At 44.2% G+C, this 255,757-nt stretch overlaps 2 protein-coding genes across 6 annotated transcripts; both read right to left on the bottom strand.

The window, feature by feature from the left end:
* Positions 1-16,906: 16,906 nt before the first annotated feature.
* On the bottom strand, positions 16,907-152,413 carry MYBPC3 (myosin binding protein C, cardiac). Of its 5 annotated transcripts, XM_030559829.1 has the most exons (35): positions 152,295-152,413; positions 128,942-129,208; positions 128,289-128,381; positions 127,471-127,551; positions 127,188-127,336; positions 125,892-126,009; positions 123,637-123,685; positions 118,192-118,236; positions 115,154-115,210; positions 114,484-114,486; positions 103,354-103,377; positions 102,484-102,647; positions 101,521-101,653; positions 101,230-101,232; positions 100,315-100,439; positions 99,215-99,320; positions 88,950-89,116; positions 87,289-87,454; positions 86,397-86,503; positions 84,198-84,227; positions 83,880-84,019; positions 79,970-80,047; positions 78,423-78,582; positions 69,162-69,266; positions 60,765-60,953; positions 58,122-58,256; positions 54,396-54,563; positions 51,363-51,451; positions 40,986-41,181; positions 25,548-25,687; positions 24,812-24,971; positions 24,110-24,246; positions 20,404-20,590; positions 18,768-18,810; positions 16,907-18,226 (listed from the first exon to the last, which is right to left on the bottom strand). In XM_030559829.1, the coding sequence occupies exons 1-34, from the start codon at positions 152,317-152,319 to the stop codon at positions 18,800-18,802; spliced, it is 3,807 nt and encodes a 1,268-aa protein (XP_030415689.1). In that variant the 5' UTR covers positions 152,320-152,413; the 3' UTR covers positions 16,907-18,226; positions 18,768-18,799. The 5 variants fall into 5 exon arrangements, with proteins under 5 accessions (XP_030415689.1, XP_030415691.1, XP_030415690.1 ...); XM_030559831.1 differs by lacking the exon at positions 103,354-103,377; XM_030559830.1 differs by lacking the exon at positions 114,484-114,486.
* Positions 152,414-172,729: 20,316 nt separating this feature from the next.
* Positions 172,730-203,822, bottom strand: SPI1 (Spi-1 proto-oncogene). The gene is made up of 5 exons (XM_030559828.1): positions 203,472-203,822; positions 195,055-195,148; positions 182,069-182,256; positions 175,651-175,807; positions 172,730-174,599 (listed from the first exon to the last, which is right to left on the bottom strand). Exons 1-5 carry the CDS (start codon positions 203,514-203,516, stop codon positions 174,283-174,285), a joined length of 801 nt encoding a protein of 266 aa, XP_030415688.1. The 5' UTR covers positions 203,517-203,822; the 3' UTR covers positions 172,730-174,282.
* Positions 203,823-255,757: the final 51,935 nt, after the last annotated feature.

Below are 255,757 nucleotides of genomic sequence, written 5' to 3'. Positions count from 1 at the left end.
GTGGTCTTTAGATCATACCAGATTTGTGAGTGCAGTTTTACAGTCATTTTCACCTCTTTTGAAGGTCTCTACTGCTGGTTAATCTCACAAGACAAGAGATAAATATAGACAGTTCTTAGTGGGAAAAAGGTTACTATAGATTACACATCACTCACCTTTTCCGCTTTGTTTAATTTTTGATTAAGGATTACTCAGTGATGAAGAGCTCAAAGCTTGTAGGGCCCCTTCCTCTTATGCTCTTGGAAATCAGCTCAAGCCTTACTGCAAGTTATTTAAAATCAGAAACAGTGTAATACCACTAAGTCTGGCTGAGATATCTATTTTCATATATGAATATTCATGCAAGCTTTTTACCACTAGGAGGAGCCTGTGCCACATAATGTCCAAGTATTTCAAGGTAGCTGAGATAATATCTTTTGTTGGAGCAACTTCAGTTGGTGAAATAGACAAGTTTATGAGCTACACAGAGTTGCTCTTCAAGTATTTCAATCTAATTAATATTCATATTGAACTGTCCAAAGAATTGTCTGTTGTTTGCTTTTCCTAGATTTGCCTGTTTTGCTTTACTGCTTTTTTTGCCTCTCTGTTGTTCCTTGTCTTGTTATTGTGGAAGGCTTTTGCAAAATGACTATCAAAGCATGCTCTGAAAACACTTAGGTTTGGGATTAGTTTTTTATCTCATCCATCTGGTTTTTCAGAAGTGGTGGTTCTTGGCCAAGATCCCTTGATCTCTGGTCCTCACAAGGTTTGTCCTGGACCTCGTTGATTGCCCGTGGGTTGTGAATAAGGGATTGCTCCTTAAAGACCATATCTTAAAAGATCTGAAGGCCTTAAACACTAAGACCTGGGAGCCTGTGCCAGGTGTGGGACAGCGGTATGCTGTGTTCTTTGCAGTTTTCCCTGGAAAGAGTGTGGGCGCTCATATTTTGTACAGGCTGACACTTTTTAAAAAATTTCCTAGAGATTTTCATTGTGTATGTGTTATGAAGTTACCCTTTAACTCAAGTTTGTTTGTAAAGCAAGTTTAAGGGTTATCTCTTAACCCCACTGCAGTTATGGGATTTTCACTCCATTTAATAGTCAATGACTATATGAGGGATGTGACGGGTTTGGTCACAGAGACCCCCTTGGGAGTGTCACCTGACATGATGAAATTACCTCTGAGCCTGACCCTCTTCCCTGCCAGCTTGGGACTCCAAAACCCTGCCTTGTTGAGCCAGACATGCTAGCCTGCTACAATACAGACCCAGGTCTGGTCCACACCTCCAAAGCTGCAGACTTTAACTAAAAACTGCTCAGCGGGTTTCCCATTTCCAGCACCCAAACACCCAGCTCCCAATGGGATCCAAACCCCAAATAAATCTGTTTTACTCTGCATAAAGCTTATACAGGGTAAACTCATAAATTGTCTGATATATAACACTGATAGAGAGATAAGCACCGCTGTTTGCTTCCCCAAGTATTAATCACTTAATCTGGGTTAATTAATAAACAAAAGTGATTTTATTAAGTATAAAAAGTAGGGTTCAAGTGGTTTCAAGTAATAACAGACTGAACAAAGTAAGTCACCAAGCAAAATAAAGCAAAAACACGCAAGTTTAAGCCTAATATATTAAGAAACTGATTACAGATAATATCTCACCATTAGGGATGCTCCAATAAGCTTCTTTCACAGACTAGACTCCTTCCTACTCTGGGCCCAGTCCTTTCCCCGGTACAGTCCTTGTTAGTTCCAACAGTCATTTTAGGTGGAAAACGGGGGCTTTCTCATGACTGCACCTCCCTTGTTCTGTTCCACCCCCTTTTATAGCTTTGGCACAAGGTGGGAATATTCTGTCTCTGTGGGTCCCCACCCCTCCTCTTAAATGGAAAAGTACCAGTTTTAAGTGGATTCCAGTATCAGGTGACGTGATCACGTGTCGTGTGAGACCCCAGCCTCCATTCTTCCTGGGCTGGCCCATATGTACATAGGAAGGTTTGTAAACAGAGACATTTACAACCAATTGTCCTAGTCAATGAGAGCCATCAAGATTCTAAACCACCATTAATGGCCTGCACTTTGTATAATTACAATAGGACCCCAGAGTTATACTTCATATTTCTAGCTTCAGATACAAGAATGATACATATATACAAATAGGAAGAACATATTCAGTAGGTTATAACCTTTGTTATGATACCTTAGAAAAGAGCTTGTCCCTGATGCTTATTCCAGTTACATCATATTCACACTCATAAGCGTATTTCCATAAAACACATGGAGTGCAATGTCACAAGGGGTTCATGTGCATTTTCTACCAAGCACATACAAATAACCAGATAAAAACTTCTGAAGAAGACAAGGAAGTAACAGTGAAAGAAAAAGGGACTGCTTTTTATTGAGCCACTTCAAAAAAAAACAACCCCAAAAAACCCACGAAACCTCCCTCCACCTGACATTTAGCTTCAACGTTAAAACTTACACACACACACTGAAACAAAGACAACTCCCACTGAAAATTCAGTGTTTACTGATTAAAAATTATGCATTTAGGGATCTAGACATTGTTGAAGAATCACTGAAGGCCCTAAATCGTAGAACAACTTTATTCCCACCAGAAAGATACCACATCTAATGCTTTGAAGGATTCCTGTGACAGTTAATTGGATTTGAGTAGTTTTAGGTGCAGTTAAGGATTTAAGACTCTCCCTCCAGCCTTTAGCCATCTTAAGGTGACATCTGAACTTAGAACTGGCAGAACCAGCTCTGCAACATACTAAGTGTGTTAATGGTCTGTAAGTTTATTTTCTGCTTATATTCATGACAATGCTTGAAGCCTCAGGGATGCTTCACCCTAGTATCAGATATTTTAAAACAAAACTATCAGCCCAACAGAAAAAGCAAGAAACAGAACTGTATATACAACAGCAAAGGCAATCAAAGTTTCTTACACAATCGCTTCCCTCAAGTAAATGAAACCAAGCATCTGCAGTTAAAGAAACATTCCTTCTTTGAATGCTTGCTTCATCAGTCTTGGGGAGGCATCGCAGGGTGCTGCTGTATCAGCACCATAGGCACCTGATGGTGCAGAGCCGGGGGAGAGGAGCAGCCCGACTGCCCTCTGTCATTCGGCACTGGGGGCCAGCTATTCTCAAGATGTTTGCAGTGCTGCAAAGATTAACAATGCCCGTCTGCTCTAAAAGATGATGGTGCACTCTGCACTGAGGCTGAAGTACTTGGTGCTGACTCTGAGTGCAGCTCCAAAGCTAGTCTTAGGGCTTTCTCCATAAGTAGGACTTAAGTCAGGCAGCTTAGTGCTTCTGGGTTTGAAGTCCTTACAAATTTGGCAACGGTCCTTCCTGTGAGCTTCCCAGTGGCACTTGAGAGAGCTTGAGTGCAGGTTGCTCAATGGCATGGACCTGTTGCATGTGGAGCAATACTTGAATTCTGGCCACCGGGGCATGCCTCAGTACCAGGGCCAAGGACAGCCCCACCTATAGAGCGGGCTTGTCCCATTGTCTAAGCTATTTCACTTAATTATAAACTATTTGCAACAACTTTAGATAGAAAATCACTGAGACATGATTGAGTAAGCAATCAAAGATTCCAGCAATTGTCACGGGAGGTAAGAAGGAACTAAGGGAGGGGAGGGTCGGCTGACCTTTATACCGGTGCTATGAGTGCACAATGCCAGAGGGCACTGCAGCCAACCCAGCAGATACCACCTTAAGGGAAAAATTTCCAGGAACTGTGTTTGGGGTGCACAGACACCTACATAGGAATGGACATTTGCAACACATCTGGAAGAACAACTGTTACAGAAAGGTTGGTAACCGTTTTTTCACTCTAGGGAGGGAAGGGAAAAGGAACTGAATGAAGGCTTATCTGGACAGTCAGTGAGTTCCTGGCAGCTTGGGGTGTAAATCTACCTTGCACTAGCATGCCCTTCGCTATCTGTCCATGAACCCTGCTACCCTGCACTGAAAGTTCTCTAGTGGACTTTTGTCTGCTCCTGTTTCAAAGCAGTGTAGATCAAAGTGCACTAGAGCTCTTTCAATGCAGGGCACCATGGTCCACACAGGCACTTAGGGCATGGCAAGATAGTGTGAAGAAGCCTGGGGTGTAACTCTATCTGCCCATCCAGACAAGCCCTGAGGATGGTGCAAATTAGAGAGGCAAGTGTGAATCTACTGTAAACAGAATGCACATTTGTGGTTTATGTAAATAATGCATATTTGGAGACACCCTATTCAGAGCTATCTCTGCCACCAGGAAACACTGTGTACAATGTCATGGTGAGCTCCTTGAAAATGTAGATACAGTAATTCATATTACTGCTCTGCTGTCACTCTGATAATGTAGCAAAATGTGCCTCCTTTGTGTTTTTGTGGCTTTCCATGCCTCATTGAGGACTGTGTGAAAAATAAATTCCATTGGCAACAGTGAGAAGAGAAAGAATGGTCTTCAGGTTAAAGTAAAGAATTCAGAATTGTAGATTCCATTCCTTTCTACTCTGTGATAGGATTTGCCCTTAGCTGGGACATGATTTTCAGCATTCAGCCCCCCTTGTACGTTACGTATTATGATTAAAGACAACCACATGATCACATACTATTTTTTTCCCCCCAGAGGACCTTCACCTTATTCAATGCACAGGATAGACCTGCTCTGAGGATAAATGAGGATTGTGTGCTAAAGGAGGTTGTTGTTGCGTCTAGCACCCTGGTTTCATTTTGTATGGATTGTATGTATCAAATGAGACGAGGTTACAGGATGAGAAACGAAGGATTAACGATTAAGGTAACTGAATCTTGCCTTGGAGTACTGAACTCTATTCCTGCCTTTGCCACAGAGCTGCTATGTGATACAGGGCAAATCACTTAAACCAAAGAAGTGGTTGCTAACTGTGTTCATTTTCTGAGTGCCCAACTTGAAACACTTTGGCCTGATTTGCTGAAGTACTAAGAATTCACAGCTGCAAGTGAAGTCAATCAGAGTTGTGCTTGAATATATTAAGTGCTATTAATGCTAAGTACGCTTAAAAATCACGTCCTAGGCCTCTCAAATTGGGCACCAAAATTAGTGGATCCCCTTTGACCTTAAACTTTCTCTCTCAGCTCCTCATCTGTAAAATAGGTTAGTACCACTACCCCCATCTCACAGGGTTTTATAAAGATTCATTAATGTAATTAATGCTTGTGCAGAAGCACTCAGATCCTATAGAAAAGCCCATGAAGAAATTAATAATTCTGTCTTCAGAGCAGGATTTGAAGAGCATGCAATAAATAACACATTGAACAATGCCAATAAAACAAAACATTTAAAAGCCACTCATTAATTGAACATCTATCTTGTGGACTGAATGAGGCATGTGATCATGTAATTAAAGACTATACCATAAATTCTCAGGGGGGGCTCTTCCAACCTTAATGATTTATAAATAGTTTTGTGTATTTAATTTCCTAAGTGTTTAAAAAAAGCAAACTGAAAAAACAAATGTCGTCATGTGGTATTATACTAAACCACATGGTTAATCAGCAGGATTGGAACCTTTAGATCCATCACACAGACCTTTGTCATGTGATTTAATGAAGTAACTGATATAGATCTTCACTAGAGATAGATGTCTTGATATTCTTAATATTTCTAAGGTAAAAAGTAAACTAAAACCACAAAAGGTTTAAATCCTTCTTTATCCATTATAAACAAGGGTAACACTTTCCCACTCCCTTTCTTGAAGTCCCTGTAAACTTTCTTACCCACTGATGCATCATAGTTACTGGATTAGCCTCCCTGCTCTGGGGTTATCCATCTGCCATGGAACTCAGTCTTCTGATTTACAAATGTAATTGAGCTCATGGCTTGCTGGCTGGTTATCTGTGATTTTAGGACACTGTTTATTGTCAGCATCTCCGCCTGTCACCAAAAGCAGGCGCTAGATGTTGTCTTCTCTAAATCAGGAGCTAATGGATGAGTTTGGTCTTTACTTTCTCTCAACCTTTCACCAGTTCATGCTGTTTCAGTATACTCTGCTGATGTAGAACTCTGCAAGCCCTGCCTAGACACAAGTGAGGACATCTCAATGACAGCTTTCATTTCCCTAAAATAGGGATCTGTGACTGGAAAAGCACTTCAAAGATATCAGTGAGGTTATTTCTAATCCAAACTGGACCCTCCCTCTCGAGCTCACTAGGGATTGTGTCATTTGCAGAAAAGATGGACATGTTTTATTTCAGGGCCCAGAACTCCTACTTTAAGATAGTATGTAACTGACATTTTCTCCCTCTCTTGAATACATTTGGGCTTTTATTTCTTGTTTGGAAGAAACACTGTAGTATTAAATAGCTTAAAAGACACTGTAAATTAATTTGCTATTTTCCAGGTTTTTTTTAATTTGAATGGATGTAATGAATGTTATACAATAAATTTAAAAAACAAACAAGCAAACAACCTATTCTCACGCTATACTTAGTGTTTTCTGAGGTGATCTGACTCATTCCACTGGCATGTCCACCACAGGGTCTGGAATTTATTCTCCTAGGTATCCTGAGGAAATAACCTAAACTACAATACCACCTTTCCATAGGAAATGGGGCCTGCAGGCAATGCATGATGGGATTAACTTGCCCACCTACAATGGCAGTACTATGTGCTAATTAATTATGCATTTCCATAAAGTATAATTTAGAAGGTAAGTGATCCAAATAATTACTAGTCAATAAAGACATTTTGCAAATGTTTTCTGGGCTCCAGAGGATCTGATCATGCCAAACTGGGCACTCTGTCTCATTGTTAAACTCCTTTCAGATACTTTGGTCCAAATCTGTGCTTATTTTCATTTGAGTGTCACCAATGACAATCAATGAGCTTTCACTGGTGTAATTTAGGGCAGAAAAATGGGGGGAGGGGCAGACCTTCAGCTAGTATAAACCATCATGGCTCCATCAAAGTCAAAGGAGCTACTCTGATACCGAGGATCTCACCCTGAACGAAGCACATAAAAAGGTGTCACCTGAGGAGATTAGAAAAGACTATGAGGAAAAAGTAAAAAAAAAAGTAAACTATTTTGAACAGGCATGTCATTTTATTTCTGTTACTTTGTTTCCTGCATTCAGCAATATCACCTGGCACTGGGAAGATCTTGCAAACTCATATGTGTCAGGCTGGTGAGTACTTGGACTTTGAAAATTTAGGACTTAGCTATACTGGGTATATTTGTATCAGCATAGCTGTGCTAGGGCAAACTCCCTGTGTAGATGTACTACTCCAATGTGATATAGGACTTGCAGTGGTGCAGTTTATCCCAGATTTAAAATGGGTTAAACTACAAAAGTGTATCAACTCTAGGGGCTTGCACCAGTGCAGCTACAGTGATAAAAATATTCCCAGTGCAAACCGGCCCTTAGATGAGTCAAGGAACAATTACATTCGTAACAGTAAGGGATATTGGTGTTTGAATAGGTAACCTCCTTCCCTTTGAGGCAGCCCTGCTCCATTGCCCCAACATGGTTCTATGGGGCACTGTGCTGTTTGAAGGTGCTATCTTTTGAATGAAATGTAAATTTGAAGCCTTGATTATTTGTTGCCATTCAAAATTCTATGGCACTTTTTTCAAGACTTGGTGTTATCTGTGGTGTCCCTAATTGCATCACTAATGCTTACATTCCACCTCCTTAAATTGCACTGTAGTTGACAGCTGTGCTTCTTTGTCCTTCTTGTTATATGGTGTTGTGCACAGTTAAACACCTACTGTGTTCCACAAATGGCAGGTGAAAGCATTTCTTTATTAGTTTACGTTAGTAAAATAATTTTTGATCCTGTGGGAAATTTTGTTCTTCTTTAGCTCAGGATGACCTAGCTCTGATACAGTATTCTCCCCTTCAGTTTATGGGAAGGATTAGTTAGCAGTGGCCTTTGAATTAGAAAGCAGCCTTGTCCAGTGTAGGTCATGACATTTCTCTGTGATTTATAGCTACTGCACTGTTAGTACATAACTGATGTTTCCAGCAGGGACTGTCAGTTAGTTCACACATAACCTGGGACTATTTCTCCTACATAAGCAAAGTGAGCTAAAACTAGAACAGGAATTGAATCAAATCCAGGATGCTTACCTTATCCCTCAATGCTATCACTACAAGATACCATTTCAGACTTTGAGGACCAGAAAAAGCCGAACCCTTCCACAAATGCCCTCCTGGAATTGGTTCTAATGAAAAAGTAAAACAATTTTCTCTATTACTATTATGTACCTGTTCTACTTTTATGCTGAAAAGATCACCTTGCATCATCTTTCGGATGCCCTGTACAAGAACATGTATTTATTTTATTGTTGTATTGGGTGCAGTACATTACACTAGCAGATGTGTTCATCCACAGATGAGGTAATATCTAATTTCCAAGGACAAGGAATTTTTCTTAATGACTGCACACTCACTAGTTTACTATAATTTTTTTATAAAAAATTAAATGCAAAAACCTGCATTAGTGCAACAAAATGAGGATTTGATATAAAAGTCTAGGTTCTGACAACCTTACCTTGGCCATTGTGCACTGACTGCATGTATTAAGGTATATATTTAACAGCATAAAGAATTATCAAAAAAGTGTATGTAATATGGGTTAATTCCTGTTGAAGTGGGAACCTGACCTTTTTAAATTCTCGAGTACTCTGTCTACTTTTAAACGACAAGATCAATATTAAGACTTCCTTGTTAGGAAATTTTATTCCTGATACCTATATATTTCCTTTGCTCAATAATAGAGGACATGGTGCAAGACAAATTTCTTCATTAGTTTTTTTTTTTTTTTTTTTTAACTTAGACTGAGGGTACTTATCGGTAGGTGGGGATGAGGTGAATATTACCATTTGTTTAGTATATGCACACAGATGTATCATGAGGTGATCTGATAGAAACTTAGGCCTTGTCTACACTGGCACTTTACAGTGCTGCAACTTTCTCGCTCAAGGGTGTGAAAAAAACACCCTCCCTGAGCGCTGCAAGTTTCAGCACTGTAAAGTGCCAGTGTAGGTCGTGCACCAGCACTGGGAGCCGTGCTCCCAGCACCATAGCTATTCCCCTCATCAGGGTGGTTTTTTTAGAGCACTGGGAGGCCAGCATTTTAACACTGCTAGTGAAGATATGCTCTTATTCTTATTACTCCTAGTTATACTACTGTGGATAATCCTAAACAACTCCCTTCCCTTCTTAGTGTTTAATAATGCTTTGCCCTTCTCTAGCCTCATTCATCCAAGAATCTCAAAGCATTTACAAACATTAATTTAGCCTCACAAAACCCCTGTGAGTTGAGTATTATTCTCATTTTACTGGTAAGGAAACGGAGGCACTTAAGGTCTGATCCTGCACTCATTGAAGTAAATGGCATTCCTATTGACTTCAATGGGATTGAGCCCTGAGCATGTCTGTGGCAGAGACTAGAGCACAATTTTTTTTACCCTTATCTTTTGTCTTAACCACAAGAGCATCTTTACATCCTTCAAATACCAGTACACACTTACATCTCTTAATTTCATTATTTTCATATTTTCTCTTCTCAGGGAAATTGTGTTCTGTGACTGGAGGAAGTGTAGAGGATGGTTTCCACCCTCCTCCTCCTCCTGCTTCAGACTTACCTTGGACATAGTGCTTTAGTTGCTAATACTGTAAATTAATCATTTATATTTAAGGTACCCACCAATGCTTGTACATAGAGGATCAAATATCCATTATTGTTATAAAAAGGACCAATTTTTCTTTAGCTGGTGGTTATTCCACTCAGGACTGTTTGGGACTAATGTACTATCAATTTCAAGCAGTAACTCATATGACTTATAACTGGTCTTGAAGAATCAGTTAGGGGCATCACTGCAGGGAAGCAATTATTCTCTTGGCAACATTGGTTTGCCCCTTCAGTAAAAAGTTTGGATATTCCAAAGTAAATGTCTTTCATGCTGTTTAGCAAACATTTGCTACTGCCTGCAACATGTTGATTCTCCTAAAGGACCTTAGTTTATCCATCTTTTGTCTTCCCAGAGGCAGTGCTAGTGTGTCCTACTGGATGCAGTGCTGAAAGCCTCCTTATGTATATCATAGCTAATACTAAGAAAAGGGTATTTATGTCACCACTGCCTAAAACCTTTGGAAGCTCTTTTTACCTGGACAGTTTTCTCCTTTAGGTTCTCTTTATTGAGTAATATTACTGTAGGGATTCTGAATACAGATGACAAACTCATCTTAATAAGTGACAAAGAGTTCAGTGGCAGCTTATAGACTAACAGAAGTATTGGAGCATAAGCTTTCATGGGTGAATACCCACTTCGTCAGATGCATGTGGTGGAAATTTCCAGAGGCAGAGGCAATTTCCACCACATGCGTCTGACGAAGTGGGTATTCACCCACCAACGCTTATGCTCTAATACTTCTGTTAGTCTACAAGGTGCCACAGGACTCTTTGTCGCTTTTTACAGATCCAGACTAACACGGCTACCCCTGTGATACTCATCGTAATAAGGGACTGTATTATCCTATGCAGTTGCACAGCATATAACAGAAAGGGGCTCTGGTGGGAGTGTGCACAGCCTAAGACATTTTTTACTTGCAATGTAATTCTGGTCATACCATCAGAAACTAACAAAAAATTATGAGTAAGTAACAAAAAGGGGCTAAGGTATCATAGCCTGACAGTAATAGTCAGGGAGCCTTAATTTCTTTGTCAACTGTACACTAGCCTGAAGTATGTCAAGGGTTCAACACACAGAGAAGCTGTTCAGAGAATCCATAAAGAACCCATCTTTTCTCTCTAGTACAACACTGAAGGTTTAAGTAGGATGAAACCCTAAAACAGCAGCACCTCATCTCAGCTTTCCAGGATGGCTGCAGGTGTCAGCATTTCAGTGTGATTTTCAGGACACTGGAAGAGAACTCCCTCCAGCTATCATTTTCTTAGTTCTCTAGTACAACAGAGATTGGATAGAAACTCATTATGATATCAAATTTGGATTGACACCCTCTTATGTAGAGCTATCAGCTCCGACTTGGCAGTATGGGCCATTTAGGAGGGTCACCTTGAGATGAAGAACAAGTTGTTTCTGCTTGTTTGCAGGGAAGAACTTGCACACAGAAGACTGCATCTGAGGGGTGAGGTAGGAGGTACATGGGAACCCCACTATTCAGTCAGGGAATGAGTCAAGTTTTAATTTCAGAAACTTTACAATGTCACAAATTTTTAAAAAGTCCTATTTTTATATTTTGAAGGGAAATTTAGAATTGCTTAAAGGGAAAGAGGATGAAAAAATCTAGATCTAATCCTCCCCCAACTAATCCCAGTTGCCATTTCCCTTTCAGGTACCATCATATATTTAATATGTCAGTAAAAATGCAGCATGAACAGTAAATAAAATCAGATCTGCTAAAAAGGTTCAGTTAATTGTTTGAACCCATCTCTGCGAATACAGAATGCTATTAGTTTTTACTGAACTTGTCACAGAGGAGACTCTTGGCATGTTGCAGGATTGGCTTTTTGTGAACACATGAATTCCATTTTAAATGTCTAAGTGAGTTTGTTTGTACATGTCTGTGTCACTGTCTGGCTCATATTTGCAGGCAAATATGGAATCCCTGCACTTGATGGTTGTCTCCACAGTAGAAATGTTTGCCCATTATCAGTGCTGTCCTCTTGAATGGATATGGTTTGAAATTGCAGAGCAGTTTTCCTTCCTGAGGGCAGCGGTGTATTATCGCCTAGGCCAATAAGGCCTAGGCCTAGGGGAGCAAATTTGCTCAAGCTCCCTCCCCAACTCGGCCCCTTCCCCAAATCCCCAGCCAGCCTCCTCCCCCAGGCGTGCTGTGCTTCCCTTCTCCCCCCTCCCTCCCAGGCTTGCCAGGCAAAAGCGCTGGGAGGGAGAGAGAAGGAAGTAGCGGCACTCAGAGGAGGCGGAGCAGAGGTGAACTGGGGCCTGCGGGCACGGGGAGTAACCCAGCGGGGGCGAGAACTGCTCCCCATCCCAGCTCACCTCCGCTCCACCGCTGCCATTTCCCGAGTGCGCCACAACTCCCCTTCTCCCCCCTCCCTCCCAGGCTTGCCGCGCAAAAGCGCTGGGAGGGAGGGAGAAACAAGTATCAGCACTTGGGGGATAGCGGAGGTGACCTGGGGCTGGTGGGCACAGGGAGTAACTCTTCGGGGGGGGGGCAGGGAACCACTCCCTGCCCCCTACCCCAGCTCACCATCACTCCCACCTCCGCCATTTCCCCAAGCATGCCATAACTCCCCTTCTCCCCACTCCCTCCCACGCTTGCTGTGGGGGAGCAGAGGTAAGCTGGCGCAGGGGGGGGGAGGCAGAGGCGGCATTTTCTTGAGTGCCTAGGGGTGGCAAATTTATTAATCTGCCACTGTCTGAGGGGCTAAGGAAACTAACAGCATACTGAAAACTAATGACACACCAGAACACTGGAGTACCAAGGTGAAATGCTTAAGATAAATTCTGAGAAATAAGTGTCAAGATGGGGCCCTGGAGCCCAGAAAGGCAACTAGTGTGGGGAACAGTCCAACAATGACGTCTGTATTAATATTAACCTACACATGACTAGAAAGTAAACAATGCCTGATAATGTTTCCATGGCAGCCTGGAAGATGACTTGGAGCAGCAATGGGGGAAGCCTCAGCTCTTGCAGAGATTCCTACAGATGAGCAAGGGGCTCCAGAGCACAAGTTTGCACTTGCACTGAATCTGGAGTCAACTAGTATTGCCTTTGCAGGTTGTCCCATGTGGTGCATTGAACACTGTGTTCAAAAGTAAGGCTAAGATTTTGTCATGGTTATTTTCAGCAAAAGTCACGGACAGGCAGGGCCAGCTCCAGGCACCAGCTTAGCAAGCAGGTGCTTGGGGAAGCCAAGAGCAAAGGGCGACATATCGGGCTCGTTGGCAGTGGGTCCCTCTTGGAGGGAAGGACCTGCTGCCAAAGTGCCGCCAAAGAAGAAAGCGGCGTAGTGGAGCTGCCGCCAATCACGATTGTGGTTTTTATTTTTTTCCCGCCACTTGGGGTGGCAAAAGCCCTGGAACCAGCCCTGTGGGCAGATCACAGGCCAAAAAAAAAAAAATCACAGAAATTGTCATCTGTCCATGACTTTTGCTGCTGCGGGTCCATGGTTTCCCCTGGGCTGGGAGCTGTGGGGTACCCCTCTGTCTGCGGTAGCTGGAAGCTGCAGGGGTGCTCCCCTCCACCCATGGCAGCTGGGAGTTGCAGGGTGACCATATTTCCCAAAGAGAAAACAGGCCATCCCCAGTCGCTTGCCTAAGGCACCCCCTTCCCCCCTACTGCATGAGACTGTCACCCATCTCTGGCACCCTGAGGCGGGTCCCCTCAGGAGGCTGTCGCCTGTCACTAGAGTCTTGCAGAGGGCCCCATGAGGAGGCTGTCCCCTTTTGCTGGAATCCTTCCTGGGCCCTGATGGCTGCCAGCTCCAATCCCTCAGCCTCTGGGGCTGAAACAATGTCACAGAGGTCTCATGACATAAACATAGCCTTACTCATAGTACAAGCTGTCACATTAAATTATAAGGGACTTCCTGGTTCTGCTTGTGGACTAGGGGGCGCTATAGGGAAGTGTGCATTGCATCTGAAGAAGTGGGTGGATTTTTTACCCATGAAAGTTTATACCCAAATAAATATGTTAGTCTTTAAGGTGCCACCAGACTCCTCACTGGAAATTACGTAGATCTGGATCCCGACAGGTCTGTTACTAGCCCATGAGTAATGTTAATCAGCTTCAAACTGTTACTAAGACGAACCTTCCCTGTATCTGTTTCCATCTCCTTCATTCTACTTTCCTTCCCATTTTTCTGTACCAGACTGTTAAGAAAGACTTTTGTTTCTTTCACTACCTAAGCGAGATCAGGAGCCTCATCTTTTTATATTTGTCCGTATGGGACCCTGGCCAAGGTTGGGGTCTCTGAATACTAACCCAATATACACTATTAAAAACTTCCTCAAGCCCTTCAAGGCTTCTGGTCATAGCAGGCTGTGGATGACCTGTCCAGCAGCAATCGTGGGCACCTGGAAACCGTGACTACAGGAACAATCAAGGCAAGAATGGTTTAAAGTGGAGGCTGTTTTCTGCATCTCCTGATGGGTAGAAGCGTCCTGACCCGTTCTCCACAAGGGGGAGCCAGTCCCGGGTTCACAGAATTTAGATACTGGTGGGTTTAGGGTCCAGGCTTGGTGGGGTGTTTGGGGAGGCCCCAGGTTTCTTGTCTGCAGCATTAGCACGGGCCTGTGACTATTTTTGATCTCAAGGGTGAGGGTGGGGCGAGGAAGCCCTAGATGACCTGGGGGTGGGAGGAGCTGCAGTGTGAGGCTGTCCCACGCGGCTCTTTGAACGGCCCCTTTGCGCACTCCCTCTAGCAGCCCCGCCCTGGGGTGATGTCCTCGAGGCGCACGCACACACCGGCTCTCCAACGTGCGCCGCGGCCACCCGGTTGCTGCAGTGTCGTCCACGCGCATGCGCAGCCCCCGTTCCTGCGTCTCTCTGGCTTGCGGCTTGGGGTACTGATTGACTGCGGTCTTTCGCCTATAGGGGGCGCGCGCTATCTCCAAGTGCCACCAGGCTCCTCTCCGGGCAGCGTGGGCGGGGGAGTCCCAGGGCGGCCCGTTTCTTTCCCCGGGAACACCCAGGGGCCGCCGGCTCCGCCTGTCACAAGGAGGCTGAGCGAGGTGAGGAACCGTCTTGATTCCCGCTTCCTGGCCAGCTTCCCGCGCTTCCTGCGGTACTCACGCGGGGCCCCGCCCTGCCCCTGCCGCTGGGGGACGTGCCTGGCCCGCCAGGTTTTAATGGGGCCATTGACGACAATGGAGGTTGAACTCATTAGCGTGGTGCTACTTGCTTTAGAAATGCAAATAAACCACATGATATATAAATAGATACTTAATTTTTAGGATGAATTTAAAATTGTCTATATTGTGTTTCATGAGGAGAGTCCAAAGTTAAAGGCCATCGATAAGAACAAAGAAATGCCTCGCTCTGTCCTTGACAATGTTTGATAGAAAGTAGAATCCACAGGAACTTTACCTCTGTATTGTAAAAGCTATTGCTTTATCTAATAGTTTTAAATAGAAGAAAGGAGTGAATGGAAGGGGAATTGTTGTCTGGGGGGTAGGGTGACCAGACAGCAAGTGTGAAAAATCAGGACACAGGATGGGGAGTAATAGGAGCCTATATAAGAAAAAGCCCCCAAAATCGGGACTGTCCCTATAAAATTGGGACATCTGGTCACCCTACTAGGGGGTGGGGTGGAGGAGCAATTTCCCAGACATTCAGAGGGACCACAGGATGTCAGTCTTGATTTGCAGTCTGACTTGGCAGCATGGAGATGATTGCACACAGAAGACCATTTGTCAGAAAAATTTTCTGTGTGGTTCCGTTGCTGGAAGTAGGCTGTGGTGAATGGTGGTAGTGGAATGTGTTTATGATATTTTCTTAGCTAGCTAGGTTTGTGATGTGTGGGTAGACATGCCACATGGCATGTCAATCAGTGCTTAAACGAGCATCAAGCTGGCAGCATTTTTTCAGTCTGAGGAGTGGCTAGCATTTTGGTATTAAAATCAGTATTTTGCTTTTGGAAACTTAACTATATTATGATGTCTACTTATTTTAACCCATTTGGATCACTGTTAAATTTGCCCCCTATTATTGTTTGAGAATTTCACAAGCAAATGCTATTTCATGTCTGTCCTGTCATAGAACTGCATTATCTTAAGAAGAGCCACTAAAATTGTGTGAGTAACCCATCCCAATTGGTTTTGTACTCCAGGAACTGAAAATCCAAAGGCAGCAGCTCAACCAACTTAGTTAAAGGAGACTATGCACTAGCTATTGTTAGTGTCTAGACTTCACATGTACTAGATGGTGAGGCCGTCAGGCGCAGGGCAGGTTTGGCTATCTTTTTGTCTTACGCCGTTTGACAGTACTATCACTGTTATCTGAGTTATCTGAATTTTCTAGTCTGACATTTATATAGTGGAATTTCATGAAGATGTGTAGGTAACAAACATATCTCTGATGAAAGTGTCAAGGGAAATGCATTTCTTGCCACTGCTGATGGAGCTGTCATAGTGAGTGAACATCCCCTTGTCTTTCATAAAATCAGTGTGAGTATAATTCAATGGGAAAGTGTCATCTTCTTCAGGACCATGAGTTAGTTTTGTGAGTTTTGAATCTTGCGTTAAAATACAGGATGAGTTTACTACTTCTCCAGAACAATAATTCAGAGCACCTTTCAAATATTAATTAACACAGTTTGTAAAGCACTTTGACCTCTTTCAGGCTAAAACGTTAAGCTGCTGTTTATAATTTAGTCCTTTCTTTTCTACAGATACTGTCAATATGGTTGCCAGAGGTGATGGTTTGAGTCCACTTTACATTCAATTTGTAAGTTCTTTATGACATGGAATGTCTCAACTTGAATGTGTCGTCAGGAGCGGTGCCAGGGTTTTTGGCGCCCTAGGCGGGGGTCCTTCCACACTCCCGGTCTTCAGGGCACTTCGGCGGCGGGTCCTGGAGCGAGTGAAGAACCCGCCGCAGAATTGATGCTGAAGACCCGGAGCGCGGAAGGACAACCCCCCCCCGCCGCCGAATTGCCGCCAAGGGCGGAAAAATGCTGCCCCCCCGTATCCTGGTGCCCTAGGTGACCGTGTAGGTCGCCTAAATGGAAGCGCTGGCCCTGTGTGTGGTATCTAGTAGATTCAGATAAATGAGAGAGCTGGTCAGAAAATGTAAATATTTTTGCACAATATTTTTAACTGAAGTTTTCTAACTCTAACATAGTTATAAAGTTCACAGAAGATATCACAAAAGCACTTCTTGTTTTAGGAGAATTGTTGCTTATACATCTCTCCATGTTCTGATATGTGAATAAAATACAACTTAATCCAGCTGTCACTGCACAGGTATCTTTATTATGAAGATGTACTTCACAGTGTAGTACAATCAATCTGCTGAGTCAGAAATACCCATCCATCAATAGAGGAACATCTTAGAGGGGAGAACAGGAGCACTGAGTATTAATATGAAGAAACTGATGTAGTTCTTTGATAAAGCCTCTCTTCCTGGATGGGTTTCCTCTTCCTGCCTTCTCGTTTCATGCCAGTGTAAAAGGAGAGCAATACCAAGTCAGGGGCTTCTAATTACCACTATAAGCTGAAAAAGATTACATAGTGAAAACTAGCACATTAGAAGCAGGAGACTCTGTTGGCGCAAGAGGGTTTGTTTTTTTTTAAAACAAATTCAGAAACCTAACTAAAGAACATAACTGTCTGGAAAAACATGTAAAAATAGTTTATAAACTTTGAAAAACCACAAATGATACAAAATTAAAATAAGCTTTTGCTGAATTCATCCTAAGCTTTGGGGTTTGAAATAGTCTTGTATGCCTTACTTCGTGATTGCATTTTTCAACGTCTCTCCTGAGACAGAAAACTAGTTTTGAATTTGAGTTCTTTCATAATGTGTTGTAGTAACATCTGAAAAACAAGAGTTCATGCTAGTGTAATTTACCAAACCAGAAGATGATTAGTGAATAGTTAGCAGGGACTATCATATGTACAGCAAGCAGTGCAATAGCCTAGACCAGATATTCTCAAATAGTGTTCTGTGGACAAGTTGGGATCTGTAGATGCCTTCCTGAATCCACAGACGTAAACATTTTGAGAATCAGATATTGGAGGTTGGAAGAGGAAAGAGAGCCCTGTGAGGTCTCTCTTTTATCTAGGATCCTGTGAGGGTGATAAAGTTGAAGCACTAGAACAAATGACCTGCTAGGATTTTCCTATCTGTAATATTTCTGAGCAATACAAGATTCCCATCAGGAATTTTAGAATTCTGAAAGTGACAAAAGAGTAAAAAGATAGGATTTATTTTAGCATTGGAGAGTTGATGTTAGCGTTTGTGCTCACTTCATACCTGAGGGGTGGTGGATCAGTTTTGCATTTAGCTTTAATGTTTCTGTCCTAAAGGAGAATCTCTAGTGTTAATGGGGAAAATATTTCTATTTCCCCTGCATGGTTATTAGGGACAATAACACTTCAAAAATTCTGAGAAGGGAAATATATGAAACTGTGTAACTAAACAGAACATCTTCCTCCCTCATTAAATGACACTTAAAGATGAGCAGAGCTTTAGCTGTACATGGGTCTACCCGTTATTCAATTTTCTCTTTTTTCCTTTCCTTCTCTTCAAATTCCAACCCCAAAACCACCTGAGACAGAAAGAGAAGGAGAGAGGTTGGTCACAAACAAGTGTGATGTTTATGATAACCATTCTATTTTTAAAAGTTTAAAGTGCATTGTACACTTTCAGATATATGTATGAACAACAATTTTTAAACTTAACACGATTCTTAAACTACTACATCCAGACATTGTATTACAAATTAGCCTTGTACTAATTAGTGATGCACATCAAACCACTGCTATGGTTCTCCTACACAAACAACTTTCAGTGAATTAAAAAGGAAATGCCCCAGTAGGATCATTCCATTATCCTTACAAATTGTTTAAGCCTGTGTGGAGCAGGAGAGCCTTCAATGCCCTCTAACTTGAATGGGAGTCTAAAAAAGGCACTTTGCAGGAATACAATAAATGCAGTGATTTAAAAAAAAAAGTCTGATTGATTTGACCCATAAACTGGATTTTAATAAATGGCTCTGCATGGACCAGTTTTCTATCTACCCAGCTATTATTCATCATTATTTTACCCAGTGCTACTAAATATTTTCCTTAAGTCATTTTGATTCATACCTTGAATTGCTGATGAACTAAGGTTTAGAGTTTTACTGAGGTGCTGGAGGAGGTAAAAGAATTAAGAGACAGTGAGACACACCATAGAAGCTGAACTGAAAAATTAAGACATGACACTAATTAAAGCTTAAAAAAGAGGATGGGGGAAGAGAGAGAGAGAATTTTACAGTGATCATTTTCTCCCTTACAATCATGAGGAGACTTAATATGCCCAAGACAGACTCCAATAAAAAGAGGACTTAAAATTTCAATTACTACATTTTAACTATTTTTCCATATTTAACAGGGAGTTCTCATCTTATAGGCCTCCAAACATTTAATGCGGTCATGTGTATTTACTTGCAACTGTTCTGTCACTAAAATGCTTTCTTCTGCAACTACATGTGAAAAGAGTGACCTTATCTCTAGTGGCCGTCTACCACCTTTTACTTCTCGGGCCATATTATTATTAGTTTTAAAAAAGAACACTGTATTTATTTTCTCCATTGAGATGAACTACAGTCACTCTTGTTGTTTTTGTTTTCAGATTACCAAGTTTTTGTCCTTATATTGGAACATAGTTGCACCATATTTTTTCTAGGTTTTTTGTTTGTACACAACAGTTTTGAATGATATAATACCATTTGGATCAGAAGAAGTCAATCTCCCTGTACAGAAGGCACATCTCAACCAATAGCTATTCTACACGCATCCTTGTTGGCAGTTTGTTCTGTTTCTGAAATTCAATTGTATGCAAAGCATTCTAACAATATTTAGCCTAACATGTTCCCTTTTGCAGTGTTTGCCTGACTTCAGCTAGTAGTGAAAATAAGTGATCAATATCCCTTTTTATAATTGTTTATAAAGTAACAGGCCTTATATTTACATATTTTTGACAGCTATCATATCTCATCACTTTTGAGTCTCTTAGGAATTTCAGTTTTGAAATGTAGAATAATGTCTATAGCAGCGGTTCTCAAACTATGGGTTGTGACTCCAAAGTGGGTCATGAGCCTGTTTTAATGGGGTTGCTAGGGCTGATGTTAGACTTGCTGGGGTCCAGGGCTGAAGCCTGAGCCCCACTGCCTAGGTCCAAAGCCCAAGGGCGTCAGCACTGGGCGGCGGAGCTCAGGCTTCGGCTTCAGCCCTGGGCTTCAGCTTTGGTCCCCTGCCCAGGGTGGTGGGGTTAAGGCTTCAGCTTTGGCACCCCCGTGCCCTGGGGCAGCAGGGCTCAGGCTTTGGTCCCACTTCCTGGGGTTATCTAGTTATTTTTGTTGTCAGAAGCGGGTTACGGTGCAATGAAGTTTGAGAACCCCTGGTCTATAGAACAGTGCTGTTGTCCACAGCATACAGTTTATCAGTTCAGCTTGTGACATTCATTCCAATGTCTTATGCCTTTTCTGGAATATTAAACATGCGAGCTTAATAGCTTCCCATCTTCTTGTCCTGTAGTACCTAACATATAACAAAGTTCGACCACAGAATTCTGCCATATGTTCACCTGTTCCTATGGAGACATTCACTTATTCAATAAACTTTAGCTTCTGCCCCCCACCCCAGATATCAACAATTTTTGCTTAAAGGGAAGCTATGATTTTTGGAGAAATTAATTATCCATTCATTTAAAGGAGAATATTGTTTACAGAAATCTGGTTACCTCTGACATCCAATCTGCACTCTATTTCAGCTTCACCACATTCATTCACAGCTTTACAGGTGTAAAAGCCTCCATCAAAGGGACTGGGCTTTCGGATCTCCAGGGTCAGTACCCCTTGCTTACTGAACATACGATACTTGGCATCTCCAGAGAGATCTACTTTGTTCTTGTACCAGAATATCTTTGGCTGAAGAACATAAAAACAAAAGTTAGGAAGTTGTAGATTTATGGCTGCCTGTGTAACCTTAATACAGCCCCGTTGGGTGCATTATGATACTATTTTTAATTACATGATTACATACTATTGTTTTCATGGAACCCCCACTCATTCACTACATAAGATGGACAATGCTCAGGAAATAGATAACGTAGCTATTCAATATTTCTTTTTATCTTCATTATGTGGCTCTGTACCTTGTTTACTGCACACTATCCAAACCCTGCACTGACTACAGAATTATTAATTTCCTCATGGGTTTTTTTTTTTGGGTGCTCAGCCCCATAACATCTGAATGCTTTACAAAAATGAATGGATTTATCCACACAGCATACCTATGAGATGATACGATCATATTAGTTCCATTTACAGATGGGGAACTGAGGCACAGAGATATTTTAGACCAAAATTGTAAGGTCTTCTAATTTTGCCTAACTTGAGATATCTAGGGGCTGGTTTTTTTTTTCAGCAGAATTAGCACTTCATATCATGTTCAAAGCACAGCTTCAATTGACTTCAGTTGAAAGTGATCAGCACTTATGCAAATCAGGCCTCTGGTGTCTCAAGTTGGGCATCCAGAAAAGGAGGAACACACAAACTATGAAACTTGTGGGTAACTATGGCAGATGAAGGGGTAGAATTCAGTTCTCCATCATGGTATTCAGGTATCTTAACTACAAGATCATCCTCCTGAAGTTGCTGCCTCATTCACTGTACACCTTCCAATTTCCTGCAGAAAACAGACTTGTTTACTGCAAAACCCTGAGCACCATCAATCTTGTTCACTGAATGAGGCAAAGGTCTTGTAGGGAAAGAGCATGTGATTATGTAATTAAAGGCTATATAAATGTATAAACATAAGAGGGCTGAATTAAGGTTGCATGGTCAGTCTGAGTTCTGGCATTTCCTAGCTTTTGGGTTGAACCTTTACAATCTTTAAACATAGTTTATCTTGCATGTAATTTCCTAGGTTTTTAAAAAAGCAAATGGAAAAAAAAAGCTCCATGTGGAACCATATTAATCTATGTGTGGTTTACCACTAGGATTCCACTTTTAAATCCTCACCACAGATCTCTACCATTTGAGGTATCTCAGTTCCTGGTAGACTGTGGGCACTAGATAGGCATGAGATACAGATGTTATCAGTGAGTTTGCTAGCTGTTTGCTGAGAACAGAGGAATGTTGGGACTTTGGAATCCTGAGTTCAATTTTGGGTTTTGTAGGGGAGTGTTCTGTGGCTGTTAAAGATTCTTTTGTCCCTGTTCCCTTCTACTTGTATCCCCTACCATCTCCCCTGCTTCTGTCCCCCTGTGCTTAAATCCCCCAAGTCTGTCCCTGTCCACTTCTGCTCCTATCCCCCAGCCTGTTTCTCCTTCTTCCACCCTGCATGTCACCCTTCTGCTTCCTCCTTTTCTTTCATGCTGCCTGGGTTCCAGGAGGGGAAGCGTTGTGAGTACAGGAGGGAAAGTCTCCCTAATGTCAGTTGTAGTGCATAGTATTGATAGCTGCATATATGCAGCTAATCAAGCATGTTTGTGTCTGATATGTTTTCCCCTTCTGATTGCAGTGTGGACTAAAGAAGGTCTTCTATTTTTGCAACCAAGATGGTGGAATAAAAATTTAAATGAAAATAATGTTTCTTGTACTGTGACCCATGTTTATCCTCTGTCTCTAAACTTAGTGGAATCTTTAATGCAGCACTAGGATTAAACAGTAAGAACTAAACCTTTGTGACATCTGTTTTGTTTTTAAAATTAGCAGCCTTGGGCCTCAGTGTCTTCATCTGTAAAATTAGAATAATGATACTGATCTCCATTGTAAAGTGCTTTGAGATCTACATTTTGTTATTGTATGTCTTTGGCGTTGTCTGTTTGACAAGTCTTTTGCATCCATACTAGTCATGCTGAATCATATTAATGACACCTGCAGTTTTACTGTTCTTGAACAACTTTGTCCACCCGTATATTTTTGTCAATAGCCCTCTTGCTCTTTCTGGAATTCCACCTCATGTCACAGTGCTATCTGGGCATGAATATTGGCTTCTGCCCAGTGGCAGCATGTTCATGGAATGCACTTTATACCTGAGATATCTTTGATAGTATAGAGTTATCCAAAATGTCAAAGCTCTATCACCGGGAAGCGTTGCCTGTGAAAAAGATGCAGAACAGCTATACAGTGTGTACAGAGCCATTTTTATGTGTCGTCTGGCAAGCATACAATTGGCATTGCAGGTGCAGAAAGGTGTCTTAGAAAAGCCACTTTGGAGTGACTACACTGCGGGATGGAAGGATGAGCAGGGGTTTGCATCAATTGTGCTAACTTGGGAGGGAGAATCATCCAACCTGGGATTCAAATGACTGACTCATTTAACAACCACAGAAAGCCTAATATGGGGTGTTAGTGAAAATCACTGGTAACTGGAACAGTTGTGTATTGGATATAAGATGAGTTTTAGTTGATTGAGGAGGAAAAATTGTTATTTAGCATAGTACATTTCTTGTGTGTGTATAAGGCCCTTTTCCCCCCTGTTCAGTCTGCTTTCAGAGATTGAATCTAATCTTAGGCTACGTCTTCACTACCTGCCATATCGGCGGCTGGCAATCGATTGCTCGGTGATCGATATATCGCATCTCATCTAGACGCGATATATCGATCCCTGAACGCTCTTATATCGATTCTGGAACTCCACCAACCCCAACGGAGTTGCAGAGTTGACATGGGGAGCCGCAGACATCGATCCTGCGCCATGAGGACGGTGAGTAATTCGATCTTAGATACTTTGACTTCAGCTACATTATTCACGTAGCTGAAGTTGCGTTATCTGAGATCGATTTTCCCCCATAATGTAGACCAGCCCTCAGTCAGTGGCAGATATTCTTTCTGATGTTTTTTCCTAATATCGGTACAAAGTACAGTTCACCCTGAATAGAGCTCAGCAAATAATTGAGAGTGAAGATAGTGTCCCCTGCCTGAGATTTTTTTTTTTTTTTAATGCTGTCCCCTTGCGCATACAAATTATAGCAGGGTATTTTACTACTTGATCACACAATATGCATTCAGAAACACAAAGTTACACAGGTGCACTGTAGGTAATAGAAAAAGTTGTATTTCCTTTGCATTCTATGAAGTGAATAGTATGTTGCGTTGTCCTTTGCTGTGCTGAAAGACCTAATTATAATATATACATGGAAGGGGCTGGAGTAAACATTGCTATGCCAACTGTAATTTTCAGCTTCCTGACTTGGGCATTTAAAAACTTAGGTTTCATGCTGTATCACTGTATTGCTTTTGTTGGTGTTCGGGTTTTTCACAGGAACACTATTTACTTCTAGGGTGTGGAGGGATAGTATGGATTGGAATTGGTGTTCTATAATGTAGATCAGTAATTAGAACAGTGTAATTACATGAAGCTGGCATGGATTTTAGGATAGTTATAGTAGGCTTTTGACTTGTCATAATTATATAGATGAAAACTAGTGTAACCTGTACCTTGGGGCTTCCTCTTACAGCACAGCTGAGCGTAGCATTGTATCCAGAGATCACAGAACGGCTTACTAAGGGGTGAGTGAATTTGGGGGCTTCAGAGAAGTCATGCTCTTTGTAACTGGGTGGTTTATAAATGGTGCCTGCAATTCAAACAAACAGAGTAATCTAGTAAGAATTTTGTCTTAAATCTTGCCTAGTCAACACAGTCTACTTGTAATTTTATTTTATCTATGCTGTTTTAGGAAAGCAGTAGTGTTAAAACATCAGCGTTGCAAACATTTGTGATGTAATGAGATATTATTTCCTAAAAGCCCTAGCTCCTGGAGTCCTAGGATAATGTGAGAATCTGTTTTCATTTAAAAAATAAGTTTCTAGCCTTCAGGGTTGCATGGAAAAGCTTGAAAGCATGAACTCTAAAGACTCAAAACCCAGAAGATAAGAACCCCAAAATTTGTTTTTAATGTAATGACTTCTGGGAGCCTGATTCATGATTCTTGTGGCTGGAAATAAAGAAAAATGTCGCAGTCTAATAAGGAGTCTAAAAGATTAGAAGCTGTAAGTGCCCAGTATTAAGTAATGAAAAGGTCTCTGCTCCTATGCCAGAAATTCTGTACTCTCCTGTCTATAATGCATTACTCAACTTGCTAACTGTGGCTTATCCATGAGTCAGTTTTTGTGACCTTTGTTTTGAAGAATGTGTGTTACCTGTCTTTTTTATGTAGGCAGGAGTTTTAGTTGTTGCAGCAGTTTCGCTCAGTCCACACAAATTTTCACTGAAGACACGGAAATAATATTCATTCCCCATAATCAGGTCTGACACGACACAGTTGGTTCGTCGATAGTGGTCAAAAACAGTGTACCATTCCTATAATGAGACTGTACATTAGTCTACTTTTTCTAACATCTTGAAAAAGGTTTAAAGGGTCAGAGATGGTGCTAGTTGTGGTATGCAGACCTTCCTTGTCAGTATTAGTGAAGAAGACAGCCTACCAAGTAACAATGATTTTGGGAATGGATAACAATTCCTGATAGAGTAAGTGAGAGCACACAGATTCCTTTAAGGGAAATTAAAACCTTACCTATTTTCTTACTTGGATGTTCATTTTGGCAGAAAATTGTATATGTACTTGCATAAAACACAAAAGTTTCTATCCCTTATGGTTACTGCATATAAAACTTTGTAAACTAGTGTAAGTCTGTCTACCTAAGTCTTCAGAGACCGCTTTAGTGCCCATAATCACAGATGAAATCAACATGACTCTACTCAATTTCAACATGTCTGTTCATAACAAGATCAAAAATCATGTCAATTGACACAAGCCCTGAAAGTGAATATGTAGTTTCTGGTTCAGCATCTTACTTCCATGCTCTACCTGGCCCTATTCATCCTGCCCAATTTCAGTGACTTTAGGAATTATTGGCAAGCCTCAGTGTCTCTCACCATTGTCTTTTTGTCAGCCTTCTGGATTGTGTACCCCGAGATCTGAGCATTGCCATCATCTTGGGGTGGTTTCCACTCCAGAGCGACGTTGAATCCCCACACATCTATAATTTTCACATTCTGAGGTGGACCAGGTTTGTCTACAGAGGAAACAAGTCAGACAAACTCAGTTCTTGTTTCAGGATCTTTGATCTTCAGCATTTCCTTCCAAGCAGGAAAAAAACTAAGTTGTTTAATTATCCCAAAGTAAAACACTTGTTTTATGGAAAGTTGAAAATTAAAACATGAAAATAAAAAAAAAAGACGGTTACTCACCTTTGTAACTGTTGTTCTTCGAGATGTGTTGCTCATATCCATTCCAGTTAGGTGTGCGCGTGCTGCGTGCACGTTCGTTGGAAGATTTTTACCCTAGCAACACTCGGTGGGTCGACTGGGCGCCCCCTGGAGTGGAGCCACCATGGCGCCAGATATATACCCCTGCCGACCCAACCGCCCCTCAGTTCCTTCTTGCCGGGTACTCCAACAGTGGGGAAGGAGGGCGGGTTTGGAATGGATATGAGCAACGCATCTCAAAGAACAACAGTTACAAAGGTGAGTAACCGTCTTTTCTTCTTTGAGTGCTTGCTCATATCCATTCCAGTTAGGTGATTCCCAAGCCTTACCTCGGCGGTGGGGTCAGAGTGAGATGTGGCAGAATGCAAAACTGCTGAGCCAAAGGCTGCATCATCTCTTGAAGCAAAGGTGTGGACCGAGGACCAGGTAGCTGCGCGACATATCTCCTGGATAGGTACACGAGCCAGGAAGGTGGCAGATGAAGCCTGAGCCCTGGTAGAATGCGCAGTGATGGGGCTTGGGGAAATATGAGCCAAATCATAACAAGTGCGGATGCACGCCGTCACCCAAGATGAGATCCTCTGAGAGGAAACAGGTAGGCCTTTCATTCGGTCTGCTACCGCGACAAAGAGTTGGGGTGTTTTACAAAACTGTTTAGTCCACTCAGTATAAAATGCGAGCGCTCTACAGACGTCCAGGGAGTGCAGTTGTTGCTCCCGTCGCGTTGAGTGTGGCTTCGGGAAGAAGACCAGGAGAAAGATGTCCTGGTTAACATGAAAGGCCAAAACCACCTTAGGGAGGAAAGCCGGGTGTGGTCGCAACTGCACCTTGTCTTTGTGGAACACAAGGTACGGCGGATACACCGTAAGAGCCCTAAGCTCGGAGACTCGTCTGGCCGATGTATGGCTATGAGGAAAGCTGTCTTCCAAGACAGGTATAGCAGCGAGCAGGTTGCTAACGGCTCAAATGGGGGAGACATAAGTCTGGTTAAAACCAGGTTGAGGTCCCAGGTCGGAGCTGGGCAGCGTTCTTGAGGATATAAGCACTCCAAGCCCTTGAGGAACCTCAAAACCACAGGGTGTGAGAATACAGAACAATCACCTTTGCCTGGGTGGAAGGTAGAGATGGCTGCCAAGTGTACCCTCAGTGATGATACTGCTAGGCCCTGCTGTTTGAGAGACCAGAGGTAGTCCAAAATAGAGGGGATCGAGACCTCAGTGGGAGTAAGATTAAGTGTTTCGCACCAGCAGGAGAAACGCTTCCACTTGGCCAGGTACGTTGACTGGGTGGAAGGCTTTCTGCTACCCAGGAGAACTTGTCGTACTGATTCAGAGCAACGTAACTCTGACTGGTTTAGCCATGCAGCAGTCACGCCGTGAGGTGAAGAGCCTGCAGGTCCGAGTGGCGAAGCCTGCCGTGGTCCTGAGTTATGAGGTCTGGGTGGAGTGGCAGGGTAATTGGGTTGGCTATCGACAGGTCGAGCAACGTGGTGTACCAGTGCTGCCTGGGCCATGCTGGAGCGATCATGATGATTCGTGCCCTGTCCCTGTGGAGTTTCAGCAGGACCTTGTGAACCAGTGGGAATGGTGGGAAGGCATAAAGGAGCTGGCTCTTCCACGGCATCAGGAAAGCGTCTGAGATCGATCCCAGGGAGAGACCTTGGAAGGAGCAGAACATCTGGCATTTCCTGTTCTCACGGGAAGCGAACAGGTCTATGTGGGGAAATCCCCACTTCTGGAAAACAGAATGCATAACGTCTGGGCAGATCGACCACTCGTGAGACAGGAAAGACCTGCTGAGTCGATCCGCCAGGGTGTTCCGAACGCCTGGGAGAAAGGATGTTACCAGATCTATCAAGTGGGCTATGCAAAAGTCCCAGAGTTGGATGGCCTCCTGACAAAGGGGGGAGGACCGTGTCTCTCCCTGTTTGTTTATGTAGTACATGGCTGTTGTGTTTTCTGTAAACACTGAGAAACAACAGCCTCGCAACAGTTGCTGGAACGCCTGGCACGCCAGGCGGACTGCTCTCAGTTCTCGGACATTTATGTGTAATGCAAGCTCCTGAGAAGACCAAAGGCCTTGAGTATGAAGGTGACCGAGGTGAGCACCCAAGCCGAGAGATGACGCGTCCGTCGTCAGGGACATTGAGGGTTGGGGCGGATGGAACGGCATCCCTGCACACAGCAGGGAGGGAATTAGCCACCATTCCAGGGAGCCTAGGGTGCTCGAGGGAATGGTGACTATCATGTCTATCAGGTCCCTGCCTGGGTGGTATACCGAGTTGAGCCAAACTTGGAGAGGACGAAGGCAGAGCCTGGCGTGTTTACAAACGTGCAGGCAGCCATGTGACCCAGGAGACTGAGACAAGTGCGAGCCGAGGTCGTCTGGAAATTCTGTAGACCTCGGATGATTGTTGCCATCGCCTGAAACCGCGGCTGTGGTAAGCTAGATTGGAGTCCAGGATAGCTCCTATGAAGTCTAACCTCTGCGTAGGAACTAGAGTGGATTTTTCTATATTGATCATCAGGCCTAGACGTGTGAATAGGTCCTTGACAATGCCCACATGCTGAGTGACTTGTGTCTTGGAGGCTCCTCGGATGAGCCAATCGTCCAGATACGGAAAAACGTGTATCTGACATCGGCGGAGGTAGGTGGCGACTATGGCCATACACTTTGTAAATACCCTTGGGGCTGTAGAAAGGCCAAATGGCAGGACCGTAAACTGGAAGTGCTGACGGTTGGCAACAAAGCGGAGGTATCTCCTGTGCGGAGGAAAGATGGCGATGTGAAAATACGTGTCCTTCATATTGAGGGCGGCATACCAGTCTCCAGGATCCAAGGACGGGATAATGGTCCCCAGGGATACCATGGGGAACTTCAACTTTATCATAAACTGGTTGAGTCCTCGCAGGTCTAGCATAGGTCTGAGACCTCCCTTCGACTTGGGGATTGCTAACATGGAGAAGAACAGGGATACTATTCAGGAAGATCTGGACCACCTTGTAAACTGGAGTAATAGTAATAGGATGAAATACAATAGTGAAAAGTGCAAGGTCATGCACTTAGGGATTAATAATAAGAATTTTAGATATACGTTGGGGACGCATCAGTTGGAAGTGACAGAGGAGGAGAAGGACCTTGGGGTATTGGTTGATAGCAGGATGACTATGAGCTGCCAATGCGATACGGCTGTTAAAAAAGCAAATGCGATTTTAGGATGCATCAGGCGAGGTATTTCCAGCAAGGATAAGGAGGTGTTAGTACCGTTATATAAGCCGCTGGTGAGACTCCATCTGGAATATTGTGTGCAGTTCTGGTGTCCCATGTTCAAGAAGGATGAATTCAAACTGGAACAGGTCCAGAGATGGGCTACTAGGATGATCCGAGGAATGGAAAACCTGCCTTATGAAAGCAGACTCAAAGAGCTTGGCTTGTTTAGCCTGGCGGGGGGATATGCTTGCTCTATATAAATATATCAGGGGGGTTAACGTTAGGGAGGGAGAGGAATTATTTAAGTTTAGTACTAATGTAGGCACAAGGACGAATGGGTACAAACTGGATATAAGGAAGTTTAGACTTGAAATTAGACGAAGGTTTCTAACCATTAGGGGAGTGGTGGCAAAAGACTTTTCTGGCTTTAAGACTAAGCTTGATAAGTATATGGAGGGGATGTTATGATAGGATAGTTTAATTTGGGCAATTGATCTTGGATTATCACCAGATAAGTCTGCTCAGTGGTCTGCGGGGAGATGTTGGATGGGATGGGAACTGAGTTACTGCAGAGAATTCCTTCTTGGGTGCTGGCTGGTGAGTCTTGCCCACATGCTCAGGGTTTAGCTGATCGCCATATTTGGGATCAGGAAGGAATTTTCCTCCAGGGCGGATTGGCAGGGGCCCTGGAGGTTTTTCACCTTCCCCTGCAGTGTGGGGCATGGGTCGCTTGCTGGTGGATTCTCTGCAGCTTGAGGTCTTCAAACCAATTTTGAGGATTTCAATAACTCAGTCCTGGGTTAGGGGTTGTTATAAAAGTGGATGGGTAGGGTTCTGTGGCCTGCCTTGTGCAGGAGGTCAGACTAGATGATCATATTGGTCCCTTCTGACCTATGAGTCTATGAGTCTATTAGGAAATAATGGGAATAAAACACCTTGCCCCTTTCGTCTGTCGGTACCTCCTCTATAGCTCCTATGGCGAGGAGCGTCTGCACCTCTTGTAAGAGGAATTGCTCGTGAGAGGGGTCCCTGAAGAGGGACAGGGTTGGAGGGTGGGAGGGTGGGGTTGAAATAAATTGGAGGTGGTACCCATACTCCACAGTGCGTAGGACCCAGCGATCTGGTTAACTGGGACCATGCCAGGAGGAAGTAGGAGAGACGGTTGGAGAAGGGAGGAGAGGGATCCTGGCCTGTAACTGGTATGCCGCCCTCGGGCGCACCTTCAAAAGTTCGTCTTTGGTCCTGGTGGTGGTTTTGAGGGACCTTGATTTTGGCCCTCTTGGGGTCCTGACGGTCGTCTGCGACCACCTCGGCCTGTCTTTGTCTAGGCACAGAGTATGGGCAGTGAGGCTGGGGACGGAAAGGCCTGCGTTGGGTCACCGGTGTATGCATGCCGAGAGAGTGCATTATGACCCTGTTGTCCTTCAGGCTTTGCAGCCTGGGGTCAGTCTTTTCAAGAAGAGGCCTTTACTATCAAATGGTAAGTCCTTAATGGTATACTGCAGCTCCGGTGGGAGGTTTGAAACCTGAAGCCATGAGATGCGCCTCATGGCAACACCCGAGGCCAGAGTCCTGGCTGCTGAGTCTGCTGCATCCAACGAGGCCTGGAGGGAAGTTCTGGCCACCTTTTTCCCTTCCTCCAAGAGGGCAGTGAACTCTTAGCGGGAGTCTTGAGGGAGAAGCTCCGTAAACTTACCCACTGCCACCCAGGTGTTATAATTATAGCGGCTAAGCAAGGCTTGTTGATTTGCCACCTGGAGCTGTAGGGCCCCTGCCGAGTACACCTTGCGGCTGAGTAGGTCCATTCGCCTACTGTTTGATTTCGGGGCTGGCGCCTGCTGGCCGTGGCATTCCCTCTCATTAACGGACTGGACAACTAGTGAGCAGGGAGGAGGATGGACATACAAGTACTTGTACCCTTTAGAGGGCACCATATATTTACGCTTGACTCCCCTGGCTGCAGGAGGGATAGAGGCTGGGGACTGCCATATAATATTGGCATTCGCCTGGATGGTCTGAATAAACGGTAGGACCACTCTAGTGGGGGCATCCACCGATAGAATGTCCACTATCGGGTCCTCTACCTCCGGGACCTCCTCCACCTGGAGGTTCATATTGAGTGCCACCCTCCTTAGGAGGTCCTGATGGGCTCTCAGGTCGATTGGAGGAGGGCCCGAGGAGGATGTTCCTGCCACCGCCTCATCTGGAGAAGAGGAAGAGGAGATGCCGACGACGAGCGGGTCATGGGTGGCCTGTTGCTCTTGGGTGATCTTCTGCTCCAGAGGAACCTGGAAGTCCGGTGGGTGAACTGGGGCTTCCTCCGCAGCAGTCGGAGAGGGACGGCTAACTGTCGCCTCTGGCACTTGGTGCTCTGGTGAGTCAGAGCGGGACGGAACTACTGGTACACCTTGGGCCTGGTGGTACACCCAAGGTGTCCAGAAAGACCACTGATGGGGTCCTTGGTCCTGGGCCTGGGTCTCTTGGAAGACTTTGGTGGGCTCATCAGAATTGCGGTCCTGAGCATAAGAGCTGTCTGCGTAGGATGGTACTGATGCGTGTCTGGATGGCCATGGAGGTGCTGAAAAGCCTTGGGCAGAGTCTCTGTCTCTAGCAGACCTTGCCCTACTCGGCACTGGGGACCGCGAGGAGGAGAGCGGTACCGGGACTGCGAGTGGCGTCGGGAGCGGGAGCGCCGACGGGACCTGGAGCGTCTGCGGGACCGTGATCGTGAATGGTGCCGCTCTGCTGTGCCGACAGAGGATGGTCTTATCAAGGTAGGTTGCCGATAGACTTTATTACCTGCACCGGTGGTGTCGGGGGTTGAGGCAGCGTCAACTCTGTCATGGCAATCAGATCCCTCACCGTTGAGAGTGTCTCCGGTGTGGAGGGAATAGTAAGCTCAACCACGGCGTGTGCTGGGGAGCTGTCAGGCACCGGACTCAATGGCCCTCGTGGGACCGGAATCGACGGTGCCAATGTCGTCAGTGCCGTGGCAGGTGTCAGTGCCGGGCGATCCAACTTAGATGAGCTCTCTGGCTGCAGTGCAGGTGGCACAGAAGCAGCAGGAGTTTTAGGCTTTCTCAACCTCGGGGAAAGGGAGTAGTGCCGAGTCGACTTCGATGCCGGTGACAGCCAGTGCTGAGAGGCCTTGACAGTACTGGCACGGTCCGGTGCTGAGGAGGGGCTTCTGCCCGCTGATTGACCAGCGGTCGGTGCCGAAGGCGAAAGGGGTAAGAGCTGCCTCCATGAGGAGCTGCTTTAGCCGAAAGTCCCGCTCCTTTTTTTGTTCTCGGCTTAAAAGCCTTGCAAATGTGACACTTATCTGTCAGGTGAGATTCCCCGAGGCACTTAAGGCAGGAGTCGTGTGGATCTCCTGTTGGCATCGGCTTATGACAGGCTGAGCACTGTTTGAAACCCGGTGAACCAGGCATGGTCCCCGGCACCGGATGCGGGGAAGGGGCTAATCCCCGAACCCCTCTTAACTATACACTAACTATGAACAATAAAAATTAACTAGAACTATATAACTTTGAACTATATACACAACAAAATAACTAGAGAACTACGAGTAGCTAGGGAGGTGGAGGTCAGTGAAACCGCACTCCACTGTTCCAATAACTGACACGGGCGGTAGGAAGGAACTGAGGGGCAGTTGGGTCGGCAGGGGTATATATCCGGTGCCATGGTGGTGCCACTCCAGGGGGCGCCCAGCTGACCCACCGAGTGTTGCTAGGGTAAAAATCTTCCGACGAATGTGCACGCGGTGCGCGCTCACCTAACTGGAATGGATATGAGCAAGCACTCGAAGAAGAATGTCAGTTAAGGTACCTGCACTATTCTTAATGCTATCCTTCTGCATATTGTTCAGAGACAGGCAATCCATTTAACAAAAACAGGAACCACCCAAACCTTAACTTTGAATCAAACAAGAACTTTTTGCGATGTTGGATGGGAGTTAACTCTTTTTGCCAGTCTTTTATTATACACAGTTTTCTCTGACTGAATTAATCAGTTTCTCATTGAGAGGTCTTACATGCACTGAGAACTGTGTATTGAACCACCTAGGCACTGGATCAATGTTTAGCTGGACTGATGAAGGTCAGACGCTTAGAAATGCTTGAGCACTTTATTGGAGAGATTGTTAATATCTCTCCTATGGGAGGGTAAGTGCATCATTTAAACAAGCTGTAGTCCTGCCCTTGTTGAAGAAACCAGCGTTCCACTTGAATATTGCCAAGTCTCTAACGTCCTGTCTCGGAACATCAATGAAAAGGCAATGACAGGCCAACTCTAGCATCCAGAATCCTTAAACTCCTTGGATCTGTAGAATGGGTCCACATATTTCTTTCAGAGGCTTAAGGTGGGTGACTTCTTTTTCTCCCAGTGACTCAGCTGACTCCTACAAGACTGAGTTTTGTCACTGCTCTTTTACACAGTCTCTATAAAGCTGGTGAAAAGTGATATATAGTGGCTACAGTGTTATCAGTTTGCAGACAGTACTTAGATCTATTTCTTGTCTTAAAAAGTATTCAGTCATGTCCATGCTGTCCAAATATCAGCCAGAGAGTGTGATTTGGATGGCTTTAATTCACTCCAAATAATACTGAGTTGATGTAGATTGGTAGAGAGAAACATTCTGAGGACCTTTGACCTGTCTCTTGATAGAGGGTATCTGCCCACCTACTGTTAAACTGGTTCATTCTCTTGGGTCTTATTAGATTCATCACTGCACCAGACTCCCAGCTTTTATCAGTGACAGCAAATACTTTTTCATCCATGGCTGATCAAGAGGATATGTACTTTAATATGCTTTCTCCACCATGTTTATCTGTGCCTCATTTATACCTCTAGGCTAGATGAGTGCAATGCACTCTTTAGAGCTAGTCAAGAAGTTTTGACTAGTAAAAAATGAGGTTCTCCACCTTCTGGCTAGAGATGGGCTACCATGAGCATGCTATACCTGTGCGTTTCTCTCTTCCATAACGGACAGTCACTTCTGGGTGAAATTCAAGATGCTGATTTTCTACAAAGCCCTTATATGCCCCAGGTTCTTGTTATCTTAGAGAGCCCCATTTCCTCTTTGCCATCTGTATCATTTCAGCTATCTTTTACAGGGATGAAGCTTGCAGGAGCTGTAAGCCAGTAGGGGAGGGCTTTGTCTCTGGAATTTGCTCCTGTTGGAAATACTTCAAAGTCCAAACCTGGCCACTTTTAAAATGTACAGAATGGCATCAGGCTTTTCCACTATCATGTCCACTCTCAGACCCCCATGATATAATCAGGTGACTCATGAAGGACTAAAACACACAGTCACACCTTAGACTGGATCATCTATCTAGATGTAGACAAGGAAATTGAAGGATTGACCTTTATCTTGGGCAGTCCACTATATCCTTCAAACTGATATAAAAACTTAGGTATAATGCAGGAAGAAGGTTTTATAAGTAGTCTGCCCCTGTTCTACGAACTCATAGTCCCAGATAATTTCTGAAGTATCCTCAGTGAAATCTACACCCAACTGAAGAACCAAGAACTGGAAGATCTGGTGAGACTTTCACCTTGTACACTGGCTTCTGTTGTTGACCACGCTGGTACCTAAAAGACCCTTGCATTCATCCCAGCAGATCACTGTTGATTTCTGATAAGATGGAGCAGTAGGAAAGGAAACAAATGACACTGATAGAAAACTGGCAGTTAAACTCCAGCACAAGATTTTTCTCTACTGTAGCTAATATATCATCAACTTTACATGTAATACCCTGTAAAATTTTCCAGATAGTGAACCACCTTGTTAACGCAAACTGCTTCCTCATATCTCACCAACAAGCTCCTTTCAAAGATCTGTCAACATTATAAGATCAGGACAACAGCAGCTATTCATGAGACTTAAAACACCTTTCCGCTTCCAATGAATTTAGCTCATTCACATAGCAAGAAAATATAGGACTGCTGGAAGAAATCTGATTCATTACTGATGATTATCTATGCCAGTCATGGGCTAGTTAAAGACATCTGTGGATTCTTACAGAGATTGTCAACTCCACACCACCTTTGATGAGAGAAAGCTATCATCCATCTTAAAGCATTCCACAATCTGGCCTACTTATATTTAATTTAGATTTCTGAAACTACTGCTTGTTGATTGACCTCTAATTTTTGAGCAAATTAACTTAGAAACTAGCTACAGGCTGCCTCCAAACACATCTATCACCAATATCCTGCATCCTTCCAGCCTGGGTTTAAGCCAAGTCAGAACAAAGGTAGCACTGAAGGATGATCACCTCTTGCCTGTAAACTGCAGAAAGTTCTTGCTCTTATTTCTGGATCTGTCCGGGGCATTTCTACATAGATCATACTATTGTCCAGGGGTGCTGGAACAATTTTTATAGTGGGGGTGCCGAGGGCCATTGGATCAAACTCTAAACCCTGTATATAATGGAAACCATTTCAAGCCAGGGGATTGCACCCCTAGTTCCAGCATCTATGCTACTGTCCTACCTAAGTGATAGCAGGAATCCATTGTAAAGTGCTGAAATGGCTCCATTTTTTCCTTTCAAGACAACAACAGAGTGTGAGGATGGAAAACTGCTCTTTTATCTCTGGAGCACTCAGGAAGTCCCATAAAGATTGACTTTCTCCTCCATCCTTCTTAACATGTACATAGAGTTGTTAAGGGAAATTATGAGACATTGTTTTAAATGTCAGCAATATGCAGACAACCCCCAATTTTAAGTTTTCATTTTCCTTTTGATACATACGGAATGATTTTCTAGCCCCCTCACTGCTCGGCTGAACAAGAGATGAGAATTCTGTACTACCATGAATAGAAAAGAATCACAAAGGACTGAGTCGAGGGTTATTTATATTTGGAGGTTTCAAATGGCTCCAGCTGTTGTTTATTGGTAACACTTCTACATCCTCAAGAGCAGTGTGAAGTGATGATTTGGAATGCACATTCCAGACACAGAGTAGAAAATACATCTAAATGCATTTAACTAAAAAGGCTCCTGGAATTTTGGGGAAATGATTGGTAAAAGTACAGAATTGTATTTCCACTTTAGTTTCCACACGCTGTAAAATATAGATACTTCTGCTATCTCACAGGGATCGTGAATGATTTATTCAGTGTTTGTGATGTGTTCAGCTACTACAGTCGTTTTTACTTTCATTTTTGTAGCCATCTCAAAAATCGGTTTGAGGGGAGAGTTGCAACTAGTCATGCAATGGATAAAAATTTCAATTCTGTGTAATGAATACAAATACCTAGGGATACAAAGATTAGGGCAAAAAATTGTCAGAGCCAGAACTGAGATGAATTGGCTAAGTGAAACAGGACAATACTGTGGAACACTGTTTTGTATAATTGAAGTCTGTAAGGGATGATATTCTACAGAATAGTGAAAAATCAAACCCTTAAACCAACCTAAGTGGATTGCTAGGTATGCTGTGGCTTCCTGTGCCAAAATATAGTATACCAACTCACTTCACAGGCATATGTGAGCCACCAGGGCTATGCTGAAATAAGGCAAAAACAATTAAAGGCAGCTATTTCCAGCTGCGAATCTTTGGAGCTGAGTTGCAGATTGGATGAAGGCTTCGCTCTTTCCCTCTTGCTGGTTCTCCACCCTCTCTCTCACACCAGCAGTTCAGAATAAAAGCCTTCCACCTCCACATCTCTTTCTGAAGTACAGAACATAGAAACAGTGAGAGCAGCAGCACTGCCCATCAAAATGTGGAAATGTGTCATATTGGATTGGAAGTTTTAAAAACTGCAATCTGCTATACCAATAAAAATGTCAGCCTGTCATTTCTATATTGAATAACACCTCCAAACTTATTTGAATATAACAATTCTGCACCATATGCCTATGTATCTGCTGGTATGTAAAACCTCTACAGCAACCCTACTACTTGTGAATCTACCAGTACCTGACAATATTGGACCGGAAGACTGTTATATTGTTAAGAACACAAATGAATAATTTCTAATCTGTATATACACAAATAAATTCTAAACAATTTCTCCTTTGTTTCTATCTTGACACCAAGGGCTGGTGTTAATAGCAGGAAGTGTGTGTGATGCTGGCAGATCAGGTGCCAGCTCATGCCAAGGACTTCAGGCCCCAACTGAACACGATGAATGCATAGCTGGAAACCAGTCTGGTTCATCTGTTTGTTACTATTTTTAAAATAGTATTAGATTTATAAAAATGTGTCTAGACTTTATGAAATGATTGTAGGATGCCCCATGTATTTATCTCACTTAAGGTTATATTAAGGTATGCATTGTAAATCTCTAACTATGGCCTGGTCTACACTACAGAGCTAGGTCAATGCAGAGCAGCTTTTGTTGACCTAACTTTGTAAGTGTCTACATTAAATTTCACTCCCGCCGATGTAGCTGCCCCACTACGCTGACTTAATAAGTCCAGTTCCGCAAGAGGCATAGAGTCAATGTCAATGTAATTAGGTTGACGCATTGTCAGTGTCGACACTGCATTGCTTACATCAACTTTTATTGGCTTTCAGAAACTGTCCCACAGTGCCCCATACTGACAGCACAGTCAGTGTAAGTGCACCTAGTGAGGATGCTCTCTGCCAACCCAAGGAGCAAAGTGTAAACACGCACCAGGATGTAATTACTGCGGCAGCTGTATGCTGATGTAAGTGAGGTCAGCTTAATTTTGTAGCATAGACATGTGCTGTAACTCACCAAATAGAAAAGAAGCATTAATTAATGTAAAGTCCAGATTCTTACCAAAGATGCTAGGTCCTGCACACAAGAATGTCCATTGAAACCAAATGAGCCATTGTGAAACATTAAAGGACAGAGACTCTGTGGATTGCTCCCCCCATGTCCATGAAGAGGAGATGTGTATGAGGACCTGTCCCATGAGCTTAAACTATTGGGGAAGGGAAAATTCCTGACAAGAAGAAACTGGGTCTCTATGCTGCTTGAACTTTGAGAGGACAAGATTTCTAAGCATAAGCTCGGGATCCTCAGTGCTTGGCCTGGTTAGCCATAAAGGACTTAAAGAATTTGCTTATGATAGAAGCTTCTACCATCCTTTGAACTTAAAACTGTAACTCATTTGTGTATGTATGTTTACCTGCTTTAACATTGTTAATAAATCCTTAGTTAATGTATTATAGAATTGGCTACAAGTGTTTTCTTGGGTATAAGATCTAAGGTGCAATTGACCTGGGATAAGTGACTGGTCCTTTGGGACTGGGAGTAACTTGAATATTATTGTGATTTTTGATGTAAGGGACCATCTATCACAAAGGCAGGCTTACCTGGCAATATAGACCAAAGTACCCAAGTGGACTCTCTCTGACTCTGTGTTAAGGCTGTTACAGTGCTTGAGGAGTTCACACTTGATACTTGGTTGCTGAAATCTAAATCTCCCAATCAGTTTGGGGTTTGTGCTCTGCTTCTTAACAGTCTGCCCTGAAGTTGCTACTCAGGGTATGGCTACACTTGAAACTTCAAAGCACTGCTGCGGCAGTGCTTTGAAGTGCGAGTGTGGTCACAGCGCCAGCGCTGGGAGAGAGCTCTCCCAGCACTGCACGTACTCCACATCCTCTACGGGTGTAGCTTGCAGTGCTGGGAGCCACACTCCCAGCGCTGCAGCACTGTTTACACTGAGGCTTTACAGCGCTGTATCTTGCAGCGCTCAGGAGGGTGTTTTTTTCACACCCCTGAGCTCGAAAGTTGCAGCGCTGTAAAGCGCCAGTGTAGCCATGGCCTCACACTCCCGAGCCACTTCAAACAGCTTGAGAGTGTATAGTTCTTTTTCTTCTCTTTGGGGATGAAAGGGACTTACTTCAGGACAGTCCAGTTTTTGGTTGCCTGCTTCCTTACCCCAATCCTCAAAAGATAAGAGCACATGAGGCTATAGACATTAATCCCTCAGCATGCAGACATCTGTCAAGGAAGCTTAGCTGATTAACTGATTTAGCAAAGGATCAGTGATTGATATATTGGTTCTTTGACAGCCAGGTTAGGCTCTCACCCTTCCAGCTGACCTATGCCTGCTGTTACATAGCAACTGTAGCACTGCCGTCAATAAAAACAGCCTGCCTGTTTCTCCACGTTTCTCTCCTGCCAAGAACATACAAATCTGGAGAGCAGAAGGTGCTGTTGACAGAAGTGAAATAGGGCAGCTCTGATGAATGAGGGGCTGAGTCAGTAATTTAAATGCATGCTTTGGCTGTAGAAGGCTCTGCAAGTATCCAAGCCCTTTCAGTTATCAGTAGGAGATTAACTGAAATTTATTTAGTGTTGTGGGAAAGCTATCTACCTAAGAATTTAGAAAACTTACACCAGTCCTGTAGGCCTGCTAGGGGGAGGGATAGCTCAGTGGTTTGAGCATTGGCCTGCTAAACCTAGGGTTGTGAGTTCAATCCTTGAGGGGGCCATTTAGGGAACTAGGGTAAAAATCTGTCTGGGCATTGGTCCTGCTTTGAGCAGGGTGTTGGACTAGATAACCTCCTGAGGTCCCTTCCAGCCTTGATATTCTGTGATTAATAAGTATAATAACATTACTCACACCTTATCAGCCATTAAGTTTCTGTGGGAAATGGTTCTCTGACAACTTACATATTTTTACATGTAAAGTCAATTTTACGGTAAGAGATGTACCAAATATTGAAAGGAAAATACTGAGTATTGTCATACAGGAGCAGAGCATGCCTTAGGTCCTTTGTGTCTAGAACCATTAGGTGCTCACATTTGCCATCTTTATCCTATGTATGTCTTAAAATTTTTAAAATTTTCAGCAATGTGCAATAAGCTCCATATTCTCAGTTCTAAACGGTCTGAAATTATATTAAATAATAACAAATAAAATTACATATTCCCAGAAAGATATTAACAAATTGGAGGAAATTTAAGGAGAACAAAAATGATCAAGTCTGAACGAAGTGATTTAACCTTTCCTCCTAGAAAAGCAAAATGTGTATATAATGTGGCTAAGCAACATTTTACTCTTAAAATATTTGCAGATGTTTAATAGCAAAGATAAATTATTATTTTATATTATTAGTATTTAGTATTATCATTATTTAGTATGTTACATAGAGCTATAACAGAATTCTTGCTGACTATGATATATATATTAGTCTGTGAATAGTCTTCCAAGAGAATTTATGGAAGTGTCATTAAAATGAGAGTAGAAATGTGCAGTACAGAACAATTCTGCACTGAGCTACAAGAGATGAACTGTCTTAAGGCTTGCCTTATGGGATGTTAATCCGCACCAGAGGGTTGTAAATCCTAGTGTACCATTAGTGTGTTGTGTACTGACTGGACTTGTGGACACCGCGGGCACCCACTAAACATTCCATAGTGTGTATTAAGGTAGTCCTGTGAAAAACTACACTAACGTGCACTAGGGAGCTTTTCGTATGTGCCAGCAGGGTCCACACATGCCAGTAAGTCCATGACATGCTCCAAAATTTACACCCACTGGTGTGGACTAATGCACCATGAAGACAAGCCCTTAGCTGATCTAATAGGTCTGTCCATATCTGTCTGCTCTAATTGTATTAGACAAGTATTCTCTGAATTCTTTTACAAAGTTAGGGTAAATTCACAACCTGAATGAAGTGGAATCCTCCTACTAATGTATTAGCGCCCCTCTCTAACTCTGGGAATAGTACAATAATACACATACTGGTCCCATTATTTTTTGCATTTACAACCCCTGGGTGTAGAAGGATCATGACACCAGCATACTAATTCCTGGATTCATATTTCCTACCTGGCTATAGTAAAATCATGCACAAGCCCACCAGGGCTGGGATCCATACTTTCTACTTCTGTGTGCAGAAGGATACACATACTAATTCCACTGTTTTAAATGTTGAGCTTTAAAGTCACGAGTTTCTTACCCATTATCTGCATGGTAATAGCAACCTTATCATTCATGTTTTCTATCTGAACTTCCACTTCATATGTCCCTGAGTGGTGATGCTCAGCCTTTCGAATGAACAGGATAGTGTCTGTCGTGCTGTTCCGAATTCCCACCTCTTTGGCGTCTAGTGTTTGACCATCTTTTGTCCAAGTGACTTTGGGTCTAGGTTTACCCTGCAGGAAGAAAAGAGAATGTTTATTCTCTGAACAACAACAGATTTGCTTTTTTCAGGGTCTTTTTTTTTTTTTTTTGGTCTATAAAAATAGAAGAATTAATTTCAGATGCTGTACTGATAGATGAACGAATGATTCTTTGTCTGCTTCCCCTTTTCCTGGGCCCCTTCAGATATTTCTCTTCCATCCTCATGGATCAATAGCACTATGTTCTGACTGGGAAATGGAGATATAACTCCCCCATTTTAACAAAAGTCATTCTGGGAACAAACACTGACAAAAGACTGAAGTTACCTTCTTCCTTTAGATTCATTAGGAGAGCTAGCTATCTCAATGCCCCTTTTCTTTGGGGGCTGAGGAAATTGAGAGTACGTGGAAGATGAACAACAGAAACCTTCATGTGTTTTCTGTTGAGACTGTTACCCCAGCTACTGTTCCTCCCACCAGTCCCTGACTCCCTTGTCTAGTTGCTTTCAAGGCCTTTCAGAAGCTCTTGCCCAGAACTGCAGCATCCTTGGATCTAGAATTTTGGTAGTGCAGGACAAATCACATAAACTGTTTGATATACTACACTCCAAACAGTCAGTACATTGGCTGTGCCCATAAATGAAGACATTCTGGAGCCAATAAAAGATCTATAACTTACACATCTATTAATATCAGCCACTTCCAAGTCAGCTGATATTTAGCCCCTCAAAAGTGCTTTGGGTGCTTTTTTAAAATCCTACATTGGGTTTCTTATTGTTTCTGCAGCTTAAGAAACATCCAAACAATTTGGCCCTCCAAAGTATATCCCTAGAAATAAAGATTCCAGGTGCCTAGAACTTCTGGGTAGGAACCCATATTTATTAGGCACATTACAATCCACAGTACTACCAGTTTGCTGATTAACTGATTTATTCACCTGGGACAACCTGGTCTCCTCTTCTTGATCAGCTGCTTGAGGACACCAGAAATCAGTTCAAAAAAGACAGTCTCACAAGGACAGTTGGTGGCAAAACACTCTGCCAAGCTGTCTGAAGTGGCTCACGAACATGTGTGCCAACCTCATAGCAGTCTGTCAAGAACCAGGGCACAAACCCCCAACTGGTTGTGTTTTGTAATTAGATTTCACCAATGAAGAATGAAGTATGAACTCCTCAAGTACTATACCAGACTTAACATGGAGTCAGACAGTTGTCTTAGGCACTGCGCTCTATCTTGCCACGCAGGCAAGCCTACTTTGTGATCGATGTTCCCTTACACCAAAAATCACATCAATAGTCAGGTTACTTCCAGTCCCAAAAGATCAGTCACTTACCCCAGGTCACTTGTACCTCAGATCTCAAACCAAAGACAATGCTTGTAGCCAATCCTATAATAAACTAACTACAAATTTATTAACTAGGAAAAAGAAAAGAGTTATTTACAAGGTTAAAGCAAGTAAACGTACACATACTAATGAATTACAGTCTTGGGTTTTAAAAGGTATAGAAGCTGCTGTAATATGCAACCTCTAGACATCTTTTAGGGCTAACCCAAGCTAAACAGCTTGGGGATCACTTGCTTAAGTTTAGAAATACTGCCCTCTCCAAATTCCAAGCAGTATAGTGATGCAGTTCCTTCTGGTCAGGGATATTTATTCCCTTCCCCCAGAGTTCAATGTGTGATGGAATGAGGGTTTGTGCATGTCCCCTCCTCATGGGTGTGGAGGGAACAAAGTCTTTTGTTCCTTGATGTTCCACAGTCGTTTCTCTGATGTCCGCACGCCTTCTTTTGCTGGGCAGGAGATGATAACTCTAATGATAAACTAGTATTTCACATGTGGTAAGGCTTCTCTCCTGACTGGGGGGGTTTCCAGCTTCATAGCAAACACTTTTATAGTTACAAAGCAAACACTTGTATATTTAGGGTGACCAGATGTCCTGATTTTATAGGGACAGTTCCGATTTTTGGGTCTTTTTCTTTTCCTGTTACCCCCCGCTCCCGATTTTTCACATTTGCTGTCTGGTCACCCTATGTATATTACCTTATAATGTGGGATACAGATATTATAAGTGATATTAGTGCATGCAGCAACTCACAAGCATTTTGTAAAGTCTAAACACATTCTTAGAAACTTAACATCTGTTCTAAAAATGCTAACACTGTTTTCCAGCTATGCATCTGTAAGTGTTCAGTGAGGCTTAAGGGTGTTGGCCTGAGCTGGTACCTGGTCTGCCAACATCACATGCTCCTTTCAGGCAGCAATGAATGTCTCTGACAAGCTGCCCTCTCATTTACCATTGCAGTAACTATGGAAAGATTCTCTGAGCTACAGTCCTCCAGACTTCTCAAGATGCTGCAGAAGCACCATTGAGGAGTAGTGCTTTGAAGGTCCTGAGGTCTTTAAATGAAGATGATTCTCTGCTTACTCTGAGAGACTCAAGAGCATCCTTTAGGTTTTCTTTCCACTACAAGGAAGTTCTCTTTTAGAAACAAGTACCTTCAGGCAAAGGTCTGGCCAGAAACTATACATCTGTTGAGCCAGCTGGGAAGTAACCATGCTATTCTAGGAATAGGATCTTTACTCTGTCCTCTGGATCATTAGCTGTTGCAGTAGATTGCCAGCAGTAAGTTTGATGGTCAGGTTGAGAGCCTTAGACTAGACCATTTTACAGATCTCTTCATTTTCTTCCCCATTTTGCAATGCCTTACTTCTCCCTGCCATGGAATAGAATCACCTCAGACCAGTGGATTCTCAAAGTACCAGACAAGGTTTATTCATCCTGTTCCAGTCCATAATTGCCTTCCTCCCTCTCCATCCCATTTCAGGGTCCATTCTGGGGATAAACTTGAAAGAAAAAGTCACCTCGTCCCTTCAACTGGGGGTGATGGAAGAAATTTAAAAGAATTTATAGGAAAAGGGTTCTATTCCTTTTAGTTTCTCATTCTCAAAAGGAAGGGAGGATTAAGTCTTATCATGGATTTTAGGCATTTGGTATACTTTTTTTACTCATCTTAAGTTCTTATTGTCCATCCTCCCCTACCTAGATCTGCAGGACTGGTTCACTGCTCTCAGTTTAAAGGACACATATTTCCACACTACCATCTGTCTGTTTCATAGGAAGTACCTCCGTTTCATAGAATCAACAGTATCAATATTAGATCTTTCCATTTGGTCATATCACAGCTCCAAAGATCCAAATGCTTAACCGTAATAGTCCATTTCTGAACAGTAGAAGTCCACATATATCCCTGGTGATTCAAGGCAAATCTTTTCAGGATGCTTCATCAGTTCAGGAAATTGTTCCAGTTTCTGGGTTTTTGAGATTACCAAAATCAACACTCATGCTTACTGAAATATTTGAGTTCAGAGGCACAGCCTTCAATTCCAGCCTAGCCAGTGGATTAGACCAAACATATCTCCAATACTCAAATATGCCCATAATAAGACAGGTAGGGCATGGTAAGGCTCCTGGGTCATATGGCTTCATGCATCTATGTGACCTCTCTGCTCCCCACCCCCAAAGGGTGACTAAAGGGGGACTGTGTTCCACCTTCACAAAGATAACCTGGACATTCAAGTAATTGGTTCATTAAAGTACTTTCATCTTTGTTCCAATGGACAAACCAGAGATGGTATGCAAAGAGTCCCATTTCACTCACTAGTGCCGCAGAGGAAGGGGTGCCAGTTGCCTTCACTCAGATGTAAGGTGTTTATCCATGATATTTAAGGCACAGAGAATCCTTTCTACACTTAAGAGTTCTGGCGCTCAGAGCAGTCCAGTTTAACTTGCAAATCTTTCTTTCCTCAGTTGTATTTTATCGCTCTCAAGATCTTTACATATAATTCCACTGCCATGTATTATGTCACCTGGCAAGGTGGAGAATTATTTAAAGAAACTTATAACTTTAAGGGAAAAAATTACCTTTTGGACTGAAACATTTCCTATTTATTATTTACCAAAACATTTAGGGCTAGGTCATTGGCTGGTTTTCCAACCTGTTTGCAAAATGGAATAGCTCAAAGGGCTAGAGGAGGCAGAAGATCTGTCCCTAAATTTTTTCGGTAAATAACAGCCATGAGAATTTTAGCAGCTTTTTCTGAAAGTTATACCTAGCTCAAAATAGAAACTTACTATGGAAGTGTCCTCTTAGTCATAAATCTAACCTAGCAGTTGCTGTCGTTATAGTATGGTTTAGTAGGCACTTTTATTATAACCCCTTATTTAAGATGCTATAGTGGCTAATGAAATAGGGCAAATGTTTGCACTGTTGGTTTTCATATCCTGATACTCTATAGACTGTGAAAAGAATGAACCCATAGAAGGCATGTTCCTAATTCATATCCCAGAGGATTGGATTTCTGTAATGAGCAATATCTAATCTTGGAGGGAACAGTGAGAGGCAGAGTAGGTGAATGGCACACCAGAAGAGCCTCAGAGGCTTTACTGGAGGGAAATGAAGTGATTTTTTTCTAACAATGTTTTTTAGATACTAGCATTCACAGATACATGATGGGCGGGAAGGCAGCTAAGGAATACCTTGAGTCCCCACTAATAGCACATAATACTCCTCCTAGAATCTGTCTAGTTAATTTTGGAATAGAAGTGTGCTACCCACCTCCTCTTGGCAGGATATCCCACAAGATTACAGTCCTCTATAAGAAAAGGCATGGTCTACTAATTACTTGGCTTTTGCCCTTCTCTCGCATTTTTCATCTAAGGATTTCAAATTTCTTTACAAACATTAATTCAGCCTCATAATACCCTTACAAGGTAGCTGAATAGTAGAATTCATGTTACAGATGGGTAAGGCTGCAATTTTGTCACGGAAGTCGCGGATTCCATGACTTTCTGAAACCTCTGTGACTTCCGCAGCTGTGGCAACTGGTGCGGCTGACCCCAGGGCCACCCAAGCAGCTGGCCCCGGGGACCGTCCAAGCAGTAGAAGTCCTGGAGGCAGCTGGAGCAGCGGCCCAGGGAGCGCCAGAGCAGGAGCGGTCCCAGAGGTGATCGGAGCAGCAGACCCGGGGGCGATCCTGGAGGCTTTTGGGAGAGCAGTCTCCACGGGCCTCAGAGCAGCAGGCCACCAGGGGCAGACAGCCCCCATTGCTGAAGCAGGCCCCCTCCCAGAGCAACAGAGCCTAAGAGCAGAGTTTTAGTCATGGGTATTTATAATAAAAGTCATGGACAGGTCACTGGCTGTTTTTGTTTATTGCCCGTGACCTGTCCATGACTTTTACTAAAAATATCCATGACTAAATCTTAGCCTTACAGATGGGTAAACAGAGGCCCATAGAGAATAAGTGATTTTGACAAGGTCAGAGACTCAGTCATAGGAATAGAACACGGGATTCTGACTTACAGTGCCATCAGACAGTGCTCCTCAATTCCTGATTGTGTCTTCTATTCACAGAGGTTTAGCATTAATTCAGAGGCTTGTCTATGTACTCCAAATCTTTTTTTGCATTTTGAAGACTACCATCTTATCTGCTGAAGTGCTTCTTCTTTAGCAAGTACAGTCCTAATTTTTTTAGCCTGCCTGAAGAAGCTAAACCTCTCAATCTTTATTTGTATTTTCCTTTTGTTGTTTTTTGTTTGTTTAGAAAAGGTGATAAAAATTGGGTATTGTAGTCTAAATATGATTTAATAAGTTCTTTCAGAGCTATTTACCTTAGTGAGAACTATAGTTAAGGTTGCAAATCAGCATATGTTAAACTTGTTTTCACTTACAGCTTTATCAAGAATTCTTTTGAGTTGAAATTTTCCATTCTTGGTTTCAGACCAAAAAAAATGTTTTGTGGAAAACTTCAGCTGTTGAGAGTTATCACAGCAGCAAAATTATATGTTTTTTCAATTTAAAAAGGTTTTAAAGACTTAACAACAGTAACTCAACTTTATCAGTAAACAGTAACTCAAAATTGTCTGCCCTATAAATGTTGCATTCTGTATGTGGCTAGACATCAGTGAAAAAAATACTTTAGGAAGTTTAGGGGTGAGGGACTTGAGAAAGAAGAATGGTAAGTATTTAATTTCATGGTAGTGGTGTTAAGCATGAGGCTCAGACATAAGGCATAAACTCCATATGTCTCAACTTTGCACATGACATATCACAGTTGCTCCAAATTTTTGACTTTCCACCGCTCATTGAATAGATACACCCCTATGCATATACTCCCCTTTGATAACCTGGAAACCACAAGGTACAACACATGCATACTGTACTTCACAGAGATTTCACTCATTTGTATATACAGTACTCCGACTTCCCATCTGTCCCCAACATATGCATTTTATAAGTACATTATACACATTCTCTAACTTACTGAAATGATATTTTGCATATCTCTAACTCCATCCATCTGACGATTTCAAAACGCTTTACAGACCTTAATGAATGAATCTCCACAAACACCCACCCCTGACACTAAAGGAGTTTCATTTTCTTCATTTTCTAGATGAGGAAAATGAGAGACATCAAATTATTTGCCCAAGGTCACACAGAATGTCAGTGTCAAATCCAGAAATAGAATCTTCAAGTCCTAACTTCCAGTCCTGTGCCTCAGTCAGAAGACCATCCTTCTTTGTATACACTCACCCTTATATAAATCCACATACAAAAATATATGTTCGTTGGCATATGTGATTACTGTGATTGCTCATACAATTGCAGAAAATGCAAGCACAGATAACCAGTAAGTTTTTCAACTGTTCAGTTAATTCTACACTGTATAATTTCAAGTGCATGCACACAGTAATTGTATGTAGTTGCACACATGCAGTTTTGAAAATCTGCCATGCAATTTTTCACACTTTGAATACATGCCCAACAAAGCGCTAACATTCATATCCTCGCCATACATACAGATTACAAATGTAATGCATGCACAGATACCTTACATGTGTGTAAACTCTGAACACCTCTCTCTACAGTCTTATTTGCACAGAGATGCTTAAACACCCATACTCTGGTAATGAGTAGCCTAGCCACATTGTATAAATAGACTCCATAAAAACCATCATGTTCTTCTTTACACTATTTTCAAGGTGTGTACACGAGGAGAAATAAGCTATATCCCTTTCCAGTGTTGTAGCTCTCCCCTCCCAAGGAAGAAGGAAGCAGGAAAGAAGGAGTCCCAATTTCTTCTGAATGCTTCTGAGGTAGCACAGATACATGCAGCCTCACGTTCAGGGCTGAGTCTCAAGGCTTGGCTTTTCCCTCAATTGATTATTTTTATATCAGTGTGAATTATGACAATTATTTGTATGAAATAAACTTTTGATATTGAAATTTGTGTAGATTTTTTTCTTTCCTTAAGATGTTTTTGAGTACTTATCTTTTTTAATTAAATGTAGTGAACATGATTGATTTTTGTTGTCTTTTTCTTTAATATTTTGTCCTAAATGTGAAATGATAAAATACTATTGTATATTATTTATTACAACTGGAGCATGTAGCGAAAACTATAGGTAAGGTGGAATAAGCATTTACATTATAACCCCCTATTTTTAGTTGCTTGTCACTTTACAAAATTTTCATATTTGCATAAAGAATTTGATTTTAAATGGTTCATTTGTTTTTCAGTAGGAGGAAAGAGGGAAACAATAATCTTAACCCATTGTTAATACCTCAGCAGCACAGGGTAGAAATTTGAAGTTTGCCAAGCAAGTCCTTAAGGAAGTGCGATATTTTAATGTAATTTGGCCAGGTTATTTATTTCTATTTAAATAATAAAAATATGCCTATACAAAGCTCTGGCACATAATTAATACTATCAAAAAGAGTTATAAGGGGTTAAAAATCTTTAGACATGTGCCATTTTTTCTGATAAAGAGTGCAGTGCATGTGCATGCATATGAAATCTGGATGGAGTAAAAGCCATCAAACTGAGAACATTAAATAGGACAGCACTGTCTCATCACAACGTTTTAATTCTATTGCCTTGCATTATAGTGCATCTTTAATTGCATGAGCATAAGCTGGTATCTTGTCTTATTAATTGTGCAGATTATGCAATGTATTGTGAATGACTCAGAGCAGGAACACTCAGTTTTAAATAACTTCTCAGAACAAAAACGAACAGGAGGGACATACATAAAATTATTGTTTGTCAACAACAAAAAATCCTTTGTGTTAAAATATATTTAAACATAATTGAATTTGAACTACCCTATATATCTTAAATACATGAAACCAGATCTGGCTCATTGTTCTGGATCATTGTTATTTTGATTCATTGCTTGCTATCTGATCTGTGAACAGAGGGCCAAATTTTGCTCAGTTACACTGATATAAATTGGGAGTAAATACATTGACTCCAGTGGTTGTTCTCCAGACTTACGCTATTGTAAACAAACATAAGAACAGCCCTACTGGGTCAGACCAAGGGTCCATCTAGCCCAGTAGCTTGTCTTCCGACAGTGACCAGTGCCAGGTGCCCCAGAGGGAATGAACAGAACAGGTAATCATCAACTGATCTATCCCCTGTCGCTCATTCCCAGCTTCTGGCAAACAGAGGCTAGGGACACCATTCCTGCCCATCCTGGCTAATAGCCATTGATGGACCTATCCTCCATGAATGTATCTAGTTCTTTCTTGAATCCTGTTATGATCTTGGCCTTCACAACATCCTCCTGCAAGGAGTTGCACAGGTTAACTGTGCGTTGTGTGAAGAAATGCTTCCTTTTATTTGTTTTAAACCTGCTGCCTATTAATTTCATTTGGTGACCCCTAGTTCTTGGGTTATGAGTAGTAAACAACACTTCCTTATCTACTTTCTCTATACCAGTCATGATTTTGTAGACCTCAATCATATCTCCCCTTAGCCATCTCTTTTCCAAAGTGAAAATTCCCAGTCTTATTAATCTTGCCTGATACAGAAGCCGTTCCATACCCCTAATAATTTTTGTTGCCCTTTTCTGAACCTTTTCCAGTTCAAATATATCTTTTTTGAGATGGGACGACCACATCTGCACACACTATTTAAGATGTGGGCATACCATGGTTTTATATAAAGGCAATATGTCCTATTATCTGTCCCTTTCTTAATTATTCCCAGCATTCTGTTCGCTTTTTTGACTGCCGCTGCACATTGAGTGGATGTTTTCAGAGAACTATCCACAGTGACTCCAAGATCTCTTTCTTGAGTGGTAACAGCTAATTTAGATCCCATCATTTTATATGTATAGTTGGGATTATGCGTTCCAATGTGCACTACTTTGTATTTATCAACATTAAATTTCATCTGCCATTTTGTTGCCCAATCACCCAGTTTTGAGAGATTCTTTTGTAGCTCTTCGCAGTATGCCTAGGTCTTAATTATCTTTAGTAAGTTTATATCATCTGCAAATTTTGCCACCTCACTGTTTATCCCCTTTTCCAGATCATTTATGAATACGTTGAATAGGACAGGTCCCAGAACACCCCCCCTGGGGCGCACCATTATTTACCTCTCTCTACTCTGAAAACTGACCATTTATCTCCTACCCTTTGTTTCCTATCTTTTAACCATTTACCAATCCATGAGAGAACCTTCCCTCTTATCCTGTGGCAACTTACTTTGCATAAGAGCCTTTGGTGAGGGACCTTGTCAAAGGCTTTCTGAAAATTTAAATACACTATATCAACTGAATCCTCTTGGTCCACATGCTTGTTGACCCCCTCAAAGAATTAGTAGATTGGTGAGGCATGATTTCCCTTTACTAAAACCATGTTGACTCTTCCTCAACAAATTATGTTCATCTATATGTCTAACAATATTGTTCTTTATTATAGTTTCAACCAGTTTGCCCGGTACTGAAGTCAGGCTTACAGGCCTGTAATTGCTGGGATCACTTTTGGAGCCTTTTTTAAAAATTGGCATCACATTAGCTATCCTCCAATTATCTGGTACAGAAGCTGATTTAAATGATAGGTTACAGACTACAGTTAGTAGTTCTGCAATTTCACATTTGAGTTCCTTCAGAACTGTTGGATGAACAAACTGAATTTGACCCAGTGTGAGGACTGGCCTAACTTGCTGCATTTCTCGGCTTTATTTACTGTAAACTATCCAACCATATAAGGCTACTATCACATTTGATTCTAGATTAAAGGTCACATGAGCCCATCATTTTAGGAATCAGTGGCCAGCCAGCAGGGGAGCTTGGGTAAGGAAAAAATAATCTGTTAGATAAGCAACTAAAGAGAACCACATCAAAACTGAATCAATCACATACTTGGAAGGGAATCACAATGTTGATTGTCTCTCCTACTTTCTTCACCAGAGTCTGCCGTAGATAGCGTGGCAGCCAGAATTTGGGACGTTCTGTCGATAACCAAAATATGATATCTGTCTTTATTTGAAATGTTAGGAAAATGAAGGAAAAACACCAAAGGAGACAGAGTTTATACCCATCACTGGGAATCAATACAAAGTGCTTGTGAGCATGAGAAAATCAGAGTGAAGGCTACTCATGCAGTTGGGGAAATTGATGATTTCCTATACATATTTATCTGTAACAGCAACTCTTGCCCTTCTTTCTGTAGTTCTGCAGGATCAATTGCTAGCAGGACTGGTGCAGTTCCACTGAACGAAGGAAGATTCTGGAGGTTTCTGCATAGTATATGCACCTCTTTGTGGAGCTCAGCTCCACTGGGTACCCATCTGCATAGCAACAAGGGGTCAGGGCATGGGCAGGCTTGGCTGAGGGGCTGGGAAACTATTGCTGAACAGATCCTCCAATCCTCCACCCAACACTACATCAGCCACTAGGTTTGCATCACTGTTGTGGAGTTGCTCAACACCACCTCTGTGACCAGCAGTGGAAGGAGTTGCACTTCAGTACTCAGCATCAAGGGAGCTTATTTTTCCTTTACAAGTGGGAATCTTATTGCAAAGTAAATTCTGGCTTTTCAAATCCAGGCTCATTTAAGTTTTTCTTGCATACTCTGTCTTACCTTTTCTCCTTCCCTCATCCATATCCATTATCTATAGAATGAATTTGTAAGCCTGGATTTGGAGTACTTGTTCTTATATCTGTCTGGTTTTTGGATGCTTTGTAACTCTAGTTCATTACACTAGGTCATTTTATTGTTAGTGGGACTCTGATAGTCAGAGTGAGGAATCTGCAGTTAACAGCTCTTAATATCTTTTGGACTGCAATCAAATGAATTAGAACCTATTGCTATTGAGTGGTGGAGAGGATGGTAACTAACGAAGTAGGACATGCAAGTGCAGATAACAGCTTTTATCCAGCAAGTCCTTGGCCTCAGTTCGCAGGATTGTGAATGTTGTGGCATTAACATACCAATCTATTTCCAGAATACTCTTATAAATAAATAGTTAAATAAATAAAGTGTCCCTTAGTCAGACTTTGCAACAACCATTTCAGGACGCAGAATGTAAACATTTTAAAAACTGAAACATGAATAAAAATATACTGACTGTGATCCAGATCTTGTTACCTCTCTTGTACGTTTCCAGAATCAGCAAATTAATAGTTCAGAACCAACTTGAGAGAACAGTCTAGTATTAGAATATAGGCAGAGGTATACTCAAGCGAGAGAATGCCTGCGCTCTGTCCTCACTCTAAAGAAAGTGTTTACCCTGCCAATCCCAGAATTTCCTCTTCCTTAAGAGAGATGAGCTTTCAAGCTACACAGAGCTCTTCCTCAGGTCTGGGGAAAGTACTCAGAGTGTCACAGCTAAATACAAGGCAAACAGATAGTTTAGCATAACTAGTTAGCACATATTCCAAGAGACCTTTCAAGGTGAAGGAGCCTATTAACACCCCTGTGTCATAGGACAAAAAGGAGGTTTAGTGGATTACAGATTCTTGTAATAAATTCAGTGTCTTGATTAAGACCATGATTTTTAGGGAAGGTCTACACTACAAACTTGCATTGGTGTGGCTGCACTGTCTGGTGACGATGCTCTAAGCTGATGGGAGAGCTCTCCTGTTTGCTTAATAACTCCACCTCCACAAGCGATGGTAGCTATGTCAGCAGAAAAAGCTCTCCTGCCATCATAGGACTATCTGCATGGGGGGTTAAGGTTGGTATAACTACATTGCTCAGGAGTAAGGATTTTTCACACCACTGAACGACATAGTTATATTGAAGTAAATGTGTAGCGTAGTCCTGGCTGTAGTGTCTAGCAGCGTTAGGAATTTAAGCTCCCAGGCTCATCTTTTGAAAGTGTTGTGCAGGTTTCCTTTGAGAATGGGACTGATAGGTTAGATGTAGAGTGATCACTTTGTGAAAAGTGTTCACCTACAGTGATACGGTGTTTTTGTCTTCTATCCTCTTCCTCTGTAAGTTCATTTGAGAGCATAGCGATTGTCTCATTTCACCCAGAGAGGTTGAAGGGTTGTTTGAAGACTGAGCTCATCATCAGAAGCAGGCTCCCCATAGACCAGGACACACCAACTCAAAGTAGCACCAGATCCTGCCACAACAACAAAAGCAAAACCTGCGGACTTATCTCCACTGCTACAATGATCAACACCCCTCACAACACACCTTTAAGATCCATTGGTCCTATACATGCCTACCACAACATGTGGTTTACCTCATCCAGTGCACTAAATGTCCTAATAACAACTATGTGGTTGAAATCAGACAATCACTATGTTCTTGAATGAACTCACACAGGAAAAGTATAAAAGACAAAAACACTGTATTAACTGTGGGTGAACACTTTCCAAAAGTGATCACTCTATATCTGACCTATCAGTCTTCATCCTCAAAGGAAACATGCATGCTTTCAAAAAACAAACCTAGGAGCTTAAATTCATAACTTTGCTAAATACTAAAAAATCATGGTCTTAATAAAGACACTGGATTTATGGCTTATTACAACAATCTGTTAACCCACTAACCCCCCTTTTTGTCCTATTACTACCAGGATGTTAACGGGCCATTTCACCCTGATGGTCCCTTAGTTTAGCATAAGTAGTTAGCACACATTCTATCTCTTCAACCTTGTATTTAGCTGTGACGCTCTAAGTACCTTTCCCAGATCTAAGAAAGAGCTCTGTGTAGCTGGAAAGCTTGTCTCTCTCACCAACAGAAGTTGGTCCAATAAAATATATTCCTTCGCCCACCTTGTCTCTCTAACCAACATTAGGACCAACATTGCTAGAACACTGAATACTTTCCATTAAAGAACATTATTAGAATTGTCCTAAAGGAAATAGATAAGTGATATTTGTTCACTCCAGAGTAGCAGCTGTGTTAGTCTGTTCTTTTTGTTCACTCCAGATACTCACGCAGGATCTCTTGGATGGTAACAGGCTCTTTGGTTAGTGCTGGTTCGCTCTCACCAGCCAGGTTTATAGCCCTAACACGGAAGTAGAGTTTGTCCCCGGTGACCAGATCTTTAATGAGTGCAGATGTTTTCTCAGTTAGACCTTGAAGAGCTGGAACCCACTCTGTAGCTGCAAGTAAAGGGTGTCTGTTTTAAAATAATACAAACTTTCTAAATTAAAGGCCCCTCTAGTTTCTTTAGCACTGTGTCTTTAGGAAGTTTAGTGATGACTGTTGAGGGCTTTCTTTGTAACTGATTTCATAAAAGTAGAAGGGAGTGGCTCTAATAGGGAGGCAGTGAGTTAGGTTAATTCTTTCCTGAAATTGATATAGCCCTTAACTATGTATATGGTACTCAGATACTACGGTGACAAAAACATGCTTCTAACAACAGTAGTGCAAATAATGGAATTTATCACCTCATTTTTTCCCTGCATTTTTACAAGTTGATGGCAGTAGGACAGAATTTCTAGTGCTTCTTCAGTAATACTAACAGCATAGAAGTCATGATACTAAGAGCACTGTTGTCATGCTGTGATGATATAACAGTGATTCTGGTAACTCTGCAGTAATTATCATTATTGAATAGATACTAGGGTGATAAGACACTTTAGAAAAACCTAATACAGATTACATGGCATCACCATAGTAACGTGGTACTGCATTGACCCTACGGGCTGGTCTACACTAGAGGAGGGAAATCGATCTAAGATACGCAGCTTCAGCTACGTGAATAGCGTAGCTGAAGTCGAAGTATCTTAGATCGAGTTACCTACCATCCTCACAGCGCGGGATCAACGTCCGCGGCTCCCCCTGTCGACTCTACTACCACTGTTCGCGTTGGTGGAGTCCCGGAGTCGACAGGAGCTCGTTCGGGGATTGATATATTGCGTCTAGATGAGACGCGATATATCGATCCCCCAGAAATCGATTGCTACCCACCGATACGGCCGGTAGTGAAGACGTAGCCTAGGAGATACAGCTGCTTTGTCAATGGTGACCGGTAACAGAGAAGATTCTATATTCCATTATTCTATGTTGATGCTGTAATGATTGTGGTGATTATGATTATGATGCTGCTGCAGTAGTTGATTTGATGACATGATGATGGTGATGTTGTGAAGATACCGTGAACATGAGGATTCTAGACTTGCTGCAGTAATACTTTGGTAACCATAGACATATGATATCAAGTAAGATTAGGGTAACTGTGGTATTTGACTAAGGGTATGTCTACTCTAGAAACACTACAGTGGCATAACAGTGGCACTGCAGTTACACCATTGAAGTAGCATTGTAATGCAAATTAGGGCTGTCACGCAATTAAAAAATAACTGCAATTAATCATGCAGTTACATAATACTGGAATGTCATTTATTTAAATATTTTGATGGTTTCTACATTTTCAAATATATTGATTTCAATTACAACGCAGAATACAAAGTGTACAGTGCTCACTTTATTTTTGTTTTTATTACAAATATTTGCACTATAGAAAATGAGAGAATATTTTTCAATTCACCTAACACAAGTACTGTAGTGCAGTCTCTTTACCATGAAAATTGAACTTACACATGTAGAATTATGTACCAAAAAAGCTGCATTCAAAAATAAAACATTGTAAAACTTTAGAGCCTACCAGTCTACTCAGTCCTACTTCTTCTTCAACCAATCACTCAAACAAACAAGTTGGTTTACATTTGCAAGAGATAATGCTGCCTGCTTCTTGTTTTACAATGTCACCTGAAAGCGAGAACAGGTATTTGCATGGCACTGTTGTCACCAATTCGCAAGATATTTACGTGCCAGATGCATCATATGTCACTTTTGTGTTTCAGTCAGCATTCCGGAGGACATGCGTCCATGCTGATGACAGGTTCTGCTCAATAACTACCCAAAGCAGTGCGGACCATTTATAGCATGTTCATTTTCATTATCTGAATCAGATACAACTAGCAGAAGGTTGATTTTTCTTTTTGGTGGTTCGGGTTATGTAGTTTCTGCATCAGAATATTGCTTTTTTAAGACTTCTGAAAGCATGCTGTACACCTTGTCCCTCTCAAGTTTTGGACAGCACTTCAGATTCTTAAACCTTGGGTTGAGTGCTGTAGCTATCTTTAGAAATTTCACATTGGTACCTTCTCTGTGTTTCGTCAAAGCTGCAGTGAAAGTGTTCTTAAAATGAGAATGAACAATGTGTGCTGGGTCATCATCTGAGACTGATAACATGAAATATATGGCAGAATGTGAGTAAAATAGAGCAATACAGTTCTCCCCAAGGGAGTTCAGTCACAAATTTAATTAACGCATTATTTTTTTAATGTATGTCATCAGCATGAAAGCATGAAGGGGCATACAAATGTTTAGCATATCTTGCACGTAAATACCTTGCAATGCCAGCTATAAAAGTGCCATACAAACACCTGTTCTCACTTTTAGGTGACATTGTAAACAAGAAGCGGGCAGCATTATCTCCCATAAATGTAAACAAACTTGTTTGTCTTAGTGATTGGCTGAACAAGAAGTAGGACTGAGTGGACTTGTCGGCTCTAAAGTTTTACACTGTGTTGTTGTTTTTTTTGAGTGCAGTTATGTAACAAAAAAAACCTACATTTATAAGTTTCACGTTCATGATAAAGAGATTGCACTACAGTACTTGTATGAGGTGAATTGAAAAATACTATTTCCTTTGTTTATCGTGTTTACAGTGCCAATATTTGTAATAAAAAATAATATAAAGTGAGCACTATACACTTTGTATTCTGTGTTGTAACTGAAATCAATATATTTGAAAATATAGAAAAACATTCAAAAATACTAAATACATGTCAATAGGTGTTCTATTGTTTAACAATGTGATTAATTATGATTAATTTTTTTTAATTATGATTATTTTTTTGAGTTAATCATGTGAGTTAACTGCCATTAATTGACAGCCCTAGTGCAAATGCTTCCTACATTGACAGAAGCAGTTTTTTTGTGGATGAAGATAACCCACCTCTTCAAGAGGCAGTAGCTAGGTCGATGGAAGAATCCTTCTTTTGGCCTAGGCATATCTACATGGGGAGGGCTGGGGGGCAGGTCGACCTAACTATGGTGCTGTGGGTGCAACATTTTTTACAGCCCTGAGCAATGGAGCTAGGTCAACCTAAATTTTAGTGTAGACCGGGCCTCGTGGTGATATGGTACTTATTTTATTTGTATTACTGTAGCACGTAGGAGCCCTAGTCAAGGACCAGGACCCGATTTTGCTGGTTGTTGTACATACATAAAACAAAAAGATATTGCTAATGTGTTGTCTGTAGAGATGATATGGGTTGTTTGACTTGCATTGGATGCTGCAGAAATGCTAAGATGGTGATTGCAGTGATGCACTGAGTCTTTGCAGTACTGTGGTTAACTGCAAGTATTGTTTGTGATGATTATTGTAAAGATGATGGCGTGATAACAATGTTATGCTTGATGTGATTATATCATGGTACTATGAGAATGCAGAAGTAAATGTGGCAATGCTTGATAATTATATTAGGATCACATCCACCATCATTAGTGGTAAGCTCTAATGTAATGATATTGGATATACTTATTTGTAGTGCTGCTGTTGTGAAGCTGTAGTAGTTATGGTGATATTTTAGTTATTCTGTTCTGACTGATAATGCGCAATTGATACTGTGGTACTAGGTACTCACATCCTTCTTTGCAGTACTCCACATGGTAGCCATCTAGTCCCCCTGCTCCAATCCGCTCAGGGGGCCTCCACTTAAGGGTAACAGTGCTGTCAGAGATGTCTTCCACTGTAAAGTGGGTTGGTTCACTTGGGGGAGCTAAAAGAAAATTAGTAGAAAGTAAAATCCTGAGATATAGGATTATAAGTGAGAGAACATGGTAGATGTACAGGGAGTGATCAGGGTATGAATTATCTTACTGGGGGGCGGGGTGGGCAAAACAATATAGAATCATATCAAAATACTGCAAAATGTAACCTCTATCGCTCCACTTGATGGAAGAGTCAGTGACTAAAACCAGGACAGGGAGGAATACAAGATACTTGTACAGTAACATAGGAAGTCTAGCTAGATAGCAGTTGCTGTGCATAAGTTCCTTTATAGATAAAAGCAGATGAAGAGACTAGAGCTCTGAGAAATGAATCAGCTTTTCAGCTGAGGAGAGCAGGGGAACGGGAAAAAAACAATATCTGTAAAATTTGTATGCTGAACTTATGACTTGACTATTATCAGGCAAAATTCACATAGACAGGGCCAAATTCAGCAATGGTATAAATTGGTGTAACACATTTTACTTCTGTGGTGGTTTGTTGGCCCATCGTATCCATATTTATTTACAAATGCAGCTAGATCTGGTCTGTGCAACAGAAACAGAAATATCAGAAAAAACATTTTGGTGTCAAGGGGTTTCATTTCTGCTACATTTTTCAGCATGCCCCCTCAGAACAGGCTTTCTTGCCTTGTGAATCCTCTGTACTTCATAGCTCAGCAAGAATAGCAGTTAAATACAGTCCTAGCATCTCATTTTATCTTTAGGTGTGCTTCTTTTCTACTAGTTTGAAAAAAAAACACAAAGAAAAGTCTTGCTTAAGAGTTCTGAGACTCGAATAGGCCTCAGGAAAACAAAACTCAGATTTAGGTACCAGTATTAAATCCATAGTTCAAAAATGTGAGCTGAAAGTGAACTTGCTTAAAGTCACGTATTGCATGACCGATATACTGTATTGAGAATTTTTCCAGCTGTTGTTATCTGACCCCTGCTTCATCCAGATAGATATTTAAGTAGGATATCCCCAGGACATATGCTCTGAGGAGTTGAAGATTGGAATTGCAGAATTGTGCATTTCTAGCATTTTATATCCTTAGTGAAAAAGATACTCTATTTGGGACACATTTCATAAAAGGACTGCAGAGAACCTAATACATGTGAGAGGATGTAAACTGTGTACCAAAGTATTAATACAGTGGCTCATTCTCATATGGTATGGCAGAACACATTTTAAATAAATTATTTTTGCCAAACCAAGTATGTTTAATAAGCTCTGGAATATTTTGAACATTTTAAATATTGTTTTAACTGTTTCAATTATACTGTAAGATCAGTACAGTTGAATACTTGTTTAATAGATGTAGATTATATTATTAGCATTGTAGTTTATGATGCTATTAAAAAGAATCAGATTTTAACCAGTTCCTTGCTGTTGCCGCATTACATCAACATCCTTCATTTTCAAAATGAGATAAAGATTGGGCACCATACACAGGAGGAAAAGGTAATTAGCAGCACACATGACCATACAATACATCCTACAAACCCAAATACTATTCTCTGAAGCACTGGGCTCAGGCTTTATCCCTAATCTAGTAAATCTCTGCCTGTTCCATGAAAAAACTTTGGACCTTTTTGTTCAGTAGCTCCTCTTGATGGTTCTTGTTGCTTCCCTTCTGTCTCCGTAGCCCAACTGTTGGGTGACTGAAGTCCAGATTTAACAGACCCCTCTTGCAGTTCATCCTTCCTTCCTGGCCCTTGGCAATGGACTTTTGCTTTCACACTGTCTCCTTCAGAAGACTGTTCTCCCTGGCTACTGTCTGCAGTTTGGGTCACTTTAGTCATTTCAGACTCCAGCTTTGGTATTTTTGTTACTGCTGTTTCTAAAGCCCTCAGATGGCTGGTTTCCTGAAGACTCATACAGTTTGCTCCCAGCTCAGGGACTGCTGGAGACACTGTACTGCTGGGTTGAGAGGAATTATTTATAGAAAATAATTCCTTGGATATTTTCTTAATCAACTAGCCTTGTAGCTCTGGAGGGGGCTAGGATTAAAGGAGGTGGGATATTATGATATTTGCACCCATAAGGGAATAAGGGAAGCTGAGAGGGACTGGGAAAATGCTATTAATTAGTTCCCTCTCCTCTCCAGATCTGGCCTTGGCTGTCACACTTCTAATTATAACAGCTAGAAATTCATCAGCAGTTTCACGAAACTAGAACCTCTGTGCTTCCCAGGGAAGGGAATGGGAGCAAGAGAAGAGAAAAATTACAAAGAAAAAAGGTTTGACCTGAAGAAGAGCTCTGTGTAAGCTTGAAAACTTGACTCTCTCTCGCCAATAGAAGTTGGCCCAATAAAAGATATTACCTCACTCACATTGTCTCTATAAAGAAAAAAGGGTGAGAAGTATGGAATGGAGAGAAAATATCAAGTGACTAGTTAGCTGTCTCAAAAAAAGGAAAAGTTTTTTCTTTTTAGAGAGGTGGAATGAGAAGGTGAGGGTTCATTTATCTGTTTCTTTGAAGTCATAGAGATAATGTACCATGTGATGAAACTCACCAATTGGCATGAAGGGCTGTGAGGCGGGGCTAGGCCGGGACATGCCAATGGAATTCACAGCATAAAGTCGCATCTCATAAACAACACCTTCAATCATTTGCTTGGCTTCATATGACAGCTCCTTCAAAAGGTCAAAGTTCAGCCGCATCCACCGGTAGCTCTTCTTCTTTTTCCTCTCTAAGATATATCCTATGAATGAAAAAAAATTCTGTGATGTACAAGAATAAGAAGTGGCTGAGACAGCATAATTTTCTGAAGCAAAAGAAAAAGGAAAACTACCCTTGTTCTAACTGTATGGAGGCGCCCAATCCAGGCCCAACACTGCTGAGTTTGCACTTCAGAGCCTCCTCTCTGGGGATGTATGTGGGGTCCAGTACTGTCTACCTCCTGTGCTCCAGAGTCTTGCTGGCCCAGTAGTAGCCACTCTACACTGTCATTAGTTCTTGTCATCAGATTTGATTTCTCTGTTCCAAGACCTGAAATTTGCCTGAGCTTTTGCGAAGGAATATGGTGATACTATCCTCCTCAACAAAAACAACAATGGAAGGAAGGAAACCCACATTACTGGAATTGACTATTTCTTTTACATATTTCCCTTTTCAGTCAAATTGTCCTAAGCCAGAGAGAATGGCAAGTAAGCAAATAAAAGGCAATAAGAAACCTCTTTAAAACAAAAGAGAGAGAGAGAGAGAGAAATATAATTGTAAATGAATTGCCAGGATGTGCATATAACTAAATTGCTGTTGCTCTCCACCTTCCATGCTCTGTTCCCTCTCAACTATTTGACATCCTTATTTGTTTGATCATATTGGAAATTTAGATTGTAGCTCTTCTGGGGCTGTGGATGCCTTTCTATGTCTGTTGTTAAACACTTAGCACATTCTTGATGCTGTACAATAATAGTATTCTATTATATATAGTAAGTAAAAATAATAAACAAAGTTGAGAAAGAGTAGAGTTCCCATCTGTCTTCTCTAGACCTATTACATGGCTTGGGAACAAGTATTCTTCATTAATCACTGAACCAATAAAGGCATGAGTGCTTCATGTGAAGGTAACGATTTGGAATACTGTAGGCCAGGCCTGCACAACTCATAAAGCGGCGAGGGCCACATTACTCCAAAGAAAACAGCTGAGGGCCAAACCCCCCAGCCCCGCGGAAACACTCCCCTCTCCCCGGCCCAGCGGAAACACTCTGCCCCAGCACTGGCCAGCCCTGCAGAAACAAACACTCCTTTCCCAGTGCCGCCCCACCAAAACAGCTGTGGGCCAAAAAGGAAGGTTGGGGGTGGGGAGGTGATACTTGATTTTAAATCAACCAGGGGCTCCCAGCTGAAGAGCTGGCTGGGAGCCCTCAGGGTCAAATTAAAGGGCCCGGGACTCCGGTGGCTGCTGGAACCCGGAGCTTTGTGGGGCTGGGGCAGGGATTTAAAGGGCCCAGAGCTCCTGCTGCTGAGGGGAGCCCGAGCCCTTTAAATCCCAGCCCCAGCGCATCTGCTGGAGCCGCCGTCGGGATTCAAAGGGCTCTGGGCTGCTTTGGGGAGCCCAGAGCCTCTGAATCCCGTCCGCAGCTGGCAGGGCCGGCTTTAGGAAGTGCGGGGCCCCGGCAGGGATGACTGAAAGAAAAAAAAGTGTAAAAAAAAAGCCTTTCATTTCTTAGCAACCGGTTCCCTATAAAAAGTTCTGCCACAGTATGTATTTTTTGTACCAATAGGGTTACCATACGTCCATATTTTCCTCCTGGATGGCGATTTAAGATCCAAAAAGCCTGACATGTCCGGGAAAGTACAGATGTATGTTAACCCTACCTAAAGTTCTTTTTTAAAAAGATGTGTCTGAACTAGAAATGAGCTCCGCCACTCCCTGAGTGTGTGCTAGGGTGCACGTGTGGTTCCCAGCTGCTCCCTGCCCACCTCATTGAAGCAGGTGTGCAGGGTTACTTCCCTGGGAACTACAGGGCACCAGTGGACATGGGGCTGGCTGGAGGTGGGGTGGGGAGGTGGCTGGAGGTAGGGTCTGGCTGCAGGCTGGGCAAGGGGTGTGGGGCAGGCTGGAGACGGCGTGTGGGATGGGCTGGCTGGCTTCAGGCAGGGCCACAGGGGGGGTGCGGCATGGGTTGGCAGGGCTGGAGACAAAGGAGTGCAGGACTGGCTGGATTCAGGCAGGGGGATGTGGCAGGGGTTGGCTGGAGACAGGGAAAGGGTTTCAGGGCTGGCTTGAGACAGGGGTTGGTGCAGGGCTGAAGGAAAGGCAGGGGGTGAGGGGCTGGCTGGAGACAGGCTGACTGTGGGCAGCGGGTGCAGGGCTGGCTGCAGACAGGAACTGGTGCAGGCAGGGCAGGAGGTGCAGCAGGGGTTGGCTGCAGGCAACTGGTGCAGGTACAGGGAGTACAGCCCACCCTGTATGGTGAGTGCCCCCTCCTCCTGCCTCCCCCACCAGGGTAGCAGTAGCAGTAGCAGCCCGTGGCTCAGGAGCTATTTAAAGGGCCTGGGGCTCCCCTGCTTCCACTGCCCCAGCCCTATAAATAGCTGCAGGAGCCCTGGGGAAGTGGTGGGGCTCCAGGGGCTATTTAAAGGACCAGAGCAGCAAAGGCATCTGTAGACCCCCCCCTGCTACCCCAGGGCTCTGGGGGCTATTTAAAGAGCCCGCGGCTCCCCTGCTTCTACCGCCCCAGCCCAGTAAATAGCCGAGGGAGCCCTGGGGAAGCAGTGTGGCTTCAGCGACTATTTAAGGACCGGGGAGGCAGAGGCAGCTGGAGCCCCGGCCCTTTAAATAGCCCCTCAGAGCCCCCCGCTACCCCAGGGCTCTGGGGGTATTTAAAGGGCCCAGGGCTCCCCTTCTTCTACCGCTCCAGCCCTTTAAATAGCCACAGGAACCCTGGGGAAGTGCTGGGGCTCTGGTGGCTATTTAAAGGGCCGGGGCGGTAGAAGGACAGGAACCCCGGGCTTTTTAAATAGCCCCCAGAGCCCCACAGCCCTACCCCAGGGCTCCAGCAGTGGTGCTCTGGTGGCAATTTAAAGGGCCTGGGAGCCACAGGCCTTTTAAATTGCCCCCTGGGGAAGCTGGGCCACCCCGCTACAGCGCACTGGCTTTTGCCGGTACGCCATACTGGGGCTTGGGCATGTGGCCCTCTTACGGGCGGGCTGATTCAGGGGAATTGGTTCAATTGGCCTAAAGCCGGCCCTGGCAGTTGAGATTTAAAGGGGTCTGGGCTCTCTGCGGCTGCGGGCAGCGCAGAGCCCTTTGGATCCCAGCTGAGATTTAAAGAGCTCTGAGCTCGCGGCTGCCTGCAGCTCAGAGCCTTTTGAATCACGGCCACGGCTGGGATTTAAAGGGCTCTGGACTCCCCGTGGCTGCGGGCAGCCCAGAGCCTTTTGAATCCCGGCCGCGGCTGAGATTTAAAGAGCTCTGAGCTCCCCGGGGCTGCGAGCAGCCCAGAGCCCTTTGAATCGCGGTCGCGGCTCGGATTTAAAGGACTCTGAGCTTCCCGCAGCTGTGGGCAGCGCAGAGCCTTTTGAATCCTGGCCGTGGCTGAGATTTAAAGGGCTCTGGGCTCCCAGCTGCTGCGGGCAGCCTAGAGCCCTATGAATCCCGGCCGCGGCTAGGATTTAAAGAGCTCTGGGCTCCCTGCCGCTGCAGGCAGCTCAGAGCCTTTTTAATCCCGGCCATGGCTGAGATTTAAAAAGCTCTGGGCTCCCCACTGCTGCGGGCAGCCTAGAGCCCTATGAATCCCGGCCACTGCTAGGATTTAAAGAGCTCTGGGCTCCCTGCCGCTGCAGGCAGCTCAGAGCCTTTTGAATCCCGGCCATGGCTGAGATTTAAAAAGCTCTGGGCTCCCCGCCACTGCGGGTAGCTCAGAGCCTTTTGAATCCCGGCCGCGGCTGAGATTTAAAGAGCTCTGAGCCCCCCGCCACTGCGGGCAGCTCAGAGCCTTTTGAATCCCGCCATGGGCCGCACAGTGAGCCTCTGCAGGCCACTTGGGGCCCACGGGCCGTATGTTGTGCAGGCCTGCTGTAGGTCCATTACTAGATAGAGATGGTAAATTTGTTAATGATGCCAGAAAGACAGAAGTGTTCAGTAAACATTTATTTTCTATATTTGAAAAGAAGCAGGGTGATGTACTCGTATCATAGGAGAATGATGAAGTACTTTCCAGCCCATTAGTACAGAGTAGGATGTTAGACAACATCTAGTAAGGATAAACATTTTAAATTCAGCAGACCTGGATAACTTTCACCAAGAGTCGTAAAAGAGTTGGCTGAGGAGACCTGTGGCTTGGTGGTGTTAATTTTAATAAATCTTGGAACACTAGGGAAATTCTAGAAGAATGGAAGCGTGTTAATATTATTCCACTATTCAAAAGGGCAAGCAGGATGACCTGGGCAAGCTACCCTGAAATCAGTCCTGGGCAAAATACTGGATAAGCTGATACAGGATTCAATTGGTAAAGAGTTAAAGGATAGGAATATAATTAACGGCAGTCAAAATTTTGTGGAAAATAGGTTTTGTCAAACAATCTGATTTTAATTTTTTGACACGATTACAAGTTCGGCTGAAAAAGGTAACTGCATAGATCTAATATATTTGGACTTGTGTAAGGTGTTTGGCTGAGTACCATACTACATCCTGATTAAAAAATTAGTACTATGCAGTGTCATAAACAGATAGCTAAGGGTTAATGTCTCTTTCACCTGAAACACCTGACCAGAGAACCAATCAGGAAACCGGATTTTTTCAACTTTGGGTGGAGGGAATTGTGTGTCTGAGGTCTTTGTTTTCTGTCTGCCTGCTTTCTCTGAGCTTTGGAGAAGTAGTTCTGTTTTCTAATCTTTTGTTTCTAAGTGTAAGGACAAAGAGATCAGATAGTAAGTTATATGGTTTCTTTTCTTTGGTATTTGCATGAATATAAGTGCTGGAGTGCTTTGATTTGTATTCTTTTTGAATAAGGCTGTTTATTCAATATTCTTTTAAGAAATTGCCCTGTATTGTATCATCTTAATACAGAGAGACCATTTGTATTTTTTCTTTCCTTTTTTTATAAAGCTTTCTTTTAAGACCTGTTGAAGTTTTTCTTTACTTCAGGGAAATTGAATCTGTATTCACCAGGGAATTGGTGGGAGGAAGAAATCAGGGGAGATCTGTGTGTGGGTTGGATTTGCTAGCCTGATTTTGCATTTCCTCTGGGTGAAGAGGAAAGTGCTTTTGTTTCCAGGATTGGAAACGGAGAGGGCAAGTCACTCTGTTTGGATTCACAGAGCTTGTGTCTGTGTATCTCTCCAGGAGCACCTGGAGGGGGGAAGGGAAAAAGGATTATTTCCCTTTGTTGTGAGACTCAAGGGATTTGGGTCTTGGGGTCCCCAGGGAAGGTTTTTCAGGGGGACCAGAGTGCCCCAAAACACTCTAATTTTTTGGGTGGTGGCAGCAAGTACCAGGTCCAAGCTGGTAACTAAGCTTGGAGGTTTTCATGCTAACCCCCATATTTTAGACGCTAAGGTCCAGATTTGGGACTAAGGTTATGTCATGCAGTATCAACAGAGCACATGTTAAATGGATTAAGAACTGGCTAGCTGACAGATCTCAAAAAGTAGTTATCAATGGGGAATCATTGAATAGGGGTGTTTCTGGTGGGGGTCTGCAGGGATCAGAATGAGGCTCAAAACTATTCAACATTTTCATCAGTGTTTGGGACGTATATATAAAATCACTGCTGATGAAATTTGTGTATGACACAAAGACTGGCTATCAGAGAGGTAAATAAGGAGGACCAGGCAGTCATACACTATGATCTGGATTGCTTGTTAAGCAAAGCCTCAAAGAAAATGCATTTTAATACAACCCAATGCAAAGTTATACAACTAGGAACAAAGAATGGAGGCCATACTTGCAGAATGGGGGACTGTATCCTGGAAAATAGTGACTCTGAAAAGAATTTGGGAGTCATAGTGGATGAACAAGTGAATTCTGTGGCAAAAAGGGCTAATGTGATCCTTGGTTACGTAAACATGGAAGTAGGGAGTATGAACAGAGAGGTGATTTTACCTCTGTATATGGATTGGTGAAACTGTTACTTGCATACTGTGTACAGTTCCGGTGTTCCCATTTTACAAAAGATTATTAGAAACTGGAAAAGGTGAAGAAAAAAGCCACAAAAATTATTCAAGGGCTGAAGAAAATGGTTTACAGTGAGAGACTTAAGGAGCTCGATTTGTTTAGCTTATCAAAAAGAAGACTGAGAGGTGACCTGATTACTGTGTATAAGTACTTTCATAGTGACAAAATATCTAGCAATAAAGGGTTATTTAATGTAATGGACAAAGGCATAACAAGAAGCAGTGGCTAAAACCTGAAGCCAGAGAAATTCAAATTAGAAGTTAGACAAAAAATTTTAACAGTGAGAGTAATTAACTATTGGAACAAATTACCAAGGAAAATGGTAGAGTCTCCATCTCTTGTTGTGTTCAAATTAAGACTGGATAACTTTCTGGAAGATGTGCTTTCACTAAACACAAGTTATGCTTTATTAAATGCATGTTACTGGTCTCAATGTAGGGGTAACAGGGTGAAAATTAATGACCTCTGACTAATGGTCCCTTCTGGCCTTAAACTGTATGAATCTTCCCACATAATTTGTGTATGAAATGCATACCTGTATCCCCATTTAAAAGTTACTGAAAGTAAATCCACCCTGAGAAACCCTCCATGTTTAGAACTGATTACATAATCTATCAGCTGGAAGGAACCTCTGTGAAGAAGTCTGTGTCATCACTCACTTCTAAAACCCTCCAAAGTCTTTTCTGGACTTCTGAAAATTGGATACAGCCAGTAGCAGCTGCAGGATGTGTGTGCCTATATTACACTATGCAGTGTAGCCGTAGCTGTTTCAATCCCAGGATATTACAGAGACAAGGTAGGTGATGTAATATGTTTTTTATTGGACCAACTTCTATTGGTGAGCAGGACAAGTTTTCGAGCCACGCAGAGCTCTTCTTCAGGTCTGACATTACACTAGCAGTTTTGTCTATATCAGGGGTTAGCAACCTTTCAGAAGTGGTGTGCCAAGTCTTCATTTATTCACTCTAATTTAAGGTTTTGCGTGCCAGTAATACATTTTAACCTTTTTAGAAGGTCTCTTTCTATAAGTCAATAATATATAACTAAACTATGGTTGTATGTAAAGTAAATAAGGTTTCAGAATGTTTAAGAAGCTTCATTTAAAATTAAATTAAAATGCAGAACCTCCTGGACTGGTGGCCAGGACCCGGGCAGTGTGAGTGCCACTGAAAATCAGCTCGCGTGCCGCCTTCGGCACCTGTGCCGTAGGTTGCCTACCCCTGTGCTAGAGAGTGTAACTTCAATGAAGTTGTATTACTTTTTGTTGTCTATTGGAGATGGACATGAAATCCTTATGGAGTGTTGAAATGCATCAAAGATAATGTTATGGGCAATATGAAGATGAAAGGGAATGCACAAGCCTTTCCCCTTAACTTCTTATTTTCATACTTTTAAGGGTTTCAGTGAAAGGAGTGAATTCTGCTGCAACCTTAACTGTTACTAAACATAGTATTTGCAGTTTTTGTTCTAGTTCTGCTGATAGCGAAATCCTTGACATGATATTGGCTAAAACTTTCATTAGGGATTGAAAATAATACTTAAGTGACCCGACCCTACCCAAAAGACCTCCACATAACTGAACCATTGGTGTGACCTTTTCAAACTGTTTTGTGAGCTTTTGAAAACAGCAGCATGGCAACCACTAGTTTATTCCTTCACATCTAATAGTTTAAGCTATTAACTCCTTGGTGGCTGGAATGGACACTTTGCAGGTCCTATTATTCCTGCACAGGGTAAAAGTGACTCCTATAGAAGTTACTCCTTTCTTTTGGGAAAAAACGAAGATCTAATACAAACTCTACTCTCCTAGAATATAGAACAAGGAGTTAAAAGGGAGGAATATAGTAGATCATCCATAGCTCCAGTGCTTCTCATAAGGCTTCATAAAGGTAGGACTGTACTGAAGCAAGGAAACTCAAGTAAGTCAAGACTCTATAGACTTCAGCAAAGTTTCAGAGTCTGGAATGGGAATGTCTGACTTTATTTTCCTTCTGCCTTAACACTAGGCATTCGCATTTGTGCCCTTGTCCAAACACATGCTTAACTCTGTCAGTTAAATGTGTCCCTGATTCAGATGGGGCAGATACAGGGCACTCTGCCCCTAAGATTAAACGGTCAGGATTCTGATAGCTTGAGAATGAGTCATGTGCATCTCTCAGTTTTAACAGTCGGCATCTCTGAGTTCTGTATGAACAGGCTGGTAAAGGTCCTCATGTCTCATTTTAAAGGGCCAGTAATTGGTGTAGATGAGTCTGCTGAGGACTCCGTCTTTTTAGCAACTCTTACCCAGTATTGGTTGTCCTCCATCATATTTAGGGGGTTGCCACTGCACTGTGCAGTAATCTTCTCCAACATTGACTATCTTGGGAGCCTCTGGAGGATCAGGAACATCTGAAGATTGTATGAGAGAGGGAGTGTCAAAATTGTTACCCTTACCATCAGCTATGTTTATAAACATTTGTGTTTAGCATTTTTCCACATTATATATCTAAACGATATCTGCACAGCCAAATCAAACCTATTGAGAGATCCCTCCTCCTTCATTTTGAAGACACTGTCTGTCTGTCTGTCTGTCTGTGGTATTTCTAATGCACAGATCTAGGTCTGTAGCATTTAAGCACCAGATACAGTATAAGTCATTACCTCAGTCCAGACTGAGCCCTGCTCTTTGATGCTTCTAGGTTAGGTTGCTTTTACTTTAAATTATGTTTGGTTATTCATATTTCTTAATCTATACATATATAGACACATCTTTGTGAAATAGAAATTTTTAGCTGTATAGCAGTCTGTATAATCTGCCCACACCCCACCAAGGTTTTGACAGCTACAGTCATAACATGTTTCCCCTAGCCTGCAGGGTAGGTGCAATCCTGAGACACATCATTGTTGTTCCGTAATTTGGCAGGCAGAGGGAGCTGTTGCAGAGAGAGGCTGTCCATTGCTACTTCTGGGGGAATTCTACACCACTGCACATGCACAGAATTTCTGTCCCCCACAATTTTTTTTCTCTGCCGGAGAGGTGCTGCAGTTACAACTTTAACCCACCAGGGGCTGCTGTGATGCCAGAACAAAGGGCAGCCGGCTCACCAGCCACGGCAGTCTGCAGCAGCTAGGGAGGAAGAGAGGCTGGGTTCCTCATAGAGCACTGCCCATGGGGACAGGTGAGAAGGCCTGGGATATGGAAGGGAACAGACAGAGCAGGGAACATGAGGCTGCTGGGGAGTCACATAGACTGGGTTGAAAAGGGCTAGTGGGGAGGACAGACTAGGGCAGGGGCTGAATGGGAGTGGGGGTGCAGGGCCATGTAGGGAGGAGGTGGGGTGGCTGAGTGGGGATGCAGGGACACATGGGGACAAGGGCAGATGTGCCTGACTGAATTGGAGAGGCTGTGGGTCAGCCAGGGTCTGCATGGAGGAGGCTCCCCAACTCCCTAACAGTCTCTCCCCTGCAAAAAAAAACTGTTCCATTCTTCTTCCACCCACACCCAAGAGCCCTCTAGGTTCACTCTCAGCCTCCTTCCCAGCAATTACTTCCCTCTCCCTCAGCTCCTCCATTACCTCTGACTCCCACAAGTCTTTGCACTGCTTTTGTGGGATTCAGAAAATGCATTTCTGTATTGTAGTTTGAATGAATTATTACTCAAAAATTCTGTATTAATATGCCCAGTAAGGAATCTGTTTGTCAAAAAACATTTCCTGAATCTTTTTTGTTGTCTCTATTATTACAGACATACTTACTGACAAACGTATTTTGAAATAAAATTAACAAAATAATTGTAACTGGTGTGATGATATTGTGTTATTTTGATAAATAAAATATGCAGAATTTTAAAATATATGTAGAATTTTTAATTTTTCAGCGCAGAATTCCCCCAGGAGTATCGTGCCTAAATTCCACCTGTTAGGAAATGAGAAAATCTGACATGGCTCCCATTTCTTGGGTTTTCTGTGTCAGACACCATGATGGGGATAATCAGGCCTAGTTGCTGGAGCCGTGACAGTTAAGCCTAGCGGTCAAAGCCAGGGGTAAGAGCTGGAATGAGGAGTCCAAAGTGGGGTTGAAGCAAGGCTGGAACAGGATGTGAGCAAGAGCAGGATTAGGAAAAGGGCTGAAGCAAGAGCAAGGCTGGAGAGGCTAAGGCTTGGGGAGTCGGTTACCATTGTCAGGCAGGAGAGAGTTCCAAGTCCTGGAATAATGTTGAGCTGACTGAATTACTGTTCCTCCTGTGGGGTTTATATACCTGCCCAATACAAGAGTGACTTACCGCCTTACATTATTGTGCCCCCCCTCCCCCCGAGGGCACCTCCCTAATCCTTTGGATCCAACTTGTCTGGGTGCAATTGATAGAATTCATGAAGAACATCGGGTGCATGTGTGTTACAGGCTGGTTCCTGTGAATGATTAGCTGGGCCATTTCCTTCCAGTCCTTAGAGGAGCGTAGAGGCTAGGTTCTGTCTCACCTCATATTCTTCCTGTTCCTGAATCGAGATTGGGAGTCGAAGTGGTTGTGTGTATCTAGGAAAGAAGTTATCCACATATTTTTAACAAGAAAACATGGAATACTGGATATCTTCATGGTACACAGTAGCTGGAGCTTGAAGGTCACCAGGTTAATCTGTTGAATGATCTGGAATGAGCCAAGATAACAGTAGTTTAATTTCCTTGAGGGTCGTGAGGTGTCGAAGTGCTGAGCTGAGATCCATATCCTGTTGATGAATGTCAGTGTATTGTTTGTAGTCCTCTTTGGCTGAGTTTGCATGATTTTAATTCCTCTTGAATGCAGTGGAGATGTTCAGCCAAATTGGAGGCCACAGGGTCATGGGAGGCTGGCCGAACAGATGAATGAAATCAGGGCTGGACGCAATAATTGAAATAGAAGGGACTTTGGCAGGTTGATTTGTGATCGGAGTTATTGTAAGCAAACTTGGCAAAAGGCAAGAACCTGATCCAATCATGTTGATGAAGCAGTGAAGACATTTTTCTAGAATTTTTCTAGAAATTATCCGTTCTGTTTGTCCATCCATCTGGGGGTGGTAGGCAGAGGAAAATGTGTAGGGTGACTTCCAGGAGTTTGAACAATTCTCTCAAAAAATGGGAGACAAATTGTGGCCCACAATTCCATGTAATGTCAATTGGTAACCCATGGAGCTTGAAGATGTGGTTGAAAAATAAGTGAGCCATTGCTTGTGCAGTGGGGATCTTCTGACAAGGCAAAAAGTGCACCATTTTGGTGTGGACGTTGATGATGATCACTATAGCTGTGCAGCCCTGAGAAGTGAGGCAGTCAGTGATTAAATCTATTTATTGATTTAACCTCAACCCCTTCCTGCTTCTCCATGTGGGCACAAATGATACTGCCAAGAATGACTTTGAGCAGGTCACTGCAGACGATGTGGCTCTGGGAAGAAGGATAAAGGAATTTGAGACGCAAGTCGTGTTCTCGTCCATCCTCCCTGTTGAAGGAAAAGGCCCAGGTAGGGACCATCAAATTGTGGAGGTAAATGCGTGATTGTGCAGGTGGTGTCAGAGAGAAGGCTTTGGATTCTTCAACCATGGGATGTTGTTCCAGGAAGGATTGCTAGGAAGAGATGGTATCCACCTAACAAAGAGAGGGAAGAGCATCTTTGCAGGCATGCTTGCTAACCTAGTGAGGAGGGCTTTAAATTAGGTTTGCCAGGGGATGGTGTCCTAAGCCCTGAGGTAAGTGGGGAAGTGGGATACCAGGAGGCAAGGCTGGCTCTTGGTTTTTTTGCCGCCCCAAGCATAAAAAAAAAAAAAACAAAAAACGTGGAGTGCCACCGCCAAAGCAAAGGTGCCGCCCCAAAGGGCTGGAATGCTGCCCCTTCAGAAGTGCTTCCCCAAGCACATGCTTGGGACGCTGGTGCCTAGAGCCGGCCCTGGCAGGAGGAAACACACGGAGGAGGGTGCACCGGGGGAAGCCTCCTGATTCATACTGAGAAAGTAGGGCAATTGGCTAGTTCTCATAGGTGCCTGTACATGAACACAAGAAGCCTGGGAAACAAACAGGAAGAATTGGAAGTCCTGGCTCAGTCAAGGAACTGTGATATGATTGCAATAACAGAGACTTGGTGGGGTAACTCACATGACTGGAGCGCTATCGTGGATGGGTATACACTTCAGGAAGGACAGGTGTGGGGGAAACGGTGGAGGAGTTGCACTGTGTGTAAGGGAGCAGTATGATTGCTCAGAGCTCCAGTATGAAACTGGAGAGAAGCCTGTTGAGAGTTTTTGGGTTAAGTTTAGAGGTGAGAGCAATGAGGGTGATGTCGTGGTGAGTGTCAGCTATAAACCACCAGATGAGAAAGATGAGGTAGACGAGGTTTTCTTTGGACAACTAACAGAAGTTTCCAGATCACAGACCCTGGTTCTCAGGGGGGACTTCAATCAGCCTGACATCTGCTGAGAGAGCAATACAGCAATGCACAGACAATCCAGGAAGTTTTTGGAGAGTGCTGCGGACAACTTCCTGGTGCAAGTGCTGGAGGAACCAACTAGGGGCTGTGCTCCTCTTGACCTGCTGCTCACAAACAGGGAAGAATTGGTAGGAGAAATAGAAGTGGGTGGCAACCTGGGCAGCAGTGACCATGAGGTGGTCGAGTTCAGGATCCTGGCACAAGGAAGAAAGGAGAGCTGCAGAATACAGACTGTGACCTTCAGAAAAGCAGACTTTGACTCCCGCAGGGAACTGATGGGCAGGATCCCCTGAGAGGCTAATATGAGAGGGAAAGGAGTCCAGGAGAGCTGGCTGTATTTTAAAGAAGCCTTTTTGAGGGCGCAGAAACAAACCATCCCGATGTGCAGAGAGAATAGGAAGTATGACAGGTGACCATCTTGGCTTAACAGAGAAATCTTCGGTGAGCTTAAACACAAAAAGAAGGCTTACAAGAAGTGGAAACTTGGACAGATGACCAGAAAGGAGTATAAAAATATTGCTTGAACTTGCAGGGGTGTAATCAGGAAGGCCAAAGCATAATTGGAGATGCAGCTAGCAAGGGATGTGAAGGGTAACAAGAAGGGTTTCTACAGGTATGTTAGCAACAAGAGGAAGGTCAGAGAAAGTATGGGACTGCTACTGAATGGGGGAGGCAACTTAGTGAAAATGATTTGGAAAAAGCTGAAGTACACAATGCTTTTTTTGCCTCAGTCTTCATAGACAAGGTCAGCTCCCAGACTGCTGGACTGAGCAACACAGTATGGGGAGGAGGTGAGCAGCCCTTAGTGGTGAAAGAACAGGTTAAGGACTATTTAGAAAAGCTGGACATGCACAAGTCCATGGGTCCAGCTCTAATGCTGAGGGAATTGGTGACTGTGATTGCAGAGCCATTGGCCATTATCTTTGAAAACTTGTGGTGATTGGGGCAGGTTCCAGATGACTGGAAAAACGCTAATGTAGTGCCCATCTTTAAAAAAGGGAAGAAGGGGAATCCGGGGAACTACAGACCAGACAGCCTCACCTCAGTCCCTGGAAAAATCATGGAGCAGGTCCTTAAGGAATCCGTTTTGAAGCACTTGGAGGAGAGGACGTTGAACAGGAACAGTCAACATGGATTCACCAAAGGCAAGTCGTGCCTGACCAATCTGAATGCCTTCTGTGATGAGATAACTGGCTTTGTGAATATGGAGAAAGCATTGAACAGAGGTGATATATTGTGACTTAAGCAAAACTTTTGATACAGTCTCCCACAGTATTCTTGTCAGCAAGTTAAAGAAGTATGGATTGGACTATATGGTGGATAGAAAGCTGTTTAGATCATCGGGCTCAACAGGTAGTGATCAACGACTCAATGTCTAGTTGGCAGCTGATATCAAGCAGAGTGCTCCAGATGTTGGTCCTGGGGCCAGTTTTGTTCAACATCTTAATTAGTGATCTGGATGATGAGATGGGTTGCACCCTCAGAAAGTTCGCGGATGATACTGAGTTTGGGGAAGAGGTAGATACGCTGGAGGGTAGGGCTAGGGTCCAGAGTAACCTAGGCAAATTGAAGGACTGGGCCAAAAGAAATCTGATGAGGTTCAATAAGGACAAGTGCAGAGTCCTGCACGTAAGAGGGAAGAATCCCATGTGCTGCTACAGGCTGGGGACTGACTGGCTAAACGACAGGTCTGCAAAAAAGGACCTGGGGATTACAGTGGACGAGAAGCTGGATATGAGTCAATAGTGTGCCCTTGTTGCCAAGAAGGCAAACAGCATATTGGGCTTCATTAGAAGAAGCATTGCCAGCAGATCGAGAGAGGTGATTATTTCCCTCTATTTGGTACAGGAGAGGCTACATCTGGAGTAATGCATCCAGTTTTTGGCCCCCCCATCATAGAAAGGATGTGGACAAATTGGAGAGAGTTCAGTGGAGGGCAATGAAAATGATTAGGGGGTTGGGGCACACGACTTATAAGGAGGTGCTGAGGGAACTGGGCTTATTTTGTCTGCATAAGAGAAAAGTGTGAGGGGAATTTGATAGTAGCCTTCAACTACATGAAGAGAGGTTCCAAAGAGGAGGAAGTTAGTATGTTCTCAGTGGTGGCAGATAACAGAACAAGGAGGAGTGGTCTCAAGCTGCAGTGGGGAAGGCCTAGGTTGAATATTAGGAAAAACGATTTCACTAGGAGGGTGGTGAAGCACTGGAATAGGTTATGTAGAGAAGTGGTGGAATCTCCATCCTTAGGGGGTTTTAAGGCCTGGCTTGACAAAGCCCTGGCTAGGATGATTTAGTTGGTGTTGGTCCTACTTTGAGCAGGGTGTTGGACTAGATGACTTCTGAGGTCTCTTCCAACCCTAATCTTCTATGATTCTATGATATCAAGGCCCCAGGTGGAGATAGGTGGAAGGGGGGTCAGGACACCCAGAGGGTTGGCAGGGGGATCTTCATCCAGTTGCATGTCTCACAGGAAGCTTTGATGGAGGAGAATAGTTTTGGCCACCAAAAATTGCGAGAAATCATCTTCTTTGTCTTCCAGTACCCAAAGTAGCCTGCCAGCAGGGAATTGTGGTGTAGCCAGAGTACAGCTGGATGGGGTGGTCCAGGCAATCCTTGAACCAGAGTAACTTGTTTTTGGCTGACATCTATTTAACTGAAAGCAGATCACTGACCAGTGAGGACTTTACAAGGCTAAAAGATCAATGTTGGAGCACATTCACAAAATGGCCGGGCTTTCAATATAGTGGCTGGTTCGAGAGCGTTATCCCCTTTATCAAGGTACCCCCCCCCCTTGCAGGATAATGGACTAAGTTCACTATTTCAGGTTCTGGGCCAGTAGATCAAGGTAAAGTTAAATCCAGTAAGGAAGAGGGACCAACATATTTGACATAGGTTGCAGGCTGTGGCATTCAGAGATGTTTTATAATCTGTGAACACGTTGACTGGAAAGAACGCACCTTCTGGATGGTGGTGCCACTTCTGAAGTGCAGCCTTGATGGCCAGTAATTCCTTATTGTGCATTTGGTAATTTTGTTCCTCAGTGTCTATTTCCTAGAATAAAAGGCACAAACGTGGAGGTCATTTGAGGACCACATCACAGAGATAATACTACCCTGATTGCATAACTGGAAGCATCTGTTTCAACAACAAAAAGGTTTAGATGCATCTTGGTGTACTAAGACGGGCAGAAGTAAATGCTTTCATCAGCCAATTAAAAGCCAGTTGGACTTCTTGTGTCCTGTTGAAAGCGAAGTTCTTCTGTAGCAGCTGGGTAATTAGGAACACCACTTTTGAGAACCCTTGGATGAATTATCTGTAGAAGCTGGTGAATCCTAGAAAGCATCAGATATCACAAATGCTCTTGGCAGTTGCCCAAGTCAAAATTGCAGAAACCTTTTCGGGATCCATACTTATTCCGCTGAGAGAGATGGTATAACCCAAGATGTCCACAGCAGTGCAATCAAATTCACATTTCTCAGGCTTCCTATATAGGCCATTTGCTCAAATACATTCAGGTACCACCTGGTCATGCTGGTGATGCACGATTTGATTTTCTGAAAAAATAAGAATGTCATCTAGATGGATTATGATAAACTGGTTCAGAACCTCCCTGAAGATATCATTAATCAAATGCTGGAACATGGCAGAGAGTTACAGAGACCAAAAGGCATCATGAAGTACTCAAAAAACCCATACTAAGTACAAAAGTCTTTTTTCCATTCATTTCCCTCTCGGATGTAGACCATGTGATAGGCGCTTTAGTGGAAATTTTTGCTGAGCTGACCCTTTCTATTTCTTTGTTGATCAATGACAAGGGATATTTATTTTTGATGGTTATATTGTTCAGTGTTCGATAGTATACGCAGAGGTGCAGGGTGCCATCAATTTTTTGACAAAACAGGATTGGGGCCACAGTGGGGGACACAGACGGATAAAATTCTTTGCCAGATTTTCATCAAGATACTCCCATAGGAACCTGAGTTCAGATTTTGATTGGATAAATTTTGCATATAGGGGATTTTGGCCCCTAGCTGCAGGTCCATGGGGCAGTTATAGGACCTATGCGGGGGCAGAGCATCAATATTATTTTTATCAAATACATCTGCAAGGTCCTTGCATTTCACAAGGATTGGTGAGTTATCCTAATTCAGAGCCTGCTGTGTGCAGAAAATGGTGGCCTTGCCCAGATTACATCTAGGGTCTTCAAAACCAGATTGGACCAGGCCCTGATGTAGACAGATTCAGACTGAACTTCTTGTGCTCTCCAAGAAATGCTCATATCGTGGAGGGAGAGCCAGGGGATGCTAGGCATGACTAGGAAGTGAGGTTAGTTAGTATGTGTAATACAATCGCTACATGTATGTTATCTTACCTTATTTAAGAACAGAAATTAATAATATAAAGAATCTATCCCTTTTGTAAATCCTATCTTAATATTTGTCCTGATGACCTCATACAGCAATGAACTACAAAGGTTTATAATACGGCATGCAAAAAACATTTCCTTTTATCACTTATAAATTTGTTCAGTTTGCCCTTGTTCTGATAATGCAGGCCAGGATATAAGGAAGGAGCTAATTGATTTTCACAACACCCATCATAATCTAGAGTACTTCAGTCAAATTCCCCTCTAGCTCTTCTCCTTTGTAGGCTAAATATTTCCAGTCCTTTTTAATATCTTATATCATATGTACATATCCCTTCATTCCATTAATTGTTTACCATACATATAATAAAGTCGTTTCTGTTAGAAAACTCACACAACAAAATGGCAAAAAGTGATTTCATTCTATAGACATATCAACCCCACTGAGAGAAGAGACTGGATCACTGACATTCAGAAATGTAGGGAAATGGAAGGGAAGGATATTCATATAACCTAATTTTTATGATTAGGAATGATTTTTTCTCCTCCCAGATGGGGAATACAAGGGAAGCTACTTAGAAAAACATTTCTGTCAAGTTTTATGAAACATATTCCTCCCATATGGTCATTTTTCACCTCTTTGAACTCACAGTCAGAGCTGTTCTTAGGTTTACAGAAATGGGAGTGGGTCCGTCCCACTGAACTCAAGAGTTTTTCAGAGACTAGTTATTCCTGTCCATCACTTACCAATAACCTTTACTGTGATATCAGCCTTATCTTCTCCTGCTGGGTTCTTTACTGTAACTCTATAAACCCCCTCATCTGGCTTCTCTGCTCCTTCAATGATGAAGATACAGTGGTCTTCATGCATCTCTACACGAACTCTACCTTCAGTTTCAGAGAGAAGCTGTGGGTATTGAAAACAGTGAGTGGTCATTTGTATCTAGGTGGAAACAGGAGAGCCTAGTGCTGTGTCTGAATGCAGGGAACAGGGATTTGCATAAACATACTGAGCCTGCAGCAACGTGTAAGTCTTTCTGACACTGACCATTACCAGTATCACTGAAAGGCTATCAGTGAAGTTTTATTCTATTTTACGGTTCTATTTTGTAGGAACAACAGGACATCAGTGGGCAGCCACTAATAGCTCAGACCATTCTCCTTTGGGGAGAAATTGTTTTTTAAAGCTCTGTAAGCACCATGGGTAGTTAAAAAGACCCTATTGCATAACTCAAACTTGTGACTTGGGGATTATCCTCTGCTCCTCTCTCTCCCTTGGCCCACACATTTTGTCTGTGTCCAAATCTTGTTGCTTCTTCCTCCTTGACATTTCTAAGATCTGAACTTTTGACCTTTTGTTTTTATCCACAACACTAAAACTCGTGTCAGGGCCCTCATCTTCCATTTTTGTTACTGCCACCTCATCCTCAGGGCTCTTGGATGCCCACATCATCTCCCCCTCCGCACACAAACACTTAATTAAAAATACTTTGAGCATTTGCCTGTTCTCCCATTTTGTTTTTTTTGGCTTAGGGAAAAGGGGGGAAATCAGCACTGATGTGTCTAAGTGTAACATCACCACTTTATTATATACTTTTCCTGTGTCACATCCTTGTATTTTTAGACTCTATGCTCCTTTGGACAGGGACTGTCCATGACCTATATGTATGTATAGCGCCTCGAACAATGGGGTCCCAATCTTGACCCAGACCTCTGAGTTCTAATGTAATACAAATAGCAAAATAATTCTTCTGACTGACTACCACACATATTCCAATGTAACAAAAATTCATGCAGGATAAAAGGGACTTAATATGTAAACAGGTAACCTCATGATCTTGTAGTGCATCCTTCACATTCCCATCACTTTACCTGTTGTCATCTCTCCTTGCATCCAACTAATCTCTTCCCCTAGATATCTTTAGTAAGACTCAAAAAGGAGTTGGGTATCCAGAGTTACGTAGAACAGAATTTAAAAAAAATATTTAGAAGTGTTGTAAACCCTTATGCTTCAGGGCAAAAGTCCATCACTAAACAGTGGTGGTTAGGAAGAAACTTGCCTTAAAGACATATTCCATAAATGTCCACTAAGGGGTTTCTTGTGCCTCCCTCTGAAGCATCTGATAATTGCCACTGTGAGGCAGGGCACTGTCCTAGATGGACGGTGGTCTGATCCATTATGTTAATGCCTATGTTCGTATATACTCTAAATTTTAAGCTCCTCTAAGCAGGACCATTTATCTGTAAATACACCAGATATATTTGTGGGTTTGTATAAATAGTAAGGAACTTACCTTGCTCTCATTACTTAAATCACTACTGGAGTCTGGGGAATCCATGGAATCAGCATTGCTTAGCACATTGCAGCTATTCTAGATGAGCAAAGAAATACATGAAAGATAATGGAGCAAATAATCAAGCAATCTATTTGCAAACACCTAGAAGATAGTAAGGGGATAAGTAACAGTCAACATGGATTTGTCAAGAACAAATAATGTCAAACCAACCTAATTTAACAGGTAACAAGCCTTGTGGATACAGGGGAAGCAGTAGATGTGGTATATCTTGACTGTAGTAACGCTTTTGATATTGTCTCGCATTACCATCTCATAAGCAAACTAGGGAAATGCAACCTAGATGGAGCTACTATAAGGTGCGTGCATAACTGGTTGGAAAACTGTTCCCAGAGAGTAGTTTATCAGTAGTTCACGGTCAAGCTGGAAAAGCATATTGAGCAGGGTCCCTCGGGGATAGGTCCTGGGTCCAGTTCTGCTCAGTATCTTCATAAGTGATTTAGATAATGGCTATAGAATACACTTATAAAGTTTGTGGACAATACCAATATTGGAAGGGATTGCAAGTGTTTTGGAGAATAGGATTAAAATTCAAAATTATCTGGACAAACTAGAGAAATGGTATGAAGTAAATAGGATGAAATTGAATAAGAACAAATGCAAAGTCCTCCACTTAGCAAGGAACATTCTATTGCACAAATACAAAATGGGAAATGACTGCCTAGGGAAGGAGTACTGTGGAAAGGGATCTGCAGCTGATTGTGGATCACAAGCTAAATATGAGTCAACAATATAACAATGTTGCAAAAAAACAAACATCATTCTGGGATGTATTAGCAGGGAGTGTTTTAAGCAAAACACGAGACGTAATTCTTCCACTCTACTCCACGCTGATTAGGCCTCAGCTGGAGAATTGTATCCAGTTCTGGGCATCACATTTCAGGAAAGATGATGACAAACTGGAGAAAATCCAAAGGAGACCAACAAAAATGATTAAAAGTTTAGAAAACATGACTATGAAGAATGATTGAAAAAATTGGGTTTAGTCTGAGGTGGGACAGGATAACAGTTTTCAAATACATTAAAAGGTTGTTACAAGGAGGAGGTTGAAAATATGTTCTTGTTAACCTCTGAGGATAGGACAAGAAGCAATGGGCTTTAATTGCAGCAAGGGCAGTGTAGGTTGGACATTAGGAAAAACTTTCAGTTAAGCACTGGAACAAATTGCCCAGGGAGGTTGTGGATGTGGAATCTCTATCACTGGAGGTTTTTAAGAACAGGGGAGGCAAACACCTGCCAGAAATGGTCTAGTTATTACGTTGTCCTGCCTTGAGTGCAGGGGACTGGACTAGATGACCTATTTAGGTCCCTTCCAGTCCTACCCTTCTATGATTGTATGAAGAGTCAGAAAGATCTCATTGAGCAGAGTTGGTCAAGCTGTATCTGAGACACAGAGGAGAAGGATCTACGCAGAGTATGTTGGCTGCTTGGCATAGGAGATGTGACAAAAATGAAGAACAGAATGAGTGAATAAAAATTAGAAAGAAATTAACTGATTAAAAAAACCCAGAATTGTCAATGCATTCCCAGAGTGAGATAGAATTAAAGGAAGCATCAGCAAGACCAGTTTCATAGCCTCATAAACAAAGATTTATGAGATCCCTGCATCAATGCCCCAGATAGATGTGATTCAGTCACTGTCCCATTAAAGTAGTAGGTTAGTGGGCTTATATATTTCTGCAAAACAGAGAATATTCTTTCTGTATCAGTGGGGTATTCGGTTTATGAACATATTTTATGGAAAGGAATAAATTCATCCCTTTAACACCAGCCAAACTAGATAATCTGAAGTTATGCTACTGCCCTTTTTAAATTCCTCCACTGGTCCCCATGCTTCTGTAGTGGGGTGGACACTGCTCCTGCCCTGAAGGGCTTAAAACAGCCAGGAAGAGGGCTGTGGCAGGGAAAAGCTCAGCTGATAGAGGAAGTAGCCACAGCTGGCCATGCCCCAGTCAGGCCCAGCTGTTCCCTACAAGAGGCTGTGAGCCAGAGGCCCAGAAGAACTCTATCTCTCTGCATTCAGAGAGAGACGGGCCTGGCTGCAGGGAGCTAGAGACAGAGTACCTGAGTGGAGCAGGGCTGGGGAAAGGCTGAGGAGCTGGGGAGCTCCAGCCTGGAAAGCCCTAGGCTGTGGCCTAGCACAAGGCCACAGGTACTGGGGGTTGCAGAGGGCAGCCCAGGGGTAGGCCAAGGCAGCAGGTCCAAACCCAACCTTGTCAGTGATGAGTAGGCTGATACTGCAGCCTGCCCCAGAGTGTGAGGGCTAGACGATGACTGTCAGTAGCCTTATCCTGAGGTGAGGTGGGGATAGTGAGTGGGGGTTCCCCAGGGAGGGGCGACCCCAAGACTGAGGGGATTACTGCTAGGGAGCAGCACCCCAGGTACAAGGGCACCGGGTCTGGGAAGGACGGGGGGGCCAGAGGACAGGCGGATCACCAGCCTGCAGAGGGTGCTCCGGAGCTGAAACAAGCTAATTCCTGGAAGTCACCAGCAGGAGGTGCTGCAGGGGTGAGTCCACACGTCTACAGCTTCCTTTGCATAAAGTTCAGTTTCTTGTCCTTCACGATCTTCCTTACTTATCTACTCATGTCTTATATCTCAGCCAAAGTTCCCTGCTGCAGCTGCTTTACTCTGTTCTTGCAAAAAGTAAGCAAACTTTTTGGGTAATCCCTCCCAGAAGATTTTCTTCCACAAACTCATTTGGCTTGAGGGGGGAGGGTGAGGCTACATGGGCTCTTCCGTTCTCAGGGAAGAAACGGGACCTCTTTTTCCATTCTGGGGGAAGGAGTAAGACTGGTTTGGATCTTAACTTCCTTTATGGGATAATATTAATTTTAATTTTAAATAATAATAACTGCATATGTTTTTAGAGGCAAACTTCTTCTAGGAACTGTTTTTTGGACCTCTTTGTGGACTGATGATCAGAAGATAATATTTCAGAAGATTGAATTCCCTCTCCATCTTGTCACTGAACGAAATTTCCTAACTCTGGGTCACAAAGTAAAACATTATGATTTGTTTAGGAGTGGGTGCTGGGAATTAGTCTCTACTGCATTCATGACTGCCACAAGAAGTCAGCCTTTTGCTATCAACAAAAAAAAGAACATTTATCTGGCAGTAAGAAGTAGCATTTCACTCTTAAAGAAGAGAGACTGAAAAGTCTAAAAAGTTCAGCAAATACCATAAAAGGAGTACCATTGACTGCAGTATTACTTTATACTCCTCTATTTTGGCCTCCTACAATTGCTGCAACAACCAGGTAAAATAGGAGTTATCCTTTAAATTCATGAAGTCTAAATTGGCAGAATGCCCAACAGACCTATCTGCTGGTGTAGATGAGCCTACTGCTTCTTAGACATTCAGTAGGATGTTGAAAGTACCATTTGTTCACAAACTGACCAAAAGAACTTGGGATGAGAAAGGAGAGACTGTAGAACATTTCCTTCCTGTGAGGCAGGGGTGGTGAGGAGGGCTGATGACCGTGGCTTACTTGTTTCCTGTGAGAAGCCCTCTCCCTAGGCATGCAGATACTATGCTGATGTGCAATAGAGAAAGAAGGGCAGAAAGGCTACCATACATATCTACTTTCTTCCTTTTGTTTTCCCCGTGCTGAAAATAAACACTTCAGAAAAAGAACACTGTTCAAGAAGGCTACAGCAAAATCAACTAAATCACCAGGTGCTGCCTAGTTGCTGTTTTAGAAATTTCTTTGTTTAGAAACTCTACATTTGGAGGGATATGGAAAAGTTTTTTAGGTACGAATTGGGAAATTCAAATCATATATGAAAAAGAGAAGAAATTCCTTGGTATGAGCTCTTTGCCTTAGCCACATTGTCAGACTACACATTACCTTGTTTACTTTCTGCCAGATGACAGTGGGTATTGGATCTCCAGATATGGGAACGTCCAGTCTAAGTTTGTTCCCAGCCACCACAACAATAGTGTCAGGGGCTGCTTGACCCATGAAATCCAGATGGATTTTGGGGGGTTCTGTAACAAAAGTGGAGAAAATCAAATATTTTTCAACATGGTTTGAATGTTTTGCAGAAAAAGGGAGGCATTTCTCAGATGTTATGTTAAAAATTGAAGAGGTTCTGCTACTGAAAAGCATGCAAGACGACTTGTTCAGATGTTACTCACATGATCCAATAATGAACATTGTTTTTACCTTGTCTTGGCACAAAATCAATCTTGATCTCTGGAAAGGGGAAAAAAATGGATCTGAAAATAGCTAAATTTTGTGTAATCAGCAGACCAAACATAACTTATTGGAAACTAGCTTGGTAAAACAAGAAGAAAATAATACAGAAAATAGAATAGGGCTGTGTCTTGCAAAGGCTTTTTCAAATGAATAACTTTGCTCCCATGTGTAATCCTCTTGGCAATGATTTAAAGCCCCAATCCTGCAAACACACACATACTTAACTTTACTTGTGCGTAGACCCGTAGAAGTCTGTGGGCTACGTGCATAAGTAAATGTAACCCCATGAATAAGTTTTTGCAGGATCAAAGCTATAGTCTGTTTTTGCAGGATCAGGCCCATATAAAATGACAAATAAACAATGTAGAAAAATAAAAATAGAAAATAAGCAACTTTTAAAAAAGTTTAGAAAATGTTTAGGATAAAAACAAACAAAATAATAGCAATAGTATATGCAAGGGTTAAAATTACGTAGCGATTGTAACTAACCAATGGTTGAAAGAGAAACTAAGAGTGGCAATGCATAGTTTGAAACTATTTTACATGTATATTAAATGTGCCAGTCCTCAACCTAATTGCTTTGTTTGTTCATTTCTATCTCTTTCCCTCTTTGTGTTTTATCCTTTAGTTCTCAACCCAGGAAACACTTTGCATGAGTAACTTTACTTGCACAAGTCATCTAATTGTGCTGTGTCATTACCTCCCAGTGCTCCCCATCAGTACTTGGCCGAAGCCAGGGAAGATAAATGATCCAATCAGTAGACCAAATTTGGTGATGAATCCTGGTCACATGCCACCTGAAGCACTTTGCACATACATTAAGAAGAAAACCTCCCAGCATAACCCACATGGAAAGGTGCTCTGGGGGTGGAAATATTTGGGGGGAGGGGAGGAAATATCTCCCCGCACCCGTGTTTAGGTGGGATTCCCTCCTCACACAGAAGAGGTTGCAGGTCTTGCTCCAAACCTGATGGATCCTAGTGGGGTCTGTTGAAGGCCAGAGCCATCTACTTGGAGGCCCTGTGTCTTCACACTGGCTTCAGTTCTGTCTCACCCCCGTCTATATTGAAGCCACACTGCTAAGGTCTTCCCTGGCTAGAGTCTTATGGGATCCCCAGGCTTATGAGATACCTCAGTTGAGCCCTACTGAAAAACATAATACAGCATTGGACTGTATTAACATTTTCGAGAAATCTCTGTAAGATCTGATGGGCTGCCCAGACTCCACTCCCTCTCCCAGTGTAGACCCTGCACAGAGAGGCCTTTCTGGAGGTCTGGTGAAAGGAAGGACAGTGCAGTGGAGGAAACTACCCCCAACTCCTGTCCATACAGCAGTGGTTCTCAACCAGGGGTACCTGTACCCTTGGGGTATGGAGAGGTCTTCCAAGGGCACATCAACTCATCTAGATATTTGCCTAGTTTTACAACAGGCTACATAAAAAGCACAAGTGAAGTCAGTACAAACTAAAATTTCATAAAGACAGTGACGGGTTTATACTGCTCTGTAGACTATACCTTGAAATATAAGTACAATATTTATAATCGAAATGATTTATTTTATAATTATATGGTAAAAATGAGAAAGTAAGCAATTTTTCAGTAATAGTGTGCTGTGACACTTATGTATTTTTATGTCTGATTTAGTAAGCAAGTAGTTTTTAAGTGAGGTGAAACTTTGAGGGTATGCAAGACAAATCAGACTCCTGAAAGGGGTACAGTAGCCTGAAAAGACTGAGAGCCACTGCTATAAAAGATCTATGTGCAAGGGTTCCTCCATGTGCAAGGATCTAAATGAGGTGATCCAGGTCACTGACATCTGTAGGATTACTCACATGAATAGTTATTTATATATGTAAATGTTTACAGGATTGGGCCTTAGACTGTCAGCTCTTTTGGGCAGAGGTCATTTCTTCCTATGTATTAAAGTGCCTAGCATACGGTGAGCTCTACAATACAAATAATAATGATGATGCACTATCACAGAGAGAATTTACATGTACCATGTTCATACATCAGGAAGGGAAATCTCCATACAGCTTCCTGGTGTAATCAATTAAATGATTTGGTCCCACAGCTCCCTGTAGTCCTTATATATGGATAATTCCTTCTTTGGAAGGCCCGTGGTATTCCTATTACATATTAGGAACCAGATTCCACAACACTCACCCAAAAATCTGAGTTTGGCAGAAAGGTTGTAAGCAAATCCTTCAGGGACAAAAGAATAGTCAGCCTCATCTTCTGAGGTTACATCATCAATAGTTAGCTTATGGATTCTGAAAAATATACACAAGCATGTGACTCTCTTAACTTTAGTCAGGAGGTACACTGCTACAGAGAGTGAGTGCATTCAGGCTGTAGCACACTGCAAGCAATTAATAACTTTCCCAGTATCAAAACAACATGCTAGGGCAAACAGAACCAGTTTTCTCTCAAGTGTATTGTAAACTCAAGCAACATTATGGCAAAGAAAGTGCAGGCTTGTTCACCATCCCCCTCCTTATAAACTCAGCAGACAGCACATTAAAACAATCCTTTGGCAGCCTTAGTAATTTAGGCAATGTAGAAAATTTTACTCATCTTAATGTGTGTGTGTATATGAGTATATACTATATATATATATATAATTATAAACTGTAGTAAATTAACACAAACAGATTTTCTTCTCAGTACTGATATCTGTCTATCCTTTTCTAATGTATCAGTCTGTTTGATTATGTTTATTCTAAAGTGACCATCAGTGTGGTCTCTCGGCAATTTAAATCCCCCCCAAAATGAAAGGCAGAGTAAAGGCTGAGAATCTGGGCTGATGCTCCATTGTACAGTTATAGACCAACATACTATACGCACACCTGCAGAATTACATACATGCCAGTACTGTACATGTGGTGCACACACCCAGGCAGCTCATAGAAGAGAGGAATTGGCTACATGTTCATTGTGCTGAGGAAGGTTCCAACTGCCTCCCATTAGCTGGGTTATATTCATTTCCTCATCACTATCCAGAGAGGACTTTAGTGTCGTACCCAATCCTGTCCAAGCTTTCTGAAGCAGGACTCACCTGCCAATATGAGAGATCTTTATCCTCTCATCTGGGATCACCTCCTTCCCATTTTTCAACCAGATTCCTTTCACATTCTCATCGGAGACTTCGCACTTGAAGACTGCCTGGTCCCGTGCCCTCACTGTCAGGTCTGCGATACTCTGGTACACTTCCAGCTTCTTCTCTAGGGTTGTGAGTTGTGGAAGGAAGCAACACAAACATCAACAGGTCAAAGATTGGTTTGTACAGTAAAATATTTATGTTGTTTTTAAAGAAGAGAAGGAGCCAGGGCTGAGGATGCTGTTTGTTGAAAGGTGAAATGTGAAGAGAAATCAACAGTATGCAGGATTTAACAGGACTGGTAGCCAGGCACCTGTTGCAGTCAGGATATCTATTACATCCAGCACACAAACCTAACAATCTTCTGTCTCCTTGAGGCCTCTGTGGTCATTTCCCCAGCTATGGTTTAATTTTACTCCAGGCATAAGGACTAACTCAACTTCTTGTCCCATTATGGAGAAGGTTACCTTCAGCCTTCTTGCACATTTCAACCTCCCTGATTATCTAGCATTGCCTGTAATTTACTGTGACATTCCCCTGGTGTTATCTGGGCCAGTGATCTGCTAGGTCACTCCAATCCTTGACTCTGGGAGCCATCCTTACCCTGCTCTGCTGTGAGAACCCCCACTCCTGGGTTGTTCACACACAGCCTCTGGCATGTAAGCTGCTCCTTGGATTGTGCAACTGAATGATACTCTGGTCCCAGACACAACCCTAGGAACCTCCATCTTGCAGTGTCCAGTTATGCCCATTGGACTCTGCAAGCTTATATAAATTCATCAGTTTAACAAAGAAATTGATATGTACCAGGCTTGTTATCTCAAGGGGAGTCTCTGACACGCTTCAAACCAAACGCACTGCTTCAGGTAGAATAAAATCTATCTTTGTAGTTAATAAATTTTTTTCCTAAAGTGTTTATAAGCAAAGCATAACAAGTCAGATTTAGTCAAATGAAATAAAAGCAAAACACATTTTAAGCTGATTTTAACACTTTCAGTGCCCCTAAAAACTTAGATGTTTCTCACCACAGGCTGGCTGGTTGCCTTTCAGCCAGGCTCTCCCCTTTGATCAGCGCTTCAGTCACTTGGTGGTGATGTCTGTGGATGGAGGTGGAAGAGAGAGGAAGAGCATAGCAAACGTCTCTCCCTTTTATCATGTTCTTTCTTCCTTCTTGGCTCTGTTCCCCCCCACCTTCAGAGTCAGGTGAGCATTACCTCATTGCAGTCCCAAACTGACAAAGTGGGGGGTGACTCACTTGAGAGTCCAACAGATCGTTGTTTGTTGCCTGTGCCAGTATCCTTTGTTCCTGTGAGGGTGGGCTGGGTTTGTCCCATCCACGACCTGATGAGGTGTGAATTGCCCCCCTGCTCTTGGGGAGTTTTTGCCTGGGCTTGCTATAAGTCGTGAGAACACATTTTCAGCCTCATACATATATACATGTAATTACAACCTATAACATTACTATAACAATTAATATGATAACATTACCGTAACAACAATGTTCAGTACATCATGAGCCTTCCGAAGACACCCGACATGACAAACTTTGCATTAGATACCACACCATCGTATTATAAGGATGAACATGGAAGGTGTAGGGTACAGAACATCACACTTACCTTGTATGATTAATTCAGCTACTGACTCCCCACCATTGGTCTTCACGGTGTAGTGCCCACTGTCCTCCTTGGTTGAGTCATTAATGATCAGGTAATGCTTTTTCCCATCCTTCTTGAACCGGTACTTGAATGTCTCTTCCCTTTTCAGCTCAATTCCATCCTTTTCCCTGCAGTACCAAACAGTATTGTCACTCTGCGTTCTGCTTCACTCTCTCCCTTCTGGGGCAGGATAAAGGTCAACTGTATGATATTGAGGATTTGGGGCATAAGATAGCAGTGCTGGATTGATGATGACCTAAGTGGCAAAAGACTGAGCTTTTCACACAGTCCCAAAAGGCACAGAGCTGACACTAGTACTTGCTGACAGTTCATTTGCACTGAAATTCTGATTCCTAGTACAAGAGAGTGAATTATTATTTTTGTTATATACTTACCCCTGACAATGTGTTGAATGTTGTACAAGAGGCAATGATAAATACAACCCTTGCCCCCGGTGAATTTACTGTCTAAAAGACTGAGATAGAGAAGACAGAACTCAGAGGAAAATACAAATATGAAATTGATTAAGGTTCATTTTAATTGTTGTTATTAATTATTATTTACTTTTTATGAACTCACAACTTGTGGGCATCACAAAAGAAGTGAGGTTTTAGGAGGGATTTACATGAAGAGGGGAGTTACTTTGGACTTTTCCCACCCTGTTTGTCCAAGGATCTCCATGTGTTTTACAAACATTACTAGGTCTCACAACACATCCTGGGAGTGTATGTAATTATTGTAATTCCCAGTTTCCATATGGGGAAACTGAAGCACAGAGCAGTGAACCTACTTGAACCAGGTCACACAACCAGTCATTGGCATAAAGCTTTTGTAAAAACTCTTCCCTATTTAGTAGGGCTGTCAAGCGATTAAAAAAGTTAATTGCGATTCATCGCACTGTTAATAATAAATACCATTTATTTAAATATTTTTGGACATTCTCTATATTTTCAAATATATTGATTTCAATTACAACATGGAACACAAAGTATACAGTGCTCACTCCATATTTATTTTTTATTACAAATATTTGTGCTCTAAAAAACAAATGAAATAGTATGTTTCAATTTACCTCATACAAATACTGGAATACAATCTCTCTATAATGAAAACTGAACATACAAACGTAGAATTAATGTACAAAAAACTACATTCAAAAATAAAACAATGTAAAACTTTAGAGCCTACAAGTCCACTCAGTCCTACTTCTTGTTCAATCAGTCACTCAAACAAACAAGTTTGTTTACATTTGTAGGAGATAATGCTGTCCGCTTCTTGTTTACAGTGCCACCTGAAAGTGAGAATAGATGTTCACATGGTTGTAGTCGGTGTCGCAAGATATTTATGTGTCAGATGTGTTAAAGATTCATATGTCCCTTCATCCTTCAACCACCGTTCTAGAGGACATGCGTCCATGATAATAAGTAGTTCTGCTCGATACCGTTCCAAAGGAGTGCAGACCGATGCATGTTCACTTTCATCATCTGAGTCAGATGCCACCAGCAGAAGGTTGATTTTCTTTTTTGGTGGTTCAGGTTCTGTAGTTTCCACATCAAAGTGTTATTCTTTTAAGACTTCTGAAAGCATGCTCCACACCTCATCCCTCTCAGATTTTGGAAGGCACTTCAGATTCTTAAACCTTGGGTTGGGTGTTGTAGCTATCATTAGAAATCTCACATTGCTGCCTTCTTTGCGTTTTGTCAAATCTGCAGTGACAGTGTTCTTAAAATGAACAACATGTGCTAGGTCATCATCTAAGACTGCTGTAACATGAAATACATGGCAGAATGCAGGTAAAACAGAACAAGAGACATACTATTTTCCTCCAGGGAGTTCAGTCACAAATTAAATTAATGCATTGTATTTTAATGAGCCTCATCATGTCCTCTGGAATGGTGGCCAAAGCAAGAAGGGGCATATGAATGTTTATCATGTCTGGCACATAAATACCTTGCAGTGCTGGCTACAAAAGTGCCATGTGAATGCCTGTTCTCATTTTCAGGTGACATTGTAAATAAGAAGCTGTCAGCATTATTGCCCGTAAATGTAAACAAACTTGTTTGTCTTAGTGATTGGTTGAAAAAGAAGTAGGACTGAGTGGACTTGTAGGCTCTAAAGTTTTATATTGTTTTGGTGTTGAGTGCAGTTACGTAACAAAAAAAAATCTACATTTGTAAGTTGCACTTTCACGATAAAAAGAGTGCATTACGCTATTGTATGAGGTAAATTGAAAAATACTATTTATTTTTATCATTTTTACAGTGCAAATATTTGTAAAAAAATAATATAAAGTGGAAAACATCCAAAATATTTAATAAATTTCAATTGGTATTCTATTGTTTAACAGTGTGATTAATGGTGATTAATTTTTTTATCACAATTAATTTTTTTGAGTTAATCACGTGAGTTAACTGCGATTAATCGACAGCCCTGCTATTTAGTTTACAAATAACATAAAGGTATTATAATAAGTAGCCTGCAATTTCTGCAAATATTTTTAATCCATTTTACATGTTTTTATTTTATTAAGATAATGCCGTTACAAATTGTATATTCACATTTCTTTCCTTTTGGGGTTTGCTCTTTCTTTCATGTTGGGGTTTGCTCAAGTAGACAGTAATTAACCCACGGTAGCTTTGACTGAGCTACCACACTAAAAATAGAGTGTAGCCACAGCGGCATAAGGGGCTAGCCACCCCAAGTATGTATCCACCTAAAATGCTAGGCATGTACTTGAAGCAACTGCCCCTTCCTGCTGCTCACACCACCGCAGCTACACACTGTTTTTAGCACTCTAGCTCAATCAGAGCTAAGAGTTATTTCTCCTTGAGCTTGAAGTGTAGACATACCCTAAATTACATGCATTGAGTAGTCTTAAAGAGGACTACTTGAGGAGTAAGGGATTAACGTGAGGAGGGATAGCAGAATCTGGCCTTATTTTTGTCTGCATAAATACTGCTATTGTCGTTTTTGTTTTTAATTTTCTTTGAGAGAGTAATGGATTTTTTGCATTATTACTTTCATTTATTTAATTAAGTGGCTAGCACACTGCTGATGCCATATAAAATTATTTTATCTGCATAGGGCTTCACAGACAAGCAGTGGAACAATGAAACTACCAACCTCAAGAGGGAACCTCCAGACTTTTTCAGTTAGTTTTGCAACAGTATGCTACCACCAAAAAAACCAAACAAAACCACATCTGAAGTACAAATGTAGTCATTGTTGACTGAAGAGGGGGAAGAGAGAGAAAAGGATGACGGTACAATTAAGACACTAGACTGGGCCTCACAAGGTCTGGGCTCCATTCTTAGCTCTGCCACAGTCTTCCTTCATAAATGGTTAATCTTGCTGTACCTCAGTTCCCCATCTGTAAAAGTGGGGATAAGGATACTTTCCAGGCATACTGTGAGAATAAATTCATCAATGTTTGTAACATGCTCAGTTACAACAGTTATGGAGGCCATATAAGAACACAGACAGAACTGTTATTACTACAGTTAGTACAGTTGTTTTCATTTGAGGCCTATAAACCAATGTGCGCACTCACCAGCCAGGGATGGAAAAATACATCCCAGCTACAAATCTTGTCACATTCCTTTTCTCAGAGATTGCTTTATTTCCAAAACACAAACTTAAAGTCAGAACAGATTAACCCATATTACTGGCTAATAACCACCTGAGGCCTTTCCAGCTGGTGAAGGAGAACACATACACTTCCTCTTTAGTAACCCTCTCCAACTACTGTGGAGAGCACCACACTAGGCCAACACTGACTGATGGCCTCTGCTGCCTCTTCCTAAGAGTCAGGAAGTCTTATACCTGTCTTCCTATAGGTCACATACTTGCTCCTATTCATGTACCTGTGATTATAGTTCCCAGTTTTAAAGGGCCCAAAGGTTGTAACAGAACACTGGGACATACACATGTGTCCCCAGGCCCAGTGCCCTGTTGCAGGGCCTAAACTACTTAAACATCTCCCTAAAGTAATATAAACTTGGAACTCATTTTCCATCTGGCATTTGATATTTTCCCCAGGTAATGACATTTATCTCTCTAGTCCAGGTAGTGACAAAAGGGGCATTTATTGAGTCTCTGAAATGGTGAAAAAATACATTAAAATGTTAGATATTGTATTCCTAACTGTTCAAACTCAGATACTGTGTATTTGAGAGATCTCTATCTCAGAGGTGGGCAAACTACGGCCCATGGGCCATATCCAGCACACGGGACCCTCCTGCCCAGCCCCTGTGCTCCTGTCCCAGGAGGCTCACCTCCGACCCCTCCCCTGCTGTTCCCCCTCTCCCGCAGCCTCAGCTCGACCCACCACTGGCGCAATGCTTTGGGCGGCAGGGCTGCTGCACGGTGGCATGGCTGGCTCCAGCTGGGCGACGTGGCTGCCTGTCCTGGTGCTCTAGGTGGTGCAGCTCAAGTGCCACCAACCACCGGTGCTCCAGGCAGTGCAGTAAGGGGGCAAGGAGCAGGGGGGTTGGATAGAGGGCAGGAGAGTTCAGGGGAGTTATCAGGGGGCAGGAGTGTGGATAGGGGTCAGGGTGGTCAGAGGGCGGGAAACAGGGCAGTTAAATGGTGGCAGGGGATCCCAGGGGGCAGTCAGGAAGGAGGTGGGGTTCGATGGGGCAGCGGAGGGTCTGGGGGCTGTCAGGAAACAGGGAACGGGGGGAGTTCGATGGGGCAGGAGTCCCAGAGGGCCATCAGGGGACACAGAGTTGGGTGTGTGGATGGGGCAGGAGGCCTGGAGGGGTGTCGGGGCGAGAAGCAGAAGGGGTTGGATGGGGGCAAAGCCAGGCCAGGCCTGGTTTCTTTGGGGTGGCACAGCCTCCCCTAACTGGCCCTCCATACAATTTTGGAAACTGGATGTGGCTCTCAGGCCAAAAAGTTTGCCCGCCCTTGCTCTATCTGACTGCTTACTCCCTATTAGGCAAAGACAGCAGCACCTTTGCCCTTCTCTGATAAAATACACATTCCACAGATATCAACTCTGTGTGGTGGGTCTGTTTTGGGGAGTGGTTCTGAAGCACAGGATCAGAGAGTAGCAATTGCATGGTATTCTGGGAGGGACAGAGATCTGTGCCCCCCATGCCTTGTCATCTGTAAGTGGACACTGGACAACAATGTGTGTGCATGCGCATGTATTTTTAACAGAGTAATGCATACACTGTAGCCAGCTGTGGGGTGAGGGTCTATTTAAATTCTCAGTTCCTTCCTTGGAGAGGGTAGATGGAAGATAGCACTCTCCAGGAATGACATGGGCATTGTGAAAAATGCTGACAGCCTTGTGCCTGCAGCTGTTAACAAGCATGAGAGGATTCCATCTGAAAAAGAAACTAAGTGAGGACAACATGTAAGAACTGGTATGTCAGAATTGCCCAGTGTCTTCCTCAAGCATAATTAGCATCCCAGTTTCCTATAAACCAAAATGCTGAACATGCTGGGCTCCCTGGATGGAATGCCCCATATCCCAATCTCACAAACCTAATTTGCATAATGACTGACTCTGCATGGTCAAGAGAATAGGTGCATTATTATTTATTATTTGTATTATTCCAACACGCAGGAGCCCCAGTCATAGACCAGGACCCCACTGTGCTAGGTGTACAAACACAGAACAAAAAGAAAGTCCCTGTCTTAAAGAGTGTACGATCTAAGTATAAGACAAGAGACAACAGAGGGATTCAGACATATGGACGGGGAGTAGAAGGAAACAATGAGACAGCGCTGGTCAGCATTATCAGCAGTTGTCTCAGCACATCAGCAGCCTAACAGTTGTCAAGTTTTTTTTGTAGGCTTCACAGCAGAGGAGAGTTTTGAGGAAAGACTTCAAGGAAGATAACAAATTAGATTTGCTGATATCATGGGGAGCTTCTCCTGAGTGTGAGAGGCAGCATGGGAGAAGCACAAAGGTGCTTGTTTGAAAATTTAACAGTGGGCAAAGAAGCCTGGCTTCATGGGCCAACCAGAGGTGGGCATCAACTTTTCAGTACTGAATGAAAGATGAGAGGTAGAGTGAGGATAGCTCTTAAAAGCCCATGGAAGTGAAGACAAGTAAAGTACGTTTGATACCAAGCGAAGAACCCAGTGGACGGATTCAAAGAGAAGGGTGATGTCATCAAAGTTACGGGCTAGGAGAATGATCTTTGCAACAGCACTTGGAATGGATATGTTCAGGGTAAGATTGCATTTGTCAAGCCCAGAGAAAAGGCTGTTGCAGACACAAAATGATGAGAACCTGGCTGAGAGTTTTAGCTGGGTGGATGGACAGGGACGGTGGTATCTTAGATATCTTAGTCAGAAAGAATAATCAAAAGACATAGACTGGTTGTGATGACCTAAAGAGGGGTCTGAGTCAAAGATGACCTAAAGAGGGGTCTGAGTCAAAGATGACCTAAAGAGGGGTCTGAGTCAGATGCTGGTGTTGTCCACCGTAGATATGTGTTCACTTCGAGCTGGCAGTGTGATTCCCAGCTTGAGAAGACATGCTTGTGCTAGCTCTGATCAAGCTAGTGCACTCAAAATAGAATCTAGCTGCGAAAGTGCATGTGGCTGCAGGAGGGGCTAGGCATGCCAAGTACATACCTAGCATCTCTTGACGGGTGCACACGTGAGGCAGCTAGCCATTTGCACTGCCGCAGCTACATTCTATTTTTAGTGTGCTATTACAATCAGCATTAGTGTGAATATGTCTTGCCAAGCTAGGTATCACACCCCCAGTTTGGAGTAATTGATAAAGGAGGTTGCGGGGAGATTTAGGGAGAAGGGTTAGACTCTCTGTTATAGCCACGTTGAGCTTGAGCTGATGGCTAGAGAGCCGTGAGGAGATATCAGAGAGACAGGTTGAGATTTTATTTTGAACAGAAGGAGACGGGTCTGGAGTAGAGTGATATATTTGAGAATCATCTGTTTACAGATGGCAGTTGAATTTGGGTTTGTAGATGAGGCTACTCAGAAATAAAATGTATAGGGAGAAAAGAAAGGGACCAAGGGCAGAGCCCTGAGGAACCCCCACAGAAAGTTGGAGGTGGGGGGAAATGAAGAGGATCTTCTGAAGGACACGCTGAAGGAGCAATTAGAGAGGTAGGAGGAGAATTACAAGAGGACAGCGTCACAGAAGCCAAGGGAGGGGACAAGATTTCAAGAACAGCATGGGTGACAGTGTCAAAGCAGCTGACAGCTCAAAATGGATGTGGATGGGGTATTAGTTCTGACTTTTGGCTATGGAAGAGGTCATTAGACACTTCTGTGAGATCATTTTCAGTTGAGTGGAAGGGATGCCAGATAGGAGAGGGTCTAGGACAGAACTGGAGGAGAGGCATTTCGGAAAGCAATTGTAAATAGCATGTTCAGTGAGCTTTAAGAGAAAAGGGAGATGGGGCAGTAATTGAAGAGGAAAGCGGGGACAAGGGTGGGTTATTTTAAGATTGGAGAGAATAAATCATGTTTGTATGGTGAGGGGGAAGAGCCAGAATAGAGTGGGAGGTTAAGGAGAAGAGTAAGGTAGGGGATGAGAGTGAGCACCTGGGAGAGAGCAAGAAATGGAATGGGGTTACTGGGCTAGAGGAATGGGTTAGAGGAGGAGAGCAGATGAGAAATTTCTGCATTTGTAAATGGAGAGAAGAAGGAGAGAGTTGTAGGGGAGGAAAGGAGGAAGGGAAGGTGAGATGAGGGAAAGAGGAAGGTCACATCATATTTTGTCCATTTTCTCTCTGTGCAGAAAGAGAAGTGGAAACAGGAAGAGGGGAGAGTTTGAGGAGTGAGTCAAAGATGGCAAAAAGGCATCTGGGATTGTAGACATGAGTCAATTAAGTTGGAGAAGTAGCGTTTAGCTTTGAAGATGTTAGAATTGAAGAAGAGAATGAATTTTTAATGGAGGAAGTCAGCCTGATCACAGGTTTTCCACCAGAGTTGCTCTGCAGTGCTAGAGCAGGATGGGAGGAAAGGAATGTTGAGGGTGAACCAGTGCTGGGTTTGGTAGGGTGGATCTCTTGTAATGGGAGAGAAAGACTAAAGACTCCAGGGTGGAGAAGAGCAATGCATGGAGAGAATCAATAACCAAATTGACGGAAGAGAGGACAGGGAGGAGAGGGCTGAGCAGATGAGAAGTCATCAGTTCTGATCAATTGGAAGTCATGGAAAGGCCGAGTCACAGGATGCGAGTTGGGGGGCTGCTGGGTGAGGATGAAAGAGACCAGGTTATGGCCAGAGTGAAGGAACTCAGCAACAGAGAGATCAGAGAGAGAGAGAGAGAGAGCAGTGCTTGATGAAGACCAAGTTAAGTGAATGGTCCTTCTAGTGAGTGGGAGAATTAAACCAGGGCTGCGGGTCAAATGAAGATATGAGGCTGATGAAATGTGGAGCTAAGGGGTTGGATGAGTCGTCAATATGGAAGATGAAGTCTCCAAGGATGAGTGGGGGAGATCATGAAGAGAGAAAGAGAGTGCCAGGAGTCAAAATCAAAGAGGAAGGCTGATTGGGAAGAGTTGTGCAGAGGGAAGATGACAACAACAAGGAGGAGGAGAGGAGAGGAAAGGCTTTTGTCCTGAGGAATGCTGGCTTCTCCCTTGAGAGTCCCTTCCCCTTTTGACAGTATCTGTTTCCTTGAAGGTACTTTCCTTTGCCTTGGAGACCACTCCTTGCTCCCCTGAGAGTTCCTGTCCATGACAGTGTGAGCTGTTACTACTTCTCTGAGGGTTCCTGACACATTCCCTAAATATAGTGTTATGCCACTTTTTCTAGTCTGCCCTAGTTTGAGTTAGACTCAGAATCAACCACCAATAATGGTTTCTAAGGGCCAGAATCTGTATCCCTGTGCTTCACATCTGTGCAGATGCCAGCATCCCAGGTCTTGTGCTCTGAATGTTCCTGACACATTCCCTAAATATGGTGTTATGCCACTTTTTCTAGTCTGCCTAGTTTGAGTTAGACTCAGAATCTACCACCATTAATGGTTTCTAAGGGCCAGAATCTGTATCCCTGTGCTTCACTTCTGTGCAAATGCCAACATCCCAGGTCTTGTGCTCTGTGAGCATTTGGGTGCCACAGACAATCCAGAGAGGACATAGATATAAAATGGGGACTTAACCTCCTTCTGCTCTAGCTGGCCACCTAGGGCTGTTGCTGGGGGTTATATGCTTACACATCCCAAAAGGAAATGTAGAAGCCACTTCTTAATGCTTGTTATAGAGCCCTCAAAGGCATTGTGCTTCCTTTTTCTCTGTGTAGGGAAAAAACCTCCAACCACTGGCAATACCATAGGCGCCAACTTTCTGGGCGCTGGTGGGTGGCCGCGCCCCCCACCCCTTTCCCTGCCTGGGCCCTGCCCTGACTCCAACCCATCTCATCCCTGCCCCTGACCCCACCCTCATTTCAACCCCATCCCCAAAGTCCCCACCCCCTCCCTGCTCCTATTGGATCCCTTCCCCAAATCCCTGCTCTGGCCCCGCCTCTTCCTCCAGCATGCCGAGTTCCCCCTCCTCCCTCCCTGCCCCACAAATCAGCTGTGTCACAGCGCAAGCGCTGGGAGGGAGAAGCAGGATGCAGCGGCCGGCACAGGGGAGGAGGCGGAGGCTGAGGTAAGCTGAAGCAGGGGGGTGGGGCGGGGCCACAGGGAGGTGCCGGTAGGTGCTGAGCACCCACAAATATTTTTTCATGGGTGCTCCAGTCCCGGAGCATCCACGGAGTCGGTACCTATGGGCAATAGTGCTTCTGAACCCATCTAACAAGAAGAGCAGAAGATGCCATTAAGTCCATTAGAATCTTGCCATGCAGATCTAATGAACCTGTGCAACACTTAGACCCTAACGTAATGGGCACTATAGAAAACTCCAAAACAAGTATATTGATAGAAAGCTAGAATTATAGAGCGAGAAATTCTGGACACATCATAAAGTATTCCTTACATCTGTTTTTTTATCACTTTATGATCTGTTCTTACCCTCTTTTTCTCCTTGCCCTGTTAGGTGGGCAGATGGGGTATTCTCAGTTCCTCTCTTTCTCGCCTTGAAGGCATACGTTTGTGGGGTTCCACCCTGTCCTTCTCACTGCTTCAGGGACAGGCCCCAGTCGCTTATCTTGAGGACCCCATTAGCTAATTTAATAGAATTTCTTTGTTTTAGAGACCTTGACAATATAACCACACTAATGGTATCAGCCCTAGAGTGCCCCACAGAGGAGTGTGCACCAGATGTTTTTTTTTCTTACGTTCCCCTTACCATTTCACAGCGGCCCCTTCCTCAGACACTTCACACTCGAACTCCACTCTCTCTCCAACCATCACCACCTGGTCCTCCAATGGGTGGCTGATCAGGATTGGAGGCTCTGGAAATGAACAAGCCTGTTTTAAACAGGGTCTGGATAATAGACCAGAAAGAGTACTAAGACCCCTATAACTTCATCTGCATCTCAGTGGGGAAAGGGACAGGATCTGAGGTAAGACATTTTTCATTCTACAGTAACTGGGGAGCAGTGAACTAATCCCATCCATTCCAAAGTATCCACCAATGCACATCATATGGGAGCATACAATTTCCTATGCCAGTTCACAACATTAATTTTATCTAGTGACTCCTCTGTTCTTACATTATGGGACTGAGTAAAAATGAGGGATAATCATTTCTCATTTATACTCTGAATAACCCTAATTCAGAGATGTTAAAAACCTGGCCCATTTGACATATTTGTGCAGTCTGTGTAACATATTTAGCTTATACATAAGCTAAGCTTTATTTGTAAAGTAAATTTCTAGTCCTCTTTGTTGCAAATACAGTCTTCTAAATGTGAACCAAGTGTAACCTGCCCCCTCCTCCCCCAATTTCATGGGGTGTTAACACTAAAGTCTAAAGATAACACTTGCAGTGTGAGCATTGACTATTTCATTGTTGATCATTTTTGCAGGTAGGCTGGGGAAGGGGTTGGGACTGTAATTTTATTTTAAAAAGCCTGAATCAATGTCAATGCAGAAACAGCTCCAGACAGAAAAGGCTCATAGTGTGCATCTGGTCCTAACCCACTATGACCAAAACTGAGCACAATGCTTTGCAAAAATAGCCTAATATCTGATATGTCATAAAGTTTGTTTTGTCTCCCTTTTATGATGTATTAGGTGTTCCATTAGCTTGTAACTTTCTGCTTGTAATTATCTGTCTTCGTTTAACTGTGAAGAAAAATGCCTTGTTGTTCAGTAAATAATAGACTGTTTCTGTTGTTAAGAATGTCCTTTTGTGTGAGATTGACTAGTCTCAGAGTAGAGAAGCAGGATATAACAATAAACAGTATTAGAGTGGATCTGCTTCTCTTTCTGGCAGTTACTTACCTTTTACAAATAGTTCTGTAAAGCTTTTCTCCTCATCAACCACACACTGATATGCTGCATCATCAGCTAGGGAGCAGTGATTGATAGTCAGGATCCTCTTATTCCCGACAGCCTCAAAAATATATCTGAAGAAACGCAAACAGAATCTAAGTGTAATTCTCACCAAGGCTGTACCTTAGAGCCAGCCACCCTGTTCTGGTGCATGCGAGAAGGAAGGTAAGACCTGGGTAAGAGGAGTGGGAAGGACTTTGGCCCAGCCACCCTGTCCTGGCAAAGGAGAGAGGAAGACTGAGTGTTATCCACTTCTAGAATGATAGTGAGAGATGGGGGAGACACAGAAATATAGTTAAGCAAGGTGTGATGGGGTATACAAACCTCACACTGAGCAGCAAGGGGTTAAGGAAACATTCTGAGCTCAGACAGCCCCACCCTACCCCATCTGTAGCAAATACACCACTTGGAGGAGTAATTAAAAGGCAGGGGAGCAGCTCGTGACAGGACTGTCTCCAGGCACCAGCGAAGGAAGCAGGTGCTCGGGGCAGCCAATACAAAGGGGCGGCACTCCGTCTGGTATTGGGACGGCACCTCTGGGTCTTCGGCAGGAACTTGGCAGTGGGTCCCTCAGTCCTCTCTTCCTCTTTGAGCTGCCACTGAAGTGCCACTGAAGAGGAAGAGAGGAAGTGAAGGACCCACTGCCGAATTGCCACCGAAGAATGAAGCGGCGTGATTGAGCTGCTGTTGATTGCTATAAGCCTGATTAGCCCCCACTTATGTCTCAATGGAACTTCAGCACAAAGTCACTTCAGCTGTAGCTGATGTCCTGTTACATCTAAATAGGTCCCATATCACAAGAAGGACAATCTCACTGGATCTTAAATACATTCAGAAACAGCAAGGTATAACCTGAGGACTTACTTGCTAAGTGGGCAGATGGCAGTGTTCAATTCCATGTGCAGAAAGTGAGCATAGGGGGAGGGAGAAAAAAGAAACAATGATGAGAACTGTAAACTGAATATCATTTCACATGTTAACTAGCACTGCACCCACAAAGACACCCATAGTCTTCCTCCATCTTTCTCTTTCCCTTCTGATATCCCCCCTTCTTTCTTTATTGTCTTCTCCTTCCTGAAGATGGCTCAGTATCTACAATTGTTCAAGGCCGTAACACTCTCCAGGCTGGATTTCCCAGTCTCTCTTCTAATTTACCTGCCGCTCACTTGGATCTCCTGTCCATTCTTCAGCCATTTCACTTCAGCATCTGGGTTGGCAAGTTCAACCATTAACTTGATCTTCTGTCCTTTGTCCACTTGGTAAGCAGGATCCAGTTTCTGAAGGAATGCTGAGATGAAGAACCATTACAAAAAGGAGATCTTAATATTTTTTCTTTGCCAGGTTTCCTTTCTTTGCAGCCTAATCTAGAGGAAAGGATGTCAGGAAAGAAAAGGAGGTTTTTATCACCTTTCCTATTGGTTTATTTTTGTAATCCTTGCTCTGTTTTTTCTATATCTGCCATCACCCTCTTCTGCCTTTCTTTCCCAAATGCCTTATGCTTCACCCTCCATCCTTTTCTATGACTCTGTGGCCTGATCTAGACTAGGATGATGTTAGCTAACATGCAAATTAGCATGTTCTAAATCTAGTATAGATAAGGCAGTGAGTAATTTAACAAATTTAGCATATGTTGAGTTAAAGCCTAAATGTCTCACTAGGGTTTCTCTTGATAATGTATTAAAGGCAGTGTGCCTTGTCTACACTAGACTTCTAAAATGTTAGTCTAAACAAGACCCAATAAATCACATAAATCATGGTGTCGGAGGTGTAGCTGAGAAGTTCTTGTTTTCTGAGGAAAATAAAATTGACCACTCCTGTTTAAAGGAACCACTGCTGTCTAAGACACAGAACAGAGTGTTATCATAATACCGGGGGAAATCTAGCAAAATGAGGAAGGTGTCTCCAAGAGTCATAGGGAAGTAGTTCAGAAGACCTGGTGAAGGTCTTCTCTTTGGGAACAGGCATCTCAAATATAAAAGACCATAGGAAAATTTGGAAGAACTAATTAAATCATGTCCCTCTCCCCTATTCACCTGTATCAAGTAATGTTAATATTGGAAACACCCATGACCAGTAAGATTAGAACAGATATTTTAGGAAGAAATACAGCTCTCCAACCTGTACTTTTCTTCTCCTCCTTTTTTATGCGTTTGAGGCGTTTCAGCATCCCCCGTAGGTCTGTGATACCATACTGGAAAGCAATTTTCTCATACTCAGAAGGAGGAGCTCTCCGCAGGATGTCCCAGACATCAACATCAGGTTGTGATTCAGTTTTTGGTTCACTTTTGCCGGGGGGAAGTAGAACATTAGAATGACACACTTCAAAAAAAGCCATAAGCTTGGCAAGCTATGCATTGCTTAAGGGAAGCCATTCCTTCATTAGATGTCAGCAGTCTAGCTTTATTATTACAAAAATGCCTAGAGACTGTAAACAAAAGCAGGGCCTAAGTATGGTAGATGTTGTACATATGCATATTAAGAAACAGTTCCTGCGCTGAAGAGCTTATAGTCTATCTAGGCAAGACAAAGTATTATCCCCATTTTAAAAATGGGGAACTGAGGCACAGAGATGAGTTTCCTAAGATCACCTATGAAATCTGTGGCAGAGCCAGGAAATGAGCCCAGATCTTCTGAGACCCAAGCTCATGTCTATAAGATAAGGACTCACCTCTTATCTCCCAGGATTCCTGCTCTTTATCAAAGTGAGGCATGGTTCATCTTTAAAAGGGAAAATCGGTTTTGTGATGGGAAGGGTTGTCTATAATCAGTTCTTAGAATTGAAAGACACTTAGATTGGCAGGTTCTGGCTAGCAAAACACTATTTACAATGGGCCACTCAACTTATGGATTGCCCAAAGTGCTGGTGATTATGAGAGAGTTAACTTGTGGTACAGTAGGACCCAAATGAGAAGCAGGCTGACCTGCTGTGTGAAAAACATTATGCTCCTGTCATAGTATATATTATTTGAAGATTGATTACAAACTTACCGATTTACTGAGCGCAAGAAGCTGCTGGACTCGAGAGCGATGCAGAGAAGCATTTGGAAAACCATGCAGCATCCCCATGGGCAGGAAAGAGGGCAACATGTGTTAATACAACAGAGCCATCATCATCTCTACCATTAGCAGAAAAAGCCTGCATTTCAGCAGCAGGGAGATGGATATATTGCACTGAAATATACTCAAGAAGAAATGCATATTTCTAGTGAAATCAGTCTCATTCCCAAATTCTGTAGAGTTCCATCTTGCAGTCTGTATTGCAGATGTAAACACCACAGTTTATTCATGCTACTGGTAGATGGCCTCATAGGGCAAAGTAAGGCTATTTATGTCATAGTCCATTTTTGGAATAAGGATATTCTGCCTGACTTCTTTCAATGGATTTCTCACAAAAGACAGGTATGATGAATTCCTCTGAAGGATGAGGGAGGTATGACAAGACATACACGCTCCAGAATCCTGGAGGGAAAATCTGGACATCTTAGAACTCCTTGTAGGTGGAGCTCATTTCTAATATCACCAGGATCAAGCAGATTTCAGTGCAGCAGAATGTATTCATGTAATAAGGCTGTGTTCAGTAATAAATCCCAGCCCCCACCCCCCAGTCACACACAAACTACATAGCAGGCAGTGAAGGGAAACTTAGAGGACTGTTTAGTTTTGTTTTCATGTATATGATATACTGTGAATGCCTACAGAGAAGGAATATCTTCCATTAATCTCTGTGAGGAATGTCACTGCATGAAAGGAGTATGGAGGGTTCGTGGGGTTAGTCTTGGCAGCAGGTGTTTGCAACAGGATTTCTACTATTATTATAGGGCTGCAATCAGGGCCGGCTCCAGGGCCCAGCGCGCCAAACACGTGCTTGGGGCAGCATGCCGCGGGGGGTGCTCTGCCAGTTGCCGGGAGGGCGGCAGGCCGCTCCAGGGGACCTCCCGCAGGCATGCCTGCGGAGAGTCCGCTGGTCCCATGGCTCCGGTGGAGCATCCGCAGCGATGCCTGCGGGAGGTCCACCAGAGCCGCAGGACCGATGAGCGGCAGAGCGCTCCCCGCAGCGTGCCGCCGTGCTTGGGGCGGCGAAATGGCTAGAGTCGGCCCTGGCCGCAATCAAGTGTCAGGGTTTCCAGTATCCTTAAATCCAGCTTGGAACTTGCACTTCAGTTATTCTGAGCTGAAACTTGGCATGTAAAGTCTTATACTTTAGAGAATTATTCTTTAAGATGGTTTAACACTATTACTGGGATTGACTGGTTGGATCTCAGGCCAGTATTCTGTTACAAATACAGGCCACAGTGGAGGTGTGTTCTCACTAGCGCATATCTACATCCTCCAGAAACTGAACCAGCTCCCTCCCCACTACATATCCCCACTGGTTTCTTTGTGTCTGGTAAATGATTTGTATTTTGCCTAGCAATGCACAATTAAAAATTGTGCCCTGCCAACCAAAAGAACAGGCCATTTACCAGATAGTTTAAGATCTTTCAACATAGCAAGCACTCTGGGCTAGCTTGCTCTTGATAATGTGAACGAGCAACATTTATAATACTGTCTAAATACATGTTTCCTAGTTATAAATGTGAGGTCTGCATTGGAGCAATTATGCTCTGTGGAGGAAACATTGACTCAAAAATAAGTAGAGAATCCTAGAATGTAAAAAATTCCTATTAGGTCAAATCTAGTTTCTCTCTCCAGCTAACATGTATGCACTGTCCTCCTGAAAGTTTGTTAGGATTGTTCATACTTTTTCTAGGTTATTTTTAAATGCAAATAAGTCTTCCACTTTGGAGATTGTTCCCCAACCAAATACATCTCACTATCAAGATAATTTCTCTAATATTCAACTTAAATTTTCCATTGCTCAGTTTCATTCCATTATTTCTAGTTATACTTGGTTGGAGCACCTGAAACAACTCCTCTCCATTCCTGGTGTTTATATCCCTCTATAATTATAGAGAATTATTTTATTCACCTTAGTCATTGTGTAGTCAAGCTATATATATTTATTTTGTAATATTGCCTCATTCATGTAAACCATATCATCACCTATGGACTGGACTTCATGCCTATGGGAAGTTGGTAGAGGTGCTTTCTTAAATTATAACTCATTTTAAAAATCTTTGGGGCAAAGGCTATTGACCAAATTTTCTGCTAGCATAACTGGTCAAAACTCCCCTTGAGGTCAATGGCGCTGCACCTGTTTACACAAGCAGAGAATTTGGCCAATTGTCTCTCTCTCTGTTTTGTACCTGGTCATGTAAAATGATGTTGCATAAATAATTACTGAAACAAAACTTCCAGAGCACTTGTAAGGACTAATGAAATCTTGCTGTGGGTCCTGCAAGACTTACCTTTAAGTATTTGGTATTGTATATACAATCAAAATATTTAACTGAATAAAAATCATGCTTCAAGAATCCCTAACTGTGTCAAGCCCACCCTAAACCCATGTTTATGTGAACAAAAATGCAGGAGACCTGAATGTTCCCCAAAGTGCAGTCTCAGCCTTGTTTGTAAATACCAAGTGTTCTCTAGCTTTCCAGAGCATGGACTGGCTTGTAAATTACCACTGCATAATAAAAAGATATTTTACAGCCAAGAATCATCATTTAAATAGTGTAGAATTGAGCACTTAGAAGCAGGAAATTCCTGTTCATAACCTGTCAGAATTAATATCCCTGTCTCCTCCAGTAAGTTCTGGGCTTCATGTTTCCCCATTTCTAATGCTCCCTGTCACCACTTTAATTTTATTAAAACATTCTCTTAGTTCCAGTAAGGATTTGTAGTATTCACAGAAATAGACTGACCGCTCCCACCCAGCTGGAGTAACACCCTCCCAGGCTAAGCATTTCAGGGAGGGGAGTGTTTTTAATGTGATGACTTTGGGCTCCTTAGGTTTCTCATGCCCTAAAGTAATTCTCCCTGATGTTGAGGGTCTTAGTTGCAGGGATCACCTCATAGGTTGACTGTGCACTTGAGGACATTAAGATGAAGCTCAGTGAACCTGTTGTAAACAGTACAGGCAGATGATGTTTTTTTTAAGCTGTGAGGATGTTAAAAATAGTTTTGTATATCCCAGAGATGGTTCCTTCCTATCCTGTTACCCTGGATTGCTTGGATCCTGTCAGCTGTCATCTCTTTCAAGGTCTCTTCACTACCCTGTTTAATAGTACTATGAAAACTGTTCCCTTCCCCTTCCCCATGCTTCTCTGTGGCCTATGGCACCTGTGTGTCAACACCAGCTAATTAAATTACAGTGGCCAGAAAATACAACTCCTGCACAATATTAAATGAAGTTTTCTCCACAACAGTGAACATGTGCATCATCTGGGCAGAGTAGCATTTGATGATGGGTAAGGTGGAACAAAAGTAGAAGATGATGGCAGAGGTGTCAGTCCTGCATTCTGCCTCCCTGCAGCACTTGGGAGTTCAACATGTTTGTTTCTCTAGTTGTATTTTCAAAGGAGCACATATTCACCCCATAGAGAGGCTTGGTGCCTTTCAGGAGTCATTAGTGCAGTGTAAAAATGCAGTGATAGTTAAAAGCATCATTTCCTGAATCATAGTTTTTAGTTTAATATTAATGATAAGTAACTAATCCAAAGGGTCAAAAATCATGAGATTATTGCTGGAGATTACTGGAGATTATTCTCAATTAACAACAAAATTGTGTCTACTTGCTGATCACTCTCAATTTAAAAATTGTTTTTGTCTACTTGCTGATCACTAATATTGACCATGAAAGCAGAAGGAAGGCTCCATTAGAGGTGTTCTTAACTCCTGCACTTCCCTCATCTCCCAGCTGGTTTCACTTTAGGGAATGATACAGAGCAATGTTTCTCAACTTTACAGACTGGCAAACCTTATTTGAAGTAAAAATGCTTATGACCCCCTTCATTTATTCTAAAATCAGAGTTAAAAATCCATACAACTGCTACCAAAACTGCTGCATTTGACCTCACAAACTCTGAAGGCTTTGGCCACTCCGAAGTTGTGAGAATTTTTATTGGAATTTTTATTGTCTTTGCTTTAGAATCGTAATAACATTTTCAGTGTCTTGCTCCCCCCATGATTACTTTATCTGACCCCTCTGGAGGTCATCATGACCCACTAGTTGAGAAACAACTGGTATAGAGGTAATGGCTCTGGATAGTTCAATTACTGTAGTTCCAGCCTCTTCCAGCAGGCTCCACCTATGTAGGAGTGCTGTCTATGATGGCATTATGAGGGCAGAGTCCCTATCTAGTTGGCACAGTTGTATGTGGTATATCTGAAAATAAATGAGGCCCATGAGGCAGAAATTTAAAGACTGCAAGTTCAATCCTGTATTACTAAGAGTTTTGCTACTTGCTTTCTACTGGATCTCAATCTACATAAACACAGTTCCATTCTGTTATAAATGGAGCCAAAACACCTGAGCAGAGACTAAGGCTAGAATCAAGAACAGAGAGTTGGCTAAATAGCTCATTGAGGAAAACTTTAAAGAATTAACTGCATATAACTTGATAAAAAAAAACAACTCAGGAACATCTGTCAATAATAATTTGAAGATTTTAAATATTGAGGGAGAGGAATAGTGCGTGGTGATCCTATCTAGTAGCAATGACATGAAGATGAGCAAAGGAAACTTTGGTTGTAAAGAAAGGGAACATTTTATAATAGTGAGATCTACCAGACTGTGAAATAATTTCCTATGGAAAGTGGTGGAAGCTCCATCACTTGGAATGTTTAGGAGTATACTGAACAAAACATTGGAATATATATTCTTCTTGGATTGCTTGTTCATGTCTATTCCAATCAGGTGTGTGTGTGCCGCATGCACATCAGCCGAAAGATTTTTTCCCTTAGCAGCATCCATAGGGTTGGCCTGGTTGCCCCCTGAAGTTGTGCCTTCATGGCGCCCAATATAGGACCCTGCCGACCCCCGACTCCCTCCCCACACACACCCAGTTCCTTCTTACTGCCGGTGACAGCTAGGTGGATCAACTGTCGCTCTTGCTTTGCAGGTGCTTTTGGTAGTGTCCTCTTCAGTCTTCATTGTTAAACAGTTTGTTGTTATAGTTGTTGTGACTCTTGGGGGTTCCCCCAACTCCCAAGAACATTTTCCCCAGTTCTGGGGTATGCCCTAGTCCCCAGGGTCCAAACTCTGCAAGGACTGTGGCAAGTTTATACTCGAATGACCTGCATAGACCTCTTGTCTATGGTGCCTCGGGGAGAGCCACCGAAAGGACAAGTGCAGGATCTGAAAGGGTTTTTGCTCTAGAACCTTTAAAGACTGGGATCAAAGACTTAAGATCCTGCTAATGGAAGCGGCACTCCAGCTGCATTCCGACCCCAGGTACACAGAACCCATGCCAAGCCCTTCCTCGACAGTCCGCAGTGCTCTGGTGCCAACGGTGTGCGAGCTAGTGCTGAGCAAGGACCCTAAGGTCTCTCACAACCACCACGGTTCCTCCCATAAAAAAAGTCTTTGTTGTGGCACTGTTCTCAGTCCCTAGTATCACAAAAGAATTAAAAATGGGATAAGGGTCGCTCTCCCCCTTAAAGACCAAGGGATCTGCGGTATCGAAGAGCATCTTGAGCCAGGCCACCTTGTCTCTCCAGCCCTCCAGGGCCTCATTAACTCCTGCCCCATCTGGAGTTCAGTTGAGTCCGAACCCTCAATGGTCCCCGAACTGCCAAGATTATCACCTCCAGCTCCTCTTGACTCTGGAGGCATTCGAGGCAGCCAAGGACCTTATACGCCTCACAGCGCCATCCTCCCCACAGAGGAGAGACAAGTTGCCGGTGATAACATGGCCTCAGTTTCAGTCAAGGAGCAAACCAGCACTGATGGCCCACTGATCCCCATCCCCAGCATACTTCTCCCTGGCATGGCCCACCCATGTAGGGGAGCTGCATCAGTCCCCGACCTCTCAGCACTGCTCTCCAGAGACCTCGAAGTCCGAGTTCTATCGCTCCGATAGGACCAGGGCAGGAGGTCCAGGTCCCACCGTGACCATCACCCCTATCCGGCACTGTGGCCTCCACAGTGGCAGCCTTATACTCAGGGTCTCCAAAAGGGCCACTGCATTGATCACCAGAGCCAGGGACAGGACCACAGCCCAAGGTCGTCAGTGTTAGTGTCTTTGCCATCCTTCATCCCCCTGCAGGCACCACCGGCAGTGGCATCGCTGACAGAAGCGCCGCCAACACCGTAGTTGTCCGCTATAGCTCTGGCACTGACCCTCCCATCAGTGGCACCACTTACGGCTACAGCATCGGTACTACCAGCATCGATGATATCGACACCACCGGAGCCAACAATTTCAGCACCACCTGCCTTGGCACAAATATTTCCAACCCCAGCAGCCTAGGCACCACAAGCTTCGGAATACCACGTGCTACGAGACCCATGGGGTGCTGAAGGGAGTGAGCAGGGCCCGCTGCTAGGCCTTTCCTCCTCATCCTCCCCAGATAAACCTGTGGCAGAGATGTCAATGGCCCCAGCTCTGGAGGATAACAGGGTACTCCAGCAGCTCTTACTTGTGCTGCCCAGAACCTGGGCATACAGGTGGAGGAAGTCATGGAGGAATCTGACCTTGTCATCAACATCCTGTCACCCTCTCGTATTGCCTTGCCCTTAATAAGGATGATTACAGAGACAACAAAAACCCGATGGCAGACCCCTGCATCTCTGGCCTCTACAGCCAAGAGGAAAGAGAGGTGGTGCCTTGTCTATTCTAAGGGATATGAACATTTATACAACTACCGAACCCCCAACTCTCTGGTTGTTGATGCCACAAATCAATGAGAGTGCCAGGGCTACCAGGGACTAAGAACAGGGAGGCAAAAAGACTTGACCTTTTTGGCAGGAAGGTTTATTCCACTGGGGGACTACAGCTCCACATTGAAAATCAACAGACCATCGTGAGCAGATACGCACGCAACACCTGCGCTGCAATGGCCAAATACAGAGTTCTTGGCACTGGTGGAGGAGGGAAAGCTGGTTTCCCGAGTTTCTCTATAAGTGGCATTGGATGCAGCAGATGTAGCCTCACATACTATGGCAATGGGGGTTGTAATGAGGAGGGGCTCCTGGTTGCAGGTCTCTGGTCTGCCCCATGAAGTCCAGCAAATAATCCAGAAACCTCCTCTTCGAGGGTTCGGCCTTTTTTTCCGATAAGACGGATAAAAGAATCCATAGCCTAAAAGAGTCGAGGGCCACCCTTAGATCTTTGGGCTCCATACACCAGCCACTCAATGTAGGCATTTCCAGCCACAGCCTCCCTCTAGCTTCTACCAATCTCAGAACTGCCAGGACACTCTTCGTAGGAGGAATAAAAGTGGTAGAAGGAGGCGGCACCCCTCTTCAGGTGAGGAATCAGCCTAGCCCAAGCCACTGCCTGGCCCCAGATCACCCTTTTGAAGTTGCAGTCGAGGACGGTACACAAGTACTGCAACTGGATCCAATCTTTCTTATCTTTTTGTCCCAACTGTCCCCTTTCTACCATGTATGGTCCCATATCACCTCGGAATGCTGAGTGCTCCACAGTGTAGAGAAGGGATTTTCCATCCAGTTCTGTGCCCTCCCACCCCCCTTCCCAATCCCTCTTCAGGGACCCCTCTCATGAGCAACTTCTCATGCAGGAAGTGCACTCACTCCTCTTAGTAGGGGCAGTGGGAGAGGTTCCTCAGGAGCAAAGGGGCAAGGGCTTCTACTCCCAGTATTTCCTAATACCAAAAGCCAAAGGTGGCCTCAGGCCTACCCTGGACCTGCGGGAACTCAACAAATTCATCAAGAAACTCAGGTTCCACATGGTCTCCTTGGCCTCCATTATTATCCCCTAATTGGTATGCCACACTCTACTTTAAGGATGCGTACTTTCACATAGCAATAATTCCACCTCACAGAAGATACCTCAGGTTTGCGATGAACAACAGCCACCATCAGTTTACTGTCCCCCCATTTGACCTGTCAGTAGGACCTCAGGTGTTCACCAAGTTCATGGCAGTCGTTGCGGCATTCCTATGCAAGTGGCAGGTACAGGTGTTCCCATACCTCGACGACTCGTTGATCAAAGGCCACTCTAGATCTCAAGTGGAAGTGCAGGTCGGCTTCATAAGAAGAAAGATCGACGAACTAGGTCTCCTTCTAAACATGGCCAAATCAACACTGTCCCTGGTGCAGAGGATAGAGTTTATAGGGGCAGTGCTAGACTTGACTTAAGCCAGGACATAGCTCCCAGAAGCCAGATTTCAGTCACTGGGCAACATCATATGGGGCCTCAGGCAGTTCCCCACCACTACAGCAAGGAATTGCTTGAAACTTCTGGGGCATGTGGCCGCTTGTATCTATATAGTACAGCATACCAGACTCAGGCTTCGCCCACTCCAGTCATGGTAAGCATCAGTATATCAACCAGCTCGGAACGCTTTTGACAGCATCGTAACCCTGCCTCAGCCGATACTAGACTCCCTCCTATGGTGGTGTGCAGGAGTCCCCTTCACTAGCCCCCAGCCATCCCTCTTCTTAGTGACAAATGCATCAGATCTGGGATGGGGGGGCACATTTGGGAGACCTCAGGAAACAAGACCTCTGGTCTCAGGCAGACCTCACTCTGCCTATCAGTGTCAGAGAACTGAGAGTGGTGGGCCTGATGTGCCAGGTTTTCAAAGCCCATATGTCAGGTAGATGTGTATTAGTCCTCATGGACAACACCACAGCAATGTTTTATATCAACAAATGGGGGTGCACGTTCCTCTCCCCTGTGCCATGAATCCCTCATGCTGTGGGACTTCTGTGTAGAGCACTCAATACGCCTGCAAGCATCGTATCTCCCTGGGATACAGAATGAGGTGGTGGACAGTCTCAGCCGGTCTTTTCACGGCCACAAGTGCTCCCTCTGACCAGACATAGTGAGCTCAATCTTCCAGCACTGGGTTTTTCCCCAAATAAACCTGTTAGCCACACAATGCAACAGGAAGTGTCAACTATTCAGCTCCTTCCTGAATCACAGCCCAGGTTCCATCGCGGATGCCTTCCTTCTTCCATGGGGAGGGGGAGGGCGTCTACTTTACACATTCCCACCAGTTATTCACAAGGTGCTACTCAAGATCCACAGGGACTGAGCCATGGTGATATTGATAGCTCCAGTCTGGCCACGCCAGCACTGGTATACATCACTCTTAGAAATGTCTGTGGCAACTCCAGTCACCGTACCACTCATCCTGGCCCTAATCATGCAGGATCACGGCTGCCTCTGGTATCCGAACCACAAGTTGCTCCACTTCACAGCGTGGAAGCTTCATAGTTGAACATGGTGGAGCTGTCCTGCTCTGATCAAGTCAGGCAAGTTCTCCTTGGCAGTAAAAAGCCCTCCACAAGGGTGACGTATCTTGCCAAGGGGAAGAGATTCTCCATCTGGTCGGAGCAGCACGATCAGTCTCCGACGCTCGCCTCAGTGCCATTTATACTGGACTACCTCCTCCATCTTAAGCAACAGGCACTGTCCATGTCAGTGATAAGGGTTCACTTGGCCGCCAACTTCGCCTTCCATCCGGGCACAGACAGCGACTCAGTCTTTGTGAAACTGATGGTTTCCTTAAAGGTCTCAACAGACTATACCTGCAAGTACAACAGCTTATCCCATCTTGGGACCTTAATCTAGTCCTTTCCAGACTTACGGGTCCACCATTTGAGCCACTGGCGACATGCTTCCTGCTTTATCTCTCATATAAGGTGGCGTTTCTGGTGGTGATAACCTAAGCTAGGAGGATGTTGGAGCTCAGGGCCCTTACATCAGAGCCCCTTTACACTGTATTCCATAAGGATAAGGTTCAGCGCAGACTGTACCCAGCTTTTCTCCCTAAGGTTGTCTTCCAGTTTCACATCAACCAGGACATCTTCCTCCTAGTATTCATTCCAGGTAGGTAGCAGAGGCTTCACTCATTAGATGTCTGAAAGGTGCTAGCTTTCTATATCGAGAGAACGAAGCTGTTCCGAAAGTCTGTCCAGTTATTCGTGGTGCTAGCCAATAGAATGAAAGGCCTACCTGTCTCATCGCAATGTATCTCGTCATGGATCACGCCATGCATTCAGGAGTGTTACAGCTTGGCGAAGGTGCCCGTTCCACCGATCACTACACCAGGGCTCAGACCTCCGCAGCAGCATTCCTGGCACAGGTCCCCACACAGGAAATCTGCAGGGTAGCAACATAGTCCTCCATACACACTTTCACTACGCACTATGAGATCACTTAACAGGCCAGAGACAACAGGGCCTTTGGAAAAGCAATGCTCCAATCAGTGAATGACTCCGACCCCACCTCCTGAACTTTGGCTTGTGAGTCACCTGATTGGAATGGACATGAATAAACACTCGAAGAAGGAAAAACGGTACTCACCTTCTCATAACTGTTGCTATTCAAGATGTGTTGTTCATGTCCATTCCAATACCCACCCTCCTACCCCTCTATTGGTACAGCTGGCCAGAAGGAACTGTGGGGGTGGAGGGTCGGCAGGGCCCTACATTGGGCGCCATGAAGGTGCAACTCCAGGGGGCGCCCAGGCCAACCCTACAGAGACTGCTAAGAAAAAAATCTTCCAGCTGGTATGCACACATACCACACACACCTGATTGGAATGGACATGAACAACACATCTCGCAGAACAACAGTTACAAGAAGGTGAGTAACCATTTTTTGTGGGGAACAATCCTGCACTGACTTCTAAATTAGGTGAATGGACTAATTGTGATCAAAGAAGTCTTTTCCATCTCTAATTTCTGTGCAAATGAGTTAGGAATATAGAACTGAAATCTTGGACTATTAAGAAAATCTGGAAAATGAACCCAATTTAAAAGTGCCTTTAAAAGAAAAGGGTGGTTGAAACATAAGAGAAGTGTAGGAGAGGACATAGATTGAATCTCCCCACTCATTACTTCCAACTGCACTAATTGTTTAAAAGTATTTCTGGATTGGAAATCAGTAGGTGATACCCTCCTCCAAGTTGTCGGGGTTTAGAGAATTTGCCATGTTCCACATGTGAGAGAAGGGGAGTCTCGTGCATTATTCAAACAACATGAACCTTTTATTCAGTCTGTCTCATGCATTTTATAATGAGGTGAAATAGAAATCTTACTCTCTGTCTTAGACAACAGAATCCGAAGCAGTGTGTCCAGATTGAGATGGCAGGATAAAAGAGTGAAGCACAGGTAGTCATATCAGAGGGAGGCAGTGAAGGATGAGAAAGAGAGGAGATGTCATAAAATAAAATGGGGGAGGGGAGGCATGGAAGCCAAGAAGAAGAATCAGAATTGGAAAAGTCACAATTGTTTATTATAAACAGATTTTTGATTTCCCCAACTCTCCAGTCCCAGTGACAACTCAGGAGGATAGAAAGCTCCAGACAAACACTACATCCCAAAGGCAGCTGTTCCAGTCGTTACATTTTTCCAGCAAAGGTGCTGTAGAAAGGTTATAGCTACTCCAGTCCCAGTCTCTACATCTGTATTTTCACAAATAAAAGAGGTGTGTTTTTTTTACAAATTATCTCTCTCTATTGTAAAAAACACCTTTTTTACTGGTGAAGACACAGTCTAGAGATGCAGTAAGAAATGGTGAAGTATTGCTGTCTGTGGAGAGTTCACAAATCTACCAGTGCCAGTTTCTCCATACTAGATGAACTTTAGGGTTTGTTAAGGGATTTATGAATTGGGGGAACTTTAACCGGCTTTAGGTTTAATGTCTTCCAGGGCTGTTCTGCAAAAGCTGGTTAGTTTATTGCTCTGAGACTGCAGATTTTCACTCACCTCTTTTTCAATAAGGCACTAAAATCCAGCTCTGCACCATCTTCGTGTCCCTCTGTACTGCACAGTAACAGAAAAATAATAGTGTCACAAGGAGATGGGGAATGAATTGGCAAGAATTTTCTCATAAGCATAAGATGTATCATTGGAAGGAGATAGTTTCACAATGACTCTAGAATGTTCATTGGTATTGCAGCCATTTTCTTTTAGAAATCTGGAGATTTTCTCTCTTCCTATTTGTATATAGATTTAAGAAGTGCATTTACTGAGCCTGAATTTCTCCTGCTCGACTTACAGAGGAAATCATACACAAGGGGTCGGCAACCTGTGGCACATAAGCCGATTTTTGTTGGCACGCGGGGCAGGCTGAGCTGCTCAGCCCGCCGCCACTCTGGGGTTCCTGCTGCTGGCCCCTTGCCAGCTGGGGTCCCGCCGTCAGGCCCACTCAGCACCCGCTGCTAGCCTGGGGCAAGGAACCCCAGGCTGGCAGTGAGATGTGTCCCCAGCTGGAAGGAATTGGCGGCTGAAACCCCAGAGCAGTGGCGGGCTGAACCGCTCAGCCTGCCACCGCTCTGGGGTTTCCACCACCGGTCCCACTCAGCGCCTGCTACTGGCCTGGGGTTCCTTTCCCCAGGCTGGCAGCGGGCTGAGACCCCAGCTGGCAGGAGCCGGTAGAGGAAACCCCAGAGTGGCAGCAGGGTGAGCTGCTCAGCCCGCCGCCACTGTGGGGTTCCTGCCACTGGCCCCTTGCCTGCTGGGGTCCCGCCGCTGGCCCCACTCAGCACCCACTGCTGGCCTGGGGGAAGGAACCCCAGGCTGGCAGTGGGTTGAGACCCTGGCTGGCAGGAGCCAGCAGCTGAAACCCCAAAACGGGGGCGGGCAGAGATGCTCAACTCACTGCCAAAACCCCAGAGTGGGTCGGGCTGACCCACTCAGCCCGATGCCGCTGTGGGGTTCCGGCTGCTGGCCCCTTGCCAGCCAAGGTCCCCGCTGCAGCCCCGCTCACCTTGCTTCTGGTTGGAGTTCCAGTGCAGGCCCCATGCCAGACAGGGTCCAGGCCTCCGGCCCTGCTCAGTCCTACCAGCCGCTCCGCTCACCTCAGCTACCGATCTGAGGTTCCAGCTGGTTAACAACTGATCACTTAGAAGCCTGTGTGCATCTTAAAGTATCCAAATACGTGCCACCAGACATTGGTAAACTCAGCAAGGAAACGCAAGGGCAAGGATCACACTAAACTAATAAGATCTGCATTTTAATTTAATTTTAAATAAAGCTTCTGAAAGATTTTGAAAACCTTGTGTACTTTACATATAACAGTAGTTTGGTTATATATTATAAACTTATAGAAAGAGACCTTCTAAAAACGTTAAAATGTTTTACTGGCACGTGAAGCCTTAAATTAGAGTGTATAAATGAAGACTTGGCACACCACTGCTGAAAGGTTGCCGACTCCACGGTGACTAATTTCGTGGCAAATACTAATCTAGAATATAATTGTAATCCCCCATTTCTTGAATTAAAAGAAAAGATTTCACACACATAATCAGTAAATCAATAAACACATTTCCCACATGCCCTAGGAAATTTGTGGAGCATTGGAGGGATCTTCCTTTAGAATCATAAGTGCTTTCTGGGGACTATAGATGTGGGGATGTGAAAACTGTTTTATGAGTTGGGACAGCTTTGAGACAAATATCTTATGTATTTTTTTTAATATGGCCCTCAAGTGACATCCTATGTTGCATACATTATTGCTTTAAGAATGGAATGGAATTGCCATTATTGAATCAGACTTTTGGTTCATATTGCCCATTATTCTGTCTCCAATATTTGCCAGCAGTGATTGCTTAAGAGGAAGTAATCTTGCTGAATGCCAGTAGACACTAGGTCAGAGAAACTCCAGGCATCAGGAGCAAATGCAAGAAACAGCCTCAACAGATTAGTAAACAGTTCTGTTGATAAAGAGGGAATAGAATCCAGCTCCCACCTTCTGAGTTGCATTGACACTGCAAGGTTAATTGGAGTCAATAGCAGTAAAAACTTATTTTAGTCATTTCTGATTCTTAACATGCATTGGGGAAAGTTCTTTTGATTACAAAAGTGCCATTTTTACATAGTTGCTTTCACAACAGAATAACACTGCAAGAATTAATTTTCCCTATGTGGTGCCTAGACACTCTAGTATGTTGATAGGTGTATTGATTGATAGATAAGAAGAAACTGAATGGCTGAGGGGTTTAGTCATAGGTAAAGTCACTAATATAAGGCCAGATTTCAAAATAGCTCAAGGCTAGAGTTTCAAATGTTCAGCTCCCAAATTCAGATAGATTTTTTTCTAAAGAATTGAGCATCTAGCAGCTCCTATTCTGACACTTATGATCAGATTGTTCTAAAGATCACAGCTCTCAACATGTTAAGCTCTTTGAAAATCCTGGCTACCTATTTTGAAAAACTAGTCACTTTTTTCTGATGTCTAAATGGGAGCTGAGCTTTGTGAGTGCTGAGCTCTTCTGAAACTTCTTTTAACTTCCAACTTCTGAAACACAATGGAAGAGTTATACATTTGTAAAATAGGACATCTGAAAGCACTAGGAACAGAGGGGGATGGGATCGCACACAGGTATATTTTCATATCCAAGCGAGACCGTGTGGGAACAGTGAGGGGAGGTGTAATCAGGATGTGTGTATGATAGGAGGGCAGACATGTATTCAGTTTGAGATTTTTCAGAGTCACAATTCTAAGAGGGTGCCCTATGTCCAGCATGTGCCCTTGCTGTAAATGAATCTCTCTCACTGAAACATCAAAGATCTCTACTCATCTCATTGCTTTATGCTTGTCTCACATGATCATTGTTTTTGTTTTCTAATCACGTATAAGAGCTAAGTATAATTATTTATTTATTTATTGTAATGAATTCAGATGTTCAAAAAATTAAATCTGCAGCAAGTTCTGATTCTCTTTACTGGTCAGAGAGAGAGAGAGAGAGAGAGAGAGAGTTCATTGAGGCTTGGGTCTGACTGCTGGCAGAAACCTGGGCTACCTGAGACAGGCTGCAGGCATCCGTCTTCCTCCTCCCACCAGGCTCCTGAGTGAGAGTCACAAAAACAGCACTTTAGATTTATGCACTTCAGTTTAATCTCTGCTGCCTTCTCATAGAACAATTTAAGATTCTCAAACTCCAAGCTCCACTGGCAAGTATGGAGTAGTTTTAGAAGTGCTCTGTCCCAAAGGAGCAGTGATTTCCCTACACCCCCCTTGAATTTCCCCAACACCTCCCCTCCCCCAGTTTTATGAGCTAGTTACATACCAATTCAGTGACTGTTTGGAAATCTGAATTTAAACCGAAACATTAATACACACTTTAAAAGCTTATACAGTGTATGATAAAATATGTGTATCTGAAAAAGTATAATAGATTTGAAAAGTATGAACATAGACTAGCTTCCTTGCTTCCTTATACAGCTGTTTTTTATAATGTCAGTGCATTCATTTCGGTGATTGTTGGCCAACCTAATAATTTCAAATGATGATTTGTAAGCAAAGTCTAAATGAACTCTCCCTGACAGCTAGTGATGAGCTGGCACGCAGGGAAAGGCTTCAGGGCCAGATTATATTTACATTCACACCTAATCTACCTAGGTATCCAGCAAACAGAGCTGTGTTATCCAAGTGATAGATTTTGGCTGGGGTTGGGTTACAAACCACTTGAATATGGGGGAATGGGGGATGAAATGTTGTTGTTCTTGTATGAGTAAAGGGCAGTAGAACTGTAGCCTGTGATGATTTGAAGACATCAAGAGAGAGGGTGGGGACCTGTCCCTCTCCACCATTTAAAGACAGAGCTGATTAGGCTCCATAGATAGTCTTTTGTTCTGTTAAGTGACCACTGCAGCTGAAATCACTGACAATCAGGTCTAAGTGCTTAGTCCTGTTGTGGTGACAGTGTTCCTGTGGGTACAGTGTTTTTGTGTAAGAGACAACCCAGACTGCGCTAGCAGTGAGCGAGGTTCCCGCACTGAGAGCTCAGCTGAAATCACTGAGAGCTGGTGGAACCGCAAGAGACCAACTCGCAGAGGTCACAGTGGCAGGTGGCAGCCGAAGGTGACTGCGCAGGGCCATTGGCAACAGAGTGGTGGAGTGCATGGTGGCACAATGAACAGATGTGGCCAGAGCGAACAGAGAGCAGCTGGAAGAACAAGCAAGGTGCCTTCTTGTCCCCCACCTGGAAGGTGTACTCACGTGAAAGCACCTCTGAACTCAGAGTTTCCACTGACCAAGGACAACACCGGTGAGTGGAGTGCGGTGGAGGGAAAAGTGAGGGGCATGTTAAATAAACATTTGTTTGTTGAACTATATTTTAGTCACTTTGCTCAGAACGCTAGATTTGTGACTGGGAATGGAAACTTACATAAACATGTTTCCTAGTAGGCCAAGATTTTTAAAATGCATTATTTGCCAAGGTTGTTATCTCACATTGTTGCTATCTTGGGAGGTCATTATGTTGGGGAGTTTCTGTACTAAACATTTTTATTATTATAATTAATTTTTACATAAGAATGGTCATACTGGGTCAGACCAATGGTCCATATAGCCCAGTACCCTGTCTTACAACAGTGGTCAGGGCCAGGTGCTTCAGAAGGAATGAACAGAACAGGTAATCATCAAGTGACCATCCCCTGTTGCCCATTCCCAGCTTCTGGCAAACAGGCTAGGGACACTCAGAGCATGGTATTGCATCCCTCCCCATCCTGGCTAATAGCCACAGATGGACCTGTTCTCCAGGAATTTATCTAGTTCTTTTTATAATCCTGTTATAGTTTTGGTCTTCACAGCATCCCCTGGCAAAGAGTTCCCTGGGTTGACTTTATGTTGTGTGAAGAAGTACTTCCTTTTCTTTATTTAAAACCTGCTGCCTATTAATTTCATTGAGTGACTGCTAGTTCTTGTGTTATGTGAAGGATTCAATAAAATTTCCTTATTCACTTTCTTTGCACCAGTCAAGATTTTGGAGACATCTATCATATCCCCATTAGTCATCTCTTTTCTAAGCTGAAAATTCCCAGTCATTTTAATCTCTCCTCCTGTTTCATACCCCTGATCATTTTAGTTGCCCATCTCTGTACCTTTTCCAATTCCAATACATATTTTTTAGGATGGGTGACCAGATCTGCACACACTATTTAAGGTGTGGGTGTACCGTGGATTTATATAGAGGCAATATGATATTTTCTGTCTTATTATCTATCCCTTTCTTAATGATTCCCAACACTGTTTGCTTTTTTGACTGCTGCTGCACATTGAGTAGATGTTTTCAAAGAACTATCCATAATGACTCCAAGATCTCTTTCATGAGTGTTAACAGCTAATTCAGATGCCATCATTTTTGTATGTATAGTTGAGATTGCTTTCCAATGTGCATTACTTTGCATTTATCAATATTAAATTTAATTTGCCATTTTGTTGCTCAGTCACCCAGTTTTGTGAGATCCTTTTGTAGCTCTTCACAGTCTGCCTGGGACTTAACTATCTTGAATAGTTTTGTATCATCTGCAAATTTTGCCACCTCAGTGTTTACCCATTTTTCCAGATGAATATTTTAAACAGTACTGGGGCCAGTACTGACTGCTCAAGGATACCACTATTTATCTCTCTCCATTCTGAAAACTGATAATTTATTCCTATCTTTTGTTTCCCATCTCTTAACCAGTTACTGATCCATGAGAGGACTGCCCTCTTATCCCATGATGGCTTACTTTTCAAAAGTCAATTTAAATTAAACACATTTTTTTTAATTTTTTTTTTTTAGAAATCTAGATCTGTTATGTGTTTTGGTGTACCTTGCATTTTCCTTATGTTAAATTTTCATAATCCTAACAAAACATTTACTTTTTTCATATCTCTTTTATATGTCTCATTGGTCCTGAAACCACCCCCCCCGGTAAATTTGAACACCCCCCCTAATTTCAATTCCTGGGGAAACCACTGCAAAGGAGTCTTTTCCATTCCCAAGGGAGAATTGCTACTGCCTAGTCCATGCAGCTGCATGTGGGGTCAGACATTCTAACCCTTCTGTACATTCACAACTTGTCGTAAGGAATGTCTCGAGTCATCTACAAGTTTTTGCTTGGCTGTCCAAACACCTCTCTTCAGTTTCATAGAGACAGATGAATCCTAAATATCCTGCCAATCAAATGGACAGGACAATCTTGGACCTTCCTTAAATTATAGTCAAACTCTGCAAAAAGGTGTTGTGTAATGCAGTGTCTCTGGGTCTTGCGTTCTGCTGGACAGTAAAGGCAGTAAATGAAAATCTGGTGCAGTCCCTTCACAAAGACTTCCTAATACAGTCTAGTAATGAGGAAGGAATCTTCAGTCTTCAGCTCTGGCTTACAGGTGGAGCAAAGATAAATATGGTGATTTGTTTTGTGACAGGGTTTTGATGGGAAGGAGTGAGTTATGCTTCCTCCATGCTGACCTAAAAGTCCCTGAATCCAAAAGATTTGTTAGGATTTTACACCCACATTGCACTCACTAGCACTAGATTTGTTGCTTTCATTATCCTGCTAGCAGAAAGAAGAACTGTTGAATGCTAAATAAAGGACAACAAAGGCTTGGCCATGTAGACTTATGTTCAAGTGGAATCAGCCTGTGTCACAGCAGGACTGACCAGCTGCACACACGGATTCCATAATTACTGTTTAGTTAAAGTCTGCAAGACTTTTCTTGGTTCCTTGTGACAGAGTTGAGTGTAAAGGGCAGCTGTCATATAATAATTTGTGGAAAAACACAAGCAACTGACAGTGCTGGATTTTCCCTTGTACTAGGAAAATTGGTTCAGGTGAAGTATAAGTGCTGGAGTGATAAATTTCACTGTAGCTGCTATTGGGAGCACAGTAAAGATCATGTTAAAATTCCTTAAGGGACAGCACATATTGCCCTGGTGGACTGTACTTGTTACAGCTGATGGCTGTTGGAGTGTTTTTTATTGATAACTTAGGAAAAAAACACTCTGATTTACATACAAAATAAACGAATTTTCAGTAATGAATACAGTTGCAAGTTACTTCCTAAACTTTACCAAAAATCTGTAACAGCTCTTTCAATTTAACCAATAGAGGTCAGGGCAGCTCTGTTAAGAGTTCTTAGGTCAACTGAGAATTTATTGCAGATCTGGGAAGAGTGGCCTTTCTCAATACCTATGCAATCCCTGGGGCTAGGGTTGCCAACTTTCTAATTACAGAAAACTAAACACCCTTGCCCTGCCTCTTCTCCAAGGCCGCAGCTTACTCTGTTTCCCCTCCTTCAGTCACTTGCTCTCCCCCATCCTTGCTCACTCATTCATTTTCACCAAGCTGCGGCAGGGGGTTGGGGTGTGGGATGATGGCTCTGGGGTGGGGCTGGGGATGAGGGTTTTGGGGTGCAGGAAGAGGCTCTGGGCTGGGACTTAGGGGTTTGGAGTGTGGGAGGGCGTTCGGTGCTGGGGCAGGGGGTTGGGGTGCAAGAGGGAGTGCAGGGTTCGGGAGGGAATTTGGGTGTGGGAGGAGGTTCTGAGCTGGGGCTGGGGCATGGGGGGGTTTGGGGTGTAGGCTCCAGGCGGCACTGACCTCAAGCGGCTCCTGGAAAGTGGCAACATGTTTCTCCAGCTTCTAGGCTGAGGGGCAACCAAGGGACTCCACATGCTGCTGCAGATGTCACCCCCACAGCTCCCATTGGCTGCGAATTGCAGCAAATGGGAGTTGTGGAGCCAGTGCTTGGGGTGGCGCCTGTGGGCGGGGGGCAGTGCATGGAGCCAGATGCTTCCTGAGAGCTGGATACGGAGCCTGCCTGCCCCATCGGCGCTGCACCCAATCAGACTTCTAGTGGCCTGGACGCCTGGCAACCCTACCTGTGGCTCTTAATAGTCTAGGTGGTGTATATATACCTGACCATTCACACATACATTCAAAATCTCATTGACTGCACTTCAATTGGGTAATAAAATTACAAAACATTACAGTATGGTTATATTTAATTTTATTAATCAGCTATATACTGTTGATAGTGTTTATGTCCAAACTCTTGATCCCTGTCTAGTGCAAGAGTGTCTTAAGACACAAGTGGATCCTCAGGCTCACCTAAACCATTTTGGAAAGCATTGCTTGGTCCAAGCCATTCAGCCTGGGAACAACACAGGACTATTAGCTCCCCTGTTGATTTGTACCTGAAATGTTCTTTTCACACTGTAGAAAATATAATTAGTGCAATTCTTAGAAAAATTATATTTATTATTTCTGAAGATCGAGATTGTTGTTGCATAGTAAAGAACCAACCTCTTTTAGATGATGTCTAGGAGTCAAAGGTGGCATTTTAGCCTTAGAAACACTTACACTATAGATGTACATATATAGCTTAGTAATAATAGTTATTTGTACAATAGTTTTCCTCGTACATGATCTTGTCTAGGAAGGTAATGAATTCCACATGGAAGCACAAGCTTCCTACTCACGTTCGTCGAAAGGCAGTGCGGATATCCATGTCTCCTGTTGATGGTGCTTCTGATGAGGCATACAACAGAAAAGGAGGGTGGGGAAAACAGTTGAATGTTCTTGAAAAAGAGACAGCACCACTGCAATTTTTTTTCCTTTCAAGCTATTTTTGTTTCAAATATCTTATATTTTAACTATGATTAATCACTTAGTGAATGATGTCCATGGTTAGTGCAAGTAACTCTCTGGGGTTCTATCTCAAGCTTCACATTAATTTGTAGTTTGACAATGGGAAAGTCACATTGTCTTCTGTAAAATCTGGTCTGAATATTGACATCATGAATGCATTGAAATCCTCAGGTGAAAGGAGCTAGAGAAGGTCCAAATGGTAATATTACCATTAATTAACTATAATCGATCTGTAGAGGCAGAAGATAAATTCCCTTGATTAACAGAAGCATGGAGAGGTTTCCAGCTGGGAAGCTGCTTATAAAATGTTTGATTAATCTCCAATTTAAACCAATTTCTGCTGGCAGAGCCTAGGCTGAAGAGCCTCCAGTGACTGAATGTCAACCTGTGCCCTATACCATCCTGGTTCCTGCAGCCAATCAGTGCTGCCTCAAAAATTAGCAGTGCTGACTCAATGCATTCCTGGTCTGCCACTGCCTGTGAGGCATAGGCACCAACTCCATGGGTTCTCTGGTGCTCAATCACCCATATAAAAAAATAGGGGGTGCTCAGCACCCACTAGCCATTGTGGTTCCAGCCCCAGGGCTGGCTGCCTATCAATCAGCTGTTTGACAGACCCCTGGGGCTGGCTGCTCATCAGCAAATGGCTGGTGGGAGGCGCTTCAGAAGGGAGTGGTGGGCAGGTGGAGGGATCCTTGGATGAGGGGGCAGAGCAGGGACAGGAAGAAGCCCTGTGAGAGTGAAGAGAGGCCTCTGAGTAAAGTAGGGGTGGAACACTCATGGGGAAAAACAAAAGTCAGCACTTGTGCTGTGAGGCTCCTATGAGCCCCAGTCACAAATTAAAGCTACCACTCCTCAGCACAACCCCTGAGGAAGGAGAGTGGTGCAAATACCAGACCAGCAAGGGTGAATCTTGCTCCCACTGTCTTAGCCAAATCCCTGGTGACCTATTCTACACTGGAGGTAAATAGATGGTTAAATGTACTTCCCTTTTAATCACTGGTAAGTTTTTACAACACAGCTGTCCTCAGGCACACGAGACAACTGTTTAGAGTAAATCCCTTGCTAAAACTAGTCAACTATGCTTGTTGCAATTTTATACTGCCAGAAACTCCTGCAGTGCTTGAATTTGGCAGGAGGAAAGGAATAGTGTTAGCTTTCTGAACTTTTCCAAGTTTTTTTTCTTTTTCTTTTCAAATTTCCATGTTCAAATACAAGCCTTTGGCAACCTAGAACTGGAGTTAATTCTTAAGACTTTTATTTTTAAATTTTACCGAATTAGTGCTCATGGAAGTGTGGGACTGAAGTCTGGATAAAGTCAAGAATAATATAGGCTAAGTCTCCTTTTGCTTACTTCATGCTGTTCTTTCAGTGCATCTCAACCCTGGCTTAAATGACTTACTACTTTTCTATTTAGAGGCCATCCCCCTCCCCCATAGCCCTGCCAATGCATCTCAATCCACATCTGTTGCACTCCTGCTCTTCTAGTTTTGGGCCTACATATAGCTCTGCCAGTTCCTCTCAAACCTGACCTACACTTTCTTCTGGTGGCCACTGTTTATTGGGGAGAGAGGTTACTCTGTGCACAGGAGGACAGAGTGAGGATAAGATAGAGCCTAACTTAGCACAGGGGTGAAAGTAACATTAAACTCTTTCTGGTACAGGGTCCTGGCTCTGGGCCTCTGGAAGGGGTGGGGCTGGGGGTCAGCCTCCCCCAGCCAGTCCATCTGAGCTGCCTGGCCTGTGCCGCCCGGTGCTCCATCAGCGATTTAAAGGGCCTGGGGCTCCGGTTGCTGCCACGGTAGCAGTGGCCGGGAGCCCCGGGGCCTTTAAAATCACCAGCCCTGGGTAACTGCCTCTTTTGCCTCTGTCGGCAGCCCTGGGGGTGGGGATGGTAAAGGGGCAATGACATTAAAGTGCTGCCATGGCCCCACTTTAAACAGGGTCCTTTGCCGTGGTAGTGCTTTAATATCGGCTGTGTAGGGGCTGGTACTGGCGGCCGCTTTTTACTAGTTCGCTGTACCGGCCCACTTTCACCCTTCACTTAGCAACACATTTCTGTAATGTTGAAAACATATAATCTTACCATTGACAATCAGGCTGAAGTTACAGCTATCAAATTTGTCCTTTGTAGACACCTCACATCTATACCCCCCTGCGTAAGTCATTTTTGCTTGGATAATGTGCATTTCATAGATGTAAACCTAAAAAACAGATCAGCCCACAGAGCAAGGAAGTTAGAAAATAAAAGGGTAAAAAATGCATAGAAACAAATATAGCATACCAGAACATTAACAGTGATAGACAAACGCTGAAATTCGTTAAAAAAATCATTTTGTTCCCTGTACATGCAACTCTCTGTCTCACTTGTGGCTGGGTGAGGAGTTGTCATAAAGGTAAAATTTCTCTAATCCACTTTGAACACTTAAAGGACATTATCTGCAGAGGTTTTCCAGGGGATAGGATGTTGATAGCAGCAAATCCTACTGTTGTATTAGTCTGTGATTTTATACATACAGACACCACACTCATCAGGTAAAGCAGCTGCATGCTTGTGGCCAAGGGGAACAAGTCCTCCATCTCCAAAAAACATAGGCCTTTATCTACAGCTAAGAGAGTAGTTCCATAAATTCAGCCTTCAGGTGGATTGATGTTACTGATGTTACTGATCTATTATATTCCATCCAGTAGAGGGAAGTGGAGATGCATACACATAGCAAGTATATCACAAACTATAACAGTAGCGTGATCCCTACAGAGAGAGAGAGTGATGCGCTACAGGCTTCTTTGTGTTCCAGGTGTCTGTCTGTCTCTGGGCTCGACAATTCATGTTATAGACTCATTTATGGTGGGAATGGATTTTTGTTGAGCAGCTTATGATAATTTACCCACTGTAATAAAGCAGTTAATTTCAGCGCCAATGTATGGGTGGCTAGTGTTTCTGAACATTCCTGTAAGGATCATTATACTATAAGATCATGGAAAATTGCCATACTAGATGAGTCCAATGGTCTGTCTAACTCAGGATACTATCTCTGACAGTGACCAATACCAGCTGAGAGTCAGGTGCGGGGAACCCTGTAGTAGGCAGTTACAGATTAACCTGCTGCAATGAGATGTTCAGCCCACACCACTCCTGAAGGGATTAAAGTGGCTCAGAAGGGGATAATTAACATGGAAGGCTGCACCTGGGGGGGACTGAGGCTTGTCTAGTTTTGTCTAGATCGTCTGACTATAGATCTATAGATCTATATCCATAGTTAGAATACTGTGTGCCTTAATACCAAAATGTGTCACTACCGGGAAAGAGGTCTTTCCCCCCAGAACAAAGGTTAGTGGCTAGGAGAGAGAGAGATTGAGAGCTCTGCTTTGCTGGCTGTACCTTGTTGTTTCGGTCATAGCTGTCATGCAGCTGGAGATGTTTCCCCACTTTGCTTCCCAGGTCCATCCACTTTCCCTTGAACCATTTCACTGATGGTTTCTTCAGCATGCTGGCACCTGCCACTTTGCAAGTGAATGTGATGTTTCCACCTTGAAAGGGAGACAGGTTAAGATAAGGCTGTGAGTGATGTTTAGTATTTCTGTTAGATCGTTGCTATAGTACTGTATATAGAGAGACAAAGGTAGTAGCTTAGCAGTTTACAAAAATCAGGTCTTTTCCTCACCAACAGTCACTTCTCCATCCTGAGGCCGTGTCACGAAGAGACCAACAGGGTCCAGAGGCAGCTCTGGCTGAGCCTCAGGACCTGGAACGGAAACAAATATCTAGCTTTATTAACTCTCTTTCCATTTCAGCCTCTGTCTTAATCTGTATAGTGAATGCTTTATATCATTTCAATGTTTCCCTCAATATTCTTCTCCACTCAGATATTTCCTATTTCTTCCATAGCTCCTTATTCCCACTTGGTTTGGGCTTGTCACTTGTCTTCTTCTCCTGGTCCTGTTTTCCCCCAATGTTGGGATTCCTTGTCCCTATTCTTTCTTTCAGTGGGTCAAGTAGGGCAGTGGTACACACAGGTCTTCCAGGGGGGTACATCAACTTATTTAGATATTTGCGTAGTTTTACAACAAGCTACATAAAAAGCAGTAGCAAAGTCAGTACAAACTAAAATTTTATACAGCCATGATTGATTGATTTGGCAATCCCTCAATTCAAGGATGATCTCTACCATTGTCTACCACAATGACTAATTTATACTGCTTGATATACCATACACTGAAATGTAAGTACCATATTTATATTCCAATTGATTTATAATAATATGGTTAAAATGAGAAAGTAAACAATTTTTCAGTAATAGTTGCTGTGACATTTGTATTTTTATGTCTGATTTTGTAAGAACCTAGTTTTTAAATTAGTTGAAACTTGTGCGTACACAAAAGAAATTAGACTCCTGCAAGGGGTACAATAGTCTGGAAAGGTTGAGAGCCACTGGATTAGGATTAGTCCTAGCATTTTTTTTTTAACCTTCGGAACTCTTACTGCATTCTGCTGGTTGTGTCTCTGCTGGTGTAGGTAACTCTGAAACAATTGGGGTACAAACTGCTTCAGTAGGATGAACTGTCTCAGACTTTTCTGAAATGGAATGGAAAGCAAGGTTACAGAAAGCCATGTATTTCTGGAATATACTTGAGAGAGTTGTACAGAGGAGCATCTCTTCAGTGAGCTTTAGGAAATGCACAGGAATTTGGCTATTGTCTTGTAGAGCTTAGAAGGTGCATTTCCTTGGAAGGTACCAGCCTTATGGGGTTTCTAACCAGATAAGAATAGCTTACCTTTGCCAAACTTTGAGCTGTGATGGCTAAGAACCCTCTTCTCTCCCTCAAAAGAGATGTTTGAATTTTTAAATGCCATAATTTTGACATATCAAATTTTAGATGTTTTGAAGAATAATTTTTCTATCTTTTGGCTTCTGTGATGTACATAGAAACAGCAGAGATGAATGTAGCTTTTTTTATTTATGAACTTTTAAAAACAAGGTGCTTGTGTGTGAGAGTCAGGCACCAGAGGGCAAATAAAAATAAACCCCACATTTATTATTATTAAAATCTTATTTTTATGGGCCCAGCTCATGATTTCTGAATGATTGAGTTGGCAATTCTGAATAAGCTATAGTGGTTTAGAAGATACCATACCTGGCTCTTTGACTTTGAGGTCAAATTTGACCTTGGAACTCCCTGCAATTACAGCATATGTCGCATCATCCTCTCTTCCAGTGTTATTGATAGTCAATGAATGCTTGTTCCCCTCAGTCTTGATGATATACTTCTCGCTTTCAAACATTTCTGCTCCAGCTCGCTGCCACTTCACCTTGATGCCAGTCTTTTCAGTCTCTGCTTCAAACACAGCTGTGTCTCCTTCCACTACCTCTGTTGTCTTTGGCTTCTTGGTGAAAGCAGAAGCTAAAAAGAGAAAGGATTCACCTGTTTGTTTTCTTGTAGGTAGACTTTGTGTCTACAACAGCTTTTGTCTGCCTTCCCTCCCCCGCAGTCTACCTCCCACCTGCCTCTGCAAAATGTGAATATAACAGTTTCCACAACTGTGGAATGGTCAGACCAATTTAACAGGACTCTGCAAAGACTTAGCTTTAGATCTCAGTTAATTGATTCTGTATCTGTAATTGAGGTGTCAAATCTCCATATTGTCATGAAATAATACATAATGGATTGAAAACTGTTCCCGAACTAAGGACCCTGCTTAAGTCAGAAACACTACCTGTCTTCCTGTACCTCTATTCAAACCAATATTTCTACAGTTGTGATTTTCTAATTCTTCCCTTTGGGTGTGATGATATGTGTCATGATGATGAAGTACATACACATAAAGCTGTCTCCTTGAGTTTCCTGTGCAGTTTTTTTTAGATACAGGGTTTACATTCACATCCTGTCCTAATTGTTGCCTTAATTTGTGTTAAACAGATATTGCATTGCAGGGTAGCTTAATTTCATTGAGTAACGTGATTCTTGTATATATAGTGGTTAGTGCACTCCAAGATCCATTTGGGGGTGAAAAGCACTATGGGTAAAATTTTCACAAGTGCCTAAACTCTTAGCCACTTCTGAGAATTTTGCACTGTCAGTGTAAGTGATTATTATTCTAACTGACTGCTCTGGAGTGAAATAAAGCCTTAATACTGTGCAGTGAGGAGAGCTGAGTGAGACCTCTCTTTGATCTCCTTCAGGTATATCTACACAGTAAGCAGCAACGAGTCTCAGAGTTCAGAGTGACAGTCGTGGGCTCACGGGACTCATGCTGCAGCACTAAAAATAGCTGTGATTTTGCAGGTCAGGCTTGGCTCTGAAGCCTGGGGAAAGGCTTCTGAGTCTGACCACCAGCCTGAGTTACAATGTCTACACAGCTATTTTTTGTGTCATAGTGTGAGCTCAAGTCTGTTGACCTGGACTTTGAGACTTGCTGCCACTTGCTGTGTAAACAAACCTGTAGAGGGCACACCAATGGTCCAAATCATGAGTGAAGTATAGTTTTATTTTTTCAAATTACATGAGCCTAGAACTCGAGCTAGTGGGTTTTTTTTCCAAATTGAAATAAAAGTAAATAGTTCCATCTAGACGGATTTAAACATTAAATTAATTTAAGAATTTGTTTTCATGCTAACATTTTGAAGAACAAATATTTAAGTAGCAACTTTTTTCAGCCTTAAATTTCTCTCCTAAAATTTGATTTACAGTTGCTTACTCTCTGGAGATTATTCTTTGGTTGCCTGTAGAAACATCAGTCATTAAAAAAAAAAAAATTAGGAACGTAAATGTGACAGATTGGGTCAGAGAAACTCCCTTGGGATTGCCACCTGGTGTGCTGGGACTACCTCTGAGCCTGCTTTCTCTGCCAGCTTGAGACTCCAGTACCTTGCCTTGTTTAAGTCAGACACACTTGCCTGCCGCAAACACGGATCCAGTTCTGAACCAAGTCCTCCACAAGTTGCAGGCTTAACTGAAAACAGCTTAAGAAGTGCTCCTGTCTCCAGCAATCAGATGCCCAGCTCTTAATGGGGTCCAAACCCCAAATAAATCCATTTTACCCTGTATAAAGCTTATAAAGGGTAATTATAATATTGATAGAGAGGGATGCACATCTGCTTGCCCCCTGCCTCCAAGTATTAATACACACTCTGGGTTAATAAAATCACCTTTTAACTTATTAATTAAATACAAAAAGTAGGATTTAAGTGGTTCCAAGTAATAAAAAAAGCAGAACAAAGTAAACTACCAAGCAAAATAAAACAAAACCACGCAAGTCTAAGCCTAATACAGAAAAAACTAAATGCAGGTAAATCTCACCCTCAGAGATGTTCCAATGAGCTTCTTTGACTGACCAGCCTCCTTTTACTCTGGGCCCAATCCTTTCCCCTGGTACAGTCTTTGTTCCAATTCAGGTGGTAACTAGGGGATTTCTCATGACTGCTGCCCCATTTGTTCTGTTCCACCCCCTTATATAGCTTTTGCACAATGCGGGAATCCTTTGTCCCTCTCTGGGTTCCCACCCCTCCTTCTAAATGGAAAAGCACCAGGTTAAAGATGTATTCCAGTCAGTAGCGTATTATCGCCTAGGCCAACATAACCTAGGCCTAGGATGGCAAATTTGCAGGGGCAACAAATTTGCTCACTCCCCGTCCCCAAATCTGTTCCTTCCCCAAATCCCCGGCCCCCCTCCCACCCCCAGGCGGCCCGTGCTTTCCTCCTTCCTCCCAGTTTTGCCATGCGAAAGCGCTGGGAGGGAGGGAGAAGTGAGTAGCAGCATGATTGGAGGAGGCAGAGCAGAAGTGCTCTGGGGCCCACGGGCATGGGGAGTAACCCAGGGGGGCCGGGAACTGCTCTCTACCCCAGCTCACCTCCTCTCCACTACTGCCATCTCCCGAGTGCGCCGCAACATGTTATAACCTTAGTCCCAGATTTGGACCTTAGCGTCCAAAATATGGGGGTTAGCATGAAAACCTCCAAGCTTAGCTACCAGCTTGGACCTGGTACTTGCTGCCACCACCCAAAAAATTAGAGTGTTTTGGGGCACTCTGGTCCCCCCGAAAAACCTTCCCTGGGGACCCCAAGACCCAAATCCCTTGAGTCTCACAACAAAGGGAAATAATCCTTTTTCCCTTCCCCCCTCCAGGTGCTCCTGGAGAGATACACAGACACAAGCTCTGTGAATCCAAACAGAGTGACTTCCCCTCTCTGTTCCCCGTCCTGGAACAAAAAGGACTTTCCTATTCCCCCAGAGGGAATGCAAAATTAGGCTAGCCAATTCAACACACACAGATCTCCCCTGATTTCTTCCTCCCACCAATTCCCTGGTGAGTACAGACTCAATTTCCCTGAAGTAAAGAAAAACTCCAACAGGTCTTAAAAGAAAGCTTTATATAAAAAGAAAGAAAAAATACAAATGGTCTCTCTGTATTAAGATGACACAATACAAGGCAATTTCTTAAAAGAATATTGAATAAACAGCCTTATTCAAAAAGAATACAAATCAAAGCACCCCAGCACTTATATTCATGCAAATACCAAAGAAAAGAAACCATATAACTTACTATCTGATCTCTTGGTCCTTACACTTAGAAACAAAAGATTAGAAAACAGAACTACTTCTCCAAAGCTCAGAGAAAGCAGGCAGCCAGAAAACAAAGACCCCAGACACACAATTCCCTCCACCCAAAGTTGAAAAAATCCGGTTTCCTGATTGGTTCTCTGGTCAGGTGTTTCAGGTGAAAGAGACATTAACCCTTAGCTATCTGTTTATGACACGCCCCCCAAATTGCAGACAGTGGGGAAGCTCACTGGCGGCAATTTCCTTCTAGAACTTGAAAATAAACAGATTAATACAACACATGCACCTTTACATATACTACTAAGTATATAACTAACAGACTTTTACATTTTAAGAACACTTTTTAACTACTGGATTCTGGGAAACTCTCACAGGAGAGTGCATCAGCAACTTTGTTAGAAGCTCCTGTGATGTGTTGAATTTCAAAATCAAAATCTTGGAGAGCTAAACTCCAACGAAGAAGTTTCTTGTTGTTCCCCTTGGCAGTATGAAGCCACTTTAGTGCAGCATGGTCAGTTTGTAGTTTGAACCGCCGTCCCCAAACATATGGGCGTAGCTTTTCCAGGGCGTACACAATGGCATAGCATTCCTTTTCACTGACTGACCAGTGACTTTCCCTCTCAGACAGTTTCTTGCTGAGAAACACGACAGGATGGAAGTTGTGATCTGTTGCTTCCTGCATGAGCACTGCTCCTATACCATGCTCAGATGCATCTGTGGTTACTAGGAATGGCTTGTCAAAGTCCGGGGCCCTGAGCACAGGGTCAGACATGAGCATCGCCTTAAGCTGGGTAAAGGCCTTTTGACACTCATCAGTCCACTTAACGGCATTTGGCTGGGTCTTTTTGGTCAGGTCGGTCAACGGGGCAGCGATTTGGCTGTAGTGTGGTACAAATCGCCTGTAGTATCTGGCCAAGCCTAAGAAGGATTGGACCTGCTTCTTGGACTGTGGGACAGGCCACTTTTGGATAGCATCCACCTTGGCCTGTAGGGGGTTTATGGTTCCTCGACCCACCTGGTGCCCCAGGTAAGTCACTCTGTTTTGGCCTATTTCACACTTTTTGGCCTTAACAGTTAGTCCTGCCTGCCTGATGCGCTCAAAGACCTTTTCCAGGTGGAGTAGGTGTTCGGGCCAGGAGTCTGAAAAAATGGCCACATCATCGAGGTAGGCAACTGCAAATTCTCCCAGTCCAGCTAGTAGACCATCTACCAGCCTCTGGAAGGTGGCGGGTGCATTTCGAAGGCCGAAAGGAAGGACATTGAATTCATACACCCCCGCATGGGTGACGAATGCTGACCTCTCCTTGGCAGGTTCATCTAGCGGTACTTGCCAGTACCCCTTGGTTAAGTCTATTGTAGAGATGAACTGGGCACATCCCAACTTCTCCAATAGCTCATCGGTGCGTGGCATTGGATAGTTGTCCGGACGAGTTACCGCATTTAGCTTACGGTAGTCCACGCAAAAGCGTATTTCCCCATCTGGTTTGGGTACCAGAACCACTGGAGATGCCCATGCACTGGTAGATGAGCGGATTATACCCATCTGTAGCATGTTCTGGATCTCCCGTTCTATAGCAGCTTGGGCATGAGGAGACACCCGGTAGGGTGGGGTTCTGATTGGGTGAGCATTACCTATATCAATGGAGTGGTATGCCCGTTCAGTCCGTCCTGGGGTGGCTGAGAACAATGGGGCGAAGCTAGTGCACAGCTCCTTGATTTGTTGCCGCTGCAGACGTTCCAGGGTGGTTGAGAGGTTCACCTCTTCCATGCCACCGTCTTTTTTCCCGTCGTAGTAGACACCGTCAGGCCACTCTGCATCATCTCCCTGGACTGTAAACTGACAAACCCGTAAATCTCTGGAATAGAAAGGCTTGAGAGAATTAACATGGTACACTTTAGGCTTTAGTGAGGAATTGGGAAATGCTGTGAGGTAGTTTACAGTTCCCAGGCGCTCTTGGACCGTGAATGGCCCTTCCCATGATGCTTCCATCTTATGGGCCTGTTGCGCCTTCAAGACCATAACCTGGTCTCCTACCCTGAAAGAACGTTCTCTGGCATGTCTGTCATACCAGGCCTTTTGCTCTTTCTGAGCATCCTTTAGGTTCTCTCTAGCAAGGGCTAAAGAGTGTTGGAGGGTGCTTTGTAGGTTGCTTACAAAGTCCAGAATGTTAGCTCCTGGAGAAGGCGTAAACCCCTCCCATTGCTGCTTCACCAACTGTAATGGCCCCTTAACCTCGTGACCATACACAAGTTCAAATGGTGAAAACCCTAAACTGGGATGTGGTACAGCCCTGTAGGCAAACAGCAACTGCTGCAACACTAGGTCCCAATTATTGGAGAATTCGTTGATGAATTTTCGTATCATGGCCCCCAAAGTTCCATTGAACCTTTCCACCAGGCCATTGGTTTGATGGTGGTACAGGGTGGCAACCAAGTGATTCACCCCATGAGTTTCCCACAGTTTTTCCATGGTCCCTGCCAGGAAATTAGACCCTGAATCTGTAAGAATGTCGGAGGGCCAACCTACCCTGGCAAAGATGTCTGTTAGGGCCAGGCACACAGTGTTAGCCCTGGTGTTGCCTAGAGCTACTGCTTCTGGCCATCGGGTAGCAAAGTCCACTAAAGTCAGTACGTACTGCTTTCCTCTGGGCGTCTTTTTTGGGAAAGGGCCCAGAATATCCACAGCTACTCGCTGAAATGGGACCTCAATTATGGGGAGTGGCTGGAGAGGGGCCTTGACCTGGTCTTGAGGCTTTCCCACTCTTTGGCATACCTCACAAGACCGGACATACTTGGCAACATCCTTGCCCATCCCCTCCCAGTGGAAGGACTTCCCCAACCGGTCCTTGGTTCTGTTCACCCCAGCATGGCCACTGGGATGATCATGGGCTAAGCTTAAGAGCTTCCCCCGGTACTTAGTTGGAACCACCAACTGTTTTTGCGGCTGCCATTCTTCCCGGTGTCCACCAGAAAGAATTTCCTTGTATAAAAGTCCTTGGTCTATAACAAACCGGGATCGATTAGAAGAGCTGAGAGGCGGTGGGGTGCTCCGTGCCGCCGCCCACGCTTTCTGAAGGCTGTCATCTGCTTCCTGCTCAGCCTGGAACTGTTCCCTTGAGGCTGGGGTCACCAGTTCTTCCTCAGACCGTGGACTTGGGCTTGGTCCCTCTGGAAGCGATGTAGGTGATGGGGTTGTTTCCGTTGCTGGTGAACCGCTCCCCGCTGGTGCACCTGAGGGTATTTCAGGCTCTGGCTGAGCCTTTTGGGTATGGCTGTCTGTTGCTTCTGCCAGCTCTGGCCCACTGGCGCCCTCTGGCGTTGAGGTTGAAGATGTGGTTGCACTTGCTGGTGCTGGTTGCTGTTCCAGTTCCGGGCCTGGGACTGGAGATGCTGTGGCTGTTTCAGTGGTAGGCATGGAATCCGGGTCCACTACCTCTGTCTGGGTCTCTGGTAACACAGACGGGGCCTCTGTGGACGGCTCAGGAACAGGAATGGGTCTGGAAGCTTGCCTGGTTTGGCTACGGGTAACCATTCCCACTCTCTTGGCCCGCCTCACCTGGTTGGCCAAGTCTTCCCCCAGTAGCATGGGGATAGGATAATTGTCATAGACTGCAAAAGTCCACATTCCTGACCAGCCCTTGTACTGGACAGGCAGTTGAGCTGTAGGCAAGTCTACAGCTTGTGACATGAAGGGGTAAATTGTAACTTTGGCCTTTGGGTTGATGAATTTGGGGTCAACGAAGGATTGGTGGATAGCTGACACTTGTGCCCCCGTGTCTCTCCACGCAGTAACCTTCTTTCCGCCCACTCTCAAATTTTCCCTTCGCTCCAAGGGTATTTGAGAGGCATCCGGGCCTGGGGATCTTTGGTGTGATGGTGGTGTAATGAATTGCACTCGCATGGTGTTCTTGGGACAGTTGGCCTTGATATGTCCCGGTTCATTACACTTAAAGCATCTTCCATCTGATGGGTCACTGGGCCGAGGTGAGTTACTGGAGACTGGTGAGGTTGAAGGGTAGGGTATCTGTGGCTTTACTTGGGTGGTATGTGGGGTCTTTGGCTGTCCTCGGTTGTAGGGTTTATGGTCTGTGTGCCCCCTGGGGTAATCGTTCCCCTTGACAGTAGCTTTCTTGCTTTCTGCCAGTTCCATCCATTTGGCTCCAATCTCCCCCGCCTCAGCGATATCTTTGGGATTTCCATCTTGTATGTACCGTGTGATGTCTTCAGGAACACCATCCAAGAACTGCTCCATTTGTATGAGGAGGTTCAGTTCTTCCAAGGTTTGAATGTTGTTTCCTGTTATCCAGGCCTCATAGTTTTTTGCAATGTAGTAGGCGTGTTTGGGAAATGACACCTCTGGTTTCCACTTTTGGGTTCTGAAGCGCCAACGGGCATGATCTGGGGTTATCCCCATCCTGTATCTGGCCTTGGTTTGAAAAAGTTTATAGTCATTCATTTGCTGCTTAGGCATTTCAGCTGTCACCTCTGCTAAAGGTCCACTGAGTTGTGGCCTTAATTCTACCATATACTGGTCTTCGGGGATGCTGTACCCAAGACAGGCTCTTTCAAAATTTTCCAAGAAGGCCTCGGTGTCATCACCTGCCTTGTAGGTGGGAAATTTTCTGTGCTGTGGAGCAATAATTGGCGCCGGGTTGTTAGGGTTGGCTGGCACATGCAGCCCAGCTTTTGCCAAGTCCAGTTCATGCTTTCTCTGTTTTTCCTTCTCTTCATCTTCTTTTTGTTGTTTTTCCATTTCTCGGCGGTGGGCCGCCTCTTCTTCTTCTTGCTTCCTTCTGTGGGCCAACTCATCTTCTGCTTGTTTCCTTCGGTAGGCCACCTCTTCTTCTTCTAGTTTTCTTTTGTGTGCTGCCTGTTTGATTTGTTCTTCTCTTTCTTTCATCTCCATCTCTTTTTGTTTTATTTCCAGTTGTCGCCTGTGTTCAGCTTCTTTGAATTGGTCTTCGGCCTCCATTTTTGTCTTGGTAGACATGGTTCCTGTTTTCTTGTGTTGGGGTGCCCTCCGGTGTTTCTCTTCTGAACTGCAGGTTCTCTGTTGCCTCCTGAAGTCTGCCTAGCAACAGTGCCTTTAGCTAATCTTCAATGTTAAGTAAACCTCAAAAACCACTTTATTTGCATTCATATAGTGCTGGTATGACTCTCAATGGGAGTGCTATTGTGTGACAAAAGACTGTTAATAGTCTGGTAATGGCTTCTTGCTTACCATGCAAGCCACAAACTGCCAGAGAGAGCAGAAAAAAAAAATTCTCTCTGGTTCCCTTTTAAAACCAACTGTTTCTCTCTGCTAAAAAGCCCTTAGCAGAGAAAAGAAAAATATAATATTCCTACTGGCTTCTGGATTCTGTCTATATCCCACCGGCTGCCACTCATGTTATAACCTTAGTCCCAGATTTGGACCTTAGCGTCCAAAATATGGGGGTTAGCATGAAAACCTCCAAGCTTAGCTACCAGCTTGGACCTGGTACTTGCTGCCACCACCCAAAAAATTAGAGTGTTTTGGGGCACTCTGGTCCCCCCGAAAAACCTTCCCTGGGGACCCCAAGACCCAAATCCCTTGAGTCTCACAACAAAGGGAAATAATCCTTTTTCCCTTCCCCCCTCCAGGTGCTCCTGGAGAGATACACAGACACAAGCTCTGTGAATCCAAACAGAGTGACTTCCCCTCTCTGTTCCCCGTCCTGGAACAAAAAGGACTTTCCTATTCCCCCAGAGGGAATGCAAAATTAGGCTAGCCAATTCAACACACACAGATCTCCCCTGATTTCTTCCTCCCACCAATTCCCTGGTGAGTACAGACTCAATTTCCCTGAAGTAAAGAAAAACTCCAACAGGTCTTAAAAGAAAGCTTTATATAAAAAGAAAGAAAAAATACAAATGGTCTCTCTGTATTAAGATGACACAATACAAGGCAATTTCTTAAAAGAATATTGAATAAACAGCCTTATTCAAAAAGAATACAAATCAAAGCACCCCAGCACTTATATTCATGCAAATACCAAAGAAAAGAAACCATATAACTTACTATCTGATCTCTTGGTCCTTACACTTAGAAACAAAAGATTAGAAAACAGAACTACTTCTCCAAAGCTCAGAGAAAGCAGGCAGCCAGAAAACAAAGACCCCAGACACACAATTCCCTCCACCCAAAGTTGAAAAAATCCGGTTTCCTGATTGGTTCTCTGGTCAGGTGTTTCAGGTGAAAGAGACATTAACCCTTAGCTATCTGTTTATGACACACCCCCTTATATAGCTTTTGCACAATGCGGGAATCCTTTGTCCCTCTCTGGGTTCCCACCCCTCCTTCTAAATGGAAAAGCACCAGGTTAAAGATGTATTCCAGTCAGTAGCGTATTATCGCCTAGGCCAACATAACCTAGGCCTAGGATGGCAAATTTGCAGGGGCAACAAATTTGCTCACTCCCCGTCCCCAAATCTGCCCCTTCCCCAAATCCCCCCCCCCAAGGTGGCCCGTGCTTTCCTCCTTCCTCCCAGTTTTGCCATGCGAAAGCGCTGGGAGGGAGGGAGAAGTGAGTAGCAGCATGATTGGAGGAGGCAGAGCAGAAGTGCTCTGGGGCCCACGGGCATGGGGAGTAACCCAGGGGGGCCGGGAACTGCTCTCTACCCCAGCTCACCTCCTCTCCACTACTGCCATCTCCCGAGTGCGCCGCAAATCCCCTCTCCCTCCGAGGCTTGCCGCGCGAAAGCGCTGGGAGGGAGGGAGGGAGAAAGGAAGGGAGAAGCGAGCATCGGCGCGTTTGGAGGATAGCGGAGGTGACCTGGGGTCGGCGGGCTCGGGGAGTAACTTTTTGTGGGGGACAGGGAACTGCTCCCTGCCCCAGCTCACCATCACTCCACCTCCGCCATCCCTTGAGCGCACCACAACTCCCCTTCTCTCCCGCTCCCTCCCAGGCTTGCTGCGAGGGAGCGGAGGTGAACTGGCGGCAATTTTTTGTGGGCCTAGGGACGGCAAAATTGTTAATCTGCCACTGGTTCCAGTTCAGGTGACATGATCACTGTAAGACTTCATTACCCACTTGCCAGCACATAGGTATACACAGGACCGGCGCTAGGGGTTTGAGCGCCCTAGGCGAACGGCAATTTCGCCACCCCGCGCGCTGGTCCCGCGGCTCCGGTGGAGCTGCCGCAGTGGTGCCTGCGGAGGGTCCGGCACTCCGCGGCTCTGGTGGAGCTGCCGCAGTGGTGCCTGCGGAGGGTCCGGCACTCCGCGGCTCTGGTGGAGCTGCCGCAGTGGTGCCTGCGGAGGGTCCAGTGCTCCGCAGCTCCGGTGGAGCTGCTGCAGTGGTGCCTGCTGGCGGTCCACTGGAGCCATGCGAGCAGCCGACCGTCCGTAGGCACGACTGCGGCAGCTCCACCAGAGTCGCGGGACCAGTGGACCCTCCGCAGGCACCACTGCGGCAGCTCCACCGGAGCCGCCTGCTGCCCCCTCTGGCAAAACGGCGCCCACCAATTGTTCTGGCACCCTAGGCAATTGCCTAGGCTAGGCTACCAGATAGCGCCGGCCCTGGGTATACAGGAAGACTTACAAGTAAACAGTGCCATTACAACTGTGACAGATTCAGACCAGAGGAATAAAAGAGAATGGTGGAAGGCAGGTATATCAGCCTTCAGAATGAGCAGGTCCCTGTTCCCTGGATAGCCAAACAAAGGCTACTCCAGGCCAATTAAGACACCTGATGCCAATTAACCAATTAAGGCCATTAGGGTAATGGAGACAGCTGGAACCAATCATGGTCCCACTTATACTGTTTAAAAGCTCTTCTTCCAGTGCCCTCTAGGGAACCGAGGTGAAAGGAGCTGGAGGAGAGGAAGCATTGCTGAATCCTGAGGTAAGGGTGAAGCTAGGAAAAGGGAACCACAGGGGAAGTGGCCCAGGGAATCAAAGCAGCAGTGGTGAAGGGAAAACCACCAACAGCTGCTACCAATAGGGTCCCTGAGATGGAACTGGGAGTAGAAGATAGGCCCAGGTTCCCTCTTCCAACCCCCCATACTCTACAGAGATCCCCTGGAGAAAGGAAGCAGGAGGCTGAACTGTGCCTACTGAACTCTTTGGAGCAACAGAGACTGTTGGGTATTCTCCCTTCCCATCTCCCGTATTGGCCGGTGATGAAAGTAACTCAGTAGGCTGTGACTCTTGCTACTACACTGAGAAAGGGAGGTCACACTGGGGTCTTATTGAGTTTCTGAGGCCACTGAATCTGCCCAGAAGCGTGGGACCTATCAATACAGGCTTGGAACTTTGTCACGCAACCAGTTGTCCTGGTTAATGGGAGCCATCAAGATTCCAAGCCACCATTAATGGCCCACATGTTGCATAATTACAATAGGACCTCAGAGTTATATTTCATATTTCTGGTTTCAGATACAAGAATTATACATTTGTACAAATAGGATGGCTACACTCAGTAGATTATAAACTGTGTAAAGATACCTTACAAGAGACATTTTGCATGAAGCATATTCTAGTTACATTATATTCACACTCATTAGCATATTTTCATAACATCATATGGAGTGCACCATCACAGTAAGAATTTCTGTACTGTAATAAACCAGCACCATCTAGTTCAGTATCTATTCCTACTGCCATATCAGAATACAAATGGTATAGTTAGTTCGGTATACCATCTCTTGTTGTACCAGAATAAACCAGTGGTTCATTTAGTCTTGCTATCTTTTCTTTGATAGTGTCCAATGCTCAAGCCTTCTCCAGCAGGATAAAACCACCCTAAAGTTGGGCCTTATAATTTTATCCCACCTATCTGCATTCAAATGTCTAATCTGTTATTGAAAGTTACTAAAATATTTGCCTACATAATACTCTGACACTATTTCTGCTAATTAATAACATGCTGCATCAAAAGTTTCCTTTACATGCCCCCTTAATCAAATGGGTGCTTTGCTCAGTGCTGAGAATTTAACTAACAGTAAAGTGACTAAGATGAACAAGTGTAAGGGCAGATTATTTTTGGTTGATATGCATGCTTGGTGGGCATGTCTGGAGCATGTACCATCTCCTGACTTGCCTCACTGAGGTGACTTCAACTCATTGGCATCCTGTCTCCTTATTTGGGAATGTGGCGTTTTATTGTGATTTGAGTTATTACTTTGTGTTCAGATTAGGGCACTAGTCAAATCTCTTGTCATCTCCACAAAATGTGCACTTACTTAAGAACACCGGCTATCAAGATTCTTGTTCATACTTGGAATATTTTTTAATAAATCATTGTAGCACCTTTTTGTTGACTTTCCCCATTCATTGATCATGTGTTCATAATCAATTCTAAATTCCATTGCCTATTTAGTTATTTCCATTTCTGCAAATTTCATGTCTCTCTTTGGTGTTGGTGTGTTGTTGTGGTGTTTTTTGTTTCGTGTCTTTGTTTTGTTTTTTTGTTTTGTTTTTTTGTTTTGCTCTGGCAGCTATCTTAGCTTCCAAATACACCTCAGTAAATCTGAGAACTAGCTTTAAACTTTTGATTCCACTTTTTAAATATAAGTGAACTGAAGTGTGAAATACTCTAAAATGTTTGGGTCATATTCATGTTTCACCATGCACTCTGCTTCTTATAGCTGATCTATTGCTAGTAATACTATCTGTCCATTGTGCACCATCTAGATAGGTCTGCCAGGTTTTCTGCTGGCGTACCTCATTTGACTTCAGTGGAGTTACACCAGCAAAGAATTTGACCAATGTCCTTTGTTTAGTTATAATACTTTGCACTTCTATAGCACCTCCCTTCCCTCCCTTCCTGAAAGCATGGCAAACAATCGTTTCGTGCCTTTTTTTCCTGGGCTATCCGGCAGACACCATAGCACGGTAAGCATGGAGCCCGCTCACCTGCAAACTGCTTTTGTGAGCATTGTAAACACCTTGCGTATTATCCTGCAGTATGTGCAGAGCCTAGATCGGAGTTGCCAGCACAAGGACAAAGATGTTCCTGAAAGCATGGGATGTGGCAGTTGAGATATCATGGTGGCATTGGGACATGTGGATACAGTGGAACACCAGTTCTGGGCCCAGCAAACAAGCACAGACTGGTGGGACTGCATAGTGTTGCAGGTATAGGATGATTCCAAGTGGCTGCAAAACTTTCATGAAACTTTGAGTTGCTTTCCTCCGCCCTGAAGCACAGGAATACCAAGATGAGACCTGCGCTGACAGTTGAGAAGTGAGTGGTGGTAGCCCTATGGAAGCTTGCAAAGCCTGACTGATTACCGACTGACTGGTAGCGATTTGGAGTGGGCAAATCTACCATGGAGGCTGCTCTGATTGAAGTAGCCAAGGCAATCAATAACCTTCTGCTAACAAGGGTAGTGACTCTTGGAAAGTGCAGGTCATAGTGGATGGCTTTGCTGCAGTGGGGTTCCCTAACTGTAGTGGGGCAATATGTGGAACACATATCCCTATCTTGGCACCGGACCACCTTGCCAAAAAGTACATAAACGACAAGGGGTACTTCTCAATGGTGTTGCAAGCACTGGTGGATCACATGGGCCATTTAACTGACATCAAAGTGGGCTGGTTGGGAAAGGTGCATGACGCTCATATCTTTCAGAACTCCAGGCTCTTCGAAAAGCCGCAAGAAGGGACTTTCTTCCCAACCAGAAAATTACCTTTGGGGATGTTGAAATGCCAATAGTTATTCTTGGGGACCCAGCCTACCCCTTGCTCCCATGGCTTATGAAGCCATATACAGGCAGCCTGGACAGCAGTAAGGAGCAGTTCAGCTATAGGCTGAGCAAGTGCAGAATGGTAGAATATGCCTTTGGATGTTTAAAAGGGTGCTGGCGCTGTTTGCTGAGTAGGTCAGACCTCAGCGAAAGCAATATTCCCATTGTTATTGCTGCTTGCTGTGCTCTATTATACCTGTGAGAGTAAGGGAGAGACGTTTATGGCGGGGTGGGAGGTTGAGGCAAATTGCCTAGTGGCCAGTGTTGAACAGCCAGACACCAGGCAATAAAAAGAGTGCATACTGCTTAAACACAAAAAAGAAGCTTACAAGAAGTGGAAGATTGGACAAATGACCAAGGAGGAGTATAAAAATATTGCTCAGGCATGCAGCAGTGAAATCACAGTTGGAGTTGCAGCTAGCAAGGGATGTTAAGAGTAAACAAGAAGGGTTTCTTCAGGTATGTTAGCAAAAAGAAGAAAGTCAAGGAAAGTGTAGGCCCCTTACTGAATGAGGGAGGCAACCTAGTAACAGAGGACATGGAAAAAGCTAATGTACTCAATGCTTTTTTTTTTTTTTTTTGCCTCTGTCTTCACGAACAAGGTCAGCTCCCAGACTACTGCTCTGGACAGCACAGCTTGGGGAGGAGGTGACCAGCTCTGTGTGGAGAAAGAAGTGGTTCAGGACTATTTAGAAAAGCTGGACAAGCACAAGCCAATGGAGCCAGATGCACTGCACCCGAGGGTGCTAAAGGAGTTGTGAATGTGATTGCAGAGCCATTGGCTATTATCTTTGAAAACTCATGGTGATTTGGAGCGGTCCCGGATGACTGGAAAAAGGCTAATGTAGTGCCCATCTTTAAAAAAGGGAAGGAAGAAGATCCGAGGAACTACAGGTCAGTCAGCCTCACCTCAGTTCTTGGAAAAATCGTGGAGCAGGTCCTCAAGGAATCAATTCTGAAGCATTTAGAGGAGAGGAAAGTGATCAGGAATAGTCAGCATGGATTCACCAACGGCAAGTCATACCTGACTAACCTAATGGTCTTCTATGACGAGATAACTGGCTCTGTGGATGAGGGGAAAGCAGTGGATGTGTTATTCCTTGGCTTTAGCAAAGCTTTTGATATCGTCTCCCACAGTATTCTTACCAGCAAGTTAAAGAAGTATGGGCTGGATGAATGGACTATAAGGTGGATAGAAAGCTGGCTAGATCGTCTGGCTCAACGGGTAGTGATCAATGGCTCCATGTCTAGTTGGCAGCTGGTATCAAGCGGAGTGCCCCAAGAGTTGGTCCTGGGGCTGGTTTTGATCAATATCTTCATTAATGATCTGGAGGGTGGCATGGACTGCACCTTCAGCAAGTTTGCAAATGACACTAAACTGGGAGGAGTGGTAGATACCCTGGAGGGTAGGGATAGCATACAGAGGGACCTAGACAAATTAGAGGATTGAGCCAAAAGAAATCTGATGAGGTTCAACAAGGACATGCACTACAGACTAGGGACCAAATGGCTAGGCATCAGTTCTTCAGAAAAGGACCTAGGGGTTACAGTGGACGAGAAGCTGGATATGAGTCGACAGTGTGATCTTGTTGCCAAGAAGGCTAATGGCATTTTGCGCTGTATAAGTTGTGGCATTGCCAGCAGATTAAGGGATGTGATCATTCCCCTCTATTTGACATTGGTGAGGCCTCATCTGGAGTACTGTGTCTGGTTTTGGGCCCCACACTACAAGAAGGATGTGGAAAGATTGGAAAGAGTCCAGCGGAGGGCAATGAAAACAATTAGGGGGCTGGAGCACATGACTTATGAGGAGAGGTTGAGGGAACTGGGATTGTTTAGTCTGCAGAAGAGAAGAATGAGAGGGGATTTGATAGCTGCTTTCAACTACCTGAAAGGTGGTTCCAACGAGGATGAATCTAGACTGTTCTCAGTAGTAGCAGATGACAGAACAAGGAGTAATGGTCTCAAGTTGCAATGGGGGAGGTTTAGGTTGGATATTAGGAAAAACTTTTTCACTAGGAGGGTGGTGAAACACTGGCATGGGTTACCTAGGGAGGGGTTGAATCTCCTTCCTTAGAGGTTTTTAAGGTCAGGCTTGACAAAGCCCTGGCTGGGCTGATTTAGTTGGGGATTGGTCCTGCTTTGAGCAGGGTGTTGGACTAGATGACCTACTGAAGTCCCTTCCAACCCTGATATTCTAGGATTCTAGTATGAAAGACATATGAGAAACCAATGTCTACTCACCTGTGCCTAGCAGTCCCCCCACTGCCATACCATAAATCCTGAGCATGCATAAATGCTTCTGCACATAACCAGCACCTGTTACAGGCAGACAGGGAAGTGACTATCTACATCCTGGTAGTCAAGACCATATTAATAGCTGGCCAGAAGGAATCTCATTTAGCTGAGCCTAGCAATGAAATTCTCTTTTCACTGGGAAGACCAGTGAGACAACTAGGGTCTTGAATCACCCTTCCAGATGACAGACTAGCTTCTAGTGATCTGTACTCTGCAACACTCCCTACTGGATACCAGCCTGCTTTTCTCTCTACATATGCTTGATTAGACAATCTCAGGAGGCCAACAAAACACAACTTTTAGTGGCCAATATATGTCATTCAATATCTGTAATCAAACAGTAATAATCCAGATTTCTTCCTGCAGCACTTGATCCAGAAGAGGAGGTGAATATAGTAAGTCACTCAGGTAAGCAGGAGGGTCACTTCAGAACCCACAATAGATGAATAGTGCCATTCACCAAAAAACATGACATTCACACGAATGCCAAATAGAGTCAAAGCTCAACAGCTCTTTCTCACTTTGCAAACAGAGGAGCTGAGGTTTCACTCAGTGAGGGCAATCTCATCAGATAACCACGGCATTTACCAACTCAGATGGATGCCTGCACGTTAAGAAGCTTGTGTGTTGTAATGATGCTCATTTTGTAATATGGTAATGCCATTAACTAGAGAGCTCTGATGACTATATTCTTGTATAATGTCTCTTTAAACAAAAGCTCACTGTTGTAGTGATTATTGTTTTGTTTCTGATAGTTACATGGCAAGGATTTGTATGCTGTTAATACTTCCTAAATAGTTTTTTTTTTTAGGGTGGGTGGGGGGGGGAGCAACAGATGTAAATGTGATTTTTCTAGTACAAAGATTTACTAGGGGTACAAACCTTTGACACCTCAAATACTTAAATAACCATCTCCCTAGCATACTGTTTACGAAAATGCCTGTTTATTATTAGAACTGAACTCCTGACTATTTGAGATTAGATTCTCACTCTTTGCCTGGTCTACACTGACTGCCCTGAATAAACTGTGCTCAGATTTCTACCTAGTGCAATTCAAAAGTGTCTCCTATGCCCTTAAAGTTCACTTTGCACTTCCAGCCTCTCTCATCCCGCTGAATCATGGAGAGAAAAATCCTCATGCACTCACTGGATTGTCTTTTTGAGCGCAGTGAATGTGACGGGCAGAGAAAGACAGGGGTCCCTTTGGGTGTTTGTCCCTCCATTTTATAGTTTCAGTCCCCCTCTTGAAAAACATTTCCATCCAAGAACCAGGAGCCAAAGAGAGTCTATGTGGAAGGCTAGTCCCTGCTGGTTTTTTCACCCATTTGAACTTCCTTCTATGATTCAATGAATGTTCCAAAGTGTAGTGCAGAAGAGGCATAGCCTAAACAGAAGACATTTTAAACTTGATGGGGGACTTTTTTGTTTATTTTTAGATTCCTTCTTCACCCCTGGAGTTGTAAGTTCTCACTCAATGAGGCCCCTCCTCCACTATGCTGTTGATGTCATGGCATCACCAAGCCTTGTTAGATAAAAGAGGTCAGCCTATGAAGGAAAGGGAGTGTGGTGGGGTTTGTATCACACACAGGCTGTGAAAGCGGTAACCTGGGCCTGAGAGGCCAATTAACATAATAGGCTGCCCTCTGAGGTTTAGCTAGAAATAATTAGAGATGAAGCCCACCTAGAGAAGGAGCTAGATAGTTAGTGCAAAAAGCAGAAAGTTTAGCACAGAAGAGGGCTGGAGGATGAAATTCTGTAGCTGCTCTCTGGGATGAGTAAGTAGTGAAACCAGGAGGGTTAAGGAGGAAGTCCAGGCAGAGAGTAAGCCCTCGTATCTTCTCCTGGACAGAGAATTCTGGTAAGAGGCCAGGAAAAAGACGAATCAGCCACTATGGGGTGGTGCAGGCTCCAATGATAAACCCTGATAAAAGGGCGTAATCTGGACTTCCAAGGAGAGAGTCCTGGGAAGAGGTTGTGGGGGCAAGGGCACAGCAAGGGGAACTTAATAGGCACGGAAGGCCTGAGGAAGATAAAAACTTGTTTGAGTTTGTACTTTTGGTTTGAGTTTATCAGAGGATTCCAGGGAGGGCCCTGAGAGCCAAGGTCTCTGAAAGAATTAACCTGGAGAGGCTCTGAATAGGAAGAAGTCCTGGGAGGCTGTAGCTAGGAGTTGGATGGAGCTGTCTGTGGCTGCTGGTTATAGGGTCCCTGGGCTGGAACTGAGTGTAATGGGCAGGCTGGGTTCCTGTTTTAGCTGCTGGAAAAATGGCATGAGCCCAGAGAAGAGGACAGGGATGATAGAGAGCTGTCAGAGAAGGGACTGAGGACAACAATGCCTGGAGTTGGTACTGAAGGTCTTGTTTTAACATCATTGAACTGTTCTGGGCATTTTATTACACTGGAAGGTGTGGACTTAAAATCATGACTAAGCCAGAGGGCTGAGTCACGGGAAAAGGTGGACCAGCTGAGGGCTAGAGTGGCTACTGTCAAGGGGTGCTAGATGGGAAGAGAGCTGCCAGACCTGGCCACAAGGAGGTCCTTTAGTAGTGAGTTTCCCCTTTTCAATGAAAAGCTTTTATAGGTTATGATATGGTTGAGTAATGTTTTAAAACAACTACTACATGTATACCTCACTGGAATAAAGAAGTGACTGTATACTATATACTAAAAGAAAGGCACTTAGCTGATAACATAGACAGCCTGCAGTAAGCAGACTGGAAGCTCCACTAGAGCTTTGTGATGGGAATGAGCAGAAAATGCAGAAAACATGAAGTCTGTAAAATCAAAGACACAAAATTAGGAAATACCAAAAATTAGGGTTTCTCCTGGAGTGCTAAATTGGCCTTATTGCAGATCCTGTATATTTTATGGTAAAATGATTACATGTGCAGCAAAGCCAAGTTAACATTTCAGGAAAAAATATTAACTTTCAAAATTCCTGAATAGTTGAGGGCTTGATGTTGCAACTTTAATGTTACAGTTAATACTAGTTCTTTGCATTTCCTTTTCCCACTCTTCTTTCCTTTAAGATAAGAACTGGAGCAGTTAGGTTTGTGCAGGTTAGAAGCTCCACAAACTTTAGCAAGAAGCTTGTAAATTCCTTGCTCTTGAACTATGAGGTGCTATAAATTCCTTAGTCGGAGCTAAGTGGCTTCTTGCACATACAGGCTTAAGCATTACTTGATCAAAGCTATAAAGCCTCTCAAACTTATTTTCCTTTATTTCAGAAGCTGAGATTACTCATGTTACTGGAATTTACAAAGGACTGGGAGTAATCACACTTGCTGTGTGACCTTGGACATTCAACCTGTCTATGCCTCCAATATCCCATCTGTAAAATGGGGACAATGTTTAACTTTCAGATCTACAAAAGAAAATGTGATGCAGATAATTTATTTGTATTACATCGCATACTGGAGCCCATGAACCAGGACCCCATTGTGCTGGGTACTATGCAAGCATAGCCCCAAACAGTTTATAATCTACATAAGGATTTACAAGCTATGTCTTATGTAGTAGCTCTAGCTTCTCCATGCTTAAGGCTGCAATCAAGTTCTATTATAAACTTTGGCGAACATTTTCTAATCTAGGTCAATAACTCTATAGTTCTCAATCTATCTTTAGTTACCTAAATATAAATGGCCAGGTTTCAGAAATGCTCAACATTTCTAGACACTCTCTTCCAAATTTAACAAAGTACATATTTCTTTAAAGGTCTTTTTACATGGCAAGTTTGATGTATCAAAGTTCAACCCTGAGTCTCACAAACATTTGAGAGGTGGCAAGAATGCTTATGGTGGTGGTGGGGTGTTCACTTGCTTATGATGGGCTCATAAAATCATTTTGGCTGTTTTAAGTTTAAACTTTTCATATTTGGTCTCTGCTCAAAGATAGAATTTTTTGAAAAGTGCAACTTGACTACAAAAGATGAAAGTCAAAGTTCTGAGCATATGTACAAATGTGTTAAAATGGAAACTGTTTTGCACTCTTTAGTTGGAACAACCACTATAATGTGATAGTGTGGTATAAGGGTCTATATGTGTAGGTATTTAATACCAAGGTGATGAACATGGTATAGAGCCTAGTTCTAACTGATACTACATATAAGTATAAAAATTTCTTGCTACATCACAAGATACTCTTACAATATAGCATAGATAAAATAATCTTTGAAAATGCTTAGAACTTGTACATTGCTTACTACTTTTTTTTCAACCCTACACCCCAAAAAGTCAGGATAGCTTAATTACCATGGGATTAGATACTCCGCTGGTGTAAATTAACATAGCTCCATTGATTTCAATGGAGCATTACCAGTTGAAGGTGTGGCCCCGTGAATGTACATGTATCTGAATGACAAAGATTGGTACTACTAATCTTATTAAATGTCTATAAATAATAGTAACGATTATTTATAAGGCTCTTATAATATCATGATCCGAGGTGTTACAACTTTGCTGGGCTAGAAATCAATGCAGTATGTATATCAATGGAAAAGCTGGAATCTTAGCTTTCTAGTGAGTTCCAAATAGGCTTCTAGCCACAAGAAGTCATGAGATGATAACTGTTACTGACTATGTGTAAAATCCGGGATAAAAGTCCACTGTAACTTTTGCTTCCTCTCCTCACCACTCCCTGTTTTTATCTTTCCCATATAAGGGAGAAAAGGTGGAAAATTTTTTTACTGTAATTTGCTTTTTTAAAAAGATTGGCAACTGTTTCAAAGAGTTGCAGCTATCAAAGTCTTGTTGTATGTGTGCATATGGATTATCACAGGGAGATTATAAATCAGTTATTACTATGATTCTAGCAATAATATCTCAAAAATCAATATTAAATAACTAGCCCTGAAATAGCACTTTGACAGTTATTGAACTTAGGAGAAAAAGACCTTTATTAGAATAAACTTACTTTTGATGGAATAAAGTGCCTGTCTCACTTTCAAGAAGTCAGTTCCATGTTTGTTTAAAGCATTTAGGTCTGAATTCTATAGATCCTGACAATAATCAGTGTTTAAGAGGTTGCTCAAACTGGAAATCACCACAGAAATCGTAAATGCTTTTAGAGAGAATAACTCCCCTTCGGTCCTTTGGTTTGTGAAGAAATTTCATGATGTCTCATAGAAGCACTGGTGGTAATGTATTTTATTGAATAATTAGAAATAAGGGGGAAAATACCAGAAAACCTACATGAAGGATGTAGTTTAAGTGTTTAAGGATGTTTTTCTTCATAATTAAGAGGCTCTTACTGAGCTGGTTTGAGTATAAGCCTTCTGAATACTCCATCTGCCAGGCACTTCCCTTGATCTGGATACATGCCCTTATTTCTGAGGCCTGGGTCTCTGGAATTCTTTAGTGTAATAAGTGCCAGAGGCAGCAAATGTGGCTGCTCAGAGAACATAAAATACCAAATGTTTCAACCAAAAGTGCTTCTTAATGTATCTAGGTTTGAACAAGAAGGGAAGATTTCCTCTGTCCATCCTAACAGTATATTGCTAAGGAACTGAACAGTCATCAAGCTGTACACAAGCCTCAAATAGCTTAAAATAAATACTAAGCAGCTGCTATTGACACTCCCAGAAAAGTGTATGCTTTTAAAAAGTCACATGTACACCTGAACAGACCTGTACAGTGTATGTGAGCGATTCTGATCTGAATCACTCCAGATTTACACTAGTCTCACTGAGAGCAGATTCTGTTCTTGAGTGTAAACACTCAGACTTAGTATAATTTTCTATTTTTGCATGTTCCTATACACAATTTTTAAATATCCATAACTAATTTTCAGCCCTTTCTTTGAAGTTAGTTGTGGACATACGGTGTTCTCATGGTCCTTTTTCGACTCACGTGGGCAGATGCCCTCTAAATACTCTCCTCCCAGCTCTGCCTTACGGGTGGGAGTGGTGGTGCATCTTCCTACACAAGTTCCCTGTAACTTGCACCCTCTCCTGACACCTCTCATAGCTCTTCTCTTTCAACATAGGCAGGTGGCTTGTGACTAGCTTCTTGGTTCTAAATATTAAACAATCCAGGGAATAATTAGGAATGTCCTAAATCTGTTTTGTTCTGTGTGCTTCCTTTCTGTAAGTGTGGGAATGGGAGGGAAGTGCTAAGCTGCCTCCCTGATGTTGGTAGACTGCTCTGACCTGTTTCAATAGAGGAGAAGTTATCTTCTGGCTCACTGGAGTGGAGAGGAGAGGAAAGGGAACTGCCCAGGGAGATTGCAGAAGCTCCTTCACTCAAGGTTTTCAAAAGGAGGCTGGATAGCCATATATCTTGGATGGTTTATGCAGCAAATCCTGTATCTTGGCAGGGGGTTAAACTATATGACTCTTGCAGTCCCTGCTAACCCTGTGATTCTATGTATAAACCCCTCAAGAGTTCCGTTTCCCTACAGCTATAGTGAGCCTGCCTGCCTGTCTGGCTGAGAGAGAGAGCAAAATGTGAGCCAGCTGCTATGAACTTTGTCTTTACGCTGGAGATTTTATGCCCAAAAATTCTACCACAGGCTGTTGCTTATTGTCTGGAAAATACCCGGGAGAAGGACTGTGAGCTATTTTCACTGCCTTGATGGTGCCTAGGAGAAGAAGTGAAAAGTGAAAGGAATTTCAATGGAACAGTTTAATTTTTGTCCTTTTCCCTCAGCCAAAGCTTCTGGAGCTAATTACTTGGGTGGGAGTTTCTGGGTGAACTTATCCCTCATCTCCCTGTGAGCTCTCTGAATCCATCTTTCTTTTTTTTATTAACTTTTTACAAAATATCACTTTATTTTTTTTCTCTACTTTTTGTTTCTGTGATATAGGGACAGCTGTTCTGCTTGGCAGTCACTCTCAGCCAAGCTAAGTTCAGTCTCTCTCTCTCTCTCTCTCTCTCTCTCTCTCTCTCTCTCTCTCTCTCTCTCTCACTCAGTTGTTGTCCTTACCTGTTTTCTTTGCAGGCTCTGGCATCTTGATTTTGTCTTTCTTGAAGCTCCCAGTGGTGCCTCGAAGCCAGGGTCTGAGCTGGACTGGAATGAGACTGCAGGACTCTTGAGACCCCTTAATAAACACTGGCTGGAAGTCCCCATCCTGCTCCTCCCCTTTGATTCCCCCACTCTTGTCACCAGCGGCACCTTATCAACAGCAGGGCACATTTGACAGAATACATCAGCCAGGATAAATATAGCCAAGTCCTAGAGCCAGACAGTTCAAACCACTTCAGTTTTGTTGGGAAACTGGTACAAATCCAATGCACAGAATTATGCTCCTCTGTCTGCTTCTCCACATCACATGCATACATCTTTCTTTCCCCACATATGTTCTAGTCCCCAGTTGGATATGTGCCATATCAAGAAATCTGACATTGTCCATGTTTCTAGCAGTCATTTAAACTATATATGACAATGAATAGTTCCATATACCAGTTCTGTAATTATCTGTGCATTTGTTTATATTATCTGTCCTATTTCAGTCCTTGTCAGTGTTATAATTGTCAGTCTTGAACAACTCTTCAAACAAGAACTTCATTCTCATTTCTTCTTTATTATTAAATGTAGTGCCATTAGATCTGAGTATGGCTCTTCACGGAGAAACAAATTTCTCCAGAGACCTACAGATTTCTGACATTGACAGTCAAAAGTGGCAAGCACTACCCTAGCTTCAACTTTCCCTCACCCCTGTAACACAAATCTGTTGGAAGCTGGAAAATCCTATTTTTTTTTCTAGAGTACCATTTTAATAAGATCCAGATATGGGCAAGATGCATCCTAACTTTCAAATTCAGCTGAACCCTGTGAAGAAGTTCATGCAGATCCTCCCCAGAAAATTTCTCTGATACTGCCCTTTGGTTCATCAAGCATTGTCATTTATTTACTTGTATTTTCAGTAAAGTAAAACTAACAATTGTGACCAATGGAATTCCTGATCACTTTTCTTCTTCTTAATGATTTAAGCATTCACCTCTGTCATAGGGAAGAGGATTTCCCACTCTTCTTTCCTAAGCTGTTTTTGGACTATGTATTCACTTAGTGAGATCAGATGTAATGCCAGAAACTGGTTCTGTTCCCATTTGTACATTCTGTCAGTGTTTAACTTCACCCAAGACTTCAGTTGACTAAATTCCCCATGTAATAGGAAGAGGCATTAACTTAAGTCATCAGAGTACCTGCTGAAAGAAAGCACAGAAATGAACCAGGAGTAGGACCCATTAGGTTGTACACGCCTGTGTCTCCCAGATGTCAGCATCACACCAGTCAAGGTGTTTCCTGAAACAGCAATTTTTTTACAAGGAAAATTAGCCAACTAAAAGCCACATTGGCTATATGTAAGTTCCAGTTGGTCCCCATCAGACCCTCCAAAATCAAGTATTCTGCACCATGGAGGTCATTTCTCTCTCTTTGAGAATGTTTTATTGAAAGAGTATTTACTGATGTACTTAGGCCTTTGATCTTGGCCTTACAGCCTGTTGAGCCATACAGATTTACAACCAACAAAATCTCACACTTGTATTAACATCAACTAAAAACCATGTAAATGAAAATAAATCTGTAAATGTAGATTGAGATGGAATGTATTTATGTATTAAATTTAGGAATTGCCACACTGGATCAGACCCAATGTCCCTCTAATCCAGAATTTTGTCTTTGACAGTGATCAGAACCTGATGGTTCAGACCAAGGGTTAAGAACCCTGCAATAGGTAGCAGAAGGATAAGCTGCCCCTATACTGGGTCTCGTCCTAGTGTCTAATATTAGAGACTGGCTTAAACCAGAATATTCAGAGTTGTCATAATTATCATAAATTTTGGAAAGAATATTAAAGCTTGTGCTTCATTCTTTCCAAAATTTATGTTAATTATGACAACTCTGGATATTCTTGCCATCCAAGTATCCATTCCCTTTTTGAATCTTGTTAACTTCTTGAACTCAATGACTTTCTGTGGTAATCACACATTGTATGAAAGTATTTCCTTTTTATTGTTTTTGAATTGTCCATCTTTTAATTTCATAGACTGTCCCCTTTCCCTTGTGATAAGAGACACAGAGAACAAAACCTTCCAATTCACTTTCTCCATACTATTATTTTATATACTTGCCCCCTTTTTCTTAACTCAACCACATATTTTAGTCTATCTCAAAGCACTTAAAAGGCTTGACATTTGAATCTGAAACATCCTTATTTGCTAAATACTCATTCTCAGAGATTTATCCATAAAATTGTCAGGTATAAGTCTGATAAAGACAAACATGCTAGAGATCACTTCCTCCTTTTTAAAATGAATACACTTTTATCTGGGTAGGCAGAGAAAAAGTCTGCCACCCCATGGCTGATACAAGAATTAGAGGGGTCTATTTCCTTACAGCAATTCCTGCGAAAGAGCCAAGCCATGTTTCCCTTTAAAGGTGCTTTAATCACTAGTATAAGATTAAATTCCAACGGCAGTTAATATCCTAGCTATTATATGTGAGTCACTGTTTCCTATGGCAAGTTAAGGGCAGGTCATGCTAACCTGCACAGGGGCTACCATTAAATAAAATAAGAAATTGAGCATGCTTACCTGGTATTATATTAGAAAGTTATATGCAGTGTTGTAGCTGTGTTGCTCAAAGGATATAAGAAAGACAAGGTGGATGAGGTAATATCTTTTATTGGACCAACTTCGGCTGGTGAGACAGACTTTTGAAAGCCTGTCTCTCTCACCAACAGAAGTTGGTCCAATAAAAGATATTACTTCACTCACCTTGTGTCTCTAATTAGAAAGTTGTATGTTCATGCAGCAATGCAGAGGACAAAGCTAGGAGCAAGAATATGCAGGTGCTTATCACAGACATACCTGATGGGGTCTCAGAAGTAGAATTATTGGGCTATATTAGGTAATCTATTCACTATCCTCTTCCTTTTGCTTATCTATATAACATACGTACCAAGTCTGGGGTTGAAGACTTTCAGTGCTGTGGAAGCTCTTATCTTTTTCCATTACTTCACTGATGTGATCATTATAAACTTTCTCCTGTTTCAATAACAATCCGTTATTTAGTCTGCAGTCTTAATTCCTGGAGCTGCCTTTACTCAAGGCTTCATTTAATCTATTCCTTTCATCTCATTATAGAATTGAATTTTATAAGCCATTTAATGTCTTAGATATTTAAACACTTACCTAACTTTAAACATGGAATTGAGTGTGACTGTTCATATGCTTAAAATTAGACACACTTAAGTACGTTGCTGAATCGGGACCTGTGTTGGCTGTTTTCTCCAGGCCCCCACCCTTCTGGATTTAGAATCAAGTTTGTAATTGGGAAGAAATCGGTTCACTCCTCCCTGCTGTAAACTAGTCGTGAGAACAATAACTAGACTTGGTAAATGGAAATAATTCCATTCCACATTTCCAGCTTCTCAATTTTTTTATCTTAAATATATATATTTACTCTGAAATATGAAGCTGTTCAAAGGAAAAATATGTTGGTATTGAAAGTTAAATGTTTTCCTTGCTATTACTCTGCTGGCTACTAGATGGCAGCATTGTAATTACAAAAAATATATGTTTTTCTGTACCATTCTACATTGAATTATATTTATTTATAAAGCACCTTTAATACCAGAAGTTCTTTGCGAACTAGAGATATTATAGTAATCACTTCACCTGTCATGGAAATACAGACATTTCTGAAGTGAATTGCAACACCAGTTAACACTGCACAGTAGTACTAGACAACATTTTAGGAAACAAAACAATGAAAAACCTAAGATTACATGAAACTGAAGCAGGGATTTAGGGAGGCAAAATATAATTAATGTTATTGGAATGTTGCCAGAGCAATGACTGAGCGGAAAAGGTAAGGCACCTCTTGTCACTCAGAGAAATTGTTGAGCAGGAGAGATTAGTGGTCTACCTAGTCCAGAACTCTGGTGCTTCAGAGGAAAGTGTGTGTTGTTTTTGTTAAATGAACAGAAATTTTGCAATGGCCATGTGATGTCTTTTTCCTGACCCTATACAGCTAGTGCTTCATTGATGGAATTAAACTTAAGTATTTATTATTTATAGGCAGAGCTGGTGGTACGGCCTATTAAGGTTGCCCAACACTTACCATTGTAAGACCCTGTTTTCAGTTGCTTACAACTTTGCCAGACTAAATATCTTGTCTGACATTTACCATGCCAGGTGTCTGCCTCTGGCTGATTATTTATTTATTTACAGAAAATTTCAGTCAAACATTTTACCATTTCTAAGAACAAGGCTAGGGAAAAAAGAAATTTTCCCACTTTAAAAGAATTCTGTCAACTTTTCCTGTGAAGAATATGTAATGACCCTCATTCTTTAGATCAGGGACTTGAAATTTGGCAGGGAAATGGCCTTTTTGTCAGGGAGGGGCCTTTTGCCATCCCTGTGAAAAAATGCTCAAATTCGGCCAAATTATAAGCTTTAGAAAAATTGCAGTTTGAACTTGCCCAGTAGAGACTTCTTAGGTGTTAGAATCTTCAGGCAATTTTGCTTCTTTTTGCCCTGTGTTTGCTCCATCTCAGGACTGAACAGCGGGGCCGGCTCTAGGCACCAGCATTCTAAGCTGGTGCTTGGAGTGGCATTCTGCAAGGGGCGGCAATCCCTGTTGTTTTGCCCCCAAGCAGCGCGCTGAATTGCCACCGTGGAGGACGGAGGCAGTCCGTGTATCCTTAGGGCAGCAGGCGCGTTTCCACGGTGAGGGCAATTCGGTGGCAGCTTCTATGTTTAGCTGTCCGTGGCAGCTTCAGCTAAACATAGAAGCTGCCACCAAATTGCCGCCGCCACGGAAATGTGCCTGCCGCCCTAAGGGCACACGGACTGCTCCCGCCACCCGCGGCGGCAATTTGGTGTGCTGCTTGGGGTGGTGAAAACTGTAGAGCCGGCCCTGCTGAACAGGACTTTTCCTGTTATTGCAGCTGTTGGCTGGGCCTGGGTCTGGATCTAGGCAACTGAGCCGAGGGCCTTATGCTCTCAGTGACCTCCCTACTGGACCCAAACAATGTGTAGGAACAAGCTGTCTGAATCAAATGCAAAGTGGGTAGAATTGGACCTGCATGGGAAACAGGGAGTAGATTCGGACAAGGAGTCTGGGAGGGAGATGAAGAGAGGGGCTGGCAGCTAGTGTGTGGGTGGGGGAAGAGGGCAGGGGAAGAAATCTGAGACTGGGAGCTGGTGCAGTGGGGAATCTGGAGCTGGCTGGGCATGGAGAATGGTACTAAGAATTAGTGAGGTAGGAGGAGGGAAGTGAAATTTGACAAGAAGTTAGGATGCAGTGGGGTGGGTAGAACTGGAAGTGGCTGAACAAAGGTACTGGATAGGAGGGTGAGATACAATGATACTAAGAGTGGACAAGAATCCTGGGGCGGGAGATTGGGACTGGGAGGCAGAGAGGATGGGGGCCACAGGAAGCCATGGTAGTGGGGGGGTGGGGTGGGAAAAGATCAGATGAGGAGCTGGGAGAAGAGTAACGGGGACCACTTGAACAATGACACTGAGTACAAAGAGCTTGGGGTTGAAATTGGGGAACCGATAATGGCTGGACAAGGAAACTGACAGTTGGGAGGTGGAGATTAGGAAGAAGATTGGGCCTGGCATGAGAAGCCTAAGCAGTGGAGAGTGGGATTTGGTAGGCAAAGAGAATGGAATTTGGACAAAGAGCCTGGGGTGGGGAAGAGACAAGATTGGACCAGGGACAGGTTGGAGGGGATGGGGCAGAAGTGGTCATGCTTGGGGACAATGGACAAAAGAGTCTAGGCCCACTAGAGAACGCTCCTCTCTAAAGCCTGGAATGGAGTCCTGGATTCCTGAGTCTTGCCATTCCTGTGCTTTCAGTAAATATTTGTGAAATCCATTGGCAAAGTTTGTGTCCCATATCCATCTAGTGTGCGTCCACATTGCTCATTCATTAGCTCAAATGGCAGAAGCATGTATAGAGCCCTGTGCAGATACAAAATGTGTATCCGCATCCAGTCTACAATCTGCAAAAATTGTCTGCGGATTTACTTACTGTGGCCGGGCTGAGGCTCTGAGGCACCCCCCCGCCCACCAGAGCCCAGTCGGGGATAGCTATGCAGGCAGCTGTAGGGAGCCTACACGAAGAGGCAGACCCTCCACTTGCCCTTGGCCAGGCAGGGAGTCTGGTGGGGAGATGACATGGCCGTGGGCTGCTCTCATTCTCCCTCCATACCGCAGGCAGTTGGAGGGTCTGCTGCGGCTTCCCATGGCTCCCCGGCTGGACTTCACACTGGCCTGGCTGGAGAGGAAGGGGGGGTGACCTGTGGAGCTGTCCAGGGGCTGCTTGGTCAGGTAAAGGGTCTGCTGCAGCTCCCCACAGCTGCCTGCCCAGCTCTTCCTGTGGATGGACTGCGGCTCTGAGCGCCCTGGCCAGAGCTGGGTTGGGGAGAGCCATGCTGGCAGCTGTGGGGAGCCTAGGTCCTTCCACCTGCCCATGGTGGGTGGTCTGGGGGGCAGGGACACAGGCTGGGGGCTGCTCAGGCTCCCTGCCCAGGGCAAGTGGAGGGACCCAGGCTCCCCACAGCTGTCTGCGTGGCTCTCTGGGGCTGACTGGGAGAGTGGCTTGGAGCCACAGCCCTGCCATGGTAAGAGCCGGGCCGGCAGCTGTGAGGAGCCATGGTGGATGGCGGACCCTCTACCTACTCTGGGTGGGGGGGCCCGAGCAGCCCACAACCCATGTCCCTGTCCCCTAGGCTTCCCGACCAGTGTTCCTGCCCCCCAGGTTCCCCGACCAGGGCAGGCAGAGAGATCCAGGCTCTCCCCAGCCCGGCTCTGGTCAGGGGGAGGGGCAGCTTGGAGTTGCAGCCCAGCCATGGTAAGAGCCAGGTGGGCAGCTGTGGGGAGCTGCCCAGCAGACCCTCTACCTGCCCTCAGCAGGGGCCTGAGCAGCCCCCGGTCTCTGCCCCTAACCCCCAGGCCCTCTGACCAGGGCAGGTGGAGTATCTGTGCCATGGTTCCTCACAGCTGCTGCCGAACTCTTACTGTCAGAGCTCTGCATGGACCACAGAAATGGTCCACGGATATAAAACAGATACCCGCAGATTTGCAGAGCTCTAAGTATGTACCGTGGATCTAAAGGTTCCAATCTTGTAGATGACCCATGTGGGTATCAATATGATGCCACATGATGGAATTGCTGTTGTTTTTTTTTTCAGTTTGCTTTTTAAAAACTTGGGAAATTAAATGCACAAAACTATTAAGGTTGCAAAGTCAAGCACTCAGAAGTTAGGAAATGCCAGAATTAAGGTTGTCTTTGCAACCTTAATTTGGCCCCTCTTCTGCATATGCATTATGATTTTTAATTATCTGATTACATGCTTTTTTTATTTCATAGGATGAACCCTCCGTGCCTCATTGATTTCACTGGATGGGGATGGATCAGGGTTGTGTAGTGAAGGAGGCTGTTATTTGAAGTACACCTGCTTCATTTATTATAGAAGGTGAAAGATGTATATTGAACGAGCAATGGGATTCCACTATGAGAAAGTATGGTCACGTGTTTAAGGCAGTTGAATGCTGACCTGGAGAACTGGACTCTATCCCTGCCTGTGTTACAGAGTTCATATGTGACGCTAGGCAAGTCACTTAAATCAGATCTTTCACAGGTGGTTACTAATGGTGTGTTCCTCATTTTGTAAGTGCCTGACTTGAGACCCTGGAGTCTGGTTTGCAATGCTAAACACTCACAGATGCAACTGAAGTCATTTGGAACTGTGTTTTGAACGCATAAATTTCTGTATAATGTTAAGTATTCTGAAAACCTAAGTCTTTAGCCTCTCAAACTGCAGACCCAAAATTAGTAGCTATTTCTGACTTCAATCTGTCTGTGCTTCAGTTCCCTATCTGTAAAATGGAGATAACACCCCCTCATCTTACAGGTATGTTGTGAAAATTCATGTGTGTTTGTGAAGCACTCAGACACTGTAGTGATCAGCACCATACAAAAGCCAATGAGGAAATTATTCTATCTTCAGAGTTAGGTCTGAGTAGTATACAGTAAATAAGGTATGCATTGAACAACGTGTAGAAAACAAAATATTGAATAGCAGCTCATTGAGTGTGTGCCATTCATTCTGTGCACTGAGTGAGGCAGAAGTCCTGTGGAAAAAATAGCATGTGATTAGGAAATTAAAGATACACATCATAATGCACAAGGGGGCCAAGAGAAGGTTGCACAGACGACTTTAATTCTGGCATTTCCTAATTTTTGGGTGCTTGACTTTGCAATCTTAATAATGGTCTTGTAATTGATTTTGTGTGTGTGTGTGTGTGTGTGTAGTTTATGTATTTGTATCCTAACTAGTTTAAATGCAGATGATATTCTTATATCCATAAAAATGGATAATCCATTTTTGAATCCTGCCAAATCCTTGTACCAGTGGTATCATATGAAAATGAGTTACACAGGTTAATTATGTTGTCTAAACAAACATTTCCTTTATTCTTTTTAAATGTATTGCTTTTCATTAATTGGGAATCCTTTGAGTCTTACATTATTTAAAAAGAATAAATTAGACTACCTTCTCTATTTTTCTTATTTTATAATTAAATGACAAAAAAACTTTTAACTCAGAGTTAAGATTACCTGGTCATAGCTTGTGCCTTTCCAGAACATAGAGTTCTTCAAAACTCAAACTTCTGAATACCAGGAAATACAGAATTAAGGTAGATGCCCATGCAACCTTATTTCTTCTACTCTGGAGCTGGTAATAACCACTGGGTATTATCTGCATGCAGTTCTGCTGCATTCACTATTTTGGGTGTAGCAGTACTGAATGGTGGAGGAATAAATTGGAGCATCTTAGAAGAGCTGTGATTTTTTTATGAGGAGATGTGGGTCTGAGTCCCTACCCCTCACACACAATGTGTGTTACCAAAGGAAAGAGGTACATGTGTACCTTGGGGATCCAGCCTGCATCATTTCAGTGCAGAATCTTGTAGGTTCAGGTTGTATGTGAGCAGTAGGGCATAGTCTTCTTTCCATGGATATTGACAGTAATGAGGTGGGTTATGAGAGCAGTCAGTGGATTTCATGAGGAGGAAGGGAAAGGATAGGTTTAGGTAGTATCCTGTGTGAAGGGGTTGTAAAAGGATATTAACCTTAACTCTGTCCACTGATGTCTTAAAACACACTCTCTCTCTCTCTCTCCCCTTTTCACTTTATTGGACAGGCACTATCTGAACTTGCCCTACACTCAAACACTGTGCCTACTTTTACAACAAATACAACAGTTGTAAGTTTAACAACCCTGGAGTCCGTCCCCCCCGCTATCCCAGAGCTCTGGGGGCTATTTAAAGGGTCCGTAGTTCCCCTGCTTCTGCCACTCCGGTCCTTTAAATAGCTGCCGGAGCCCTGAAGTAGTAGCGGGGCTCTGGCAGCTATTTAAATGGCCGGGGCGGTAGAAGCAGCAGGAGCCCCGGACTTTTTAAATAGCCCCCAGAGCCCCGCAGCCCTACTCCAGGGCTCCAGCAGTGGGGCTCTGGTGGCAATTTAAAGGGCCTGGGGCTCCGGAGCCCCAGGCCCTTTAAATTGCCCCCTGGGGAAGCCAGGCCACCCCTTTAGCAACTGATTCTACACCAGCGTCTAAATTTAACAACTGGTTCTTGTGAACCGGCGTGAACCGGCTCCAGCTCACCACTGGATAAGGGGCTGTTTAATTGGGGTGTAGACATGCCCTCAGAGCCACCAGGTCCTATAATCTATAGGTACTTTTTCCAGAGACAAAGTGGGTGAGGTAATATCTTTTAGGTGGCTTTCCAGGTAGTCAACCCCTCTCTCTACATACGCTGAGTGTAATCCATTAGGCACATGAATAGGCATGTGAGCTTTAACCCTTTTCTACACACTACAAACTTATGTGTCAGTATAACTGTGTTGCTCAGGGGTGTGGAAAATCCACAGTCCTGAACAATGCAGTTATACTGACCTAACTCCTGGTATAGACAGCACAATGTTTATGGGAGGGCTTCTCAGTCTCCCACACTATGAACACAGAGGCAGGCATGTGTGTGTTTGTGAGAGTCTGTGCTGTGCAGAGAAGGGAGGGAGGTGAGTGCTGATGTGGCACAGTGTCCCTCTCCCCCTGCCTCAGGACTGCTTGCTTCCAGAGGCTGTCTGAATTTAGAGACAGCATGCCGACACACTCATTTTCCCCCAACACACACACACTCCCGCAACACAAAATCAGCCCCCTCTCTCTCTCACACACTCCCACTCCCTCCCACTATCACATTTCCCCCAACACACACTCTTTGTTTCCCCACCTACACACACATTCCCTGTCACATGCTCACCTCCCCAACTCCACTCCACTCCACAAACACTTCAGTTGAAAAGCAGCTGACAATCTAGTAAGATGCCCAGGTAACAATGGGATTAGGAAACCTGCATCATGTGAGGCTGTACCTGGCCCATGAGGCATTGCAAACCCCTCCCAAAGCACCCTGCGGCCAGTTGCACAGTAGAATAGCTACCCACAGTGCACTGCTCTCTGTGTCAGTGCAAGAGTTGCTAGTGTGAATGCACTCCACCAATACAAGGAGCATAGTGTGGACATTGTTACTGAAATCTTGGGTCCGCTTAGCTGAGAGCCAATGACAGCCAGACAGGGATAAGGAAAGGTTGCTTTATTTTGCAGAAGAAAGGAGAGTTTTGTACCTTGGTACAAAAAAAATTTATTTTATATAAAAACTAAGAATTTTTTATACATACTTATATACAGGCTTTGGTTGTGTTAGCATTTGATTGGTGGTTAGCAAATTTTGCATTTTTGCAATTTGTTTAGCAAAAACCGGCTTAGGACCAGCTCTAATTGTTTTAAGACCGATAAGGGAAGACAGTTTAAAAGTTTAGGCTACTGTGTTTGTGAGGTGTTTAATTTTTTTTAATGGTTGCTAGCTATTATAAGGCTACTAGCTGTTTAGGGGTTGCTGCTGACTTACAGTTTTTTTTGGGGGCCTGACAATTAAATTGTCAGGCCCGATACGCAATTTGCGATTAAGCTGGAGGGAGAGAGATTGTGTTTTTTTACGGACAGTAGAGCCCTAAGTAACAGTATTACACAAACATTTTGCACATTACAATATTATTTAAATGATATATAGAAAGAAAAGAAAAAAATAATTTATTTGACAATTTTATGGAAAAGGCCAGTAAATTATGACCCAAGGTCTGGGAGGAGGTTTTCAACAACAGTTTAATTAATTATAGCGGCATAACTTTTGTCGACAAAAGTGTAGTGTAGACATAGGCTCACTAAGGACTTGGCTACACTTAGGCTAACTGGAAAAGGAAACTTTTTCAAATAATATTGTAACGTTGCACTCTATATGTTTTATGGAAATATGCTAATGAGTGTGAATATAATATAACTGGAATATACTTCATGCAAAATGTCTCCTGTAAGGTATCATTACAAAGCTTATCTACTGTGTGTGTTCATCCTATTTGTATGTATCATTCTTGTATCTAAAGCTAGAAATGTGAAGTATTACTCTGCATAATTAAAATAGGACCTCAAAGTGTGGGCCATTAATGGTGGCTTAGAATCTTGATGGCTCCCATTAACTAGAACAATTGGTTGCAAATGACTCTGTTTATTTATAAGCCTTCCTGAGAGTCAGGCTGGAAAGAATGGAGGCTTGAGGTCTCACAGGACATGTGACCCTGTCTCCTGGTACTGGAATCCATTTTAAACTTGGTGCTTTTCCATTTAGAAGGAGGGATGGGGACCAAGAGAGACAAAAGATTACCGCCTTATGCCAAAGCTATGTAAGGGGGTGGAACAGAACAAAGAGGGCTGCAGTCATGAGAAATCCCCTAGTTACCACCTGAGCTGGAATTAACAAGAACTGTACCAGGGGAATGGATTGGGCCCAGACTAAGAGTCTAGGCTGTGAAAGAAGCTTATTGGAACATCTCTGAGGGTGAGATTTACCTGTATTCAGTTTCTTAATGTATTAGGCTTAGACTTACGTGTTTTGTTTTATTTTGCTTGGTAACTTACTTTGTTCTGTCTGTTATTACTTGAAACCACTTAAATCCTACTTTTTATACTTAATAAAAGTACTTTTTGTTTATTAGAAAACCCAGAGTAAGTGATTAATACCTGCGGGAGCAAACAGCTGTACATATCCTTCTATCAGTGGTATAGAGGGCAGACAATTTATGAGTTTAACCTGTATAAGCTTTATACAGACTAAAACATTATTTGGGGTTTGGATCCCATTGGGAACTGAGTATCAGGGTGCTGGAGATAGGTGACTTGATGATCAGTTTTTGGTTAAAGTCTGCAGCCTGGTAGGGTTCTGGAGTCCCAAGCTGGGAGTGGAAAATGGGCTCATAGGTAATTCCAGCACGTCAGGTGACACTCCCAAGGGGGTCTCTGTGACCGAATCCGTCACAAATATTTTAATTATATTTTTCCCCCAAAGGGTTGGTGGGGGCCATGCACTCTGTTGGGGTAACCCTGGTGCATTTGAGACCTGGTGTGAGGAGCTATATCAGGGGGAACATTGCCAGAATGTGTCAACTTTAAGAAAAGGATTCCCCCCCACCCACCAGGGGCTATATGTTGGGAATCCCTTGGTCACATAGGCACTGATTCTGTGGGTGCTCCAGGGCTGAAGCATCCACAGAGGAAACAATAGTGGGTGCTCAGCACCCACTGGCAAACCCACTGATCAGCTGCACCACCTTCCTCCCCACCCTGCAGGGCATCCTGACTGCCATGATCAGCTGTTCAGCAGTGAGCAGTGTGGCCCCAGCCACCCCAAGTCTCTGCGGAAGGTAGGCCAGCTAGCCCCAATCCCAGCCAGCCTGGGCCAGGGCAGAGCACCAGGAACTGCAGGAGGAGGCCTGGGGGTGGGGCCATGCAAGGCTGTTTGGGAAGGAACAGCCTCCCCCAGTCTACGATACTCACCACCCATGGTTATAATCCCAGATTTTAAAAAATAAAACAGGAGTTAAGGTGTAGAATACATAATCAAGAGGTACTGTAACTATTCCAGAAACAAGCCTTACAAACTCAGGAAATTGAGTTAATGTTAAACTTAAAAGAAACCCAAATATGCTAAAGTATAGAAATGTAAAGTTAAGGCACCCCAACAGCATTATTGCCTTGTCTATGCTGCAGAGTTTTGTTGACTAAAGTTATACTACTTTAAAGTGCTTTAATTAAACCGCTGTTGCATGTCCACACAGTGCTCCTTGTGTCGGCAAAGGGCATCCACACTAGCATCTCGCATACTGACACAAAGAGCAATGTACTGTGGGTAGCTATCCCACTGTGCAACTGTCCATAGGGTGCTTTAGGAAGGGTTTGCAGTGCCTCATGGGGCAGATACAGCCTCACATGATGCAGGTTTCCCAATCCCTTCTTTCCCTGGGCATCCTACTAGATCAGAGGTAGGCAACCTATGGCACGCATGCCAAAGGCAGCACGCGAGCTGATTTTTCAGTGGCACTCACACTGCCCAGGTTATGGTCACCAGTCCTGGGGGCTCTGCATTTTAATTTTAAATTAAGCTTCTTAAATGTTTTTAAAACCTTATTTATTTTACATACAACAATAGTTTAATTATATATTATAGACTTATAGAAAGAGACCTTCTAAAAATGTTAAAATGTTTTACTGGCACGCAAAACCTTAAATGAGAGTGAATAAATGAAGACTCGGCACACCACTTCTGAAAGGTTGCTGACCCCTGTACTAGATTGTCAGCTGCTTTTCAACTGACGTGTATGTGCGGGAGAGGAGGGGGACTGTGTGTGTTGGGGGAAGTGACAGGAACAGCGTGCATGTTGGGGAAGTGTGTGAGAGATTGTAGGGGAGGGGAGTGTATCTGTTAGAAAGTGTGTGTGTGTGTGTGTGTGTGTGTGTGTGTGTGTGTGTGTGTGTGTGTGTGTGTTGGGGGAGAGTGTGTTGGCATGCTATCTCTTTAAGTTCTGACAGCAACCTGAACAACCAATCCTGGGGAAGGAAGACACCTTCACTCCATCAGTCCCTGGCTCTGTACAGCACAACAGTGGCTCCCCCAGCAGCAGCCCGCTCTGCCTGTCTGCGTATGATTCTGTGATTCCCTCAGAGTTCTCCCAGAGCTGCCCCAGCTACGGGGAAGTGGCATCCTCAGCAGCATTGTAAGCTCTCCAGACTGAGGGCTGGTCTACACTAGGGGAGGGGATCGATCTAAGATACGCAACTTCAGCTACATGAATAGCATAGCTGAAGTCGATGTATCTTAGATCGAGTTACCTACTGTCCTCATGGTGCAGGATCGATGTCTGCGGCTCCCCCTGTTGACTGTGCTACCGCCATTTGCTTTAGTGGAGTTCCAAAGTCGACAGGAGCATGTTCGGGGATCGATATATCGCATCTAGATGAGATGCGATATATCAATCTCCGAGAAATCGATTGCTACCCGCCCATACGGCTGGTAGTGAAGACGTACCCTGAGAAATGTCAAAGCTTCCTGGAGCTTTTAAAGGAGAGGGGTGCATGCCTGCAGGGCTGCCAAGTTTAAAACAGTGAGCAGAGTGATCACAGCAGGCATTGTGGGATACTGGGGGACGCCAGTTATGTCCACATAATGAACGGCAGCATCTACACTGTTGACACAAATTTTGCACAAAAGCCTTATGTCTCTCATCAAGGTGGTTTTATTTTGTGGCCAAAACTGAAGAGTTTTGTTGCCAAAAGTGGCATTGCAGTATGTACACCTCCACTGTTTTGCCACCGACAAAATTCTGCAGTGTTGATAAGGCCTAATTCTGCCCTAGGCAGAGGTATGAGTGGGGAGTCCAATCCCTTTCACCAAGACATTAGTTCTTGAAAGGCTTCTCATACCACAGTTTCAGTGCTACTGCATTGCTGCCCAGGGAGTTGAGACAGGCACTTAGATGGAATCCTTAAACCCCTGAGACTCAGTGGCGTATTATTGCCTAGGGCGGCAAATTTGCAGGGGCAGCAAATTTATAATAGTAGCATTTTTGTAATAGCAGCATCAGTGATGCCACGATTTGACAAATCATAGCGTGTATTGAAACCACCAATGATGGTGCAGCGCCACTTAGTAAACATACTCGCGAGAATCCTAAACATTAATAATATGAATGGAAGGAAGAAATTAAGCGGTTCTCAGCTTTGGATCTATGTGCGATCCCACGCTATAAGTGAAATCGTGCTATACAGACACGTGTTCAAGCAAGGGTCCTCTGTACTTGTAATTTTATTTATAATAAAACTTGTAAATGTTCAGTTATTTTAATGATATTTAGATTTATTTTAGTTCAAACAAATTTGTAAAAAAACTAAAACAAGTACAAGTTCATATGGGGCTGGTGGCGGCAAAATCATTAATCCGCCACTGCAGAGACTGCATTCCTCTCTGTCTGTTACAGCTGTCCTCCTGCTGCATTCCTTTTTCCCCTTTCCTTTCTGTGTCGCCGCCCCTCCCGGCCATTGTGCTAACTAAAGTCACAGCCCTATTCATAGGAATGGCTTGTACAGACTAACTGGAGTCGTTGCTTTTCCTAGGGAGGGGGCTTCTTGCTTCTTTGTTTGGCTCCTTTGTTCAGACCCGGGCTCGGTGTAGGGGGCGCTGCCCAGAAATGCAAGACCTGAAGTGGCCAACTAATTAAGCATATGAGTCATACCTGTGGCTCAGAACATGCCCAGGCATGCCTATGCTTACCTGCAGCCTTTCCCTGCCTTCTCTCCTCCCAAGAGGAGCCAATCAAAAGTACTGGTGGGAAACTGCCTGAGTTTGCCTTTAAAGCCGGACATTTTCTGATCAGACCTCGGAGAAGGTCCTTGCTTTGCCTCCTGGTCTGATCAGCTAGGGGACTTTGAGGGGCCTGCTCTCATTTGTTTTTGAGCGTACCCCCGTTTTTAAACTCCCCTCCCATGAACAATGAATCTGTGCCTGGAGATCTCCTAATTATTGTAAGCGAATCAAGTCCTCTTTCCATCCTCCGATGCTACTGCTGTTCCTGCCTCTGTGCTTGCTGCTGTCCTGGGGATTGGTAAGAACTCCCTCTTGCAGACTCCCCCTGTCCTAGCTGCTGGCCTTGTTTCCCCAGCAGACAGACCCAAGCTAACTCCTTGGTCTGTATCTGTAATCTGTTTCTTGCTCCGCAGCACCTTTGCTGCTAAAAATAAGCCTGTGCCGCTGCTAAGTTGTGCCTTCCTGGACTGTATCCTGGGCCGCCGGCTTGCAGCCGCCCCACTGCTGCAGCCACCCCGCCCTCCGGGGGCTGTACCCTGGGCATACACCACTCTGCCCTCTGGAACTGCTCCCCCTCCCAATCAAAGAATCGGCATAGTGTAAGGTGCACCTATTAGAATCAGGTTCTTAGTCTAGATAAATTGTAATTTCATTTTGCATAGCTGTGGTTAAGTTAGGTTTAAAGAATTGTTTGTATTGTGCTCTGTAAGTGAGGTTTAAAAAAGAATTGTTGCATTGTGTTCTGTTACTTGCTAATTTGTGTAGTCTTAGTTAAGTTAGATCATAAATAAGATTTTGCTGTGTTCTGTATAATTGTGGTTAAGTTTGTCTTCCCGCTGCCCTAACGCCCCCCCAAGCTTGCCCGTGTCTCCCTCCGAGCTCCCCAGTCACTCGTTGCAGTCTCTCTGCTGTTTAAACTTGCAGCCTGTCTGCTCTCTGTGTCTCCCTGAGTTTAAATCTCCCTCCGCAGCGCCTCTGCCTTTGGTCTCTGCTCCACCACGTGCTCCTCTTCCCCCATCCCCCAACCTCATTCCTCTACCACTGCCTTTCTCTCTCTCTCTCTTTTAATCCCTTCCCCCACATGTTCATCCCGCTCCTACTGCTGCCAAACCTCAATTGTATTACTGAAGTCTAGCATAAAACCCCATTGGTTACCCTCTTTCTCTTTGACACACCTCACATTTTACATTTACACCACTGACACACATTTTTACCTAGAGTTGTTGGTTATTTAACCCCTTTTTACCCATAACTGTTAGTTGGTTATATGCTGCTGTGACACACCCTTTACATAGAAATTGTTAGCTACCTGTTACATTTATACTTCAGTGTTAATTGGTTACCAACTGTATTGTACCCCACTGTATTGTACCCCATTATTGAAACCCCCTATACTATTTACTAAAAGAAACCCCTCCCCAATTGTCTACCTTAACAAACCCCATACCCCTCACTATTGAATTTTCCCTGTTTTTGCATTTTCTTAATAAAGTTTATTTTGCACCCCACCAGTGCAGTAGTTGTCCCCCAAGATCCCCTACCTGCTGGCAGGGCCAATCTCCACCACAACCCCGCCCCTACAGTCCTTTGCATATCCCTGGCCTCTCTAACATACCCTTTACTTGCATTGTCCCTCGCCTCCTCCCTGCTTCATCTCCTCCACTCCATATCTTCACTCTCCTGTCCCGCTATAGCCTTGCTTATGCTGCGTCTCAGGTAGAACTGCAGCATTTCATGACTGTTGGTGTCAAAAGGTGGCTCATAGGTTGCACAGTACTAGCATAAATGCTCTACCTCTACATATGGCTATAAGTGGAATGTCACTCATGCAACCAGCACAGTTTCTCCGCCTATCGCTAGCCTGATGTTTCATCAGAAAGGGTCAAAACATTGTAAGACAATAGATATTTCTAGAGTCAGTTCACTAATACTTTCTTTGAATAATATTTCTAAAAGGATTGATTAGGAGCCAGACAGTAATTAAGACAGATAGATAAAGTGAAGAATGGGTTTTTTGAACACAGACCAGATTAAAATCTTTTATATCTGCAGGCTGAATGAATACCCTGCTTGAGGGAGTCATTGATGATTTCCATCAGCCATGGCTGTCAGATATTCCTACAAGGTTTTACTAATCATAGTTTCACGTTGCTGATTATGGTCCAGACTAAATTCCTTCAGCACCTTGTGATTGGGCCACGCTCAGTCAAAGAAGGTGGGAAGGTCACTGTTTTCTACTTCATTTTAGCCTCCTTGAAGCTACTGAGGCTGTCACATATTTGCTCAAACTTTCTCTCTAAAATTGCAGAACAGCTCCTGTTTGAGAGTGTGATGGAGTGGAGGCAATTCAGCTTCATCAGACAGACAGCTATCTAGAACAGTTCAGCTGAATGAGATATAACAGATACTATTACAGAGATAAAAGACTTTTTGGTTCCCTTGGCAGCTGGGGCACCTGATTATTCAAACCCCTATGCCACAGATGACAAATCTAACCAGATGCAGATGGGGATTTAGTATTGTTTCTAAAAATATTTCAAAACATTAACTTGAGGAAGAGAAAAAGATCGTGGCTTTGGAGATTAACCATTATTTTAAACTTACATTCAGAATTTTTTGCAAAAAATGTTTTAATAATAAATATTTCCTGTTCCCCATGAAATCGTTTTTTGGAGATCCCCACGTGGAGTATAGCTCCATATTTCATGGACCTGAAACTAAGGTAGGCATTGAAGCTTTATATTAGAGATCAAAGCAACTGCTCGAAAGTTAGATTCTGAATGAAGCACACAGGCCTCCCCTCCTTCAGAGTCCTGTCTGTCAGATCTCAAATTGCTCATCAGAGTTTTTCATTTTAAATTTGAATTTCTATTAAATTTCAATGTTTATTTTCTCTGTCTGCTACTTCCTGGAGAAACAGAAAGGCAAATGGGAACTCTCATATCTGAGAGAACTCCCTGGTGAGCTGGAAATACCTGATTTAAGATCTTCCAGCCATTCTCACATATCGTCTATCACAGATTTGTTCTGTCTGAATCATCATCGTTTCCCTGTAAGAGGAAATGATACCTGTCTACCAAGCTCTGATATCAGCAACTGTGAGGCTATTCTAGGCCGGTTTTGCTATGCCAGCTGTGTTGGGGATGAGGACATAACTCATATTTTCATGAGGAATTCTCTTCTTTCCTCTCGACTCAGGTAAGAAAGGGACAAATGTCTTGCTTCTAGACAGTTCCTGGAGCTGAATCACCCTCAGTGACAAAGAGAAAAGACATGACTAGGGAAGAAGCTCTCAACTTCAAAATCAGCACTGAAGAAATCCTGAAGACAGTCATTGGTAGGAGTTGTTCCGGCCTTCCATTGAGAACTGTCTCAGGATCAATAGAGGTACCGGCCCATAAAGTCTACCACAATGAGGCAAATGGAGTTTAATGGTAATAGTGTTGTGTTATGTAGAAAGCAGATCACTAAGTTGCTTCTAAAATTATAAGAGGCTTCCCTTAGGACAGTTTTACAGTCTCTGCTATAACATGACACCATCTGAGCGTATAAATGCTCAACTAATAGCAAAGAGATTTCTGAAGAGTATTGATTTAAAGAAAGGCTTCAAGATTTTTTTGAAAGTTAAAAGAAAAAGCAGTCCCCCTGTCAGCAACTGCTGCTGTTGATAAAGTTCTGAAACTCTTGGCTAGCTGTAATTCTCAGATTTCTACCAGCAGTAAATATATTTACCATGTTCCTGAGTCAAGACACTAGAAAAAGTTACATACTTGGAAAAAAACACTTTGTGCATTTTGTTAAAGCTGCTGCTTCTTCCTGTCTGGTTCCAGGGAATTACCACTGTGCAATGATGAAATCAGACTCTTCACTTCCTCAATGGGACTGTTACTATAGACAAAATTGACTAATTTGGAATATAACTTTAAAGACTCAATCCTGCAGGTGCTGAGCACTCTTGTCTCCCACAGGCTTCAATGAGACATGAAAGTGCTTAGCACCTCTCCAGATCAAGCTCTAAGAAATCAAAGTTTCTTATTTGCCCATGTGTTCCTCATCACCGTGTTTGACAGCCTATGTCACTGTTGAATGTTTAAATAAGAACGAGGCTCTTTAATCCCAGTTTTCAGTCTGGTCTGCTCTCCTGAATTATGTATGTATGTATGTATGTATGTATGTAATCTCCCTTCCAGCTGTTTTAAAGATCTTTGTTACACTTTCCAACTGTACATGCAAGGTGCATATTATAAACTTTGAATATATACTATGCATCTTGTACAATGCTCATGGACTGTTTGTCAAGATGCTTCATGTATTTCAGGATGCAGAAAAATTATTTGGTAGTCTGTGATCATGTAATTAGACTATTGTAATACATGTGCACAGGGAGGGAGGAAGTGGAATAAAGGTTCACATGGTATCTTAAATGTGACATTTCCTAATTTTGAGAGCTTAACTAGAGCCATGAAGTCTTAACATTCTCCTAAAATAGGCTGGTTTTCTTTGTTTGTTTTTTGTTTTTAAGGAATCCAGTAAAGCTGGTTAATACTTTGCGCTGTGAAATAACTTGTATCAATACAGAGTTATTAGTTTATTATTTGCTTTACAATAGTGCCTAGAAGCCACAGTTAAGATCTGGTTGTAATCAATTGTGCTAAGCACTGTAAAAGACACGGTAAAAGGACAGTCACTATGCAAAAGAGCTCACAATCTAAATTAAGACAAAATGCAAGAGTGGATGTAACAAACAGGGCTATGTCTACACTAGAGAGTTTACAGTGGCACAGCTGTACAGATTCAGTTGCACCGCTGTAAGATCTCTCATGTAGCCACTTTGTGCAGACAGGAGAGAGCTCTCCTGTCGACAAAGCTACCGCCGCTCATTGGGGTGGATTAACTATGTCGATCAGAGATGGTGGAATATTCACACTCCTGAGGGACGTAAATTTTGCCGATGTAAGTGATAGTGTAGACATAGTCTAGAGAGGAGCAAGGGAGAGAGGATGAATGAAAGAGGAATAAGGGCTGGTCTACACTGAAAACTTAACTTTGACATAGCTACATCTCTCAGGGGTGTCAAAAATCCACACCCCTGAAAGACATAGCGTTACTGACCTAACCTTTCTACTGCCTCTCAAGGAGGTGGATTACCTATGCCAACAGGAGAACCCCTCCCATTAGCATAGATAGTATCTTCACTGAAGTCCTGCAGCTGTGCTGCTGTAATATTTCAAGTATAGATAAACCCTGGGTGTATACCCCAACATGGGTTAATGTAAGCCAATTATGTTCATAGCAATGTGTGGTTGTAAATTGCAACCATCAGTATAAGTGAGTGGAAAATTCTGAATTGGTGGTGTATTGCACCTTTTTTGCATTTAATATGCACAGGTGAAAATGATGATACAGCATGCATGGCAGTGGTGATCTGAGACTTTAGTGTGTGCATTTTTCAGATTCCTAGTTACTTTTAGGATTCAATAGCCTCCTATAATGTGATCCCTACTCACTTTTGTTTCATAGTCTGAGAATGCTTCTAACATTTCCAGGGAAATAAGAAGCCCATGGAGACATGAAATGTTGATAAAGTCCAGCAGCCTGTTCTTCTCTATACCCAGTTAGCATACTTGAGCTGATACTGTGTAAATGCAAGTGAGACTAGTTTGTGAAGCAGCCATCTGTCATGCAAACACCAAGATTTCATTATATCAAATTTTATTAAATATATACATGTTATTACTATTTAAACAGAACAGGTATCTTTCCAAGATCTGCAAACTTCTCTCTAGCTGTTGAGAGCTGCGGCAGAGCCTGTATTAATGCTAGTTTAAAAGCTGTAAGCTAATGCAGTGTCACTGAAGATGACACAGCACTGCCTTTGAAGGGCAAAACCTCATCAGCTGTATCCATTAATTACAACACAATCAAACAAATATTTTCTGACAATAATATATTTATACACTTCTAAAATTTCCCAACTCTGTCCAGCTTGTTGGATGGAAGCAGAATTCTCTTATCTGTAGGATTCTCAAGTGCTGAAGAAGGGAATTCGTACCAGAAACATCGGACGTTAAAAGCCCTGAGAAGGTAGAGAAGTGGGCATGTGAAGCAAAGAGAAAGATGCGTCCGTCTCCTTTGCCAGTATCCAGCCAGGAGGTCTTCATTTTTTGATTTGCTCAGGGTCCCAAGGCCTGTGCTCAGTGAGGATAATGCTTCCTATCAGTGCTTCCCCTTCCCATTACCTCTCCACTAAACTGGTAGGTCAGCTTCTTCTTGACCTTCTTGACTTCCCCCGTCTTGCCGTAGTTTCTCAGTGCCCGTGCCATCTTCTGATAGGTCATTTTCTTGCGGTTGCCCTTCTGGATGCCCCAGCGGTGTGCCAGTGCCTCTTTGTGTTTGGAGGAGAACTGAAAAGTGCCTTTTTCCTTGTCAACCCACCAGATGCTGTCCTTCATCTCTCCACTTCGAAGAAGGTCCAGAAGGAACTGATACAAACGGATTTTCTTCTTGCTGCCTGTGTGAGGGTCAGAGAGAGAAGGCAGTTGTGAGATAGCTTCATGGCTTCAAGTGTGTAGAATGGAATGGGGAAGCTTACACAGTTTATACTGTTGGTTTTGCTAACATGCTATTTGAAGAAATTCTTCAATGTGCAGCAGTTATAGAGATAGATGATGCTGAGATGTAGTGTACCGTGGTGCACTAAGTACAGGTATAAGACCTAGTAATTCCTGAGATCTAACCCCAGCCCTGACACTGGTTTGTTCTGTTGGTTTTGGGTAACTCAAGTGAGTTAGTGTTTGATTTTTTTCAGAGGAGTTGAACATCTACAGTTCCTATCAACTTCAAGTGTAGCTGTAAGTGCTCAGCACTTCTGAAAATCAGACCCTTAAGCTCACTGCCTCACTTTTCCCATCTAAAAAAGGGGATAATATCTACTTTCCAGAGTTGTTGTGAGGGTGAAAGCCAGTGCACTACTTTCAACGTATAAATCTCTATATTAATGTTAGGTATTTATTACAGCAAGAAGAAGTTAGAATAGGTAGGGCCAGGGGCCTCGGGCCCTGATCCAAAGTTCACTAAAGTCAGTGGAAGGAATCTCATTAATTTCAGTGAAGTTAGGATCAGGCCCTGTGAGAGGTGTGAATGGCTGGTGATAGCAATCAAGTGTGGGTAACTAGACAACACATTCTGTTTATAGACTGCATATAATGGATGGGTTCTACGCACTTTTTAGAAAGGGATGGAGAGTCTGAGGGGTGGAGGCAGCTCAACTGTTCCTGAAAGCAGAGGCACCAGAAGATCAACTTCTGGCAGAGGAAAGGACCAAGGGGTGACTGAAATGAGGCCAGAATCAGCAAAGCAGAAAAGATAGGTATACAAGGGGAGAGAAGATCAGAGAGAGATAGAGAGATGGGGATGTAGCCACGAAGGTTTCAGAAGATAAGAAGCTTCTAGGGATTGAATGAAGGGGCAAACACAGTTAATTTTTTAACACTATCTGTCAACATCATACCAACATAGTCTGCACACTTGTGGCTCAATGCAGCCTCTCTGGGTTTACTGACCTGGCTCTCCATGTATAATTCCAGGACGTGGGTCCACACCATCAGTCTCCCCATCTGATACCTCCAAAGGGGGGCTCTGCCTCTCCATATCCTCCTCATCAGAGCTGGGCTGATGTGGAGAGGAATACTGTACGCACATCCGAGGCAAATAGGAGACCTGTAGAAGAGGGGAAGAATGGTGTGGGGAGGAGAAAGTGACAGAGCCAGAGGCAAAAAATGAAAAGGTTAGATGTGAGGGGAGATTAACAGAAAGGGAGGGAGAGAGTGACAGGTGCATGAGATTATTTAAGATCATAAGTAGAGATTTAATTGCTGTCACTTAAACACTGTGTGGTTTAAACCTATTCAGAGGACCAATCAAGTTGAACAAAAACTGTCTTTAGCAGTCTTGACCCATTTAAGAGAGGGAGGACAAAGCAGTGGAAGACAGAAGTGAGTTCTAGTTTAGGCCCTGCACAATCACAGCACCTCTTTGTGCCTCGGTTTCCTCACCTGTACAAGGGAGATAATTTTCTCTAATCAGATGTACATCCCCATCACTGTGGTATCTTCCTGCCTGCTAGGGGTGTGGTGGTGGATGTATTGCTTGTAAAGGAGATTCTTAGAGGGGTATGGCAATAGTCATTTAACAGATGTCTCTGCGTGTCAGATTATTCCTGTGGGTGGAATTTGCTGGGATGAGCTTTCTCCAGAAAGACCTTCCAGGGAGGATTCAGAACAATCACCTTTAAATGTGTGTGGGGGAACCCTCATGGTGCCTGTGATATAGTGGGGAAATACAGAAGCAGCATATTCCTTGGTGACTTCTTGGTCCTTGTTAACTTTCCCCAGTCCAGAGCCACCCTCTTATAGGATCTTTTTCTAAGAAAGACTTTCTGGGGCAGCCCCTTTAAATTTGGCAATTCTAAATACTTGTAGCCACAAAGTAGCCATTTTAAAACTGGCTGCTGTTTACTGTATCTTCCTCTTGTCTATCTGGTATAAATCTGTTACTCTTTTGCCTATCTTATTGCTGAAGAGATTGGACACTGTGAGAAGATTCTAACATTGCAGGGGCATATCCCACCTGGACTGGGGACAGCTCTCTCTGCTCTTCACCTGCTTTGAGGAGGGAGGATGCTCAACACTAAGGTGGGGGGTGTACCATACTGGGTCAGATTTTGCACCACTTAGGTGATGTTAAATGGCTGGAATCAGACCCTAACTGGCCATCTGAGAATTCCCCAGTGTAGACCTTTCACCTGGTGTAGAGCTGGTGTAGCCAGTTCCTATACTAAATGCCTGGTGTTGGGGGTAAGTCAGTGACAAGGTGGACTTCTGCTCTGCCAATACTTAACTGACATGTGATCCCTTGGCATGAGCAAGCGCAGACCTTTACATCAAGGCCGGAGCAGATGGATCTTAGGAATGCAAGAGCTGCTCTTTGATTGCCACCTCTACCCCTTGTGCCAAACAGAGTTCAGTGCAGGAGAAAATATGGGCACTGTCTCCTCACACTTTTGTGATAGTGAGACCATGAGGTATATTTCATCCTCCTGTGAATCACATGGAAGTCAGGCAGGCAAGGTACGGAGACCATGCAAGAGGTTAACAATAAGGAAACCTCTCCTCTGCCACCAATGAAGGGACATTGCTGTGTGGGTCCAAATAGTGCAGGAGGTAGGGGAGTAAGGCAGTCACTTCTTCCACTCCCCCCAAAACACCACATCCAATATGATGCTGGTGAAAAGTGCTAAACTGATAACCCAGGAGATTGAGGGCCTCTTGAACTAACCTCCCTTCCCTCCAGCACTAGGTGGGAGAAGGGTGTTCTGCGTATGACTCCCTCAGCGCAGGATTAGGTGAAGTTGGGGGGGAGTGCATGGTCTGTTCATGACTCACAATGCCCAGTCTGGGGTCAGACACTGAATGACTGATACTTTTCTGATGAGTCTCAAACCATCCTGAAATGTCCCAATAAGGAGTGTGCAAGTGGATTGGTTGAAGGGTGCAGTGGCTGGCGGTTAGTGAGTTGGCAGATTGGCTGGAGGCGAGCATGGCAGGAAGAGCCGTGATTGGGTAAGAGTGTGTGTAAGTTTCCTGTCAGATGCCCCAGAGTGAAACTCCAAACCTCACCACAGAGTCACCTTAAGTGTTTTACAGTTGAACAAACTGCAACTTCAGGGATGAGAAGGAAGGGAGAGGTGGGGGTGGAGTGGGGGTGGGAGGTGAGTAGATGGGAGAGAAATGGGGAATGGTACCTCTGGAGGGAGTAGGAGGAGGAAGTTGGTGAGTGTGGTACCAAAAGGGGGAAAGAGGACAAAGCTAAACAATGCCCCTGGTGGTGGGGGAAAAGAGCATGGGATGGTGCTGTGGGAGAGGAAGGGTGAATGATGCCTCGAGAAAGGGGGTAGGGATAAGATGTAGATAGTGCCTCAGGGGGCAGAATGAGTTTCTCCCATACTATATGTACTTTCCATATCTGCTATATTTTTGGTAATACATATTGCACCGGTGTGTGAAATTCAGAATATGTGATATGTACGATATCCTGAAAATATTACACAATGAGTCACTTTTCCTGTTGGGGTGCTTGCAGAGGCAGATGATTAATGCAATCGTGGAGAGGGGAGGTCTTAGAAACTGCTGGCTACTTTCCACACTCTGCTACTACCTAAGTATTGCTGCTCTTTATTTATTTTTCCTCTGTCCACTCTTCTTCTTTCCTTCTTCTTCCACACAGCCTTTCCTTTTCCTTACAGTGTTGTCTGCTAAGAGCTGTTATGGACAAGCTAAGTAAACTTTCTTAAGAAGACCTGTCCAAGGACAATCTGGAACTCAGATTTGGTCTCACAAAATAATGGGACTGTTCCAATTTTTTTGATAGCTAACTTCTTGTATGACCCTCCCTCAGTAACAAACTACTGCTTTGATCTCACATGACTGTAGTGTGTAGTGACTAGCACATTCAGCATAAGGATGAAAGTTGGCCTCCTGCTTCTGTTTCCTTGAAAATGCCTTGTAACTGTAATTGAATGATGACTGCCATCTGCATCAACACTTAGGGGGATTAAACCACAGCGCTCAGCACTAAATGCATGAGCTACTATAGCTTGAGCTAAAGCTCCCTAACTGGGGATTGTAACACTTATAGCCTCTTCACAAAAGGAGCTCTGTAAACCACATTCACCAATAGGTTACAACTGCACTACAGATTAGTCTTTGAGGAGAACATAGAAATGTAACGCTGGAAGGGACCTTGAGAAGTCATCAAGTCCATCCCCTTGTGCTGAGGCTGGACCAAGTAAACCTAGACCATCCCTCACAGGTGTTTGTCCAACTAGTTCTTAAAAACCTCCAATGATGGGGATTCCACAACCTTTCTTGGGAAGTCTATTCCAGAACTTAACTACTCTTTTACTTAGAAATTTTTTTCCGAACATGTAATCTAAATCTCTGTTGCTGCAGATTAAGCCCATTACTTCTTGTTCTACCATCACTGGACATGTTGACCACTATCCTCTTTATAACAGTCCTTAACATATCTGAAGACAGGTCCCAGCTCAGTCTGTTTTTCTCAAGACTAAACATGCCCAATGGGTTTTGGTTTTTGTTTTTTTTAACCTCCCCTTATGAGTCAGGTTTTCTAAATCCTTTATCATTTTTGTTGGTCACCTCTGGACTTTCTCCAATTTATCCATAGCTTTCCTAAAGTGTGTATCCCAGAACTAGATACAGTTCTTCAGCTGAGGCTTTACCAATGCCGAGTACAGTAGGACAATTACCTCCTCTGTCTTACATATGACACTCTTATTATTACACCCTAGAATTATATTAGCCTTTTTCATAATTGCATCACCTTGCTAACTCACATTCAATTTGTGATCCACCATAACCCCCAGACTCTCTTCAGCAGTACTACCACCTCACCAATTATTGCCCACCTTGTGCATTTGATTTTTTCTGTCCTAAATGTAGTACTTTGCATTTGTCTTTACTGAATTTCATCTTGTTGATTTCATACCAATTCTCTAAACTCTCAAGGTCACTTTGAAATTTAATCCTTGCCTCTAAAGTGTTTGCAACCCCTCCCAGCTTGATGTCTGAAGATTTTATAGGTATGCTCTCCACTCCAGTACCCAAGTCATTAATGAAATTATTGAATAGTGCCAGTCCTAAGACTGACCCCTGCAAACCTCACTAGATATGTCCTCCCAGTTTGACAGCGAACCATTAATAACTACTCTTTGAGTTCAGTTTTTCAATCAGTTGTGCATCCACTTTATTATAATTTCACCTAGACTGCATTTCCGTAGTTTGCTTATGTGAATGTCATGTGGAGCTGTGTTAAAAGCCTTGCTAAAATTAAGATATCACATCTATTGTTTCCTTCCTATCCACTAGGCCAGTAACCCTGTCAGAGAAAGCAATTAGATTAATTTGGCATGATTTGTTCTTAACATCCATGCTGGCTATTCCTTATAACCCTTTTATCCTCTAAGTCAGGTTTTCTCAAACTTCGTAGCATCACAACCCCCTTCTCAGAACAAAAATTACTACATGACCCCAGTAGGAGGGACTGAATCTTGAGCCTGCCTAAGCCCCGCTGCCCCGGGAGGAGGGTGGGAAGCCCAAGCCCCACTGCCCTGGGGGAGGTGGTAAAGCCAAAGACCCTGAGCTTCAGCCCCAGGCAGGGGGCCTGTAACCTGAGCCTCAGCACCCAGGGCTGAAGCCCTCTGGCTTCGACTTCGACCCCATGTGATGGGGCTCAGACTTTGGCTTTGGCCTTGGGCCCCAGCAAATCTAAGCCAGCCCTGGCTACCACATTAAAATGAGTTTCCAACCCACTTTGGGGTCCCTACCCACACAGTTTGAGAGCCGCTGCTCTAAGTGCTTACATATTGATTGTTTGTTAATTTTTTCCATTATCTTTCTGGATATCAAAGTTAGGCTGCCTGGTCTATTATTCTCTGGATTTTCTTTGTTCCTTTTTAAACATAGGTACTGTGTTTGCCCTTCTCAGGTCTTTCTGGACCTCACGCATCCTCCATGAGTTCTCAAAGATAATTGCAAAGAGTTCTGAGATTGATTCAGTTAGTTCCCTAAGTACCATAGGATGATTTTCATCAGGTCCCATCATCATTAATAGATCTAATTTGTCTATTCTGTAACTTGTTCTTTCCCTGTTTTGGCTTCCCTGGATGGAACTAGCCCTATCACCTCTGTACTAAAATGCCAGACAAGGTACAGATGGGTGAGTGGAACAAAGCAGCGGGACGGGCAAAATCTCCTTCTCTGCTGCCATTCTGTGATGTTTACAAGGAAACAAAGTGGGGTCAATGCTCATTCTCAGCCTTCGGATGGACATAATGGTCAGTCACTGCATTTCAGCAGCTTGTCTAAATGCTGGAACTAGAACAGCTTGTAGCTCCTCGCAAAGTGGTGTTCCACACATTTTTTTCCTGTCTTTTTGTCAGTATCTGATTCTATTTCCATCTGCACCCTATAGTCTACATTTCAATACTATTGTTGTGTTTGTTATGTGGTAGATTTTGAGGCTTTGCAGTGGATGAGTTTCCTGTTGGAAGAAAAATTAGCCACATAGACGCAGGGTATTTTCTCTTAGGCTGTTTAATTAAAACAATATACATACACAAGTCCTATTTACTCTGAGCATTAATGGCATAAATAGCTAAGGGGCTTCCATGAATTATGTAATGTATTAGGGAGTGGGTGGATCCTTAATTTTGCATGTTTGTTAAAGTGTTACAAGGGATGAGTGGGTGTTGAAAATCACCAGAACATGTGTTTCATAATTTATGGTCAGCCCTACACTGCAATTCCATCTGCAAAACCTCAGCTAAGACACCATTGTGTCCATTTCTGTAGAACTGTCTTGGAGCCAGGGCTTCCAGGATCTGTGGCTTTCAGAACAGCCTGCCAAGTAGACTGCATTCAAGTCAGGGACCTCCGGGTTTGCAGCTCCAGGGCAACCTGCCAGGTAGACTACCCCAGAGTTGGGGCTCCATTCTTATTTGTGGAGAAATTTGAAATCTTTGATTTATGTTGATTGTAACGAAGCCAAATATCAAAATCCTCTACCAAACAGAATTACCCTTTCTCTACACAGCTCTAAAAAAAATCACACTTCTTTTGGCAGTGAAGAGACAGCCTGTGAGCTGCCATCCAGACAAATGTGCTTAACCCACACTTCTCCTTAGTGACTGCCTTTGCGTGGTTGCTGTAGCCAACCCTTCTATGGGACTCTAGGCTAGGCTTTCTGTTTAACCCTTTCCTTAGGGAGTTTTATGTCAAGATCCATAACCTGTACCCTGCATTTCACTAACACCTTTGGCAAAACACTGCTCAGTCTCTGATGCCTCTTGTTCCATGCCCTTTACTGTCATCCTATATTCTGTGCAAAAGGTGACAACCATACCTGGTGGTTGAGGCCAATATGTGTGGTTGGGATCCCCGAGTCTAGGACATGCATCTGCTCAAACTCCATGTGCCGATAGAGCTGTTGCAGCTGAGGAGGCTGTACACTCTGGAGTTCTGTAAATTGGTTGTCCCCGAAGCTCTCAAACTCACTGTGCATGTGATGTGGGTGATACTCCCAGTAATGGTCTAAAAGAAATAGAACAATTCTCTGTTAATATAGAGGTAAGAAACATGCAGCATTCATCAAACCTTTTCACTCCCTGTTCCCCCTTTCCCCATGTAGTGACCAGACCCCTAAATAACACTCTACATAGATCATCCTGCCTGTGAACAGCGTCTCCTCATCTCCAAGATGGCCTTGATGGAGGCCAGTCATCCTATGGCAACTTTCAGTAGTATGATACCATCAGGCAGAAACCTAATAGGTTTCAAAGGGACTATATTATATGTTGCAGAAATGGTAAATGCTGACCCTTTGCTCTCTGGGCAAAAGGTAAAATTGTTTCTTTTAGGGCCAAGTAAATTTTCTTTAATTTCACCCATGGGCTAGTATGTTCCAATAATTTTTCTTGCCTCTCAACGTCATCACAGTCTTCCTCATTGTGGGGTGAGGAGGAGAGAGAAAAAAATTTACAGATTGCTCCCAACCAATAATCTTTTTCCTTTTCCACTTGGCCCCATCACATCTATATGTTGCAGAAAGAGCATGGTGTACTGCTAGAGTTGGCATTGAACCATGCCTCACTATACCCTCCCCCCCACACACACAGAGACAGAGGCAGAAACGTATACTGAACCTTACAAGATGAGATGGGGGAAGAGGAGCTATCGGTGAGTCCTGTTTACTTTGTTGTACAGTGGGCCTAAATTCTGAGGCAAGCCTCCCTCATTTCTGTAGCATGGTAGTGCTAAATTCTATGGCATACTAGAAATTTCTGTGATAGATTCAGATACGTTCAAAAGGGGTTTGTTTGGTTTTTTTTAATTAAAAAGATTAAGGCAACCAGTACACTATTTCTTGCATTATCTATCTTGAATTTAAAGTCAACACAGGTCTCAGTTTTCGATTACTGTTCAGTTTATGCTGCCCCAAATTTTCAGTGTGCTGCAGAATTTTGTATTAGTGATGCATAATTTAGAATCTGCTAAGGGACAGCTGGAAGCTTTGCAAGCTCCATTTCACTCACAGTCAATAATTATAAGCACAAATTTGTGTGTACTTGGGTTTTAAAATCTAGCACTAACTGTCTGAATTGATGGAGTTTCCACCATGTCCCTTGACAGTATTCCACCATCTAATATGCCTAATTGTCAAAAAGCCCTTCCTGATATTCACTCTGAATTTTCCCTTTTTTACTTATACTCCGTTACTCCTTGTTCTAGCCCCTTGTACCATTTAAAATCATTTGTCTTACCCTTCACATATTTGCAGACTGCTGTCATGTGCCCTTCCAACATACTTTTAATTGTCACTTAACCTAGTTGTATATACTTAGCTCTCTAATCTTTCTGTATAAATCAGTTTTTCCAGCCCCCTAATCATGCTTTTGCTCTTCTCAGAATTCCCTCCCATCTGTCAACATCTTTCTGACATGTGGTGGATAAAACCGTTCCAAGTGTAGTTGCATTAAAGTCAGAAAGAGAGGGACAATTCGTCTTTGTTCTGTGATGTGATGTCATTGTGTGTGACTGTATCTAGGTACCTATGTCCCCCATCAGCAAAGTGTCTGAGCACTCTCCAAGTATCAGAAACAGAAATAAGAATAATAGTCTCACTTTTCCTTCAGACTGAGAAGGGAGAGAAGCTTAATCAGTTTATAGGGTTTTGGGGACTGGGGTTGTTTAGAATTGTCGCTTGTTCGTGTGTATGTGAGTAAACGTGTCTGTAGCTGCATGAAGAACTTACTGAGATAAAGCTAATTGAAAAGATGAGGTTTGTATTTAGTTCGGAATGTGGTGAGGTCTGTGCTCATTCTTTTCTTTCAGGAGTGAGTTCCTTAGTCTAGCCCCAGCTCCTGTGAAAGTTGTCTCCTACTATCATGAGCTTCTCCCATGGTTTGATGGTTTCATTGTTCTAGTCTAACATAGCTGTCACAGGAGATCGTGGTCACAGTGGGAGAAGCAGTCTCTCTGGTAGCTAGTGTCAATCCCATGGAGGGTTTTCAAAATCAAAACACTGACTTTGAACTGGATTCTGCATTCACTGGGGAGCCAGTGCAGTGATGAGAACCCCAGGATGATGTGTTCACAGCAACATGTGCTGCTATGGCAGAGGAGAAGTAGGGGTTTTGGGAGGGTATGACTACATTGCAATCACAGTGTGATTGCAGGTCAAATAGATATACCTGATCTAGCTTGGGTATGGGAGCAGTGAAGCCTCAGCAGCACATGCTTCAGCACAAGCTATACAAGCCCACCTGGAACCCTGGGTAATTTCTCAAGGGGCAAGCATGCGCTGCTGCAGCTTCATTGCTCCTGGACCCAAGCTAGCTAGATTAAAACTAGCTCAGGTATGTCTACTTCAGCTGCAATCACACCCTGTGATAGCAATGTAAACATACCCTTTGCCTCCTTTGTGACAGTGGCAAAAGTCTGCAGAAATTATTCCTCTGGGTCTGTTTGTATCAAATGATTTTTGGCCACCCATACTTGTTTTCTTCCTTTCTACTTTTTCTATCGCAGGTCATTCATGTCAATATGTGTGGGAGGGGATGCTTGGGATCTACAGCAGTAGTCAAGGAGTAGTTGTATTGCCTCATTAATTCCAGTCCTTGGGCTCTTTGTTTTTCTGTAAACAAGGTCTAAAATTTGGCAAGGTCCAACAGTTTACACATTTTCAGATGGGGAAACATGAGGGTGGTGGTTTCTTGCCTTGCAATGCGAGAGTGTTTTATTTATACCTGGAAGAGGAAGTGGTCTGAGCAGGATATTAGGATGGTTCTTGCCATTTTTTTAATGTTCAAATCTAACATCAGAATCCAGTCCAGGGTTGCCTAAGCTGGAATGTTCCAACAGGAGGATTTGGGCTATCATATCAGAGGATTATTTGTCTAGCTAGGAGATTGAGCCTTTTGTTTTCACATGCAGACTTAGTCACAATGATCCAGTCACCAGTTTCACCAATCTAGATTGTCACAACACATTCTACCTAGGATTGACCACAGATGTTCCAATTGATCCAACAGGCAGCAGCCCACCTTTTGGGTGACAAATTGATGAGAGCATAGTTTAACAGTGCTCTGCGCTGGCTCCTCAGCCTGTTCTGGATCTGCTTGAGGGGTCTACTGTTAATCTTTTAAAAGCACTCAAAAGGCTGGGGCTGGCTTTTTTCAAAGACCACCTCTCTGCAGCCCAATGTAACAACTAAGATTAGCGAGGATGCTGTAACTCTGGGTGTCCTCAGTGTCAAGTCCTCATCTGTGGAACTTCCCACCATCAGTAACCAGGGCTACCAAAGAGGTAACGAGTTATTCTTCATACGTGTGCAGCCTTTGTAATCTTCATTCAAATAGGAACATTGTGTGTGCTTCCCAGCAGGCTTCCTTGAATCCTTCCGTAGCCGTTTTTCATAGCAATTGTTTCTTCTATATTTCAGGATGTCTCTTCATTTGTTGGAACTCCTGTCAAAGCCTCTGCTACCTCTAAAACTTCCTTGTTAAGGCTCTTCTGGACGACTAGATTAACTTTTAGAATGCTATCAATTCCCACCTCTGGTAATCACTGTCACCTGGCCTATTGAACAATGAATTCCATTTTTATTTGAATTGTGTAACAAGTGGTGCCGTTGTCTCCATCAGGGCATCAAAGTCCATGACTGGAGCTGGCTCCTACAGCTTGAAGAAAAAAGAGCCCTTAGGAAGCAAGCAGCTCCCAACAAAGATACATACATTTGCAATAACTGCCAAAGATCATGCAAATCTCGGGTTGGACTATTCAGTCACATGAGACATTGCAAACCATCTATCTACATCATAGGCTGCAATTCCCACGGTCTTCTCAGAGATGAAAGGATGCCAACAACACAACACATGTTACTGAAGTACTATAAGAAAGTAGCTGCAATTCAGACATCATGATGATGATGATAATTATGCACCATCTCGGCAGTTACCACACTGACCACATGCCACTGATAGGTAACAAACCTGCACCATGGCATAAATTACCATAACACAGTGCTGTACCCACGAATGCACAATACTGCTCCCATATATGCAGCAACTCTTGTGAAGGGAGGACAGTCCCTATTTCTCTTTAGTGAATTATTTATCAATCAATTCTGCTCTTCAGCAAAACTTTCTTAATCCAATATATTTTGGTGATGTTGAAAGATAAATCCCCATGTCTGTCTCCAAGTATCCCTGCCGTCAGAGCATTCAGGTGTGGATAGGTATGTTGCACCACATTAGGTATCAGCACTGTGCACCAGAAGATGGGGAATTATAAATATCCACTTGTCCAGATATTACTATTATCAATTTGAGTTGGAGCTTTTTTTTTTATAAGTTCTTTGTAGGTTTAAAGTTGGTAATGAGGTGTAGTTGTTCCCTACTGTTCAGAAAGATGCAAAGGTGGAGAGAGGGTAGAAGAAAGGGGAGAAACACTCAGGAAATGAAAGTGTCTACTTTGTGGCTCAAGGAAAGCATCAGTAAAAGCCAAGCTGTATCTGCACTCTGGAGTCATTCTGAAAAATTTCATGTGAAGTGAAAGAGGATGTGAGAAAATTCTCTGTTGTAGAGACATGGAGACCATGTTTGTTTTGGTCTTTTATGTAGTGAAAGGTTAAAGGAAGGACAGTGATGAGCCCTGAACTCATTGTCTTTACACACATAGAGGATGTTGGCCCGCTGGGATGCAATAATTGCTCTACAGTAGAGCTGTCAATAAATTGCAGTTAACTCACGTGATTAACACACAAAAATTAATCACGATTAATCGCACTTACACCAATAGAATACCAGTTGAAATTTATTAAATACTTTTGGATGTTTTTCTACATTTTCAATATTGATTTCAATTACAACACAGAATACAAAGTGCACAGTGCTCACTTTATATTATTTTTGATTACAAATATATGCACTGTAAAAATGATAAAAGAAATAGTATTTTTCAATTCACCTCAGATGTACTGTAGCGCAATCTCTTTATTGTAAAACTTGAAATGCAGATTGTCTTTTTGGTTACATAACTGCACTCGAAAACAAAACAGTGTAAAACTTCAGAGCCTACAAGTCCACTCAATCCTACTTCTTCTGTCAGTCGCTAAGACAAACAAGTTAGTTTACATTGACAGGAGATACTGCTGCCTGCTTCATCTTTATGTCACCGGAAAGTGAAAAGAGGTGTTCCCATGGCACTTTTTGCAGCTGGTGTCATAGGCGCCAACTTTTCTTGGTGCTGGTGGGAGCTCGCGCCCCCCACCCCTACCCCGACTCCACCCTTTCCCCACCCCTGCCCTGCCCCGCCCCATTCCAATCCCTTCCCCAAAGTCCTCGCCCCAATTCCACCCTCTCCCTGCCTCTATTGGACCCCTTCCCCAAATCCCTGCCTCGGCCCTGCCTTTTCCCCCAAGCGTGCCGTGTTCCCCCTCCTCTCCCCTCCCTCCTAGCCACACGAAACAGCTGTTTCACGGCACAAGTCCTGGCAGGGAGGGAGAAAAAAGTGGGCACGCAGCACACTCAGGGGAGGAGATGGAGTGAAGGCGGAGGTGAGCTGCCAGTGGGTGTTGAGCACCCACCAAATTTTACCCATGTGTGCTCCAGCCCTGGAGCACCTACACAGTCAACGCCTATGGCCAGCATTGCAAGGTATTTACATGCCAGATATGCTAAACATTCATATGCCCCTTCATGCTTTGGCCACCATTCCAGAGGACATGCTTCCATGCTGATGATGCTCATTAAAAAAATAATGTGTCAATTAAATTTGTGACTGTACTCCTTGGAGGGAGAATTGTAGGTCTCCTGCTCTGTTTTACCCACATTCTGCATATATTTCATGTTATAGCAGGCTTGGATGATGACCGAGTACATGTTGGTTTTAAAAACACTTTCAGAGCAGATTTAACAAAACGCAAAGAAGGTACCAATGTGAGATTTTTAAAAATAGCTACAGCACTCGACTCAAGGTTTAAGAATCTGAAGTGGGACAAAGTGTGGAGCATGCTTTTAGAAATTTAAAAGAGCAAGATGCGGAAACTACAGAACCCAAACCACCAAAAAAGAAAATCAACTTTCTGCTGGTGGCCTCTGACTCAGATGATGAAAATGAACATGCATCAGTCCGCACTGCTTTGGATCATTATCAGGCAGAACCCACCATCAGCATGGAAGCCTGTCCTCTGGAATGGTGGTTGAAGCATGAAATGACATACAAATCTTTAGAGCATCTGAAACATAAATATCTTGCAATGCCAGTTACAACACTGCCATGTGAATGTCTGTTCTTACTCTCAAGTGACATTGTAAACAAGAAGCAGGCAGGATTATCTTCTGCAAATTGTAATCAACCTTGTTTATCTGAGAGATTGGCTGACCAAGAGGTAGGACTGAGTGGACTTGTAGGCTCTAAGGCAGGGGTCAGCAACCTTTCAGAAGTGGTGTGCCGAGTCTTCATTTATTCACTCTAATTTAAGGTTTTGCATGCCAGTAATATATTCTGATGTTTTTAGAAGGTCTCTTTCTAAAAGTCTATAATATATAACTAAACTATTGTTGTATGTAAAGTAAATAAGGTTTTTAAAATGTTTAAGAAGCTTCATTTAAAATTAAATTAAAATGCAGAGGCCCCCGGACCAGTGGTCCGGACCTGGGCAGTGTGAGTGCCACTGAAAATCAGCTCGCGTGTCACCTTCTGCACCCATGCCATAAGTTGCCTACCACTGCTCTAAAGTTTTACATTGTTTTATTTTTTAATGCAGGTTTTTTTGTACATAATTCTATATATGTAAATTCAACTTTCATGATAAAGAGATTGCATTACAGTACTTCTATGAGGTGAATTGAAAAATTTGTTTTTTACAGAGCAAATATTTGTAATAAAAATAAATATAAAATGAGCACTGTACACTGTATTCTGTGTTGTAATTGAAATTAATATATTTGAAAATGTAGTATACATCCAAAAATATTTAAAATAAATTGTATTCTATTGTTGTTTAACAGTGCAATTAATCGTGATAAAATTATTTAATTGCTTGACAGCCCTAATCTAAAGGCTGACTGATGGCTTTAGTCCAGGATTAGAAAGCAGAGCTAAACCTCTCTAGCATCCTTCACCCCAGAGGAGTTGATGTTCTCTTGCCTTTGCTTGGTGAATACTAACTAGACAACTAGGAGGATGGAAAGTGGGCTATAGAAAAGTATCTGTTAATGAAGCCGGGTCACTGTGTTTTACCTCTATCAAAAACCAAATGAGAAAAAAAATAAAAATAAAGGAAATGAGGGAAAATGCTGAGAGCCTCTGCAAAATGTATTTCTGATTCTCTGCAGAATCATTCCCTTCCCAGAGAAATGCCATGTTTCCCAAGTAATGCCACTTTGTCTATAATTATAGTTAAGCTCATTACTTCTCACTTTACTAATTAACAAATCTGATCATTTCAGTAATGCTAAGCATTCAAAAATCATGAGTCAGCTCCCCCAAATCATGATATTTTATTTTTATACATTCCCTCATTTCCTTTATTTTTATTTTTTTGCTCATTTGTTTTTTGATAAGGTAAAACACTGTGACCCCTCTTCATTAACAGATATATTTTTATATATAAAATTAGGGCTGTCAAGCGATTAAAAATATTAATCATGATTAATCGTGCGATTAATCATACTGTTAATAATAGAATACCATTTATTTAAATATTTTGAATGTTTTCTACATTTTCAAATATATTGATTTAAATTACAACACAGAATAGAAAGCGTACAGTGCTCACTTTATATTTATACTTATTTTTGATTGCAAGTATTTGCACTGTAAAAAACCAAAAGAAATAGTATTTTTCAATTCACCTAATACAAATACTGTAATGCAATCTCTTTATCATGAAAGTTGAACTTACAAACATAGAATTATGTACAAAAAAAACCCGAATCCAAAAATAAAACAATATAAAATTTTAGTGCCTGCAAGTCCACTCAGTTCTACTTCTTGTTCAGCCAATCACTCAGACAAACAAGTTTGTTTACATTTACAGGAGATAATGCTGCCTGCATCTTGTTTACAATGTTACCTGAAAGTGAAAACAGGTATTCTGATGGTACGGTTGTAGCTGGTGTCGCAAAATATTTACGTGCCAGATGCACTAAAGATTCATATGTCCCTTCATGTTTCAACCACCGTTCCAGTGGACATGCATCCATGCTGATGATGGGTTCTTCTCGATAACCATCCAAAGCAGTGTGGACCGATACATGCTCGTTTTCATCATCTGAGTCAGATGCCACCAGCAGAAAGTTGATTTTCTTTTTTGGTGGTTCGGGTTCGGTAGTTTCTGCACTGCACTGTTTCTCTTTTAAGGCTTCTGAAAGCATGCTTCACACCTCGTCCCGCTCAGATTTTGGAAGGCACTTCAGATTCTTAAACCTTGGGTCGAGTGCTTTAGAAATCTCACGTTGGTACCTTCTTTGTGCTTTGTCAAATCTGCAGTGAAAGTGTCCTTAAAATGAACAACATGTGCTGGGTCATCATCCGAGACTGCTATAAGATGAAATATATGTCAATATGTGGTAAAACAGTAGGGGACATACAATTCTTCCATAAGGAGTTCAGTCACAAATTTAATTAACACATTATTTTTTAATGAGCATCATCAGCATGGAAGCATGTCCTCTGGAATGGTGGCTGAAGCATGAAGGGGCTTATGAATGTTTAGCATATCTAGCACGTAAATACCTTGCAATGTTGGCTACAAACGTATCATGCAAATACCTGTTCTCACTTTCTGGTGACATAGTAAATAAGAAGAGGGCAGCATTATCTTCTGTAAATGCAAACAAACTTGTTTGTCTTAGCAATTGGCTGAACAGGAAGTAGGACTGAATAGACTTGTAGGCTCTGAAGTTTTACATTGTTTTGTTTTTGAGTGCAGTTATGCAAAAAAATTCTACATTTGTAAATTGCATTTTCACAACAAAGAGATTGCACTACAGTACTTATGAGGTGAATTGAAACATACTATTTTTTTGTTTATCATTTTTTACAGTGCAAATATTTGTAATAAAAAATATGTAATTTGATTTCGATTACAACACAGAATACAATATATGTGAAAATGTAGAAAAACATCCAATTATTTAATAAATTTCAATTGGTATTCTATTGTTTAACAGTGTGATTAAAACTGCAATTAATCACGGATAATTTTTAATTGTGATTAATTTTTTTAATTAATTGCGTGAGTTAACTGTGATTAATTGACAGCCTGAATATATATATATATATATTAATTGTCTTCTGACTCTTGAGCTTTTAGGACTCGTTTGCTTTTCTCTGCAACTATGAGGGCTATAAACTTTTTTTAAAATGGAAGCTGAAATTCTTATGTAATCAAATTATTCCAGGATCTGACGTTTTAAGAAAAACACAGAAAACATGAAATGGCGATAAAATATGAAAACATGAGCACTGATAACACTTTAATTCTCTCACACAAACTTGGTGGTCTCCCCTCTGCTCAGCAACAATTTAATCACAGACAGAGAGCTACAATGAAGTCTTCTGCGTTGAAGTCTCGTATTAAAAAGGATATGTCTGCACTTCGAGCTGGGGAGGCTGATTCCCAGCTTGAGGAGGCATACCCATGCTAACTCTCATTGAGCTAGTGCACTAAAAATAGTGTAGCCACAGTGGTGTGAGTGACAGGACAGGCTAGCGATCCCTAAAACATACCCACCCAAGATCCTAGGCATATACTTGGGGCAGCTAGCCCATCCTGCAGTTTGTGCGCCCATGATTATGCTCTCTTTTTAGCATACTAGCTCAATGAGAACTAGTGCATGTCTCCTTGAGCTGGGCATCACACCCCCAGCTCGAAATGTAGACATACCCTAAGACTACATCAGTCTTACAAAATGTGCTACACAATACTTACTGAAACAACGAGGAGTCCGGTGGCACCTTAACGACTAACAGATTTATTTGGGCATAAGCTTTCGTGGGAAAAAAACCCCACTTCCAGATAGAAGTGAGGTTTTTTACTCACAAAAGTGTATGCCAAAATAAATCTGTTAGTCTTTAAGGTGCCGGAGTCCTCGTTGTTTTTGTGGATACAGACTAACACAGCTACTCCTCTGATCATTAATACTTACTAGCTTACTAAAGAATTAGTAAAAATAATTAATTATTATTTTGCTATAATCCCAACTTTAGAGGTCTGCTGCTCATCATAATCACACTAGGGCTGTCCTGAGAATTTAAAAAAAGCCTTGTGATATATTTTTGGAATACATCTTAAGCTTAATGAATCCTTCACAACTCTGCCCCTCGCTACTAATCTGTTCTTATATTTTATGATGTTGACACCTCTTTTACTCTATCAATACCACCACCAGCCCTGACTCCTTGTTTGTCCATTTAGCCCACAACCGTCTTTGCACTTTCCTCCACACCACTCCTTACACAAAGAACACACCTCTTAAAATAGGTTGGAAAGTCTCTTTCCTGTGCTTCTTCATATCGCTACTAAAGACTCATTGTTACTGTAATTCCTACAAGAAATTAGCCAAATTGGGGATGGCTGATATTTATAGGAAACAGCAAAAAAGTTGACTTGTATGGTTTATTTCTCTCCTTTACTTCTTATTTCTTCCTTGTTGTCTTAGCTAGTGAGAAATTCAGGGGAGGGACTGTGACTTATATGTTTGGACAATGTGTGGCAAATTGCCGGTGCTACCATAATACAAATAAACAATAATTTATGTGAAATGTGTGTTGGGATTGTAAGGTATTGTTCCCGCCTATCCTCCTCTAGTAGAACTGAAACCCAGCTGTGTGTGTTGGAGAAAAGTTTAGCAAGGGGCAAATGTCCATATAAACTGGGGGTCTGGGTGTCCTTAGGGCCCTGATTCAGCAGAGCACTTACGTATATACTTAAAATCTTGTTGATATTTTGTGGGACTTGAGACATTCTTAAAGCTGTTCTTAAGTGATATGCAGAATTGGGACCAAGACTGGAAGGAGTGGATGCATGGCGGGGACAGTGTGTGCGCATATGCATGTGAATGCATTCTGGTGAGTGTTAGGACTTTTAAAATATTAACTTCCTAACTGTCACAACCAATCTGTTAGATGAGTATAATCCCCATTTTGCAGATGTGGAAACTGAGTCACAGAACAGTTAAAGTCAATGTTTTCAAATTTGGGTGTATAAAATAAAACACCTGAATTTGCATCTCTGGATTTAAGTGCCTTTCTTTAGGCATTCAAATTTGACTATTTTGACCAATGTGCCTTCACAAAAGCTACAGTGATAGTTGGGTCAAAATAGGATTACTCCCTTACTCTGTCCCTTATTTAGTGTGCAATTAGAAATTTCATATCTAGTCTGTGAGTGTAATGTCAAGAGCAGATTTAGGTAGTTTTTTTTTTTTAAATTAAACATCCCAGGTGTGAGACAAGCCTCTTCAGAAACTTGCTGCCCTGTGCCATCTCTCTTATTAGCTATAGTAGATTATGTTGTGAATTTGTTAGATCTCTTAAACTAAGCAGGGATGGCCCTGATTACTACATGGATGGGAAACTTCCAGGGAAATCTGAGGAACTGCTATGAGTGGTACAGTCGCAGATGCTTTTCTCTTTGAGTCAGTACTGACTCTGATGGCCCAGCATGGTGCTGGTGGGATGCTGTGCTGCAGAAGGAGATGTGGATCACTCAGTGAGGGCTGATCTGACTTCAGAGTGAGTACTGAGCTCAGTGCCCCCAGAACATTTGAAAATACTTCAAAAATTAACTATCAAAAGGAAATATTTTTTATTAATTATTGTGGTTTGTTTCATATAGTAATGAATGATCCGTAGAGATGTCTTCAGTGTTCACGACAGCTAGGAAAATGGTCACACTTTCAGATGATACCAGCTGCACTGTTTCCTACATTTATCACATTAGTGATGTCAAAAGAGTCCAGACTTGGCTCAGCTCAAACACTAATGAGATCTTACATCCACCAGAGCAAAGCCCAGATTTAATTGTAATAGGATTTTTAAAATATAGAACTCTACCAAATTAAAACCTAGCCAAAACACCAACAGGCCCGCTAAGCTCCAGGTACACAACAGCTCTAATTCAACATTAATTGGATATCACATGTATAAGTTGAAACAACAGATTAACATGTGTTTCAGAATAAACCAGTTTACATACAATCAGTTGTAAGGTGATGAGAAAAGGCAGGTATAAACAGATTTAAAGAGAGTCATATTCTCAGAGTCTAGGGGAGGGTGAAAGTTTCACGTAGGTGGGACAGCAACCAGGAAAGGTCAAGATAGAAGAGTAGGTTATGTGGTATTGAAGGTGGTCAAGAGCTCAGTGGTCAAGAAGTCAGAGGAGAGGCAGAGATGGAACTGAGGTCAGAGAAATAGGGTAGAACAAATCCATGTCCATGGAGCATTCTGAAACTAGGTGAATGAGTTTGATTTGGGTTGAGAGATAGATAGGAAGGCAATGGAGATAATGAAGGATAAAGGTGATGTATTCCCACCTTCTGAGGCAAGAATGTAGTCTGGCTGCAACATTCTAGACTCATAGAAGATTTATGCATGATTTCAATACCTTTTGAAGTTATTTTATAGAAGCATATGATATAGTTGGTAGGCTGCAACAGTGTCATTGTGTTGGATGAATAAATATTGTTACTAATTCCAAAATACATGTATTTACTCCATATACCATAAATGGCATCTTTGCTTCCTTCCTGAATGCCCTAAATATCTCTTCTCCAGGATCCTAAGATGTAGCATGCTTCAGGGAGATTTTTTCAAACTTACCACCGTGACTCTCTCCATCACTGTTGAGATATTGGTAATAGTCATGGGGCTGACGGTAGAGGTCTGACTCATAGGATACCACGTCTTCTGAGGACTGCAGAGAGAGGAGGAATGGTTAGGCCTGAGAGCCTGGACAAAGCTCTTTCACAATTATTTAGATCAGTTAAGCATAGGAGGGGAAGGGGGATGCCAAGACACTATCTGTCAAGGAGGGGATGGGGAGAGGCGGGTCTTCAAAAGTTCTTATTTTACTAGCAGGGAATGAGGAAAAAATAGAAACCAAAAAGCAGCCTGCAGAAAAGGAAGTTCACCTCCAGGGAGCCAGTGGGAAATGAGTTTGTTGCTATCTATGCAGTAGACAAGGAGATCCCATTCATCCTACGTAGGCCTTTGGCTAGCAGTTGGAAAGAAAAATAATTCAAGGACTTGTATAATGCTGTAGGAAAGGTGTGTTCTTGGAAACCAAGCACAGGCCATGATGCTATGCTACCAGCACAGGTGGCAGCATGCATGCCTCCTCCATAGTACTGACAGATACCCACTCTCTTCCCTTCTCCCCATCACCAGTGCAGGCAGACCTCTGCCTTAAATGCTGGCTGTGGGTGGTTGTGGGTGGTCTATGTGAATGGTGCTGAGGTTTGTGACTGCTAGTGGGTGGATATAGTGCGTGGTCATGCTGGGACTACAAGATTGAAACACTTCATTTCTGATCACTTGTCCAGGACCAATGTTCAGAAAAGTTCACTGGTGCTGTAAGCATTTGTATTGTTCTCCCTGAAGTGTTTCAGTGCTCTGGAAAATCCCAAACACTGGACACTACAGCGTGTATATCATGTAATGTAGTAAGGTATTTTTAAATAAATTTGGTGGTGTTTTATATTAGTTATGCATAACTCAATTGTTTCAGACTAAAAAAAAGTTACTCTTTCTCTCTTTGGCAGTTCCCATTCCCAGCACTATCTAATAGATCCCTGGAGTCTAGCCTGCTGCTGACATCACAAGCAGTTCCCATTTCCAAGCTCAAGAAAAGCAACAATGCAGTATTATTCAGTGGACTTTGTTAAACTTTTGTCCAAATAACTTCGTTGTAGTACTTTCTGGAGAAACAGGAAATTCTTATAATGTCAAGTACAATGAATAGCTTCTCAGACTTTGCTGCAAGAGGAAATTACAGTTTGGAGATAAATATAAACATTTCTATAATTTTTTCTTATCCTGCAAAGTTTTGCTTAATTATTTTATTTTGCTGTCCCCCATCCTGAGATATTTGGGCTACACTTCTCTTTGTGAAAATGCCACAGGCTTTTCAGACTTGTCCACATCCCTTCTGCTAAATTATCTGCCTTTAACAATGCAGAGAGGCTGCTCAGTGATCCCACTTTTCTATTGCAATCCTAAATCAAAATTTGGAGCAACAGTGATCAAAATCCTTGCCCCCAGTCTTTCCTCTCTCCCTTAAGTGACTGAAATTTTAGGGGGTTTGGTTCCCAACTGGGAACCGATGTCATGCTTCTTCCCTTGTTTGTTTTCCCCTTCCTCGTCATGGCAGAGGAATCCAAACAGCACAAGGAGGCCTTCTGAGAAGCTACAAAGGAGGATGTCTGCCATAATTCCTCCCAGCCTATGCACCCCTTGCTATGACCAGGGAAAGGAACTTAGCATCTAGATTTGACTTGGTAGGGCCTATGCATTCCTCCTCAAACAGCCAAGTATTCCTGGAACCGGCTATCTTCGCTGATTGTACACTCTTCAGAATTACATTAAAAAATCTCCCCAAAACTCACCTACCCCCAATCTAATTCAATCCAAGGGAAAAGTTTCAGGGTCACAGCCCAGGTTTTTAAGTAGGTAATTGAGTCACTTGTGAAAGAGTCTGGTATCTTTTCTGACTCTCCTTATTGCCAGAAAGAAGCTCTGGAGTCCTAGGTCTGATCCTCTGTCCTTCCTCTTCTCTAATTATGTATCTGATGATGTGTACTGTGGCTTAGGAGCTCCCTCCCACCCAAGATGATTAAGATACAAAAGAGAACATCAGCCCAAAAGAAAGTGACTGCTCAAAGGACTGATGACCAGCATCTCAAAAGAAACCCCAAAAGGCCAAAAAACAGGAAAAAGTCAGAAAGTATTCCAGATCCTCATCTCCTGCCATTAGATTTAATTCCTCCGCTGAAGAAAGGGTTACTCTTAGCTTTGGAGTATGATAAAACCAAACTAGAGAAGCAGGAGAGGTTCTCTCTCCCACCCTTCCCCCAGATTTGTTTGAAAACATGGGGAGTAAGGTGATGGTTGCCATTAAGATTCTGCCAGAACAAGAGGATGAGCAGGCTAGTGCATGGGAGAAGTATTTCCCATTGAAAATTAAAAGAGAATTTGCCTTATCTCATTGATTATTCCTTCAAAGATGGCAGTAGGGCGGAGTGTGAAACTCACAACAAAGGGGAAAGAGTAAGATGGCAAAGCACTGAAATGCTACAGAGTCCTAGAACCCAAAGATGTTTTTTCTCCAAGATCAATGCAGCAGTGGCAGCACTTCTGGAAAAGGATGTGGCAATTCCTATAGAGGGGGATTTCTTCCCAAAGGATAAAAAGGATAGAAAGATAGAAGTGAACCTTGGAAGGGACTTTGAAGCTTTTTTAGTGTCCTTCAAAGCCTCACTGGCACCATGTACTTTGTTAGCACCACGTGTTAGAATGTTCTGATGAGATGACCTAAAAAGCCACAACTGAATTAAAAACAATACTAAAGAGGCAGACAGATTGTTGCCATGGCCTTAGAGAATCCATAGAACTAACTTGTTGGCCAGTGGATAATTTATTCAAAGCAAATCTTCTGTGCCTCAAAATTCTCAGGTACAACTGTGCAGGAAAAGCTTGATAAAGTGGTAGGTAACAACCAGGCCAAGCAAAAGTTCAAAAAGGACATTAGGCTCTCATACAGGACAGAAGCTGTATTCACTTGTACCCACAAACAGAGGTACCAGAAAAAGGACTCCTCTTATTTGAGGGTTAAGACCTAGTCCCAAAACACTGAAGGGAAGCCCAGATCGCAATGAGTCCAACCCCTCCTTCCAGGTCAGAATAACTGCAACAGAACCTGCCTCCATCCAGAAATAGGCCTACAGGGCAGTATATACCATTTCTTAGATTTCAGATAGATGGGTACAAGACAGAGTACAGCATGGATATTCTTTGGTCCTCGTGGTTTCTCTTCCACATCCTTTCTTCGTGCCTTCTCCAACTACAAGTTATCAGAAACATCAAGTAATCCTGATTTCTCACACCTCCAACAGCTAATAACAATTCCTCAAGAGAAAAAGTGCTGTGTCTCGTACTCAATTTTCTTCATAGTGGGAAGAAAACAGGAGTCTGGTCTGTATTAAAGTTCAAGAGGCTGACCAGCTTGATAATGTTCTGAACTGATGTTCTAGCTTCTACTGTCTCTCCAACTTAACTCACTGTATTTCGTTTCCATATATATGTCAGTAAGAATTTCTGAAATCTCTCCTCTTAGAAGACATGAGCCTTAGTGCTTCGTCTTAGTCATTTGTAACCACCTTGACTCTCCCCCCACTCATAACTCATAAGAAATAATTCTTACTTTTTTTGACAGAAACTTCAACACATAAAAGAAAAAGAATTGCACATGCTAGTTATGCAAAGTGCAGTTAAAATATTAGCCTGTGTAATACAGGCAATTTCAGGAAAACATCTGTGTGTTTCCTCTCACCCCAAATACCTGAGTCTGAAAGCATCCCAATCCTCCATAGCTAGATGGATCAAGTGCTGTATCATTGAAACATATTCAGCCACACATAAACAAGTTCCAGAAAGGTTCACTCTACACATTCCACAGCAGCATCCTGTACAGAAAGGGCCTCAGCCACCACAGAGGAAATCTGTAAAGCTGCCACCTGTCATCTGTAAAAAGTTTTATAAAGCATAACCAACTTCACATTCATATCTCTGAAGATGCATCCCTTGGCAGGAAGGCCAAACAGTGGTCCCAAAATAGATAAATACTACCAGTTTTAGATAAGGGAGAGAATTTTCTTCTTTCCTCCTTGCTTCTCCTTCCCTAATATTTTTTCCTTACTACTTGTGATTCCCAAAATTTGGGAGTGAGGTGAGGCCACAGAGAAAATGTGTTACCTGATGATTTCTGTTCTGGGACTGACCTCTCCCCCCAAGTCCTCCCACACAAGACAACTCCAAAGTGATGTCAGGTCTGTGCTGCCATCACTATTTACAGGAATGGCACAGGACAAATGCCTGATGGGAGAAGAGGTCAGTTCCAGAAATAAAATAATCAAATAGCAAATTTTTCATATTCTCCCATTTCAGTATAATTTTTACCAGCCAGTAGTCTCTCAAACTTCATTATCACTCACAAATCTAAATGTCTTCAGTGGGAGCTGTGGGTGCTCAGCACCTCTAAAAACCAGGCTTATTTTATTTAGGTTTATTTATTTATGAATGTAGATGCCTAGATTTTAGACACCATATTTTGAAAATTTTGGCCTAAGATTCTCTGCCTTGTCGTTTATTGGCCTTCCTGGTCACTGCTCCCTTGGACAAAGGAAAAAATATCATATTAATTCTTGCATCACATGCCAGTCTGCTCCTCACAAGGACCTTAAAATGGAACTTCCTATCACCAGTGTATCTAAGTCGATTCTCTCAGCTGTATAGGTGGGGTGACTGATATGTGAAGATCGATAATAAATTGATGACAATTTTTGTTTTCTCTCTCCTTTTCCTTGATGAACTCTGTCTTAGTAAGACTGAATGCTTTATCTATCCTTCATAGAATTCACCTGAAAGTCCCTCCTTAAATCACTGTTTAGTTTCTGCTTTAGGTTTCATTAAACTTATATTTTTGTCTATCATCGGGAAGAAAGAAGAGATTTCCCTGAGCCTCCTTCTCCCATTGACACCAGCATGTGCTCCTGTGGTCTCTTGCCCTCCCCACCACCACACACTTTGGGCTAGCCTACCCTCTTCTGGAGCCCCCCAACCAGGCACACATTTTACCAGGTAATTTAAGCCATTATTACTTCTGTGATACACGTTGATCTGAAACCCTTTTTCAGACAGGAAACAAAAGAGCAGCATATTTTACTTTTTAGAGATTTTAATTGATGTGTATTATGATGATTCCATGCCCTCTGAGGAAGGGTGACAGGAAGTTTTGCTAGGAACTGATTGTGCTTTGAAGCTGGTCTCCTTTCCTACATGCCCTGAGCTACAGTATGTTATCCAAGACCTCAAGCAAGTGTTCAGCAAACACATAAATCAAATATGTCATTGACATTAACGGGAGAATTGCCCCACCCTACCTTTTGGTTTGGCAAACCTAGATAAAATTACTGCAGCAAGAAAAGAGCTACAAAGCTATTTGGACAGTGTAAATGTCAGAGGTTGAGAAGAGTTGCAAGTAGTCCAACTGAATTCCAAATAATAGTCTGAATATTTTTCTCTAAGCTTTTGTCATATGGTTCAGTCAGAATGTAAATTTTCTGAATTCTGTTTGGGTTTTTGTTTTTTTCTCCCTGGTGTGTGATTCAGAAATACCCAACACAACTCCCCGTGATGTGCAGCTGAGACTGGTTTTATGGACAAACACAACGTTATTTCCTTGGAAAAATTTACAAAACTCTTTTTTAGAAAGGATGGGAAAATCATATTAACCTCTTCACTCCACAGACTCAGTGGCCCACACAGGAAATGCAGGTATGCTGGACATGCTGTATATGGAGGATTTCTTTCCCCTCTCTCATACACAACATTTCACACCAAAGTTTTTGGTTCTACAGGCAGCTTCTTAGAGATTCTCAGGTATCTCAGGGCAGCACAAGATAGAGGTTTACATTGCAGACCTTTCTGCCTTGGTGTTGAAGTGTTTAGATCCAGAAGTGCACTAGAGAGGACACTTGTCCCAGTTTATAGAATTCTTTCCACTGCGTTTTCCACATTAATAGTTTAACCTTCAAAGAAAGAAACTGACTTTTAAGCCATATTCAACCATCACTTTCCAAACAAAGCCTAATAGTTCTCTAGCAGAATCAGGAGGAAGGCAGTTACAGACACACCCTAAACAGAAAGGGGAGGGACAGAAGAAGGAAGTGTCACTTCACAGAAACCCTGTCTCTATAAACAGCTAATGTCTGTCCCCTAAAGAGTCCCAGTGGGCCAGCCACATACAGTGAAATTGTGTGTGCTCAAATTGCTGGTACATAAAGCACCTAAATTCAAAACAAAATTTAAAAATTGTGGAAAATACAAAGTAATCTATTTTTGAACATTTTTATCACATAAATCAGAAAAAAAATATTTGTTCTGTTAGGTAATTCAATAAGATGTGATTCTATTTCCACTACAAATAGTCTCTCCTCTGAACAGAGTGTAGCTAGAACTCCAGTCTGAATGGATTAACAAAGGTTATAATCATGGGCAGATGGTGTTGGATTTTCACTCACTCCACACCCTGGAATTTGAGAGTGGAAGAGAGACTCCTCAGAAAGAGTGTTATAGATGAATGAGACCCTTAGAGCCGTTAGGAAACCCCTTCTTTCTCTTTTCCCTCAAGACTCCAGGGGAAGATTGGGTCAGTTTTTGTAGTAATGCTTGTCAAAGAATTCAGAATTGTGGCATGACCTCAAAACAAGCCCAGAGAGTCATTTATGGAGAACAGTGGAAATCTCAATATTCATTCAGTTCACTCAAATCCTTTTCAAATTATGATCCTGACAGATTCACAGACAGACTGGCTGGACTGATGTAGGCAACATGGGACACTAATAATTTTGCATGCTCCTTCCACCCATGGGGCAACTTTTGGATTCCATGGTTTCCAGTCTGAGAAATGTTGCAATAGTGTGTGAAGGGAGAGATCCTGCTACAGTCACACATATTTTGCTAGCAACATTGATGCCAACAACTGAAAGCAATTAAAAGGGGTATCTTTTTGGAGGATGGGTAGGGCAATGGGAGATGACAAAGAGAAAACATGGTACAAATTTTGCCAAAGTGTCCCTGGGGCTGTAATGTCTCCTAACTGAGTACACATGGCCTGTAAGAAAAGCATGTGCCAAATAAAATCCCCTCATTTGACTTCTCTAAAACTTACATAGAGTTAACATGTGTACCTAGGGTCATCACCCACCCATTCCACTTCAGATACTCCTCATTACAAATCTGGTGTTTCTGAACAGCAGGCTGGTGAAACAACTTTCTTAATAAACAAAGGCTTATTTACTTAGTTAATAAGATATGGATCCCATGGTCCTAGTCTGAGAAATGTTGCAATAGTGTGTGAAGAGAGATCCTGCTGCTGTCACACGCATTTTGCTATCATCATGGATGCCAACAACTGAAAGCAATTAAAAGGGGTATCTTTTTGGAGGATGGGTAGGGTGATGGGAGCTGGCAAAGAGAAAACATGGTACAAATTTTGCCAAAGTATCCCTGGGTTTGTACCATCTCCTAACTGAGTACACATGGCCTGTAAGTAAAGCATATGCCAAATAAAATCCCCTCATTTGACTTCTGCGGAATTTATATAGAGTTAACAAGTGTACCCAGGGCCATCACCCACCCGTTCTAATTCAGAAACTCCTCATTACACAGCTAGTGTTTCTGAACAGCAACCTGGTGAAACAACTTTCTTAATAAACAATAACCCCCAAGTTAATATCTTTAAAATAAGAGTTAACAGTGTAATAAAGCTTCAAAGGCAAAAGGGACAGAAAAGTCCAATGATCACATATAAAAAGGAAAGTTTGTGTCTCTGGAAAAAATGTAGAGATTTAGTTAAGGTTTTATCTTGAACTTTCTAGCCGACTTTTTATAGTCCAAAAAAGGAAGGTTTTCAACCCCAATATACACAAATGGGTGGAGTACGTAGGGGAGATTTAGGATTATTTCAAAGACACAAATTTCACTCATATTTAAGATAAAAATCTATAGAAACTGAATGAAGAGACTAGAATCTTGTCTCTTGCAAATAGCAAGCAGCCGTGAAGTTTCCAAAATATAAAACCAGCACTTGGTCGCTTTTATCTCACATACTGGCAGATATTTTAAATACATAAAATTATGTTTAACTATACAGATTATAAATAATTACCACTTCCCACAAAACCCAGCTTTTATACCACAAAGCCAACTTTGGAGAACTGATGTGTTACATCCATAAAATATAAAAATACTCAGAAACTATACAAGTTCAGAGAGCAAACATTAACTTCCCATTCATTAGAAAACTTGTCACTAGCTTTATACATTGATCTGAGCCCAACTTTCAGGCATTACAAACACAGACAAAAAGAGAGGCATACTCAAAGAGTAAATCTTAATTTGCTTTGCCTTTTGTTGCTGAACCCAATGAGCCATATTTGGAATTAACCCCATATACTCACAGGGGAAATGAGGGGAAATCCTTCCATTTTGCAAGCTTGCAACATTCAGCCAACTTCTTAGTGAATTTTCTAATTTCAATTTTCAAACATCCAGAATAACTGACTTTAGAAGTTGCATTAAAAAAAAAAACCACAAAACAACAAAAGTGAGATCTTTGGACTCCTTGAAGTCCCCTTGTTGTAATGGATCTCAGGATAGGGGAAGGGCCCTAATTAGCTTTCATACTTTTCTGTAATAGGTTCTGAGGTGAGAACCTTCCCTAGACTTATCTGAAGTTCCTGATTTTATCAAATGTCTGTAGAAGGGAGATAGTCCCTGAGCTGTATCAGCTCAGTGTGACATCACATCAGCCTCAAGCCCAGTTTGCATAAATCTCATTTCAAGGAGTTATAGTGCTGAAACAGGAAGTCTGTCACCAGCCAGATCTGCCATAGGCAGGTGCTTACTACATAACCAACAGCGCAGGCCCCACCGGTAAACAAGCATACTGGTGCAGAGTTTTTTTTATTGACAATGAAAGAATAGAATGCTTCATACAAGTAGAGTTGAAGCACAGTGATGTTACAGCTCTCTGGTTTAATGCAGTGACACAGACCTGAGTTAGTGATGCTGCCTATGATGGTAATACAGTTACAAGAACCTGCATTAACATAGCCCTGTGATGGAGTGATGCAGCGACATATCTCAGTGTCCATGATACCCCTTTCTGGGAGCAATGCATGCTCAAAGATACAGTCTTAAGTTTGTTTAAAAGGCCGAAGAGAACCCCATGGACATGGCTTAATAATTGCTTCTAATATGGAGTTAAATGATTCATTGAAAATGGTTAAGACCCTTCATATGTTTCCTTGAGGCCTCTGAACTTATTGGACTGTGGAAAGGGAAAGCAACAATGGGGAGTGGAAAAGTGTCCCTTTTTGGGTACGTCTACATTGCAAAAAAAGACTTGTGGCAGCAAGTTTCAGAGCCCAGGTCAACTCACTCATGCTACAGAGCTAAAAATAGCAGTGTGATGTTCATGCTGAGGCTGGAGCCCGGGCTCTGAAACTCAGTGAGGGGGGTGTACCTGTCCCTTTGTGTAAAGAATCTGAAGATTCAGATCCTAACATTTTCCTGAGCAGACTCTGCACCAGCCCTTCTTCCCATACATCATTCCTCCCTCTCTCTGTCCTGCTATTTTACTTATATGTGGCTGCACTGAAAATATGTGTCCTATCATTGTGCCTGGTGCTGGCAGGAAAACAAGGAGGCATGGAGCAGGGTCTGGGAGTTGAGGCCTTGCAGCCTGTGTAGAGCTGACATTCTCTCTAGCTCTGCAAAATACCTCCACATCTTGCAATTAGTTGTTCTTATTTTGGAAAAATGAATTGTGGTCATTTGGATTGTTCCCCTTCATTCTATGCCCTGTGCCACAGGTTCTGCTTTTGACAGGAGCATGCTCACCGCTCACCTGGGACTATGTGTGGGGGAATTTCAGCTAAAGTGCAAACTTCCTCCCTCTTACACTGGTAAAACCAAAGGCCAGTCACAAGTTCCTCTCCTTCCCAGCCCTGAAGAACCCAACAAACAAACCATATTAGCAATGGGCGGGGCTGGGACATGATGGGAGGTTAACTCTTGATGTCCTAGATTGACTTTCTTTCATACTGACTGGTACCTAAGCATCACATACCTATTTTGCTGACACTAGAAAATCTTGTAGTTTACCTTGAGGAAAACAAGCTGTGAAATAGTTCACATAAAAACCCACCTTCGTCTCTGATAGGTAGCAAGCTCAGTGGGTAAAGGGAATGCAGCAGCTGGGTAGACCTTGATGTTAATAAGAAAAAAAGGAAAACTACAGAAATATAGATTAGATGTAACTACTCTAAAAGAGATACAAAATAAGATAAAATCAAATGTAGAGTCCTCATTAATGGTTCATTGTCAAGTAGGATCCTACAGAGATCCATTCTGGGTCCAGTCCTATTTATATTTTCATTCATGACTTGTAGCTTGTAGAGGGGAGTTCACTAATCAGATTTATTGATGATGCATATCTGTGAAGGGATCAAAAGTACTTGAAAGACTAGGATTAAAATAAAGCACATTGTTGATCATAAAATGTAAAAATGATCAGAAATCAATAAAATAAGATTAATTAAAAACAAATGTGAAGTCAGTGAAATATACAAATCTTAAATATGGATAACTGGTTGGACTGTGGTTATAATAGATGATAAACTGAACAAAAGTAGTCGTGGCTATCTGGACATCATGTATATGGAAGACATGCTACCTGACTGTTAATACAGTGAAACACATCTTAAGCACCTAATGGAAGGTAAAACAAGTTAAAAGTGGTGCATAATTCAGGTGGCCTTCTACTAATGACAAAATTCAACTGTAGTCAGTATATTGGAAGATACTTTGGGGCTTACATTTAATACAGGAAATTACCTAATAAGTATGGATGTGTTGCACAGGCTTCACTGTACTCAAAGGAATTCTAGAAAGAGGATAGGTGTCAATTATCGTACTTTGTCAATTAGAACAGAATAAGAAGTCATAAAACTTGAGCTACGGAAAGAAATACGCTGTAACTCTAAGAACAGTCCAGCAATGAAACAAGCTGCCAGGGAGGTGGTAGAATCACCCTCTGTTGAAATGTTCAAGGCTAAGACAAAACACTAATTTAGAGTACTAGATTTTGGTTAGGGAAAATAACAATCCTGTTGTGATTCAGCCTAGATGACTATCTAATCTGTGACCAGGCCTATCTCTGTGGTATCTTAGTGTTCAAAGTCACTTGTGAGGTCCTTTTCAACCCAAATAAGTCTATAAGTAGTTTAATAAATTCAGATACACTTTGAATTAAGAGTGTATCCATCATTGCTCATTCCTAAAAGGATGCCTATTAAGGAATGTATGTTTGGCCCAGCCTCTCCGGATCCCTGACGGTTTTATGAGATTAGACTGTATATATGTGGAACTACATATATACAGGTGGGTTTCCACATTATAATATAATAGCACACCATTGTGTAGATATAGTTTTAATCGGGCAATGAATTTTAAAATGCAAGAGTCTTATCCCACTGCCCTTCACCCCCCCCCACCCACTCGCTCTTTCAGACACATCCATGGAAAAGACCCAAGTGCTTATAAAGAAGTTCTCAGAATTATTTTGGTTTTTCTCTTTCTCACTATCTGTTCCCATCAGAGAGAAACTCAGGTGGGTTTTTTTCTCTCTCCAACCAAAGTGCAGGGTCCCAGGGTCTCCATTAATATCAATTAGTTTTTATACAGTGCATGGCATTTTACAGATAAAACATAATCTCTGCCTTGAAAAGCTTCCAAATTCAAATTGTACAAGACACAGAAAAAAACAAGAAGCAAGATGAGTAGGTAAATGAAGGCCAAGGTTTACACAAATTAAGGTAATCACAGGTTCCTTGGTTCTTCTTCGAGTGATTGCTCATATCCATTCCAATTAGGTGTGCACGCGCCGCGTGCACGTTCGTCGGAAGATTTTTTATCCTAGCAATACTCAGTGGGTCGGCTGGGCGTCCCCTGGAGTGGCGCCACCATGGCGCCGAATATATACCCCTGCCGACCCAACCACCCCTCAGTTCCTTCTTGCCGCCCGTGTTGGTCGTTGGAACAGTGGAGCGCGGCTTAACTGATCTCCACCTCCCTAGCTTCTCGTAGTTCTTTCATCGTTATTGTGTATATAGTTCAATTTTCTATATTTCTAGTTAGTTTTATTAGTTTCTTTAATGTAGTTATTGTATATAGTTAAGAGGGGTTGGGGATTAGCCCTTTTCCTTCACCCGGTGCCGGGGCCCATGCCCGGTTCACCGGGTTTCAAACCATGCTTGGCTTGTCACAAGCCGATGCCAACGGGAGATCCTCACGACTCCTGCCTTAAGTGCCTGGGGAAATCCCACCTCGCAGACAAGTGCTGCATCTGCAAGGCCTTCAAGCCGTGGACGAAAAAGGAGCAGGACTTTCGTCTCAAACAGCTCCTGATGGAGGCAACTCTTACTCTTCCGCCCTTGGCACCGAGCGCTGGACAGTCCGCACCAGGGAGAAGTGCATCTTCAGCACTGGAGCACACCGGCACCGTGAAGGCCCCTCGGCACCAACCGTCGCCGGTTCAGAAGCCTGCCCGGCACTGCTCTCTCTTCCCGTGGGTCAAGAAGCACAAGACTCCTGCGACTCCTGTGCCTACGTCGCAGTCAGAGCACCCATCTAAGTCGGACCGCCCGGCACCGACAACTGCCGCGGCACCGACAACTTCAGCGCCGTTGATTCCGGCCTCACAAGAGCCGTTGAGTCTGGTGCCTGACAGCTCCCCGGCACATGCCGTGGTTGAGCTTCTTGTTCCCTCCACGCCGGAGACATTCTCTACGGCAAGGGAGCTGATTGCCCTGACAGAGCCTGCACTGCCTCAATCCCCGGCACCGCCAGTGCAGGTTATCCAATCAATAGGCAAGCCTGCCCTGCTGAGACCATCCTCGGTCGGCACCGCCGAAAGGCACCCGTCACGATCGATGTCCCGCCGGTGTTCTCAGTCGTGTCACCAATCCCGGTCCCGATGCCGCTCGCAGTCCTGGTACCGCTCTCCATCTCGGTACCAGTCATATTCGCAGCACTGTTCGAGATCCTGCTCGCCGACCCGATACTCTCGACATTGATCCAGCTCCCAGCACCGTTCACGGCACCGCACATCTCGCAGTCACTCTCAGTGTCGAGCTTCGAGGTGCCAGTTGACCTCCTGGCACTGCTCTGGTCGCAGGTCCCGGTCTCATTCCCAGTACCGGTACGGTGCCCAGTACCATTATCTGGTGCTGCGTGGAGACGGATCAACCAGACACAGAGACCCTTCCCAAGTGATTTCAGCTCCTCTGTGGCCGTCTCGCCACACATCTGTGTCATCACACGCAGACAGTGCTTCCTATGCACAGGACCATGATTCGGATACACACAGCTGAGTCTTCCAAGAGACCCACGGTCCAGACCAGGGACCTCATCAGTGGTCCTTCTGGATACCTTGGGCATATCACCAAGCCCAAAGTGGACCCGCAGTGACATCACGCTCCGTTCCATCAGAACACCGGATGCCAGAGGCCACTGTCAGCCGCTTCCCTCCTGCAGGTACGGAGGAAGCTTCCATCCATGCACAGGACACTCAGGTCCCACCGGTCCCTGACGTCCCCCATGATCAGACCATACAGGACCCACTCGTCCCGGGCCTTTCGTCTTCCTCTTCCCTGGATGAAGCGGTAGCGGGAACATCCTCATCGGGCCCACCTCCAATTGACCTCGGGGCCACCAGGACCTCCTTAGGCGCGTCGCCCTGAATATAAACCTGCAGGTGGAGGAGGTTCCAGAGGTTGAGGACCTGGTGGTAGATATATTGTCGGCGGATGCACTAATTCGAGTGGCCTTACCGTTCATTCGATCAATTCAAGCTAAGGCAGATACCATCTGGCAATCCCTGGCATCTATTCCGCCCACGGCCAGAGGAGTTGAACGGAAGTACATGGTGCCCTCTAAGGGGTACGAGTAGTTATATGTGTACCCTTCTCCCTGCTCACTGGTTGTACAGTCCGTAAATGAACGGGAGCACCATGGCCAGCAAGCCCCTGCCCCAAAATCTAAGGAGGCTAGGCACATGGATTTGTTGGGCTGTAAAATCTACTCCACGAGGGACCTCCAACTCAGGGTGGCGAACCAGCAAGCCCTACTTAGCAGGTTTAATTACAACATCTGGGAGGCGGAAGGGAAATTCTCAGAGCTGGTCCCGCAAGACTCCCGCCAAGAATTTACGGCACTTTTGGAGGAAGGAAAGAAAGTAGCGAGAACTTCTCTCCACCTCGCTGGACGCTGCCGATTCGGCAGCCAGAACTGTGGCCTCTGGAATCGCCATGAGGCGTATATCATGGCTTCAGGTGTCAGGCCTGTCACCTGAACATCAGCACACTATCCAAGACTTGCCATTCGATGGCCAGGGTCTATTCTCCGAGAAGACGGACCCTAGGCTACAGAGTCTGAAAGATAATTGGGTGATTATGCATTCGCTCGGGATGCATACACCACAGACTCAACGAAGATCCTTCCGCACCCAACCTCAATGCCCTTACCCCCTGCCTAGACCAAGACAGGTCTTTGGCAGGAGGCGAGGTCAAGGCAACCGCAGACGACAGTCTGGACCTCAAGGGGGTCAGAATAACGGTCCCTCCAAGCCAACGACGGGACCCAAACCGTACTTTTGAAGGTGCGCCCGAGAGCAGTGTACCAGTTGTCTCCTAGGATCCTTTTCAGTTTTACAACCGCCTTTCCCCTTTCCTCCCTGCGTGGACCCAATTAACCTCGGATCGTTGGGTCCTATGCACGGTAGAATTCGGATACCACTTCCAGTTTATTTCACTCCCTCCCTCCCAACCCCCCTCCTCGTCCCTCTTCAGGGACCCCTCTCACGAGCAATTTCTCTTGCAAGAGGTACGGATGCTCCTTGCCATGGGAGCTATAGAGGAGGTACCAAAGGACCTAAGGGGCAAGGGGTTCTAGTCCTGGTATTTCCTAATCCCCAACGTGAAAGGAGGCCTCAGGCCTGTCCTAGACCTGCGAGGACTGAACAAGTTCATGAAAAAGCTGAAGTTCCGCATGGTATCCCTGGGGACCATCATCCCATCCTTGGATCCCGGAGACTGGTATGCCGCCCTCGACATGAAGGACGCATATTTCCACATTGCCATTTACCGTCCACACAGACGGTACCTCTGGTTTGTGGTCAACCATCAGCCATTTTCAGTTTATGGTCCTTCCGTTTGGCCTCTCTACAGCCCCTTGGGTATTCACAAAGTGCATGGCTGTAGTTGCTGCCTCCCTCCGTTGTCATTGAATACACATCTTCCCGTACCTCGACTATTGGCTCATTCAGGGGACCTCCAAGGCCCAAGTCACCAGTCATGTGGGCATCGTCAAGGATGTCTTCATGCAACTAGGCCTGATGCTCAACCTAGAGAAATCTACTCTAGTGCCCACACAAAGAATAGAGTTCATTGGGGCCATCCTGGACTCCAATCTCGCAAGGGCCAGTTTACCACAACCCCGGTTTCAGGCAATAGTGTCAATTATACAGAGCCTTCAAAACTTCTCGACAACTTCGGCTCGCACATGTCTTGGCCTCCTTGGTCACATGGCTGCCTGCACATTCGTGACCAAGCACGCCAGACTACGTCTGCGTCCCCTTCAAACTTGGGCTCTCCTCGGTTTACTGCCCAGGCAGGGACGCCATAGACATGGTAGTCACCAATTCCCCGAGCATCCTAGGCTCCCTCGACTGGTGGCTGACTCCCTCCTTGGTGTGTGCAGGACTGCAATTCCATCCGCCACAGCCCTCAATGTCCCTGACGACGGACGCATCATCTCTCAGCTGGGGTGCTCACCTCGGACATCTTCGCACTCAAGGCCTTTGGTCGTCTCAGGAGCTGGTGTTACACCTAAATGTCCGAGAACTAAGAGCAGTCCACCTGGCGTGCCAGGCTTTCCAGCAACATCTACAGGGCTGTTGTGTCTCAGTGTTTACAGACAACACAACGGCCATGTACTACATAAACAAGCAGGGAGGGACATGATCCTCCCCCCTTTGTCGGAAGGTGATCCAACTATGGGACTTTTGCATAGCCCACTCGATAGACCTGGTAGCATCCTTTCTCCCAGGAGTTCGGAACACTCTGGCAGATCAACTCAGCAGATCCTTCCTGTCTCACGAGTGGTCAATTTGTCCAGACATTATACATTCTGTTTTCCGGAAGTGGGGATTTCCCCACATAGACCTTTTCGCTTCCCCCGAGAACAGGAAATGCCAGAAGTACTGCTCCTTCCAAGGTCTCTCCCTGGGTTTGATCTCGGACGCCTTCCTGATTCCGTGGAAGAGCCAACTACTTTATGCCTTTCCACCATTCTCGTTGGTTACAAGGTCCTAATAAAGCTCCGCAGAGCTCGCCTGATCATGATCGCCCCTGCATGGCCCAGGCAACACTGGTACACCATGTTGCTCAATCTATCGATAGCCAACCCAATCACCCTGCCTCTTCGTCCAGACCTCATAACTCAGGACCACGGCAGACTTCACCACCCAGACCTGCAGTCCCCTCACCTCACGGCATGGCTGCCGCATGGTTAACCCAGTCAGAGTTATGTTGCTCTGCCCCAGTGCAACAAGTACTCCTGGGTAGCAGAAAACCTTCCACTCGGTCTACGTATCTGGCCAAGTGGAAGCGTTTCTCCTGCTGGTACGAAACACATAATGTTACTCCCACTGAGGTCTCGATCCCCACCATCCTGGACTACCTCTGGTCTCTCAAACAGCAGGGCCTAGCGGTATCATCATTGAGGGTTCACTTGGTGGCCATTTCTACCTTCCACCCAGGAAAGAGTGGCCCCTCCGTGTTTTCACATCCTATGGTTTCCAGGTTTCTCAAGGGCTTGGAGCGCCTATACCCCCAAGTACGCCGCCCTGCCCCTACCTGGGACCTCAACCTAGTCTTAACCAGACTTATGTCTCCACCATTCTAGCCATTGGCAACTTGCTCGCTGCTATACCTGTCCTGGAACAGTTTTCCTCGTAGCCATTACATCGGCCAGACGAGTCTCCGAGCTTCGGGTGCTCACGGTGGACCCACCATATACTGTGTTTCACAAGGACAAGGTGCAGTTGCGACCAAACCCAGCATTCCTCCCTAAAGTGGTATCGGCCTTCCATACCAATCAGGACATCTTCCTTCTGGTTTTCTTCCCGAAGCCACACTCATCACGATGGGAACAACAGTTGCACTCCCTAGATGTCTGTAGGGTGCTCGCATTTTATATCGAACGGACGAAGCCCTTTCGTAAATCACCCCAACTCTTCATTGCAGTGGCAGACCGAATGAAGGGCCTACCTGTCTCCTCCCAGAGGATCTCCTCTTGGGTGACGGCGTGCATCCGCACTTGCTATGACTTGGCTCATGTTCCCTCGAGCCATCTCACCGCACATTCTACCCGGGCTCTGGCTTCATCGGCTGCCTTCCTGGCCCATGTTCCAATCCAGGAAATATGTCGCGCAGCTACCTGGTCCTCGGTCCACACCTTTGCTTCGCATTATGCTCTGGTTCAACAGTCTAGAGATGATGCAGCCTTTGGCTCAGCAGTCTTGCATTCTGCCACATCTCATTCCGACCCCACCGCATAGGTAAGACTTGGGAATCACCTAACTGGAATGGATATGAGCAATCACTCGAAGAAGAAAAGACGGTTACTCACCTTTGTAACTATTGTTCTTCGAGATGTGTTGCTCATATCCATTCCAAACCCGCCCTCCTTCCCCACTGTCGGAGTAGCCGGCAAGAAGGAACTGAGGGGCGGTTGGGTCGGCAGGGGTATATATCCGGCACCATGGCAGCGCCACTCCAGGGGGCACCCAGCCGACCCACCGAGTGTTGCTAGGGTAAAAATCTTCCGACGAACGTGCACGCAGTGCGCGCACACCTAACTGGAATGGATATGAGCAACACATCTCGAAGAACAACAGTTACAAAGGTGAGTAACCGTCTTTTTTGCATTGAGATTGTTCTAGGTTTGTTTGTTTGTAATTTTAAATATTTGTATCTATTTGAAAATAGCATTTGTTTTAATTTGGTTTAGGGGTAAAAGGCAGCATTAGAAAGTCAGAAGAAGTCAATTTGAGGATGGCTTTTAAGAGGGAAAAGGAAGCTGCCTTGCATACAAGAACAGTGATGTTATTCAAGGCAACAGGGAAGGGTGAGAAAAAGCAGAGAGGCATTTATTGGAGGAGAATACAGAGGTTGCCTGAAATAAGTGGAAATGGCACATGGTATGAGTACGTGAGTAGCAGGCACTGAGAGCTGAGATGTGGGAATGAACAGAACTATTTAGAGTCTTGAAGATGAGAAAAGATAGTTTGAACTTGATATCAAATGAGAGAGATAGAGCCAGTAAAAGTACTCAAAATTGGGAGTGATGGAATCAGAGCAATGGAAGAAGAAGATGAGCTTAGAAATGGTATTTTGAATAATCTGGAGGATGTAAGGCCAAAGCGTATTTCCACACAAAGTGCACACAACTCTAGGACAGGGTACATGGTGTTTGATGCTCCTCACATACAGAGTGTACTCCATCTATTGAAAAGGCTCCTGAAGTTGCCTTGAAGCAGGCTAAAGCAGCCTTTGCTTTGATGAGAGTTTGGGAATAACTCCTAAACTGGAAGATAAACCTCTGGAAAAGTTTAAAAAGAAGTTTAATGTAATCAAATTACAGAAGACCCCTTCTCCAAACAGTATTTCTCCCAGCCAGTGTATATGGCTGAGGCACATTTTAAGCAGCCCCACCCCCAATTCTACCCATTTATTCTTCAAACCACCTCTAACCACAAGCTACCAGAACAGAAAGGTTTTAACTTACAGCCACATCACACTGAGGTCCCTTTACCTCAAACCTTGCCTGGTGCTCACAAGGTAATTTTTCTTCCTACCAAAACCACATACAGGTCGCTGCCTCCTTTTATGTTGGTGACTTTTGTTACAAAAGAGCCCTTATGCAGTCTGTGCTGCTGAGCTCTGTTGTGATGAGACATGACCCCTCTGCGCATTAGGATCCCACAGGTCTTGTATACCCTCCCCACAGCTATGTTGTCCATAGGATTTCCACTCTCTTCAGGGCTGAGGTGGCTTGTTGGCCCTGTATACTAAGAGCCCTGATGCCATGAGGACTTTACCTTACACTCCCAAGAGCCAAGGTTCCCATCAGGTCTCTTACATTTTCCCTGCATCTGAGGTGCCATGGGTCTCTCTTTTTAACCCTTTATTACATGTGCTACCACTGAGGCCCAAAGTACAAAGCCTTCTTTATTTCTATGGTGGAAACAAGAGCAGGGCAAGAGCTGATGTGAGTCTCCTCACATTTATTACCCCTTTTTTAGAGATATGGAGCTTGAACCTAAGTAGTCTAACAGACTGAACACAGACACCACAGATAGACATACTCTGTTGTATCTATGTGAGGTCCTATCTCTCACTGAAGTTCCCCTCCAAGTCCTAGAACACTAGAAAAGGTGTGCTGGTATAGCAAAAATATAAAAAATAAAAAGTGTGTTTGCTGATATAGCTTATACCAGTTCTTTGAACCAAATAAACTATACCAACAAAGAATTTTATGCCAGTATAACTGCATTTATACTAGAGTTTTTGCCAGTAATGAAATATCACCAAAAATCACACTTGTAACTGACCTTATTATACTGGCAAGAGTCTGTAAATTTAGACCAGGTCTACTCTATCTCTGAACCAAGATCTCCTGTCCACACAAACTTGCTGACTTTCTAGCACGTGGAGATAGATTTCACCTTTTAGCCCAGGAGAGGGAAGTTCACAGCCCATCCCAATCTGCCACCCACAGAAAGGTTGATATCCATTGGTGGTGTGATGTGACTATATTACTGAGTCAAGATTCAAAAAATTAGGGTCCAGCTTGTCAAAAAAGGTCAGCACCCAACAGTTCCCACTTAAGCACCTAAATATGCATTTAGGTTTTCAAAAGTGCTCAGCACCCAGCCGCCCCCATTGCAAACTATCTACTCCTAGACCCACAAGGAAAGAATTCATAATTCTTCTTTGCGTGATTGCTCATATTGATTCCAGGTAGGTGTGTGTGCGCTGCGTGCACAGTTGTCAGAAAGTTTTTCCCTTTGCAGCTCCCATCGAGTCAGTTGTGGAGCTCATGGAGTGGCCCTGAATAGATGACTCTGCCGATCTGGCCCCTCCTCAGTTCCTTCTTACTACCAGTGATGGTGATTGGAACTGCAGTTGCTTGTGTTTGAATTTTGAAGTTTAAGGCGCTGATTCCACCAGACTCCAAAGCCGAATTTGTGGCTATAGTCAATGAAGGACAGACAGTGGCATGGACCTCTTTACAGGCCTTACTGGATGCTGCAGATTCAGCCACCCGTACCCTTTCCTCTGGGATAGCCATGAGAAAGGGCTCGTGGTTACAGGCATCCGGGTTGCCCCTGGAAGTGCAGCAAACCCTGCAGGACCTGCCATTTGACGGGGCAGTCCTGTTCTTAAAGCAAATGGACTCCAGTCTGCACAGCCAAAAAGACTCCCGGGCGACCATGAAATCGTTGGGCATGCACATCCTGGCAACCCAAGGCAAACATTTTAAACCGCAACAACAATGCCCCTATCCTCCTCAGCCGAGGCAGGACTTCTATAGGAGGAGGGGTAGGAATGGCAGGCGCAAACCTTCCCATCCCCCACCCAGGCAGGGCCAGAGCCGGACCAAGCCATCGTCGGGCTCAAAACAGGCCTTTTAAAGGTGCACCCAAGGAAAACAGACCCTCCATGACACCGGATCCTTCCCCTTTTTTCTTGAATCTTCTATCACGCTTCTACTGTGCTTGGTCCCAAATAACATCAGACAGCTGGGTTCTTTGCATGCTAGAAGTGGGATATTCTCTCCAATTCTGCCCGTCCACTCCCTCTCACCCCCCTTCTCCGTCCCTCTTCAGGGACCTTCTCATGAGCAACTCCTTATCCAGGAGGTGCAGGCACTCCTTGCCATTCGAGCAGTGGATGAGGTTCCTCAGGAGCTCTGGGATAGGGAGTCTGTTCCCGTTATTTCCTAATCCCCAAGGCAAAGGGGGGATCCCAGATCCATTCTAGACCTGCGAGGACTCAGCAAGTTCAGGGAAAAGTTGAAGTACCGCATGGTCTCTCTGAGTGCTATTATCCCTTCTCTGGATCCGGGAGACTGGTGTGTCCTCAACATGAAAGATGCGTACTTTCACATAGCTATATAGCCTGCACACAGACGATTCCTCAGGTTTGTTGTTGACAACAACCATTATCAGTTCATGGTCCTGCCCTTTGGCCTGTCAGCAGCCACCCAGGTGTTTACCAAGTGCATGTTGGTCGTCGCAGCCTTCATTAGAAGGAGGCAGGTGCAGGTATACCCCTACCTCGACAACTGGCTGCTCAAGGGACGCTCCAGGGAACAGATGGAGTCTCAAGTCCAATTGGTCAGATCCACTTTCGAGAGACTGGGTCTCCTCCTCATTGTGAGTTGACTTTGTTACTGACCCAAAGAATAGAGTTCATCTGGGAGGTATTGGACTTGATACAGACAAGAGCATTTTTTTCCAGAGGCCCACTTCCAAGCGATGACAGACATTATTCAAGGCCTCAGGCAGTACCCGACCACTACAGCAAGGGGATGCATGAGTCACCTTGACCATATGGCAGCCTGCACCTAAGTAGCCCAGCATGCCAGACTGAGGCTCAGACCCCTCCAAGCGTGGCTCTCTGTGGTCTACTGCCCAGCGTGCGACAGCTTGGACACAGTGGTCACTGTGCCAGAGCAAGTATTTGAGTCCCTCCGATGATGGCTTAACCCTCAGACAGTGTGCGAAAGAGTCCCCTTCAACAGCCCCCAGCCCTTCTTGTCCCTGGTAACAGACACATCAGTTTGGGATGGGGCACGCATTTGGGAGATCTCCAAATGCAGGGCCTATGGTCACAGAATGTGCTCTCATTTCATATCAATATCTTGGAGTTGAAGGGCGGTGCGACTAGCATGCCAAACCTTTCAGGCCTGGCTACAAGGACAGTGCCTGGCAGTGATGATGGACAATACCACTGCCATGTTTTATATCAACAAGTAGGATGGATCCCATTCCTCTCCCCTATGCTGGGAAGCCCTCCAGCTCTGGGAGTTCTGCATAGCTCACTCAATTCACCTGGAGGTGTCCTATCTCGCAGGAGCTCAGAACGAACTAGCCGACCACCTCAGAAGATCCTTCCACAATCACGAGTGGTCCATCCGCCTGGATGTCATACACTCCATCTTCCAGAGATGTGGGTTTCCCCATGTCAATCTGTTTGCCACCTGAAGCAACAGAAAATGCCCACAATTCTGTTCCTTCCAGAAACACAGCCGAGGCTCACTTGCGGATGCATTCCTGCTCCCCTGGGCAGGACGTCTGTTGTACACCTCTCCACCGATCCCGCTCGTAAACAAGATCCTACTCAAGGCCCGTAGAGAGAGGGCACGGATGATTCTGGTGGCACTAGTGTGGCCTCGCCAAGACTGGCACACCACAATCCTGTAGCTGTTAAGTTGCCGCTACTTCCAGACCTGATCACGCAGGACTATGGTCGTTTTCATCACCTCCAACCTTCTGTCCTTCCATCTCGTGGCCTGGAAGCTTCATGGCTAAATCCCATGGAGCTCCTGTGCACAGAACTGGTAAGAGAAGTCCTACTCGGCAGCAGAAAAGCCTCTACTAGGGCCACATATCTAGCAAAGTGGAAAAGGTTTACATTCTGGTGTGCTCAGCATCGCACACCTCCACTTTAGGCACCCATAACACTTTTCCTGAAGTACCTACTGCACCTGAAACATCCTTAAGGCATAATCAAGATGACCGTATTAACTTATGTCAGTTAGATTTTTAAAAGGAAGGATTTACACCTTTCCATTTGTGCATAAATCTCCATCTTCTTATAACTTGTATTTATTTCTTCCCAGGTAGTTAAATAGCCTACATTTGAGCCTTTGCAGGCATGTTCACTCTGCCATCTATCCCTGAAGACTGCATTCCCAGTAATAATATCAGCCAGTAATGTCCAGTGAGATTCAACCTCTAATGGTTGACAACCCCCTATAAAGTATTCCATACGGATATGGTAGTCTTATACCCACACCCCAAGTTCCTATCTAAGGCAATCTCTGATTGCTATCTGAACTAATTAATTCATTTACTTGTTTTTCCCTAAACCACACACTTTATCAGGAGAAGCCAAGATACATAACTAAGAAATGCTAAAAGAGCCTATAGCTACTATGCAGATAGGAATACAACCATATGTAAATCTTCTATTTTATTGGTACCATATAAAGGAGGAGACAATCTCTGTTTAGATATATTCTAAATGGATCACACATAATGTACAAACCTGCAGATACAGTAGTACCAGTAAGCCTTACAACATTTCACTAGGTCCCAAGCAGCCTTTACAGTTTGTCTCAGGAATGTTTTTGTTGGCTGCTACCTGGAGTTCTATTCATGTTTATGCAACGTTTCTTTCTTGACTTGTCAGCTATATGTAAAGGCCTGTTCCAGAGAGAAATCCAACACTCATTGTTTGTTTAATATTCCTTAGATTCACCTCTATTAAAACTTGTTACTGCTAGTAATTCCCCTAGAAGTGGGGGTCTATATAGGCAGTACTCAGAGGAGAAGAACTGTACCTCACAAATAATGGTAATTCTTTGAATAAATTGTCTGTATAGGTCTATGCTCCCAACTCTCCAGCACAACTGATTTGTCTGGGATTCTGAATAAGCAGAAGGAACTGAAGCATTAGGAGTCATAACTCTTTGCAGAACCTTACTCCAAATGTTTAGCTCTACAGGGAAGAAATCATGCAAGCAGCTCCAGTGCTCATAACTTTCCAAAGGCATCTGATTTGGTTATAGAAACACATGTTCTTTCAGAAGTGCGGATCTATGTTTACAGTTTTTTCAAAGAGCTACTTGCTGGTGAGCAGCCTTTCCTTTTAATGCACTTTTTAAAATTAATTTGGAGCCTTAGATAAACTTTGTCTTAATAAATTAAAGTTGACATTAATTAGACTCCTTAGCCTCTGCAGAATTCTGCATCTGCATTCCTGGAATTCTTGTGTACTTCAGATTCCTTGAAACATGGAATGGCCAGCAAAAATCTGAACATCTTTTACTGAAGGAGCTGTAAACTTGTCCTATGCAGACAGTCTGAAGAACTTTAGAATTGGCCTTGACGAGGTAAGTAGCTGGACTTTAAGCCATTCAGTCCCTTAGGACCACCCCTGGGTTATTATTTTAACACATTCCTCCATGGATATAAGCTTACTGACCTTACAAAAAGCTAATGTTAATTTTTTGTTTGGTGTAGTTTTTTCAACTGATGCTTGCTGTGCTCATAGTAGTGTACTCTTCGTGTGGTTGTGGTGTTTTCTGTGGGCTGGTACTTCCTGTCTGATATCATTCTCACTGCTTCACATACTGGTATCATATTTCAGTCCAACTTGCCATAAGGTTTTTCATGAAGTCCAATCTCTTTTAACACAACTTTTCTACCCTTTTATGATTCAGTGATTCTTCAAATTAAACCCAACAACTAGAGGCAGGAATATGGAGTAAAAGGTAATAGAGCAAGTTATATGAACAAATGATTGGGAGGTGCTAAATTTTGAAAGGCCTTAAAGAAAAGGCGCGAAGCTTGTATTTGATACAACAGATTAGGAGGATTCAAAGGGGAGGGGCCGATAGCAGCGGCGGCGGCTCTAGGTATTTTGCTGCCCCAAGCACGGCAGGCATGCCGCCTTTGGTGGCTTGCCTGCGGAGGGTCCACTGGTCCCGCGGCTTCGGCGCCTGCGGGAGGTCCGCCAAAGCCGCGGGACCAGCGGACCCTCCACAGGCATGCCACCGAAGGCAGCCTGCCTGCTGCCTTCACAGCGACGGGCAGAGCACCCCCCGTGGCTTGCCGCCCCAAGCATGCGCTTGGCGTGCTGGTGCCTGGAGCCGCCCGTGGATGTCAGAATGACAAATCAGGAAGATGATAAAGCAACAGCATTTTGAATGCACCTCTGATGGGGAGAGAAAGAAGGCTAGAGAGGTGGAGGGTAGCAGTAGTCAAGATGAAAGATGGATGAGTGTTTTAGTAGTATGGGCAAAGAGAAAAGACTAGATCTTAAGAGACGTTATGAAGGAAGAAGCTGCAAGATTTGGACAGAGCCTGAATGCATGCCTCTGGAGAGAGTGGAGTCAAAGATTATACCCAAATTACAGAGCTAAGTGACAAGGAGACTGGGGGTACTGCCTGTAATAACAAAAATAGCAGAGAAAAGAGAAGGAAAAATCCAGAGTTTAGTTTCGATCGTGTTATGTTTATGTTGGTAGTGAGACATGCAGGAAGAGACCTCAGAAGAGTAGGCCATGATGTTTGTATGTATCTGTTGAAGCCAAAGTCTCCTCAGTGCAGGAGGGCAGAACTTCTCCCACAGATCAGATCTGAAGCACACAGGTTTAACAACGTTGAAAACCCAAGACTGAATGAAGACTTCATTCCACTGTCAGAGGAGATATTGTGTGTGTGTGTGGCTTAGGATGTTGAGCATGTTTATGTGGTTGACAAGAAAAGATGGAAAGGGGAACTTGAGGTAACTTAACGTGTGGAACTGGATCAATTTACAGTAATTCCCAGAAGGAGTTAAAATATTTTGGGGGGTTAAAGTGAATCAGACTCTGCACACTGTTCTCTGGAAATTCCCTGAGTGATTTCAGCGGTCACTAAGAAAAGGGAAATGGTTCTTTTCATAGCAGGAGATGGCAGAAGACTGAGGAGCAGACACCAAACTAGAACTGAGGCTGGGTATTTATAACTTTGCTGGCTCTGTCCCAAATGTGCAGAATTCCTATTAGTCAAGAAGACAAACCTTCAAATTGGCTTTGTCTTATGAGAGCAATTTCACCTACAAATCTGAGAGATAAGATGATGATTTTGGACAGTCAATGCTGTATTTGCAATACCTTGAGTTTGCTGCAACTATGTGGAATGTGGGGGCAGCTGTAGAAATGAGGTGAAACTTACTTCTCTGCTAAGCTGAGCTGCATCAGTCACCTCACGTTCTCTTCTCTGCCCTCCCTCGGCTTGGGGTATGCAGTTTCATTATCTATTCAATCCAGGACCTTAACTATAGACAAAACTTTCACTGGTTTAACTAGTGAGTTTTTAAATTTAAATTAGTTTACAACTAGGTATTATATTTTTAGCTTAATTCAAATAGTTTACAAACTATTTGTAGTTAAATTCATGCAAGTTCTGTGTGTACACCAGCCCCCAGACTTCTGAATCATGACCTAGAGAAGCCAGCTGACTTGGTTTTCTTGGTGTGGATTTCCCCGCTAACACCATCAGCCTCCAGCCAAAAGCATTCCCACAACCCTTCCCTCCCATCAACACTGGCACTAGGGATCTCTTCTGCTCTATGCAAACTATAAGTCTGTCCCTCCTATGTGGCAAACATGTACAGGGGAAATCTTTCTCCACGTGTAATTGCCCCCTATGAGTACCCAATCTACTCTTTGGTAGAGCTGGCCTTTTGTGCAGGATTCAGAGAACACCGCAAAGACTTCACCACTGCTGCTGCCATAGCTCCTCACAGAGTGAAGGCCTTCTTAGCATTTCTCTTGTCCATGCATCTATTCCAACTGTTCCTAGCCCCACTGTAAGGCAAAGGGCTCTTCAGTGTTTCTCCTACCTAGCTATCCCACTCTCCCAATTATTGCTCCTTCTCCACTCTTCGTCACTACTCCTGAGTGCAACACATGCTAGATGTTCCTAGTCAGTGCAGTTCCTGCTCATCCATCCCAGATGTTCCCAGCTCTTAACAAATGAAGACCTTCTCAGCATTGCTCCTTCCTTCACAGTGAATGATCTGGCCAGGATATCACTGCACTGGCCCAGTGCAGATTACTGAGTAGCTCTTTCAACCCAGAGTAACTTCTCTACTGATCTGCTAAACATGGTTCAGCCTGCCAGGGGCAATCATTCCTATGTGCATTGCGTAGGTTCTTTAGTAGATTTGTTGACACTAATTGACCATCTGTGAGGATGCATCTCCCCTCCTGAGTCAGTTTATGACTGTGCTTAATGGTGCATGCTCAGTACAAGACTCTGCGTCCCTGTGTCAGAGGCATCTCTCTACAGAGCACTTCTGGACACTGAATGTAACTACACATAGCCATTTTGCTATACACAGAGTACTTTGGGTCCCCATTGCTGATGCAATGAAATAATGAGAAGATTTTGAGCACAAAAATTAAGGCAAATCCACTCTGCAGTGAAAACCAACCTCTCTGCATTAGCTGCCGAAGTGAACAGGAGTTCCCAAACAAGCTGACAGCAGTAGGAATCGTGGTTTATAAAAAGCTGCCAGCAGTGCTGAGCTGGTGAAGAGAAAGAGGAAGCTACAACGGGAAAGAGAAAAAAGTACAACCAAAAGCAACTTCACTTCTTCACTTGTTTTTAAATAGATTTGGCTGTGAACTGCTTTTATTTGTGCTGTGCAATAACCCTGCAGAGCTGAAAGCCCCACACTGCTGACCCTTCCCTGCACTACTGCTGCAAATCCTCCTTCCAGCCCTGGGAACTATTATACATATGTGTGTGCTGCTCAGTAGCATGTGGATAAATATAAATGTATCAGAAAAACATCTGTGAATACCCTCCTCCTTTGCAGGGTTTGTGTGATGTTCCTTGGGACTAAGCTTCCCTCTAGATCATCATTCCTGCTTTGTGAAGAATGGGAGACTGCTTCCCATCTGCAAACCACCACCATGAGCTGAGCAGGTAATAACTGGAGAGACTCCAATGACTGAATGTCCCATCTGTACCAAATGTCTTGCAGGAGAATAGTTCTGCTATATTGTACTATCCACTCCCAGCTTGTCTGAAGCATGTGCTCCAGCCCCAGACAGCTCACCAAAATATGATGTGGTGGCAACTGGTCCTCCTTTATGTACTCAAAATCTGCAACTTCAAGACTGGGGTGGGGCCAGCTCACTGACAATCTCTACTAATTGAGAAGATTGGTTAGTTGTGTTTCTTTTCCTGGCCTTTATGTCTGTCTGTGTGTTTATATAGCCCCTGATTCTTCCTTGAGATGTTTTGTCCATGTGGATCCCACTCCTGGTGCACATGTGCCTCATGCAAATAGGTTTGAAACTTTTGGCCAGCAGTGTCCATTGGGGTCACATATATGCCTGCCTCTCCTTACACCTCCCAATGGCACCATTCAGTTTCTTCTTATCACCTGTGGCAGTGAGTTGGAACTCAGTAGTAACTGCTCCACTTATCCCATAGCAGAACTTTAACAGAAAATTCCTCTATTTCTCAGTTATCATAGAATCATAGATTTGTAGGACTAGAAGGGACCTCAAGATGTCATCTAGTCCAGTCCCCTGCACTCATGACAGGACTAAGTATTATCTAGACCATCCCTGACAGGGGTGCGTCTAAGCTGCTCTTAAAAATCTCCAATAATGAAGATTCCACAACCTCCCTAGGCTAGTTTATTCTCTAGTTTGGTGTAAGTCAGTTAGGATTTTATTAATATCATTTTTGACAGTTGGCAAAAAAAATATTATTGTTTATTCTGTAAGGTCTCTGGCATAAAAACATCTTCCCACTATATCACTGATCCTAAGGTATCAGGCTTCAGGTGCTGTGCTACCTGTGTCTGTATCAAATAGCCACACATGATGCCTCTTCTGCCTTGGTGGGGAAAACACAGCCCTGAGAGATTTTCCATCAGTAAAGTCACCAGGACTTGTAAGTCTCAGCAAAGCAATCTTAAACTCTTTTTTCTTGAGCAATCTAAATAAGCTGTTTCAGACCCTGAAAAAGGGAATTCCATGGCAAAAAAACAAAAACAACCCCCTTCCCCACAAACACTTTGTTAAGGGGGTCACAATCTCCTAGTGCTCCAGTGAGCTGATATTCAACCCCACTATCCAGTGCCACTAGTACTGAAGACAGGGGTTCCATTGCCACTAACAGTAGCTTGTGACCCTCAAGGCCACGCTCAGTAGCTACTTCATCTATCTCAACCTCTTGTGCCCATAAACCTCCAGTACTGAGTAATAGGCCAGAATACTGGTCCCTCCTCCTCTGAACCTGTGAGGAAAAACAACAGGAGTCATGCATCTGAAGAAGTGAGGTTTTTTACCCACGAAAGCTTATGCCCAAATAAATCTGTTAGTCTTTAAGGTGCCACCGGACTCCTTGTTTCCTTGTTGTTTTTGTGGATACAAACTAACATGGCTCCCCCTGATACATGAGTTCCCTAGGAGCTGGGATGCTGAACCCAGTTGCAAAAGGTTGTCCAAGCACAAAATCCTTGCAACCCCGATACTGCTCCCCTCATTATTGACTGCTTTGACACGAAAGCCTTTGGTACGATTAGTCTTTAGTGTCTAGGACCTCCATGCATGCTAAGGTATCTTCGGCCCCAGTACCAGAGCCTTTTATACTGAATAAATAGCAACCAGTATCTTTGGCACTGTAGTCTCAAATCTTGGCTTTGGCACTAGAATCTCCAGTACTGTGTCCTTCCTGCACTATATCAGCACTGAGCCTGCCTGCAGGGCTAGACTGAAATGATGTTCATTCTACAATAATAATAAAACAATAACAAGCTCTTATATAGTGCTTTTCATGTGTAGATCTCAAAGTGTTTCACAGTTTTTAATGCATTTACCCACACAAGACCCCTGTGAAGTAGGGATGTGCCATTATTCCTCAGACAGCAGGGAGATTGGCACCTCCACTGATCACTTATTCTTCCTCAGAAACATTCTCAGACTCCATCAGGGAAGCACCCTAAGCACCACATTCTATATGCCCTTCTAGAATGCAGTCAGGCCAAGAGCACTAGCGTTTGCCTCATGGCCATCTCAGATGGAGTCTAGCAGCCACTCGGTTGTTCCTCTTCCTTCCAATCTATCAATTTATAAGAAACACATCCTTGGAACCCTCCATCCTGGGATCCTCTCTCATCAATCTTGCCCTCTGGAATAAAATTGTGGACCTGCTGTCAGTGTGGAAATCCTCTACAAAACCTAATAGGAGCTGCTGCTCAACTAGACCTCTTTAAAGGCAACAAAGATCCCCTTCACCAGTGACATCAACAAACACACTTCTTCTTAGCATATGTCCAACATGCCTCAGATGGCACATGACCAGTATTCATCACCAAATTTGGTCCACTAATTCGATCATTAGCATCCCTGGCTTGGGCTGGGTATTGATAGGGAGTGTGACATAAATGCTGGTCCATGGCTGCCAACTAACACACTGACTAGGTATGAACAGCATGAGGCACAAGAAGAGGAAAATCAGGAGGAACCAGAGGCAAATTCAAACCATTCATTAGCTCCTCCATACTTGTCGTCCTCTCTGGATGAGGCTATCACCCCTGACCCAGTATTTGTTCCAGATTACTTCAAGTTGTTTTAGGATTTGCTTGGTAGAAGTGCTGAAACTCTGGATATAGAGCTTCACCTAGTCCAGGACAAAACTCACAGGTGGTTTGACATCCTGCAACCCAAGCAACAGTGCAGAAAAGCCATGCCTGTTAATAAAAGTATCTTCGAACTAGCAAAAACTCTGTCTCTTTGCAGCATCTGTCCCCGCAGTCTCCAAAGAGGCTGATAGGAGGTGTCAGGTGTCATAGCAGGTCTTCAAATATTTTTGTTCAGACCCAGCCTGACATACTGAGGCAATTTTTCCAATAATGGGAACACTGTTAAATATCAGAAAGTCATATTTGCCAATGGGGCCAGTAGTTGGCAGTGTGCATCTGGAGCACAGCTGAGGAGTAAGCCTTCCTGCCAAGAAGGTTCCATTTTTCTGGCTCCTTTTCTTTTGATGTGGCCTTTGGTAGATCTGTTTATTTTGGGCTCAGGAAGAAGTGAAGAAGCACCTGGAAAAGACAAGAGCAGACTATATGCAGTATATGGACCAGAATTGATAGCAGGGCCCCTATGCGCTGGCACAAAAGTATGGCTCTCCACAGAGCATCTCTGCACAGACAGACTTGCCCACAAGTTGAAATTTCAATTCCTTGGCCCTTTTAAGATCTTGCAACAGGTTAACCAGTCGCTTTTGAACTCCAACTACCCTGCTCTCTCAGGGCTGGCCTTACCATGAGGCGAACTGAGGTGGCCACCTCAGGTGCCAGACTATGGGAGGGCACCGCTAGGACCCAGAGTGTAGAAAATTGTGTTTGCTGCTCGTGCTTATGTATTCTCTCTGCTCTAGATACACAGAGATGGTGGAGTGCTGTGCTGGAGGAAGGAGGGCACAAGAGACATTACAGGCAGGCTGGAGAAAAGGTGAGAGGAAATAACAGAAAGCAGCAGGAGCTGCAGGGAGAGAGAGGAGGAGGAGCTTGCTTTGTACCTCTCTAGCACCCACAGGAGCCTGGACTGATTAACACCAGCTTCTCAGGGAGCTTCCTGTTTCCTGCTGCTTCCCTGAACCCACTTGAGGAGAACATGCAGTCAACTGAAGTCGTAGGAGCCAGTTAGGCCCTTAAGACGCTGATATCTTCCCTCACTCAGGCCCTGCTACCAGCCTGCTTATTTGTCCTCTTCAACTGAGTGTTGAGAGCCACTATAGCTGGCACAGAACAGTAGTCATGAGTGAAAGACAAAAACGCCCCTCTGGGGCAGCATTCAGAAAAAGAAAGAAAGCAAAGAAAGCTTTTCTATCTAAGCAGGAAGGAGCTCTCCTGAGATACATAGACACAAACGTTCACGGCGAGCCTACCAGCCCCAGTGAGACGTGAATGGTGATATTCCAATTAGTCAGAGTGCAGGTGACCTGGCAGCTACTGCAGCATCCATGTCTCCATCTCAAAATGGATGTAACTATGCACATTCCTGAAGAAAACTGTAGATCAGAGAAGAGTGTGGTGGACGCACAAGAAACAGCTGCTGCTGAGTTTAGTTCCTTAAGTCTAGACGATCCAGGATTGTGGACCCACTTGAGCAGTTGCCTGAGGGACTTCCTTGTACTACATGGGCCACAGCAAGTGAAAAACTTCATGTTCCCCAAAGACAATGAAAATAGAAGTTTCCATCCTACACACTACAGGCATGAAATTCCCACTGGTGACGAAGTGGAGAGGCCATGGCTTATGTACTGAAAAACCCAGAATGCTGCATACTGGTTTTGTTGCAAACTGTTCCAGTCTAATGTTTCAGCCACATTGGGTTCTACTGGAAAAATCTGGCTAGAAATCTGGCATGCCTTGAGAAGGCAGCAAATCACCAGAGAGCATTCCATAAATGGAAAGAGCTTGAGATGAGACTAAGGTTAAAGGCCACCATAGATGATCAGCATCAAGAGAAGATTGCATCAGAGTCTCTTTGCTGGCAAAATATTCTGAAAAGGCTCATTGTCATTGTGAGAATGCTTGCTACCCAAAACCTACACTGTGTGGCACTTCAGATCAGCTGTATGTGCCAAACAGTGGAAACTTCCTTAAAATTGTGGAGCTGGTGGCTGAGTTTGATGTTGTACTCCATGAGCATCTAAGAAGAGTCACCACCCAAGAAATGTACACACATCACTACCTTGGAAAAACAATTCAAAATTAGATCATACAGTCACTGGCAACAAAAGTCAAACAGAAGATTGTGGCAGATCTGAAGTCAGCAAGGTATTATTCTGTTATTCTGGACTGCACACCTAACATCAGCCATACGGAACAAATGACTTTAATGGTGCGTTTTGTAACAACAACAGAACCTAGTGAAAATGTCCCTGCAATGATTACTGTCAAAGCATTTTCTAGAATTTATTGACACTGATGATACTACAGGAGCTGGTATTACAAATGTGCTTCTTAAAAAACTGGAAGATACAGGAATTGTGATAGCCGACATGAGAGGTCAGGGCTACAATAATGGTACCAACATGAGAGGAAAGAACAGAGGAGTGCAGACACGAATCTGAGAGTTAAATCCTCAAGCTTTTTTTGTCCCATGCAGTTCTCATTCATTGAACTTGGTGGTCAGTGATGCAGCATCAGCTTCTAGTGAGGCTGCTGAATTTTTTAATGTAATTCCAAGCATCTATGTATTTTTCTCTGCATCAACTCATCGATGGCAAATTTTGAAGCAACATCTGGGAACATCCTCTCTGACACTGAAACCACTGAGTGCCACATGATGGGAAAGTTGAGTGGAGGCAATAAAGCCTATCAAACACCAAATTGGGAAGACAGATGATGCCATAGTTGCCATTATGGAGGATAATGCTATGACAGGAACTGTTCGTGGGAGAACAGTGGCAGAGGGAAATGGAATCACGAGAAACATACATAACTTCAAATTTCTGTGTGGCTTAGTGTCGTGGCATGACATACTGTTTGAAATAAACGTTGAAGGCAAGAGACTCCAAGGTGTTGACCTTGATATATCTGGAGCAATGGAACAACTGGACAAAGCAAAGTCATACCTATAGTCTTACCAGTCAGATGAGGGATTTCAAAACGTTCTGAAGAGTGCACAGAAGTTAGCAGAGGAACTTCACACTGAAGCTATTTTCCCGCCCATTCAGGAATACAAGAGTCACCGAAGAAGAAGACATTTTGACTACGAGGAATGGGAGAATCCCAAACAACAATTCAAAGTTGAATTCTTTAACCAGGTGCTAGATTGTGCAATACAGTCAGTTGAAAAACGTTTCATGCAGCTCAAGGAACACAGCAGTATATTTGAGATGTTGTATGATAATCCAAAACTCCTCACTATACCTGAAGAAGACCTACACTAGCAATGCAGGGCACTAGAGACAGTGTTGACACATGCACAATATTGATGCAAGTGATTTAGGTGATGAATGGAAAGCCCTTTCAAGATACATTTCAGCAGGATCAACTCCAGTGACTGTTCTGGCATATATGTACACAAATGAGATGACTACCCTCTTTCCAAATGCTTTTGTTGCTCTGCGCATACTTCTAACACTTCCTGTAACAATTGTCAGCGGAGAACACAGCTTCTCTAAGCTAAAGTTAATAAAAACACATCTACACTCCACAATGACACAGGAGAGGCTGGTCGGCCTTGCAACCATATCAACAGAGCATGAGCTGGCCCAGACGGTGGACCTTCAGCAGGAAGCAGTTCAAATCTTTGCAATCAAGAAGGCACGGAAAGCACTACTTTGATTATTCAAACAGATAAAAATGCCACTGTTTACTATGCAGACAAGAAAAGTTACATTTGCTGTTTAGGTGTTTGAAAGTTAAGTGTTACTTAAAATTTTTGAACAAGGCATTTTAAATTGTTAGTTCTCCTTTATTGGGGTAGGTAGCAGAGCAGTACCATGAGAGAAGTAGAACAGGAAGAAGGCAGAATTGAGACCTTTCAAAGTTTTGGCCCAAGGGAGAGGGTATGGGGGCATCATTTGAGCTCCCCACCTCAGGTGCCAAAACGTTGTGGGCCGGCCCTGTGCTCTCTGAAGATTCCTCCAGTGTTTCATGTAAATGTTGGTCCAATAAAAGATATCTTACCCACCTTGTCTCTCTTTTGAAACCCCACATAGAAAACCCTTTCCCTCACAAGACCCAGCCACATCCTACACCAGTACAAGTAAAACGCCATGAGGAATAAGTGATTCACAAGATCCTGGACTCTAATCGTAATCATGGCAGGCTCTGGTATCCAGTGACTGGGATCTGGTATGGTCTTGAGCAACACACCTGGGATCCTGCGGAAAATGTACACGGTCCTGCACTTGGGCAAGCATTCCATAAGCATCTCCACAAAAAGTCCTGGGGATGCCCTGTAGGGAAGGGGTGATATCAGCAACCACAGCTCTTGAACTCTGGTTCACAGGGGTCTTAGGAACTAGACAGTTTCAACCTGCCGCCAGAGTAGAAGCTGAACTCTGACAAAGACTCCAGCCCAGGAATCTGATTGGTGGAATTCTGGGGGGCCCTGATTGATTCCCAGCTTTTATTTAACCCAAGCAGAGGTTTAACCAAGAAGTTGTCCATACGACTGGCTTCTTCCCGCTTAGGGCCGCCTCTCCTGCATTACCTGCTCCTGATCTAGTAACCTGACCCTGCCTGACACTTGACTCTTGGAGTTGCCCTCTGGCATGTCTTCTACACTGATTTCCTGGTATTTGAGCTCGCCTGACTCCTAACTCCTGCACCAATCACTAGGTCAGACTTCCCATGCCCCAGTCGTGACAGTCTGCATGGCAAAAACAAACAAACATTGCAGTGAGTCTCAGAACCAAATCTACAGACTTGGGCTTGTGCTACCATTCTAAAAATAGCAGTGTAGTGCTCAGGCTGGAGTTCGGACTCTTGAAACCCACTCCCCTCCCCAGGCTTCGGACCCTGCACTCCAGCCCAAGCCAGAATGTCCACACGGCTATTATTAGTGCCATAGTGCAAGCCCCATGAGCCCAAGTCTGAGGCTCATGGCTGCTAGTTTTTGTTTTACCATATATAGGTACCTGGCGAGTCTTCACAAAATGGCTTGCAGTAGTGGCAGCCCACCTCAGATGCCAAGGCATTCATATATATCCATATCAAGATGCTTAGCTTATCAAAGGGACTTTCCCCAGGGTATTTCCAATGCACAGAACATTATACTCAACCTATTTCAATCCCATGGTCTGAAAGTAAATTATGCCAAGTCAAGCCTAATTGTAAATCACTGGAATTTATGGGGGTCACACTAAACCACACACATAATAAATATCCTCTCTGCACAAACATCTCATTATAACAGAAAGGACTTGTCTGAGACTATTGGGCTACATGTTTTCATGCATATACATTATGCCACCTTGCACACTTCACCTGCACCCTCTGCAAGGGTGGTTGAGGCCAGTATATGAACCCAAAACGCACCCTATGGAACTCAGGGTCATTCTTCCTCTAACTGCTGTCTTCCCTTTACTGGTGAACAGATCCACTTACGGTCTGCAGAGATGTACCATTACATATCCACTGTCCTTCAGTGACATTAATGGCAGATGCTTCCATCCTAGGATGGGGAGCTACCTCAATCACTTGCAGACTAAAGACCTTTGGGTCACGCAGAAGTCCAGTCTGCACATAAACATTTTAGAGATCAGAGTGATATGTTAAGGCTGCAAAGCATTCCTCTCTCTTCTCAGGATGCTACTCCCCAGATTCTGACAGACAAGCTGGGGCATCCTCTTTCGCTCCATGTCCAGAACAATCAGGTTCTGGGTCTGGCTCATACTGCACCAAGTAATGCCAACAATCCTTCACTTTCTGGAGTAAGCAGTGACTTAATGGACTTAGTCAGCAGGAGATATTCAGCATGGATTCAAAGACTGTTCTGAAACTTCTCTTCCAGAGATGGGGATGTCTACAAATAGACCTGTTTGCAACAAACAGCAACAGCAAATGCCCACTGTTCTGCTCCAGGGGCACAAGCCTGAGATCTCTCCCAGATACCTTTCAACTATCATGGACAGAAGATGTCCTTTATGAAGGACTCTACCAAATTCATGCCCATGAAAAATGCGTCACGGACTGTGAAATCTGGTGTCCCACTGTGAAATTTGGTCTTTTGTATGCTTTTACCCTATACTGCACAGATTTCATGGGGGAAACCAGTGTTTCTCAAATTGGGGGTCCTGACCCAAAAAGGAGTTGCAGAGGGGTCACAAGGTATTTTAGGGGGGTTGTAGTATTGCTACCCTTACTTCTGCACTGCTGCCTTCAGAGCTGGGTGGATGGAGAGCAGCAGTTGTTGGCCAGGCGCCTAGTTCTGAAGGCAACGCCCTGCCAGCAGGAGCGCAGAAATAAGCGTTGCAATACTATACCGTGCCACCGTTTACTTCTGTGCTGATGCCTTTAGACCTGGGTGGCCAGAGAGTGCTGGCTGCTGACTGAGGGCCCACCTCTGCAGTCAGCAGCGCAGAAGTAAGGATGGCAACCATACCATGCCACCTTTTACTTCTGCACTGGTGATGGCGGTGGCTCTGCCTTCAGAATTAGGCTCCCAGCCAGCAGCCGCTGCTCTCCAGCTGTCCAGTGCTGAAGGCAGTGCCACCGCCAGCAGCAGTGCAGAAGTATGGGTAGCAGTAACTCAACCCCCGCATAATAATCTTGTGACCCTCCCCCCCCCCACACACACAACTCCTTTTTGGGACAGGACCCCTATAATTACAACACCATGAAGTTTCAGATTTAAATAGCTGAAATAATGAAATCTGTGATTTTAAAAATCCTATGGCCATGAAATTGACCAAAATGGGCTGTGAATTTGGTAGGGCCCTACAGATATGCTTTCATCTAAAGGGTCACCAGAATGGTCAGGCAAGATGCGGCTGTTGCATTATTCTCAGTACCATACTGGCTGAGACGGTTCTGGCTGACAGACTTTCTACCCTGTATGTTCAACCACTACCAGACATTCTGGATCAGATTTCATAGAACCAAGAACAAGACCCTCACCTCAATGCCAGATCACTGCACCTGACAGCTTGAATGTTGGCTGGCTGAGCATCATTGACATGAGCCACTCTGTTGCCCATGGATGTACCAACCATCATAGCACAGAGCGGGAAGCCATTGTTTTCTGTATGGGTTTCACAGCAAGATTTAGCCCCACACAGGCTCCAGTTTCTAAGATCTTGGACATCGTTAACATGAAACAGTTGGGTCGTACCATCAGCTCTGTCAGGGTTCACTTAGCTGTGATACCAATCTTATTCTTCTATTGCCAGCTTATATCCTACAGTGAGCAAATTCTTCAAAGGGCTGGCTCGTGGTTTCCTTCCTATTAGAGGCCCTACTATAGCTCTGAATGACCTGTTGGATCATCAGTTCACACCTGTGAAAGACTATTTGCTATGCCACCTTTCCATTAAAATTGCATTCCTTGTGGCTATCACCTCGGCAAAGAGGGTCAGTGAAATAGAAGCTCTAGTAGCAGACCCTCCCTGTGTGATAGGAATAAAGTGATGTTAAAATCTCATGTAAAATTCTTAACTAAAGTGGCCACCAACTTGCATCTCAACCAGTCCATAAAACTGTTTTTTCCTGTCTCATTCCAGTGTAGATGAAGCTCAATTGCTCACCTTAGATATCATGAGGGCTTTCTCCTTCTGGATAGGACTAAACAGTTCAGGAAATCACTCTATATGTTTTTGGCACAAGGGGATACATGCCAAGGGCAATCTGTCTGCACCCAGAGGTTATTTAAGTAGATCAGGCAATGTGTTCATGAGTGTTCTCAGTTAGCAGAACCTTCCTATAGGAGCAATGCCCATGCCACCAGGGCTATGGCTGCCTCCTCAGCATGCCTTGGAAACGTCACTATAATAAATATTTCTAGGGCTACAACTTGGAGCTCAGTGCACACATTTACACCACATTAGTCCTTGACCTGTCTGCTAGATCTAATGCCAGATTCAGTAGAGCAGGGGTCAGCAACCTATGGCACGTGTGCCAAAGGCGGCACGCGAGCTGATTTTCAGTGGCACTCTGCTGTCGGCCTGGGGTAGGGTGACCAGATGTCCCGGTTTTAAAGGGACGGTCCCAATTTTGGGGTCTTTTTCTTATATAGACTCCTATTACTCCCCACCCTCATCCTGATTTTTCATACTTGCTGTCTGTTCACCCTAGCCTGGGGTTCCGTCCACCAGCCCCCTGCCAGCCGGGGTCCTGGCCACCAGCCCCACTCAGACCGCTGCTGGTCTGGGGTTCCATCCACTGGTCCCACTCAGCCTGCTGCCAGTCTGAGGTTCTGTCCACCAGCCCCTTGCCAGCCAGGGTCCCAGCCACCAACCCCACTCAGCCTGCTGCTGGTCTGAGGTTCTGTCCACCAGCCCATTGCCAGCTGGGATCCTGGCCACCGGCTCCTCTCAGCCCACTGCCGGTCTGGGATTCTGTCCACTGGCCCCTTGCCAGCTGGGGTCCTGGCACTGCTCAGCCTGCTGCCAGTCTGGGATTCCATCCGCCAGCCCCGCTCAGCCTGCTGCCAGTCTGAGGTTCTGTCCGCTGACCCCTTGCCAGCCAGGGTCCTGGCTGCTGGCCCTGCTTGGCCCACTGCTGACCTGGGGACATTGGAAAACTCAGCAAGGAAAAGCAAGGGCAAGAATCACACTAAACTGATAAGATCTGCATTTTAATTTAATTTTAAATGACGCTTCTTAAACATTTTAAAAACCTTATTTACTTTACATACAACAATAGTTTAATTCAGTAGCATAGCCAGGTTCTAAGTGTAGGGGGAGCAAACATAAAAACCCTTGGCTCCTCCTCTGGTCATGCCCCCCCTTGGTTCCTCTTCTGGCCATGCCCCCTTTGGCTCCTCTCATTTCCCACCCAGATTAACCCCGGAACCTGGCTCAGGACTGCTGTAGGCTTCCCAGGGGTGCAGATACCCCTGTGCCCCTGTGGTCCCGAGAGAGTCTTTCCTGCCCAGCTCGCTCTGCAGGTGTCCCCCGCTGGGCTGCGCCACCAGGACCCACCCACGGGGGTCCCCTCCGCTCCAGGCTCCTGCGCCGTGCCAGGGCCCCCCGTCCAGACTGCGGGCCCGGCACTGGGGAGCCCCTCACCCAGACCCCCCTGTGCAAGGCACCGGACCCCCGCTGCTCACCTTCGGTCCTACGCTGCCGCCTGTCCCCGGCTGATCCCGGCCCTGCACCACGGGTGGATCCTGGCTCCAGCTCATGAGTCGCTGGCCGAGCCTTGCTCCATGGTGCTGCTGGGCTGCTGCAGGAGGTGGCTGTGGCGATGTTGGGGCCGTGCTGAGCATGGAGCGTGATGGCTGAGGAGCCGGCCACCTCTCTCCTCCGGTCACGCCTGCCGCACCCCCACATGGCTCCTCCGGCCGTGCTGCCCCCAGTGCCAGCTCGGCAGGCAACGCTTTTGGAAAATGTGCTTAGGGGAAGCGGCTGCTTCCTCTGCACCCCGCTAGCTACCGTACTGGTTTAATTATATAATGCAGACTTATAGAGCAAGACTTTCTAAAAACATTAAAACATATTACTGGCACATAAAACCTTATTTTACAGTGAATAAATGAAGACTTGGCACACCACTTCTGAAAGGTTGCCGACCCCTGCAGTAGAGTATTCCTACAATCTCTTTAACTAGAATTCCTCTGACTCTCCTAACGGTTAGAAACTGCTCGCTAGTCACCATGACTGGGATCCACATAGACAAATACTTGATGTGAAAATGGTTACTCAGCTGTGCAGTAACTAGTTCTATTAGATGTTTTGTCCACATAGATCCCTTGAACTTTTTTCCTTCTGCACAACTTTGGTGTTCCTTTCTCCTCTGGGATTCTGGATCAGTTTTTGGAACTGAGTGGCAGTCGGGATTGCACATCTCTTTGATTTCTTTGGGCAGCGAGTGCAAGTATAAACAAGGTGCAAGCACTGCCCCAACAGACACTGCTGGCCAAATGTTCTAAACCCGTGCACATACCATGAGCGTCATCCACATAGACCAAACATCTTAAAGAATCGTAAGACTTTTCTAAATAGAGAGTTAGTGCGCAGCAAGCTGGGATGCAAATCTACAGTGGACTAGCTTGCTGCGCACTAACTGGCTGTGTGGACCCTGTTCCTCTGCACTAGAACTTCCATAATGTGCTTTGATCTACTGCTTCACAGCACATTACAGAACGTTTAGTGTACAATAGCAACATCCACACAACCAGATAGTGCAGAGTAGGCTAAAGTGCTCTAGATTTACATCCCAGCTTGCTGTGCACTAGCTCTCCATCTAGACAAGTCCATGGTTACCGCACAGGTGAGTAACTGTTTTTCCCCTTCCTCTGATAGACTCATTCTCTCCCTGGATACTGATAAATCATCTGTGGTCACCTTGATGCGGAGGCAGGGTCATGGCAGATGCATGGACCGGTACTCACTCAGGGACCTACCTAGTGGTCGCTCTGGATCCCATGGGAGTACCACCAAGCCCAGGGTGCACCATCTGGGGCTTCCCGGTCAGCCCCTTCCGAGCCATGAGTTCTAGAGGCTGCCCCCAAGCAGCCTGCTCTGGGGGGTATGGAAGGAGTGTCAGGCACTCTTCCCACTTTGGGCCATGCCCTGCAGGTGACACAGGACAGCAGGCTCCCATACTGCAGGGGGTGTCAAGATGACTCTCTTTCCCCCACAGCCTAACATAAGAACATAAGAATGGCCATACTGGGTCAGACCAAAGGTCCATCTAGCCCAGTATCTGTCTACCAACAGTGGCCAATGCCGGGTGCCCCATAGGGAATGAACCTAACAGGCAATGATCAAGTGATCTCTGTCCTGCTATCCATCTCCATCCCCTGACGAACAGAGGCTAGGGACACCATTCCTTACCCATCCTGGCTAATAGCCATTTATGGACTTAGCCACCATGAATTTATCCAGTTCCCTTTTAAACATTGTTATAGTCCTAGCCTTGACAACCTCCTCAGGCAAGGAGTTCCACAAGTTGACTGTGCACTGCGTGAAGAAGAACTTCCTTTTATTTGTTTTAAACCTGCTACCTATTAATTTCATTTGGTGACCCCTTGTTCTTGTATTATGGAAATAAGTAAATAACTTTTCCTTATCCACTTTCTCAACATCACTCATGATTTTATATACCTCTATCATATCCCCCCTTAGTCTCCTCTTTTCCAAGCTGAAAAGTCATAGCCTCTTTAATCTTTCCTCATATGGGACCCTCTCCAAACCCCTAATCATTTTAGTTGCCCTTTTCTGAACCTTTTCTAGTGCTAGAATATCTTTTTTGAGGTGAAGAGACCACATCTGTACACAGTATTCGAGATGTGGGCGTACCATGGATTTATACAAGGGCAATAATATATTCTCAATCTTATTCTCTATCCCCTTTTTAATGAGTCCTAACATCCTGTTTGCTTTTTTGACCGTGTATGCGCACTGCATGGACATCTTCAGAGAACTATCCACGATGACTCCAAGATCTTTTTCCTGACTCGTTGTAGCTAAATTAGCCCCCATCATATTGTATGTATAGTTGGGATTATTTTTTCCAATGTGCATTACTTTACATTTATCCACATTAAATTTCATTTGCCGTTTTGTTGCCCAATCACTTAGTTTTGTGAGATCTTTTTGAAGTTCTTCACAATCTGCTTTGGTCTTAACTATCTTGAGTAGTTTAGTATCATCTGCAAACTTTGCCACCTCACTGTTTATCCCTTTCTCCAGATCATTTATGAATAAATTGAATAGGATTTGTCCTAGGACTGACCCTTGGGGAACACCACTAGTTACCCCTCTCCATTCTGAGAATTTACCATTAATTCCTACTCTTTGTTCCCTGTCTTTTAACCAGTTCTCAGTCCATGAAAGGACCTTCCCTTTTATCCCATGACAGCTTAATTTACGTAAGAGCCTTTGGTGAGGGACCTTGTCAAAGGCTTTCTGGAAATCTGAGTGCACTATGTCCACTGGATCCCCCTTATCCACATGTTTGTTGACCCCTTCAAAGAACTCTAATAGATTAGTAAGACACAATTTCCCTTTACAGAAATCATGTTGACTATTGCTCAACAGTTTGTGTTTTTCTATGTGTCTGACAATTTTATTTTTAACTATTGTTTCGACTAATTTGCCCGATACCGACGTTAGACTTATCGGTCTGTAATTGCCGGGATCACCTCTAGAGCCCTTTTTAAATATTGGCGTTACATTAGCTAACTTCCAGTCATTGGGTACCGAAGCTGATTTAAAGGAAAAGTTACAAACCTTAGTTAATAGTTCCGCAACTTCACTTTTGAGTTCTTTCAGAACTCTTGGGTGAATGCCATCTGGTCCCGGTGACTTGTTAATGTTGAGTTTATCAATTAATTCCAAAACCTCCTCTAGTGACACTTCAATCTGTGACAGTTCCTCAGATTTGTCACCTACAAAAGCCAGCTCAGGTTTGGGAATCTCCCTAACATCCTCAGCCATGAAGACTGAGGCAAAGAATCCATTTAGTTTCTCTGCAATGACTTTATCGTCTTTAAGTGCTCCTTTTGTATTTCGATTGTCAAGGGGCCCCACTGGTTGTTTAGCAGGCTTGCTGCTTCTGATGTACTTAAAAAATATTTTGTTATTACCTTTGGAGTTTTTGGCTAGCCATACTTCTAACTCCTCTTTGGCTTTTCTTATTACACTCTTGCACTTAAGTTGGCAGTGTTTGTGCTCCTTTCTATTTGCATCATTAGGATTTGACTTCCACTTTTTAAAGGAAGTCTTTTTATCTCTCACTGCTTCTTTTACATGGTTGTTAAGCCACGGTGGCTCTTTTTTAGTCCTTTTACTGTGTTTCTTAATTTGGGGTATACATTGAAGTTGGGCCTCTATTATGGTGTCTTTAAAAAGGGCCCATGCAACTTGCAGGGATTTCACTTTAGTCACTGTACCTTTTAACTTTTGTTTAACTAACCCTCTCATTTTTGTATAGTTCCCCCTTTTGAAATTAAGTGCCACAGCATTGGGCTGTTGAGGTGTTCTTCCCCCCACAGGGATGTTGAATGCTATTGTATTATGGTCACTATTTCCAAGCGGTCCTGTTATAGTTACCCCTCGGACCAGCTCCTGCGCTCCACTCAGGATTAAATCTAGAGTTGCCTCTCCCCTTGTGGGTTTGCGTACCAGCTGCTCCATGAAGCAGTCATTTAAAGTATCGAGAAATTTTATCTCTGCATTTCGTCCTGAAGTGAAATGTTCCCAGTTAATATGAGGATAATTGAAATCCCTCACTATTATTGGGTTCTTAATTTTGATAGCCTCTCTAATTTCCCTTAGCATTTCATCATCACTATTACTGTCCTGGTCAGGTTGTCGATAATAGATCCCTAATGTTATATTTTTATTAGAGCATCCTCCCCCCATTAGGCTGTGGAAGGCACCTCTATCTCTGGGCCACCTCCGATTGATCTCCATGACCATCAGAACCTCCTGCGCAGGATGGCGTGTAGTATGAACCTGCAGGCCGAGGAGTTGGTGGAATCGGAGGATCCTGTCGTGGACATTTTGACCTCAGAAGGCCCACCCAGGGTGGCCCTGCCTCTCATCAGGACCATCCAGACTAATGCCAAAACCATCTGGCAGACCCCTGCCTCCATTCCCCCTACGGCCAAGGGAGTGGAGTGCAAGTACTTTGCACTTTGAAAGGGTATGGCTACTTGTTCACCCACCCACAGCCCTGCTCACTCATGGTTGCGGCTGTGAACAAGAAGGAATGACGTGGACAGCTGGCCCCTGCACCCAAGTCAAAGGACACTAAGTGCCTCGATTTGTTTGGAAGTAAAGTCTACTGTACGGGCGTGGGGGGGCTTCAGCTCTGGATCACCAATCAGCAGGCGCTCCTGAGCCGTTACAATTTTAACTCCTGGAACTCCACGCTGAAAGTTAAAGAGCTTGTGCTCAGAATTGGGGCCCTGGATGACGAGGGCAAAACAGTAGCATGGACCTCTTTGCAGGCCTTGCTGGACGCTGCAGACTCGGCCGCACGTACATTGTCTTCTGGGATTTCCATGAGGCATGCCTTCTGGCTGCAAACTTCTGGCCTGCCCCCAGAGGTTCAGCAAATGCTGCAGGACCTCCCCTTAGATGGAGAGGATCTGTTTGCGGAACAAACGGACTCTAGGCTGCACAGCCTTAAAGTCTAGAGGGTGACAATGAAATCTCTGGGTATGTATACTCCGGCAACCCAGTGGAAACACTTCAAACCTCAGCAGCCGCAGCAGCACTCATATCCTCCTTGGCCAAGGCAGGATTTTTACAGACAGCGGGGGCATAATGGCAGGAGAAAGCCCTCTAACTATCTGGACAAGGCCAGGGCCTGACCAAGCCATCATCAGGCTCCAAGCAGCCCTTTTGAAGGAACGCCCAAAGACAGCATATCAGATCTTCCCCAAGATCCTACCCTACTTTTTTTGAATTGTTTATCCCATTTCCAATGTGCTTAGTTGCAAATAACCATGGACCGCTGGGTCCTTCGCACGATGGAAATGGGAAAATCTCTCCAATTGTGCATCGTTCCTTCCCAGGGTCCAGAACATGCTGGTGGACCACCTCAGCAGGTCCTTCCACTTGCATGAGTGGTCTTTCCATCCGGATGTTGTCCACCCCATCTTCCAAAGGTGGGGGTTTCCCCAAGTCAATCTGATTGCCTCCCACAGCAACCGGAAATGCCCAACATTCTGCTCATTCCAGGGTCGTTGCTCAGGCTCCCTCTCAGATGCGTTCCTACTTCCCTGGATGGGTCGCCTGTTTTACGCCTTCCCTCCATTTTCCCTTATGCAGAGACGGGGCACAGGTGATTCTGGTGGCTCCGGCGTGGCCCAGGCAGCATTGGTACACCCCACTGTTGGAACTATCCGTGGATGTTCCAGTCCCATTGCTTCTTCTTCCTGACCTACTTACTGAGGATCATGGTCGCCTCTGTCATTTCGACCTGTCGTCTCTCCATCTCATGGCCTGGATGTTGCATGGCTAAACCCTACGGAGCTTCTGTGTTCACACTCTGTACAACAAGTGCTACTGGGCAGCAGGAAGCCCTCCACTTGAGCCATGTACCTGGCGAAGTGAATGCGGTTTCTGTGTTGGTGTGACCAGTGCCTCACACCTCCCCTCCAGGCGTCGGTGCCCCTCATTTTGGAGTACTTCTCGCACCTGAAACAGCAAGGCCTGGCGGCATCCTCTGTAAAGGTTCACCTCGCGGCCATCTCAGCTTTCCACCCAGGCATGTCTGGCCGCTCTATGTTCGCCAGTCTGATGGTTGCTCGCTTCCTCAAGGGCTTGGACCACCTCTGCCCCCAAATATGGCAGCCTGTACCCATGTGAGATCTTAACCTGGTCCTTTCAAGGCTCATGGGCACCCCCATTCGAGACGCTGGCCACATGCTCCTTCCTGTATCTCTCCTGGAAGATGGCCTTCCTTGTCGCTGTCACATCATCGAGGCGCATCTCTGAGCTGAAGGCCCTTACCTCGGAGCCACCTTATATGGTCTTTCATAAAGATAAGATACAGCTCAGACCTCATCCAGCCTTTCTTCCCAAGGTGGTGTCAGCCTTCCATGCTAGCTAGGACATTTTCCTGCCTGTTACCTGCCCTAAACCTCACACCGGTCCCCGGGAGCAGCGGCTGCATTCCCTCAATGTCTGCAGGACCCTTGCCTTTTACATCAAGCGCACTAAGCCATTCAGAAAATCAACCTAGCTTTTCGTTGCAGTGGCAGACCAGATGAAGGGTCTCCCAGTCTCCTCTCACAGGATCTCCTCCTGGATTATGTCCTGCATCCGCACTTGCTATGAGTTGGCTGGCGTACCAACCCCAGCTGTCATCGCTCACTCCACGAGGGCCCAGACCTCGTCGTCGGCATTCCTGGCCCAGGTACCGATCCAATATGCAGGGCAGCGACTTGGTCCTCAGTGCATACTTTCGCCTCGCATTACGCCATCGTCCGGCACGCCAGGGATGACACAGCTTTTGGTAGAACAGTGCTGCAGTCCACATTGCTTCACTCTGACCCCACCACCTAGGTAAGGTTTGGGCGTCACCTAATTGGAATCAATATGAGCACTTGATGAAGAAAAAATGGTTACTCACCTTTGTAACTGTTGTTCTTTGAGACGTGTTGCTCATATCCATTCCAAACCCACCCGCTTCCCCTCTGTCGGAGTAGCCAGCATGAAGGAACTGGGGAGGCGCCAGCTTGGCTGGAGTATATATTGAGCACCATGAAGCCGCCACTCCAGAGTCGACCCGATGGGTTTTTCTAGAGGAAAACTTTCCGACACCTATGCATGCAGCGTGCACATCCCTAATTGGAATGGATATGAGCAACACGTCTCGAAGAACAACAGTTACAAAGGTGAGTGACCGTTTTATTCTTGGGGCCCATAAAAACTTTAGGATAGAAAATGTATTTTCTTTGTAATGGGTTAGGTTGCACCAAATGGTAGGTATTTTCAAAAATATTTCTTGAGAAGGATTCTCCGCAGATCCAGCACCTTCTAATTATACAAGTGAAACATTTTTCCTTCCTATACCCTCTGTTTATTTTTCAGTACAAATTTATAAATATTGCCAACAAATGCATTTTGCATCAATTTGGTGCTGAATTATGCTCCCTCACATCTTGGTTCTGCTTATAAAAAAGCATTTGAGTAGGAAAGCAAGTGAACAGATTTCCCGGTTCCTCACTATGCATGTCTGTAGCACACATAACCCTGTGGTACAAGTGATTTATCACAGGCTAAGAGGGAATATTTTTTGTGAGCCCCTTTTTAAAATATTGGCAGCATATTACTTGTCCTCTGCCAGTGCCAGTTTTGGTAAGGAGGGAACCCAGCAGGGTCAGAATGAGAGCGAGATAAGGAGGGAACCTGTTTTAAAGAAGCAGTATTATCGTTTTTACAGTGTACACAAGCAGGGCAGCTCTCACTGGTTTCATCCAACTCGTCTTCTGCACTGACTTTCAGTTTTATTCCAATTTTGGAAATTGTGGGTCTGATTCTCATTTACACTAAGGCCGCTTTACACTGCTTCTGAGCAGAAATGGGGATCGGTGCCTGTGTGCCTATCTTAGCTGGGATGGAAAAGAGACACAAACAGAATGAGTCAGGCACACACGGACTGATCTTCATTTCCTGTCAAGCCCTTTTTTGCTGCTCATAAACAGTGTTAAGTGGCCCTAGTGTAAATGGAAATGAATCCCTGTGTACCTAATTTATTTTGTCTGTATCTCTTGCCCATCCTGGCCTTGTCCCCTCTTCTCACAAATACAGCCTTTATGTGCAGTGTCATGAATTTGTTAAAGCAAAAGTTCCATGAGAAACTCTACCATTGCAACTTTATCTAACAGACTTATTTCCTGCACTTCTCTTCATGGATCTGAAGTCTTCATCTCACAAGGTGGGATCTCAGGGACCCCCATCTGGGTTTAGGCAGCTTCTGGTTGTCTCAGTAGGCGAGGAGAAAGTGAAACAAATGCAGTGCAGGGAAAGGAAGCCAAAGCTTCTCTTTCATATTCACTTCCTCATGAAAAGGAGAGGCCCATGATACAAGTTCAGAAGACAAATGGACATTCAGCCACATTAATTGCAGTCAAAGATGTTATAAGTAAAAGCTAGAGGGGTGCAGGAGATAAGAGAGGTGAGGTGCAGGGAGTAGGACTTGACATGCAAGTATTTGGAAACATTTTTGAAAATGGGTGTGTAGCTTATGGTTCAGACTGATTTTGTGCAAGCAGATGCCTATGCTGTATCTTCCCCTGATAGAGGGAAGTACAAGGAGCATTCAACTGTTATGTTAAACATATCTTGAGCAACATACATATGAACACCATAATCATAAGCAGGATTGAATATAGGACCACAAGCACCTAAAGCACGAGACCCTATCATAGGACTAAGGAGTAGTAGATGTAAGTAGCAGGCTCTTATCCTATCGGGCCTGGCCCCTAGAAGGAGCACATCAAGGTGTGGGAAGGAAAGGAACCCCATAACTACCTTTCATTGCCGCTCCCCTAACCAGAAGACAGAGTGATTTGGGACTCACTTTTCCCCTGTTCCTCCTTCCCTTTCTTCTCTTTCTTTCATGCACACAGTCCTTGCCTAGAGTAAGTAAAAAAAAATTATTTAAAATCATTTTAGATATTATTTGGTAGCTAATGCTGTTGGAAAAATCACTTAGGACCAGTTTAATACTTTAAAAATCAGGTTAGTTGATCAGTTGACTCTAAGTGGAAACCTATGATTGACCCCAGTCAATTCATCTGGTTTTAAAGGTGCTAAATGGCATCTACACTAGGTTTTAAGTGGTGTTTTGAGAACACAATCTTAAACCTAGCCTAGACCGGACTACACAGTGAAAGAGAGAGAGAGAATGTGGAGGATGGTAAAAGGAAGAGATGGGCTGTGTCTACACTGCACTTTTGTCATTCAAACTTTTGTCAGTCAGAGGTGTGAAAAAACTACACCTTGGACTGACAAAAGTTTTAATGACAAAAAGTGCTGGCGTGGACAGCGTTTTGTTGGCAGGAGATACTCTCCCGCTGACAAAGCTACTGACCTGGATGTGGGGTATTAAATGAATGAGGAGGGAGAGTGAGGCAGTACAGAGGGAAGAAGTGGAGGGAATGAGTGAAGGACAGTTAGATGGACTGAAGGTGGGGTCAGAGTAAGGGGGAGGGAATTGGCACAGAAGAGTCTGCACTCGGGGCAGGTAGGGGGATGCAGGAGAGGCTGCATTCATTTAAACATAGACTTGGGCAACATGCTTTCCACACACAGTAAAAAAATATTAGCAGAAACACAAGTGAGACAAGAGGTGCCAGTACAACTGGCTGCAGCCCTGATGGTGCCTCCTAAGATCTGGAACGGTTCACAGGCCTAGTGGTGCTTCTAGATCTGGTTGTGGGCCCCACAGTACTGACATAGTCTCTGGGTATGAGACTGGGGAGTTGATTGTGAGCCTGGGCCTTGTCTAATGTAGGATTAAAATGTATGATATTAGCTTGTTTCAAAAGTCTTTAACATGTGCAAAGATGGCTGAGTTAGGATATATCTACACAGCAGCAGGGAGATGTAATTCCCAGCTCATGTAGACATACATGCACTAGCTCTGCTTGAGTGAGCACCCTGAAAATAGCAGTGTGGCTGCAGCAGTTTAGTTAGTCCCACCTTACTTGTTGGTGCAAACTCAGCCTGAGCTCCTGTTAGCTAACAAGTGCTAACATCACATTTCCAAATCCTAATCTAGACAAGGCCATGGGGATGTCTCAGGAGCTGGGTATACAGTATGAGTGTAATTGTTTCTTCCCTCTCCTCCTTCATGTTGACTCAAATGTTCATTTCAGTTTTGAGGGCCTCCCTCACATGCCATTCCTATTGTTTGCAAATACATACAATTTGTGGAAGTCCACTATATAGGAACAAGGAAGATAACTTATATGGACTAAAGGTTTAATTATAATCACGGGAGGGAGTGCCAGCAAGACAAGTGCACATCTTTTATCCTTGCATCCACGGAACAATGTTTATTTTCTGGACAATTCCAGTGGATTGGAGTACGGGGTAGTTCCCCTCTTTCACCAACAAACTGACAAATGTGTACTGTATCTCATTGCACATTTTCCAGGCTCTGTTTATGCTGGACACCACAATACAATGAACTTTCTACCAAAGTTGTTTTTAAATCCAGACTTGTAGTAAGAGCCTGGTGCTCTTTAGCAGACAAGCCAATCAGTGGTCAAGAGAATATATCAGGGTGGTTTTCTGCTCCACTAACCACCCACCCCCATATCCAGTGTTGCCAACACTCATTATTTTATCATGAGTTCTTATATTTGTTTTTCTTATTAAAAAAAAGTTTCTACCCCTCATGGTTGTGAAGAAAAACTTCAACACATGACTTATATGCATTCTAAGAGCTCAAAAAACAGAAGACAAATAAAATGAAACCCAAAATTATTTTTAACAACATCTCATGATTTTTAAACCAATCTTATGATCTTTTGAGGTCTGACACATTATTTTTGAATGCCTGAGGTGGGCAGGCATTCCTCACCTCCATCTTCAATGCATAAACAGGTAGCCCAAGCCCTACAGAGTTAGAGTTCCAACTTAGGAAAGATTTGGGATTTTTAAAGGGTGGGAGTGGTGATTCATTCCCACTCCTCACAAGACAACCATGCAGCTGCCCCTGTTTCAAAATCAGCAGCCCCGCCAGCTTGTCTCCATCAGTCTTGAGAAAACAGGAAGCACAACGGCCACCACAGGAAGTGGTGCGTTCGTACACCCACCCCAAAAAACTGAGCCGCTGAGCTTATTGCAAAATGTTAACAGAACACTCTGCAGGCTACAGCAAGAAAGATACAAGAAATCTGCTGACCCCTTTATGCCGGTGCAATTCCTGGCTTTCAGTTTCTCACGCCCATGACCTAACTGGTCACTAACAGCCAGGAAATGTTATTCCTCTGTATGATTATTGCTTGAATGTCCTATACTGAGATGATATTACTAGGATTCTGGAAACTATTATTATTGTCCATTATTTTGTTTCATCCTAACAATGTGCTCAGTTATATACAAGATAAACAATGAAACAGCCCCTTGTCTGAAGGACTGACGGTATAAAAGACAGAAATGAAGAAGACAGAGGATATTGTTTGTCATTTTTTATAATTGTAATTGTAATGATTAACTTCCTGCTTTATGTGATATGGAAGAAGTGGGTCTTTTTAGGAGGGACACACATGAGGAGGGGGTTCGTGGCTTAATGAATTACATTGAGCAGGGCATTCCATCCATATGGGGTGGTGTGGGAAAAGACCTGGAGTCAGAGATGGATGAAGGAGATGAATAGAACATTATCAAGGCTGGCATCATGTGACAAGCAAAGAGACAGGAGGGACATGATTGGGAAAGGGATCCAAAATGTAGGCTGAGTGGTAGCTGAATGTGGACCTTGGAAATGATCAGAAGCCATTTAAACTTGATCTGCAGGTCAGAGAGGTGCCAGTACAGGGGTGGGGTGGTGGGCAAATGAAATTATTTTAGTGGTTGTATTTTGAATGCACTGGGGGTGATGTGAGGACTGAGAAGGCCTCAGTGGAAGAAGTTGCAGTAATGAAGGTGGAATATGATCAGGGCAAGAAGAAGTGTTTTAGTTGTCAGGACAGAGAAGAAGTCAGATTCTTGAAATGTTGTGGAGGAAAAAATGGTGAGATTTGGACATGGCCTACATATATGGGGAGTAGGAGAGGGAAGAGGTTAAGATTATCTCCAGATATCTAGACTGTGAGACAAGGAGAATGCTGGTGTCATCAACACCAACAGAGAATGAAGGATGTAGAAATCCATATTACTGGAGTCCTAAGAATCCTATATGGAAGGTAACTAGAGTGTTGGGATCAATATAAATAGAACATGGGAGAAAAATCCCCAGGTAGAAGGTGTGATTTCACTTGGGTAGTAAAGTTAGGTGCAGAATCCCTTTTGAGCAATCTGACCTGGACATAACCAAGGAACATGGTAAACAGCAATGTGGGTAATACTCAGATCTCTCTGCCCTGGATGCTGGGTCACGTCTCTTTTTCTCATTTCCGTTGCTCTTATAATATGGAGACAGGAAAATGGGGTTTGGCCACAGAAAATTCAGCAACAGTTTACCACATCATAATTTGGTTCTGTCTTCTGCCTAGGCACCTGTCCTCTAGCTAGACTATTGCTTGCCATGTGAGGAAATTTATAATGGTTCTGAGATGCCTTTCAGTGCAGGTGGTTGTTTGAAGTAAATGTAATTCATTTTATAGAGATAGTTTCCGTTTTGCACAGTCATTCAGCAGGACTTCAGTTTGCCCTGTAACTCCCCTCATTACGTTAACTCTCTTAACAGTACACACACTGGAATTTTTCTAAAGCTCATTACTGTTTGGTTTTTTCCCTTACTATGGATACGTTTTAATTTCAAGTGTGTTCAAAGAGCAGCAATATGACTGGTTTCAATACTAACATATCTATTTTCTCTTTGTGCTGGTTTAATGCCGCTCTCTGGTGTTTACTGCCTGGTGGTCATTTTCAGACTTCTAAAAAAATAAATCAAGAGAGTGGCTGACAGAATAGTCCTCTGCAAAATCTGGGTCTAGAGCCGCTCTTTTGTGTTTGTTCATCATCTCATTGTAGGTGAGGGAACTGTTGTTCAGCTGGATGTAAGAATGGAGTCTACTGGTGCACCTTCCATAAGCATGGAAGGTCTTATAGCATGTGTGCAGATAAACTCCATACCATGCCAGGAAAAGAGGGTTAAAACCCTTATTGAGGAGGCCAGGAACCTCAGTAAGTTTTTCTGGGATTGTAGAGGGAAACAGCCACCTGAGGTTCTGCCTTCTATTAAACAAGTAATTAGGCCTAATGAGGCAGCAGGAGTTCCTTGGTTGAAATGTTTAAAAGCCTAATTTTAGTACTAGTTCCCTGCATTTCTAGAAGGGAAGATATAAATCAACAACCAGGAAAGAATCAGGAGCCCTAAGGTGGTTAGCTGGATTTGCTCTATAACTTGTTGCCATGTGTACAAGGTGAGAAACTTTGCAACTGTGAGCTGCGAGAAACAAACTGCTCTAAAAACCCACCCAGAACCTTGGGGCTAGCTTGCACTACTGCGGCTCTGCTAAGCCATTCTATAGTCCCTCTATTGTTTGCTTCAAAGATGTTTATTTGCTTCTAATTGAAAATAGGAAGTCAGTTTGTAACCCTCCCTCTCTGAACCTCCATTTGTTGTATTCTGATCACTGTTCAGCTAATCGTTTTGATTGTTCTGTGTTTTGTAATTGACTTCTGGTAGTCACTGCTTTAATTTCCCACTTATCACTTAATTCCTGCTAAGCTCAAACTCTTTTATATTAGGACTCACTTCGTAATAGAGAGGTCATTTGTGTGTGTTTATTGATAGACATACAGGAAAAGGAAATGCAATAAAAAGCAGAAAAGAGTGGAATACAGCTAAAGTTTAAGACATGCATGCAGTTTTAGAAGCAAGTACAGCCTTGCCAATTTTGATAACCACAATTAAAGGCTAGCATAATAACAATGATATTTCAGAAAATTAGGTCAGTTTATTGATTCTGCTTTAAGAAAAAACATATTTAGGTCCAAAGAAACAATATTCTCCTATTTCAGTTGGAGGACAGTACTATTTAGAGCAGGGGTGGGCAAACTTTTTGGCCCGAGGGCCACATCTGGCCATGGAAATTGGATGGTGGGCCATGAATGCTCATGAAATTGTGGGTTGAGGTGCAGAAGGGGGTGAGGGCTCCAGCTGGGGGTGCAGGATCTGGGATGGGGCCAGAAATGAGGAGTTCAGAGTGCAGGAGGGGAGTCCAGGCTGGGGCAGTGGATTGGGGTTTGGGGAGGGGGGAGGGCTCCAGCAGGGGTCCGGGTTGGGGCTGGGTATGAGGGGTTGGGCGTACACCAGAGGGGTCTCTGGGCTGGAACTGAGGAGTTGAGAGGGTAAGAGGGGGATCAGGGCTGGGGCAGAGGGTTGGGGTGCTGGAGAGGGTCGAGGTGCAGGCTCTGGGCGGCGCTTACCTCAAGCAGCTCCTGGAAGCAGCAGCATGTCCCCCCTCTGGCTCCTACATGGCGGTGTGGCCATTGGCTCTGCGTGCTGCCCTGTCTGCAGGCACCACCCCTGCAGCTCCCATGGGCCTCAGTTCCCAGCCAATGGGAACTGCAGGGGTGGTGCTTGGGGTAGGGGCAGCGTGCGGAGCCCCCTGGCTGCCCCTATGTGTAAAAGCTGGAGAGGGGACATGCCGCTGCTTCCGGGAGCCATGCAGAGCCATAGCACGCACAGAGCGGGGAAGCCCCTGACCCCGCTCCCTGGCTGGACTGCCAGAGCAGGGCAAGCCCCGGACCCTGCTACCTGGCAGGAGCTCGAGGGCTGGATTAAAATGTCTGAAGGGCCGGGTGCAGGCCCCAGGCTGTAGTTTTCCCACCCCTGATTTAGAGCTAGGATAACAATGAGAGAAAAATAAAACAATCATTTCAAGAGGATGGATAGTAAGTCTGTCCATGGTTTGAGTAGGGGGGCGGCTAGAGATTTTGTGACACGCTGCTATTATTTCATAGGGCTTGTCTATACTTTAAAAGCTTCTGCGGTGCAGCTGCGCCACTGAAGCAGTTCAGTGAAGATGTTGCTTACACAGACGGGAGAGGTGCTAGCTATGTCGACAGGAGAAGCCCTCCTGTCAGCGTAGGTAATCCCCCTCCCACTGTCTACACTGGGAGTTATACTGATCTAACTCCGTCACTCATCAGGGGTGTGGATTTTCCTGAGTGACGTACTTATACCGACATAAGTTGCTAGTGTAGACCAAGCCATAATGGGGGGATAAAGAAAACAGGTCAGCCCTCTTCTTCTGAGAGGGCTTGATTGTCAGAGGTGCTGAGCACCTTCTGCTATCATTAACTTCAGCTACAGTTGTTGATGTTCAGCATCTCTGGAAAATCAGGAACTTAGGGTGTTAGAAGCGATGTTGATGCTTCCCATGGTAGCAGACACTTTACCTGCATGCTATCTAACCCTACTCAGAACTGTGCATGGTGCTTGCTACAGTTTACATCAGCAGTACTATTGTTGCAGCTGTCCCACTGAACAAAATAATTTAAATTTTTCCTGGTGCAGCCTACAGTCGACATAAACTTTATGAATTGTTTAGAACAAAGCCTTAGCAAATTTAGCATCCCCAAAACTGCAGACTCATTCTTATGAATGACTGTGGACGAGGGGGTGCTGGGGCTCAACCCTCCCTGGGGGGGATGGGAGCCACACCGGCCTCGTCTCGCCGTCTGAGGGCCTCTGCCCTCGAGATCGCAGTCCACTCCGGCGGTTCGGACCCTGTATGCGCGACCGAACAGCTACACAGTTAAATAATAAGGGCCCAGCCCTTCGTTCGGGCGGGGCACCAAACACAGCAGTTAGCTCTGGCCCTTTGGAGCAGGGCAGAGCAGTGGCAAAGTCAAAGGGGGCCCAGCCCTTGCTTCAGGCGGGGCACCAACAAAACACAGTTATCAGCTCTGGCCCTTTGGAGCAGGGCAGAGCAGTGGCAACGGGGGTGGGGGGGAGTCTGCCACCCGGTTACGGGTGGCAGGGGGAACGCAGGCCCACCCACTCCTCTGCGTTCCAGCCCGGGGCCCTAGTAGCAGCTGACGCCGCTAGTGGCTGTCAGTGGGGAAGTCCTGACCGAAACACACTGACACAGGCGCAGGGCCTTCTGCAGCCTGACTATAGTCAGCTGCCCCCGGGCTACTTCCAGCCTCCCCCCTGGTTCCTACCTGGCCTGTTGGGGTGTCCAGTACCATGGGTTCCTCCCAGTCAGGGCAGGGTGGTAGGTCTGGGAATACCCTGGTACGGCGGGCCAGGTCTGGTCTGGCGGCTCCTCGGGGCCGTAGTAGGGACGAGGCAGCCCCAGCAGCTCATCGTAGTGACTGCAGGGCAGCTCTGGCAACTCCTCGTCGTAGCGACTGCGGGGCAGCTCCCACTGGCCTCGGGCCTCAGCGGCTTCCCGGTGAGGAGGATCAGCGGGCACGTCTGCTCCTGCCGGCAGCTGGGCCCTGACTGATGGCTGGGGCCCGGCTTTTATCCTTCCAGGTCGCCACCTGACCCTTTGAGGTGCGGGACTTCCTCCTAGCGGTTCTGCCCTGGGGGGTGATTGATGGGGCTCAACCAACCCTGGGGAGGAGGGGAGCCACACCGCCTTGCTACACACCCCCCCTTCAAGTCCGGCCCCCCTCGTTCGGGGTCGGGCTGCCCCATCGAGGCGGGAGAATAAGTCCGCGTTGACGTGGTCCTTGCCAGCCCTATGCCAGATGGTGAACGCATAGGGCTGCAAGGCCAAGTACCAGCGCATAATGCGGGCATTGTTATCCTTCATCCGCATTAGCCATTGGAGTGGGGTATGGTCGGTGACCAGAGTGAACGGGCCCCCCAGGAGGAAGAACCGAAGAGCCTCACAGGCCCACTTGACTGCGAGGGCCTCCTTTTCAATTGTGGCATAGCTCCGCTCCTGGGGGAATAGCTTGCAGCTCATATACAGGACGGGGTGGTCTCCTCTGGCCCCTTCCTGAGATAAGACAGCCCCCAAGCCCACATCCGACGCATCCATCTGAAGGATGAAGGGTTTATCAAAGTCGGGGCTATATAGGACGGGTTCCTGGCACAGGCAGGTGCGGAGTGTCTTAAAGGCTGCTTCACACTCCGGGGTCCAGTGCACGGTTCGAGGGCTGTTCTTCGTCAGCAGCCCGGTCAGGGGTGCGGCAATTAATGCGAACTGGGGAATAAACAGCTGGTAATACCCTATGAGCCCCAAGAAGCGCCGTACTTGCCGCTTCGTGGTCGGGGTGGGGCACTCCGGCAGGGCTTGGACCTTTCCCACGAGGGGCTTTATCCGCAGCTGCCCGACAGTGTAACCGAGGTAGGTCGTTTCTTCCCAGGCTATTCGGCACTTCTTGGGGTTCGCTGTTAAACCCATCTCCCGAAGGGGTCGGAGGACCGCCGCGACCCAATCCAGATGGCCATCCCAGCAGCGGCTGTAGATCACGACATCGTCCAAGTAGGCGGCCGCATACTCCTGGTGTGGTTGCAAGAGGCGATCCATCAGCCGCTGAAAGGTCGCGGGGGTGCCATGGAGGCCGAAGGGCATCCGAGTAAATTGATACAGCCTGGACGGGGTGGCAAAGGCGGTCTTTTCCTTGGACGCCTCCTCGAGGGGGATTTGCCAGTACCCCTTGCTGAGGTCCAGCATGGTGATATAATGGGCCTCTCCGAGGCGGCCGAGTAACTCGTCGACCCAGGGCATCAGGTATGCATCAAAACGGGAGATGGCATTCACTTTTTGGAAGTCTATACAGAAGCGCCGGGAGCCGTCCGGCTTAGGTACTAGGACCACCGGGCTGCGCCACTCACTCTGGGAGGGTTCAATGACCCCTAAGGCCAACATTGCCCGAACCTCCTCCTCAACCTCCGCTTGCATTCGGTATGGGATAGGCCGGGTAGTCTCCCTAATGACCTTCCTGGGCGCTGTTTGGATCGTGTGACAAGTGGCGCCCGTGCAGCCCGGTAGCGCCGTGAAGGTCCGATGGAAGGCCTGCAGGAGGCACTTGGCCTGCTCCTGTTGCTCCTCTGTCAGGGTGCTTCCTAGTGCAGGTTCTGACACCTCCCCCGTCCGGGCCCCTTCTGGACCCAACTCTAACTCTGGCGGGCATGGGTCGATCAGCAGGCCCTCCCGGTCCCGCCACGGCTTCAGCAGGTTGATGTGATACAACTCCCTTTCTTTGCGGTGGCCCGGCTGGCGAATCTCGTAGTTGACGGGCCCCACCCTCCGAAGCACCTCGTAGGGGCCTTGCCAACGGGCCAGCAACTTTGACTCACTGGAGGGGAGGAGTAAGAGAACCCGGTCTCCGGGGGCAAACTCTCGCATTTACGTGTCCTGGTTATAACCCTGCTCCTGCTTCTCCTGGGCCGCCTTAAGGTTCTCCCTCGGCAGACTTCCGGCCTGGGTTAGGTGTTCCCGCAGTCGGAGGACATACTGGAGGAGCCCCTGGGTTGGGGAGGCCGACTGCTCCCACGTCTCCTTCATGAGGTCCAGGAGGCCCCATGGCCTCCGCCCATAGAGGAGTTCAAAGGGGGAGAACTTGGTCGAAGCCTGGGGAACCTCTCGGACAGCGAGGAGCAGCGGCGGGAGGAGTTGGTCCCAGTGGCGAAGCTCGTCTGGCAGGAACCTCCTGAGCATGTCCTTAAGGGTGCAGTTGACGCGCTCCACCAACCCGTCCGTCTGGGGGTGGTAGATGGAGGTATGGAGCTGCTTTATCCCCAGGAGTCGGCAGACTTGTTTCAGCAAGCGGGACGTGAAATTCGTGCCCTGGTCCATCAAGACCTCCTTAGGCAACCCCACGTGGGCGAACACCTTCACTAGCTCGCCCACGATGGTCCGGGCCGTGATGCTCCGCAGCAGGATGGCCTCCGGAAACCGGGTGGCATAGTCGATTAGGACCAGGACATATTGAAATCCTGCCGTGCTCCGGAGAAGCGGGCCCACCAGGTCCATGGCGACCCGCTCGAAAGGTGTATCAGTTAGAGGCATCGGGACCAAGGGCGCCCTTGGTGTCCGGGGTGGGGCGGCCAGTTGACACCCCGGGCATGAACTACAGTACCGCTTCACATCTCCATCTATCCCCGGCCAATAAAATCGAGCCCGAATCCATGCCAGAGTCTTCTCATGCCCCAGGTGTCCTGCCACTGGTACGTCGTGGGCCAAGCTCATTACGGCCCATCGATGGCATCGGGGCATGAGAAGCTGTGTTCGGGGCTCTTGCGTGCGGGGGTCCTGCTCGACCCGGTAAAGTCGGTCCCAGCAGAGCTCGAAGTGGGGCCACTGCGTAGCCCGGCCCGGGTCGATGACTGACCCGTCGATGGCCGCGAGCTGCTCATAGGCCCTTCGGAGAGTGGGGTCAGCCCACTGGTCCTGACAAAAGTCCGTGTCAAAGCGGGGCATGGAAGGGTCCCCTTCGGTTGAGACCCCAGCCTCCCCGGTGTCTGCCCTAGGTTCCTCGGGGCCACCTTCCGTCCTCTCCAGGGATTCCAGGGGCTCGGCCGCCAGGGCCGGGATGGATCGAAGGAGCCCCTCAAAGGCCGGCCAGTCGCGCCCCAAGATGACCAGGTAGGCCAGACGGGGGCCCACCCCGACAATTAGTGACCGGGTGAGGCCGTTGACCGTAAGCCAGGCCCGGGCGCTCAGGTAGGGCCGAAATTCTCCATGGATACACTGAAGGTGGATAGGTCCCAGGCCGGGGTCGATTGGCGGTCCCAGGGCCTGACAGACCAACGTTTGGCCACAACCGGAGTCCACCAGGGCCGTTGTGGCTTGGTCCCCCACGACCACCGGGATCATGAGCTTAGGGGGCTGAGGTCATCGAGCCCGGCTTTCTCCTGTACATACCTGCCCATAGCCACCTTCCATCGCGGCAGTCCCGAGAAGCGTCTGTAGCTGGCCCCCCAGTTGCAGGATAAGCTGCTGCTGCTGCTCCAGCTGGGCGGCGTGCTGCTGTTGTCGCTGCTGGAGGAGGGCGGCATCTCGTTGCTGCCGTTCCTGGCTTTCCGCCAGCAGTTGGAACAGCCATTCCAGATCCATATCTCGGTCCGGGACACGCTGGGTATCTTAGTGCTCCCACCGGCCCCTTCTCACAGGGGCGAGGGGTTCAGGGCCCTGGTCAGGTGCCAAATGTGGATGAGGGGGTGCCGGGGCTCAACCCTCCCTGGGGAGGAGGGGAGCCACACCGGCCTCATCTCGCTGTCCGAGGGTCTCTGCCCTCGGGATCGCAGTCCACTCCGGCGGTTCGGACCCTGTATGCGGGATCGAACAGCTACACAGTTAAATAATAGGGGCCCAGCCCTTCGTTCGGGCGGGGCACCAAACACAGCAGTTGGCTCTGGCCCTTTGGAGCAGGGCAGAGCAGTGGCAAAGTCAAAGGGGGCCCAGCCCTTGCTTCAGGCAGGGCACCAACAAACACAGCAGTTAACTCTGGCCCTTTGGAGCAGGGCAGAGAAGGGCAAAGTCAAAGGGGGCCCAGCCCTTGGTTCGGGCAGGGCACCAACAAACACAGTTATCAGCTCTGGCCCTTTGGAGCAGGGCAGAGCAGTGGAAACGGGGGGGAGGGGGGGAGAGTCTGCCACCTGGTTACGGGTGGCAGGGGGAACGCAGGCCCACCCACTCCACTGCGTTCCAGCCCGGGGCCCTAGTAGCGGCTGACGCCGCTAGTGGCTGTCAGTGGGGAAGTCCTGACCGAAACACACTGACACAGGCGCAGGGCCTTCTGCAGCCTGACTATAGTCAGCTGCCCCCGGGCTACTTCCAGCCTCCCCCCTGGTTCCTTCCTGGTCCGTTGGGGTGTCCAGTACCATGGGTTCCTCCCAGTCAGGGCAGGGCGGTAGGTCCGGGAATACCTCTGGGATGGCGGGCCAGGTCTGGTCTGGCGGCTCCTCGGGGCCGTAATAGGGACGGGGCAGCTCCGGCAGCTCCTCGTCGTAGCGACTGTGGAGCAGCTCTGGCCTCGGGCCTCAGCGGCTTCCCAGTGAGGAGGGTCAGCAGGTACGTC

This window comes from Gopherus evgoodei, chromosome 4 (assembly GCF_007399415.2).
Source record: "Gopherus evgoodei ecotype Sinaloan lineage chromosome 4, rGopEvg1_v1.p, whole genome shotgun sequence".
NCBI lineage: Eukaryota > Metazoa > Chordata > Testudines > Testudinidae > Gopherus > Gopherus evgoodei.
This window is presented reverse-complemented; position numbering and strand designations above follow the sequence as displayed.

What these genes read in the sequence shown, in the direction of transcription:
- SPI1 (XM_030559828.1), bottom strand. Translation starts at nt 203,516, where the DNA reads ATGTTGCAAGCTTGCAAAATGGAAGGATTTCCCCTCATTTCCCCT. An exon ending in ATATTGGCCTCAACCACCAG is followed by an intron (nt 175,808 to 182,068) that starts GTATGGTTGTCA and finishes CCTCTTCTACAG; the next exon opens with GTCTCCTATTTGCCTCGGAT. An exon ending in AATTATACATGGAGAGCCAG is followed by an intron (nt 174,600 to 175,650) that starts GTCAGTAAACCC and finishes ACCCTCACACAG; the next exon opens with GCAGCAAGAAGAAAATCCGT.
- MYBPC3 (XM_030559829.1), bottom strand. Translation starts at nt 152,319, where the DNA reads ATGCCAGAGCCTGCAAAGAAAACAG. An exon ending in CTTCAGCCTGATTGTCAATG is followed by an intron (nt 123,686 to 125,891) that starts GTAAGATTATAT and finishes ATGCCTCATCAG; the next exon opens with AAGCACCATCAACAGGAGAC. An exon ending in TGCCAAACTCAGATTTTTGG is followed by an intron (nt 84,228 to 86,396) that starts GTGAGTGTTGTG and finishes TCCCCTTTCCAG; the next exon opens with AGATCAAGATTGATTTTGTG.